The sequence below is a fragment of the Manis pentadactyla genome, chromosome 7, assembly GCF_030020395.1.
Source record: "Manis pentadactyla isolate mManPen7 chromosome 7, mManPen7.hap1, whole genome shotgun sequence".
Lineage (NCBI taxonomy): Eukaryota > Metazoa > Chordata > Mammalia > Pholidota > Manidae > Manis > Manis pentadactyla.
This window is the reverse complement of record NC_080025.1, coordinates 18,633,977-18,922,334: the sequence shown is the minus strand read 5'-3', so window position 1 is coordinate 18,922,334 and position 288,358 is coordinate 18,633,977. Positions and strand designations below refer to the sequence as shown.

The window sequence follows — 288,358 nt, the reverse complement described above, 5'->3', positions numbered from 1 at the left end:
TGGAGTAGCCGCTGGTAATTAGCGATCCCTATTTCTGTTTTTCTTCATGACATAATTCGGGACGGCCACACTGATTCCTGGGGCTTGGAGAGCAAAGCCGAGCTTCTCCCCACACCCAGCCCGCCGCCCCCGGGCCCCTGCCCCCTTCCTCCCCTCAGCGCATTCCAGCCTTAACACCAGAAGCACAGGTGTGGCGCCCCAGCCTCAGCTGCCCCACCGGATCAGCAGCTGACATCGGCGTTGACAGCTGCTGCTACGAGGCTGCCTGCAGAGAGATGGATGCAAGAGGGAGAGACCTGCAGAGCAGAGGCGGTTTGTTTTAGCAAACCAAGGTAATGTCAGATGAAGAACTTAAAACAAGAGTCTCTGGCCCCTGGTGAATGAAGGCTTTCGGTGGAGTTCACCTCACTGCTCACACCAGCTGTCCCTGAATTCCCCCCACACCAGGGTGAGCGGCCGCTCTCATGAATCTTATGACAGGAAGAGGTGTGGTTATACCTGAAGGTACCTAGTCTCTCAGAACGGAAGGCGCCAGGGCGGCTGGTGACTTAAGGTCTTGTATTCAAGATGGTGAATTTTTCTACCTCACTTTGTCCATCCCTTAAAGCAGAGATGGTCAGAGTCAACCCACCTCCAGCCTGCACGTACTGTCTGTACCATCTTAGCTTTGCCATATTTTGGAGAAGAATTTGTTCATATTTAAAGAAAATATTCATAAATACGATAAATTGGAAGAGTCAGGAAGTTTCAAAATCCACCAGTTTTGTTCAAATATAGTAACCAAGACCTTGACATTTTATGCTTGGTACCTACCTACTCTGTCTCTGGTGAAATTTTTCCATCAGCTGTCTGCGCTTGTCAGTGTTCTCATTATCCATGTTGATCAGGGCTAGAGGTAGGCCGATGATCTGTAACCTTATTTTACTGAGTGTCATTGGGGCTGTAACTTATTTTCAAAGCAAACGTCATCCCGTTTGACCGTCACATCAATAATCCAAGGCCATAAGGAGGCCAAACTGACACTGTGGTGTGCTCTGTCTCACGGGATCGAGTGGACTCAGGCTTTCTGTTCATTCAATGTTTACCGTTTCACTAGGCTCCCCTGGAGATTCCCCGACCTCGCTTTCCTATCCACAGGGTCACATTACATTTCCACCCATTCACTGGAGTGCGTGACGGTCAGAAGTCCCCTCTTCCCCACACTGGGCTCTCTCGACCCTCTGGTCAGGTCAAAAGAATGACTAGAGAGGAGAAATGGGAACAAGAGGAAAACAGAGCTCTCTGGTGGGTCTTCCCCTGGCCCCAAATGCCCCATCCTTCCCTGACCTTCCCTCATTCACCGTGTCCAATGCCAATTATCAGTTGTCACCGCATCAAGTTTTAAGAGGTAGGACAGGGCGATGACTACCAGAAGTGAGGGGAGAGGGGGAGGGGAGACCACCTAAGTGGTCCTTGTAAGTGGGAAGGCAGAGTAATTGATCAACATATGGTACTTCTTTATTCCTGGAATTTGAAAAAGAAAATTCGAATTCACACTGTGTTGTGCATGTAAAGCACGTTATAGGCCCTGGAAAGAAATGTGTAGTAAAAGCAGGGTTAATATGGGCAAAGGAAGGTGTCCGAGACCTGTGTGATCTGTCTGGAGTACCTCTCCCCCAGTTAAATACTTGGGGCCTGGCTGCACGGCAGCGTCTAGAGGACCTTTAAGAGGACAAGTGTTTAAACATGGACAGTGGCAGAAAGAAATGTTTCTGGTTTATCCAGGGTATTGGCTTCTGTTCTCCTTTGCTTTACTCACAATATTACAAGCCCCTGAATTACTTGGAAAACATACAAAGTGCTCATAAAAGAGACAAGATGTGTGAAAACAGGTTTTAAATAAGGGATGAGGTGGAGAAGAGGCCCTAAGAATAATTCTACTTCTGGGAATTTGTTCTAAGAAATAACCACACAAATGCATGTGTGTAAATAGATGTATCTTATTATTAGTTATAACAGCCAAAAATGGGAAAAAACTACCAATAGGACGAAAGTTAAATAAATTGTGGTATATCCATAGAACAGAACACCACAGAGCCATTTTAAAACATTATTGTAAAACAACAATGTTGTAAATTTACATACTGACATGGTGTTATGATGTCTACACTATGGTAGTTTAAAAAAGCAAGTTGCCAAATGGCTTGTACAGCATGATTCCATGTTTTGATTTAAAAAAATAGCCATCTCTATACAGCAAAGGACACCATCAATAGAACAAAAAGGTATCCTACAGTATGGGAGAATATATTCATAAATGACATATCCGATAAAGGATTGACATCCAAAATATATAAAGAGCTCACACACCTCAACAAACAAAAAGCAAATAATCCAATTAAAAAATGGGCAGAGGAACTGAATAGACAGTTCTCTAAAGAAGAAATCCAGATGGTCAACAGACACATGAAAAGATGCTCCACATCGCTAATCATCAGAGAAATGCAAATTAAAACCACAATGAGATATCACCTCACACCAGTAAGGATTGCCATCATCAAAAAGACAAACAACAACAAATGTTGGCGAGGTTGTGGAGAAAGGGGAACCCTCCTACACTGCTGGTGGGAATGTAAATTAGTTCAACCATTGTGGAAAGCAGTATGGAGGTTCCTCAAAAAGCTCAAAATAGAAATACCATTTGACCCAGGAATTCCACTTCTAGGAATTTACCCTAAGAATGCAGCACTCCAGTTTGAAAAAGACAGATGCACCCCTATTTTATCGCTGCACTATTTACAATAGCCAAGATATGGAAGCAACCTAAATGTCCATCAGTAGATGAATGGATAAAGATGTGGTACATATACACAATGGAATATTACTCAGCCATAAGAAAAAAACAGATCCTACCATTCACAACAACATGGATGGAGCTAGAGGGTATTATGCTCAGTGAAATAAGCCAGGTGGAGAAAGACAAGCACTGAATGATTTCACTCATATGTGGAGTATAAGAACAAAGGAAAACTGAAGGAACAAAACAGCAGCAGAATCACAGAACCCAAGAATGGACTAATAGTTACCAAAGGGAAAGGGACTGGGGAGGATGGGTGGGAAGGGAGGGATAAGGGTGGGGAAAAAGAAAGGGGGCATTACGATTAGCATGTATAGAGTGTGGCGCATGGGGAGGGCTGTGCAACACAGAGAAGACAAGTAGTGATTTTACAGCATCTTACTATGCTGATGGACAGTGACTGTGAAGGGGTATGTAGGGGGGACTAGGTGAAGGGGGGAGCCTAGTAAACATAATGTTCTTCATGTAATTGTAGATTAATGATACCAAAAAAAAAAATAGCCACCTATGTGTGTGATTTAACTTTTTGCAAAAAAAAATATTATTTCTATGTAGAAAAGACTGGAAGGATACACATTGAAATGTTAATGGTAATTATGGGTGGGGGTGGAGTCTTCTTTGTATACAGAATGTCTTTATTATCTGGACTTTGTATAATTAAACACACACACACAATCAGTTTTCATTTGTAAGAAATCAAGGCCTGGCCGTCTGCCGCGGCAGGGTAGTCGGTGGGGCCCTGACATCTGTGCTCCGGGGCACACGTGTTGTGCAAACCAGCTCGTGGGACGACACGTGCCGGCCCTCCCCTGCAGCACAGGAAAGGAGCAGTCTGCTTCTGTCCCCAGCTGCTTTATGGAACAGACTTGAAGATTTGTGATTTTGATCACTCCTCAGAGGAAAATAAAAACAGCAAATGAGTCAGAGAAACTGCATGTAAGGAAAAATGAAAGAATCCCACCCTCGCACCCCATACTGGAATCTGAATTTGCATGCAGTATCATGTCCCCGGGGTCAAGTTTGGTATGATAACAGAGAGCATCTGAAAATAAACTCTCGTTTCAGGGGCACAAAGACCAGATAAAGCAAGGCGTTATTTAAGGCAAAACAAGCGGAAAAGGACAAAAATGATAATGAGGTGACATTTTATGAGGACACTGCCTTCTTTTCCTTCCCATCCATCCTGAGTTTATAGGCGGCCTCTCCCTGGGGGGTGCTGTGCTCCTGGGTCTGGCATTTCCGCAGCCCCTAGACCTGGGCAGACGGTAACATCTTTCCAAGCTGGTGAAGGCGTCAGGGTGGGGGAGCCATGGAGGAGGCAGAGGCATCCAAGCAGAACGGAGCTGGAGGCTGATGGAGACTCTTGAGTGGGGCTGAGGGCTTTGTTTATTCAGCTGACGAGTGAAGACCGCTCACTGGTGGACCCCAAAGTCTGTCGTCCTGATGCATCCAAAGCTCACACCTTAGTAAGAAAGAGAGGGAACCACAAAAACCCAGTGTATGTGTGTGTGAGTGCGAAACAATTAACTCTATCAGTTCACAGTGTGTAAAAGAGATGAATGAACCCCCCAGATTCCTTAGGGAAGGAGGAAAAGAAGGAAAATGAATTGCCCCCAAACCCCCTGCAACAGAGATTCTTTCTCTGGGACTAGGCAGGGGTGATGCGGGTGGGCAGCTTTGGGTTGCTCAGGGGCTTTCCCACACTTGCTGCTCGGGGCAGTGCCCATGTAAAGGGCTTCACCCCTCCAGTCAGAGAGGGGGAGGTCTCTGGGAGGGAAGGAGATGGCTCAGGAATGAAGCTTCCAGCTGTTTATCACTCCCAGTTTCCTTTCCTGCTATCTCCACTCCCTATTCCCAAACAGCACCTTCAAGGACACAGCTTCCTCTCTAAGTGACTGTCCTGACCAGAGGCCTTATCCAGCTGGCTGACACCTTCTTGACTTTTTCTTGTCAAAATTTAAAAATCAGTTTCAAAAAATGTTTTTAACAAACTTCAGCCAACAGTTTATGAAAGACAAACATTCCTACCAACACTTGCTACAATCCTTTGAAGTATGTATTATTATCCCCTATTTTTACAGGTAGTGCCTGAGGCTCAGAGAAGTTAAGTCAGTTACCCAAGGTCACACAGCTTAAGTGGTAGAGCAGATACCTAAGATTTGGGTTCACATCATGTTCTGACATCTTTGGTGGTGTCACACCGATACCCTCAAACATAAAAGTGAGGTCAGAGTCATGATCCAGCCAAGAGCAGAAATCTGACATTTTGTCTCTGTCATGTGTAAGGACATTTCACAATGACACCAGGGCGGCCTCAAAGGCAATAATCCCAAATGTTTCCAACTGTCCTTAGTAATCCAGTAAAGATCCATCACTCAAGATATATTTGGTCTGTTGTGAAATATTTGGATCTTTTTTCTCGAGCCACTGTGATGGGGGTGTAGGCCCATGGCTGGTTTAGGGGCCAGCTACCAGAATTTCCCAAGATGTCAAGGTAACTGACCCCAGTTCCAGGTTCCAGTTTGTTAACTTGGGCACCCACTGCTCGGAACAGATGGTGATCTCCTCGTCAACTGGAAAATAATCCTCCATGCTTGAGCTTCAGCCGTCTGCTCTGTGCTGGGAGGGCTGGCCGCCCCTGAGGCCCAGCCCACGGCTCTGGGCTCACCGTCCCCTCTCAGCTTCTGCTTCGCCCTCCTCCGAGCCCGGGGCTCCAAGCCAATCGCCCAGGAGCTCTCCGTCCTTCCAGTCACACGTGCTGACCTTTCTTCCATAGGAGCAGGTGGACCAGACAGCCCCGCCCCCGCCATTCAGTGCAGGGGCGCAGGGCGGGGCTTCCTCCCCAAAGGGCTTGGGCATCGCTAAACTGGGAGGTAGAAAATCTCAAACAGGATCATCCATGGGCAGCCAGCATCCTGAGGGACTTAGGAAATGGGGGTCCAAAATATCTCGGATGAAACTCTTGGGAAAACATCTCTGAGGAAAACTTGGTCTCTCTCTTTTGCTGAGTTTCACTTGTTATGATATTTTCTATGAAGGAGCATTTCTGAAAGGAGGGTGGGCATGTGACTCTGACTTTCTCTGTTTTCTTTAAAACTTAAAGCAAACTCCTGGGCCCTGTAACTCCCATTTGCTGTCTGCTCTCTGTGTCTCCCCTGTCAAGTCTCCCTTTCATTCTTTGCACACCTGAACAGGAGACTGCGAGGGGACTGATGTCTAGAAGCTCTGCGAACCCCTCACAGTATACATGTGCACACACACACACACACACACACACACGTTTGCTTATTTTATTCATGTAATCTCCTTTAATGCTTACCACAGACCCATGGAAGGCACTATCATTGCCATTTTACAGACGAGGAAGCACTTTGCCCTTGATCGCTGCTATATTGCTTCAAGAGCACTTTACTTTAAAATGCTTCAGTGAAAACAGCCGTGCTACTTGGACAAGCTTCCAGTACCCTTCCATACACGAGGTCTAAAAGGTGGACAAATGCAGCAATCTAATGGCAAAGAGCACCCCCCACTGGTCCTAGGTTCTCCCCCAACCCCCCAGTCCCGCCGACCTACCAGAAGGCATGCTTTACACCTCCAGACAAACCTTCCCTGCAAGCTCCTGGTCAGAGCCCTGTACAGCAGGCTGGACGAACGGGCGCACGGCATATTGTACCAGAGTGCTAACAAACATTTGTAGGCTTGGCAGAATTCAGCCTAAGACTGGCTTTCACTTGCACCAGGAACACGGCTGTGGGGAAAGGGACATTAGCTCCCTTGCTTCTGCTCTCCAGAGGTTCACCATCTCTGCCCAGCAGTCCCCCCCATTTGCCAAATGACTGGACTGGTTCTGGTGCCACTGGCAGCCGTCCCACAGCTGGGGGTGTGGGGGGTGCAAATCCAGAATGTGGGGCCGGGTCCATCTACCCCAAAGCCCACTGGCCTGCTGCCTCTCCAGGACAGGATGAAGGCCAAAGAGAACCCACAGAACCGTTCAAGATCAGTGGTTCTGTCAGTCAACAAGGAGGGGGAAAAAATTCCTTTTATTGACTGATTTTTAATCTTCAGGATCTTCCAAAAAAATGAATCCTTAGAAATCTTGCTCATGCCATAAATTCTTTAAAGGTCAGGCTGAATATATAATCCACTTTAAGTCGTAATAGGAAATAACCAATGTTCAGCTTGACATACATACTTAGGATATCTCATGTAAAATTCAGTACCATAAAATGTAGGGGGAGGGCTGGGCAGGGGGTGGAAACCGTGGACACTAGCTTCTCAGTAGTCAAAGGTCAGCTTTATTTTAACTCTGGTGTTCCTAGGCCTACCCAGGAAAATGCCCCCTTCACTTTCATGTGGTGAGACTCCAGGCTGCTGCCATTTCAGGCAATCAGATTATCCAGATCATCAACAAATACTTATTTTTAGACCTGAAAGGATGAGAATTTCCTATCCTTCCACCATCCTCTGAAGGCGGCGGAGCCTTGTTTGTGAGTATCATCAACAAGGATATAAAGCCGAAAATCTTCCAGATTTTTTTTCCATCCACCCTGACAGTGGACTGAATGCATTTCCAAATTGGTCCCCAAAACAGAAAACATTGTGAGCAGGAAAATCGCCTCCAGGGGAAGGAAGTGAGTTGTAGTCTTTAAAACATGCGTCTTCATCTTTGAAACACACAAGCTCACTGCAAGAGCTACTGTGAGCGTATCCCCAGAATGCATTTGGTGTGGTGAGACTAACCAGGTCACGGCTTTGAGCCTGTGCCCCTAAATGCATAGGGTTCAGAGCTGGAGAGGGTCTTGGACATTGTCTGGGCAGTGTTCTCACTGTACAGGTGAGGACACAGGCTTCCCCAACGTCCTAAAAATAGCGGGATGCAGGAGCAGAAAAATGTGGGAGTTTGGAATCCTAGTGACCCCCGACCGCTATCTAGAACTAAAGTGCTTGTGGGTCCCAGGCCATGTGGGTACGGTAGATAAAAATCTCTAAGTCCCCACCTACTGATCCTCCTATGACAATGACAGTGGGGTCCCAGAGCCCAGTAAACCCCTTCTCCTGCTTCTCTTAAATGTTAAGTTCCTTCCTGGAGGACTTGAGGTTTTTCAGACTTGCCATTTAGGGACATATATTTATCCCTGCATCGGAACAAACATGCTGAAGTGAGGCCACATTTTCTAGCCCTTGGAAAACCAACTTCCCATCCACAGCCAACTGTCTGGTTTCCTGACGAACTGAACGGATGGAGCCCCTGGCTGGGTGAATGAAAAGCTGTCATTTTCTGGCTTTGTTTGGTGCCTTTATGAAGACTGAATGTGTCAGCCAGAAACAGCAATGGGGTGTGCAAGGGGATGCATCCTAGATGTGGTGGGCTCCCTGGTGCCTGCCAGGCGAGGAGCTTCATCCTAAATGGGCAGAGTCCTATGCTTGGGTCCACAGGTATACAGGAATAAAGGAGATAAAGAATGGGGCTTCGGGGCCAGAGAGTGAATCCAGTTCATTCTAATTTTACTCTGGAAACTCCAAACCTCCCCATCCTTATCTCCAAGGGCCCTGCTAGATCCTTCCTGTTTGACACTGTCCCTTTGTTCCTGTACCCTGGAAGGTGTGTCTTTCCAGGAAGCTAGGATGGTCCCAAAGCAAGAGGACCTCGTGATTTCAGCCCTGGACAGCCTGTGGACTCCCTTTCATTGACTCAATAGCTACTTCCTGAATGCTGGTCCCATGCCAGGCTCTGCACTTGGCACTGAGGCTCGGGTAGAATTAACACGACATCCCTCTGCTAACGCCTGTCTCGCTCCTGGTGAGCTGACCAGGGCTGTTCCCTTCCCCGCATCTCGTGAACTAGGCTCAGAGAACTCTACATCCTCCTCTGCCTTTCATCAATGCAACAAAGACTTATTGATTCATCTGCTTTTCAAACCACTGTGAGGGTACACAGATGAATCAGGGAAGCATCTTGTCCTCGTTGTCTAGGATGGAGGATGTTCGCATAAAAATAGATTATGCATTTGGGTTATTTCCAGCTTGGGGCTCTTAAGAGAAAAGCTTCTGTGAATATGCTTGTGCAGTTCTTTTTATGGATCTATGTTTTCATTCCTCGTGGGTCAGTATGTAGCAAAAGTTCCATTATTGGGTGAATAGATTAAATGTGGTATAGTCATCCAATGGAATATTACTCAGACGTAAAAAGGGATGACCTGCGGATACTTTAAGTATCATGGAAGAATCCCAAAAACAATATGATGAACAAAGGAACCAAGCACAAAGGAGTTCATTCTTTATGATTCTATTTATATAAAGCTCTAGAACAGGCAAAACTGATCGATTATGAGAGAAATCAGGACAGTGGTTGCCTCTGGCAGGGGGCATAAGCTAGAGAAGATATAGGAGAGTAAAGTCTATATTAGAATTAACCACACTGTACATTCAAAATCTGTGTACTTTATTATATGTAAATTATACCTCAATTAACATTTACTTTTAAAAACTCACAGATCTGCACAGGGCTCATTTGTATCCAGAACAAACATGGCAAAAGTTAAATTTGACAGTTCAGTGGAGTTTGTTATTTATTGTACTGTTTGTGCCATTTTCCACATGCTTAAAAGTTCACAGTTAAAAATATTTTGAAGGTTAAAAAGCAAGAAATAGAAGTGGAATAATCAACCCCCAGGTTTGAAGGGATCTTAGAGTTCATTTAGCCCAACTTCCCATCTTGAGCACAGATCCTCATAAAACATCCCTGTCCGGTGGTCTTCCCAACTGGAACACATGCAGGAGGATGCTTATACCTCCTGGGGCAGCATGTTCTGAGACCAAGCTGAGAAGTGCAGCAACCAGGGAGGTGCTCATTCAGAGGGGAAAAGGGGGACCTCCAGATGTCCCACCCTCCTTAGAAGCAGGTTCACTTGAGAGCTGTCATTCACCGAGCACTTCTGGGAGCCGTCGCTGGAGGTGCACTGGTGCACAAAAGCGGACCACCCCCTGCAAGCTGCAGAGCTGCCGCCACCAGGTGTGTTAGACTTAACGTTCTGGCTCTTTCCTCTCTGCCTTACACTGTCCCTGTCTCCTAGCCTTGAGCTCCAGGGCTCTTACGTGAGCTGCTCTGAAAAAGAAGGCGAGGAGGGAGACAGCCACCTTAGAGCCTGGCCTAACAGGGAGTCAGAACCGGGGGGGCCACGCTGGATGTTGGGCAAATGCTGACAGGACCTCCCTCCTACCCCAGACTCAGGCAAGGTAAAGAGAACATTCTAGAAACCATGGTCCAAAATATGAAGGAATTTTCTTCGAGGCAACATTGAGCCCACAGCAGGGGGCTTCACCGTCCCCAGGGAAAGCAGGGCTCCGAGGCCCCTGTAACCCTGACTGGTTCTACGTCAGCCTTTCCCAGTGCAGGGTCAGGACCAGGGACAAGCAGATTAGCTTCCTCAACACTTAGGGCCCTAAGCTTGCCAGCAACAGAAAACTAGTCTGGATAATCTAGGCGAGACAACAGATATATTGGACAGAAATGGGTAGTTCCCAGAACAGAAGAGAGAACTGAATGATCACACTTTAAAAGGACAGGGACCAGGGCCATCTGGTATCTGAGTAGCAGAATAACACTGACAGGCCCACTGGGACAAATCTGTCCAGCTGACCTCATGTCTGTGCAAGAGAAAATCTGATAGGCCACCCTGGCGGCTGTGCCCATTGCAGGCAGGCAGCCAGACCGACAATCCCACTATGACTGGGGGAAAGTGTACTTCCCCAAAGCAGAATCATGGCGCTGTGGCCCAAAGAAGGAACCCTGGGCAGGCAAACTGCCTGGCCCAGTCCAGGGCCCTCAGAGCTGGTGTGCGTCCTTGTGTGCCATACAGCACCTCCAGGCGATGGCCCAGCCACCCCTAGATCCCCCTAGAAGTCCCCTGCGGCTCCCTGCTTGGATATCAGATAGGAAGCAGAGGCAGCAGAGAACGCGCAGGGCAGATGTACTTTCCTCCAAACCCACCAGCAAAGTTAGACTTACAGATGTGAGTTTCCCAGGACCCCAGTTTGGACCAAACTCAGCTAGGAGGGAGCGGGCGTTGTCCCTGAGCACCCACTGGGGCCATCTCTCTGTGTCACCTCTGTCTGAATCTACCCTTAGCCTTGCCCTGAAATCTGTGCTGACTCCCAAGGTGACCAGGACCAGGCAGCAGGATGAGGTAGGGGCAGCAGGCAGAGGTGGGGACTGCAGGGCCCAGGGTGACCGAAAGCCAGACAAGGAGACATCAGTTTAAGGCTAGGATTCTTAAGAATCTGGTTAATGTCACTCACTCACCCTGGAATGTGGCCTCCTGGGGTGCAGTTTCCTGTTTGTTTTGTTGACAGCTCTGCACCCCCTGCTGCCTGGAGCAGCACCTGGTCCAGTTGGGGGTCCCAAGGTATTTCAGGCGCGAATGGGTAACACTGTGCTGTCTTCTTTGCAAAACTAGTTGGGGATCCTGTCCCCCAGAGGCTGGGCTTGCCAGTGGAGGGAGCTAAAAGGGCTTCTGCCTTTCGGTCGGGGCCGGGGTGCAGGCAGGGCACCAGCCGCAGTGCAGTGCTCAGGGCTGGGATGGGGGCCCGAGCGGGCCTGGTGGCCCCTCTGGGCGGCCGCCCGCAGCAGAAACACACTCACAGACACAGGGCCCTCCGCTGAAGGGCCAGAAGGCCGGGGCGTCAGGTTAGAGGCAGAAGCGGGATCGCACTATTCTTGGGCTTCTGTTCGTCCTTCAACCCCACAGGATGTGATGACAAGGAGGGAGACCGGCTGTTGACGGCAGCGTCATGCACGCAGCGTGGGAGACGAGCTCTTCTCTTAGCTCGGCCGCTCAGGGTTGGAAGGGGAGCCCCACCTCCGCCCAGCAGGGCCCTGGAACCCCTTGCTGTCCTTGGAGGGCCGCATCCACAGCTCCCTGGGCGCTGCCCTGTTTGCAGAGCCTCTGATCAGTTCCGCCCTTTCCCAGCTCCTCACCTGGTGTGGGGGGGGTCGGTGGTTGTGGTCCCTCTGCAGCCCCCTCTCAGTTCCTTCGCGTTTGTTTCTGCCTGTGGTTTCTGCGGTCAGGGAGGACCCCATGACAACCAACTGCCCAGGGCAGGGAGAGCTGCCTGTCAAGCTGCCCTGCAGCAGCCTGGGAAGCTTACAGCTGGCTTTGCCCAGCAGGGCTCTTCGGGGCAGTGGAGGAGGAGCTCTGCCCCCACTCACTCCTGGGCCCCTTGAAGTGCTGCCTTTACCCCCCTATCTGTACACATGGGAGCGGAGGGGAAGAGGGGTCAGGAGCAGGACTCCGGCCGGATGCCTAAGTCACGGTCCTGGTCTGCAGTTTGCCGGGGGTACCAGGGAAACTTCGAGAAGCTCTGCTGCCTCACTGTCCTCATCTGTGCCTTGGGCATAATTGCAGGACCCACCTCACGGCCTGTTCTGAGGATTGACTGTAGCACCCAGAATAGCTCCTGGAGCAACCAATATAGCAAGTGGTTGATAAATATTTATAGTCATTACCACGTCTCTCCTAACCCTGTGCACCCTGCAGAGCCTAAGTGGAATTCCCTCAGGGTGTCTCCTCTGTACTCCCAGAGTTTGTCTCATCTGAATCACACAAGGCAGTGCTCCAGTCACAGACATCAATAGTGTTGGAGTTGCTCCTCAGGGAGAGGGTGAGGGCCCCCCTCAGGGTCGGGCCTGAGGCCTGCCAAGTCTCCAGCAACTGGGACATGATGTGTGTGTGGCCCCTGCTTTCTTACAAATGTTTTTCAAAACTCTTGCAGCTTTTTCATATTTAAGTTTAAACAATCAAGGAATATTTTTCACGAAGCTATTATGTGTTTAGTACTATGGAGACAAAAAGATTAATCAACCCATCTGCTCAGTTTGAGCCAGGAACCCAGCCTTCTCCCTCTGTCTCCGCCTTTGCCAGTCACTAGGTCCTGAGGCTCTGATGGCATCCATCCCTCCTGAGCTTCCTACCAGCCCTGGGCCTCTCCCGTTCCTTGCCTAGACTGTTGCAAAACACCCCCGCTGGTCCCTGCCCCTAAAACCCTAAAACCTGTTTCTACCGAAATAGAAATTAGATCCTGTCACTCCAAGGGTTAATGATGTCAGTGTTTCTTTCCTATTGTCTATGGAATACAAGTCAAATTCCATGCAAGGCCTTTATCAACGTGGTCTGCAACCCTAACCGACCCAGCGCCCACCATCCTCACCGCACACATTCTGGGCCCCTCAAGCTCACGCCTCCTCCTGCTGAGAACAACTTTCTTCCCTGGCTCTGCCTGGCAGCCACCACCCTTCCTTCAAGACCAGATCAGGGGCAACTTCCCTGAACTTCCCCAAAGCTAGTCACTGCCTCTTGCCACTCCCATAAAACCTGGTACAATCTGTTCTCAGAATACCTGTCCCTGGTAGTCAGTTTCCTCTGCTGGGCGGTGGCTCCAGCCTTATGCCCTTGGCACCCAGCCCTGGATGGTCCACAGGGCCGACCTGATGTGAACAGCACTCTCAAGGGCCTTACCTCCCGTTCTTCTCTTACCCGTTTCAGCCATACTGCTTGGAAAAGGGGTTTATCCTCACTGCCTTCGATTCTGGTCTTGAATCCACGCCAACTCTTGCCGGCACTACTTCTTGTCCGGGGCGCCTGTGGCCTCCGTGACCCAGAGGTCAGGCCTCTGCCCTCACTTTCCCAGTTGATTCCTCCACTTTCTTGTTCCTGCGACCCACAGTCCCCTGGGGCCCCTTCCATCTCATCTCAGACGTCTTTGCTGGTTCTTCCCCATCTCCCTGACCTCTTCCTGCCGGAGAGTCTTAGAGCTTGGTCCTCAGACCTTTTCTATCTACATTCTCTCTCTCTGTGGGTGACTCCATCCACAGTCACGAATTTAAGGAGTATCTCTATGTTGATTGCTCCCAAATGTATAACTCCTGCCTATCCTTCCCTCTTGAACGGGAGGCTCCAACACCCAAGTACACACCCACATCACCACTCGCCCTTTCAAACTTAAGCCGGAATTCTGCCCTGCCCAGCCCTTAGTGCCTTTCCCTGAAGTCTTCCCGTCTCAGTGAACTGCAACTCCCAGCTTCTGGGTACTCAGCCTAAACATCCTGAGCCAACTTCCAGTTCTCTCTGCCCCTCCCACCCCACCTCCAGTCCATCCCCAAATCCTGCTGCTCTGCCTTCCATGTGCATGCAGAACCCGACCACTCCCCACTGCTCTGGCCAGGCTCCTCTGCACTCTTTCAGTAGGTGAGATAAGAAAGTGCCTCAAGGGAACAGGCAAAACGCTGAAGGATTTTGAAAGAAAAGAGGATTACTTTTGGCTGGAAAGTTAAGGCAGCATAGAATTTGGTTGTGACATGGAACAAAGACAACCCCTGTTGTTTAAATACATGACATGATTTTGTTGCTTGCCAGACAAGGAGATCACATCCTTTCAGAAAGGTCAGTGAGTCACCCTTAACCGAAAGTGAAAGGACATAAAATGTGGAAAAGAAGTTTTGTGCAAATTTCCAACTGATTCAAAGGTGAAGTTTGCAGCCTCTCTTGAGATGGGTCATTTCTCTGGTTTTGCATCACTCGCTCAGGCATGGGGCGATTCTCAGGCCCAGGATGGGCTGCATAAGGCCCTGGGGGGTAGGGGCTCATACGAGGGCAAATTCGAACGTGCCTGTCAAAGCTCGGTGAGATCTTTCTTAAACTGTCTCAGAGAACCAGGCGAAGGGCATCTGGGGCAGAGGGAACAGCGTGAGCCAAAGCCCAGCCCTCAGGATTGAGAATAAAGAGCGGGTCCAAGGAAGACACAGAGCCAAAGGTGATTCCTGACGAAGGGTCAGGGATGTTAGGAGAGGAGATAGAGGCTCGTCTCTCGATGCTCATGCGTGGCCTCATCAAATGTATGTAAACAGGAAGGATGGTCAGAGCTGTTTAAGAAGATTAATCCAGTGGGCAGTGGGCAGGATTCAAGGGAGACATGTTAGGGGGCTGGTGCAACACCCCAGTGAGGGATAGCAAAAGCCGAAAGATGCTGAGATAGTGAGGCAGCGAGTAAGGTACCAGGGGGTGGTCAAGGCCAGGCTGGGAGAGGCCATAGCTGGCTCTGGGAGAGGCCATGTTGCCATGTTGGTCTGGAGCCAGCTGCTGTGTGTGCCCGCCCTTGCTGACACTCTCTCAGATGCCAAGGCTTATGGGCTCAGCCAGGAGGCCTGCCTGACTCCACGTGGCGGGCCGGGGCCCAGAGGGAGTGAGCCAGGTTGGTTTGGCTGGCCACTGGGTAGAGGTGGAAGGAAAGGCAAGAAGTGCCAGCTGCAGTGGTCAGGGGACCGTGTGGCTGGTCCAACATCCCCTCTCAGCTAACCAGACGGAGCAGCCCCTTATCTGGGATGTGGGGGGCAAGGAGCAGCAGCTGGCCCCAGCCGGGAAAGGCCTCACCTCCAGACCCAGCCAAGGGAAACTAAGACCCAGGCAGCATGAGCCAAGGCCCAGGAGAGATTTGGAGCAGATATTGGGAAATTAGGGTGAAATAACACCACAGGGCCTGCCAGCTGGTGGGGAAAGGGCTCTAGCCACACAGCCCAGCCTGCCTGAGGGGCAGGGGGTGAAGAGACATCTGTGTCTTATCAGATATGCTGGGGGAGGCTGGGAAGCCCCCTTCTCAGCCAACATTCCCTCCCCCTGGACTATGCAATGGCCAGTACTTGTCTTGTCTTTGTCTATTTCGGGGTTGCACTGGGAAGAAAGGGGTGTGTCTGAGTACACAGCCCCAAGCTAACTCTACCACAGCCCCCCGCCCACATGAAACAGACGTGCTTCTCCATCACCTCTTCCCCACTGCAGCCTCTGGGGAAGATGGGAACCAGCAGGGGAAGGCAACAGGGAGGCAGGGGAGAGCAAGGCCCCCACTGTCCTGGTGCAAAGCCCCCTGTGGGGCTGAGCTCGCCTCTTGCTGCTCTGCTGGGGTGTGAGGTGCTTGGAAGGGGCTGATTCAGCCACCCTGCAATGCTCCTGATTGAGAACCGCCTTCCCTGTCCTCAGGGATGTCCTCCACACCCAGCCTTCCGGAGCAAGGGGAACCAAGCTCTCCCAGAGAATCCAGCACCCTCCCCGGCTCCTTCTCTCTCCTCAACTGCTCTGAGCAGTTGCTCTGACCCTCCTGACAAGCCATAGGTCAGCTTCCCTGCCCGGCAAACGCCAGTCACTGGAATCTGACAACTCACGCAAACGGCTGTGGCCGTGGCCCCCAGCCCAGGCTGGAGTGTTCTGATTTCAGTCTGCAGCCCCACGGCACGGCCCCAGGAGACCTCCGCCCCTCGTCCTGCTTGTCTTGGGGCACGTGGCCTTGGAGACAGGCCCCCAGGTCTCCCGTACCTCCAGCTGCAGGGGAAACAGCTGCTGCAGGAAAGGCCCAGGAGCACAAAGCGGGTTCTGCTGTGCACACGGGGACCAGGTGGCGGAGAGGGCCCTAGGAGAGCAAGCTCCACCCCTAGAGGTCCCCAGAGGTCATGAGGTGGACATAAGCGAACGACCTGATTGCTCACCTGCTCAGAAATAAATGCTGCTGTCTGATCTCTGGTTGGGCCTGTCCTGGCACCTCAGAGGAACGAATGGGTCAAGAGGCAAGGGACAGGGGCTGGGTATTGAACCAGGTTGCATGCCAGGGCTTTACGTCACCACATTGAGTCCTGCTGGGTGTTTATATTCTCCCAGTTTCACCTCAGAGGAAACAGTAGCTCAGAGACACTAAGTAACTGCCCTAAGGTCACACAGCTACAAAGGCCAAGCTGAGGTCCAAACACAGCTTCGGCTGACTCTAGAACTAAGGTCTTTCCATCCATGGACCTACGTCCTGCGAGAAAGTGTCAAGAAGAACAATGTTGGGGCTTTGGGCCTCTTTCTGAGAAAAGTTTGTAACAGTTCTGATATGTCACCAGAATTCAATGTCAAAGCCCTAACCCCCATGACCCCAGAATGTGATACATTTGGAGACAGTCTTTAAAGAGGTAATTAGTTAACATGAGGTCATTAGGGTGGGCTCTAATCCAATGACTGGTGCTCTTATGAGAAGAAACATAGATGCTTAGAGAAAAGGCCATTGTGAGGATACAGGGAGCAGACGGCTGTCTAGGAACCAAGGTGCGAGGCCTCAGAAGAAACCACCGGGCCAACCTCTTGGTCTCAGACTCCCAGCCTCCGGAACTGTGAAGAAATAAATTCCTGTTGTTGACGCCACTCAGTCTGTGCACCGCCCCAGCAAATGAAGACAAGTCCCCGCTTACTGAGGGTGCATTGTTTTCTAAGCCCCTGGGCAGGGCATTCTGCTCTGAGTCATGTTCAGAATGGGGTCCCATCTCAGAGGCAGGCAGGGGGACCAAGGAATCACAGGTGTCCACAGAACCCTGTAACTAATGACACTTTGGCTACAAAACTCAGCACGGGGTATATGCTCTGTCTACTGTCTTTCCTTTTAATCGTCCTGGAAACAAACACCTCTGCCTCCAGATGTCTAGGAAGGGAGTCAGGCAGACACAGTGACTCCCTGCAAACTGTAGGCACAAGGTGACCTTGAGGCGCTGACCAGGTGGGACACCAGGCACTTCTTCCTGTGGCCTAATTTGAGCTTTTCCCCTCTGTAATAATCACAGTGAAACACAACCCGCCTTGCTCCTGGGTGCTCCCTGATCTTCCTCGTCACTGCCTGTCACTCATCACCCAGTGATCGCTGCTGACCTTGCAGGGCGATAACTGACTCTAAGATGCATGGACAAGTGGGAAAACCCAGACTGGAGGTGGAAGAAATCGGCCTCTGAATTTTTTCGAGCATTTCATTTGAATACATCCTGTCATTAGTGAACAGGAATTAACACACACAGCGGGGGAAGAAGAAAGCCCTTTTGAATTGCAAGGGGTGAGGTCAGAACAAGGGGGTTTTACAAAAATGAGCTCACGTCTAAAGGGGGAGGTGGAAATGGGTGCTTCAATTTACATGTGTGTGCATATGTACACACGTATGAGTATATGCATGTATGCATATGAATACATGTATGTGTCTGTGTGTGTATATGTCTTTGTGCACACCCACAGATACACACACTCTTCGTCTTCTGCACTTCAGGGTCTTGGAGAATTTCATTCAGGGAAAAGGCCTCTGCCAGAGCTGCCCTAGAGGGAAAGTTCAAGCCCATCTCCAACATTTTTCTTGATTCTTCTGTCGGTGGATGAGAAGGCACAGAAATAGGAGCCCTCATACCAAAAAAAAAGAAAAGAAATCTGTATTTTTAGCATTCTGCAGTTTGGTATTCCTCAAACTTGATAACTTACAAGTGGAAATCCTGATCATTGTTAGAAACTATTTCTATGGGTTCCCAACCGAAAGACTGTGAACATACTGCTAAAGACCCTAATCTATCATTTCCCCCTTTAAACCAACAGCAAATACCCCCAGAAAAAAGTCTGCTCTAGAATTGCATCTACTGAAGGGTGTGTATAATATTTAAGGGTATGTTTGCCCCACTTGTATTCACATGTATAACACAGAAGAAGGGAAAAAAAACCTCTGCCTGACCTAATATTCTAGAAGAGAATGTGTTCTGACCACACTTCATTACAAGCATGAAAAATATTCCTTCCGAAAGGGAAAAAATTGTATGTAGTGTTCATGCCTCAGGTCAAGATGTATACTCCTTAGCTTGGGCTCTGCTCTGAACAGCCACCCACACGCGTAAGTGCATTTCACTGTGACTGCCTTTATGTGCCTCGGTGGAGCTGAAGCAGCTAGAAGTTCCTGCAAAGTTCAGGAGAGGATTAAACCTGCCTATCTGGGGCTGGATTATGCCTGAACCACTTAGACTGTTGATCAAGCCAACAGAGCCCAAGGGTAGTTGGCCAGGCGGACTAGCCAGAGGCTGAGTTCTGGTTGGGTCTCTCCAGAAAAGGGAGCCACGGCTCTGGGCACCCCTGCAGCAAACATCAAAACCCCATAAAAGGAGCAGGAGACGGTGGCCAGAGAAGCCAGCGATGTTGATGGCATGGGGAACAGCTGAATCCTATGGAGTGTTTGAAGGATATAGGTGCATAAATGGAGCAGAGGGACTGCTGGGTGCGACCTGGGGAAATGGAAAGGCTCCTGGCATTGTTTCTGAATAAGTCACACAGTAATTAACAAGTGAGTGGATCCCTGTTGTGGATCTTCTGTGCGCAGCTCTCACCTGAGGATTGCGGGGGTTTTGTTAAGGTCCAAGAACAGACTTTATTTTGTTGGTAAGCAGACAATATGGACTGGGTTTGCGCTGTGAATTTGCTGCAATATCTAAGATTGCTGAATTCTGCCCCTGAAAATAAGGAAAACTAAGTCTACAAGCACGTAGCTTACTACAGACTGAATGTTCCTGTCCCCTCAACACTGGTAGGTTGGAATCCTGGCCCCCAATGGGATGGTATTAGAAGGCGGGGCTTTGGGGAGGTGATTAGGTCGTGAGGATAGATCCCTTATGAATGGGATTAGTGCCCTTTAGGAAGAGACAAGAGACAGCTTGCTCCCTCTGTGCCATGCGGTGATGTAATGAAAAGGTGGGCATCTACAAAACAGGAAGCGCATCCTCACTAGACACTTGATCTGCCGGCACCTTGATTTTGGATGGAATCGCCGGCCTCCAGAACAGTGAGAAATCAATGTCAGTTGTTTAAGCCTGGTGTTTTTTTATAGCAGCCTGAATGGATGGACTAAGACACAGTTTGCTCAGTATTGGAATTGGAGGCTACCATTGTATCAAGGAAATTCCACACATAACTTTGGTGAAAAGACAAGTACTCTGCGGGGAAACAGCAAGAAGTAAATGAATGAAAGGCAGAAAGGCTGGAGAAGTGTAGAAGAGGGAAGGACTGCCTTTCCTGCGGAAGTGGTCACAGAAGGCTTCATGCATATGGTGAGCTTCATGCCCGGACAAATGGAGGTTCTCTGAACAAGGGGCTGGGAGGAGGGGGCATGGAGCAGCCCTGGACAGTGGGAGCTGCAGAAAGAATCCAGGAGCCTGTCATGTTCCATTGGGTTAAACATCTGGGCTAACAGCTGGGCTGACTGAGCAGCCTGAAGGGATGACACAGAACCTACCTGGGGTTTCCAACACCTCCTGGTGTTTTGCCAATCGCACCTGCCTGGAAAGAATCATGTATAAACAAAAAAATGCTGCCTTATAGACATCTCGAGATTCTTTAAGACAGTTCTCCAAGAAAAAGGGAGTAAGATTCAACGAATAACACTCCCAGTAATTAGTCTAGGTGTTAGTAACATTTCCATTGAAAAGATGTGGGAAGTGAGGGTCCGAAGTTACACAAAGTTCCTCAGCTGCTCAATGGCCAAGCAAGCATGGAAACCCACATCTGTCTGGCTCCAAAGCTTGTGATCGTTTTTACTGCCTCCGATGAAACCAGGTCTGAGAGGACAGAGCTCAGACTCAAGGCAAGGCACCTAACCGGGCCTCGAAAATGGGGCTTTGATCACCTACAAGAGAAGACAGAGCTGCTTACCTCGTTACTTGATGGGGAGGGTCAAGACTGTGGGACATAGAGGGGACACCGGACACTGGCAGTAGGAGGAGAAAGAAATACATTAGATTAAAAATGGAGTTGGCTGGGTGTTAATTAGATTAAAAATGGAGTTGGCTGGGAGTTAACCTCTTCTACACGGGATAAATAGCAGGATGTAATTAACCACGGCTTAAAGAGAACCCTAGGCATTGCCCTCAGCGGGTAAACCCCTGTGGATTGTTATGCTAATTCCAACGGAAAAGGTAGACAGAGACTCCTCTGGAAAAGAACCGGGCACGTTTTGCCATGGTGATTCCAGATAGCCCAAATAATTTTTTTTTTAAGACAAAAACTGGATTAGATGGAAAATGAGATTACCTAGAAGACAATTCCCACTACCAGAGGGGCAGCTTCTCAGCGAGGAACGGTGGAGACAGAGCTGGGACCCGGTGGCTGAGCGGCTGGGGCTGTCCTTGGGTAGCTGTCATCTCAGAAGGGCAGCCCCCCGAGGAGTGGGAGATGGAGGGTGGGGCCCTTTGCTGTTCACTGCCTGTCCTTCAGAAAACCATCATTTCTGCTGAAGTGAAAATGGAAGTGTCAAAGGCCTTTTGCTTTTTTGCTAAAATATTTCATTAAAGGTGGACATTTATCATTTAGGAATTACTGGTTTTTGGCCCCTTCCTACCAGCCACCTGAAAATTCAAAAGTAGGGATTTCAGGGTTTCTAAACACACGGGTTGTCTGAATGGGACCTACTCGTCGCTCGAGCAGAGCTCCAGCGGAAGTTCTGACACCTCTAGCTGCACCTGCCCAGCACCTGGTCAAGCTGTGGTGTGGATATGAAGGGGATCAGATGTACCATCCCCAAATATATCACTTCAGCATAAGGATTATTTTGAGCTGAAGGCAACTGAGAAACAGCAGACAAAAGAAGAGCTCTCTGCTTCCCTTCCCATCTGCCTAAAAGCAAGCATTTCCCTTGGGTAAGGATCTTCTTCTCCTGCACGGGGAAGCCGAGCACAGCCCTTCTCACAGAGATGGCAGAACGATGACTGCGCAACTAAACCCAACCCAGTATCCTTCATCTACTATCAGTTTCACCTATAGTTCCTAGTTGCTTTTCAATAATTTATCAGCCCCAGGAGCCCCGGCCCCTTTTCCTTTGTCTAGTCACTTCTCTACAATTTATTACTCTTTGTTAAAATGGCATATAAGCCCCCAGGTCAGACCACTTCTTTGTGTTTTCATTTCTTTCCTGGGAAGGCCCCGTGCATGTAAAAACTACCTATGTGAATGTCAGTTAAGATTGTGTGCTTTTTCTCCTGTTAACTGATCTTTGTTGGTTTAATTTGCATGCCCCAGGTAACAACCAAAGAGGGAGGAGAAAAGTTTTTTTCCTCCCCTACAGTTATGATGGGAATTAACCAACCATTAAATAAAAAGGCCTCAATGAGGCCAAGATGTGGAAGCAAAGAATAGCTAAAACATCTAAAGGCAGGACACAAATTTCTCACACTTGCTGGGCAGGCAGGACTGTGTCCAGGGCTCTGCAGATGATGAATGTGGTGACATCAGTGATAATGGTGCCCTGGGGATGTGGGAGCAAATAGGTGGCATGGAGGGGTCCTCTATAATCTTAAGTTGTCACTGTTTCACCAGTGAAGAAACAAGGCCCCAAAGTCCCAGGTCTTCTGTGATAGTCTTAATTTGGGGATGTTTTATTGCTGTCAATAAAAGATTTAGAAAGCACATAAATAAATGTGATTTTATGTTTACTTTTTCACAATAATTTTTATGTAAATAATTCCACAAGTCCAAACACCTTTTCTGACCACGTCTTCCAACACTGGCTTGGAAAATATGTTCACCAAGGCTGGATCCTTGGAAAGGTGGCTTAGTCATTTTGTTGTCCTGAGAAAAGTATTTAATAATCACATTGATTTTTTTGTAGTCATGTAGATAGTAAAATTAGGATATAGAATAACTGACTTGCTTGGGATGACATTGAAAGTTGAGTCAGGCCCACACTTAGGTCATTTCCCATGTAGGTCGGCCCTCTGTCCGTGGCATAGATTTTCTACAGAACCTCTGCACCATCTTAGCTCCCAGGTAGCTTCAGACCAACAGCTCATCTATTTTTAGCAGGCAAACCCACTGGGGAAGAGCGAAGTTAACAAATGAAAGGAAAAGATAAAAGGCACAAAGACAGGATGAATGCCAGAGGTGGCATAAAAGTTAAAAAAGATAAGAAAAAGGGACCCATCAGAGGAGTCAAGGGTAACCTTTAAGTAGATGAAGTGCATTTTACTCATGACGGCCTCCCCCCACTCCCCCATTCCCAATGGGGGAACACAGTGCAAACCCTCTCTCATCTGAATCCCCCTGGCATTTTGCTTGTTCTTCCCTAATGAGGGTAGCTTCCACCCTGCAGTAACACACAGTTACAGTAACGCACACCTATGGACCCGGTGAGGCCTACTAGATTAGAAACTCTTTGAAGGCACTGTCAGTTTCCTGAAGCAATTTGTTTCCCTCATCAAGTATTTTTTTTTTTTTGTATCATTGATCTACAATTACATGAGGAACATTATGGTTACTAGACTCCCCTCATCACCAAGTCCACCTCACATACCCCATTACAGTCACTGTCCATCAGCGTAGTAAGATGCTATAGAATCACTATTTGTCTTCTCTGTGTTGTACAGCTCTCCCCGTGCCCCCACCACCACATTATGTCTGCTAATAGTAAAGTACCCCCCTTTTTTTCCCTCATCAAGTTTTAACATGTTTGTTGAATAAATGAAAAAGAAAATATTTACAGCCTGAAAAAAAAAAAAAGAGAAGGCTGAGTCTATTTTAAAATCTCCTATTTGAAGAAGTGTTTATTTCTAACATTTGATTTTGAAAAGCTGAAGAAGTTTTATTAAGATGCTTGGGACATTAGTGCTTGACTAAACATTTAAATAAAAACTACCAGCTCTGCTCTCCATGAGCAAAGGACAGAAAGGAGCTAGAGACTTTTCTTTGCCTCGTGGCATTCTAGTTTGCTTGGCTTTGGGGAGGGACAGGAGCTGGCTGCTGGGTGGTGGCACAGCCTAGATTGAATTGTTTTCAAATAAAGTAGTAAGTGAAGCAATGGAAAAAAAACTTTCCATTGTTAGAAACCTAGCATTTAAAATAATTAGCAAATGCTGTAGTATCATGCATAGAAAATAAACGGAGTCTACGGAAAAGATCTATGACAAAGGATTAAAATATTTCAGGTTGTGTTTTCTAGGTTGTTTGGTGATGTTCAGTCCGAATATTGAAGACTTTCCATTGTTTTTCGGTCCTGACTTGATGGACAGAGGTGGCAGGGAAGGACAGGCATTCCTCAGTTCCAGTCATACATGTTGTCTAAGAACACACAGCACACACAAACTTCTGGGCTTTGAGCATGAGCCAGCCTTCCACTTATCTGAGCATTCCCACCACAGGAGGTGAGTCTCCCAGTCAGCTGATCTAACTCCTGGCCAACAGGTTCTGGCAAACAGATCATTCTATTGCCCTTGAGATTGTAATAAACAATTTATTGTGCCCAGGAAAGGGGAATGCACAGGCCCTTTCTTTCCATCACCACCTTGATTAATTCATTAATGATTTTTCAGGCAAGTTTTATTCAGGCACTTTGGGACAGGGCAGTGAGTCAGAAGTTGGCATCAAAACCAGAATAGAAGCCATAGCCCTCTCTGGGGATCCTACCCAGGGCTTTAAATTCCCAGATCACATAACTTTCTAATTGGAAAAAAATGTTCTTAAACAAGAGCAGCGGCCCTGCCAGGCCTGACAGTGACTAATAAGGTCGGTCTAAGGACTGTCTGATGAAAGACAAGTTGGATTTACATGTCACAGTGAATTTTAAAAGTATTTCACCCTGAGGTTTACTGCTGAATATAAGTAATCTCTCTCTTTGGGCGATCCCATCACAACCCCTGCAGATATGCCTTCCTTAATTAATTTAACTTTGAAATGACATCCAAACAATGCCTTCCTTCCAAATGCCTTTGTTTTCTCCAAGATTTACTTATAGACAAAGCTGTTTCTTAAGGTTCCTGTGTAAACCGATTAAGTTTCCCACCCGCGGTCTGCATACTAATTGGAGACACGTTTTATCATCTGTAAAGCCAGCCAGGATCGTAGCGCTCACTTTGTACTCACTTAACTGTATACCAAACGGACCCCACATTTACAATATCAAACTAAAAGAAAAAAAATTACTGATGGCGCTTACATAGGATCCAGATAAACACAAAATTGAAATCTCATTTGCTCACACACAACTAAAGATTAATTGCTGAGTTGCAGAGATTTTTTTTTAAATTATCTTTCAAAAATCAGGCTTTCGCGTTGGTAATTAAAGAGGCGCAGGGCTTATACGGGAGGTCTGGAGCGGCGGCTGCCCTGCAGCGCGCGGGCGCAGGCACGCACGCGTGGACACACACCCACACGCGCCCGCCCACACCGCCTTGCGTGTGAATCGCCTGAGGGGCTTACGTGCTTCGCCGGCATGGATAACTGTCAGGTGCAGAAAGCAAGCCTTTGTTCCGTGGGCATTTTCCTCCCTCCGGATTTGACTGTTATGTACAGGCCACGTGAGCGCTGGGCCGGGAGGCGTCCCGCGCCAGGGAGACAAAGGCTCGCTGAGCGCGGCCAGGGCTGCCCAGGGACGCCTCGTCAGCCCCGGCGACACTTGTGAGGTGGGCCCGGACCTGCCTCCGACAGAGCAGCTGCTCCGGAGAAGTCCTGCCCGAGCCCTTGTAAAGGTGTCGGCGTTTCCCTGGGCCCGGAGAGGTCCCGGCCCGAGAGCCTGGCCGGGGCCAGGTTCGCGGGCTGCGTGACCGCCGCCCCGGAGAGCCAGCGAGCCCGGGACGGTCGGGGCGTGGGGCCCCGTGCACAGGTCCCTGCACACTCCTGGTGTACCCGGGAGAATGAGTTTTTAGAGACTCACAGCCGCCTCAGCATATGAGAACCCCGACAGAGGCCCCTCCTGCTCTCGGGAGGGAGTGCAAACCCGTGCCCACCGGAGAGGCCAAGTAGTGAGTCTCCCACCCGGTGTGCCCGGTGCCGGAGGTCCCGCCACGCAAGAGGCTTGGGTTCGGGGTTGTCGCCTCTTCCAGGGCTCAGACTGGAAGGAATGCGTCCCGGGAGCAAAATGTCGGGGACATCAAAAAGTCAGAGGTTAAAATAAATAATCTCTTAATGCGATGCTTTTTTAAACAATGAAAATTATTGCAAAATAAAAACCCTACCCACGATGAACAAAATATTAAATTCTAAGTGAGCTAGGAGCAGTACAGTGCCGTGCTGAGCCGCTTTGTAGCCCGAGGTGAAAGGACGATCCCTTCGGGTGAGCGGCACTCCTCACAGCCCGCTGGACCTGAGCCGGGGTGTCGGGGGCATTCGGGGCGCAGTGGGAGGGGAGCGCGGGTCGCGGCCTCGGAAGCAGAGGCCCCCTCCAAGGCCCGGGTGGGGTTGTGGAGGGACGGCCCTGGCCCGGAGGTGAGAGCTCCGGGGAGCCAGCCGCTCGGCCGGGAACAAAGCAGCAGCGGAAGGCCGAGCGGGGGGCGGGGGTGACCGCGCGGGTTCGAGCTGCCACGCGCGGCCTGTACTGAACACTTGACCCGGCTGCTGCCGAGGCCGCGAGCGAGTTCTGTAATCCCCGCGCTCGGTGGTTAATTCTCCCTAACAAGACTTGGCAAGATGTCGGGCGAATGATTTTTGGCTTCGGTCGTGTCCCCACCGCGGCGCACACAAACCCCCTGCCAAAAGCGGCCTGTGGGAAATTAAATGCATAAGTAAAACTGGGGGCGGGAAAAATGCTCCATGACCTGGAAAGAGGGATGCAGAGAAACCGGAATCGGCCCCAGAGCTTATTAAATCCTGTAAGCATAGATTTCTCAAGGTCTAGCTGAGCACCAAATGGGGACCCTAATTACCATTTCCCGAGAAGACAATTCACACGTGCGCAAGAAGGGCTGAGGGATTTTCCAAAAGCCGAGAACGTGGGCTTTTCCCCCAACCAGGGTTCAATAAACGTCGTTAGGAAGTGTGGACCGGGGTGGCACCCCTGCCTTCCTCTGTACGAACCGCATTCGGGCAATTAATGCCTCCCTCCGGGCCGTAAAGCAACAAACCCAACACCTCACTCCTATTACCGGGCTTCGGGGCGGCCGGTTTTCTCTTTCATCCTCCAAGTTAGGGCCTGCCCACGTTCCTGGGGAAGCTATAAAGCTGATTTAATGGCTTAAGATGAAAATTGATCACACTAATGCACAAGCTAACGTCTGCGGAATCGCATTTGAAAAAAATGACTGGCCGGGTGAACTCGCTCCACAAGCCTGGGGGGCGGAGGTCCCGGGCCCTGCCGGCCGGGCGGCGCCAGGTTCCCCTCTCCGCTTCGGGGAGGGGAGGCCTGCAAGGCTTCGTGCGGAAGCACGGAGGTAAAGAGGGCTGCACCCGAGCCCCGGCCTCCGTCAGGCCAGCTGCTTGCCTGGCGATTTTCCTCACGCGGAGCCCCGCGACGCCGCGGCGGGGGGCAGCGACTCATGTGCGGGGCGCGCGCCGGGGAGGCCGGGCGGGCGGGCGGACAGCGAGCGGCGCCGCCGCGCTCCATTCACAAAGTCCGAGCGCCGCAGCTCGCCTGCCGGTCGGAGGCCGCCTCCCTGTTCCTCTGGATCTCGGTTTTATGAATGGGCCCGGCGACAAGCGCGCAGCTCCCTGTTTACTCCGTTCTTTGTGACGTCGCGTTCCCATGACTGGGCGCGAGCGGCCGGCACTCCATTCACGCGCCGGGGCGGGCGGCGCGAGGAGGCCCGCGGGCGGGGGGGAGCGGGACGGGGCGGGGAGCAGGCGCGGGGGCGGGGCGGCGAGAGGCGGGGCTTCGCGAGGTAGTAATGAATCTGCCCCCGCCCGCGGGAGAACAGACGAGCCTTAAAACATCTCTAAGCCGCGGAGGAAACTCAGGCTGGGGCAGTGCGCGGAGCTCCGGCTGTTACTGGGAACGGCGGCCGGAACGGCAGCGCCCGCGCGGGCGGCGACAGGAGCTGCGCCGCTGGCCAAATACAATAGAGGCAACAACTGAAGGGAGCCCTTGGTCCTCTCCTGTAAACACACTCCCCTCCACTGCCATCGTCCCTGGGCACCGCTCGCGGTGCTGCCTGGCGCCGGCTGCCCCTGGGGCTGCTATGGGACCTCGAGACTGCGGGATTTAGGGGACTGGGAAAAAGAGGCTCGCCCGCGGCAGCCCCTGGGGGCCAAGTTTGGGGCCACTTCTGCACGCGCTCCCTCAGCTCCCGGCCGCCCCTTCCTGCAGCCCAGCCGGCCCGGGTGCTTTTCGCCTCGCGTGCCCAGCAGCCGCAGTTCCCGGCGACCATGGTGACGGTGGAGGAGCTGCGGGAGATGGACTGCAGCGTGCTCAAAAGGCTGATGAACCGGGACGAGAGCGGCGGCGGCGCGGGCGGCAGCGGCGGCCACGGCGCCCTGGGGCTGCTGAGCGGCGGCAAGTGCCTGCTACTGGACTGCAGACCGTTCCTGGCGCACAGCGCGGGCTACATCCGAGGCTCGGTCAATGTGCGCTGCAACACCATTGTGCGGCGGCGGGCCAAGGGCTCGGTGAGCCTGGAGCAGATCCTGCCCGCCGAGGAGGAGGTGCGCGCCCGCCTGCGCTCCGGCCTCTACTCCGCGGTCATCGTCTACGACGAGCGCAGCCTGCGCGCCGAGAGCCTCCGCGAGGATAGCACCGTGTCCTTGGTAGTGCAGACGCTGCGCCGAAACGCCGAGCGCACCGAAATCTGCCTGCTCAAAGGTACACACGGGCGCCGGGGCACCAGTTGGAGGGTAGGTGTAGCGGGGCTCGGCGGCCTGCGCCCCCGGAGGGTCTCGTGGCTGCGGTATCCTCGCGCACTCCTTTTTATGTGTTGGTGTGCACGGGTTTGCAAGGTTTCTGTACGTTTGTGTGCAAGTGCGAGCTCCTGAAGCCCTCAGAGGTTGCGAGGGTGCGTTTCCTCTGTCACCTGCAATTTCGGTATCCTTCCTTGAGATTCCCGCATTTATTTACACTTTCTAACGGTCTGCCCTCGCAGGTTAAGCGACCCGTCCGCGTTGCCTTCATGCGAGTCCAGGGTATTGCTCCCAAGTATCCCTGTGCGGGTGGGGACAGGTTAGGCCTGTTGGCCTGGCGTGCCCGGATCCTGCACTGAGTCCGACCGCGGGAACCCGAGAGGTGGGGAAGAGGGAAAAGGAGGGATGGGCCCCGCGGGTTCGATTGGAAACCAGCCCTCATTACGTAAATTCAGTAAGGAAGAGCGGGTTGCGGACGTTGTGTGGGGCGATCTATATCTTGTCTCCTGCCGCCCAACTCCGGGCTCCGTTTGAAAGGTGCCCAACTCCTCCCGCCTCTGGCTAGACGCGGCTCCGCGAGTGGGAGCGGGAGGACTGAGTATCTGGGGAACGCGAGACCGGACGGCGCCCCTTAAATTCAGGCAGAGGACAAGTACGACCTTTTGTTCTGACCGGAGTCTTGACTGATGGCGGCGCGTGCCTGATTTAAGTGAACCCTGGCGAAACTCTTCGGGGAGGGGAGTTGTTGTCAAATCGGAAGTCAGAAACCCCCAAGGGACCGTGTGCTATCCACGCAACTTGGAGGGTCGGTGCGCCGGTCGCACCTGCCGGGCCGTGTCCGGCCGCAGACCTCCGCGGACCTGGCGCGGGGGCGGGAGCTCAGGGCGGGTGGCGTGGGGCGCCCCCAGGCGCGCTGCGCCCCTTCCTCCTACAGCCGCATTCCGCGCATTCTTTCGCCCTCGTCTGGTCCTCGCCTCCGATCCCATCCCGAGAGGCGTTTCAGACCCTGGCCACGGACAGAGCCGCCCCTTTCCTTGCTGGCGCCCCTCGCTTCCTCTCTCCTTTCCTTTTCTCTCCGGACCTGCTCACCCAAGAGGAAGGGAGATGGCGGGGGGTGGAAATCTCTCCCCACTGCCCCTTCCAAAAAGCACAACAAAACTGCTCAGTGCCGACGAGCCGGGTTTGCCCCTGGCGAACAGCGGGGGGCTTTGTTCTCCGCAGTTGTTTTCTGGCCATTTGACCTGTCAGCTGCTGGGGGGACGCTGCTGTTGACCTCAGGTTGAACTACGAAGGCGATTTTGCGGATGATTCGGATTGAGCCCAGTCCTTCTCCGTTGTCCCCAAAGCGCTTTAAGAGAAAGAGCCAGGAAGGGGCTTGCACCGGCAGGACGGGCCGCCGAGCGCGGCGAGCAGGCCGCCGGGGACCCGCGGCCTCGCCTGCCAGGGCGCCCCGGGCACGTCCAGCGCACCCCCGCGGCCACCGGCTTGGTAGGCAGCCAGCGAGCCGGTCTAGGCTGGTGAGCACGCCTGCCCTCCCTCGCCTGGTGCTGGCCCTCGTGGAACGAGGAGGAATTTCTCTAGGACGAAGTCCCCTAGAGTGGACGGGTCCGGCGGGGTGTCCGTGCTGCTCTAGCCTCGAGTGCCTCCTGATTTAGAGCCCAAGGGCGCCCTCCTTCGCGGGGCTCCGGACCCAGGACAGACCCACGTGGAGTGTGGGTTCGTTTTGTTTTGCTTGGCTTCCTGTAAGATATCCGGAGGGGACCACCCTGCAGCGGCCGCCCGGGGACCTTGGCCCCTGGGCTTCCGGGCGCGCAGATACTCAGGCCCCGGGGAGGAAGGCATATTATTAAGGGTTTCTCCTCCGGCTCGTGGCACGCCCTTGGCACTCCCTTGGCTCCCCTGGTCCCGCCGGGACAGCCCGGGGCCGGATCGATTCCGAGAGCAAACCCGTGGGCGAGCCGTTGGGCGCGAGGCAAATGCTACTGTGAAGACTGGCTAGGACCGGGGCCTTGGGCGAAGTGACAGTCCCCTGGCGGTGGCGAGGTGCCCTGCCAGCGGAAAAGGAGTGTCCTCAGGGCTGTTTCCTCCCGAGGCCTGCACTGCCTCCTCTTGTCTGACTTGGTGCGGGCAGGGCGGCCGCCCTGTGCCTCTCAAAGTGGACATCCTCTGAGATGGAGAGTGGGTGGGCCTGGCCGCAGGGTGAACTTCAGTCTCGTCAGGAACAGGGCCCGGGTGTCGCCGGGAGATTGAGCTGGCTCTTCCAAGCAAAGGGAGCCTGCCTTTGGCAGCAGTTGCCCCAAATTCACGGGTGTGTGTGTGTGCGTGGTGGTGGAGGGTGGTGAAGCCCTTCCAGCCTTGTTCTGCAGAGATGGTGGGGCATCTGCGAGGTTTAGTGGGTCGCATTCTTTTCAGTGTAGCATGTTTTCATACATACATGCTGAGCAGAGGACGCCTTACTCTTCCTTCTCTTGGGCCTGTAACGAGAAGGCATCCCCAGTGAGAGCACAAGGAAACGCGCAGGGTCCGGCCCCCACGGCGGGGGCTGGGGGAGGAAAGGGTGCCTCCCCAGTTCCAGTGGAGAAGCCTGCGGACTGGAGCGAGTGTGGGTTCATCAGAGGGGACTCGGGGGCAGAATCATCTTTAGGAAATGCCTGAGCTGGTTTGGGGTTGGTTCCCGGTGGATTTGTTCGTTTTAGTTTGCAGTTTTATGGGCCTTTCTGTGGCTCTCACCTGGTGTGTGGGGTGGATGTGGAGTAAAACTGGTGGGACCCGACACCAGGGGAGGACCTTTTGGAGGTGTCTGCAGTCCTGAGGGGACAGAAAAACAGTGGAGTATTTTCACAAGTTGTTTAATCCTTCCCAGCCGAAGGCTATCTAATTCTATCAACTAATTGCATTTAAAAATCCGATTTTTCTATTTCTACCACTTTGAAAGGCAGTTGTTTAGTCAGTAGGTAGTTACTAATACCAAACGCAAGAATTTATGATCAAGAGTAAACTTGACTAAGCATTAATAAAATGCTGTTCAGCTTTGCATTCCCTACGATTAAGTTTTGCTAAAAGCAGTAGCCCAAACCACTACATTTTCTGGCCTTTCTGCTAATAAAAGATTCCTATTGGGGTAAATATTTTTAAGGCTCATTTAAGATCCTGTCAGACATTTTTAGGGACAGTTTAGAAATTTAAGCTTTTCACATTTTAGTATAATACACATCTCCTTTGAAAACCCTTTCGCTTTCTTCCATAAATCTTTGGATTTGGGTTTTAGATCTGGGTTATTAAAGAAAAAAAGTGCATCATTTTCTTATCTTAATAGAAATCACTCTTTAGATTTTTTAAAATTTGAAATAAATAAGAAGTCATTCTCTGTTATTTGTCATTTGGGCCTCCCAGCTGCTCCAAATAATGAATCAACCTGTTACACAGAAGATTTCAGATGTAAAAACGTTATCGTACTTTCTCCTGCCTAAAATTCATCTTAGCTCATTATCTTTGTCAGTCTTTATTCAAGTTGTTATTTAAAAGTTGTCCTGGAGCTGCTCTGAGAAATCAGGAGGATCAGTTTGATATTCCAGCTTCTCCTCCCAGGCTGGAACTCAAGTACCCCGTAGGCCTGACTATGCAGACATCTGACATTACACTTTCTGTGCAAAACAGTCAGTAACGAACGGTGGGGGGGTTGCTCATCTAGCAGCCCTAGTAACTCCCGTGACTCTGTCTTTTCTTCTCTATCCCCATTCGCCCAGCTCATCCCAGTTCCCCAAAAGGTCAGTGCCATCAAATGGCACCGCCCTGGGGTGTTGTACATGTCTTCTACCTAGAGGGTAAAGGACTGGCTTTTCTCCTTACAAATAAGACACGATGCCCACGCCAGCCAGACAGTGGTAGGCCTTAAAGGTAATGTCTAACCCTGCTGTAATTCATTAAAGAATTACAGTTCCTTACCCACCAGAGACAGGGCTGCGCAGGGAGCTGGGAGAGGGGAAAAGGCTAGCCTGTTCAGGAGCCAAGACATTGCTTTAAAAAATCAGAACATCTGAAGCCAGATATTGAGAGGCAGGTCCCGCCTACCAAAAAGGAAGTTTGACAGGAAGTAAAGTTTACTTTCCAACAGAAGCCAGCTTGCTGAATGGAGCAGATAACACAGGGCTGGGAGGGGGCTGCAGACGAGATGCAGCCCGCGTGTGGCATCAGGTGTCAGCCAGCTGGCCCAGGCCTGTTCCTGGAGTCTCAAGATGAGAAGCTCACGGAGGGAGATTTTAGATCCTGCTCAGCACTTAGCACCCACGTCAAGGAGCCCAGACTTTCTTGCCAGGCAGCAGTGTCTTGTGTTGATAAGATGTCCCAGGACAGCCAGGCTGCGAGCCCTGCCTGTGAACTGGCACTGATCTGAGTGATGACAGCGTAATGGGGAAAAGAGCAGCTCCTGAAAGTTCCATAGCCACAGTCCCTCCAAACGACAGTCTTCCTACACCACAGGTCCATTAAGGGTCCTTCTGGGACACCATCAGCACTGCACCAGTCTGCTCTTTCTAAGGACTGTCTCACTCCCACCTCTGCACAGGCCTCAAAATGACTGGCCAGTGGGTCATTTTCAGTAAACTTCCGCAATCACCTCGCTGTGTGAGTGTGTGCAAGAATAAAGAGCATGGCGCTGAACTGCAGAGGTAGTTATTCCTCAAGAAAGTTGAGGGAAAATGGTATCTGTTCTCCCCTGGGCTTTTTAAGTTTTAAAATTAAGATGAGACAATGGGCTCCTTAAATAAGTTCTCATGTTACTAAGTGAGAACATGAGGAAAACAGGTCAAGTTTAGAATATGTTAGGGAATTACATTCATTGGGACACAGAGACAAACGTGGCAATTCATCGGCGTGTCTGTTACAAAATTGTGTTCCGACGATAGAAGTACAGATCGTAGGCACCTGCTGTCAGTGTAGTTCCCAAACAAGTAGATCACTTAGGATCGGAGAATACTAGAGCTGTTAGAGATGATGTAGTCTGAAATCTTTCCGTTTTGAGGGTGGGAAGCAGGGTTAGGAGGGAGACAGTGCTCGCCCCTGTGGAGCCGGGACTCACACCCACATCTGTCTCCCTTTGTGCTCTTCGCGTACCTGCAGGAGCCATGGGCAGAGCCCAACCCGGTGAATACAGTGGGGACAAGCTGTCCCTCATGTTTTTCGTATTTAACTTGGTGCTCTGACCCTGGCCCCTTACCGACAGGGCTGTGGCTACGGTACTGGCACAGATCTGGGATAGAGGGATTGAGAAGTCTGGGGGCAGTCTTTTTCCACCCGTCCTGCAGTAAGAATTCATTTTAATTTCCATCATGACCCAGAACAAGGATACAGACACACCTGAAACCAGAGTGCCAAGAAATTATTATTATTCTAGAAGTTTCTATCCTGTTTCATCAAAAAAATGCTGGTCATGACTCCTTAATGACAACCTGAGGTTAGAAAAGCACCGGCAAGAAGAGTTCAGTGAAACGTCAGCAGTGCCCCATTCAGAGCCCTTCTGGTTTTGCATGGAAGTCCTGTGTCTGCATGCAGTGCAAGCAGCCGGCATGCACCCAAGGGAGGGCCGCCGGGACGGCAGGAAGGGGTGGGCTCCTACGGCCAGGTCAGGTCAGAAGTTGGCTTGAGGCCACTGGGCTGGACGCTGGCCCTGCTCTCACCCGGGGGCTGCCTTGCACTCAGTCTCCTCTTCTGTAAAGTGGGCTGGTCATGCTGTCCTCAAGGGCTGCTACTTGGACACATACATGGAAAGCGCCTGGCTCATGGTGAGCATTCCTCTCAACAGTGGCTTATCATTGTCACTCACGTGGGTGTGATACCCAGAGATGACTTTCTGGGCTGTGCCCTGGAGTGGCTCCTGACGTGTACCCTTCACTGTGCCCCACCTTGCTGCGCGCTGCCAGCCCTCACTGTACACTCCACCCCTCTGGGGCCCTGGCCCCAGTGCAGCTCGTTGGCCGGGCAGAAGGAGCTCCGTTGGTGCTGCTTCTGTCACAGCGAGCCACAGATCCGCTGAAGCTCGTGACAGCTCAGGAGGGAAGCCCTCTGACTGCATCTGGCATTGGAGAGGCGACCCCTCCAGGCCCCTGTCCCCTGAGCTAACCTGCTGCTTCACTTTCTTTCTGCTTGTTCGTTAAAGATCCGCCAGAGGGAGCTTGACTCCTCAGTCATAAGTTTTCAGCCCTGTGTCTTTCCCCAGCCTTTGCTGTCTCTCTGTCCACTTATGAGCAGCTTGGGGGCGACGACACGGGGGCCTCCTCGGGCCTGGTCTGGCTTCTGGGTCACCTCCATCCCGCCCCAGTGGCCTGGCTGCCTGCCCCTGCCCCTCACACCGCGTCAGGACGCCTCCCCACGGTTCTGCTCTGCCTCCAAGATGGACTGATGATTTATCTGGAGGTAGTGGACATCCCCAACTGGAAAGGGGACACGGAGCTTAGGAAGTATGGTACCTGCCCTTCTGCTGTCTAACCACCAGGTCTCAAACCTCCAGCTGGAAAAAGTAAGCAAAGTCCAGGAGGAGAAGGCTTTCCCGAGTCTGGGGGTCCCCTTAGAAGTGCCAAAAAAAGAACCTTCAGTATGTGCCTCCCCAATGCTGGGCACAGAGCACACTGGCTCTTCCACTCTGTCACTTAAGGACTCAGGCATGGACGCTTCATCACATTTTACAGATTGGGAAGAGGCTCAGAGAGGTTCAGTGACAGCCCCAGGCTGCACAGCTGATGACTGTTAGGATTCAATCCCAAACCTCTGCGTTTGACTGCAGAGGCCATGCTGAGCTTCAGCCTAGTCTGCTCTGTACCTTCTCAACCCCTCTGGGGCTCCTCTGGCTTCTGCTGCCTCTGTGACCTTGGAGCCTGGCCTTAGCACTGCTGTGACTCTACCATTCACTTCTGGGTAGGAGCCGCTTGTCCGCCTGCCTAGGTGATGAGCTCTTTGCAGGGCACCACCCATGCCTTACATTTCCTTGAAAAAAAACCCCCCAAAACAAGAAACCTCCCCAACGCCACCCCAAAACCATGTTTTAATAGCTAAATTATGTAATAAACACAAAAATCGGCTTACTTAAAATTTCAAATGTAATAACTTTTTATATAGGTACCCAACAACCGTTTACTGACTGATCCATTTCCTCTTGCACCTTTTCCAAAGAGGAGCATGTCCCGAAGCTGCCCAGAGGCCCATTTCATTGCAGGGACTTCAGCCAAAGCCATTTGCTGGCTTTTCTTCCCTCACCTCTATCCACTGCTTTGGGGCAGCACTGTTTGCAGGAAATGTTTATAAGGAGAGGACTGTGGTGGTTGGGGGATGTTAATGGGAGGGAAGCTTGTCCCTGTGGTGAGAGATGACCTCAGAGGCCACCAGCATTCCAGAAACCCCCAGTCGTGGCCCTTCTATAGCACGTTTTCCATCCAGGGAGGCTGGCCATCATGACTCAGCAGGTGCACTGCCTGCGCCCAGAGAGAGATCTGTTTATATCCTGAGGGAGGAAAGGCACAAGAGAAGACAGGTCAGAGAGGAAAAAATGTATGCCCTGTCTATGTAAGCCTCGTGATGTGGCCAAGGATCATTTCCTCTTCTCTCAGATGCAGTAGTTCCTATGGCCGGGGTCTGGGGCGAGTAACTGATATTGTCACATGCCTGCATGTTGGGAGATCACCATGAGCCATACAGGGAACCATACTGCTGAGTCACTCAGATTTAACGGTGCCGGCTACAAACGTCAGCTGAATGGTCTGTTGGTGTGGCTGTACCACAACCTGCAGGCTCTACTTGGTTAATACAGAATCCATTTTTGGTCCTACAGAAATTGCAAAACAAGAAATACAGCAGGGGCCAAACCTTGATGGCAAATAACCTGCAAAATCCCAGACACCCAGATATAACATGAAAATCTGAGATACGGGCTGTGTGTCTCTTCTCGGAGTGGTTCCCTGCCCACCTCTGCCCACCCCTGCCTAGCCAGCACTTTCTGTTTGCCACTGAGCTATTCCAGAGAAGTTGGCCATTTATTTCTTTTCACTTAAAAGACCTTCCTTCCCGGGCGGATGATCCCACAGAAAACCATCCCAGGGCTTAGCAACTCACAGGTCGGGAAATCCTCTCTTGCCCCAAACCTGTATGTGTAAAGAGGGATCTATTTAGATTTAAGCTCGTTTCCTCTTGTTTTGGCCCCCTGATGGAACAGCTGTTTATGAGGCCATGCAAGTGGCATCTGTTCCATTGCACAGATCCAGAAAGGCTGGTGCCTGGGAAGTTTCCTTCTGTCCCACCTTGGGGAACCTCTGCGAAGGAAGGGCTGGAGTTGGGGGGTGACAGACATCCTTGCAGGTTCCAGGGACTGGTTGCATTCTGCTTAGTGCCCATGGAAACCCAGTGGCCATTCCCTCTCATGCTTTGTCACCAGCGAGGGAGCTCCCCTGGAGAGAGTCCCTCTTCATACCCTATGCACGTCCTCCTCTCTGCCTCCCAGATGGAAGTCTTGTCCGGAACCTTTCCTTCCAGCCTTCAGGATGCAGAACTGGCCCGCAGGTGGACTCTGAATCTTTGGAAAAGGTGCCGTAGCCGTAGTGTCTGGATCCACAGCGCCACCCAGTGGCCAGTGTCGATCCGGCGGGCCCCAGCTTCACAGCAGCCCTCTTCCGCCAGGGGGCGGCATTCAAGGTCTTTTTGGGTTCCTGCTGGTTGGTGACTCCCTTAACCTGAGCATCTTTCTCCTTTACAGGAGGCTATGAGAGGTTTTCCTCCGAGTACCCAGAATTCTGTACCAAAACCAAGGCCTTGGCAGCCATCCCGCCTGCTGTGCCGAGCGCCGCGGAGCCCCCGGACCTGGGCTGTAGCAGCTGTGGAACGCCGCTGCATGACCAGGTAGACGCGGAGGCCGGGTGCAGCGTGGGGAGCCGGGGACTCCTTTCCAGAGTTCTTTGCAGGCAGGGCCTCAATTTGGTGAATGTGGTGAACCCTGAAGGTGTGGTGGATGTTAGGGAGCTTCCCTTTGTTCTCTGAAATTATACCTATCCTCTCTTCCTAGCTTCACTTAAAATATATAATAAATACATAATACCCGATAAGCCTCTACAGCTGGGTGCTGTCGACAGGCAGGGAGGCCTGCTGAAGCTGGGTGCGTGTGACCTGCCTTGTAGTCCGTTCTTTGAAGAAATGGACCCCAGCCCGGTCCACAGCAGCCAGGCCATATTCTGGCTGTAAATGCCAAATGGACATAGATGGTCAACCCACCCACTCCCAAGGAAACCAGCTTAAGCCCCTGCCTCTCTTACAAGCCTGTTCCTTCTAGCACTTTCATTTAGATGGAGAAGGAGTGAGTTTGCGGGGCCCGGCAACCCTGCACCCCAAATCCCAGATCGCTTGAGTTGCTCTTAACTCGGATGATTGTCATTACGTCAAGCCACCATTACCTCATTGTGCCAGAATTCCTCCTCTTGTCCGAGACTGGCATGGCATTGCTTTTGACATACACAACCAAACAAGTACACAGCCTGGTGATTAACAGGCTAAGCTCTAAATGTGACCGTGTGGCCGGGCCAGCCCTGTGCCCGCCGCTGGAAGTGGGGGAGGTGTGCTGCTCGGTCCCCCAGGTGGGGCTGCGAGGCTCTCCCTGTCCTGGCCTCCCCGCCCACGGCAGAGTACAGGGAAGGCTACGAAGGTCCCCCGAACCCGTCGCTCCCTCCAGGGGCCGCAGAGAGATCAGGGCGAGCCCGGAGGGCCTTAACCACAGACGCTGTCCCAGGGGCCGCCCCTGACTGGCTCGCGCCCCCCTCCACCCCACCCCCACCCCCGTCCAAGTGCCCTTCCCGGCTGCGGGACGCTCATGATGTCGGGCTTTGTCGCCCTTCCCGGTGCAGGGGGGTCCCGTGGAGATCCTTCCCTTCCTCTACCTCGGCAGCGCCTACCACGCTGCCCGCAGAGACATGCTGGACGCCCTGGGCATCACCGCCCTGCTGAACGTCTCCGACTGCCCCAACCACTTTGAAGGACTCTACCAGTACAAGTGCATCCCTGTGGAGGACAACCACAAGGCCGACATCAGCTCCTGGTTCATGGAGGCCATCGAGTACATCGGTAGGCTGGCCGGGGCCGGGGCGGGGCGGGCGGTCGAGAGGGGCCCTGCCGCGGGGACTTAGGGACACCGCACACTGCACGCAGGGGACCCGCGGCCCCTCTCCTCTGGAGCAGGGCTTGCCCGCTGGATGTTGTGTCGGGCAGGCGTAGGAAGCCAGCCGCGCCACTGTCAGTTTATGGAGCCAGTGACCCTTCCCTTGCGGGCCTCCAGATGTCTAGACGCTGCTAAGGCTTTGGGGACGGGGAGGAGGACCGAGAAGGGGAGCACTGGGTCGTTGCTTTTGTTTCTGCCACTGGAAACCCCTGCAGGTACGTTGGGATGGAACCCGCCTTGGCCTGTTTTCCCCAGCCGAGCGCATTTTTTTGGCTAGGTCTCAAATCCCTTAGCAGAGGGCAGAGGGCAGAGCTAGAGCCCCACACGGGCGCGGCTGCAGGCCCCCGACGGCCCCCCGTCCCCTCTCTGCCCTAGACGCGGTGAAGGAGTGCCACGGGCGCGTGCTGGTGCACTGCCAGGCGGGCATCTCGCGCTCAGCCACCATCTGCCTGGCCTACCTGATGATGAAGAAGCGCGTGCGGCTGGAGGAGGCCTTCGAGTTCGTCAAGCAGCGGCGCAGCGTCATCTCGCCCAACTTCAGCTTCATGGGGCAGCTGCTGCAGTTCGAGTCGCAGGTGCTGGCCACGACGTGCGCCGCGGAGGCTGCCAGCCCCTCGGGGCCGCTGCGCGAGCGGGGCAAGGCCACGCCCACGCCCACCTCGCAGTTCGTCTTCAGCTTCCCGGTGTCGGTGGGCGTGCACGCCGCCCCCAGCGGCCTGCCCTACCTGCACAGCCCCATCACCACCTCCCCCAGCGGCTAGGCGCCCGGGCGCCGGCGGCACGGACTGCGCGGGCTGGCCGGCAGGGGGCGCCGGCTCCTCCGCACCCAGTCCTCCCCGGGCCCACACGGGGCCAGAATGGCAATAAGGACTCTGAATACATACAAAAAACAAAACACTTCAACTTAGAGCAATAACAGCCGTCTCCGCAGGCAGGGAGACCTGGGGGTGGTTTGTGTTTTACTTTTCAGATAGGAATTTTTTACCTCATTTTTTTAAAGCAGTTTAAGGCTTGAAGTTAGGAGCCCCACAGATCCTGGCACATGCACCCACCTAGGTTTATCAGGGAGGAGGGAGGGGAGGGAGAGGGTCAGGAAAACAAGTTTGCCGGAAGTGCCTGGTTCTGTGTGCTCTGTCCTCGTTGTGGTTTAGGATTTTTTTTTTTTTAAAGAAATCTTTAGGACGTCTAGGTTGGCACCTGGTGAACGATTCATTATGCATAATAATAAAGGTATTTATTAAGAATTGCGTCAGTACGTACGTTCGAAGAGTCCAATGACAGTGAATTTAGAATATATTTATGTTGTGGCCAACAGCAGGGCACGGTAGCACGCAGACATCAAACAGGAAGGAAATGCCACCTCGCCACCTCGCAGGTAGGGACAGGTGAGCGTGACGATCAGCTTGTTGCTGCTGAGAAGCAGGTAGGGAGGGATGGGGGGAGGAAGAAAGGACGGGACTACTTTTTAATTACTTTGGAGATGATTCCTGGGCACATGGACGACTAAATTGGTTTTAACCCACAATACAACCTTTTCTGTCTGGTGATAGATAGTTCATTTTGGCGGTCGGAGCGTTTTCCTCACAGACCTGTCTGAGGACTTGCATATCATCCATGGTAAAAGCCGTATCATGAAAGGTGCTCCTGGAAAATTGGGTGCAATTGAGATCTTCCTACAGTGAGTCCTCGGGGAAGGCCTTTGGGAAACCAACTAGAGAGAGACATGGAATGCATCCTTTTGTGTTGAGGAAGCACCATCTTTTCTCTCGCATTGGAGTTTCTAATTTGTGGGGGAGGATTACTTAGAATGAAGTGTACCAACAAACACTTGTGTTCTTAAAATTCCTGGTGTATGTGAATATTTTTAAAGGCTTTCCCTTTAATCAAAAGGGGGAGTGGACACCACATTCAGGTCGCACTGAAGTCTAGAATGGTGAGAGTGAGGATCAGACGGTAGACGCTTTGCTTTCGGGAGCTGGTGGCTGGGCGCTGGGGCCGGGCATCTGGGCCCTGGGGTGCTGTTTTAGAATCCTTTCTTGGGATAATGCCATTCTAAGGGCGCTTTCCAAATGGAGGAATGGCTTTTGGAGGGAGAAGGGTGTTTCCTTCCTTCCTTTGGGCTTGGGGGGAGGGCGGAGGGGCAAGCTACATGTTACTCCGTTTGTAGTGTTGTGGAGCAGTGCTGTTAGAGTGACAGGTTAGAAGTAATTGCAAACTTGTCTAGAGGTGAAAGCATGGTTTTTGTTCCTGTTTTGGTTTCTTAGCCCTTTGAGAGTCTAGATCTAAATGAACATTCTTCTTGCTCAGCTAAGGTAGCTTCAAGCCTCAATGTCGGAATAGTGTTGGAATGCTCTTTCTCATCCTGGCATCCCAAACAGGGCCAGGTTCCTTACATTTCTTTGCATAAACATGAGTCTGCGGTGGCCTCTTTCATCTGGCCTGTTATGCCCTGTATTTGGCTGGGGCCAGAGTTCCTGCTTCCTGTTTCTAGAAGAGCCCCAACCCCACTTCTCCCTGTGAGCTGCTTGGCTGAATAGCTAGGGTGAAGTACAGAGGGGTTTGATGCCTGGACAGTGGACCCATGTAGAGACAGCACAGTTGGACATTCCCACTTTTCCCTAATTCCCTGAAAGTTGCTTTGTGTTTTGTGATGAACAAGGTTGAGCTCAGCAGCTGGAAAGGTCACAGGTCCCAACAGCTGATAGGCCTGGGAGGAGGGGCTGCTTGTGCAGGGAGGGAAAGTGGCCCACAACAGATTCACTTTTTAGGGAAGCAGTGTACATTTGGCAAACCCTATGTATCCTGCTTTCCCAGACTGGATTCCAGCCACACGGACAATCAGAGCTCCGGACCAGCCCAAGATGTGTCCCCAAGATGTGTCTTTGCTTGCATTCCAATTCAAGCCTTCTTGTCACGTGTCAAACTACTATTTATATAAAGCCACTTCTTTGTACTTGGTAACAGCATGAGGCCCCAAACTCAGAATAAAACAGGAAAGTGGCTTGACTGGAATAGGGGGTTTTTGGTTGGTATTCCCCTATGAGAAGCCTCTTTGATGCCTTGGGATAGCTCTAAGGGAGACACCACCTTAGGCTTGGTCCAAGTGTTCAGTGGGTTTCAAGAGGCATCCCCACCACCAAGGGGTTTCAGGTGATGTGAAACTTCTGTGAGGGCCAGAAAACATGGCTGCTTCCGCTGCTCATCAGCCGTGTTGGCTGCAAAAGGCAGCAAGCTCTTCCGATCTTCCGTGCAGCTGAGGAGTGCTGCCAGCGCCCTCCCAGAATCTTGGGTGACCAAGGGTGTTTGTGGAGCACTAAGGGAAATGGACTCGGCTTTCCCGGGGAGCAGTATTAGGCCGAAGCCCTGTGAGCTGGCGGCTGGGTGCTCCCTAGCTTTGGTCATTCCCTCCGGAGGCCATTTTGCTGAGGTGCTTATTCCAGCTGGTCCCAGAGTTTTCAATAACGTTGGGAAGCCATGAGAAAAAAGTTTAAATCCTTGGCAAAGTGCACAGAGGGAGGAGGGGGGACAGTTGATTCAGATGTGAGGGGTCTGCCACCAAGCCCTAAGTACCAAAGCGGGATTCTGCCTCGGCTGCCCTTTGCGTCAGCTGGGGAGTTTCGAAAACTGCTACCAGGCCATCCTAGACCAATTAACTAAAAGCAGAACTTCTGCGGCTGGGAGCCAGGCACGGGGAAGCACCCAGGGCTTTCAGTGGGCAGCCAAGTTCGGGAAACTGCCTTGTGTTCTGGATGGCAAGATGCCGCTGGAGGCTAGGTCTTGGTGGCACAGAGCTAGCTCGCCTCCCAGAACCACGGCCAAGGGTGGTCACTGGCGTAGTCTGGTCTCCTGCCAGTCCCGGCCCGGCTAAGGGACCAGGATGATTTCTCCCTGGAGCTGAAGCAGCACGTGGCGTCCTGCAGGGGGCAGCGTTTCATGCTTGGAAGACGGGATCTGTGGCACATTATTAGGGAAGTAAATGATGTCTCTGTGTTGATGTTTTTCCCTGGAAGCTTCCTTGTCAAGAATGATGGAGAGTCATTCCTTTGGAGGTACTCCCCCCCTCCTCGGAGCCCCCTGCCCTCCTTTAGAGTTGATGTGTCACCCAAGGAAGATAGCAATGCAATACTTGTAACTTGTGTAAATAGCCCCATCTTTCAGTGATGTCATTTCTACATTTGATATGCCCGTCTCTCTGTAGGATGTATATAGTTTAGGGCATTTTGTTTGGTTCTGTTTTTTAGAAAAGTCAACGTCTGTTTTTATTTATTGCTTGAAAAAGATCATTTGAAGAGAAATAAACACGTTTTCAACCACCTCTGGCTTGGTTTATCCTTTCCTTGAAAACTGCAGTTGGATGAGTTGCAAGGAGCGGGAGGCCGATCTGGGTCTTCACCAACCTTGTGCACTTAGGGACCAGGGGAGGTGGGCTGGTAAAACCTGTGAGTCCACTTTCGCTCCCTGAACACCACTCCAGGTTGGTGACAGAAGGCCGCCCGGAGTCCCCAGGGGGCTGGCTTTCCAGGCAGAGATTCCAGCAGCAAGAACTGCATGATGAGCTAGGGAGTGCTTTTCCTTGAGATGCTACTTTGCACCAAGCACGATGCGGCCATAAGGGTGGCTCCCCTGTGGATTGCAGAAACCCCTCCAAGTCAAAATGATAAAGGATCTAATCCATTCCTAATTTTTAGTTCTATATATAATTTACTCAGATACATTAAAAAAATTTTAATACTGTAGTGTATAGAATAGGACACACCCTTCCCAGCTATGCTGCCTTTTGTCACTCGGTGTGCCCAGTTTCACCAGTGTGACCAGGTTTCTACATACTTATCCAGAAGATAATTGTCGCACTTACAAGTGAGTTAAAGTTGTATGTGTGCATATATTTATGTGACCTCTCTCCCCTGACCCAGTTTTTTTTACCCAGACACACTGGAACTTTGTTATAAGGTCTGGCTTTTGTCAATCTGATGGGTAACTTGCATTAATGTATTTTAACCTGCATTTCTGCATTATGAGATCAAGTGTTTTTTTTATGTGTTCAGGAACCATTTGTACTTTTTCTGTGAACTGTGTTCATCATACCTTTTACTTGATTTTCTTTTTCCTACCATCTCCAGAGACTCTTGGCTATAGTGTGCATGGCTAACATTTTCCCCCAAGTTTGTTATTTGTCTTTGGACTTTGCTTATACTATTTTTTCCCCCTAAAATATCAGTTTACATCCCTGCTTTCAATTCTTTTGGATGTATACTGTCCTGATTTATTTTAAAGAATATTTAGACGGAGAACAAAGCTGCCAGTGCTGCAGATCGGCTACCAGGGCTGTGCAGGGGAACGTCAGGCCTATTCTGGTGCAGGATGTGGAGTGCATGGGGAGGAGCACCTCTGGGTAACTTACTTTTCCTCTTGATTCCCCAGGGTCTCAACTGTGGAGCTCGGCTCTGTCAAATCAGGCTCCGAGTCCAAGTGGAGGGAACAGAATATTTGCTCTTGCCCTGTTCTCCCCAGTTGCAAACTAGTTAAAAAATACCAGGACTCTTTAATACATGTTTACACAATATTCACTTCCTTGAAGTCAGTGGAGGAGTTAAGTCAAAATGAACTTTTTATTTAGTATTTATTTTTTCATGAGCATATCTGTCTCCATTCTCAACTAAAGGAGGAAATATACATACACTTTGCTTGTATATACTTTTCTATCCTTGTATCTTTAACAACAGACTGAATTTATTAGTTTTAAGTTCACAGCAAAACTGTGTGGAAGGTAGAGATTTCCCACATCCTCTCTACCCTCACCCAGCCCCTCCCATTAACAACATGCCCACCGGGTAGGGCATTTGTTATATAGATGAACCTGTACTGACACATCATAATCACCCCAAGTGCACAGTTTATTTAGGGGTCACACCTGGTGTTTTACATTCTAGGGGTTTGGACAACTGTACAATGACATATATCCTCCATCAGTCTCATGCAGAGGATTTTCATCACTGCAAAAATCCTGTGCTCCTCCTATTCGTTCCTCTCTTCCCACCTAACCCCTGGCAGCCAGATTTTACTCTGTAGTTTTACCTTTCCCATAACATATGTAGTTGGGATCTGTGTGTAGCTCTTTCAGATTGGCCTCTCTCGCTTCGCAATATGCACTCAAGTTCCCTCCACGTCTTTTTGTGGCTTGATGGCTCATTTCTTTCTAGCACTGAATAATACTCCACTGTCTGCATGTGCCGCAGTTTACTTACCAGTTCACCTATGACAGGACATCTTAGTTGCTTCTAACTTTCGGCAACTAGGAATAAAGCTTCTATAAACACTGTGTGCAGGTTTGGGTGTGGACCTAAGTTTTCAACTCCTTTCGGTAGATACCAAGGAGAGCCATTGCTGGATTGCATGGGAGGCGTACGAGTAGTTCTACAGGACACGGCCCACTGTCCGCATCGTTTGCATTCCCACCAGCAGTGGGCGCTGCTGCTCTTCCAGAGCCTCACCAGCCCTTGGTATCAGCCTAACAGACCTCAGCCATTCTGACAGGGATGCAGTGGTATCTTGGTATTTTAATTTGCATTTACTGAGTGACAAGTTAAGCATCTTCCCATATGCTGATTTGCTATCTGTCTATCTTCTCTGGTGAGGTGTCTGTTCAGGTCTTTGGCCTACTTTTTACTTGGGTTGTTTATTTTCTTAATACTGAGTTGGAGGAATTCTTTGCATGTATATTTTGGGTAGCAGTACTTATCAGATGTCTTTTGCAAATATTTTCCCTCAGTCTGTGTTGTGTCTTCTTATCTCCACAGTGTCTTTCGAAGAACACAGGTTTTCAGTTTTAATGAAGTTTAGATGATCAATTTCTTTCATGGAGCTTATGTTTGGTGTTGAGTTTTAAAGTCACTGTGGGATGGAGTTTCCAGTTCTGCATGGAAGGAGCTTGGCAGCAGCCACGCCACCCCAAAAACATGTAAAAAGCTGAACAGTTTGAAAAACCGACTCTTCTGGGGTATGTAAGAAAGGTGAGGACACAGGAAAATGGCTGTCCCCGAGACTGGAGAGGGTGACAAGCTGACAGGTGAACACAGATAACAATTTACTGGAGCAGAGACTCCTGTGTGGATCCTGCTGTGGGGACCAGGGCCGGGCAGGACAACGGGAGCTGTGGAGGAGGAAATGCTGGGGAGTTAGAGACCCCAGGGGGACCCAGTCGGAGCGGCCACTGCCATCCGGTGACATTTATTTCCGGAGCTCAAACAGGGTCTCACAGTAAATACTGGAAAGCGCCTCTTGCTTCCAGCAGGGGAAGAAAGGCACCACCTGCAAATAAACATCAGTGCTCGGTTCTTAACTGCTGCCCTCTGGGAAACTACATAAGCGGAGCCCAAGTTGGCAGCTGCTCTTCTGGGTCTGGGAGGTCCGGGTCCCCGCACCCTGGACAATCCACCAGTCCAGTGGACAGCTCTGAAGTTCGCCCAGCTATGAGACAGCAGAAAGGATACTCAATTTTAAGGAGACGGTAACTGAGGCGCAGGGAGGAAAGGGGACTTCCCAAGGTCACGGGGTGCATGTGGCAGAGACAGGAGGCCCTAACGCCACACAGTCTCTCAGCAAACCTGCTGCACCAGCAGACTGTCTCGTCCCCTAAACTTCTTGTGGTTCCATTCCCACTTTCTCCTGGGACCCCAAAGCATTTGGTTTATATCATCTTGTACATCTTCTGTATAGTCCTATTAAACAAATATTTTGGCAGACACTATTCCTATTTGTAGATAGAGAAGTACAGACAAATGGCCCCCTGAGAATTTCCTTGGAGCTGTGAAGCAATTTAGTGGTGTATCACGGCATGGTCTCCTGATTTCAGCCTCTACTGACCCCCCAGTGACTCACGGTCATCTGTGGTTATTGTGAACTTTACATTTTGTTATTCTTATATACCCCTGATTTGTAAGGAGAATTATGAAAGATGAATAGACTTATTTTACAAATCAGGTCCTTGGCCAGATAAAGTATGCCAATAATCATTCAACAAAACGAACCTTACCTACATATTCTCACATATGCAAAGCTGTTTTATCAGCACTGGAGGGAAGGCAGGAATCGGTCACCATGGAGACATACGCACCACCCCTTCACTGCTGCTGTTCATAGGTCCAGATCTTTAGAGTGGATGCCAACTGGGAAGGCTGGCAGGTAGGCCCCAACGTACTGGAAACAGGTGACCTATTATTCCCGGCATCGTGCCAGGTGCTTCTTCAGCTTGGAGGCCTATTCTTAGGACTATAAAATCATGAGTTAAGTGATCTGTGATAAATTCCAAGTGTTCGCCACAGGGTGTGCCCACCTCTAACCTGAGACACTGGGTCACCACCACCACAACATTCGATGGAGACAATGTAGCTCCAAACCAGCTCTTCAATATTTGCTGCCCAGAAAGCACCACCCCTTCAGATTAATAGGATTTAGCTTTTCAGCAAGTAATTTTCTGCAGAGAATCAATCCGGCAAGTAATTTAAGCCTTTTGCATGTAATTCTAGCCCCCTGACCCACAGTGCTGCTTCAAGCTATAAAAAGCATGTCCTTGGAATGCTTCTGTATCATTAACCAAACCAAGCTGCTGAATTTTACATTGTTTTATATTCCCCTTGCCTCTGGTGTGAATTCAGATGATTTCTATTTTCTAACAGTAGTAACCAAAGGGGAGCACCCGAGTCTAACGGCACTTAGACTCTGATCTCAGGAGACACTGATGATGTAAAAGCATGCTTTCATTCCTGCTGAAACACTGCAACTCCATAGTCAGGGGCCGGTGCATATCAATAGGTACCAGTCTATAGTGAAAAGAGTTCTGAGATATAAATTATTTCACCACTTGGAGCCTCAGTTTCATCATCTGTAAAATGGAGATGAAATCTGTCGAGCCCGGTTGTGGGGTTTCTTAGTGACAGTGCGTACCGAGTACCTGGGTCATCACAGATGGGCTCAGTGCCGGCTTCGGGGACTTGCGGGGTTATGACAGCACCTCTAAGTACGGAATTTATGTGCCCTTATGACTCTGACAATCGTTCTGGCAGAGAAATAGCAGATAAAATCCTACTTTCTAATTTGCTATCTAATGAATCGCTAGGCAGGGAGAAAGGAGTGGAGAAGAAAAGGGAACTGCGTCCTTAGCCCCATGTGCTGGCCATCAGTGGGCACCATGCTAAGCACCTACTGATCACCATCGCACAAGGCAGGGAGTCACCCCAGAACAGCAGGAGGAAGCGAGGGTCTCTGAGTGACAGGCGTGGAACAGGGCCTGTGTGCTGCCTGGGAACCGGCGCGACGTCTCCTCCAAAGCCCACACCCCTGTTTGAGAGGCATTTCTCCAAAGAAGCTGTGCTTCCCCTGCTGATGTACATAAGTAACACCCACATGGGCTTAGAGGCGAGCCCAGGGCTCTGTCAGCACACCTCTCCCTGGAGGCCGAGGGAGGACAGGCGGGCAGCTGTGTGGGTTCTGACAGTGTTAGGTCAGTTGTGCTAAGGCTGGTCCGGCTGAAATGAACAAACAGGGAGATGGAAACGCTTCAGGGCTAACTGCTATCCATCTGCATCATACTTGAAAATGTTTTTATTGAATATTAAACAATTACAAGTACTGTGAGTTAGACATTTAGCCAAAGCACAATTACAGGTCATTATATAGTCATAAAGATGTCTTAAATAGAAACCCACCATGTAGGCAGTTATGTTCTTTGATGCTCTCTTTTGGAAAGTAGAGGGTGAGGGAAAATAGGTCTTCATTCCACGTGAAAGGTAGTGAAGACTAGGAGAATTTACACGCTGGAAGCGATTTCGGTGATCAAGTTGATAGGGCTGCCAGCATTAGCAAGAGAAAACACTGGGATGCTCAGTAAATTTGAATCTCAAATAACGAATACTTTGTTTTTTTTACTATAAATATATGCCAAATAATGCATGAAACATGCTCAAGCTAGAAAATTGTTTATCTGACATTCGAATGTAACTGGGTGTCTTGTATTTTATCTGGCAGTCCTGCAAATAGACAAATGCAAAAGAGGAGGCAGGGACTGGAGCCCCTGCACTGGTGGGTGACACGGAGGTGGAAATAAAACCTCCACCCAGGATGCGCCTGGGCCACTACAGGGGTTCCTCACACAGACCAATGTCACAGTGAGAAGAGGCAACTGCCACTCCCAGGGCTGTTGCCAGGAAACATCTAGATTTCCTCAGCGCTGACTTTGTAGACGTTTTTGAGAAACCTTGTGGCTAAAAGTACCTTTTTAGTTTGTAGGTATCAAAGGCAAGTCCTACTGCCACAAAGAAAGATGAGCATTAAACAACTGGAAGCAGAAGCAGGTATGATACGCCCATTAGGAGTTTAAATATTTTGTGTAATGAATACAAAGGTTATATAGTCAAGGTCACCTTCCAGGTCTAGGCTCTCAGCCTCCAAGACTTCGGTTCCCTTCTGATTCTTACTGTTGTGTTGCCCAGTTTTCCATCCCAAGCCCCATGAGGGACGTGGGGGTGCACGAGGGACACCCCACCGCCAGGTTTAACTGTGCATCTCTGCAAACCCTGAACCAGCAGAGGGCTTTCAGGGCGGCCAGCAGAAATGGGTACACAAGATAAAAAATAAAATCCAAATTGGGGAGCGTGAGGCATCTGAAAAGATGGTTGCTAGGGCAGCTGTGGAGATGTGGGAGTGTAAAGGCGGAAAAGAAAATGCGAAACAATGAAAAATCAAAATGCGATCATCTCTATGGAGTGAACATTGTATCGAGGGAGGCAGACCCCTCGGGCAGATGAATAAAACTGGTCACCCCATGAACACATTTGGTCTTACAGGGAACATAAAATCTTCAGCTTTCTACTGCTTCTCACTTATCACCATAGCTTGTATTTTAAAATGATTTGAAAACAGCTTGTGTAACACTCAAATTCTACACGGTACCACTTCAAGGGAGGTCGGTTATCCCCACATACACACAACTTGATAGGTTTCAAAATCTTTCTAGCATTTCTCCAAAACAGAAGATGTGGTAACTGAGGAATTTCAGACAGGGGGAAAGTGGAATGAATTCATAGTATCGGCTCCTTTGCAGGGGAAGGAGCATTACTGATGAAATACACCCTCATCAAATTAACAGTAGCAGATGTGAAATACATGGGGACACACCAACTCCCTGACACCTTTCAAACACTGGGAAATGGAATTCTGACTTTTTGCTCATGGGATAGGAAAGGTTAAAAGTTTCTGCCACAGTTAAGGCTTTCTTGAGAAGAAATTTAATTGTCTATTTATTCCAAAATGTACAAGGTGTCTGAAGAAGCCTCACTTTTTAGGGTGGTTTCTTTAAACAGTGTATTTCCTTTTCATACACTAAGTATGTCTGACCAAAGCTCCAGCATTATCGTCACAATGCTTTCATTTCTCTGTCACTCATTTGACGTTGAACAAGTTTTAACTTTGGTCTTTAAATACATTTCTGACAAATGAAACCCTACCTTTATGTCAGTTTTGAGTTTCCCCTGAATGACTAGAATCTATAGCTCTGTGCAAGATAACTGCCCAACAGAAAACACAGTAAGGAGGCTGTTTATCACAGACACAAGTGGGAGCTGGACACACAGGCGGAAAGGTACTTAAAATTACACAGCATTTCTTTTTGAAAGGCCCTTTTTGGGAATCCAGAAAGTGCACTTTTGAAAAGGGAGGGTGAGCAATGTCCAATGACCCTTGTGCAATTGGGAGATGTACTGAAATAGAGAAAAACCTAGACAGCTTAGTGTGTTCTAACGCTGTTTGTCCAGGGCACACCAAAATTTTGTTTTTTTGTATAAAGACTATAATAATACTAATAGTTCATACTACTTTACTTGCCATAGCCAGGAACTTGTACGTAACGATATGCTTTGCTACTCTGAGAGCAAAGGGTGATTAGTCAGGCCACTGACGTCAAACTCAAATGAGCACAAGGATGCTATTTCATGAAAGCATCCTATTATTGAAATTCCAAATTCCAAGTAAAAAGTAAATAAGAATCCTGGTTGTACTGCTATTATTTTGCATACAATTAAACCTCTGGGTCCCATGGTGTCCTTGTTAACAAAGTGGCAGAATCTTCTGAGCAGAGCACTTGAAGCCCAACACCTGGTTCAGGCTGTGATACAGAAACATAGTCTCCTTCTGTAGGACTCAAGGAGAAGAAGGGAGGTCATTGCTGGCGTGGCGGCAGTAATTCCAGCCAGACTAGCAATCTGGGGAAAAAGGGAGGAGGCCAAATATCCGGAGAGGGGCCAGTCCAGAGTACTTAACTTACGCCTGAGTCAAGCATCGAGCTGGCCGATACCTAGTAAACTGGAGCCTCAGGTCGAGAAGCCCTTGGATTTTAGAGCTGCGGTAAAGCTGGTGGAGGCATCCAGATGCTCTTCCATGTGGCTTAGGAAACAGGGCTCTTCCAAGGAGCCACGTGGGAAGCCCTCACTTTGCTAGTGTTTCTGTGTAGGGCATGTACAGGAAAGTAAATGGATTCTGGCCTAATTCAATTCCAAAGGGTTTTGCACACTGCTACGGATGGAAATTCCCAAAGTCATCGACTCTCGCTAACTTGAGTGCCCTCATGATGACCCTTGGTTTTCAAGGTTTGAAAAAATGTATTTGATTCCTGTGAGATGTCAGTCAACCCTCATCCTATTCTCTTTAGCAGATGAATAATATATACACATTCTTTCAAGGACAATGTGCTCAAATGATTACGAGACAAGAAGCACGGAAATGTCTTTCTTACACGGTACCTTTACTCTCACACAGAACATCAGAGACAGAACATTGGCAGTTTTAATACGGAACCACAGTTTAACTTCTTGAGTGTAAGGCTGAAGTTTAAAACCGGCACATCCACTATCTAGTTAGTATGATGGAAACAACATAGACCCACAGGTGGGTAGTGGCTTATCTTTTTAATGAAGCTGCACAGCTTTCGATATCTATACCATATTAACCCTTTTGTGTTTACCATTTTAAACTCTAAGTCAGGAGGCAAGTAATAGTCACTTTCACAGCTACTGGAAGCTACAATGATTCTTTCTTCAACCCACTGTTACAGCAGAAAAGAAGGAAAGGAGGAAAAAAGCCCTCCTAATAACTATCACACTTCCGTATCAAGCTTCATATGGAATTCTAGTGCTATTCAACAAGCAGCCAAGACACGAGGGCCCAGACTGGGTCACTGAAACTTCAATAGAAGCAACAACTGAGGCTAATTCCTGATTTGATTCTGAGGACCCATGCAAGACTCTGCTATAAAACTCAAACTAGATCCCAACGCCTAGTTCTAGAGTTGGACTCAAGCCAGAAGGAAAGCAAAACGTGTTCTCTAGGAGCCTATTCTAGAATTTTTGCATGTAACCATTTTATTTTTCTTATGGAGACTAAATGAGGTCACAGTTTAATGAGCCTGCATTACTAAAGAAGCAATTCATTTGCAGGGCTTTAAGTTGAGATGGCAGGTTTGTGTCACACTGATTTTCCTCTTTTTCCACTATGTTCCTCTTCGCTTTGCATCAAAGCTGAGAAGATGCACAGCACGTGAACATAAACCAGCTGATGTACTCAAAGTGCCGCTCAGTTAAGGGGAGAAGAGTAAGGGCTAATGGGCAATCTTTTATAAGTGTTGGTGTGCACTTGGCAAATATTGTTGATAAGAACAAGTGAAACAAAGTAGTAATTTCATGAAGACATAATACGGTGTCTCTCCACCTTTGTCCAAAAAAGTAACTGAAAGAGCTTTGGTTTCAGTTTTGTTCTTTTGAAGAAATGGTTCAAAAATTTAGTGCAGGGACCTACAGAAACTATTTGAAGCCCCTCACTCAAAATAAACCCCAAACCTGGAGTAAACGAAAAAGTCCTTGCATTTGTGCATATCTACCTACTGAAAAGGATTTTAATCCTAGCTTTTTAAACTAGAAAAACAAGAAAGCAATTATTTTTTTACTCTGATGAAGTACAGCAATCCCACTGATTTGGAAATAAGGCAACTAATTTTGGGGGCGACAATTCTGGTGGAGCAGGGTGAGAAGTCGTTTTTCCTTTGGCGTCCGTGCAATCCTTTTCCCGCGGTATCACAGAACCGCGGGCTGCTCGCCCTGCTTCCTGCTGCTTCTGCACAGCCCTCCCTGGAGGCTCACCCCGCGGCGTCTGCCCAGCATCACGCAGCCTGCGCTCTTCGCGGGCCTCCCGCACTGTCCCCACGCCTCTGGAGCAGGCCTGCACCGAAGGAGCAAGTGGCCCTCCCTGGCTCTGACGGCCCTGAACTGGGGAGCTCTGAGTCAGGGGGACGCCTGCGCCTGTCCCTTGGAAGACTGGCCAGTTAATAAAAGGAAACTGAAACTTGATGTTTTTCTTTTCCATCTCAGTTTACGTTGACAAGCGCAGATACAAAAGAAATCAAAGTGAGGAAAAGAATGTGGAAACTAAGTCTTGCTCGGCCAGAAGCTTGGGTTGCATTGCTAATGGTTTTGGTCAGTGTGACTCTGTGCAAAATATCCTCAAGGAGATTCTGGCTCAAAGTAAGCAAAAACAAAACAAAACAAAAAAGCCACGATGCATGTTTGGAAAAAATTAAAACTGAATATGTGTATATTTATTATATACACGTGCCATATATAAAAAAGCCAATGTAGTGTGTTGAAATGTGAACATTTGAGAAAATATTGGTTGTTTTCTTTTTTTCCATTTCCAAGTCTTGATCAGAGCAATCTTGTTTCAGAAATGGGTAATTGCCATGAAAATGAGCCTGAGATATGTTCAAAGGCCGCCCCTGTAAACATTTCCTCAAAGGGAATAGTAGCAGTTGAGTATGTATCAGGTACTCATACTATATTCATCACGATAGCAATGCTTTATAAAGACAAACAGCTTATTTCTAGGCTGTCAGGGGTTTCTAGACTATTGATTTTGTTGGAAACAATCCACTGTAATCCAGTCCCACATTTAAATCCGATCTGGCCTTTACCAGTGGGCCTTCACTAGGTCTTCTGCTCTGCGGCTGTTGCGGTCTGTGAAGGAGCTTCCGGCTTCATGATCTGGTAGGTGATGAGATACTCTGGGTATGCCTGAGAAGGACAGGAAGAAAAACACATCACCCTTCTGGCAGGTACAATATTAAATGTGGAAGCCTCAGAGGCTGTCGATCCTAACCAACATTCTATGCTCACACAAGAGCCTGCGGGGACCAGCCAATAACAACAGGCATCTGAACAGTGAGGATGGCCATACACAGCAGTACGTGAACATGCACACATCCTACAATCTGGAGAACTGTTCTAATGCTATTCCCACTTCGAGGACTGTAAACTAGTCACACTGCGCGCGTCCCTCCTTAGAGCCCTGTGCTGTGAACAGGAAAACCAAGGCAGGAGAAAGTCTCCTTTTCACCTCGCCTAGCACAGTGCTGTCACACAGCATGTGTTCAATGAAGGTGTGTTAAAGGAAAGAATGGATCTGCAGAACTGATTTCAAGTTACTCATCGAGTAACTATAACCCCTGAGCCAGAAGGAGGAAGGGTGAGGTGCACTGAGTCACAGATAACTCAGAGGCAACAGTCTGGAGATAATTTTTAAAAGGTGACTAACTAAAGGGAACTCTTATAGGTAAGAAAATGGCTCAGATTTGGACCCTTCGCCCCTTCTATTCTCTTTCTCTTCTGTCTCTGCTTTCCTGCAGTATGTAAACCAAGGGTTCAGTGCCTGGAATGGACAGAGAACCTTCTGACAGGAGCAGGAAGAGGAAGGCTGACCACAGGAACTTGTTATAAACCTTAACCAGGAAACACTACAAAGACAACTGCAGGATGTGGGGGGGACCCCCTGAAACCATAAGGATTCTCCAGTCCTATATATAACATAACAAAACAGTAAGACTAGACTCAGTATTTCAGAATGGTCTCTGGCTGAAAAATAGTGTTATCTTTTCCCAAATAGCATTCTTTGGGGGCCCCCAAATAACTTTTTGAATACTGATCTACAATTTCCTTACATACAGATATGAAGATAATAAAAAGAATGAAGGATAACAAAAACCTAGACTGTTTAATATTTGAAATGCAAAAATACACGTGATGGATGTTACTTATCACCAGTACACATCTATTGAGCATCTATTGTGTAAAAAGTACTTTGGCTGGAGACATGGACCCTGCTGTCATGCAGTTTCTCACCTTGTTTGGGAGGATAAGCCAGACACAGAAAAAGAGGAATTCCAAAATAACCCAAGCTAGCATGTGCTAAGTGTCAAAAACGAGTGTGAAGCACACCCAACTTCCTTTTACCCAGTGAAATTTAATGATCCTTGGTATGACGCATTCTTTGTGCTTGCAGAAAATTCCTTAAGCAAAGGAGTCAGTCATGCCAGTATTTGAATTTTGGTATGCACTACTTCAGGGGATCCCTGACATATGTGAATTTTAGGCCAATTCTAAGATGCCAACGGTATCAGTTACTTAAAGGTCCTTATCTGAGTGCTCCTGCCGCCCACTGATTAGGCTATGATTGTTTCTGTGTCCAGTTTGAGATACTAATTAGTCACATCAAAGCCCAGAGGGATTTAAGGCAAGGGAATTATTAACTACAGGAACAGAAGGGCCCAAGACAGACCAATAAACATGATTTCCTATCAAGTCACTTTAAATCCATAGATTTTTTTTTTTTTTTAAGTTCCTAGAAGAAAAAATTCAATTACCACTTTTGGCAACTGCCTTTCGCCCTTCCAACTTTTCTTAACCCAGATCTCCAAATGCTACAATTTAATCTCAAATGCTTTCAGTTTATTCTTCAGAGAGATGACGAATCATACTCTTTTGAATAATTGTGTCTATTTGAAAATCACCCTATAATCATTGTATAGTCTTCTATTCTCAGGTTAAATAACTGCATTGTTCACAACATTTCAGTAAAATAGGATAAATCTCTGTGGCAACTAATGCCTGGGGAAACCTCTCCTTTATGTCTAATTTAATGTGAAGCTTCAACTACAACAGACAAAAATATTCCTGATTTTTAAGTCCAGTCACTTACTAAAATCAGAAACACTTTTCTCTCAAGGATAGCGCAGTTAACTGTTAATACATTTTTTCAATTCTACAGAAAGAAACAATCTTATGAGTAATACTCAAATCAACTCTTTGAAGAAAATGTTTGTGTGTTCTAGGAAGTGTTAATACTAAAGGTGAAAGATGATTTAAGATAACTACGGGGAATGAAATAGAAGTTAGCAAAAGAAAACCTCACTGTAAATCAGGGGAAACTGCTGACAGAAAATGACTCAAGTAGCAGGCTTTACAGTACACTATTACAGTACACTATTTCTACTATGCTGTCATTACAATCCACTACACTGTCTGTACACAACATACACTATCTGTGTGGGCAAGTGGGCATGGCAGCACAAGTATGCGTCCCCAAAATGAAACACACAAGTACATGCATTTCATTTTCAAGGTACTTTTTCCTCTCAGAAGATTTGGACCACATCATTCTCTAAAATTATTTTAGCAAGAGACTCTAAACAAGTTAAGAAGCCAAATTACCTTGGAAATGGTTGGACTAGCAAATATTAGAAACAAACCGATTATTATTTTTTCAGTCTACTTTATTTCTTTCCACCCAAATATAAAAACAATTTACTTACCATAGGTAACCCAGAGATAACCGTTATGTTGTGGTTGATTCTGTGTTTAACATATCATGTAAATGCATTTTTAGATATATAAACTAATTGTTTATATTTAATTTAATATAAATTTATATAATTAATATAAATTTATAATTTAATATAAATTTAATATAAATGTTATACATATACATATTTAATATAAATTTAATATATAGGCATATAAATATACTGACATTTAATCATTCTCTTTTTGCTGGACATTTAGGTTGTTTAAATTTTTCATTATGATAATCAAGACAGTGATGAACATCCTTAGAGCTTTTGTTGTGCTCATCACTGATTATTTCTAATGCAAATATCTAAAAGTGGAATTACTGGGTCAAAGAGAAAGCATTTCCCTAGAGTTTCTCTGGAGTTTCTGATTTAAACAGAATTATCTGACAAATTTATTCTTTGGTAGTTTTTAAATATTTTATTTGGAAATCACTCCAAATAAAGCTGCAAAAATTAAGAGTACCCCAGACACCTGCATATCCTGTACCCACGTGTACCTATAGTCAAAGTTTTATTCATTTCATTTGCTTTATCACCTGTACTTTTCCCTGCCTTTAGGTATACTAGGGAGACAGACAGACAGACATTTTTTTTCTGAACCTATTTGGGAGTAAGTTATATATGCTGTCATGGTTCTTTATCCCTAAATATGGCAGTATTTATTTCCTAGGAATAGGGATATGCACAGAATCAGCCTTATAATTTTGTATTGATATAATACTTTTATCTACCTACCATTTGTCATCAGTTTTATCAGTTGATCTAATAATATCCTTTTCCTTCCAGTACCAGATCTAATTTGGGAACAAGACCCTAAATTAGCTGTCCTGTGTCTTGGGTTTCATTTACTCTGGAAAGTCTTATTTCTTATTTAAGCACAGTATTTGTTACTGGATTTATTTTGGTGTTCAAACTGTCCCAGATTTGGTAAGCGGAAGCCCCTTCATGCTGCCTGTGTCCTTATGATATGTCCCCACCATTTTTTTTGAGCACTTCATTACTTTCTTGTATAACAAGATGTTCCAGGCTAATCTTTTTCCTTTTCTGCTCCAGCCTTGGAATTAGCTGTTTCTCCAAAAGGCCCAGCTTTCTTTTATGGGCAATGGTATTAGAGACCAAGATGTGGGCTGTAGATGTGCTCACTGCTATTGGGGTTTCTTTGCTTTCAGCAGATAGTGTTAAGAAATATATGCACATATATATCCATATATATACACATGCTTTCATGCAGGCTTACACATATACCTATACATCCATGTATGAACCAGTATACATACATACATTAGAAACCATGAGTTCACATCAATACCTCCAATTTCTGTCCATCCCTACAGAGTCCTCCTTACCTTCCCCCATTCCACAATCATTTCCTTTCTTCTACAGTGAGAATCCCAGCTCCCAAAATCAATACAACATACACATTTGCTCAACCCTAGAACATACTGAAAAGAGTTCCACTGCTTTACCCACACCATTACCATCAACACAGCCCCTAAATGGGGTTTAGGATTTGTCTGCCATTTGTCCCCCTACTCCACACACTACCCAGCCCAAAACTGATAGCATATAATAACTATTATTTTCATAGGTTACTTGTACTTAATTTCTTGTTTCTCCTTTTTTCTCTTCTCTATCAGTGCAGTTAAGTTCAAACTGACTTTTTAAAAGATACATCAGTAGGCATTTAGCAGTATTGTGAGAGTGTGGGGCTGGGCTGAAAATGACAGAAAGTTTTTCAGCTTGTTGACAATTTTATTTTGAAGCTTCAAGCAGTTAGCAGCATTTTAGCTTTATGACTCAGAAAGCTATCCTTCTGTGTAGGTACTGCGATCAGGAGTACAGAGATTCAACTCATGTGACCAGCCTGTGGCAAGAGCATCCATGGAGGAGACCCATTAAATGGCAACTGCTCTTGGCTTTCCACTGCCGTGTTGGGAGATGAAAGTCACAGAGCATGAACTGAGAACAGCAGGCCGCAGGACAGCATGAGATCCCAGGCCTTTATTTCTCAGCCTGTCTCTTGTTCACACTGTGGTACTTGGCTGACAGGTGACAGATGGATTCTGTGGGTCAAGATGGTATCAAAGAATTCTGATATCTTTATTTTGACCTGAGGCAACTAAAGCTATCGACTATGTGGTGGATATTTCATTAAATGGTTTTCTTGTGTAGCCTCCAAATGCTGTGTTGACGTGTTTAGTAGCTGGGTTATGCTTATCTGATGAGTAGCATACCTGTTCTCCTCTGTAGATGACATATTCCGCATATGCCAGCCCATTCACACTTGGTCTCCCAATAACCGAGTGATGGCCTGGAGGGGCATGAGCCATTTTCATGGTGCTGAACTGCAGGAAGGATTTTCCAAGGGTCACCCTACAGAAAAGCATTTGTCTAAAGAAAAAAAGGAAAGCAATGCTTTGAAGGAAGCTTTAAATCTTAGGATGATAACTGCTAGATTTGTCGATTTTTAAAAATATACCTCACACATGGCAAGGTAACTTAAATGTCAATTTCAAATTTATGAGTAGGAATGGGACAGCAGTTGATTCGCTGACTCTCAGCCCGTACACCACACAAAGCTGTTGCAGGCTCAGTAGTTAATGGTTTTGGTGAGGTTTAGGAATCAGTCACAGAAAACACCTGGCAAGTTTCAACTAGTGGAAAGAGAGAAATACCCGTGAAAATTGAGTTCCTGTATGGATGGACAGGAGCAAAGTGAAGGATCATCAGCTGGCAGCAGCATCGGAAATTAGGACAGGGTTTACTCATTATGAAGATGGAAAAACTGGGATGAGATAAAAAATATAAAAGGGGATCATATACAAAAACACTTAGCTTAAATGTACAGCTGGAAATTATATTACCTGGGTGAAATGTGAATTAGGGCAGATGTTAAATATTATAGAGGAGAAGACAAACCAGGAAGAAAGTGTATTACATAACCTAGGGGTTGGCAAATTACGGCCCATGGCTCAAGTTTAGTCTGCCACCGGTTTTTGTGAATAAAAATTGATTGGACACAGCCACATTCATTCACATGTCGTCTGTGGCCGTTTTTGCAGTACAAGGGTAGGGGTGAGTCATATGGCCTGCAAAGCCTTAGATAGTTATTATGGGACCCTTTAAAATAAAAGTTTGCAAACACTTTACATAAATTATAAACAGTTTAACTAATTAGTAAGACTGGTCATACTGTTATATGTAAATAGTTATTCAATCAGTTTGTTTTGTAACAGAGTACGATCTTCACATTTAACTAATCAGAGATATGTTAAGTCAAAATTTTGCCAGATCCAGTATAACTGGGTCCTGCCTGGACTGGCTTTTTTAGTGTGATCCTGCTGATGGTTCCCTGGGATGCTGGCTTGGTTATCAAATATATACTCTTGGAGAAGGTCTGATCCACATGGGAGGGAGGCTCCACACTGCGGCAGCACTCAGGTGTCCTCAGGTATGCCTGCTCAGCCCCCCGCACCCTCTGCTAGGGCTACTCTCAGTCCGTACACCACACATAGCTGGACCTGACAGGCCCTCGCCTCCTGCCTCCTGCTTCCTGCCCCAGGCTTCCCTGTGCTGTGCAGGCAGGAGAAGGTGCAGGGCTGGCTGGCCAATGAGGCTGCAGGCAACAGCCAGGCATCTGAAGTGAACAGGCTCCCGCCTGCCCACTGGCCTGCCTTGTGCACTGTGGTGCAATCTACAGGTGCAGAATCCCAAACTGTGGGGCTACTACTGCCTTGTCGGGTAAATCCTGACCAGTGCAGGAGAGGGGCCAGCAGATAAATTCTCCCATGATGCACTGTTGTGAGATGCAGTAGGTCACACAGCTTCTCTGACGATGTCTCACAGACAGAGCACCCAACTTAATTGCTATGAATCCGGGCCAGCTCACGGATGCACCTCACTGTCTGCTCTGCCTCCTCCTCCACCTCGCTTCTTCTTGGGCCCTCACTCCTGCTTCCCTGCTCCTGCATTTGCCAAGGAAGTGCTAGTGCATAAGCTTTTGCTTCAGGCTCTGCGTTCTAGGAAATCCTGGCTAAGACACAAAGTTGTGTCTAATTTTAATGAGCAACTGTTAATCCTCATGTAGGTTAACTTTCATTGCTTATTTAGGAGTTAGGTTTGAAGCAACAGAGAAATTTTTGTATGTTACATATCCTCGGGAATTTCTCTGTGTTATTAACTACAGCAACCTTAATAGAAAGACATTTCCTTTTGGACATATCGCATCCATCCTAGAACTGCCGACAGCTACAATTCTTTTCATAATGTAATGGGCAGTGATAGGTTTTAAGGTAAACAACTATAATGAATTCCAAGGTTATATGGGTTTTTTGAGGTTTCAACTGAATTGCAAAATGTCTTATTAGCCAACTTCACAAAAATAATGCATCTGGTTAAAGAGAAATGAAATAAATTGCAATCTTTGTAAAGTACAATTCTTTTCTATTTTTTCCAATGGCAAAAAGGGAATAGTATTTTTTTCCCCTGACTTCAGAGGAGTATACTAGTATCTCTTTAATTTCTGAGTTTTAAAATCCCATTTAAAAAGGACTTTAAAAACCTATTTCATTTGTTTACTATAAATTCCAAAGTTAATATTCAGAGTGGGACTTTTAAAGGCTAATTATATATCCTGACTTAAAAACATCAGTAGGAACATCAGAAGCAAATGAAAGCTTCTACTTGTTTATAGAAGTTGTGTATCTCACTCCAAATGTGACTACAGCTAGAGGGTCTGGCTCTACAGAAGTAATTCTCAGCTTCTAAAATTCTAAATCTGAAGCAAGTAAAGAGAAGCCCAGGGAGAAAACCAGGATGGAGGGAGTTTCACTGTGACCTATGCCTGGATGGCATGCATCTGTTTGTACTGCCACTGCTATCGCCCCTGTTAGAGCAGAGGCGGATCAGTTGCTCCCATCTGACCCTAAACCTGTCTGACTCATTAGGAGTTAAGACTGAGGGTAACCTGTGACTTCTGCAGCACCTGAGAAATTCATCTGGTTCATGATCTGAGCACACAACCATTACATTACAAAAGGCCGGATGCTCACCTGTGACATATATAACAGGACCGATCTTTGTGTGTGGGGCAGCCTGTTCCTCCTCCAATGCCGTAAACATACTGGTTGCTTTTAGAGGAGTTTTCGGCAAAATAAATCCCAGCACCAAACATTCCTCCTATGTATGCATGTCGTTCATCAAATCCTTTATGAATAATGGCATTAATGAAAGGAGAACCTAAAAATATAAAGATAGAAAGATTAGTTTTGGAGTATTTTTCTAGAATCTCTATTAGCTGAATACTATCTGCACTTGGAAGGTTAATATGACTTTATTAATAATGCATAAATGAAAAGCTGCAAGTCGGTATGCTATACATAAATTATTATTACATACTAGAATCTTATGAGGAAGCCAAAGTGTTCACCAAGCAAGGATGTTATATGGATTTTGCAGATGGCATGAGATTTTAGATACCAAAGCACAATGGGTTATTTTACACCCAGTCTTCCTTTAAGCAGTAATAGGTAACCTGACAAACTATAACAATTATGCTAAATTATAATAAAAATATTTCACTGTTTAGATGGCTCAACTTGCAGTTTAAGTTCTGAAACAATGTCAGATAAATTATTTTCATCATACATGCCTTGGAAAACCTGTACTAACATGTAAATGCATTAGAAAGCTGGTACCAACAGGCAACTGAAAAAAAATCAGAAGAAGCCATCTTTTACACAATGCTAGCACAGTCAGTAACACAACCTTTTTGCTTTGTTAGAATTTGCAAAAGCCCCGCAAGATGATAACCGTCCTGATACACACCGTGGAATAACATGCGCTCATTGTGATGGTTGTGATTCTCCTCAGACACTTCCTTCTGTCTGTGGCAGAACCGTTCCCTCAATTTCTTGTTGACAACTTTTTGAATCTTTAAAGATGTGGAAGAAAGAAATGAATTACTGAAATATATGTGAATTGGCAGTTTATGATTTAAGATGAAAAGTATGTTTCTCTTTAGGAATGTTCACCTTTTGGTTTTTTGTTTTGTTTGCTTAAAAAATTAGTTAAAAATGATAAAGTTGCCAGGACCAGTGTAATTCAATTAATACTCTGGTTTTAGTGACACACTTTTCAGTTGTGGTTTTTGTGTGTTATTCTGCATCAGACCTGGCTCCACCTCAAAATCGCCTGAGGGGTTAAAGAAAAAAGAAAGGTATTCCTAGACTCTTCCCCAGACTTATTAAATTTTAGAATACAGGCGCCTGTAAATCTGTATTTTTCTAAAAGCTCCCAAGAAAATTCTGATATGCACTGATGTAAATTCCACAGATTAACCCAAAGCGTTAAACCAGTTCTCAACAGATGTTTTTCATCTTCATGGTATCCCTTTGAAAAATGCACAGAGCAGTCATCTATCCCATATTCTAAATTAAGATACTGAGATTGAGAGATACATGCATTGTTATAATCACTGACTCAGTCAGATTGAAAATCCAGGCCTTCCAAGCTACTCTGAAATGGTGATAACAAAAAATACGGTCAGCTCTGCTCCAACTTTGAGGGTGAGCTGGGAGTCTCATCACCGTATTTGTATCACCAATACCAGAGGATCTGGCCTTCTGTTTACAGGTTTGCTGTGTTCCAGATATCTGTTTTTCTAGTGAAGTGAAGTATGGTCTTACGGGGTTACAGATTTATTTCTCTATGGCAGGGCAACAGGTGACTGAGTATCCTGGATAGTTTGGAACTACGACACTTTAAAACATTTTTACATTGTCTACACTTGATTTCCAGGCAAGCCTTGCAATCCAGTTTTCACCCCGAAATTTCAAACACTTACTCGAATGACATTATATCTGTTGAAGATGCCACCAGCATTACCACCATCTCTGTGTTCTCGAATTGTACTCTGCATCTATCAAACAAAATAAAATAACTTGGTGGAAATTTGCCAGTGTATAATTCTAAAGACATTCCTTTCGTTGTTTTCAACATTTCAATTCTATTCTATTGTTACCTTAGAGCAGGCAGTTAGACAGACATGAGCAGGAGCGGACCGAGATGGGCAGCAGACCACGCAGCCCCCACCAGTCTCCATGCAGACCACCCGGCTCCCTAAGACCAACCCCTTCTGCAGTTCCGCACAAACAGATAAGCAAAAGATGTGGGTCACTGGGACCTTCCCAATTTTGGAGCATGTGCACTTAAGGAAAATCTTGTCCACTAATAACCCCGAGGCCATGAGAATATCATTTACGCTGTGGTTTTGGCCCACTGCAGGTTTCACCTAGATGCCATGGAAAAAATGATGAACACAAGCTCGTGTAAAGAGGCTGAAGTGGAGGAACTAAGGCACATCCAAAGGTTGATGTAAGAATGGCAAAACGGGAGGAAGAAAACAAAACCCCCCCAAAAAGATACAGTGCAAAACCCAACTGACGCTACCCACCCTCACGGTCAGCCCGCTCCTCTGTCTCTGGACTGTACTTTTCTTTTGCTATTGCTAAATAAAAAACTCTTTGAGGCTTTAACTTTCAAGGGGTCTCTTGACTCAATTCTTTCCTTCGAGAAGATAAGAACAGGAATTCCCCCATCCACTGCCCGTTAACAGGCACACTGATGAGTCTAAGACTCAGCACTAATAAATAAAGAGGAGTTCACTATAAATTGATCACGTTTAGTGAGTATTTTGGGTGAAAAAATAGTCAAAGGTATATAAATATTAAACTCCTGCATTTTCTATTTACATTCCAATAAAAGCTTTGAAGGATTTTTCTGTAAACACGATGGGGAAACATAAATAAAGCATCACATTAAGTTGTCCACACTACTATTTTATGTTTCTGAGATGAGAAACAATGTGGTGATTAAGTTAAACTAAAACCCCATATCCATTCAACACCCCACTGGACAAATGCTAAAATAAACACAAAGAATTTTAAAAAATCCACAAATCCTCCCTAGATGAAGTATTCTGCAGCACCTCTTTAATTTGGGAATCTCAAAATACACCTACGCAGAGCGGGGGCAGTAGCCGTGACACAGAACTAAGTGGAATGACTTGCCCTTGAATACGCCTCCTCTACTCTCCAAATTACAAAGAACTATTATGAAAAGGTGAAATGTGTTCGAGACCTTAGTTTCTCATAGAATTGATTCAGTTATTTCTCCATCTGTGAAACCATTCACCACACTTCTGACATTACTCAGAATTGACTAACTTTGAGAATGATTAGGCAACAAGACACTAGAAGACAAACTGCTTTCCTGATAAAGTGGCCAAGTTTGAGGTGAAATGTTACACTGAGGTAATGGTCCTGAGTTCCTGGAATGGGAAGAATACGAGCACTAATCACAAATCAGAAGACAACAAAAATGTTATCTCTGTAAAACAATGGAATTAGTTAGGCAGCTTATGTATTATGATAATGCCGCCAGGCACTTTGCTTGTTAGGCCTAAGAAGTGAGGCATAAGCCACCAGCAGGAAGGGAATCCCTGTGGCACCTGTCTACCAGGAGGTTCATATAAATAGCCTTACTATGGCGCTTCAAAATACTTGTGAATGGAGAAATGAAAGGTGACCCGAGTCAGGAGAGAGTGAGGAGGCGTGTATAAGCACATACACAAATTAGGCATATGATTTTATAATCACATTTTATAACTTTGCATAAAAATAGAGATGAGAAGATAGTTGCTGTGAGGAAAGATTCTCATTCCATATCATTCTTAGCATTTTAACAATATAAGAAAATAGTTTTAATAGGGTCTTTATCTGCATGAGTTGCAAGAAAATCTCCAGAATGAAAAGACACCCCTGGCTTGCCCACTGGAAACCCTGGGCTTAGGGCATGAAAGCAACGTGGCATAGTTCTAATCTCTAGTCCCATTTTAATTCTGGCAACATTCCACCACAATGGCTAAGGAGCTAGAGTGAAAGGCAAGTGACCACAGTCAATGTAAGACAAACTTACCTCCCCTGGAAAAAATAGGTTTAGCCACAGAAATCAGGAAAACATAAACATTTTGATGTATATTACCTCCTCTTCTACTGACTGATACTCCTTATCTTCTGGAGCAAGATCCAACAAAATAGTTCCCTGATTAACACAGTGAAAAGTCAAATAAGGATTGGTGCCTGTAGGAAACACAAATTAACAAATTAAACAAAAGCCCATACTATGTAGGCTCCATTTCAGAAACAACTTTGTCATAAATAACTGATATCAGTCTAGAACAAGTCTAAACTATTCGTAATCCAAACCTGACACATAAAGTTATATTAAATAAATATACCCAAAGATGAGAGAAGTCATGGAGATGTGTTTGGGAATCAACTTTATCTGTTCTTACAGAGTTCCTAGTATACAAAGGGGCTCAGTAGTTATGTGTTGGACTGAACTCAATCATGTACATGAAGCTATGTCTGATAAAGAAGAAACACACATCTGTAATTATAATGTAGTCAGGTCTAAAATACAAGTATCCTCTAAAACTCTGTAGGTAGCTTGAAATCGTCACTTAAAATGTTTGAAATACACTGCTCTTGTTAATTTAACACAAATAAGCAAGACTCAAGCTCAAAGCTTCCTAACACTTAGTTTCATATCTTTCTTGCAATTTAATTAGCTCTGTAGACTAATTCAACTTACTTTCTTTCTCTCCCTTTGCTTTCTTATAGTGAAAGCATTTCTAACAAACAGAAATGATAAAGATGGAGGCATACAAAGGAGAAAGACAGGTGGCTTGTAACAGAAAGTTCAGTGGAAGAAGACTGAGGAACAGATGCGATTATGGGAGAAGGGCCAAGGCGAGGTAAATAAGAGAATGGGCAGGTTATAAAGACCACGCTATGCATGTCTGATTTTACCGTAAAGGCAACAGGATTCTGGTGAAGGGTTTTAAGTAATGGGATGATATGATCATATAATCATTTTGAGAAGTCTTCTAATTATAGTATAGGGAAGGTGTAGAAGGGGAGGTAAAGATAAAGGTTGGAGATAAGCTGGGAGCTGTCTGTGACAGTCCAGGAGAGAGATAACAGTGACCTGGATTAGGTGACAGCAGTGGGTAAGGACAGAAGTATAGATTCCAGAGATACTGAGATTATAAAATGAGGGGAGAGAGGGAAAAATGACTCAGTTTCTCGTAGAGCAACTTGAGGGAGAGTGTGCCAGTAACTGAGATGTGGAAGGCAGGAGGTGCCAGACGAGCTCTGGAGTCAAACCGCCTGAGTTCAAATACCAGTCCCGACACTTACCCTGTTCCACTAATCTCTGAACTGTTTTTTTCTGAATATCTTACCTTGCTGTCCACCTAAGAGTCTCTCTACCCCTTTGATTAATTTATGGCGGTGTCCGTATGCATTGATGCCGATTTCTTTCAACTCTTCATGACCCATATCAGCAAGCACATCTAGTGTAATCTGAAAAATAGAACACAGTTAATTGTTAATATTTAAAAGTTCCTTGGATGATGAAAGCTCTTCCACCTGGCTTCAATGCATAATATCCATTCAAATTAAGAAAATTCTTTTGTGTCCTTTGTAAGCATGAACTTAAAATCTTCTTAAAGTTGTTGAGATAATTTTATCAGCTTTCTGCTCATGTGAAATACTCCGTAAGTTGCTTTTATTGAATGGAGAATTAAAATGGGAGAAACAATGCTATAGAAATAAAAAATGATTGTGGCTAATTTCCTTTTGATTATTTTATTTAATTCTACCACCTTTTGCTTCAAGATATACGAGAGAACAGCCAGTAGTTGAAAATGGGAAACCCCAATATCCAGCAGGTGGCAGAGATTAGTGTGTGGAAAGGGAGAGGGATTTAGCGCAATGAAACAGAACGTGGCAAAAGACGTGTGCAGTGTTAGGTAAGTAGAGTTTATATAAAGGTAAGGAAGCAGTTCCCAGCACTAACAAATATTCAAGCATGTTAAGGCCTGCCTTAGAAAGTAGTGAGATTAATATTACAAGTATTTAGTTAGATTACAGACCATTTTGCATAAAAGCTATACAAAGAATTTCAACTTGGAGAAGAAAAGAGAGCGGGTGGTTTTGAAAGTTGCTCACAAATTCTCAGGTTTAAAAATCCCTGAAGGCTAACATACATTCCATTTTTGTAGAAAACAGTAGTTTTTGATTTTGGGTTATGCATCCCTGTACATGGAGATGGTTAGCTACCACCGTGACTCAAAAAATTAACTAATTCCTTTGTTGATCAAAAGTAACGGTGACTCTATCACCACCTAGTGGTAGTGTTCTGAACGCACAGCATGAAATCTTGGGCGGCCACTTTCTTGAGGGCTGAACATGGAATTCTCCAGCTCAGAAGACGCTGGCAGGGTGACAACCCAAAAACTACTTCACAAGATTTGCCCTTGATTGTCTCTTTCCTTGGAAAACTGAGAAGTTCTTTTATATACACCCTTTTTCGAACTCAAAATCGAGATTTTTTTATCTACCCATAGTTTTCTCTACCTTCACACTTGCACGTAGCATCTGAAAAAATGACAGATTAGACCTGGAGCTCTGGTGACTTCTACTGTCAGAATGAAATATTATACAATGAGTCCCATCTTCTCAGTGCATCAAGCACACATCACTCATTCTCTGGATATAATTTATTGCTCCTAACTGGCCATTTAAGAAGTAACTGCTCCATTGCACAAAATGGACAATTCACTTCAAATCACCCAAAGGAAGTTTTCAGCAGAGCTTTTAAAAAGCAACAGTTCTGAAACATACATCTTTGAGACAGAATAGTTTGCAACATAATAGAGGCATATGCTTTTAGCTAGATGTGTTTTTAATGTAATTGGAAACCATGAAGAGTTTACACATTATTGATAACCCATTTTTTTCTTCTTAAATTTTAGTTCAAATAAGGTTGCCAATGAAAACAGGGTCTCGTATCTCTGTAGTAGCTTCAATCCCGAGAATCCTTAAGGTTTTCTGAATTGATACACACAGCATATATTTAGAAGCAGCAGAAATCAGGCCAGCAGAACAAAATATTCTCTACAAGATTCTAGAGAAGAAATGGAAAGTGTCTGATATATTTGCTCCTTATACAGCTCCAGTCATAAAATGAATACTTCATTTAATCCTTACCACGGCCTAAGAAGTACTATTAATATCCTTACGAGGAAATTGAGGCTTACAGAAGTCATAAAAATAGTATACAGAAAAGCTGAGATGTAATGCTGTATCTGTCTTTCCCTTGCTTATATTTCTTAAAATGGATGACTAGAAAGCTAAAATAACTACACATTAAATTTAGTTGCTTTGATACCAAAATGGTACCCAATTTGTCCCCATTTGTTAAGCAAATAGTGGCCACTAGAAAATCTTAAATGACAAGCTAAGGAATTTAGATTTATGTTCACTTGTTCATTCATTCATACATAATATATTTAATGAGTACATTTTATATGCTAGATATTTCTAAAAATAGTAACTAATTAAACATTTCATTTTACTTTGAAACAACCCACTGCAGCTTAGTATGGTAAATAAATTGGTCCAAATTGGTACCAGTAGGGCCAGGAAACAAATGGAGTCCTTTCACCAAAACTCATGCTTATTTCCTTTACCAAAGAGATAAAAAGTAAACACAAAATATGCTAAAGGTTGGTAAGTGTTTGGAGGAGTCTCATGGAACTCTTAGAAAGGTTACCTACTTGGTCAAGGCTGTAAGTAGGGCTGGGAAGGAAGGAATAAAGAGGAAAGGGTCAGGAAAAGTTCTTAGAAGAAGGTAATAATTCAGCTAAGGAGCAGGAGTTAATCTGGCAGAGGAAGGATGGAAGGGTGTTTACAACAAAGGGAACAGCATGTGTAAAAGCAAAATCAAGTAAGAGAATACAGAATACTTCATTTAATCCTCACAATGACCAATGTGAACACAAATACAGAGGTATCTGAGACTCTAAGTACAAAAGTTCAAAATGGTTAAAGTGTAATGTATGTATTAGAATATAAGAAGGGATAGACAGAGCAGTGGGCTCGAAACAGGGCTTTACCTATCTTAATGGACTTTACCTATCAAGTTAGAGAATATCCAAAGGTCCTAGGATGCCTTTTCAGCATAATAATAATAAAGGTGTACTTTAGGAGAACAACAGCATTATGAGGGGCAGATCCGGAAGGGAAAGCTTCTGTGAACAAGAGGATGAAGGAGTGGCATGGAAGGAATGAATCACAGAACAATTTCAAAGGGAGAGATGACAGGGCCTGCTAAAACAGAAATGGTTAAGGGGCAAAAAAAAGAATGGGAATAAATATTACTCCAAAATTCTGAAGTTGGGTGAATATGAGATTATCATATCAATAAAAGAAATGGAAACACCTGCAATAAAGCAGGTTAGTTGGATTTTAGATATGTTGCTTCAAGATTCAGGGCTTTTATACTGCTAGAAATATTTGTATCCAGAAAATGACAAGTTTATTGGGCTACTATTTATACCTAGACAGATTAAAATCATATTGCATTCCTTAAAATAAAGATTACCCATGTATCAGCTAACATCTTGCACATACTGCAAATGTTACACTGCCTCTTGTTTCTAAGATTTGTTCATTTTACTTGGGGTGGAGAGAGAAAAATTAGAGTTTTGATGAAAAAAGTCTTTTTTTTTCCTGGGGCCTAAAAGGTTGCAGGCTGGAGCAACAGATACTAGAATTAACTTTACAATCATGCTCACAATGAATTTATTTGAGTCCGTGCCTTTGTCTTTAGATTTTGAAATAAAAATTTAGATGGTCATTTTTCATTAAATACACATAGGCTGACTATAAATATGTCCACAGGAAATCTCCCAAGTCCTAGCACTTATGTTCCAGGAATTGCAATGTAAGTCAAATCAGTCTTTCCCATAGAAGAGGTGTCCTAGTCAGGAGGCTGTTCTAAAGTACTTAATTCACTGTAAGGGATGGAGGTACATGTTACCTAACACAGAACTTGGCAGAGTACATATGTCAAACAAGTCAAGTTAGTTAAGAAACTTCTCAGAGAATAACTGTGAAGACAGGAGATGAGGTTTTGATGCTCTAAAAGAAGTTCTCCTAAGACCAGAAAAAAAATACAGTTGACCCTTGAACAACACAGGGGTTGGGGTGCTGACCCTCTGCACAGTTGCAAAGCTGGGTATAACTTTTTACTAATAGCCTACTGTTGACTGGAAGCCTTACTAAGACCATAACTAGCAAAGTAACACATATTTTGTATGTTATCTGTATTATAACTGTATTTATACAATAAAGCCAGAGAAAATAAAATTTTTTCAAATTCTCACAAATCTCCAAAAATTTTTCCAATATATTTTTTGAAAAAAATCAATGTATAAGTGGACCTGAACAGTTTAAATCCATGTTGTTCAAAGTTAGCTGTATACTCTCCACTCCACTGGGAGAGAAGCATCCATGAGGAGGGCCAGAAGCAGTAAGATATTACATGTCAAAGCATCTAAGAGAGCAATGACTCTGGCATAAGCTGAATAGACATGAATTAAATGGGAATGCAGTAGACGGCCTCACCCCCTCCCTCACTACAAATATCTTGACCATCATCACATATTACTAGCCCGGTACAGAACAGTAATGGGAGAAAATTCCACGGGTAACTTATGAAAAGGGTTACAGAATTTATTACTCTACATAACTACAGGCTAGTCAAGTAACACTTAGAGTTAAAAAAAAAAGACTAATTTATCGTTTGACAAATGGGCTAGGACAGTCAAACACAATTCAATACTAAGAAAGGTAATATGATTTGTCTGGAGAAAAGAAACTGTGCTAGGAAATATACATTAAATGGAATCATTACCATACTGATCAAAGAAAAGGATATAGAAATTATTCTGGCAAAAAGAAAATTAATGGAACCATTTAATTAGAACAGGACTGCAGTGAAAAAAATAACAGTGAACCTGATGGAAGCAGAATAAGCTGTCAAAAGGACTGACTGTGAGACTGAACTATTAAACTACTAAAATCAGTAAAATGAGAAAACCATGCCACAGCGAATCAGTCACTGAAAAAGAGAACATAGAAAGAGAAAAAAATAAAACATAAATTTATGAGGCAAAGTGACTTAAAGAATAGAAACTGAAGTCCTTTAAGAAACTTTCATTAGTTGGAGTTTTTTCTTTGAATTAGGGTCTTTGGTTTATTAAGCAAAATGTGTGAAATTTCAGTTATTGTGGATATGATTTGGGAAGAAAGGAATATGGCTTTAGCAGAGGGTAATGCTTTTAAAACCTTTAACACCTTCAGGGAGGCACTATGGGGAAAAGATATAACTGTTTAGGATATTCTTGTAAGAAAGGTCCAAACTGGAGGATGAATCTATGGTAGGTGAAGCTTAAAGGAAAAGGACATCATAGTAGTCTATCAAGTCGTTACCAGCAGGCAGAAGACACATCTGATGCTTCATTGAAGTGTATTTTAAAAACTGGCACAGAAGCACAGTGTGACTGGGAATTACAACTATCCGGACATTTGAAGGTATTACTGTATTTTCAGGTAAGGGAAGTGACAGGTTAAATGCCTTACCCAATACTAAACAGCTAGTAAGAGGGAAAAAGTAATCAGAATCAAGGTCTTTTTTTAGTTCAGTGCTATTTCTACTCAATTGCTTGGTCATTAAGAGCATTAAACTACAATAAATAATACATTAAAAAAACAAGAAAGACATATGAAAATCTTAACAGTTATAATTGATATGAAAAAGACCAAGTGTTTTTAATTCACTCCTCATTGACTAATAAGTCTATGAAGAAACCAGAATGGGGCAAAGAGGCCAGTGAAGAATTTGGAAACTATGTCCATGTAAAGAATAATTGAAAAAAGGTATCTTTATCCTTTCTCCTACAAAATAGGAGAAACTTTGTAGGGGTGGGTGGTTGGAAGGGTAAGTCTACGCTAAACTGACCAGGTTTTAGAAATGTATGAAGGGCTGTATTATGTTATAGTGAGTTGAATGGTGGCCCTCAAAAACATATGTCCATGTTCTAATCCCCAAAACTTGTGAAGCACCTTATTTGAAAACCTTTTTAAAAAATTATCTTTGCATATGTAATTATGTGAAGGATCTGAGATGAGGAGATCACCTGGGATTATAAGGGTAAGCCTTAAATTCAATGCCAAGTGTCTATAAAAGGCACAACAGAAGAGAGGATATCCAGAGAAGGTCAAGATGGAAGCAGAGACTCGAGGGATGTGGCCACAAGACAAAAGGGCCTAGAAGCCAGCAAGGGCACGGAACAGATTCTCCCCTAGAGCCTCTGTTTAGGCCTCCAGAACTGTCAGGGAATAAATTCCTGTTGTTTATTAAGCCACCAAGTTTGTGTTAACTTGTTGTGGAAGCCCTATGAAATAAATACATATGTAAACTAGAGATATTTCTGTGCAAAACAGGGTAAATGTAAACATAAGATTTGTGAAATATACATGAGAACATATTTGGGCATGCTTCAAAGTACAAGCATTTTAATTTATTTGCCCAAACTGAAACAAGTTATCTTCCCACATGCATGTTAAAAGGATAATTCCTACATTTGGGAGAGTGACTCAATAATCTCTAAAGATCTTCCCATTCTAAGAGTATATGTATAGCAATAACAGTCAATACACACTCAGGGAGTTATTCAGTATTTAACACAGACCATAGTAATAAAATCATACACTAATAAATTCAAAACTCATTATTCCATATAAGAACTCATATATTTCATATAATGAAAATCGCAAGGATCTTAATTCATAAATACCCTAATACATCTTTACAGACATTTATGATATATCTAAAAATAGGATGGGTCTATAAGCGTCTCACCAAGTTTTGGTTCAACATTATTTTAGACTCCAACTTGACAACGGAAGCTTGACAAAGCGGCAATTTAAAAAAGGTACACTTGTCCAAGAATTACTTTGCTTTCCAATTTAATGGACAAATGTTTTGTGAAGATTTTGCTAAGTTACTATACAAATTTCTCATTGGTTTTAAGTGGAGACTAGTTACATCAGTTATTAAATGAGATAAGTTGCCAACACTTTTTGGAAACAATGAAGGAGGATTTTGGAAACATTTTTTTGAGGTGGTTTTGTGGCCTGAATTTTGACATGTAATAAAACATAGAAAGCAAGATTGCTTAGAAAGATCTAACAATATAACAAAGATTCCCATCATCTGTTAGACAATTTGGGGAGAAATACAAAATACTAGATTTCCTTGTCTTCTTTAGAAATTTGTTGTGAGTTTTAAAATGATCATTAAGCAAAAAAGAAATGAGTGGCAATTAATAATTCTTAATATTTAATAAAAAGTCAACTATATACGAGAGCTTACCTGTTCTGTTTCAAAGATGTCCCGAAGGTGTTCAAGACCAAGGCTTTTTAGGAACTGGCTGATATTCATGTCAAGACCCGCAACTAAAACAGACATATTTTAAAGTTCTCAGAGAGAAGTTGACCTATCTAAAGGAAATAACAGTATTTATTTAAAGCTATGGTTCTCTGATACCTTTGGCTGTACAGATGATTTTACAGACTTTTCAAGTTATCTCTGGATTTGGTGGAGAAGTGAAGGCAGAGTTTATCTTTTTTTCATCAGGAGTATTTATGTATATAATTTTAACATGATAAGGCATAATCTAATGCCTTTAATGAAATATTTAAGTTGGATTTAAAAATCCAAACTTCCAGTTATTCTTTCAGTTTTCATTCCTTAAATAAGTTTTTAAAAAAATATAATTTCAGTAATAAGACTCACTCAGTAGTTCACTAAGATACTATAGTTGGAAGCTGACACACTGGAATATGTGTAAGAAGAACACAGATGCCAAAGAATTTATTCTATGAAGACATATTTCTTATAAACTATTGTGAATATGAAAACCTACAGACAGGATGTCTTTAAGTGAGGTGTCTAATAATCACCAATAGAATAAAGTGAATCTGTTCATTCAAAAGCCAAAAACATTCACAAGTATACTCACCTTCTCCTTCCTTCCTTTCTGCACCCGCTGCGCCATCCCCCGTGTTGGACGCTCCTCCTACCGCCAAATCTGCTAACGGGCCCGTGAGGTTATCTATGCTGCTCGCGGCCGACAGGCAGGATGGGGTGGATGCTGGTGAGATCAGAGAGGCACTCACTACAGTGGCCTGAGGCTTAAAACAGGTAGGTAAGGCCTCTGGAGGCATGGCATCTATCAGCAAAGCTCTGATATCATCAGCCTGAAAATAGTAACACAAAAACACAACAAGAATATTATGTTTTAAGATAGTTAAGCTTTTCACTGAGGACCAAGTACTTCGTGAAGATGTTCTGTAACGGATGCTCCATAATTCTCCATTGGGTTGATCATTATTCATCCCTCCTTCCCTCCCTCTCTAATCCGTAGCTATCAAAGTCCCAGTAGTTTCAGAAGGGAGAATTGGAGAAACTATGTAATTTTTTAAAAAACATTTCCTCTTTTGAAGACCTAATGTACAGCTTGGCAACTCTAGTTAATAATACTCTATTATATGCTTAAAATTTGCTGACAGTTGATCTTAAGTGTTCTCGCCACACATACACTTACACACACAGAAAAGTTTACCATGAAAAAAAAACCCCAACAGTCTAAGAATGTGGACTATGTTTACACTGAATTAATTAGCATGAACAATTGTGTACGATGTACACAATTGTTCATACTAATGACACATGTATTTAAAAGATATGTAAGTTAATAAAGACCTGAATAGGGTTTTAAAAAATATTCATCTTTCATTTAAAGAAAGAGCACATGTCAGAGTGCTGGTTGTCAATCACTTCCTTCCAAGGAATTTCCATATTTACCAAGTTTTGTTTCTGCTTAAACAGTTACAGTAATTGTTGTTCAGTTATTTAGTGTGCACTCAACAATTTAACATATAGTTAAAATCTGGTGAAATTTTGAAGGGATAGCACTTTAACCTGGCTAGCTTATTCATGAAGTGTACAGCTCATGAAGCCTAACGGCTGCGGGAGCATGGAGAGATCACCTCCAAAGAACAGCCAGCCATTGATTCCTTCCTCTTGTACACGCATGCTGCTCCTCCCAGTAAAGAGGTGGCATCTGTTTCCCTTCCCTTGAATCTGGGTTGCCCTCTGAGTCGCTGTGACCATAGAATGTGACAATTAGGAAGTGATGTTCCGAGGCTTTTAAGCCAGGCTGTTAAAGGGCTGGCGGCTTCTACTTCTTTTTTAGAATAAAGAAATAAAGAAGTGTGGGCTAGACGCCTGAGTGATGACACTTCACGGAGAGGCCCTGCAGGCTGAACAGCCATCCTGGACGTTGCCGCCTTTGCTGAGCTCCCAGCAGAGGTTGCCACACAAACAGCAGCAGTGTCCTGCCAAAACCAGTCAGCCCACAGAACTGTGGGAAATAATTAATCATTGTATTATATTAAAGCCACTCACTTGGTTTTGGTTAAGCTACTAAGTGTTTTGAAATTGTGACTTAGACTAAACATATGAAAGGGACTGTGGCTTGAAAAAATATTTCTGATTAAAAAATTGTAAATTGTTGTGACCATATAACTCTCTAATTTCTAGAAAGTTCAGGGAAGATGATACTGTTTAATTTTGCAATTGAATATTTAGCCACAGAAGTTTAATTCTGGGTTTTGAAAATACTTCTGTAGTATATCAATTTACTATTCTATTTTCAGAAGAATAATGTACTACCTACAAGTTAATTTTCTTCTGATTATCTTGCAGCCTCAAGTAAATTATTATGAACATCTGTTGCTCTAGAATATGCCAAATGTAGGTGTAAGATATTTTACCAAACGTAATTCTCTGAGGATAAACTCTAAATGTGTTTTCCCGATTTATGTTTTCCCTCCAAGTTAAGTATGGCAAAAAGAACTGGTTAACTTTCTGCTTAGTTTGCCCTAACAGGTTTTAAATTACATAAAATATGCAAACTTAAAAAAACAAGTTCAGAAAGATATGTTCTTAGTCTAAGTGCAATACACACCACTAAAGGCACCCTGCTGAGCCCTGGAATTTCCCATCATCTTGACGTTTAAAAGCAGTAAAAAATATTTTGAAAGGCTGACTTACTGTTGCCAGATCTAAAGGTGTCTGACCCTCTTGGTTCTTCATGGTTGGGTCTGCACCATGTGCCAGGAGTAGAGCACATAACTGTGTCCTTCCTTTTTGGGCTGCTTCATGAAGAGGAGTAAATGCCCACTTATCTGTTGCATTTACACATGTGTTATATTTTATCAATAATGCTGCTATGTCCACATGCTAAAGAAAAACAAAAGGATGCAAAGAGTGAAGAATGAGATTGCCTGGTAAAGCTCATCAAGAACACTTGTTTTCATTTAACATTTCATTCTCTCTGTACCTCTATTCTCATCCTTAATAGAAATGTCTTCCATAAAAAAAGAATATTTATCCTACCCCTCTACCATCTTTTCTTGCTTCCTCCAAAATCTCAATTCCACAATTATTCTTTAACCCTTCAAGGGCACTTAAAATTTCTTTTATTCAGCCTTCTAACATATTCAAGACTATCTTACACATGAACACATAAAATCAAACTGTTAGCTGACTCCAAGTCTCCTATTAATGGTCTAATCTGTCAAACTTTTCAAACAAGCATTCTACACCCACCGCTTCTCTTATCCGATCCACTTATTGAAACACCCATCTCAAAGATTCTCAGTTTTCTTTCTTCAGCCCGTGGAAAGTAACATAACATAACAAAACAACATTTTACAAAACTCAGTCTGCCATGTAGAGGAAAAGTCAGCAGCACACACATTCGCTAATAACCAGGCATAAAGTGATGAGATCCTCAACTGTGGTCAGAGAAGAATGAAAAAGAAGAGCGGAATCTGAGAGATTTTGAAGGAAAAAAGACTGAATTTTAGAAAAGTAAATTAGCCATAGAGGAAGAGAGAAAAGTCAAAGAGACTATCTTTTATTCTTTTTAATTTGGTCTAGAAGATTAGAAAACATAGGTGGGAGCATTAACAGAAGCTGAGTGGCGAAGTTTAAGTAGGAATGAAACTGTAAGATGGTTCACTGGGTATGTAGTTTTTAGGCAAAATATCAAAGTAATGATGCTCTAGAAATGGTCTGACTCACAAGGGTGGAGCACGGATAAGAGGACATTGTTTACGTAAACTCACTCACTTTCTCTTACCCACTCCCCACCAAGCACACCTTTGCTGGACACCTACCTAAGTGCCTGCCACTGCGGAAGGAGCTCTAGGGGGATTACAAAGTAGAATACTGAGCTGCGAGCTGTAGCTACTTGACAAATGAGCTCACTAAGAAAGGAACACAGAGAGATAATCACAAGGGGCATAAAGCCTTGAGAACGACCATACTTGAGGAAGGAGAGCAGAGAAGGGCCCTCGGAAGAGACAAAGGAGCACGAAGAACTGTAGGAGCAATGGGAGGCAGCAGGGCTTTGACTGTGAAAGACAAGGTAGGGGACTTCAAAGAGAGCAGGGTCTTTATACAGCAAAAGGTTTATATAGCAAAAGGTTAATGGCTTTATATAGCAAAAGGTTTCAGCTTCATCCCCAAAGTCCTTATAAAAGTAAGTTTAGGACCATCAATTATGCACAGGTAATAAGGACTCAATGACTAGATTTTTAGGAATAACAAAAATAATTTTCATCTTATAAACACACTTCAGGACACTAGTTTGGTTACCACTAAAGTATTTCTGAAATCCATTTTGACTCCAGTATTTTATAATTTTGTGCAATTGGTACATTTGTGTTCTTTATGGATATATTTCCTTGGAATAACTTGATCATTTTGAGAATTAACTCAGAAGCACATTATCTGTTGAGAACAGATTTCTAACTCAAGCTGTTGCCCAACTGCAATATACTGAGTTATTTGAAGCTGACTTTTGTGAGAATGGGAAGATGGGGAAGGAAAGACAAAGTACCCCAAGATGGGATTTAGGGCATGTTTCTTCATATTTTCCTTAAGATGGCCTTTGCTGCCTTGAAGACATTTACTTCAAAACGAACAGGCACTTTTTCTGAGGTAGTATTAAAGTTTTTAAAATGTAATACAAATATTTGTTGATTTTAGAATTTCAGAAAACAAAGAGAAGAAAATTAATGAGGGAAATACAAATCAGACAACTTGTAAGGAAGCTTCAGATTTGCTCTGACTATAACTATAAAGACAAAAATATAAAAAAGGAATGTAACCCAACCAGGGCTCCTGAGAATAGGCTGTGTTTTCTGATCTTTTTGGATTATGAATGATGTATCAGCATTATAGAATTTATTCTAACACAAAAGATACAAATAGTTACCATCTGTGGTACTGTCAAAATCGCTTAAAACAAAACAAAACAAGACCCAGTAATGTATCTACCTAATTCAAAGGATATATGCTGAAAAGGATGGCTGTTTTGTCTCCCCTGTGAGATTATAGGGTGTTTTAACTATGTTTCTGATGATTAATTTTATTCTCTTCCTATATGTATTGGCAGAATAATATAATTTGGTAGTCTTATTTGCACAGGCTTTCAAAAATACATAGTCCAAGGAAAACTGTGTGTGTGTGTATGTAAAATGAATTGCACATATGATATGTACTATTAAATTTTCATTACTGAATTTATAGTTTATATTCTGTGAAACCAAAAATGTGCGTTAAATTTGCTGACAAGCATGTGAAAGAGCAATAAACAGGAAGGAATATATTACTACCAAAGAGAATAAAAAACAATCCTTAAGTCTTTTTAAAATAGCTGTACCACTGGGGCAAAAAACAGTAAGTGAAATTTCAGGCTGACAAATGCACTGAGTAAACTGCAGCTCAGCTCTATACAATACACAAGGGCAAGGTATTAACCGGAGGGTCTAGGAAAGGAACTGAATGCTGCTGGAATGTTTCCAGAAGAAAGAGTCTGTTTAACATGGTTTCAGAATTCAGTTGCAACACAAAATGCTTTGTGACATATACAACATAAAAAAGGCCACAAGGGCCTTAATTTCATTTTAGAAAGCTGGGGAGTAGGGAGGAGAGAAATGTGCTTGGGCTCCAGTTAGAGGCATTTAATTGTACAACAATGTCATGAAATTCCCCCAGTGAATATAGTTTAGAGAAAGCATGTAAACTGAAAAAGCTGAGAGGAAACTCAGCAAATTGATTTACTCTTATGAGATAACAGAAAATTACATGCTTTGTGGTAAATATGTATCAATGCTTATATTTACTCAGTAACAGGAAAATTAACTGTCTTGTGCAAATGTATATTAAAAAAATATTATAAGGCATTACAATACAAAAACAACAGATGGGATAACACACATGACCATTAACAAAAAATCCCATAAAATCTTTTATTTAAGCTTCTAGAACTATGAGTTTGTTTCTCCATTTGGAAAAACAGGGGCAAGTTCTTTCTGTATAACAAGGCCCAAAGACCCACAGAGAACAAACAGACTGAGCTCTCCAGAGGAAAAGAGGTAAGCATGCACCAAAGAACAACCACTAATTAAGTAAGAACGTAGGGGACTTTGGGCAATTTCATAGGTATCCCACATGATTATTTTATCCCCAGGCTGGATGGGATAAAATGGGATATTTTATCCCCAGGCTCATAAGGATGGGATGAACCAGTTTGAGCAAACCTACTACTGGAGTCAATCTGTGTCTATTTCATACTGATGTTGAGCTAATCAATTGCCCAGATTATCCCCGTGGCTGTGAGAGGCAAGAGGACACATAGCCCTTATTCTAGTGGCTCAGAGTGAGGGCCGAAGGGAGCGAGTGGTCTTATAATCACAGTATTACCTTGGATTTTTACAATGCCTTAGGACAGAGAATGCACTTCCACATGCATGGTCTCCTCTAATTACCACATAACCCTGTAAAGAAGGTCTGAGCATCCAAGTCTCATTAACGAGAGGATTGAAGATGAGAAGGAGTAAGGCACTTGCCGAAGACTACTGGGTGCTACGGGGAAGACCAAAGACTAGATGACCGATGTTGAGATCCCAAAGTCAACTCTTTCCATTACACCACAGCTGCCTGCAGGGTCTTGGCTAGACTGAAACACAAGAGTTGTTTCCTGACAGGTTGAAAATGGCGCAGTATGGTATTTAAAGAGAGAATCCCTTTAGGTAGAGATAATTGGGTAACACTATACTGTAGCCTACTCTACAAAGAGCTTCATTTTTAATATAGAAACCTCAACTCCACAGTAAGTGCTGCAAAAATCTCTTCCACAAAACCACTACTTGAGAGCAGTGCATCATATATCCATGCAGTCCGGTCAGTTCAAGCAGCACAGGGATGAAACCAATATAACCAGTGTCATGCCGCCTAGAGGAGAAATGTGGACCAGAGCCCTAAGATTTCATTAAACTATCCACCCAAGGCTTATGTGTAATGTGAATAAAAGGGTACTTTCAAATTATACAGAGATTCATTTATCTAAAAGGTAATAAAAATACAATTATATCTGCCTTTTAGTTAAAGGAAGACAAAGTAGCTTTTACAAGTTTTTTTATTGTGGTTAACATTGGCCCTTATTTTAATACTGGTCCTGACTGAGACTGAGATAAATAGTTACCTGATACAGTTGCTGATAATAGATTATACGGCATATAAGGATTTTAGTGACCAAAAAAATCTACCTGCACAATAAGGTAGAAACACCTACTACAGACACATTATCCAGCTCATTATCACTTCCTCAGAAGGATGGGATGAACCAGTTTGAGCAAACCTCTGATAAATGCCCTCTACACAGCCTGGAGAATTTTCTGTCTACTTTCACCTCAGTTAGTTATCTTCATTCACAAAGAGCTTAGCAGTAAGGATGTGATAACAAATAAGGTAACATAAAAAGAGAGAAGGAAACAGAAAACGTTCATGATTTTCTCACTTGGAGCTAGGAGAGGAGAGCAGGGGTTGTGCAGAATGGTGCGACAGGCCTATGAAATGGAGCAGTGGGCCCCTGGTCAGGAGACTGACTGTATTACGCCTCCCGTCAGCTCACGGCAAAGACAGCTTCAAGGGAACATGAAATAAGACAAGGTCGACCTGAACACCACATTACTACTTAGCCACAAAAGAGAACCACTAGACATTTTATTTCTCTTGCACTGGTCGCTAAATGATATACATGCATTGTAAGTAACATCTCAACACTGCTCCCATCAGGAGAATGGGCTGAATAGTAAAATACTTACTTTATAAATTAAACTTTACTTCATTTACCCTGAGAATGGGCTGAATAGTAAAATACTTACTTTATAAATTAAACTTTACTTCATTTACCCATTACAACCAGTAAGACTGTGAAAGGAAAAGCCAGATGGGACAGAACTTTTCCACATCCACAATGTATGGGATATATTGAAAAATACATATATCCATATAGTCTACACAGTTGTTAGCATAAGTTTATGAGATCAGGTCAAGAACTGTAATTCTATTGCCCACACCTAACCTTACTCATTATTAGATTTACAGAGAAGTTAAAAGACTGACAGAAGTTGTACCGAGTCTTTCAGCTTTATAAACTCTTAATGGCAGCTTAGCAAAGGGCTTGGTGAAATGCAATATGGAGAGAAGGATCATGCTAAGAAGTGAACATTCATCTCTAAATTATATGTATTTATAGTTATAACTCAAAGGTAAAAGGATTATGTGTAAATATATATGCAGTATGTTAGCAGTAAGTATTTTGTAGGCCGGAGTTTCAGCAGAAATGTATGTCATTCAGTGAAACTGAGACTCTTTTATGAAGAAAGGTTAAAAGAAAATTCTAACACCTATAATAAAAGATAAATCATCTTTGGAAAGATAACTTTAGATACTGAGTTTCAAGAGGATTTCAGTAGTCATACATTTATTAAACCTGTTAACTTTCAATTACATTATGTGACACTTGGAAGTTTAATTTTCTTTTCTGTTTGTCTAACTTAAACTTGGTTATTTACTTTCCTTACAAATATTTCCTTCAGATTTGTCATTTCTCTGAAATATGGTCTTTGCAGAGGGGCAAAAGAAGAGGAGGGTATTCTCATTATGAAGGGCAAGGGAGAAGAGAGTAAGAGAAGAGAGAAATCACATGATTAGCTGTTCCGTACACCTTGCCAGGCCTTCTGCAAACCCAGAAACTGTTCTCATCACTAGTGATTCCAACTATGAAAACCCCTGACATGTACAGTCTGGCATCTTGGATTTTTACAGTCCAAGAGGGATTAAGTGGATGAACAGACAAGCACATGAGCACACCCATTATTCCTGTGAGACTCATTAGGCCTGAAGTGGGCCTTGGTGACTTCCAGGCAGTCAGTTCCAACAAATGTCACCAAGGCTCTGCAATACATCCTGTTCCTCTTCCTGTGTCAGCGGATAGTTACAGTTAGAGGGCCTTGACAGAAGGACTCTGGGCCTTCACTGTGGGGTTTGAGCTAGTTATCCAAATCATATACACTAAGAGCTCACTTACTTGGATATTTTGATAAAAATAAACACGCATGATTTCCGTGCCTATTACGGAGCTTCCTGGCTTTTCAATAGTTTCTAAAATCTACCTGAGATAGAGTTAAGATTTACTATCTATATCAATAAATATTAACTGAGAAGCCCTTACGTACGTATTATTGTGCTACATAATGGGAAGACACCAAAAAGCTGTAAAAAGCATGGATCTTGGCCAAGATAGTTAAGCTGAAGTGGGAAGAATAGAAACTCTGAACAGTAAGATTAAAACTGTGCTAAATTGTGCAATTGGTTAGATATCTACTTACTTCATGCACACTATGTGTTTAGTAAAGTAGCAAATGTCAGTGAAGTTTTCTAGACTTAAACTTTAGCATGCTCACCCCATAGGATGCTGCATTATGGAGAGGAATTAAACCACCTTTGTCTTGGGCATTAACATCTGCTCCGTGTTCTAGAAGATACTCAGCTACTTCCAAGTTATTGTAGCCCGCTGTTAGAGTGAAAAAAGGCAAACACGTCAGCTTTAAAGAAAAAAAAATGTGTGTATAAATAATAATGACTGGAAAATGTTAGTTTTAATACTTTCTGCTTTAAAAGCTAATGCGATTATCACATAATTAAGAGCCTTTACAATAAGAAATTATATAAAATTTTCTCAGTATACTTAGCATTTTGCTAAGTAAGAAGCACTCTTCATGCTCAGCATTTCTTTCATTTTCTGGTAATCTGGTATCCAAGAAAGGAGCGTGGGCCTTGGAAGTGCTGGTGACACTTACCTGCCAGGTGCAGAGGGGTGGAGTTTCTGCCCTGCGTGTCTCTGCAGTTGATATTCTCTGGGGTACAGAGCTTCTGCACTCTTGCCAGGCAGCCCTTCTTGGCAGCATCCAACAGGGCAGCATCTCCTCTCAGTAAGTCCTGAATATCTGTGTCTCCTTCTTTTACCAAATCTAAAGGTGTATTTCCATCTCTGTTCTTTTTAGTTGGATCTGCTCCATGCTACAAACAAAAACAAAAACACCCCCAAGAGGGTTTGTATTTTCTGTAATACCTTTCCGAAGGTTGGTTTAACTTCACCTCCATTCATCCAAGGAAAGATATCTATTCTTATATGCATTTTGAAAAACAGAGGCAATATCCTGTTTTATTTTGCAAATATCCTACTTAAAATTTGGATCAGCTTTCTAACTACCTCTCAACCAAACCCCCAAGTATCAGGATAGATGGTGACGGTTCAGTGGGAAAGGTTTTGAGTGTACATTTTACTTTTTCTATTGTGTATTTTCTCAGGCTCCAATCTGTCTTTGGAAACCTTTTTTTTCTTTTAAGAATGGCCCAGATGTTCATTTTGACCAGATTTCAATTACATAAAGATATTCAGTATATATCATAGAAAACAAGTGATAGGATGAAGACACACAGGTGGAAAAATTCTTAATTCTACTAGCAATCAATAAGAAAAAATTTGGTCATTTAATCAATATTTTCATTTTAAGTCCTAACACCTACCATGAAATTAGATGAAATGTATTAACAATTAATGTAATAAAGTACATTAAAGTCAAGAATCTTTACCAAAGGCCTCATATAGACTGCTATTGGCCCTCCGGAGAAATCTGGAATAAACCAAGCTGGATAATGAATTCACAGTGACCTGGAAGTTATTTCTTACCTACCAGTAATAATAAAGACGAGTATCAACTACAGTGTTATTCTCAAAACTCATAAGGATGTAAATACCATAAAACTGGTAGGAGAATAATTTTATTTATATTTTCAGGTTGAATGAATGGAAGAAGGAAGGAACTACATAAATACATGTCCAGTCATTTTTCACACCCTTTAATTTAAAAAGAACACAAAATTATTAAGTTAGTTTCATATAACTACTAGTTTCTACTATGTATTGTATATCCCCCCAAATTTATATGAATAACTTTTTTAGAGATTACCTTATAGCTTAATAAAAATCTAATATTGAAATAAAGTTCTTAAAAGATATATATGTTTAAATAATGTTTAACAATGAGGAATGAGTTTGTTAACAATAATAAAATAGACAGCAAGGAAAAAATCAGACTTGACAGAAAAACTTGTTTTTCCTTGTACAAATGTTGTCTGAAGTTAATACTGTGTTAGTTAGATAAGCAATGCAAATTAATTCAACTTTTTCCAAACCAAAACCTACCCTGATGAACTGTGATGAACTGAGCTTAATCAAATCAATTCAGAAAGGCGCTTCAGACACTACTCAAAGCTGTGTAAGTACGCCACACTTAAACATCCCCCGAAAATAGACAATGGAAGCAGTCTCTACAGCACTTATCACAGTTAACAGAATAATTTACTTTGATGTGATTTTATGTAGCGACAAAAAATAAATATAATTATTTTATATTTTATAATTTTTAAAATTACATACTTTTAAAAGGAGCTTGCAGATTTCATATTTTCCTTTAGCTGCTGCTTCATGTAGAGGGGTGAATTTCCATAAGTCCGCCACATTGACAGAAGCCCCATGCCTTACTAAAAGCTCGGCTACCTCATAGTGTCCATACGAACAAGCGTTATGAAGGGGCACCAAGCCACTAAACGAAAGAAAATCATCTTAAAGACATATAACAGATCTTTGCATTAAAATGATATTTGACTTCCCCTGGTTTCTTGGTGATGGATATAAATTCCACAGAATCCTTAATCTTAAAATACATATAGATATACCCATAGAAAAAGGTTTCATCCCAAAACATTTAATTCAAACTTCATTCTGGCAATGTAAAGGGAAAGACTACAAAGTGATTTCAAGAATAACTAATCAAAATAATCTGTTTTTATCATTTCTCAGGTTTCCTTCCATTTGGTTTTCCTAGTGGAAACTGTACACTTACTTAGAAATATAAAATATACAATGCAATTAAAATAATTTACTGAAGCAAGTTCTACCTTTGGCTTTTGGATTTTACTTTGAAACGCCTAATAATTCAGTAGTGGTTTCTGAGCATAGGTTCAAATATTCAGGTGCCATGCAATGAAAACTCACAATCCAAGTGATACTGAGGAAAACAGCAATGTCAATTATAAGTTCTAAATCAGATGAGAAAATCTAGTTGCCTCAACTTATGTACGAACTGTTCTGAGATAACTCTAAGTTCTTATTAGAAAGTAGCCGGCATTCTCAAAGGACAAAAAGATGAACACATAAAAAAAAGATGCATCAAAAGGGTAAGTTTAATTGCACTTAAGGCATGGCAGAAACAAGGTATCAAGTATCTTTTTATTCAGAGAGATCAGTCCTTTTTTTTTAATGTTCTGAGCTCAAAAATACTAAGCACTAACATGGGCAAATGTTGGTAGCTCTCAATGCACTGCAAGCTTTTTAAAGGGCTAGTGATATCACTATTGAATATTCATGTCTGATGTGTACCTTTTAAAAGATAAATAAATCCATAATGGCTAATCGAAGTTTAAGTTGTATGGTTTAACTCAACAGACATTTGCTTATTTATATTCTGATATGGTAAGAAATTAACTCAAAATATGGAAACTCCTTTCAGTTAAAACTTCCTTCTTACATTTCTAAATATTTTGCATGGTTGCTTTAACTCTTGTCTAGATAAATTAAAATTAGTGAACTAATAAAAATATAGATTATCTGAATTAGTAAAAATAGAATATTTCTATTACAACTGTTGACTTTGCAAGAGGTTTCTTCTTTTTGAAAGAGATCATATATTTTTAATGGCAAAAAAAGAGATGAATAATATATTCAAGCTATACAAGCACATTTATACAATGCAATGAAGTATTATATACAGGCATTAAACAGATGAGTTTAACTAATGAGTCCTGATATGGAAATACATTCAAGATGTACAACTGGGTGAAAAAAAAGCAAATGGGAAAGTAGACTGTAAGGAACTGCATCATGATTCCTGTGAAATTACACAAAATTTTAATGCTGTCATCTCTAGGAGGTAGGGTCAGGGAATTTTCACTTTCCATACTGTACATTTCTACAGTGCTTTACTTGACACTTTAAACTTTAAAAAACATGCAATACCTTTTTAACAGGGGAAAATAGGACTTTAAGAATATTTTTTAAAAATTTCTTTAAGTCTCAAGAGAGTAAATCCCAAACAGCTGAACTGTACCACATACCCTTTATCTTTGGCATGGACATCAGCACCATGATGCAGAAGGTACTCCACGACTGACACACGGTTATAGCCTGCTGCAAAGTGCAAGGGCGTAGAATGGCGGCCCTCCAAATCTCTGCAATTCACATTTTGAGGGCTGCAAAGTTGCTTTAATGGCACAAACACAGAAAGAACATTAATATTTACTCTGATTTTGCTCTAAAATACTGCAGGTGTTTTGGAAAAATTGTAGTTTTCTAATGAATATTTATATCCAAAGATTAGATAATGTACATGTGTTTAAAAATCAGCCAGCACTACGCTTGGCTTTATGGTGCCTACAAATATTCTTACACTGTTTTACAGAGCAGTTTAATCTTTTTTCGGTATTTCCTGGCCAAATCCTTATCAAAGAGAAAAACCCATAATACAGCAAGCATTTCCAAGGCAAATGATGCCTTTCCTTTCCATCTTTCTAAGGCTTTTCTCTCTGGGGCTGCTTGTCACACAGAGAGTCTGCTCATACTAGCAATGCTCTTAGTCATTCTTTTCTCAAAAAGGACCAACCCTGGGTGACCATGGAACTACCCAGAGTTCTCATTCCCTCTGATGTTACAAGCTAAAAAGGCTCTGGAACAATTATATTAATTCTACCTGGGCCACCCACTTGACTTGTGATCCATACCTGATCTGTGGGGACATGTTTATCTAGCTCTACAAGTCAACCTGATTCTAACAGACGCATACCCTGGTTTTGGTCTTTACTTCCATTTCCACCAGCTGGGCCCTCCAGATGTCTGTCTCCTTTCCTCCTTCTGAATGGTATCGTTTGGGCATAAGCTCTGTTTCGGTTGCTTACAGAGCAGGAGGCACAGTCAGGACTGACATGCTGTGCCACTGCTGGTGACAGATGAATTATAGGAACAACATTTGAATAACTTACAATTTAGAAAGAATTTCATATTCTTTCAGTGAGAGACTTATTATCTAGCTATGAAGTTGGTAATTATCTTCATTTTGCAGATAAATAAACCAAGGCTCAGAAAGGCTAAGTGACCAATCCTTTTCCATAGAGTTGGTAAGGGGCAGAATAAAGACTCAAACCCTGTTTGCCTGATTTTTAAACTCTTGATCTTTTTACTACACTATTTCTTACTTTCTTAATCACTCAAATTCAAGGAAGTAAAAAAAAAAAGCAGAGAAAACAGTGACATTTTCTAGGCTACGAAGGGCTTTTCAGGCATTTGACACTCTTGTGCTGTTCCTGACACTGTAATGAGTCATTAGTATATAAAAACTAAGAACCTGAAAGGTACCTGGTTCTACTAATATCTTGACTAGGGGCTTTCATACTGTAGAGGGAAAACAGGACTTTTCAGATGGTACAGTTTTCACATGACAGAAGGAGGCCTGAGCAGTAAGGGAGAGCCTAGAGTCTTACCACCTCCACATGGAAAAACACCAGATCAAATGTCAAGAGCCACTGTCACTTGGCCAGGTTAAGTATTATCTTTTCATGACAAGTGAGTCTGTGCCCAATACATAAATTATAGAACTTTAATAAATAAAATTTTATAAATAAAATGAAATGAAATGACAAATTAATATATAACTAAAAAGAAAGGCTGCAAAAATTGGTAATAAAAGCTCTAAGCCTGTCTTACATGACTGAAGCTTCTTCCTGCTGCTGCTTTTTTCTTCTGGCTCTTATATTGTAAATTAATTTTTTTTCCAGAGAATATTAGCAAAATAGGAATGAAGTAGGGACTTAAGCACATCCATGTTGCCAGGTTATAAAAATAAAAGCTCATTTTGTTTATTAAATATTCATTTTTAATATTTGTTAGTTCTTAATTTTTTATCCTATTTCACTCTTTTTGAATGCTGCAGCTATTTTACATCCTTCTCACCTATACTTTACTCAGCAGCTTTTCCTTCTAATTTCTAATACTTTCTAAAAAAATACATAATTTTAGATCTAAGAGAACTTTAAAATTTCTTCCTAGTGGCTATTACAAATGAAATTCACTATTTTCCTCACATGGTATAAGATGGAAAGAAGAAAGCTTAGAAGTGGCCACATATTGAAACAAAAAATAAAATTTCTAGACAACAGAGCTTAGAAAGTGTTCACTCTCATTTTCAACCAGTATAAAGCATCAACAGTGCTAAAATTAGTTTGCTGCTAAAAGTCACAAAAATAGAGTTTGCTTACTAAGGATTGACAAAGTTTGGTTTGTAAAAAATAACCTGGTATGACTGTCAGTACTAATTTTGCAGTTTGCTTTTATTTATTTTTTATTAAAGTATCATTGATATACAATCTTACGTTGGTCTCAAATAAACAGCAGAGTGGTTCAACAGCTGCCCATATTAAATTAGATCCTCACCCCCTCTAGTGCAGTTACTATTTGTCAATTCAGTTAAGATGTTACAGAATCATTGTCTATATTCTCCATGGCGGTTAGCTTTAATTAAAAATAAAAGTAATAAGAAATAAAAACAAAACCACAAGACCAACCCTCAAACAAAAATAAAACCCATATTCTTTCCTGCTATCTATACTCCTATATTAATTATTATAGATAGAAGTGTGTATGTTTTTAAAGAGCCCATTCAATATCAGAATATAATTTTATATTTGAAAAAATTAATCCCATAACCATTGTTTCTATACCACACATAAAGGTTGATAAAGTTTTTCTGGCTGGCAGAGTTACACAGAAAAGAAAATCTAACTTCTGCATATAAATATTCCATGTGCTGCAGGATCATAAGAATGCTTTCCTAGAGCAAATATAAGAATCTCTTGGAAAAGTACAAGAGACCTTGTTTCAAATTTTATTGTACTACTACCTGGGGCTTGAACTAGCTTAAAAATTCATTAGTGTGACCAAAAATAACACTTGAATTAATGTAAGTGGAAATAAAAGAGCTTTCATATAACCAGAAGAAAAGTGACTAAAAAGTGGCTTAGTGGATATAAGGCAGGCGCCAGGAAACTGCTGATGGCTAAAGATCTCTCCTGTTTATGGATCCACTCTGCTCGTCTCTTTTATTGTCTGGATCTGAGTAATTTCACTCAAATTTTACAATCTTAAAATGAATTGGTGAGTAAAGGCAGAGCTTCCCAAGACATTAAAAGCACTGCGCCTCACCTTCACAGTTTCCAAGTCTCCAGCTTTAGACGCCTCCAAGAGTCGATAGTCAACGTCGGAAGTGCGTATAGGTGTACTTTCTGTATAAAAAAAGAGGAAAATTACTGTTGGTTTTTAAGGAATCAGAGAACAGTTCAGAAGGGAAAATTATTTGGTGAATGAAGAGAGATTAAGGGTTAAGAAATTTCTGAGATCTAAATACAGTGTTTTTTCTCAATCTTTTTCAGATAAGAAATAAGTGGTTTCTTACTTCAGTTTACATCTACCTCATCCTAAGCCAAATTTAAATAAACTCTAAGACACAAATCCTTCTCCATTCCTACTTAAAATTTTCCAGTAGAAACTTGGCAAAGGGAATGCAGAAACGTAGGACCATGAGATCAAGAACCTCATTATTATACCTTGTTCTACAGGTACCGCAGCAAAGCTTTGGCAGAGATTTTGTTATGTAAACCTAGGAAAATCGTGCAACTTTTACATTTTATTTTATTTTATTTATTTTATTTATTTATTTTTATTGAAGGGTAGTTGACAACAGTATTACATTACATTAGTTTCAGGTGTACAACACAGTGATTCAACATTTATATACATGATAATTCTAGGTACCAGCTATCACCATACCAAGTTGTTACAATATTTTGACTATATTCCTTATGCTATACATTACATCCCGGTTACTTATTTATTTTACAATTGGAAGTGTGTTTATATATATATATATATATATATATATATATATATATATTTTGTGAGGGCATCTCTCATATTTATTGATCAAATGGTTGTTAACAACAATAAATTTCTGTATAGGGGGGTCAATACTCAATGCACAATCATTAATCCACCCCAAGCCCAATTTTCGTCAGTCTCCAATCTTCTGATGCACAACGAACAAATTCCTACATGGAGTACAAATTCTTACATAGTGAATAGCAACTTTTACATTTAATGTTTAGCCTTTCTTTGTGGACTCAAACTCTTCAACATGAAATAGAAGTACTATGCCTGAAATCAGTGATCTTCAAAAACATAATCAGTGTACACAAAAGGCCTACTAAATACAGAAATTTGTTTTTAATTTGTGTTTATTGGATGGTTTCAGGGAAATGCAATTTAAAATGTCTGTGTAATTGGGATGCTAAATAGAATATAATTAAATCAACTGTTAAGTCTAGAAATATGAGGCTAGTAAAGAAGTATTTTCATTAATCAAATACAAACAAACCAAAAATTCATTACAGATTGGCCCAAATAAAAAGCTTTTTCAAGAAAACAATGTATAATACATCACTCTGAGTATGTACATGGACACTGAGTGTGGCTATATTAACAGAGAAGGACTTAAGTTCAGGAGACCTAGGTTTACACTGGTCTCTATTAACTGTGACAATGGACAAATCACTTAAAAGCTTAGTTTTGACATCCATAGAGTACTGGTTTCCTTAAATTCTCGTTCAGATTTCAGATTGCATTATCTTATGATCAGAGAACCTTTCTTGAGTCTACTGCCCAAATGAGAAGATCAAGTGATGTTATAAAAAGGTTTTAAATTTCAGAAGAAATACTTTGGCTCTTTCTGGTCTGAAGTGTTTGATTCAGGAGAGTGGCTTTTATAGAATAAGTAATGAGAAGAAAAACTGAACTTATTTAGTGGTAATGATAATAATACAGAAAAAATGTGAAGATTAGAGGAAAGCAGAGACTATTTCACATACTGGAGAACATTTTTGAAATATCAACGATTGCTTCTCTTACAAAGGGAGTTTATTCCATTTGTTAGTTTGTGAAGCTGTTGAGGAAAGAAATCAGTGTTGCTCATCTTTATATTCCCTTTCACGTAGAGGATATTCAGAGGCATTTGCTGCATCGTGTTCCATGCTATTTTATACTGGGGTCAATGTGTATGTTAACACATCTTTCTTTGGTTGCCCTCATTCTGCTCTTTCATGGCTCCTTTGCCTCCGTTCCAACGTGCATGCCATTACTGCATTTACAGGTGAGGAGTCTGTGTATGTTATATCTCCCTATGATTCTGGCAGTTGGTAAAACTCCCTGAAACGTCCTTTGGAAATCTGTAGGTAATATTTTTAGTTTATCATTTCAACAAAATAATTGTTTATGTATACAGAGTTTGAACCTTGGATATTTTCAGACTCTAGCATTTGAGGGTTACAATTACATGGCTGCATTTTTTAATTCTTGGAGCTATCTGAAAATTGGCACACCTGTCTTGATGCAGACTGCCTTGAAAAGGATATAATTTTACAATGTGAATGTAAGACTGCTTCGGAGAACTATGAGAAATTCTAGTCCCAGTCAAAGAGTAGAAGGCAGAGAAGTTCATTTAAAGATACTGATTAATTACTACACAGATTACAGAGCTCTGCATCCATTATAAATCCTCAACAGGCTTCTAAGAGATTTTTTTAGAAACAATGTGAACAAAGCATTAGTTGAAAGGGTATACATACAGCCAAGGAACTCTGTACAAAGAGATGCAGGATTAAAGAAGGGATATGAAAAATGAAGTTAAAAGGGAACACAGGCACAAGAAGAGTAGCTGATTATGCAAAGTACTGTATTAGTAAACTCTTCCTAAGCACATTTGCTTTTGCAGAGTATGAAATTAAAGATTTTTTTCTACAATTCCATTCTGGCTCATCAAAATTAAAAACAAAAAACCTCTCAAGTTTTGACGGCTGGAAGGCAGTATGCTATTAAAAAAAAAATCTCTTGTAAACCGGCTGTTTAGATAGTGTTAGACTACAGGACAGGCAATAGGTCTTAGCAGCTTACTGCAATGTGCAAATGTAAATGGGGATTTCAGTGTTTAATTTAGCTTTTGAAACTTCCCAAACCATACCTCTATAAGTGACTTGGTAAAAGTCATGCAATAACTGTACTGGAATACACAGATTAGGCTAAAAGTGCTGCTAAAAGAACTGTCTGTGATGCTGGATATATTCTTTATCTGTGCTAAAATAGCAGCCACTATCCATATGTGGCTACTGAGCACCTGAGATGTGGCCAGTACAACTTATGAACAGATTTAAAATTTTTATTTAATTTTAATTAGTTTAAATTTAGTCACATGTACTAGTGGCTGCCATATTGGACAGAGCAAGTCTAGAGAAAGCAGGGTTAGAGAAAAAAATCAAATCTTCTGAAATAATGTTTTAAAATTGCTGGTTTATAAAAAGCTGCTTATCTTATTTACTTTGACATTAATTTTGACATAACTATTGGCAGCAGTTTACAATAAAACTTTATTAAGGTAAACTGTTGGCAGCTATAGACTAGGGAGCTGAAAGTATATTTCTAAAAGTGGATCAGAAATTTTAACAGGTGTATTTAAATGACTTTTAAAAATCTTACCCAGAACAAAGCACCAACAGCTTACACATATCCTACATGACTTCTGCATCCTTTCAGGAGTGACTATAGATACAAGCTGGAATTGGATTAGTAAATGTAGGCGTAATTGAAAGTTCAGCTAGTACTTGGTCTGCAGATTATAGACACACAAGTTTCTTAAGGAAATACTTGTTTTCGAAAGTTATATCCTTTTCCAAACAAGAAACAACTCTCATTTTTCAAAACCTTTCTAAGGGCAAGACTTTACCATATACTTCTATTATTTGTATTATCTTTCTAGATCAATAAAGATTATGAAGATTATGAAGAAAGTACTGGCATCTATATTAAGCACTTAATTACCTATATAATGTTTTATCTAAGAAATCAATTTTTAATAACTATCAAAATAACTGAAGAAAAATACTTTAACTGTGATTCAATACTTCTATCTTTTACCAGAAGTCATATATTCTCACTGCTTCATTTAGAAGATATTTTCAAAGCATTAATGGATCTAATCTGCTTAACTTATTTAATCTTTTCCTATTTTATTTTGTTAATTACATCCAAAAATAATGCATAGTAATAGAAATTTTTATGTAATAGCTATGTTTACCTGGTTTATGGTTACAACTTCTAGAAACTAACTTAAAATTCAGTACTAAATGATTCTTAGTAAAAAGAATGAGAAAAATTTAGAAAGTTTTAGCAAAATCACACCTTCTAAAAATTATATAATTTATTGAGAAGGCAGAAATATTTCCTACTTAAAAAAAGGAGTGATTGCCTTCTTTCAACAAATGTTCCACTGCTTTGCTGAAATAGGAAGTTAAATGAAGTCATGTTTTCATAGTTCAAGCTTAAAATCCTATAGTAGGAAATCTCATTCCTTTAGATAATTCTTTTTCATTCTGATAGTAAAGATGCCCTAGACAAGTTTACTTCAGTGATCTAAAGATCACCTAAAATCGTCTAAGATTGAAGCAGAATCATTAGCTAAGAATGAACTAGTGTGAGGAAAGGAAGTCCCATCAACAGCATTTACAATGTTGCACAGATACTCATTTATGGGCTGGTTAGCTCTGACTCAGCTCTAACAGCACAGATGATCTCACAAGCCTGGGAAGTTCCTATTCAGTGTATAGTTGTGATTCACAACTGGGCTGTACTTTTTGGGGGGCCTTTAGAAATGCATGGGATCAATTTTTGTCTTCTGGTATAATCATATCCAAGGTATTACTATTATAATAACTATAAATTATTTTACCATAACTTTCTGTCGTTTTCTCTTTGTACTATATTTAGGGTATTTAATAGAGTTTTTGGAAGGTATCTAGATAGTTAGGTCATATTATCTATGAATTTCATTGCTGGGAAGGAAAGGGGATGTTATAAAATACTTGCTATAAAAAGGGGAACTGTGTTTGATGGAGTAAAGAAGTGCTGGGCTGTAGCAGAAAAAGTGTCTAGACTTCCAATTCCTAGTCTGTAGGGGTCTCTATTTACTTTCCCAGTTTGTCATTCTAGAACAGCTACAATCCATGGACAAAATTAAAAGGATCAGAGAGAAGAGCCAATTATACCAATTTTCTATCTAGTTCATCATTTTTCGGTAAAACTATTATTTACAATTTTAGGGCTTGGGAAACCAGTATCTATTTCCTTATCAGTTTTATGTTTGATCTCCCTCAATAAACTAGTTAAAATAATCTAATACTGTACTAGGTTGGCACTAACATTCAGCAAATTTTTATTAATTACATTTAAACTAGGAAAAGACATGATAATTTCCTAATAGCGCAATGCAGTTAAGAATTACAAAAAGCATGTCAGAATATAACATATGTAAGAACAGTTAATTAAAGATCACCATATGAATGATTATAATTTTCCCTATATGACAGATTTTACAGCTACTAAAATTCCACACTATTTATATGAGTTCGAAGTGATCTTTGATGATAACACTCACGAATCAGGTTTTCGACTTAAAACTAAAAAATTAAACAGTATTTCCATCCTCATGACACCTGCCTCACTCCACCAAAAAAGGCTGACGGGGAGGGCCACCAGCCAAAGTGCAAGCAAGCAAAGCAAGAAACACCCAGCCATGAAAACATTCCAAGGAGCTGCTAAGACAAGTGGTGTGAAGTTTGCTTCTATTGGTGGACATGGAAGAGGAAGCACAAAATGTGCTGCATATCTGTTTCAACTCACCGCTCAGAATCTGCTGCACAGCTTCATTTCCCATCTGGGCTGCTGTGAAGCCTTGTAAGGAGATGATGGAGGGATCGGAGCCGTAGCTCAGCAGGACGCGGCAGGTCTGCAGGTGGCCTGCTAGGGCAGCTCGATGCAAGGCAGTCTGACCAAGGGTGTCCAGTGCGTTCATCTGAAAAATCATTGGGTGGGCATGTGGAACATCTACTTGTTTTCTTTTACAATCTAGGAAGTAAGTTCTTATGAGAAAAATCAATTGTCAGAGCTTTTTAAAAAAATGCCACAAACTATTCATTGTTAATGTGTGCCTACTGGTTCTGAAGAAGTATCATCTTCTTAGTTCCCCTTCTCTGACCACCTTGTTGAAAATTACAACATAGCTATCCCTTCCCTGAATGACTGTCCGCCTGTCCTGTCTCCACTCTCTGCCACGCCCCTTGACAACTAGAAGGGAGGCCTCTGGAGGCTGGGGTGTCACCGGATGTTTGCTGCCTGCCACATCCTAGATGCACATTACATACTTTTGGATAAATTTTACCAAACCTGTTCTAAGAATATAAAGCCAACAAAATATGTAAGCAAAGACAATCAAAACAGTTCATTACATTTCCTTTCTAATTTTAGTAAAGAATTATTAACAGAATGCCCTAAATGAATTACATTTAACCAAATAAGTGATCTGAAGATTCAAATGTTCCATTTTTTAAACTCCAAAGAGGTATAAGGGAAGAAGAATAAATTCAGCTTGTGTTAAAACTTTCGAGGACAATGTTAAATTTGGGGAACACACTCATAATTTGATCAAGCCTAACTGGTCCTAACCCAGTTTCCAGGATGCCTCAGTAAACACCCTCTATTTCAACCAGACAAAGCCCAGGTTCACTGTATATGCTGCTTCTCTCGGAGAAGCCCTTCTTTCTGCCATCCTGGATTATGAGATCCAGTGCAAGTCTCCCCTCTCCTAAGAAGTCTTTGATAACTTGAAGCCTCAATGATCACGGTCTTCCTGAGCACCTGTGTCAACTTAGCATTGTCTTACTGATTATGGCACTGGGGTAGTTTTTATTTAAGTTAAATTAAGGTTATTGAGAATATGGATTGTATTATACACGTTTTCTAGGTCTTGTAGAAAGCTCGTGTTAAGGGGACACAGTAAATTCTCAAATATATGCTGGCTAGTTATTCAAAACATTTGGCACACTACCAAATACAAGATTAAGAAAAGAAAGGATTTAAGACAATTGATTTCCACAGTCTTTCATGGTTACAAGTAAGGCTGTCACATTTGTTCAGGCAAGAGTTCCTCTAAATTCTTAATGGTGTTTTGTAAAAAATTCACCATGAAATACTGACATAATTAATTAGATCACATCTGCCAGTAGAAAAATACATTTATCTGTATATATAGGCAACATAAGAGCACAGCCATTAGCATGAACCAACTGAAAGCATAAGCTGCCAACTCAACTTCTTAAAATTTTCTATGAATATTTCTTTGTTACTTCTTCACCACAAGAAAAAAAAGCCTAAAACCAAGACTATTCATCATTAACATTTTTCTGAAACTGGATAAGAAATTTTCATATTTTGTCATAGAAATCCTGAATCCAGTGTGCTGAATCACTGGAACATGGCTTGGGATTACTACTCCAAAATACAGATCTTACCAAGTTATTCCTTAGTTCAAACTTAGTGACTCTTCAAGGCCTTCAAATACACTTGAATCCCTCACTATGTCACTAAAGACAATCTTTATTATTACCTCACCTTCCTTTCTACTCTATTCTTCCATCACAATGCAATAGGCCTGCTATGTTCCAGCTTTACTGGGTTACACTGGAGCTCCATTTTATGATGGTGTTAATTTCTAAAGTCACTGCAAAAGGCAAACTTCACCTTTGGCCAAGATTATCCTTGAAAACACCCTGGCAGTGCAATGATAAAGACGAAGTTTTTCAGTAAATCCAACACTAGCCAGTATTACCTCCAATGTTGCTGAAGCAGATCAACTGAATACCAAAGTACCTACAGCACCTGTAAACATTAAAAGCACATCATGTGCAAGAAGATGTTCTAAAAATATGCAATGAATGGTGGAACTGAGCGCAGCACAGACAACAGCAGATTCCCTTCTAGCTCTCATTCCCTCGGGAGCATGCACAGGGGAAGTGAAATACTGGGTAAAAACCACCATTCACTCATTATTTAAATCAATTTTTCTTGTTCCTTAACCTCTCTCTGTTCTGGAAGGGGTAGTCCTGAGTGTAGCTCCAGTGTATTCTATCCTTTTCATTTCTGACCACAGTTTATTTCTTAACTAGAATTCTGACACAGAAATCAGTATTTCTTTAAAATGTTTTAAATCTTTTAATGTGTTGTGAACCCACTACAGTGGATAGAAGTTGTCTAAGAAGTCAAATTTTAATAAAATTTGAGAGACATGCAACTCAATTAATATTTATTAGCTGAACTTGAAGTGTATTATTTGCAAACTTTCAAAATTCATGTGGGATTTTAAAAGGAACAAATTCTTTGAAAAGCAGTATACATAGATATTGTAATGGTATATACACGTCTGTTTTTTGCTTTGGCAAAGGGGTACTTACTTTCTCACTTGCCTGACCCGTCTGAGAAATAACTCCCTGAGCAGAGCTGAATAGCAGACTAGAGGCCAACCCAGCGCCTGTGCTCAGTCTCATTCAGTCCCCCTTTCTCATCCCTGCCACACGTGGTATGGTCCTAAGCCAAAGACACATCAAGCAGGGCTGCAAAGATCATATTTAGGACGTAGTGAAGTAAAACAGAAAAATACAGTCTTGAATGGTCTTGAATGAAGCAGATAAAGAGCAACAGAGAAAAGAAATCCATGCAACCTCAGAGACAGACAGACAGACAGAGATACAGAATGGCAGCCAAGGTACCCAAATTTTCCAAATTCCTTGCTCTAGTCTTTTGTGAATCTCAGCTACAATTCCTGCAGATTATTTCTGCAGGATAACCATATGATTATCTCACAAAAGAAAGAAGCATACATTTATAGAAGTGTAAAACAGATTTCCATTTGTGCTTAATCTAGATTCAGTTGATCTACTCATAAGTAGAATGTCTTTGAGATACTGGTTCCTTTGGTCTTTATTTTGAGAAGATTAAACTGCAGATATTATTTGAACTATAAAAGATACTTTGAATCTATAGCTTAAAAAGCACTTTGATACCTTTGGGCTAATAGAATCTGCTTATCGATCCACCTGTAAAGTAGCTTTAATAAAATCCTTACAATGAGCTAACACATTTCCCCAAAAGTGAGCAAAGACTCTTGATCACTTCTCAATGTGAGAAATAAGTCCATTTAATGCCAATGACTATTGACACAATTTCTTCTTACACAGAATATAAATAAATCTGTCAAATTAAGACACATGAACAATCCAAAGAAATTTCTTCATGTTTCACACACTTAACAGATGTTCACTAATGACAAAATAGCAGTGCTTTATGAATGAAAAGAAACCACTTGCAAATTAAACCTTTTGTTTTTAGGTATTAATAATACCATATGCAATGAGGGCTTAAGTTCTATATAATGATGATAGCAGACAAGGCACTAGGGATAGAATACAGAATGCCAGGGTAGGCTAGCAATAATAAAGAAAAAACCTGCCATACAAAGGATAAAATTTTCATGTCCCTCCCATTTAGGCTTTATAGTAATGATGCCAAGCAGGGGATTAGTAGAGATAATTATTCATTCTTTAAAGCTATTATTAGTTAATGCCTGTCAAAATGGAGTCTTCAACTGAGTTGGTCAATACTCCCATTTTCTTCTAATCCTCCTTTGCTTACTAGCCATTTCCTTTCTATCCTCTCTCTGAATAGTGCTTGCTTGCTCCTCTAGACCCATATCCATTCTTCCCCCTGCTCTGGGTTCTAGGAAAATCACTTGCAAGGATCACATTGTGATATACACTTGAGAGTCTAATTCTAAGTTCATTTTCAATAGTTGGTCCCACTGGCCAAAGCAATACTAAAAAGATTTCACTCAGATGTATAGAACCACTGGAAAAAGTGAACTGCTAGCAATGCCTACTAAATCACAGTGCTTCTTTTTAATGTAATTTGCTAATTATGCTAAGGTTTTCATCAGAATTCTGGAGCAAAACTGTATCTTTCTTAATGTTCTTGCAAACTTATTTGGTGTTGCATTAAAATGTTTTTAATGGGTTCAAAACCACCTGCACACAAATTAAGAAAAACTTCCAAAGAGGTTAAAAAATTCTCTTTTCAAGTTTTTTAGTTATATCACTCTAAAATATGTAGGTTTTACCTTTAAGGGTCTGATTAGATTTCTTTTTTAAAAGTACCTACATACAAGTAACGGTCACCACAGAATCATCAGCAAATTCCGAACCCACTTATTTGTATTAAAAAAATGGAAGTTCAACTAAGGATGAAATTCCTGAAAATACAAATTCATGCAATAGCCAGACAACCCCTTTATGCTGTGAGACTGTCATGGCCATCCCTGATTATCAACAATGGTATTTATAAAGGATCTACCATTTAGGACACTATCCATACACGCACTCATTTGGACACATGTAAAGCTCAGCGTGTCACAATGGGCTGGCAGTGGACAGGTGAGTGAGTGTCATGGTCATCGCCATCCTCAAAGTCCCGCTCTTGCTTAGGAAACACCTGGGCTCTACCTGACTCAGGCTACACATGGCCCTAAGGAAGGTGCCAGCATCAATCTGTGTATTAAATATTAGTAGATCTTAATTTTTTTATTCTGAATAAAGAAATTACTATTTTAGTAAGTTAAAAACTCTAGTATTTTTACCTGCACCCAATGGCTCATTCTGTATGTTCCACTGAGTGTCTGCACCCTGCTTTGGAGATTACTGCTTGAACATATACACCCTTGAGCCTTTAAACACTTCCAAGTTCAAGTCACCTCTGAAAAACAACCAGTATCTTTCCTTCCTTCCTCAGGTGTATGAGTTTCAGATAATGACAATAAAGATGGTGTTTAGGTAGAGAAAATGATCATTACCAGTTTGAAGGAATACAAAGTTCTTTAAGTAGCAGAATTTTGATCATCATCTGCATAAATTATTTTCTGATAAACCATCTATGATGTTGATTATCAAAATATATCAATTCCACTATTAACATTAAATAATGTAAAGGTGAAACGTACTTAAACTGGTAGGATTGTAGCTATACTTTATTGCTTTATAGAAGAACGACAGTAAAGTACAATAAAGCACGGGTAATTAATTTGATTAGTAAGAAGATTTAAATCAGCTTTAAAGGGGAATCAGTGAATTCAAATACATGCTAATAGTCCTTTATCAAATTAATTTCTTCAGGAAAATCCGAGACAAAACAAGAGCCTGAAGAGCAGCGAGCTGCTCATTGCCAAGTTGGACAGTGTATCCCAGGCGCGCACCTTACCTTTGCTCCATGCTTATGCAGAACTTCCAGGACATCATTGTGAGCTCTTTCTGCTGCAACATGCAGGGGAGTCATGAAACTGTGGGAAGGAGAAAAGGAAAAGGTAATTTCCTACCTCTGACTGCATTTTCCCCTCTGAGAACTGCACAGCTCCTGCAATTGCACTTACTCTTTATTCTTCTCATTGACATTTGCTCCTTTTCTAAGTAACAATTCTGTCACTTGTTTTCGTTTGGGATGCAGGGAGGCTACAGCACAGTGCTAGAAAGTGAACAAAACTAAGTTAATAAGGTCAACTTCATTTAAAAGTAGATTTCTGAATTAAATAGCATCTGTTGACTATTTAGAATGTTGTTATCTCAAAACATGGATTTCACATAATGAAGATGATCAAAATTCTTCCTAAATACACTGTAAGTACAAAACATACGGCTTTAAACAAAGGTGAAAATATGCTCTTAGTTAAGCATTAAGAGACTTCATTTCTTTTCCTTTAGCCAATAAATAATTACCCAGTATATATTTACTTGAAAGCTTCAGAATACTGCCTCTCCAAAGCTATAAAAATCTGTAATGGAATTACTCAGTCCTTCATTAGGCTGTCAGCACATAAATCAGTATTTCTCAAGCTCCTTCCCAGAGGTACTCAGGGCTAGCACTATACACCCAGGGACAGGAAAGAAGGGAACAGACTTGAGGGAGCTCAGAGAGAGAAGTATTCTCAGAAATTCTATGTTTTATCCTATACTTCTATGACTTTTGTATTTAACTTCATTTTATATTAATGTTCGCATTAAAATTTTAAAAGTAAAAAATGAGTTACTACTGAATGAAAGGTACATTCTAAAAAAGCAGGTTTATTCTGTGGCTTTGAGAATCTCCTGGCATAATGCTGTGTAGCCTGAATGGACGTAAGCCTCAGTTTGAGAGCCACATTCTCAGTGCAGGTACAGCTGGCCCGCTGCAGTCTGGTGACTCCGCATGTTGTGGCAGCAGGTGCTGACTAGAGTTTGCTCCTAGAGAAAGTTAACTGAAGCCTACTGAGAACGCTTGTGCAAGGCACGACGTGTGCTCACACTGAACTGAGAGTAACCTAACCCTAGACCTCAACCTCCATGTGGCCAACAAGGAAAACCAACTGCTCTTCCTGAAAGTGCATTAGAAGGAAAAAAAACACAGTTTGAAAACCAATTTGTACAGTCTGGAACAAAAAATCCATAATCTCCCCACTTTTCCTATAATGAATGAAATAGTTCTTTTAATACAATTGCTCACAAGGATGATGCAAGTGCCTTTGAAAACACTTTAATCTTCTACAGAAAACTGAGATAGTATATGTCTGGCAACCATGTGAAAAAGAGGATTCTATAGAGAAAATCACATCTTATATTTTATGAAAGCAATGGCCACACAAGTAGATTTGTTATAATACGGTTGGGTGAAGACAAAGGTAAAAATAATTCCCAAATCGAGGTTGAGCAAATGTCTATTCTCTCACCCATAAAAGCAATCATCTCCTGAAACAAATTAAAAAATCCACACAACCAACATTAAAATGCAAATTCCTGGCACTTCAGGTACTAAAGTTATTTTAAGGTTTTTGAAATGAAAATCATATTTTGTGCTCATACTACTATTATAGACCCAAGGAATGGATTAGCAATAAAATCTTACCAGTGCAGTTTCATGAGACTGTGGTTGTTTGAAATTAATGATTTCCAAAGCAAGTGTTTTTTTAACTTTGGCTAGGTCTGCTTCTCTAGCTGCTTGTAGTAAAGAATGACCTTTAAATTCATCTGTTAATGAAATAATGGTTGACATAAACAAGACTTAAAATCTCTAAAAATCATTAGCATGACTATAAATAAAGTAGGAAAATTATTCATTTTACATATTCCTCTTTAGCATCAGCAGTAACATGATGTGAAGATAAAAGTGCAAAAGATGAGGGTGTAGGTTAATAAGACTGTTTTATACTCTTAAGAGTTCATAAAGATACATACATATATTCCAGCAAAGTTTTAAAACAGCCTAAATGTCCACCAAGTAGAAACCAGTTAAATAAATTGTGAATGCTTATACGCTAGAATACTATATAGCTCTTAAACAAAACAGAAAGCTCTATCTATGCTGACATATATTATGAAATGAAAATTCAAGTAGCAAAAGAGGAAGGATAGGTTGGCCCCATTTTTTTGTATTGTGACTACTACTATTGCCACCACAACTAAATATAAGTAATGGTATAAAAAAGACGTTGAGAAACATTCATTAAAATATTAACAGTCATTATGCCCTGACACAGAGGAGGGAAGAACTGAATTATGGGGGAAGTGCCAGCATTTGAAAATTTTCAAAGGACAATTAGTCTTTCATTTATTTGTATAAGCAAGGAAGATTTATTTAAAAGGCATTTCGAAAGTAATTGCATAAGTAAGAATCCGATACTCGTATTTATTTAAAACATATAGTCTTATTTTCTATTTTACGAGTTTGGTTTGTATTTTGATTACCGCTTATGAGCAAAAAGATGAAAATTGTTCTATGAAGATGTAAATGATGTGACCTAATATGTAACAATGCAGGCCCTTACATGTCGACACCTTTGCATCTGCCTGGTAGTGGTTCTTCCTTTTCCTTTCTCTCTTTACCTCCGAGGGCTCTGCCACACTCCCCTCTCTCCCTCAAAAGAGAGAGAGAGGCGCACACACGTGCACATATACGCATGCCTTATTAACTACGACTCTTTGTTCAAGGGTTCAGGTTAGATAGTCTGATTAGGCCTTCCTGCCATTCCCCTTATTGGGGAAGCATTTCTTCCCATGAAGTCCACTGCATTTGCATCTAGCCCTTTATCACAGGACATAACCCACATTGTCTTGGCATATAGCACAATGTTTGGCATATAGCAGGCACTCAAAATATTTGTTGCATGAATGCTGAATATTTATGAAGAAAGTCATGGCAGTTTCCAGAAAAAAAAAAATTACATGACCTCATGTTTGGTAGTACTTTTCTCACCGCTAAAGTCCTCAAAGTAAAGGGCTTTGAAACTCAGAAACCCAAAAAGGGTCAAATGAGTGAAAGTAAACCAGTATTTTCAAATAACAATGAAATGACAGATCTTCATTTTAATAATAAAATTAAGGGTAAGTGAAGTTAAGAGATTATAAACTGCTCTATGCAAGGAGCAGGATCCTGACCTGCTAAGGAAGGTTACGATACTGAGAACTGCTTTCAAACTAAAACTATAGTTTTTCTTTGACCACAACCCAGAGAATGGAAAAGCTATCAACTGTCCACTATGTAACTGTCCTTCTAAATGTAAAGGTCACATACAGGTTTGTTTTTAAAACCTCAAGGAAGTGAAGTAGTTAAAAAGAAGGCGGTAAAACTGTTAATTACTCGACCCTGAAAACTAAGTATTTATAAAATACCTTAAATGTACCTCTCTCAAAATGCATTTTGAAACAAGAACTGAAGCCCCTTTCAGTATTTTCAGCTCCAATTATGTGCAGAACCCAAACTACTTTGTTCATTTGGCTTCATGAAAACAATTAAGCAAAAAAAAAAAAAGGGGGTGGGGTGGGGCAGAAAAAATGTGTTATGATCAAAATATTGTTTTTCTTTGTATCCTGTATAATTTTCTTAAAAAGAATTCTGTTATTGCGAATGCCTAGTATAAAGTAGTGGACATGATGATGAAAATTACAGTTAGAAAAGTTCCAATTTTGTTAAATCCTTTTCTTCAGATAATTCCTTGGTAGAATCTTATTTAATAAAACAAAGGAGATAATGAGAAGGTTCAAAGTATTCTAATCAGGGAACTACTTCCTTTACAAAACAAAACAAATTTACGTTAAATCTTAAATGTTTACATTGGAATCAGGTCAGTGGAATACAATATAAAAACTCATAATAATACTTATAACTTGCAAAATTATTGAAAGGAAAAAAAATTATTGAAAGAAAAAAAAAATTCATGACATGGGGTTAAAGCTGAGCCCAGGGTATGAACTAAAAGAAGGAATTAGAAAGTAAGTTTTGAGTTAAACTCAGTTCCATAAACTTGCTGAGCACACACCGTGCAGTGCTAGGTTGGGGTTAGGTATACATACAGGCCCAAACACAAACACCATCAACACTTCTTTATCAGGTTACAAGGAATTGTACAGATGCTAACACAGGATAGTAAAACCAAAGGTCTTTCTAAGAATTTAAATTTCACTGAGAAGATGGAAAATACACATAGGAAAATGAGCTATCTAATGCAAGTCAACATACGGCAAGAGTCATAAGAGTGGGAGAGAGAATAATTGTACTTCTCCAAGGATTCATTGCTAAGACATCTGTCCATTTATAACCTAGTTTGTGCTGGCCTGTAATCTAGTATATATCATCTCTTCTACTACCAAAATAAGTTTAAATTTCCCCTTGAAAAAGATCAAAATTGCAACTCTTCTTGTTTTAACATCAACTAGTTTAAAATCTGCTTAAACTTAAATGATGTCACCATCATGCTGACTATGCCCTTTTCTTAAGTTAGCATTTAAAGATTTTCTCAGGCACTTAAATCTAGTTGCCTGATTCTTAGAATCCTAGATGTATGAGAGAATACCAACCACGGGATTAGTTAAAAATTGGATAGGTAACCTAGTTCAACTTAAACCTGAAATGTCCATATGCACAACTAAACTTATCACAGTGTTTGATATGACAACTTAATGTAATGTTGTATCCTGAATGAGATCTTGGAACAGAAAAGGACTTAGGTAAAAACTAAGGAAATCTGACTAGAGGTCTTTAATCAATAATGTATCAATATAGGTTCATTAATTATGACAAGTGTAAGTGTTAATACTAGGGGAAACTGGGTATGGAGTATATGAGAACTCTCTGTACTATTTTTATAACTTTTCCAAAAATCTAAAACTATCCTAAAACAAAAAATTCATTTAAAAAAACATGCTTACATATATATATGTGTATATGTACATATGTATCCATATATATATATATACATAATATATATATATATTAGTATTTAAGAAGATGACTTCCACCAAATCATAAAAATGATCTAATTTAAATTTGAGCAAGTGACTACACTTGGGCTGTAACACACATAAGAATAAAAACATGACTGTGCAACCTTGCAGAGTGTGGGAAAGAGTGTGTGGTCAGTAATGTTAGGTATCACCTATTTTTACCAAAAGTGAAAGAACATTAGCTCTGTGAGCTCAGAGATTTTTTTTTCTGGTTTGTACACTGCTGTATTTCCAGCAACTGGCACATAGTAGGTATTCAATAAATGCTTACTGATTGACTCATCCTCCCCTAGCCTTTAAAAAAAAAAGAGCCTTAACACATAAATAAGAATTAGGTTTGAAGAAACACAAAATATGTACAGTGCATGAATAGACTATTCCTGTGGAATTCATGAAAGAAAGTATATGATCAGAAATGAGGATTATTAACTAGTCTAATAACAGCAGGGCATTATATCAGTTAGACAAAACACCAGCCCTAATAAATAACTAAGTAAAAATGAGATTCTAATTTATAACAAGCAATACAGATTTTTGGATATAAATACATACAGGTCAATCTCTCTCGGAGCTCAGGAGTTGGAGCCATATCCACGGCACTTTTGCCGTGGCAATTGACTAATGTAGGATCAGCTCCATGGCTAAGTAACAAAGAGCAGACTTCCACACGGTTCTTGGAAGCAGCCTCATGGAGTGGAGTGAACTGCCAGAGATCCATAGCATTAACACAAGCTCCATGCTGAATCGAGGAAAAATGTTGTAGATCAGTAACCATTTCGTTGGATCAAGTAAAACTCACAAGACATTTATTTCACTGTAGTTTTCATTACAACTCTTTGAAATGTCAGTAAGTGTTTTAATTTCTTTCATCTCAGCTTTGAAAGCTTAAAATAAATGCAATGTTTAAAAAGTTCTAAGCAAGGTAATATTTTTAAAAAGTGTTTCATTCCTTAAAAATCTTAGTGGCCCCAAAACACATTTAAAAACTCATGTCAAGTTTAAAAAAAAAAGCAAATGATGACCAATATTTTTAATTTCTCTTACCTTTAGTAGTAGTTCTGTGACTTCATAATGTCCATATGAACATGCATTATGAAGAGGCACAAGTCCACTAAATGAAAAAAGACAAATTAAGATACTGAAATTTCAAACAACTTACATTTATCTAAGAAGTGCTAAGAAACAAAATTCTAGTAAATCCTAATACAATTATACTAAAAAATTTTCCAAGTATTAAGAGGATACAAAGCATAACTAATGTCTAAACTTTCATTTTTATTTTGTATTTTGTGTATGTAATCTTTAAATGCAATGATAAAAACATCAACTAGGAAAACACTTAGGTAAAAGGAAGAACATATACTAATTGACAACTGCATGCTTTGTATATCAAGTATTTACAGAAAATACATGTTTGTAGATAGTGAACTGAAATATTCCATCCATTTCATTTCACTTTAAGGGTAATTTCCAGCCTGAGAATTAACTATCCAAACTCTGATAACTTGCATATCAAAGTGCCATTCTACATGAGTCAAAGGCCCCTTTTTTGTGGTGTACTTCTCCTGATGACTCACCTATTGTACACCCATCTGTTTTCAGACTTGTGCAAGGAAACAGAGATGTACAAGAGCATCAGGCATTTGTGCCCCTATACTACTGGGACACCATTCACATATGGCACAAAACCTGGTGCCGGAAAGACAGAACTGGAGCACCAAAAAGCAGACTGGAAATGATGGATTCCCCATCTGATACTGTCTTAAGTACTGAGTTCTTCATTTGTTTCCTGACATGCAGAGGGGCAGAAGGAAAAGAAACCCTTCTCTAGGGCTTCTCTTCTTTATGCTGCCAATTTACAAGAGGGTACTTACTACCTGTGTAGTAAGGTCAATTATCTTTTAGAACTTAGGGTGGGATAATGAGCAATGTTAGCCCCTCAATAGGACAGCAGATCCTATTCATATGTTCCTGGAGACTAGACAGGAAACTGGTACAAAGTTTTCCAAAATTCACCTATGCATAGAATAAATGACATAACTGCTTTCTTGGTCCCCATCCACCCCTCTCACATCAGCCTTCATAAGGACCTTTTAGGTTTTCTTAGCCCAAACGCTTAAGGTTTTATCAGGAAAAAAAAAAACCCCAACAAATTAGAATATTGCATATTTATGATTTTGCCTTATTAATAAGAGATGATCCCTTCATACCAGATGAATATGATAGCTACGTTACTGGATTAACAGAATTTTCAGTTTGCTTTATCTTTCTGAAATGCAATTCGAGTTGAAAAAAAATAATAATTGCAACTGAGAAACAAATTTTAATTTCAAATAATAGAACTGCAATAAAATTAAGCTAATTTAGGAAATTATGAGACGCAAGCATCCTTAATAAGTAGAACGTGAAAATAGTCAAATTAAAGTTGCAAGCATTCTTAAAATACACACAAGCTTTAAGAAATGAGAAATATAATTTTGTCTTGTGCTCAAAAACTTGAGCATATCAGATCTTGAAAACAGAGCATTAGCAATCCATGAGCAAAGCCATTAATGGAAATAAATTCATACACCTACCCTTTGTCTTTTGCGTGAACATCAGCACCATGCTGAAGCAGCAGCTGGACTATCCGAACTCTGTTGTAGCCTGCTGCCAGATGCAAAGGAGTAGACTGGAAAAGAGAAGGGAAAATGCAAACCCCTCTCCAGGCAAGTAATTCTTGCTTTGCCATTTAATCTGTACTTACTTAGATTTAAACACAATGAATGTTTACATATGCAGAAAATACTGAGTCGAAATGCCAAAAATTAACATTTCATAACTGGATGAGAGACATTTACTCCCCTCGGGAGCAAATTCTGACTTCAACTCCATTCACCTATTACTCCTACTTTTTTCTTAAGCCCTACCCTACCTACTGTACAATATTTCTTATTTCTTTCCAACACGAACCACTCTTGCTGTTCCGAGAAGACACGTAGGGCTCATATTCCTCAGAATCAGAAACATTCTTCTTTATCCTACTGAAATCCTGTCTACCTCCCCAGTTCTTTTAAAGCCCAATTCTATCATAAAGCCCTACCTAAAGAGCTAGCTTTCATATTTTCTCTTTAATAAGAAAAGTTGAAAAAACTCCCTAAAGAACTATTTGAAGAAAACTTTTGTGCCAGCAAAAAGGACAAAGGACTGTATTCATTCCATGCAGCTGTTAGCAATGGGTCAAAACTAACATTCTACATTGGATACAATGAAATATGCCAAGATAGTACCTGATTCTTCTATTTTATTTCCTACATTTGTACTATAAATAACTGTAAGAGGAAAATAGTTTCTTCCCAACTAATTTCTGCCATATTTTAATTTGAACTGCTACTAAAAGGTTCTCTGTTCAAATTTAATATGGTGATTAAAATAATCAAACTTCTCACCATTTTTTAAAAATTAGCAAAATTTAATTAAAAGGTTCTCTGCAAACATAGAAATTTCCACCTTTGCTCATTTACTGAAAGTTTAAATACTGTAATGGCTTTTCACACAGGGTCTAATATAGCTAATCCAGGGACTAAAACAGCTTTTCACAAAGCACTTAATGTACTCTCATTTCTCCTGCCTTCTATCTGGGCCTTGGGATTCAATAAGACTTTCACTTTATTTTCTCCACATACTCCAAATGTTAAGATACTAAAGAGAATTTAGTTACATTTAAATAATGCTGTATTTAAAGTTACATACAGTTTACATATTCTGATAGTCACTAAGTTTAGGAAGTATTTCTGAGCAATATACAGTTAATAATGAGGAGATCATGTAGATTACAAGAGTCCTGGGTAGAAAGTCAGGAAATCTGATTGTATTCCTGGATCTTATGAAACTGTAAAGGTCATACTACTTATGTACCTCAGCTTCTTAGTGTGTAAAATAGAGATAAAGTAGCTATCTTAAAAATGTGTGAAAATAGTTCTCTCTCAAATATAAACACTTCAAAATGCAAAATGTCTTACAAAAATAGATGGTTAAAATTTTTGTATCACTAAACAACATTCCCATCCAAGTTTCTGCTTTTAGACACATGTCAAATGTTAACTGCAAATGATACCTCCAGGGAAAATCAAGTTATTTTCAGGAGTATTTCACCCTTTCCTTTAATATTTTAAAGATGTTGCTTCACTATTTTCTGGCTTGCACTGTTATAGACTAGAAATCTGCCAATATCCTCATCTTTGTTCCTCTGTACTATGTGGTTTTTCTTTGGATACTTCAACAGTTTCTCTTTATCACTGGCTTTAATCAACTTGTGATGTACCTTAGTATAGTTCCTCCCTCCCTCCCTCCTTCCTTCCTTCCCTCCCTCCTTCCTTCCCTCCCTCCCTCCCTCCCTCCTTCCCTCCTTCCTTCCTTCCTTCTATCCATCCATCATCTATCTAATCTATCATCTATCTACCTATCTATTATCTATGTATGTATGTATGTATGTATGTATGTATCTATCTATCTATCTATCTATCTATCTATCTATCTATCTATCTATCTATCATCTTATTCCTACTTATTTATTTGTGCTTGGGGCTTGCTGAGCTTCTTGGATCTGTTTTGGAAAAGTTTCAGCTATAATTTCTTCAAATATCTTTTCTGCCCTCTCTCCCACCGTTCTCTCTTTCAGGGTCTCCAGGGGTACATATTTTAGGTTGCTTTCAAAGCCTGCTTTTAAGCTTTATTAAGCAGGACCAGAGCAGCCTTTCAGTTAGGGCTAATTTCCCCTTCTGGTGAGGTAGTACCCTTCTGAGTACTCTGTGATGTCTAATGAATCATGAGGTTTTTCCACTCTGGCTGGAGGCAAGAGAACCGATCACAGACTGTCTGAGTTGCTAGGACTGTTACCTCTAATCCTTTTTTGGGTGGTTCTTTTATCAATCTCAGGTAGTTTCCCGTGCCCATGTTAATCAGCACTCAGCCAAAGACAGTAGGGTCTTTGCAGATCTCTGAAGCCTTATCATCTGTGCAGCTCTCCCTTCCCTGGTCCTCCACCCAGCTAGCTCTCATCACCTCAGTCTCTTCAAACACCTAATTCTATCTTCTCAACTCTGGGAGCTCAATGGGCTCCTCCTGGGTTTCCCCTCCCAGAATAAAGGTCTAGATATGCTTTCTAGGTGGTAAGCTGGAGCAATCACATGACTCAGTTCATTTAATTCCTATTTCTCAGGGATCACTGACATGTACTGTCTTGTATGTCCAATTCCTGAAAAACCGGTGTTTCATATATTTTAGCTTAGTTTTCTTATTGTTTCAGGAAGGAAGGTGAAACCAGGTTACTTCATCTTGGCCTACTTTCAGGACTGAAATGAACTTATCCCGTGGTTGGGAAGCTTCCTCCAGACACAATACCTGCTTTGGACACTGTCAATAAGTCAGTTAGCTCTTTTACAGGACATAGCTGACATTTAGTATTATATGAAAAAAGTGACATCTTCATTCCTGAGGCATAAAAAGATTTTCCTTTTCCATATTAGTTATCTTTTTTATAAAATTTCATTTGTATATAGTTGATTCGATAATAGTAAAAACTAAGTCCCTAAATAAATGAATACATATAGACACATATTGTTTATTTAGAAGGACAAAATGTGAGAAAAAATATCTAGTTTTGGGATTTTTAAAAATTATTTTGAGACTAAAAATTATTTATAGTGCTTTGAAAACAGTAATATATTTAGTTTTTAAACTGTTAAAATTTAAAGAACTTAAACGAATGAGAAGGCTCTGTCACTGACAAGGTAGAAAGTGATAGGAGGCCTGAGACAGAGCAGCTGTGAAAAATGGAGCTGAGGAGTGAGCATCGAAAACTGTGAAAAGGCAGAATGGAGGGAATCTGATAACCGACTGATACAGGTAGTGAGGGACAGAGCAGTTCCAGTTGGACTGCCAGTGACATGAGAAAAAAGGAAGGGAACAAGGGAAGGAAGGAGAAGAAGAGAATAGAAGAGAAGAGTAAAGGCGAGGGGAGGAGCCCAGATCTCAAGAGAGTTTGTGGTTTTTGGGTTTACTGGATTTGAAGTGCTTATCTGATACCCTAGTGGTAATGGGACTAGAACTCACGAGAGGTGAAGGCTGAATACAAATTCAGTCATCACTGGCATTCATTTAAAATATTTTGGCACCTGCCATGTATCTGGCAGCATGTTAGGTGCGAGGGATAGCATGGCAAACAAGGCTCAACACTTGGCCCTATGGGTCGTCTTATTCCTCAAAAGCAGAGAGTCCCAAAATTAAGTACCTATAAATTAATTTTTTATTCAGGAGGACAAAAAGATGAGGAAACAAAAGTATAGTTTCTGAGGAGTCCACTAAAAAGCAGACAAATACAACTAAACGTGACAAATACTGTAGTAAGGGAATTCAAGATGCCACGGGAGGCTGGAGGCCACATGCCAAGGTCACTCGAGAGGCCAGGAGAAGGGAGCGGGGTCAGAGACGCGCCTCAGAACTGCTTCTGAGGGGGAGACCTGAGGACAAACAGGAGTCACTGAGGCAGAAGGATGGGAAGCTTCATTCTACACAGTGTGAAGAGCACGTACTAGCACCTGGTAGGAATGTAATACTGGAGGACCTAGAAAGTATTCCGTGCAGTGTGTGACTGGGGGAGACTCTAAGGACCATGGGAAATCCCAGGAGAACTTCCGACAGGAAATCACGCGAGACTGGAGCTTTGGAAGGATCACTCTAGTTGTTATATGGAGAGTAAACTGGAGAGGAAGAGTCAACTTGATGGCAGGAAGCCTTGTGTAGAAGACGCAGAACTAGCCTAGGAGAGGGACGATAACAGCGCTGAGTGAGCAAAGCAGGAGGAGCATCGCGGACGAAGCCGAGCTGCGGGAGGGGCTGACTTTACAGGGAGAGTGTGCTGAACTGGGATGGAACTCTCCAAGTCGTTTTAACGTGGGTGCTAATTATGCAAACTAGATAGAATCACTAGAAGGCACATAAAAATCTGTAAAATGTATGCAGTAAATTTGAGGAAATGGTAGAAAGCAAAAAGAAAACGCACAAATTGAGAATAAAGGATGATTTGAACAAGCTTCCACTAAGAGCCCAGAGGTTTTTTCTCTTGGAAAACATTTACAACTAAACATTATATACAAAATGCTATCTTCTAATGCAAAGCAATTAAAATCATGTGGCCTAAAACTAAATTTAGTGAATGGTTACCACACAATGCCAACTTTACACCTCAACTGCCAAATGGCAAAGCAATGATAGAAGTTATTTTCTAAATGCTAGGATAATTAACAGAGTGTAATTTTGGTTGTGAAAAAATAAAACAGACTGATGTGTAAAACAGTCATACATGTTACTTGATAATTTTGTGGTGGTTATAAACCAGTAAACACAAGAATCAAATATTTAAGACATCATTATACACAGGACAGCAATCCCTGCCAATTTGGAACCTCACATTTATTCTTAAAACATTTTTTTGATGGGAATATTTTAAAAGTCAAACGGGTACAGTGATAAAATATGGAACAACTGAGAATATAAAAACTCTAAAATCTATGAAAATATTGCTCTGCTGTAAGAGAAACATTATTACTAATATTCTCATATTGTAAAATACTTATAGGATAAAGAATCCTTAAAGAAATCCCTTAATTCAAAGATTTTTCTTGGAATCAGGCCATAAGAAACAATAAACATATATATATCTTTGCCTTTTATGACACAGATTTGCAGCACAGATTAAAGGATTTCAGATAGCTTTAATTTATCCTACACATACATGCATAGCTAAAATAGTGACAATTGACAATCCTCTCATAAGACTGTTGACACAACTTTAATGCAAATCAGACAGCATGACAGAAGGAAATGAGTAAGGCTTTTTAAGTCTTGGGTTTGCACTCTTGCTCTGTGAAGTTTACAAGGTAAGTGGCTTTGAACTAATTTCTGAAATGTCTCTGAGCCTTGGCTTCCAATATCTGTAAAATGAGAATTATAATTCCTACCATACAAGGCTATTTTATGAATTAAAGATAACTCTATGAAGCACCTAACAGAGAACCACATAGAAAAAACTCAACAAATAGTTATTACTCCTTACCACCTTATTATCTTACACCCTTAGAAGTTATTTCTTAATGGTCATTTATCAGTCCTCATCTTGCTTTACCAGGCAGCATTATTCGACTTAGCTCAACACATCTTCCTCCTTGAAATGTCTTTCCCATGGCATCTAGGACACCTAGCTACCAAGCTCGCTAGTCATTCCTCCGTCTTCTTTTCTGGTTGCTCTTCATTTTCTTGACATTGGAACCTTCCAGGACTGTGTCCTTATATCTCTTCACTATCTATACTCATTCCTTTGGGGATCTCATGCAATCAATCTTTTGGCTTAAACAGCATTCATTCACTACAACTCCTCAACTGTAACTCCAGCTCAGTCTTCTTTGTTGAACTCCAGACTCTCATCATCTAACTTCTTACATGACACCACCATATGGATATACAGGAAATATCCCTTATTTATCTTGTCCCAAACTGAGCTCCTAGTACTCCCCGCAAAACCTACCCTGCAGAATTTCCTATCGCTGTTCATGGCAACTCCATCCTTGTAGTTACTCGGGTCAAAAACTTTGAGAGTCTTTCTTGCTTGCCATCTTTCCCTCACACACTGTGTTCACTGAATCGGGACTGTTTCTGTTGGCTATACCTCCCAAATATGTCCATAAGCCAACCACTTCTCACCACATCTGCTGTCACCACCCTGGTCTAAGCCATAATCTTCTCTCTGCTGGCTGGCTCCAACAGCCTTCGATTTGGCCTTTTTGCTTCCAGCATAATCCCCTTAAGAGTCTACACAACACAGCAGCAGCAGAGGGATCCTATTAAAAATACATTAGGTAACTCAGTCCTTTGCTCAAAATCTTCCAGTGGCAAGTCTTCCTAGTGATCCAGAAGGCCATAAATGGCCTCTGCCATAACTACCCTCCAACTTTCTGACCTCATCTTCTGCTCTGCTGCCCTTGGTTCATTCCACAGAGCTCAACTGCTCTATGTATGACTTAGCTGAAATCACTGGGAATTAGATTGTACTAGTAAGTGAAATACCTTCTAAAAAAAATTAAAGGCCTACCAGTAACAAAATACTTTCCCTCTTAATTTCACACATGACTTCTTCATAAATCCAAGTAACAATGGAAGACAAAATATTCCTGAGTAGATTAAATGTCAAAAAACCCCACAACTTATGGCTACACAGTGCAGCTGTCAGCTTTGGAAGACCTATATATATTGTGCCTAGAATATCAAATTTAATTCCTAGATCTTTTTCTTTTCTACTGAGCAAAGAAATCATGATAACTATGTCTCAAGATTTAAACATATTATTACATATTCAATTCCAAGGGAATTTTGACATTTACATTTTAAAGAAAACACTCATTGCTATCTCACAAATGACTGTTGGGTACAGGGGGAAGGGTTCATTGATCTAACAGTGCTGAGGAAGCTTTTGAAGTTAACAATTACCATATAGGCAGAATATCCCAACCTTTCTAATGCTTTTCATCTAAGAAGCATAAAATATTACTAAAGTTAATTCTTAATTTCTCAGACCATTATTATTCTATTTTTATAGGGTACAAAGTTTGGGGTATTCCTTAAACAAGATTTTAAGATGAGATTCCAAAATACCAATAAGCCAAATAATTATCTGCTTTCCTCTTATTCTGTTTTTAGACAATACTTTGGCCACAGAAATACAAAAAAGATTGCCAAAGACTGTTTGCCACAATCTAGAACTATTTGCCACAATATTTTACTGTAACACTTGTCACAAAGTAAGTTATTTATTTAAGTGTCTGTTTCCTCTGATTGTGAGATCATTGAGAATAAGGAGTATATCTTAATTTTATGTTTCAAAGACTTTAACAAAGTACCTCACATATATAGTAGGGGTTTATAAAAAAATGAAAGCTATTATCAGCTTTGGATTTACATTACTAAAAGGGAATAGAAGACATAAAGAATCCAGCTTGGTAAATTTGACTTTAAGTTTGTGTGGAAGATTTATATCTATATTTCAATCCAGGCCTGGGTGATGTCTGATGCATTCCCTAGCAAAGAACAAAACCACCACTGTGAAGCCATGATGTATAAGTCATTCAAGAGTAGTCTACACGATGTACAGTATATTTTGGTTTTCTTTACGATGAAGGTCCAGTTTGACCTACATCAAGTCTGGAATTTTATAGATGAGGGTGACCAACTCATACTGGAATGCCCAGGACTCTGCTGGTCCCAGAAAACCTGCTCATCCCATGCCAGCTGGGATGGCTGCTAACCCAACTTCAACCACACTTAATGTTGAATGAGTTTTGTAGTTTCTGGAGCTGTCCCAAGTCAGAAAACTGTGTGTGCTGTCTATGGGTGTGTGCCCACATGCAAGGGCACATATGCATTCTGAATAAAGCAAGATAATTGCTTTACCAAATAGGGAAAGGATCCTAAACTGAGTAGGCTCAAGAGATAACATAAGGCACTTCTCTTTACATTTAACAATTCATTTCTTTAAAAGACTCAAGTGTAGTCTCTCAGTTCCACACAAGCTCGACAATATACTGTTCAAATTCCTCCTCCAGACTCTTGCTTTAGTTACAATTACAAACTGGTTGCATAAGATAAAATGATTTTTTTCAGTACTTGAACACTCATACACTCCTATCACCCACAGTCAGCAATCATTAATTATTAAGTCTATGTTACAGTGAATTCTCTTTATCTTTTATTTTCCCCACTGATATATTCTGAAGTAAATTCAAGACATTGTAACATTTCGCCCCTACATACTTCTGTAGGTGTCTCTAAGAATTATGGGCATTTTCTTTCAAAGCTGCAATGTTATTATTACATCTAACAACACAGTGGTAAATTCCTGGTATCATCTAATGCCCATGTCAATATTCACATTTCCTGATTGTTTCAAAGGCCTTTTAAGGTGGGTTTGTTAGATGTCAGAACAAAACATTTGATTGTTGTGCCTTTAAGTCTCCCTATGTCTACACAAGTCTTTGTCCCTCCTGTTTTTCTTTTGTCACAATGCTGACTTGAAGAAACCTTGCTAGTTTGTTCCCTTCCTTGTGTGATTATTGAACTTGTGCCTGAATCTTCCGTATGTCATACATATTGGAAGTTTACTTTCCTCCTTCAAATGAAACTTTTTTTTTTTGCAAGAGTACTTGATAGACAGTACTCCCTTACAGTACCACATCAACTGCCACATGATGTCTGGACCTTCTACTTGCAGTGATAAGACCACTCAACCCACCTTCAGTTTTGGAAGTCATGAATCCTAGATTTCATCTTAAGTAATTTTTTTAACTTCCTGCCATCTTTTTATAATATATATAAACATAAAATCATTACACTTAAAAATCCCAATACTTATTTCCACTTTTTTGGACATATAAAACTATCTATACCTTTTCAGATCTGGTTTCAAAAATGAGGTACTATGTATGTCTCAGTTATCAGTTACTTTTCATTCACTCACCATTCCCTACCCAACAGAATTCCTTTCAAGTTATAAAAATGATACATTCCCTCCAAAATAACATAAAGTAAAATGTTCTATTTATCTCTTTAGCCCAACAAGCCCCTTTCCCAAAGGTAATCACTATTTAGTTACACAGTATAATTTGAGATATTTTTCTATGTATATGAATGTGTTTTTCTCCAACTTTTTGCTGTTGCTTTTGTCACACAAATGGATATTATATTTTTCTGCAATTTTTTTCTCTTTACAATAGTACAAATAGGTCCACCATATTCTTTATACAATATTCCTTGTATAATGTAGCAGTACATTAAATTAGTTACTCATCACCTTTATGTGGACACTGAGGTTGTTCCATCTCTGATCTGGCTATCTTAACAAAACACGTCTTACTCAAACTTATCATTTGGTTAAGATGAAGATCAGTGTTCCCCTTCTACAAATAAAATACTATTTAAGCCATTAATATAAAATTCCCAGGAAAATATGATAACCACATAATCAGAGCTTATGAAATATCTTTCAGGCACACAGACATGATTAATCTGCTTGCAAGGTAGAGCTGATAAGTTCTTTGAGACACTGATATTTCAATGAGAATCACAACAAATTAAAAGCTAGAGAATCAATATGGGCATGAGTCCATGGAAGTAATATATCTCATCACTATTGCCTGTCTTTTGAAGGGGTATCGTAAGTAGTATCATAATGAGGATAGACAGTCTCCTTGAAATTTCTCAACTCTTAGGCTGTTATTAACAGAATTTTAAAGAGAAGACACCTGAAGAATGAAAATTATGAGCCAAAGGAGAAATAAGATTTTAGAAAGATATTTTATTCACGTCTTTCTCAAAAACTGTTTTAACTTGTCTGTTCTACAGATTACACATTACTGATTCTCTTATGGTAATGTTTTCTTTCCCATTATGAGTCTTTTCCTCTGGTCCTGGATCTCGGTCAGCGGTTCTCTGAAGCATAGTGCCTAGAGCTAAGCACACTTAACCACAGATACAGTCTCATCACAGGGGACTAGATCAGGATTGTGACTTTTCATTAAAAGACAAGATACTATTCCTATAACTAAGGGTGTTTCACATACTAATATTGCTAAGCCATAATCTCTGTAGTAGGGGAGTTGGGTGACAATAGTTTCGGCTTCCTCACTGAGTCATTTTCAGACTAAAATAACATAGAAGATAAAAAACATTTTGAAGATAACAAAGTATTCTATTGAAAAGAAGAGCTAAAATTGACTGGGTTCTTTCTATGTGCCAAAATGTGTTATGTATTAACTTGTTTACACAACTACCAGAGCTAGAAACTATTATTATTTTCCTATAACAAATGAGGACACTGAGGAAAGGGGGATTAATACAGCAAGTTAATGGCAGTCAGAGATCAAACCCAGACAGTCTGACTTCAGCCCTTCCTCAGCCCTCCTTGAGCCAGGCGCTCAGCTTCCGGATGAGATGTTCAGAAATGGACTGGCAGGACTAGGGGGCAGAAGGGTTCGGCTCAGCGGGCAGGGATCGCGGTGGCAGCTCTGACCACCTCTGACTGCCGCTGATCCGGAGGGCGCCACACAGCCGACCCTATCAGGAGCGAGAGTGTGGCCACTCCCCTGGATGAGTGCCCCAGAACTGTAGGACCTCTTAACAACAGAAGTTTTCTAAACTATTAAATATTAGAGGACAAGGAAGAAAAACAGAATATTGAAGTTGGAGATGATAATTTATCTGCCTCTTCCCTAGCATACAATTTTTCTACATATCTTGAATAGGCAGCCATTTCACCTCTTCTTGAACTAAACCCTCCAGTTGCCTCCACTGCTTCTTCCAGAATAACTTCCTGGTCACCTCTCGCTGGTCAGTATTGCCTTAAAGGGTGGAACCCTAAATTCGGCACTAAATCCAATGAGCTCTCATTTTAAAATAATGTATTCAAGCAGAGCCAGATGACAACCTGTCAGTCATCACAGTGAAGGTGCCAACACTGCACTGGGAGGCTGGACTAGTTGTCACTCAAGCCCTCTTCCAAGTAAGACCCTATGACTTCTAAACAGACTACATGAACAGGCGTAGAACAATGGTATTTTATAGCCTCGAGGGTGTTCTTCCAGAGTAACATACATAGTCATCTTCAGGAGGGGATCTGAGGCATTTGAAAATCTATCTATAAAATATCATATAAAACAAATTTTTCGCATTTCAACTGCCTTATTTTAAAAATATATTTTTAAAGTGACAATATAAAGGACTATCTTTAATGTATGTGTACATATTGGGAAGAGGAGAGGAGAAAGGAAATGAACAGATAAGAAAAAAACAGGAAACCCATAGGGTAATCTTTGTGAGAATAAATATCTGAATGTCGACTTAATTTAATTTTAACTTAACGTTCTCACAGTGGAAACTCAAGGGGATTCTTCAACAGCCAGAAATTTGTGTTTCTCTTTTCCAGCTTCAGAATCAGCAGAATAATTGAAATGTATTCATAAAAATGAGTTTTTAAAAATCCTCTCATAGGGTTTGTATGGGGAAAAAAAATGCTTAACTCTCTCAGAAGGTGAAACATTAATTTTGCATTGTTTAATGAGAAACAGCTGGCTGACTTTATGGAAACCAGGTTTTTTGGTCTGACAGTAAACCTGATGCTTTATACTTTGAAGGAGAAAAGTTTTCATACTACCCAAATTTCACATGAGTTCCTTTTTATAATTAATGTTTACAATCTTAGGTTTTCAAATCTGAACATCAAAGATTCTAAAGTTCAACAGATAGATGGCTTATTCTTTAAACAGGAAACAAGTTAAACTGGCATTTAAAGATTATTTATGAGGGGCTCATTCCCCGTAGATCTTTAGCAAGTCACTTGAACTGTGTGAACTGGGAGAAGTTCCTTTAGCTGACTGTAATGTGGTTAAGAGCTCTAGGACTTGGGTGATACGCTCTCACCTCGAAGTTACCTCAGTAATAAAGTCCTTGTTTCCGAGTCTGCAGTCAAATGGGGTCGAGAGCAGAGACCTCTAACTCTCCGCCCTGCCTACCACTCCTTCCCCAATTCTTTTTTTTTTTAAGGTAAGGACCTTGAGATGGGAAGTTTATTTGTTTTTTGGTTTTTTTTTTCCTTCCCCAATTCTAATAGGTACTGAACCCTCTCTGAACCTAGGAGATGAATGGGCATTTTTATGGTACTTGGAGTAGGATATGAGATGTTTATTATTTAAAAATTAAAGCATCTTTATAAAAGGAAAACCAATATAAGAAGCATTTTATACTCAGTTACACTATTTCCAAATTTACTAATTTGGCTACCCCAATAAGCACTTCAAATAATTATGCATGGTATTCACAGTGTTTTTAAAGTTTACCGCTGAGGCTATTCTTACTAGATAAAGACAATTTCTTAGTAATCATTGGAAACAGTCTTCTTTTAAAAAGACTATTATGAAGATGAAACTATCTTGATACCTTCAGAAATTTCTTTTTATAATTCTAATTTAATTGAGCAAGTGAGTGAAGGGATGAAAACACATGGGGTGCAGGACGTAGGCTTTCTGAACAATTTTTATACTTTTAAAAAATTTTAAGGTAATGGTACAAAAATAACCAAGTATTAAGATTGAATGCTTGTGTCCCCTCACCACACCCACTTCCCCAAACTCATATGTTGAAGCCCTAACTCTCAATGTGATAGTATTTGGAAATCAGTCCTTAGATGGTAGACGGGTCAGATGAGGTCAGGAGGGTGGGGCCCCCATGATGGGACTAGTGCCTTATTATGAAAGGCACCCAAGAGCTCATTCTCGCTCAGCAGGAAAGCCACCCTCTACAAGTCAGGAAGAGAGCCCCTCACCAGAACCTGGCCATGTTGGCACCTCAATCTTGGACTTCCTAGCCTCCAGAATTGAGAGAAATAAATTTCTGTTGTTTAAGCCACCCAGTCTGTGGATTTGTGGTCTGAGCTACTACAATACCAGGTAACTGGTACACAATGAGTTAAGAAATTAACAGTTTATGTTGGTTTTGTATTGTAACCATACTATTTTCTAATAATGCTAATTCACAGCTAATTTCAAAGTTCTTAAATGCATAATTAACACTTCATTTTTTGCAGCTTCTCATTGGGCCAGAAGTTTCTGAAATCAGACTTCTCTTTGCACCTAAAGCCTTTTGGCACCCTAAAGTTCACCCTTTACTAAAAGGGTTTACGAACTTTTTGCAAAATAGTCTACTGTACTTATATTAACTGAACAGTTTAAGCCAAAGAGATCATAATCAAATCATAATCATTTTAGGGCTATTTAAAAGTATCTATCATGTAAGTGAGACATAAAAATATGTAATTACATCCTCCCACTCAACTGAAGAATTGGGGCATCAGCAATACCACTGAAGCTACCTTGTGTTGTCTTTTCCTGATCCTATTCCTTTGCTGTCTGCCAGATGGATATTTTTCAAGCTATTGCTGCAGTTATAATCAACTCTACCTGATAATGTTTGGTTTACTTGTAGAGGCAAAAAAAGTATTTTAAACTTGGATCCTCACGATTGTAAAGGGATACACTTAAGTGTCACTTTTGTAAGCTGGCTTCTAAATCAAATTTTCATAATGAATCATGCCCATAACAAAACGATTTAGCACTCATCTTTTCTATCCTAGTAATGTTGAAAACTGCAGGAAACGTGCTTTTTGGATATGCATGTAGGAGAAACCAAAGTTAGGAGGAGGTTGGTTAAGCAGAGCTAAAATGAATTCCTAAGTTTTACCACCTGCTTTTTAGCAAGGTCCCTTTCTACTAAAAATTCTTTTCTCAAAGAGAGAAACAGAGCCCAGTTGGCATGGGTACTAATTACCCTCACCAGTAGAAATGTCATGCTTGACAAAATAGAGACTGTTTTAGTAGAAGAGATTCCCTAATGAAAAATAAAAAAGACATTTTCAAGCCCTTATTGTTACAGAATGAACATACACAAGCATAAAGATTTTATACAATATATCCCAACATAAGTAGGCAAGAAAACTTGCTCTAAGGGATTTCTGCATTACAGTAAGACATGCACTGCTCAGCAAGATGTAATTTAAATAAGTGACTTGATTAGATACATAATTAAATCTAAAGGACTTGAAGAGTTCCCTGATGCAGACTCACTGCATTCTGACCTTCTTGTAATCCCAAGTAACATCTTAAGCATGATCCATAAAAATTGGAAATTAAAAAATGGTATGACCTTTCATCTGCAAGATTTGGCAAGAGCAGAGGAGGACTGTAAAGGCCACCAAAGTCCACAGGGACCCAGGCATGAGCCCTAAGGTAATGCAACACTTTCTTAAAGGGGAAAAAAGGCCTATATATGCTTTATTCCAGATACCAGGAGCGTTTTATCTAGTGTGACTCTACAGACTCTCATGTAATCCATTTCTGTGTTACTAGTCATAACTACTAACTCTGAGGAAAAATAAATGACAAAATACATTACAATCTTATCATGTTAGAGCTGAAAGGTATTTTAGAGCTCATGAGGCCCAAGTCCTTCATTTTTTCAGATAAAAAACTGGGAACTCAGAAGAGTTGCCATGATCACATAGCTAGTAATTTTAACTTAAAACTAGGGTGTCGAGCTCCAAGTTTCTGCTTTTTCTCAAAACACAATGACCCCAAAAGATGCCCATGAAATTATTTTTTTGCATTCTGAGGGGGAAAAAAATTTTTAAATTTTAGAATATAAATTCAAAACATTTCAACATATATAAAGAGATAAATGTATTTGGGTACGTATTTTAAAATCTTCACTTATTTTAAGGAGCTATGAGAAAACCATTTTCAGTAATCCATCTGATAAAAGATGCAATCTTCCTTGCCCAATAGATAATAAGCAATGATTTACAGTTTCTTATAGTGGGGTTATTTCAGTTATCTATTATTAGATAACAAGCCACCCCCAAAATGGTGAGCTACCTGGGCAGTTCTGCTCTATGTGGTTATGAGATAGGGTGCTAGGATATCTGGTGTCACCTGGAAACTGGACTGGGAGCTCAGCTTAGGCTAGAATGTCTAGGTCACCAGGGCAGAGTCACTTAGAGGCTTAACTGAGCTCAAGTAGGTCTTTGGCTTGAGGCCTCAGTTTTCCATATGGACCTTTCCACAAGGCTGCTTGGGCTGTCTCATAATATGGCAGCTGGGTTCCACTGGAACATTCCAAAAGCAAGAAACTGTCAGCTGCCAGGCCAATTCAGGGACTAGTCTGGAACTGACATATCATCACTTCCGTTTTTATTCATCAAAGCAGTCCCGGGCTTCACTCAAGAGTCAGTGTGGGAAGGGACTAGACATGGGCGTAAATGAGGGGCACAGTTCACTAACACGTCTTCAAAGTAACAATCTACCATATGAGGATTGTTAAAACCCTAGTCAAACATATTTACAGAAAAATACATTGAGGGAGGGAGCTCTTAACCAAGCATACTGAGAAATTCTATATTATAATATGACAAATGTATAACAAGCCTAAAATTTAAATATAAATACAAACAAAACTACATTAGTCTTATATATTCTTTGTGGCTCAGGAGATGTGCTTTATCCAATTCAAATGAATACTGTGACATTATTTTCAGCCAGATATTAATTTTTAATAAATGTCATTGAAAATGGGTGTATATAGCTTGAGAACACATTTCTGAACTATAAGCTGCTAATATAAATAAATGTATTTATTAAATGTGATGTTGGTTGAGGAGGGGGTGTGAAAACCAAGCTCCAAAAGAATTAATTCAATTACATGCTTTGTAGATTACCTAATAACTTACATTTTAACCAAATGCCACCTGGGATGGAGCTTGGATTAATAAAGACTATCACTGGGGAAATGGGGAATGTTGAAGTACTCAAAATATGTGTGTCCATCCTAAATATGTATCCAAGGAGTAGGGATCTATTTTATTGAGGTTCTATGTGCTACAAACTATATACACTGGTCACGTTATTTCGCTTAATCCTCCTGAACACCTTGTGAAGTGGGAATGAGTCTCCCTTTTCATTTATGAATGACTACATTGCAAACTGTAGAGCCATAGGTCACACACTGGGACAGTTGAAGAGCAGAGACTCAAACCCAAGCTGTCTGACCTCAGCCTATTTGCTCTTTCAACTAAACTAGTTTTTTATGGTATCTTTAAGGGATAAAACTAAATTCTACTTTATTTCTGATGGATCTCTATTAAAAAAGATTTTCCAACACTTTACTTTTCTCTGTTTCCAGAGTCTTATTCATTATTAACTATTTTATGGAAGCAAACATTTACACAGTAGAAATATGATATTTAAAAACACCCTTCAGGTAATATTTCTGAATTTAAATCATGCTCCTCCAATTGCCTGTTCTTCTAAACCTGTGGTTTCTTAAAAGAGCATCCATGTCTAAACATTAATGCCTAAAAAATAAGAAAGCCAGAAAAAAATCTCACACTAAATCTACACTTTATAACTGTATCACAGAAAAAGAAACCACACATTTTAAAAGCATTAGCTTCGATGTACTGGATAATGCCAATCATTCTATCCTATTTTGAGCTCTTTGTGAACCAATACCATTAAACACATATTTATCTCCATGACATTTAGCACAGTGACCTACACATAGTAATTATTGAGTTTGGTTGAATGAATGTAAGGAGCAGAAAGAAAACTGAAATGTCAGAAACTACATTCAGTAGTACCAACCAAATATCAGTTATTTTCAATATCTGGTGACTTACAATCATAGCAATAGTAGGCATAGTACATGCAGGCAAAGATACATATTTCTAAGTAGGAATACATACAGTGATGCCCAATTCCAACCTATTCCTTATTATTAGAAGGGGAAATATCGGGGACGTTTATTTTGGAAGGAGATAAAGGCAGCCAGGAAAGGGAAGTAACATTTCAAAAGCAAGGGGAACCAAAATGAACTCTGAAGAGGGTTGTGTGTTAGGATAATTTGAGATGTATTCAAGTATTTACTTTGATTCATCGTAAAAAGGTATGTTTGTGAAAAGTTGTACTGAAAAAAACAAGAGACCACCACCACCTTAAATTCACACTTCAAACAAAGCCAGAATATTGAGATAATTGCTAATAATATTTGATCTCAATAGAAAATACTCTAAAGGGACATTAAAAGACAAAAACTCTATTTTTGAAAATATAGGGACAAAGAATTCTGAAAGGGGAACAGTCTGTTTTTACGGATCTGGTTGCCGTTCACTGCAATCAGAATAAGGAGGTGCAGAAGGTCCTTCCTAATCATAATGTGCAGGAGATTGAAGAATAAATTGTATCCATGCCCCTACATTTCCAAAGTGGCCATTTTTAAAACATGTACATAAAAATGTTTCAAAGTGGCATTTTAGAACAAAACATTACCAAAAAGATGTTCTGCCTTTGCTTTTTGGGGGGGGGGAGGAAGAAGAACTGGAAATTTATAGAGTAGCCAAGTTCCACTTTGGTTTATATGTAATAAAAAAGCATAAATAACAATATAAATAACTTAAAACCTTATTGGTATTTCACTATTTTCAGAATTCTATAGGTTAAAAAAAAGTATCTGTGGGAAATAACAATATTAATCACTCACGTATTACCTAATTGGATAATCATCAAGTCACAGTATTAATTACAGATTGTTTAAAATTTACACTGTCACTGTATTAACCCATATATACATTAAAAAAGAATGCTGATGTCTAAAACCCCCACATACAACTAGGCAAAATCTCTGCCTACTAGTTAATGGATAGGAAGATTTCTTTTCTAAAAACATTACAAAGTTGACATTTGCCTGGACTTTTAAAATTTATAGACCAGGAATCAGAGATAGCCAAGGACTCAGTTAAACATTAATGCAGTCATTTAGAGACCTTCCAAAAATTAATTTGACTCTGCGCTATGCTCTAAACTGCAAATTAACAAAATAAAACTTTATATATCTTACTATATAAGTACCTTTATCCTCTTGTGAATATAAAATCTGAGTTCCTAATTCTAGGTAAACACCTGAACATGGCAATAGCCTGAACAAATACTAAAAATACACGACAGACTTGTAACATAGAGGCTAGATATGCTTACACATTTTCTTGACATCAACAGCAAGAAAACAAAAAATACTGTCATAACTCAGGGGTCTTAGCCCAATCTCCATTAGCATCCAGAATATTTACCATGTCATGCCTTTACTGCAACTGGTACAATTAATAATAATTACTTTGTGCCATAAACAAGGGTAGTATTTACATATGAACATTATTCAATTTTACTTATGAAACTTGTGTTTTGCATACCAATGGAAAAATTTTGGATGATTTTTTTATGTTCCATGCATAGCACCAAACCTAATAAATCTTAAATCTAATTTTTTCTTTCCACCTGATTTTCAAAAATCATTCACGTAAAAAAGTAGAGGAGCACATTTTGGAAAATTATTGTATTATTTATATTTTATGGATCCTTCAGTATAATAAGAGTATTTGAGAAATGGCCTTACAAATGTTTTATACATTAAAATAAACATGGTATAATTACTCAGAATTAAATTAATAAAGTAATACTAGTAATCATACATAAAATATAAAACCCCCCATTTACATACTCTGAGTTAATTTTCTAAATGGCAAAGAAAGAGTACAGATGATTTTTTTCACTCATTTTACAGGGTAAAATCATATTTATTAGGGAGTATATTTGTATCCTGAGTTCCTGCTACATGCAAAGTGCCAAGCTTGGTCTGGTGCAGAATACAAAAGGCTAACAGATGAGTAGAAGACAAGTATGAACAACTACAATTCAAGAACTCTGTGGTAAATGCCATATAGTAATACAGGAAAGGAGCCCCAGGAATTTGGACGTGGAATAAAGGGATTCCAGCTCAAGGAATGAGGGAAGTGTATCCTCTTTGGGGGTGAAGGAAAAATACAGGAGTTCTATATATATCTATAGGGGTGAGGGAGAGAGAAGAGGTAATTTGTTAGTTAACAGTGTTCATGCTCCTTAATTATGGAGCTAGATTTATGGAGCTAGAGATGGGGCTGTCGAGGCGTAAGGCTAAGGAGTGGAGAATGAGGCTGGGGGGTGGAAAATGACTCCTGCTGCAGTGATCTCACATCAGTTTGGGAAGAGTAAAGAGGCTATGGAGAACTGACCTAGGCTGGGCTCTCAAACAGCTCTGTCTAAAGATGTAGCTGCACTTACCACAGATAAGAAGACCCTTTTCTGCATAAGGATTAAAGTCACTTTACCTACTGAGAGGATCCAAACAAAATCTGGAGCTCAAAGTAACTCAAGAATGTTAAAATCCCCAAAGCAACTTCAAAATTGAAGGGAAAATGAGGAGTCATCATTTTAAAACATTTCCAAGAAGTCATTAATAATACTGAGCAAATCTTTGCTATTTTATAGCTTGGTATAAACATAATTTAACCTTCCATAAAAGTAGAAGTCTGTCCCCAAATTATTGAAAGTAAATGAACATTCATTAGGCCATGTGAAATAATACAAGGATTATCTGCAATAAAAAATAACATATATTCTAAGGGATTCAGTTCCTTGCCACTATTATATGGGTTTCACCAGAATGGGAAAAAAGTGTGGAGGCAGCCAAGGAAAACTGAGTAATTTTGATCTATAAAATTATCACTCACAGAAAAGTGATTTTTTAAAAGCAAAATAGGTTATTTCTAAAGGATACCATCCATCCTGATGGTTTTCACAGCATATTTTCACCATAAACAATTTAATTAAATATTAGGCACAAGATGATTTTCTCAGTATTTGCAGTGTAACTTTAGAATTATTTTAAAAGGTTTTCAAAATACAAAACCTATCCTTTCACACTAAAAAATTAACTGTCATTTAAAAAAAGACTACAGTATGGAGTGCTTTGTTTCTCAGTATCTATTAGGCAAATTACTGCAAAACTTTGCAGTCAATTACCAAAGGCTGTAGAGGGTTACACTTCAGCCTGTATTCAATAAGAATATGAAGCAGATGAGGATGCCAGTTGTACAATTTTACATATTACCTTACATTTATGACAATGAGTATTAGTGTAGAACATTTCTCTCTGCTTTAATCTATTTTCTTTTAAATCATGACAAAACTTAGCCAATAAATAAATAAATAATATGGCAGGGTTGTTACATCTCTCAAGAAATCATTAGCAACATTTTCTCAGCTTTAAATGGAAAAAGTGCTGGTACCTAACACAGATCTTCCTCTGCCAAATACGAAAGCAGAAATACAAATATCCTAACAAAGATGGGCAAATAGGACTTAAATAAATATTTCCAATTTCCATGACCATTTACACAAAACAATATACGCTCTAATTTTAATCACCGACTAAGCTGCAGTCCCATTTAACACACAACTTTCAGTGTCTGACGTTGAAGAGAAAAGACTTAAGACCCATGCCTCACCAGCTCTATGACTATGTCATAACTGCCAGTAACAGATGCAGCAGTGTTTCATATTACAGTGAAAAGATGCCAGCAAAAACAGTCATACATATGTATACACATATATGATAACAACTTCAGAAATTCTAACTGTAAAGTAAAAAAAACTATTGAGGGGGGATATTATATTTTAAACACCTTACCTTTCGCCCATCACTTGCATGGCAATTCACATTTAGAGGAGTCAGTAAAGCCATTAGTTTTTCTTCATTACCACTCCTATAAGAAGGTAGCAAGTCAATTCCTATAAAATTATGGAGCTTCTTATATTTATGGGTACTTTTCACAAAATAATGGAAAATAATATGGGTTAGTGTTGATTTCCTTTATGTGGTTCTCAGTGAATCTCTTTGCTGTATTCAATTAATATATTCCTAATTAATTCCTGTTAATCAACATAAATACCGTAGTACATCCTGAATAATGCAGCTTTCTACATCTTTATTTGTTTTATTTATCTACATAAAGTCACCTTCTTAATTACAAACAAACTTTATTCTGATAAGTGATCTAAAACACTGGAGTCAAAAATACATATAAAATGCTGTAAAAAGCTAGTGAATTAAATTATAAATAATCAAGAACAAAAGAAAATGGATGAGAATTTTAACATTTACTTTAAGCCCTTCATTCAAGCTTTGCTAGAAAAATTCTCAGAGAAAAATGAAGGTACAGGTATTTAAATACTTCACGAATATCATTCAAAAAACTGGGCAACTAAGGTTTGCAGGTACCTTAAGAAATGTTCCAAATAAAATTAACCTTATAATCATCACCATATTGAAAGACTATTACTTAACACACTAACCATGCAAAATAAACTATGAAAAGATTTAGGGAAGATTTTCCCCATATTATCACCTAAAATCCAGGCAAGACAATAACATGCTATAATTTTTAGTCCTCTACCGGCCCTCCCCCTTTTCTCTCTTAAAGGCATTATAACTCACTTAAAATGAATGGAGTCACTTACCTAGCAGCTTCCAGGAGTTCGTCTTTCTTGTATTCACCTAGATGATTGCAAAATATCATGCTGTTAGCATTTGGCAGAAGACAGATGAAGAAAGGCAGCCGGCAGCAAATAGAGAATTAACTAGAGAAGAACAGAAAAGAGTCCACACCCCGCTGGGTGATGGAGCCGTGACGTTAGCCAGCTTGTGAGCGCAGCATCACCAGAGCCTTGGAGACGGGCAGCAAAGGGACGCAGCTTCTGGGCCAATCCTCAGATGAAACAGCTTTCTTCAGACAACCAATGAATGCTAAATCTTGTGTCCAGAAACACATTCCCTCTGATAACAGCATGCCAGCTGAAGACAATGCCCCCTCCCCCCTTTTCTGTTCAGGCTGCCACACAGTATACTTGTGAAGCAGAATACATTCTGAGACAAAAGCAAAATAATGTGGCTCTTTAAAAGGTACAAATGATGGGTATTAAAGAAAAAACTCAGTTTTATTTGTAATGAAATGGAAAGTCAAAAAAAAATACAATAATCGCCATTGTTGTGCTTTATAGCAGTAGGAAAAAAAAAAAATCAGAATCACGAAGCCTTTGCCGCGACAGGGTGGGTTTGTAGACTGGAAATACGTGAACTCTGTACCAAATGTTATGAACCTCCTGGAGGCAGCGCTCCAAAAATCAAAACAGTGAATACAGTCTTATACGACAATGATATTCGAATGTGCTGCACATCGCTACACTTTATACAAAACCAATACCAAATCTTAACCAACGATAAATCTTTAAAATATTTTTTTAAACAGAGGCTGGGGGCTCTGAATATGTGCAGATATCCAACTATTGAGATGTGGATAATTTTTCGCCATTCTATTTTGTAATACATCAGGGACAGAATAGACAAATAATTTAAAACCTTCAATACAAATTTCTTAGGGCATTTAAGATCTAACAGTTTCTTTTGCAAGCTCATTTGAAGAACAAGGAATTTGAATAATATAGTGTGTGTTCATTCAGTAAATACAAAGAACAGCTGGAACTGATTTAGTTGTAATATGCTGACTCAGTTTGCTAATCATTAAAAAAATAATTATACAAAATATCTAAGCAAATAATTCAGTGAAAGCAAATATTAAGTGCGTGTTTATATGTGTGTGTATGTATATATCACACACATATACAGATTCACACACATGAAGCAATAAAACTTAAGATCAAATAAAAATGTTACAATTCTATTAAGAAATAAGCTTATTTTTTAAAATCTTAGCATTTATAAATGTGTATATTTCTTTGCATTTTGTTTCTGTTTTGCTACAGAATGCAGAATATTGATGCAAAAACTAAAAAGACACCTCTGGACCACCAAGCACATGTTTAAATTCTATTACTCATCATTAACAAGTATTCTTTTAGTTTAAACTTTGTCTTGCTTCTTGGATTAAGATAACATTAAAATCTAGAAATTGTAAAACGTTATTTTCAACTAAGGAAAAATCATTAAATGTCTGTTCTCTTCTAAGGGAATTTTATATACCAATGAGGTCACAGGTTCAACAACATAAATGGAGAAACTAGAACGCATGATCATACGTATTGGTCTTTACAATTTCCCATATATTATATTCCAGATTCTTTAAATAATTGGCAGTTTAAGATTTATATATTAATATTCCCTAGCCAATAAGGTTCTTTCCTTCCCAAAGCTAAAGACCTACTTTTATTCAACATTTTAGGTGGCAGTATGGAACTTAGTGAGTCAATTTTAAAAGCTCCTTGTGAGGCAAAATGGCATAATACATACCCTCAAGTGCCTTAACAATCAAGAGCAAAGGAAGTAAAGTTATGGAATTATCTACAAAAGTCATTCGTTCAGTTAGTCAACAAACTTTTATTTTAAGAGGCCTATATGCCAGATTTAAAACCAAAAGAGATGGTACAGTCATCTCTGAACTTAAGGAGTATGTCTATTAAATGAGACAGACAAGTAAAGAAATGACTACAGCAGAGTATGAAAAGAATTTTATGAAATGCTATTAAGAGTTTAAAGGCTAGTCAAAATGGGATTAATAAGAAGCAGGGGTAACTGTGGTTCAAGGTAGGCTTCCTGGAAGACGACAAACTTGCACAAGAGTTCCAAAGGTAAAACAGGTGATCCTCGGGTGAAGAAGGATGTGGGAGAAGGAAGTAACCAAAGTAAAAGAAGTGAGAAAGGAAATGGTCCCTCTGAAGACTTGAAACAAAGGACACTTGAGGGAAAATGGGTGAAGATGAGGCAGAGAAGAAACTGATCATGAATGGCTATATGAAGTTTCAACTTTATTTTGAAAACAATGAGGAAATATTGAAATATTTTAACAAGGGGAATGTAAAGTATATTTAAAGAGCTGTAAGTTTTGTGATTATATAAAATATTCCTATACTCTACTCCAGTGACCTTTTGTTGGGGAGAAAATGGCCTAAGTTGGGGGCCAGGGGTTTAGAGACAATGAGTTCTAATATAGTTTCTATTTTGGATTAAGTATAAATTCCCTGATGTGCAATAAAAACACATTAAAATTGGGAACTGAAAGAAGCTACTATTGAGGTCTAAGTCACAGTGAAGCATGACGCTAATAAGCTAGGTAATAAAACTGTAAAGTATCTGCAATCTTCAAAGTTCCAATCAGTCTACCTATATAAACTTGGCATCAAGTAAACCTGATTGATGTTTTCTCCAAAAGGCACATTTTTGCAAAAATGTTATTCCTCTGTGGATAAGATAATAATAAAGCAGATCTCAAAAGGAAACATGTAACTGCACCTGGCAGACAGACACAAGTATTACAAATGACTTTCTACTTTTACTATTAGAGACCCTAGTATTTTTATCAGCTTTTGTGCAATACATTCCAACAGCCACTATCTGGTGCCCAAGGACCACAATCCATAAACAGTTGAAGCTATTTTTCAAATGCTACATCGCAGGAACAGTAACATAATGAATTTAGAATCCCTTGCACACTCTTGACAACAAATCTGAGCTTCTTACTTAACAGCCAAACCACCAGTTCTATTTCATTTTATCTGAGAATCTGAAAATATTCTGGCTGAGACTATGGCGCTCTATGGAGCATTTATATTCTTTAATGAAATCCAGATAAAGGCTAGCAATAGATCAGCCAGAAAGGAAACTAGGTAATTATAGTCAAGATAATAGCAACCAGGAATGGGGAAAATAGATGGCTTAAAATATTTTTCTTTGATTAGGTAAAATAAGTGGGATAAAAAAATAATAAGCAAGCCACAAAGTTCACTTTCCAAAGTCTGAATTTTTCTTATTAGAGAATAATTGGATACATATAAAATACCCATAGACACACAGGTACACACACTATATACACACAGAGGGGAGGAGTTAATGTATTAAGGAGGTATGTGATCAGAAAGGATGATAAAGATAACGGTTAATTTAAAAAGGTTAAAAATAAAACTATAAAATTCCCCTTTCTAGTTCTCTGAGATAGTTAGAAATAATTTCTCTTTCACTTACTGTAAAGGCAAGCTTACTTTTTTAAATAAAAATAAAGAAAACCTACACCAATAAAATAGAAGGCACAATTACTGACCTATCTCAATTTCAACATTTTAAGGGGCTTTGACCCTTTCTTTAACAGCTGACAGGATCAAAGTAGACTTAGTTTTGTAAAAATGAGTCATTTGGTTTTGTTGAGATGGCATACATAGCATGGAAAGTTCATGAACACAGAATCACAAATCTTAAAGCAATAAGGGACTAAAAAAGAAATACGATCTTTCTTTTCTCTACTTTGAAACCATGCATAAACATGCCTGTTGGTTAACATCTCTTGTTATATGCAGTTAGAGAGATGTAATGTCAAAGTCACCTTTCTGCTGTCACCTCATCCCCAATTTCAGAACCACTCTCCTAAGGGATCATCTGCAACTTCTCCATTTACAGTTAATGAAACTGACACCAAGGAAGTTTAAATGAATTGTTTAAGATTTTACTGAGTATTATGCGCTATCCGGCAGGCCCAGAACAAGGCTAGTATGTGAGCATAAACTAACCAAATCTGATCTTTGGAGGAAGCATGTAAACAAAAGGAAAAGAGTAACAAAAGACTAACAGCAAAAAAACCCCAAAAACCCACAATTTTTAAAACAATGAAAATCACTAGCTTTAAACAGGTTAAACATATTTATATAACACAAACCAAGTATTTCCATCAAGACTATTTTAAAGCATTTGAACTTTCATATGAGCCTGTAAACATGGGCCAAAAATACCCAAAAAACCATATATAGGGTTTGTTTTAGTATATTTAGTTTGTTTTAACATACTGGACCAAGGAAATAGGAAAATTCATTCTGGGTCTATTCAAATGATCAATGCATTCTGCATTCCCCTTTAACTCTCTTAGGTATCTCAAGGAAGAGCTATGTAAAGACTCAATCAAGAATCTCAGTTATCAGGTCTACGAACCCTTATGTTGCTCAGTGCTGAGTAGTACATGAATCGACAATTCTCATGTATATATTTTTTCGTCAAGGTACCAGCAAATACAAGACATGAACTGATTGTCACTAAACTGAAGGCCTATATGAGGAATAAAATATTAATATAGGTGACATATGTGTTTTCACTAACAGATCTGAAAATTCAGAACCAGCTATATAGTTGTGGAAGAAATTTCACTAAGCACCAGGAAATAAACTAATCTCAGGAAGTTAAACTATGTCTTCTACCAAAAATAATTTTCAGACAGACTAACATTTACTATATATAAAAAGTAGCCCCAGGAATTCTCAAGTTATTTTTTGTTTCTGATATCTTTCATGAATATTTTCAGGACATTTGGGGGAAAACTGCAAAGTGACCAGAGCTCTCAATGCCTTCTTTCTACTTTTGAATCCTGTCAATCTTCCCACTCATTGTGATACTAGCTTCAAAGTCCATACCACTAGTTAAGTCTAAAGTCACAGTCAAACTAAATGCTCCACATCCATTCTAAACACAAAATAACTTGGGGCTTCAAATTCTAGGCTTGGACAGAGAATTCTCCTGGTGGAGATCCTTTCTTCTTTTGCCTCTTACAATGTTGCCCTTTTTATCAACATTGGCTAACATTAAACATCAGCTGTGTTATATAATACCACACAGCCTCTAATCTGTGCTGTCTACTGCAATACCCACCACTCCCACATGGCTACATACTTTTAAGTGAATGAGAAAGATAAAAAATAAATTAAAATTATGTCCCTCAGTTGCACTAGCTGTATTTCAAGTACAGTTGACAGTACAGACAGAATGTTAGAGTAGTTGAAACTCTTTTTGGACCATGCTAGAGCATTTTCAATGACTACCTAAGAAGTCATCTTTTATTTTAATAAACTACTCTCCATATTATTCTTACTCTTAAAACTGTCACTGCCAAAACTCTATGAACTTTTCCCCCCTATTAAGTACCAAACAGCTTCTTTACCATCATGAAATACAGGTGAAAACACTGGACTGATCAGAATTATACAAATATAGATCTGGATATGATAAAAGATCTGGAATGAGTTCTAGTTCTGCCATTGATTTGGTTGTGTGATCACTTATCTCCCAGGAAGCCTCCACATTTTTGTCATCTGGAAAATGAGGATGAAGAGTTAAATGAGCTCTGAAATTTCAGTTCTAAAATTCTCATCCTCTATTTGATTCTCAATACTGCTCAGATCTTTTGCTAAGACAATTTTAATGTTGCTTCCTCAGACTTGAAGGAAAAACATAAAATCCAGGGGAAAAAAATCTCTAGTAAATTATTATAAAAAGTATAATTCTATGAATTATAGAGTAAGCAGTAAAGCAATTTTATCCAAACTGTACTATTTACTTATTTAGCAATTCTAATTTTTGGCAACATTCTAACTAGAAGCTAAATGAAAACACCTCTTTCAGAAGAAAGTGGCAATTTGTATAATCCTGATCTTTGATTACAGATATTTTTATTTTGATGGTAAGATCTTTTTTTAAAGAAAAAAGTTGACTGAGTATGGAACCAGACATAAACAAAGAGGATCATCATTTGAGAAGAATTTTCCAACTCTTTAGGAAAATGGACATATGCCACTCCCTATAGGACAGCTGGAGGTCAATTTTCAAAGATAGAAAAACCCTAAGTACAACTGTATTACCCTATATCACAATATTAAAACAATAAAAAATGTATTACATCAACACAAAAACCTAACCAAATGCCCTAAAACATTTCAGAAACACAGTGTAACATTCAAATGTAACAAAATCTTCGCAAAAAACAGAATGCAATCAACGAATAATACTATTCTTAACCAGTTTCTTTCTGTGCAGTAACATGACCTCATTTAGCCCCAGCAACATCTAAGATACACAGCCCATTTATGGACACTGCAGGGTTTCAAATAATTTATACCCACTTCTGAAATTCTGTCAATTTTACTTGGAATGTAACTCAAGGCTTTTCGCTGACATTCTTTTGTTGTGAAAAAATTATAAAAATTTGAGACATACACACACTGGCCAAAAAAATGTTGTATCACAGATATATACATTCTCTAAAGTTGGATATTAAAACCCAAGGAGAGGTGTTCTGATAGGACATTGTTGACCAATGAAACACTGTGTAAAGTTTGCCTGTACTTTAAAAGAAAAAGACCTTTTAGAGTATGCTGCAGAAGAAAAGACATTTTAATACACCAAAAAGAAGACAAAAGGGAGGGAAGGAAGGAGGGCGGAAGGAAGGGAAGGATGAATTAGTTCTAAGTACGGCAGGTTGTGATGCCATGTATTTCTGCCATGGGGCTTGGCATGCCCACCACTACTCAAGCCATCAACTATCTGTGCCAATGGCTGGCCAAGGCTGGGAGAAGTGGGACATCGGTTTTTTACTATCACAATGTTTGTTCCAAAAAAAGTGTTTGGAAAAGCAAAATCTGTATTTGATCCAAAACAGGCCAGTAGTTTCATATTCTCTGTTCTACACCAGTGGTCCTTTTTGAATAGTCATTAATCCACGATTTCTTATTTGCAAATCCAAGAGCTGGAAAACTTTAAAATCCCATTTGGCAGCAAAACTGGACCCACTTAACATATACAGCTGTCAAGTATTTCATTGCCAAATATTACAGTTTGATTACAGGGTTTACAGCCAGATATTTTATAAGATACAGTAGATATACTTTACTTTTTCTTATTTACTTACTGAAGTATAATTCACATGTGGTAAAATTCACCATTTTCAAATTTACAGCTCTGTGAATTCTGACAAATTACATATACAGCTGTATGGCCACTACCTCAAGGTACAGAACATTTCCAGGACCCAAAGTTTCATTAGGCCCCTCTCTAATCAACCTCCTTATCTCAACCCATTCCACACAATGACTTGTCTGATTTCTGTCCCTATATGTTACTTTGTATAGAATGTCATATAAATGGAATCACAGAAAATGTAAACTTTTGAGTATGACTTTTTTACTCAGTATAAATGCTTTTGAGATTCATTCATTTTGTTGGACATATCCATTTTTTGTTCCTTCTGATTAAGTAGTATTCCATCATGTGAAAGCACCTGAATTTGCCTATCCATTCACTACCTGATAGACCACTGGGCTGCTGCCAGCTTTTGGGGGTCATGACTAAATCGCCTACAATCAGACAGAACTGGGTCCGGACGTATGGCTTCATTTCCCCTGGGTAGATCCCTCGCCTCAGCACAAGTGCTGAGCTGGAGCACAGTAAGTTTAAACTGCCAAATCATATCTTCTTAAAAGTTTGAAAAATTCTTATTTCTGGAATATGGACATGTTGCCTATAGAAGGAATGAGAACAAGAGAAAAAATTGACTAATGACAATCTAACAGTACTGCTACAGCCTCACAGCTAGAAATCCCAACCTTGCCTCGTCCAGGGGCAATTCACCTAAACTGGACTGATGTGCATATCTTTAAAGTTCTTCATTTCCTACTTGTCCCATCTTTTCTATTTTATTTTTAAACATGGAGAATATACAAATTTGATCTCTTCATTCGAGGAACAATTTTGTATGTAATTCCATGCAAACTTGGAGCTATGAGACTATATGAACGAAGCATGTTTTGATTTATAGGAACCATACTGTTATCTGTGCAAAGAAAATTATTTTCCTGCAGCCCTTGCCCTTATTGGGATACTTGGCCCCTCACTGCATCAGTTTCAATGCAGAGCCTGGAGTTTTGTGAGACACCTACCTGAGGGCTGTCAGACCTCTGATTCATGTAACAAGTATAAGGAACTAAAGAAACAAAGGCTAGTGGAGAAGCACACGTGTCTACTTTTTGAATTATTTTAAGAAATGTCTTATCTTCATTGTGACTATTGTGCACAAGTGCATTTACAGTCTATCTGTATATTTAGTCATTGGATTACCAAGTCTCTAAAAGCTGTAGTAACTGCAATTTTAGTCTGATCAAGAAGCACTAATTGTGATTTACTTCTTCACCAGCAAATGCTTATTTTTTTCTTACATTTTCCCCAACGTATCACTAAATCTCTTATTCAGGGTTTGAGGCTAATTAACTTTAGTGAAGTCTAATAATGGTATATCCCAGGCATAATCTTTCTCATTCATGCTCTTGTTCTTTTTCTTAAAAAATTGATTTCTTAGTTCTCCTTTGAATATCATTTATTCACTTAACAAATATATATTCACTACCTACAAGGCCAAGCATAATACAGCTGCTACTGCACCATGTACTGAATCTTGAATCAGTAGGAGAAAGTGATGGAATAAAGAGCTAACACACCAGGAATGGCACAAAACCCACAGATTATCTTATTCAGTTAGTAGGCTGCGGTGCACAGCTGTGGCTGATGGAAATCTATCACTCATATGAACAAAACTGTTAGGTGGATTGAGGGAGTGGTTAAGAGCCACTTTTAGGAGGTAACAGAGCTAAGCACTATATTCTTAAAGCTTTCTATTACCACTGAGACAGAGAAACATTGTGTGTATTTATGTGTGTCTGTGTAAATAAAAGACAGATCAGGGAAATTACACTCTAACCCTTTTTTGGATCATAGATCACTTTAAGGGGGAGCTAATGAAAGCAGTTTACACCCTCTCCCTATGGACAAAATACTTGGCACATTTGAATTTAAACTCAAGTTTTTGTCTACAGTTTAAGAATTTTTACAGACTTGTTGCATTCTATTAAGTTACCACAGATTAAGAACCTCTGCTAAAAAAAAAACAACCTCCAACTCATTGATTCTAAATATAACCCTTTATTTACACATGATTCAGTTAAGACCCAGAACAGGCAAATAGCTTGCCTAAAATTTAAAAACGATGTAGTGTCAAAGCTAGGACTGGAATCTATGCCCTTTGACAGTACTTTTAGTTGGAATGATATGGGGTGATTTCATATAAGCTTTATATATAGACTTTAACATGTGGAGATGGTTTGGAGGTTGGGTAATTATCAACATGAACAAAGAAGTTTAAGAAGACACAAGGTGCATTTGGGGTAAAGTGACTGATAACATAATATGCTGGGACAGAGAAATGGAATGGGGGAATAATAATTCTTAAAAAAAATTTGGTCTTTATTTTAAGGGATCTTGAATGTTAGGTTGTAGAGCTGAACATTATTTTGCAAGGCACAGGAACGGGGATTCATTCTTTTATTTGAGCAGGGGGGTAAACTAATTACAGCTGCACTTACAATGGTAACTAAATGAATTAAGACCTGGGGACACTGGGGCTTAGTTTCAGGGCTACTGTAGGAAGATGGTGAGAAGAAGGACATAAACAGTGGCAATAAGAATGGAAAGGATGTCAAGTAGAGAGAAGGCACTGAATGGATCACAGCTGCCAAGCTTGTAATTTGATGCGGAAGCTTCATGTGTGACTAGAGATATCATGTTACATAGTCATAAATTAATGGTAACATTGAAAATTTTGATATGTCACCCTTTGATTAACACTTTGCCCAATAATCTTTCTAAACATAATCACGGTGGCAATACTCTGTTGATTCAGTTTGTACTTAATGGATATATACATTACCACAGATAAAAACATCAGGAAAAAGGCCCGTTAAGTTAGAATAATCTGTTTAAATAATGTAGCTAGTCAATTTATTCATTTCATTGTTAAAATTGAATAGGCTTTGATTCTTGTACAGCCAATTTCAAAACAGGTACTGAGAGTTCACAGTTCAGCTATAGCAGGCATGTCAGACAAATTAAAGAAAATGCTTTTCAAGAGTAGTTTTAGAAAATAGTATATCTAAAGGACTATAAAGAAAGCTACTGAGGTATAAATAATGCTTGGAAAACCAATCTGCTCCTTTCCTGAGCATAGTATCTCCCAAGCAAAAAAAAAAAAATCCAACACAGCTGTTCGAACATCCACTTAGTTAATTTACTTAACCATTTTCTTAATAGGTTAATACAAAGGGCTACTGTACTGTCACAACTATTTTTGGTCTGAACTTTTTTCTTATACTTTTATCTACATTATTTGGTTTGATTGAGGGGATATATAAGGAAGTTTATTATTTCAGACAAATAGGAAGGAAAGATTTAAAGTTGAGGAAATGAAGACATTTGCATTCAAAAAAATTATTTTTTAGTATTTTGCTTTGGGAAATTGTTTTAAGCCTGTTCAAATATAATTCAGGAAAACATTTTTATTTGAGTAGCAAGCGGGAGAAACAGAAGTAGGAGATGTTCAATTTCTGATAAGGTTGTCTTATTGGGATATATTCTCCTATGTAGAGAGGGCACAAAGCCACACGTCAACTAGCATTTTAATTTTCTTATATGGAATATACTTAGCCCCATACCTTAATATCTGTTTTACTGTCTAGTTCCTTTTTTTAAATACCTAGCAAAATAGGCCAACAACATTCTATCAGAAACATGTGGAAGACAATCTTATATTAATAATGAGATTTGATTCAATACTTCTTGTTTTTTGTGTGTGCTGATACAAATTTGTCTGCCTAGTCATTATTTCTTTGATGGCAGGAATTAGACTTATGTCATTTTCAGTGCTTAATATTATCTTTTTGGTAGATGATTATTCAGAACTTCCTGTTATTTTTTAGAAAGCCGTTTAGATTTAACATGTGATATACATCATGTCATGCACACTAACCCTGCCTTGATGTTCAGATCCTGAAGGTAACGTTAGTTTGCTTTCCAGGGTCATGTTTTAATTTTGCACTATCCATAACTTTTTTGTACAATTTGCCTGTAAGGAATGTTTACCACCATTTCTAAACAGAGACGACTGAACACAAGAGACAGCCTATACTACAAACAAAAGTTTCTTGAATGAAGAGATAAAATTTGTACACTGGTTCAAAGACAACAATTCTTTTTAAAATAATGATTTTAATATAAATGCAATATTTCAAATCAAATACTAAGAAACATTTCTGAAGGGAAAAAGTTTTTTCAGTATTTGGTATTTCTACTCTTTGATGGGCTTATTTTCCTCCCATGAGTTTATCAACTATACTCATATAAAAATTATTACTTAGTCTTAATAAAAAGCTGCTACCATAAAAATTAATTCTTTTGGAACTCTTATGGACTAAATCACTAGACATAGTCAAGTTTTCAACATTACTGCTAATTTAGAGTTTTAATTCTTTTGCTCTTGATGGAATTTCTTTCTGAAATATATCACACACTTCTAATGCATTCAAAAATGGATCATTCCAAACATAATTCAGCCTTTCTTGATAAATCAAGGTCAATTCTTATGAACCTCAACAAGTTTGCCCAATAATACAGCAATGCGCTCTGGGCCTACTGAGATGTGCAGGGAGAGCTGGATCTGCTCAAAATGGTTCCAGAATGCCGTGCATTTTATTATTTTTTTTAACGTAAAATTTTTCTCTTTTCCTTTGTGTTAATCTCTTTATGCAATTCCTTTTATTTTAGTGTGTCTAAAAATACTGTCATAGAAATATGTCAAGGCACATTTATAAGTTTACATTTTGTAGTAGCCTTGTCAAAAAAAAGTAAACAGAAGACAATAGTTTTAATAATACATTTATTTCACCTAATATATCAAAAATATTACCATTTCAATATGTGGCACAAGGCCTATTTCACACTGTACGGACAGTGCACACCTAATACTACCACGAGCCGGAAGATTATAAACTTAGTAAACACTCTCACTAATGTGGGAGCAAATTCTCTCTGAGGAAGGCAAGGGGGGTTCTCCAAGGTGTAAGAAATTTCTGATTCACAGCATGACTTACGGGCATTAGTTGATAAAGATGGAAGGATGGGTGGAAGAAAGGAGAAAGTGGAAGGGGAAGTGAAAAATGGAAGAAACAGGAGAGAAGAAGAGTAGTAAAGTGGAGGCAGGAATGAGGTTAAGGAGGGGAAAAGAATCCACTAACGAAGTTTGTGAGGTAGTCTCTGAGAAGGCTAGAGACTCAGAGGTGAATAAAACATAAGAAGTGAAGAAAAGATAAAACAAAATGAGCAATAATGACTAAAATGTAAAAGTGAGACTTTTCTTGGTAGGTAGGTTATCTAGGGCTTTTAAAGATGCATGCAAAAATGATGAGAAGTCACAGCTATTCAGGACTGAAGAACTTCTTCTTGCACGTGTTACAGCATCCAGAGAAAGATGCCAGTGATGGGCTAATGATGACTCTCAGAGGCAGTACCAACTCGTTATAAGGATACCTCACTCAAAGGCACATGCCGGGAAGTGGCTGAGAGTACGCTTAGATAATGTGTCAAACATACCACTAACCACACTTACTGAATCTTGCAGAGATGAACAACTTTACCAAAAGGAACACAGACCATTTCTAGTGACTTTGAAGTTCTGCACAAGGGACCAAAGGACTTGGTAAATACATTATGTCTTCTTGCTGACTACCTTAAAAGACATGGAAATTGTGGGGTAGGGGGAGGAACAGCTGACTTTCTAGATAACATGAAAGAACAAAATATAGTCTTGAGGAACCTGAGCTTAGTAAACAGAATGGGGGCAACTGATGGCAAGCAGGCAAGTATTACAAGAACCTGAAGAATGAGGATAAATGTCCTGTTATTAAGGTAAAAAAAAAAAAAGTCAACTGTTCAAATATTTAAATCAGGAAAGACTAAAAGTTGACTAAAGACTAGCCTAAACTGTTTTGCAGCTTCTTTGACAGGAAGCTCAATGAATCAATGTAACCAATTTACAAAAAAGCAAATGAAAACATTATGTTCTACCAGTAGAACTGAAAATAAAAAAGTAGGAAATATTTAGCCTATAGTATAAAAGACTGAGGTGGTAAAGGTGTTGTTATAGGAAGGCTCCTGAATACCACTGTCAGTATTTCAGAGGAGGCTCTCAAAAAGAAAAGTGCCGACTCACATACAATGTAGTTCCAAAAAGAAAATACTGTATTTGGCCTAACAAATGGGATAAATATTTCTGGCCATTTAAGTTATTCAATAATAGACTAATTATGGCAGAGAGCTCATAGGGATGGATATAGTATAGAAATGCCACAGAGGAGCACAGTGTAGAATCCTGATGAGATAATGGATTAGATTAGCTAACCTCTAAATCTAAGGTCTCTTTCAGATCCACAAATACTTACAGTTGCATATTTGTTAATTATAACCAATTAGGATTTAAATTACACGTGCATGCATTCTTCACGGTCTGCTTTTCATTAGATCCATCTATGAGTCTCTAAATTCAGTTCTGTGGGTAAAATTGTAATATTTCCAGAATATCTCACCTGGCTTTAGTGCATCTGCAAATGAACAGGCATTCCTCAGGGGTGGAGAGTTGTTCATCTTCATATCAATGGGTAATTTACCTGGGTAACAGAGGGCTTATCTGAACCTGAGTAGGGGGAGGGCTTGCTTGCTTCTGCCTGAGCAGGAAAGAGATGACCTTGGACTGCAGTTTGTAAGCAATAAATGGGTTTTAAACTTTATTTCTCCCTTTAACTGATTTCGGTTTTAGAGGTATTTTGCCCTGGAATTTCCTCTCCCTGGAGTTACAAGTCCATATATAAAATTTTATTTGATAGATACTTTACTTCAATGAATTCATTTAATCTTGAAATAATGCTTTGGTTCTATTATAACTTCCATGTTACAGATGAGAACACTGAGCAATAAAAGGCCACAGAGCTAATGTATTAGCTTCCTTTTGTTGTTGTAACAAATTACTAGAAAAGTAATGGTTTAAAATACCCATTTATTCTCTTACTATTATGGAGGTCAGAAGCCTAAGTGGATCAGCAGGGCTGTGTTCCTTCTGGAGGCTCTAGAATAGAATCCATTTCTTCACTTTTTTAGTTTCTAAACGGTGTCCACCTTCCTCAGCTTGTGGCCCAGCCCCACACCACTCCCACTCTCAGGTCACACCCCCTTTTTTTCATTTTCTTATTAAGGTATGACTGATATACACTTTCATGAAGGTTTTACATGAAAAAACAATGGGGTTACTCCATTTATCCATATTATCAAGTCCCCACCCATACCCCAATGCAGTCACTGTCCATCTGTGTAGCAAGATGTCAGATTTACTATGTGCCTTCTCTGTGCTACACTATTTTCCCCGTGATCCCCCACACCATGTGTAATAAATATAATACCCCACAATCCCCTTCTCCCTCCCTCCCCACCCACACTTCCAACACCCCTCCCCTTTGGTAACCACTAGTTTATTCTTGGAGTCTCTGAGTCTGCTGCCATTTTGTTCCTTCAGTGTTGCTTCACTGTTTTGATTTCCCACAAATGAGGAAAATCATTTGGCATTTGTCTTTCTCCGCCTGGTTTATTTCACTGAGCATAATGTCCTCCAGCTCCATCCATGTTGTTGCAAATGGTAGGATTTGTTTCTTTCTTATGGCTGAATAGTATTCCATTGCGTATATGTACCACCTCTTCTTTATCCATTCATCTACTCATGGACACTTAGGTTGCTTCCATACCTTGGCTATTGTAAAAAGTGCTGCGATAAACATAGGGGTGCATGTCTTTTTGAATCTGAGAAGTTGTATTCTTTGGGTAAATTCCAAGGAGTGGTATTCCCGGGTCAAATAGTATTTCTATTTTTAGTTTTTTGAGGAACCTCCATATTGCTTTCCACAATGGTTGAACTAGCTTACATTCCCACCAGCAGTGTAGGAGGGTTCCCCTTTCTCTGTATTCTCACCAGCATTTGTTTTTCTTAGTCTTTTCAATGCTAGCCATCCTTACTGGTGTGAGGTGATATCTCATTGTGGTTTTAATTTGCATTTCCCTGATGATTAGTGATGTGGAGCATCTTTTCATGTGTCTGTCGGCAATTTGAATGTCTTCTTTGGAGAACTGTCTCTTCATATCCTCTGCCTATTTGTTAATCGGGTTATTTGCTTTTTGGGTGTTGAGGCATGTGAGTTCTTCATATATTTTGGATATTAACCCCTTGTTGAATATGTCATTTACAAATATATTCTCCCATACTGTAGGATGCCTTTTTGTTCTGTTGATAGTGCCCTTACAGAAACTTTTTAGTTTGATGTAGTCCCATGAGTTCATTTTTGCTTTTGTTTCCCTTGCTCGAGGAGATGCATTTAGGAAGAAGTTGCTCATGCTTATATTCAGGAGATGTTTGCCTATGTTGTCTTCTAAGAGTTTTATGGTTTCATGACTTACATTCAAGTCTTTAATCCATTTCAAGTTTACTTTTGTGTATGAGGTTAAACAATGATCCAGTTTCATTCTCTTGCATGTAGTTGTCCAGTTTTGCCAATACCAGCTGTTGAAGAGGCTGTCATTTCCCCACTGTATGTCCATGGCTCCTTTACCATATATTAATTGACCATATATGGTTGGGTTTATATCAGGGCTCTCTAGTCTGTTCCATTGGTCTATGGGTCTGTTCTTGTGCCAATACCAAATTGTCTTGATTACTGTGGCTTTGTAGTAGAGCTAGAAGTCAGGGAGCGTATATCCCCCTGCTTTATTCTTCCTTCTCAGGACTGCTTTGGCTATTTGGAGTCTTTGTGGTTCCATATGCATTTTAGGATGATTTTCTCTAGTTCGTTGAAGAATGCTGTTGGTATTTTGATAGGAATTGCATTGAATCTATAGATTGCTTTAGGCAGGATGGCCATTTTGACAATATTAATTCTTCCTATCCATGAGCATGGGATGTTTTTCCATTTATTGGTATCTCCTTTAATTTCTCTCATGAGTGTCTTGCAGTTTTCAGAGTATAGGTCTTTCACTTGGTTAGGTTTATTCCTAGGTATTTTATTCTTTTTGATGCAATTGTGAATGGAACTATTTTCCTGATTTCTCTCTCTGCTAGTTCATTGTTAGAGTATAGGAATGCCACAGATTTCTGTGTATTAATTTTGTATCCTGCAACTTTGCTGAATTCAAATATTAGATCTAGTAGTTTTAGAGTGGATTCCTTAGGATTTTTTATGTACAATATCATGGCATCTGCAAACAGAGACAGTTTAACTCCTTCCTTGCCAATCTGGATGCCTTCTATTTCTTTGTGTTCTCTGATTGCCGTGGCTAGGACCTCCAGTACTATGTTGAATAGAAGTGGGGAAAGTGGGCATCCTTGTCTTGTTCCCGATTTTAAAGGAAAAGCTTTCAGCTTCTCTCAATTATTAAGTATAATGTTGGCTGTGGGTTTCTCATATATGGCCTTTATTATGTTGAGGTACTTGCCCTCTATATCCATTTTGTTGAGAGTTTTTATCATGAATGGATGTTGAATTTTGTCAAATGCTTTTTCAGCATCTATGGAGATGATCATGTTTTTGTCATTCTTTTTGTTGATGTGGTGAATGATGTTGATGGATTTTCAAATCTTGTACCATTCTTGCACCCCTGGAATAAATCCTACTTGATCATGATGTATGATCTTTTTTATGTATTTTTGAATTTGGTTTGCTAATATTTTGTTGAGTATTTTTGCATCTATATTCATCAGGGATATTGGTCTGTAATTTTCTTTTTTTGTGGTGTATTTGCCTGGTTTTGGTATTAGAGTGATGCTGGCCTCATAGAATGAGTTTGGAAGTATTCCCTCCTCTTCTATTTTTTGGAAAACTTTAAGGAGAATGGGTATTAGGTCTTCACTAAATGTTTGATAAAATTCAGCGGTGAAGCCATCTGGTCCAGGAATTTTGTTCTTAGGTAGTTTTTTGATTACCAGTTCAATTTCGTTGCTGGTAATTGGACTGATCAGATTTTCTGTTTCTTCCTGGATCAGCCTTGGAAGGTTGTATTTTTCTAGAAAGTTGTCCATTTCTTCTAGGTTATCCAGTTTGTTAGCATATAATTTTTCATAGTATTCTCTAATAATTCTTTGTATTTCTGTGGTGCCCATAGTGACTTTTGCTTTCTCATTTCTGATTCTGTTTATGTGTGTAGACTCTCTTTTTTCTTGATAAGTCTCGCTAGGGGTTTGTCTATTCTGTTTATTTTCTCGAAGAACCAGCTCTGCTTTCATTGATTGTTTCTATTGTTTTATTCTTCTCGATTTTATTTCTGCTCTAATCTTTGTTATGTCCCTCGTTCTACTGACTTTGGGCCTCATTCGTTGTTCTTTTTCTAGTTTCATTAATTGTGAGTTTAGACTGCTTATATGGGATTGTTCTTCTTTCCTGTGGTAGGCCTGTATTGTAATATACTTTCCTCTTATCACATCCTTGGCTGCATCCCAGATTTTGCCATGTTGAATTATTGTTGTCATTTGTCTCCATATATTGCTTGATCTGTTTTTATTTGGTCATTGATCCATTGGTTTTTTAGGAGCTTGTTGTGAAGCCTCCATGTGTTTGTGGGATTTTTCATTTTTCTTTGAGTAATGTATTTCTAGTTTCATATCTTTGTGGTTTGAGAAACTGGTTGGTATAATTTCAATCTTTTTGAATTTACTGAGGCTCTTTTTGTGGCCTAGTATATGATTTATTCTTGAAAATGTTCCATGTGCACTTGAGAAGAATGTATATTCTGCTGCTTTTAGGTGTAGAGTTCTGTAGATGTCTGTTAGGTCTATCTGTTCTAATGTGTTATTTAGTGCCTCTGTGTCCTTACTTATTCTCTGTCTGGTTTATCTGTCCTTCAGAGTGAGTGGAGTGTTGAAGTCTCCTAGAATGAATGCATTACATTCTACTTCCCCTTTAATTCAGTTAGTATTTGTTTCACATATGTAGGTGCTCCTGTGTTGGGCACATAGATATTTATAATGGTTATATCTTCTTGTAGAATTGACCATTTTATCATGTAATGTCCTTCTTTGTCTCTTGTGACTTTCTCTGAAGTCTATTTTGTCTGATACAAGTACTGCAACTCCTGCTTTTTTCTATTATTTGCATGAAGTATCTTTTTCCATCCATTCACTTTTAGTCTGTGTATGTCTTTGGGTTTAAAGTGAGTCTCTTGTAGGCAGCATATAGATGGGTCTTGTTTTTTTATCCATTCAGTGATTCTATGTCTTTTGATTGGTACATTCAGTCCATTTACATTTAGGGTGACTATCAATAGGTATGTACTTATTACCATTGCAGACTTTAGATTCGTGGGTTACCAAAGGTTCAAGGTTAACTTCCTTACTATCTAAGATTCTAACTTAACTCACTTAATATGCTATTACAAACACAATCTAAAGGTTCTTTTATTTTTCTCCTCCTTTTTCTTCTTCCTCCATTCTTTATATACTTGGTATCATATTCTGTACTCTTTGTGTGAACCTTGATTGACTCTGGGGATAGTTAATTTAATTTTGCATTTGCTTAGTAATTAGCTGTTCTACTTTCTTTACTGTAGTTTTATTACCTCTGGTGACAGCTATTAAACCTTAGGAACACTTCCATCTATAGCAGTCCCTCCAAAATAGACTGTAGAGATGGTTTGTGGGAGGTAAATTCTCTCAGCTTTTGCTTATTTGGAAATTGTTTAATCCCTCCTTCAAATTTAAATGATAATCTTGTCAGATAAAGTAATCTTGGTTCCAGGCCCTTCTGCTTCAATGCATTAAATACATCATGCCACTCCCTTTTGGCCTTTAAGTTTTCTGCTGAGAAGACTGATGATAGCCTGATGGGCTTTCCTTTGTATGTGATCTTATTTCTCTCTCTGGCTGCATTTAATAGTCTGTCATTATCCTTGATCCTTGCCATTTTAATTACTATATGTCTTGGTGTTGTCTTCCTTGGGTCCCTTGTGTTGGGAGATCTGTGGATCTCCATGGCCTGACAGACTATCTCCTTCCCCAGACTGGGGAAGTTTTCAGCAACTACCTCCTCAAAGACACTTTCTATCCCTTTCTCTACCTCTTCTTCTTCTGGTTATCCCTATAATGCAAATATTGTTCCATTTGGATTGGTCACACAGTTCTCTCAATATTCTTTCATTCTTAGAGATCCTTTTTTCTCTCTGTGACTCAGTTTCTTTGTATTCCTCTTCTCTGGTTTGTTTCATTTATCGTCTCCTCCACCGTATCCAATTTGCTTTTAATACCCTCCATTGTACTCTTCAATGATTGGATCTCCGACCGGAACTCATTCCTGAATTCTTGAATATCTTTCCGTACATCCACGAGCATGTTAATGATTTTTATTTTGAACTCCCTTTCAGGAAGAGTCACGAGGTCCATATCATTTAAATCTTTCTCAGGAGTTATATTAATTTTACTCTGAACCAGGTTACTTTGGCATTTCATAGTTGTATATGGCGCCCTCTAGTGTCCAGAATCTCTACTCACTGGAACTGCTCAGCCCCTGAAGCAATGTCAGGGGTTGCAGGGGAGTGGTATTGGTGCCCGGGGGAAGGAAATAGCTGTTTCCTGCTTCCCAGTCGCTATGCCTGTCTCCACTGCCTGAACCAGTAGGCCAAGCACACAGGTATAAGCCTCTATGTTTTGCGTTTGTAGTTGCTGTAGACAGATCTTCCCTCTGGCTGGCCTAACGCCAGGGTAGGGTTTGCCAGTTTGCGAGCCAGGTGGGGCTGGCTGGGAGAAAGGCGCAGTAGGCTGCCTGTCATGGAGGTGGTCCTTGGAGCTGTGTAGCCAGCCAGGGAGCTGGAGCATCTGGAAATCGTGAAAGCTCCCAACCTGCTGGGCAGAGTGCACCTGGACAATTTTGTCTACCTGTCCTTTCTCCTGAGCAGTAAGCTCTGTGCAATCCTTGCCCCTTTAGCAGCCCTCTTGCTAAGGGCTTCCTTGTTAGGAAGTCTCTCAGACTGTCTGCCTTTCTTTTGTCCCAGAGCAGCCGGATATGGATCCCTGCTTTCCACAAGTGGCTGGAATCTCAGTCTCTCCAGGAATTGTGCCTGTCTTAGCTTTCCAATCCCCTAATCACGAGGGTCTCATGAAAGCACCATGAAATGTAGGTTTGTGCTCCCAGAGCAGATCTCCGGAGTTAGGTATTCAGCAGTCCCAGGCCTCCACTCCCTCCCCGCTCTGTTTCTCTTCCTCCCGCTGGTGAGCTGGGGTGGGGGAAGGGCTTGGGTCCCACTGGGCTACAGCTTTGGTACATTACCCTGTTCCATGAGGTCTGCTCTTTTCTCCAGGTGTATGCAGTCTGGCGCAGTCCTCTTTCCTGGTGCTCTTTCAGGATTAGTTGTATTAATTATATTTTTGGAGGAAGCCTCTGCCTCACCTCTCATGCCACCACCTTTAATCCTCCCAGGTCACACCTTTTTCTAACTGACTCTCTTTTCTCCTGGCTATAAGGATCCTTGTGATTATATTCAGGGAGCCCAGATAAAACTTAAAATAATCTCCCCATTCAAGATCCTTAATTTAATCACATCTGCAAAGTCCCTTTTACCTGGTAAGGGAAACTTCACATGTCTGGGAGACATCTCTGGGGACCACTATTGGGCCTGTAACAGTATATAGCAGATGGGCAATATTTAACCACACAAATGCTGCCTCTCAAAAACCAGTCTTCTATAAATGGAAAGCAGACTGTACTTTCTAGGTATTCCCTATAAGCTGTTAGGATTGACGAATTTTCTTCAATAAGGTATGTAAAATTTAACACCTAGGGTTACAAACTATAAGGCGACAAATTGAATTCTAGCTGGCATGACCTTCTTTTGGAGAATAAGTTTTAAAAAATACATAAAGTGAACATCTAAAGAAAATGACTACTCTAATTTTTGGTTAAGTTTGCAAATTATAAAAAACATGATCAATAAAAACATGCTTGTGTATTCTGAAAAAAAGAGTCCAGTGAAATTCTGAGTAACCACATTCATACCTCCTTTTAACTGCAAAGGAATTAAAATTTAATTTTTTTGTAGAAGCATGTTTTTTCATAGAAGGGATATTTCATTTTTTGCTATTAATACTGGTTAGGAATACACTAGTGAAAAATATAAATCCAGACAGAAAAGCACAGTACACATGTAACTTCTGTCTGCCCAAAGGCCTGTTACATTCTTCTGGTAAGTGCTCTGTCCCTTGTTTTGGGGACTTGCCCCTCCTTTTCCTATGATTATGTGATTCTGGATGCATTCCCAGTCACAGAGCCCCACTTTACCCCTGTCAATCACCACACTCCAGTCACAGAACAGTAATTGATCCAGACAGTTTTTGACTCAAAAGCTCTTCCTTGAGACTTCTCACTATACAACTGGGAAACAGCCCTCTTTTATATTAGAAAAATAGTAAAAGCTACAGGGTTACAGCCCCAGAGCTGCCAATGCCATGTTCCTCAACACAAAAAGAGCCTAAGAAACAAAAAACACACATACAGAAAAAGGGGAAAGAGGGGCTGGAGTCACTAGGCACTGAGGGAGGGGACAAAAAGAACAGAGAAGGGGGAAGAGAAAGAACAGGAAGGGGGCAGGAGGGACAGGGTACAGAGCAAGGAGAAGGGAGCACAGTGGGGGGCAGAAAGGAGGTGGGTGGGTAAGAGAATCCCTCATAGTCAAATACACGATACAGCTCGAGTCCCTGGATCGAGCAGAACCTGATGTCAAATATATCTTTGCCTTCATGTGGTTGGTATTCTTAACCAACAAACTTTGTCAGTTAATAATAGTAATTTGATCCATGAGTTTTCCAATGTGCTATATTCTCTTCTCCGAACTTCCTCCCATTTCACTTAAAAAAAAAAAAAAACTGTCAAATTCAATCTTTTACAGTTGATGTCTCCAACCTACTTTTTAAAAAACATAGTCTTAGGAAATCCAAATAATTTAACACTGATATGATTTAATCAAAGTGTATGTGCTTCATATCATTTTTTAAAAATGAAGTTCATATTTATTTTATGTAATTCACAAGGTCCTTTAAGTATCTCAGAAATAATTTTCTAGAAAGGGGCTGTGTGTGTGTGGGTGTGTGTGCATTTATTTTTTTCTCTGACCCAAGAACAAAGTCTTTCTGGCAAAACATTTGTGTCTGAGATTTTTACAGTCATCTTTGACATTAGATGAGGGGTTAATAGTGATTCTGCTATTGATAATAGTAATGTTAATAAACAGACATAAGAGCAGAAGCTAAAAAGCTCTAACTGGAGTCAGGATGCCATATTACTGCTGTCTTTAATCCTTCTTCCTCCTCTAACTTCATGACTTCCATCTTAAAAATGGGTATGGGACATACACTTGTCGTCCTGCAGCACAGCCTGGGTCGGGCTTGGGAATCTAGTAAGTTAATAACCAGGCGCAACACCTTTATTGTCAGACATTTTCAATGAACCCTGGGTCTACTACTATTCAGCCACGTGAGTTTGAACAAATCATTTACCCTTCCTCTGAGCTTCATGTTTCTCACTGTAAAACAAGACAGATAATACTCACTTTATGGGTTGCTCTGAGGGCCAGGGATAATATAAACAAACACCCAGCAATGGTTGATTCATAATAAACATCCAACAAAAGATGATGATGTTTTTCAAATTTTAAAGCATTTGATTTACTAACAACTGTTTACTATTTCTCCCTGTACACCACCAGTGACATAGGACCTCTTTTTCATTAACATCAGTGAAAGAATTTTGATTAAAAAGAGTAACATTTAAGGAATCTGAGAAAACAGCTTTCTTCATACGCCACTAACTTCCTCTATAAAAATGGCTTTTATATAATGAAAAACATTTTACCTTACTGTCCTAGTAATTCTGCTGGGTCCCTAGAAAGCTGTATAATCACAATATGAGAAGAAAGCTATAGAAATTGATATACCTACCACATTAATAAAATAGTAGACAAATACAGGGTTTTAAATAATTTCCAAGAAAAAGTGAAAGCTATTCAAAGGAAGATAACTAGAAAAACCATGCAGATGAACCTTCCCTTCTCCTTCATAGCAGAAAATACAGACCCTTATTGAGATTAATGAACCTTACAAGGAATAAATCTCTATTTTCTCATTAGAGAGAAAAACTCATTCCAAAAGAAAAATGTATGTATTGATTATTAAGTTCCTATCATACAGATATTTGACATTTCTTAGTATCTTAAGTTGGTGACCTACTGAATTCTAGCAGCCTTAAGTATATCCATGTGTAGATCATAAGCCATAATGAAAAATATGCATTTGTTACAACATTTCATACATGTTTTATTTTTTTGTTAACTCTGAACTTAACATTTCCTTTAAACTACGTATAATCGTTTCATGAAATGAATGTTGATTATGGCATATTTTTATTCATCTACCAAAGAAATATACCAACCCTACAATGCAGTAATCCTTATGAAACTTGACTAAAGGTGAATGTGCACAGAAATAGTATTTTGAAGCATGAGGTTTGAGATAAATTAAAAATAAAATTAATCTAGGATTAGTACTATATTAAATATTGAAGCATTACAAGTTGGCCCTGCTGATAATGACAAATTCCAAAAGGACATGGACAAGGCCACATAAAACAATGTTGCTCTACAAGGCCATACCTACCACCCTTTATTCCAAGTTACTGTTGCTTTCTAATAAACATCACTAGTCAGGCTGCAGGATAGGTTCCGCCAGTCCCTGATAACCCAGGCCTCTGTGTGGGACATGTGGATATGCAGGTGTACGTGCCTGTAGTCTACCAGCCAGAGGGAACACTAAAGAAAGCACAGAAATCTATGACGTGCAGACTGGAGATATCTAGTTCCTTTTCCTTTCTTAGCAAGGTGTTAATATCATAGGAGAATTAAATAACAGGCACCTTCAGAGCTCAAGTTAAGTAAGTTACTACCTACACCATCTTCAGGAAAACATTCCAAGATTACCCAAGCTTTAACTTTGGAAACAACAAGCACTATAAGATAAATAAGTCACAGAGATGAAAAGTACGGCATAGAGAACACGGTCAATAACTGTAATAATTCTGTGTCGCGACAGGTGGGAAGTGAGCTTGCCACGGTGAGCATTTTGTAATATACATTTTGTAATGTATGTTAACAGTCAAATTATTATGCTATACTTCTGAAACCAATATAATACTGTATGTCAACTCTACTTCAATTAAAAAAAAAAAAAGCAAACCAGTACCCTCACACAGACAAAAACACTTTTACCCTTATTCTAAACAGTAATTTCCTGTGTCCGCAAGCTACCTAATGACTGATTTTATTTGATGCCTCCTGACAGATAAAATAATAAAGTCCTGTCTGTTTGGTAGAATGATACTGCTGTTGCTGAGAACCAGCTAGAAAATAATTGTATTGTTTTTCCTTTTGCTTAGTTTGTTTACAGCATTTATTTTGTGCCAAGCTTTTAGATGACCCAGAAGTAACTGGAGAGTGAAACTGAATAAGATCATTTGTTTAGTCTAGACCATATTACTTTGACACTGCTGAGAAAAAGTATGGAAAAACAAAATATTCTAAATGGAAAAAGACACAAAAATGTTAGAAAATATTAAGCTTCAAAATGGATAGAGAACACCCCAGGATTGTGCAGTAAATGCTGAATTATTTGTTTTAATAATTTCTGTAGAGCACCAACTGCTCCTTTCTCTGTGCTTTGTAGCACCCTATACTATAAAATCAGTATCTATACTATAAAATGAAAATGAAAAAATCATTTGTGGGTCTTTCTTCCTTGCTTACCTTGAGCTCCTTGAAGTCAGGGACCATAGCCTATATTTATTCTTATATCTTCAGAAATGCTCAATGCTTTTACTAAAAAGAAGAGAAAAAACTTTTACCATCCCTGGAATTGCCTATGTTTCTTTTTGAGTGTCTTATCTACAGGAAGCTCCACTGACACAAAAGTGGAATCTACTGTATCTAGGCTCAGATTTAAGAATCCAAGTATCACAAGGTTGCTGAGGGAACTTCTGAAAAAAACTAACAGGATAAACTTAGGATTCAGATCTAGAACACTGCATTATAAATAAATGGGGATAAACACAAAATCTAATGTGGCAATTTGAAACTGCTGAATAAGTTATGCTTTTAATTCAGTAAAAAAAAAGTGTGACTATATATATCTACAAATGTACTTTCCAGTTCGGATTGCTGTAACTTGTTGGCTTTTTAGAACACACATCTCTGACCCCTGACACAAGGCAAATAGTTTTGAGAGAGCTGTTTGAATTACTGTGGGAGGAATAAAAGTTTAATAGCAATCAAAGAACTATCATACATATAGCCATTTATGTTATGCAAAGTACTTGTTATTTTCCTCTTTCTTGAGAAGAATACTGGGCTAATTATAAGTGGTGCATCTTTTTGTTTAATTAAAAAAATGTTTTTTAATTTTGTTATCATTAATCTACAATTACATGAAGAACATTGTTTACTAGGCTCTCCCCTTCACCAAGTGCCCTTCACAAACCCCATTACCATCACTGTCCATCAGCGTAGTAAGATGTTGTAGAATCACCCACTGTCCTCTCTGTGTTGCACAGCCCTCCCCTTTTCCCCACCCCCCACATTATACATGCTAATCATAATACCCCCTTTCTTCTTCCCTGCCCTTATCCCTCCCTACCCTCCCATTCTCCCCAGTCCCTTTCCCTTTGGTAACTCTTAGTCCATTCTTGGATTCTGTGATTCTGCTGCTGTTTTGTTCCTTCATTTTTCTTTGTTCTTATACTCCACATATGAGTGAAATCATTTGGTATTTCTTTCTCCGCTTGGCTTCTTTCACTGAGCATAATACCCTCTAGCTCCATCCATGTTGTTGCAAATGGTAGGATTTGTTTACTTCTTATGGCTGAATAATATTCCATTGTGTATATGTACCACATCTTCTTTATCCATTCATCTACTGATGGACACTTACGTTGCTTCCATTTCTTGGCTATTGTAAATAGTGCTGCGATAAACATAGAGGTGCATCTGTCTTTTTCAAACTGGGCTGCTGCATTCTTAGGGTAAATTCCTAGAAGTGGAATTCCTGGGTCAAATGGTATGTCTATTTTGAGCATTTTGAGGAACCTCCATACTACTTTCCACAATGGTTGAACTAATTTACATTCCCACCAGCAGTGTAGGAGGGTTCCCCTTTCTCCACAACCTCGCTAACATTTGTTGTTGTCTGTCTTTTGGATGGTAGCCATCCTTACTGGTGTGAGGTGATATCTCATTGTGGTTTTAATTTGCATTTCTCTGACAACTAGCAATGTGGAGCATCTTTTCATGTGTCTGTTGGCCATCTGAATTTCTTCTTTGGAGAACTGTCTGTTCAGCTCCTCTGCCCATTTTTTAATTGGATTATTTCCTTTTTGTTTGTTGAGGTGAGTGAGCTCTTTATATAATTTGGATGTCAAGTCTATCGGATCTGTCATTTACGAATATATTCTCCCATACTGTAGGGTATCTTTGTTCTATTGATGGTGTCCTTTGCTGTACAGAAGCTTTTCAGCTTGATGTAGTCCCACTTGTTCATTTTTTTGCTTTTGTTTTCCTTGCCTGGGGAGATATGTCCATGAAGAAGTCACTAATGTTTATGTCCAAGAGATTTATGTCCAAGAGATTTTTCCTATGTTTTTTTCTATGAGTTTTATGGTTTCATGACTTACATTCAGGTCTTTGACCCATTTCGAATTTACTTTTGTGTATGGGGTTAGACAGTGATCCAGTTTCATTCTCTTACATGAAGCTGTCCAGTTTTGCCAGCACCACCTGTTGAAGAGACTGTCATTTCCCCATTGTATGTCCATGGCTCCTTTATCATATATTAATTGACCATATAGGTTTGGGTTAATGTCTGGAGTCTCTAATCTGTTCCACTGGTCTGTGGCTCTGTTCTTTAAGTGGTACATCTTTATAAGGCTTAATGAAATTCCATTTTGCTTATCCAGTCACCTCTCAATGGACACTTGAGCTGCTTCCATCTTTTGGCTCTTGTGAGTGATGATACAGTGAACATGAGCATACAAGTATCTCTTTAAGTCTCTGCTTTCAATTTGTTTGAATATATACCTATTCAGTAATTCATTTTTATTTGTGAGGACCCTCCACACTTCTTCCACAGCGGCTGCATCATTATACATCCCACCTCAGTACACAAGCTTTTCAATTTCTCTTCATCCTCACCAATATTTGTTCTTTCCTTTTTTAAATAGTGGCCATCCTAGTTGGTGTGAAGTGTTATCACCTCTAATTTCTTTTATGTTTCTTGTCAAGACTATGTTTAATGAATACATTTTTAATGAAGACTGATTTTCCAAGATTCTATAAATGACTTCAAAATATGGGTAAAAAGCAAACCTATCTGAATAATATCAGATATTTTAATTTATATTTTTATAATTTAAGAATATTATATATGTTTAATGAAGCATACTTTATTACTTGATCTGTTTTTCTTTCACTGACTTACAATTTATGTAAGAATAAATTAAGACAAAATATTAATCTTTGCTTATAATTATGAGACTATAGTATAATCAGCTACTATATGGCAATGGGCTATGAAGAAGCATAGTACTTATATATTTTGAGTCAGGCTGTCATGATAGTCGTCTTCGAAAAGAGGTAAAATAATGAATTTTGTTTCAATTTGAGTTTACATGAATTTTTATGACATTAAATTATGTATATTTATTAAATATTATTTTCTTTGTAGGTATAAGTCAAGGTTTATATGCTAAGAAAGAGTTAACACATTTTTACTAAAACTACTATTATTCATTTTAGAGAATTAAAATCTCTAAAAAAGTCTTGTGAAATCAGAGCTTAAAAAAAGAGAACAGTGTTTAATGTTCTAAAGTAAACTAAGTCTTATTTCAAGATAACATTAAACGATTGATTTTACACATAAAAAGAACAGTCTGACAAATTACATCTAGAAAGTTCCCGGCTAGTCATGTTTATGAAGGATGGTATTATTCTGGTCCATCTGCTACCATCTCAAATTATTTATCCCCAGCCCAAATAGTATATAGACACAAACAAAATTTAAATTATGTTTGTGAAAATCTTTGTCTGACAAAAGTAGGTAACTGTTTCAAATATACTCATATTTCTAATTTTTGATTATGTAATAACAGTAATACATTTTAGAGAAAGCTGCAGTTAAGAACAACGAGCACTATTCAAATACTGAAAATGATTCTTTCTTTATATATAATCTCTCATTCTGTGCTAACAAAAAATACTATATATTCATTTTGAGAACATGTGGCTTAATTGTCAGAACCACTAAGTTGTACAATGGCTTCTGCAAATAATTACCTAGGACTGGTGACAAAGAGTACCTAAGAGTGAATAATTATAAAATTTCAGCAAGCTATCTTCAGATTCTTGACAGCCTAAGGCTTTCTCATCTTGATACCCTTGAACAATGTAAGGCAGACACTTCTGCATCAAGTTTGTAAAGAATTACCTACAGCTATTTGGAAGTGTAAAAATTTTAAGTCCTAAGGGTCCACTGATTTGTCTTGTAATATAAGATTTGCTGAGGATATGAAAGAACAGCAAGAGGAAGAGACATTTTTTTAAAGATTCATTCTCTGCTTTGTGGGAAATGAAGACCTGTAGTTTTCATGACACAGACTGAATTGAGTAACTTTCACATCTTACAGAAAATGACTTGTGGAAATAGATATATCCTGGGGCTTATGCTAGAACTAACAGTAATTCCAGAAGTCCTTTTAGGAAAGGCACATAATGTATCATCATAACTGGCCATCAGGTGGTTCTGTGCATATCATTACGACTGAGGTACGAAGTAAATGTCTCAGTTTCTCCCCGTCCCTTTCTCCCTCCCTCTCTCATGTAATGTTGAGATTTTGTGAATAAATTTCAAAAATTTAGCCGAAATTATTCCTAATGCCTTACCAAGGTATTACGCAAAGGTAACCAGAATTCCATACCCTACACAAAATTAACGAACTTTCAAGCACTTTTTTTTTGCTGTCAATTGAAATATGGTAAAAATGAGTACAAATTATAAAGGGAAAAGATTTATAAAGAAATCAGACTCAGTGATTATATGAAAATAAATCAACTGATCAGTCTGAAGTTTCCCAGAGGGCAAAAGCAGTGCCTTATTTATCATTAATATAATAATAATAATAATAATAATAATAGTACATTTTATTAGTTAACAACTAGCAAAGTGTCTGCTATGTGTTAATAAACATGTGAAATGAAAACATATATACAAAAAACTAACAAAGTAGCCAACTCCTAGATGTTGGGGAAATAATTTGTATTATTAGAAGTACCTTTAAGGAAAGAGTCAGTGGCCTGCAGCCAAAGACCACCAGGCAGACAGCTCTACTTGAACAATGTGGGTTTATTACCTGATCTAATGAACACATACTGTGGGAACAGTGGGCATCTCAGTAAGAGGGTGCCAGAAAGAATCTATTATAGCATTTGAGTTTTGCTGGGAGATTTGTGGAGAGGATCTAAGGAAACCAAGGTTTGTTCTAGATTGGAAGTTATTAGAAAATGGGAGCAATTCTATGGCTGGGAAAAGCAGCTGTCACTCTATTGGTCAGGTGAGGAGGATGTTTGTATGTTGTGGGTACACAATAACCTTGTTTGTGTCTGTGGTCTAGATGTGTCTTGTGTACAACAGTTCCCATATATAAGGTGTGATTTTCTTTCTCAAAAGAATACTTTAACTGTATTCGGCTGTGAACAGATTTACAAATTAAAAATGAACTTATCTTTGCAGCACTCTTATTATGCCAAATTCAATTTTCAAGCATTGTCATCCATATAACCAAACATAGATTCTTGAATAAAATGATTTATTTTCCAATATTATAGTCTAACTAAAAATGTTTAGGGGTGAACAATTCTCCAATAAATAACTCAAATAGTATAGCCCAGTATGTATGCATGTGTGTGTGTTTGTGTGTATTTTATTTCTTTTATTGAAGTTTCCTTGATATACAATCTTATATTGGTTTTGTATATACAACACAATGGCTCAACAGTTACCCATATTATTAAATTCTCACCCCTCTCTAGTGTGGTTACTATCTATCAACATAGAAAGATGTTACAGACTCATTGACTATATTCTCCATGCTGTACTCCTGTCCCCGTGACTAACTTAAATTGTGATTGCAAATTACTGTGCCCTTCTATCCCTCTCACCCTCACCCCTCAACTGCCCCAACCACACCCTTGGTAACCACTAGTCAATTCTCAGTGTCAATGAGTCTACTGCATATATCTTTTCAGATCACCATCTATTAAGACGATCATGTGTTTTTTATTCTTCTTTTTGTTAATGTCGTGTATGATACTGATTGATTTACAAATATTATACCATTATCGCATCCCTGGAATAAATCCCACTTGGTCGTGATGGATGATCCTTTCGATGTACTTTTGAATTCAGTCTGCAAATATTTTGTTGAGGATTTTTGCATTTATGTTTATCAGAGACACTGATCTGATCTATAATTTTTTTTTTTTTTTTTTTAGTGTCTTTGCCTGGTTTTGGTATTAGAGTGATACTGGCCTCATAGAATGAGTTTGGAAGTATTCCCTCCTCTTTTACTTTCTGGATTACCTTAAGAAGGATGGGTTATTAGCACTTGTTTAAATGTTTGGTAGAATTCACTGTGAAGCCATCTGGAACCTGACCTTTTGTTTTTAGGTATTTTTTTGATGACCAATTTAATTTCATTGCTGGTAACTGGTCTGTTCATATTTTCTGTTTCTTTCTGGGTCAGTCTTGGAAGACTGTATTTTTCTAGAGGTTGTCCATTTCTTCTAGGTTGTCCAATTTATTGGCGTATAATTTTTCATAGTATTCCTTAATAATTCTTTGTATTACTGTGGTATCCATTGTGCCTATCCTTCATTTCTGATTTTATTTGTGTACTCTCTTTCTTTTTCTTGATAAGTCTGGCTAGGGGTTTATCTATTTAATTTATTTTCTCAAAGAATCAGCTCTTAGTTTCACTGATTTTTTCTATTGTTTTATTCTTCTCTATATTATTTATTTCTGCTCTGATCTTTACTATGTCTCTCTTTCTACTAACTTTTGGTTTTATTTGTTCTTTTTTTCCTAGTTTCTTTAATTGTGAGTTTAGACTATTTGTGATTGTTCTTGTTCTTATATTGCTATGTAATTGCCTCTTAGAACAGCCTTTGCAGCATCTCATAAATACTGGACTGATGAATTTTTGTTTTCATTTGTTCATTGATCCACTGATTAGCTAGAAACATGTTGTTTGGTCTCCACATTTGTAGGCTTTTTTTGTTTTGTGTAATTTATTTCTAGTTTCATACCACTGTGGTCTGAGAAGCTGCTAGATACAATTTCAATCTTTTAGAATTTATTGAGGCTCTTTTAGTGGCCTAGTATGTGATCTACTCTGGAAAATGTTCCATGCACATTTGAGAAAAATGTGTATCCTGTTGCTTTTGTGGAATGCTCTGTAGATGTCTGTCAAGTCCATCTGGTCTAAAGTATTGTTCAGTGCCTTTGTTTACTTTCTGTCTGGTTGATATGGCTATTGATGTGAGTGGTGTGCTTTGTTAAAAGTCTCCTAAAATGGATGTGTTGTTAATCTATTTCCCCTCTAATTCTATTAGTATTTCTTTTACGTATTTAGGTGCTCCTATGTTGGGTTTTAGATATTTATAATGGTTATATCCTCTTGTTGGACTGATCCCTCCTTTATAATTATGTAATGTCCTTTCTTTTCTGGTTACTTTGTTTTGTAATCTATTTTGTCTTATAGAAGTACTGCCACTCCTGCTTTTTTTCCCCTATAGATTGCATGAAATACCTTCTTCCATCCTTTCACTTTTAGCCTGTGTATGTCTTTGGGTCTGAAATGCGTCTCTTGTAGGCAGAGTATAGATGGGTCTTGTTTCTTTATCCATTCTGCCACTCTATGTCTTTTGAATGGTGCATTCAGTCCATTTACATTTAAGGTAATTATTGATAGATATTTATGTATTACCATTTTATTGTTTTCTATTTGTTTTTATAGCTCCTTTCTATTCCTTTTTTCCTGTCTTATACTCTTCTCTTATTATTTGATGGTTTTCCTTAATGTTGTGATTGGATTTCTCTGTTTTGATCTTTTGTGTATCTACTATAGACCTTAGGTTTGTGGTTACCAGAGATTCAAGGATAGCTTCCTGACTATTTAACAGTCTATGTTATATTGCTGATTGCTTTTTCAAACACAATATTAAAGTTCTTTTTTTCTTCTTCTTCCTCCTTCACAGTTTATGTATTAGATGTCATACTCAAAACTATTTAGCCTTAGGAACATTTCCATCTACAGCATCCCTTTAATATATCCTGTAAGGCTGGTTTTGTTGTTAAAAATTCTTTGAGCCTTCTGGAAATTGTTTTAATCCCTGCTTCAAATTTAAATGATAATCTTGCTGGGTAGAGGATTCTTGGTTGAAGGTTGTTCTGTTTCAAGACATTAAATATTTCATGCCACTGCCTTCTGGCCTGTAAAATTTCTGCTGAGAAGTCTGCTGATAGCCTGAAGGGTTTTACCTTATAAGTAATCTTTGTTCTCTCCTGGCTGTTTTCAATACTCTCTCCTTATCCTTAATCTCTGCCATTTTAATTATTACATGTCTTGGTGTTGTCTTCCTAGGCCTCCTTTTGTTAGGAGTTCCCTGAGCTTCCATGACTTGTGTGCCTATTTCCTTCCTCAGAATGGGGAACTTTTCAACAATTATTTCCTCAAAGAGACTCTGTATCCATTTTTATCTCTCTTCTTCTTCTGGTACCCCTATCATGTGAATATTGTTTTGTTTGGATTGGTTGCACAGCTCTCTTGTCATTCTTTCATTCCTAGAGATCCTTTGTTCTCTTTGCTCCTCAGCTTCACTGTGTTTCTGTTCTCTAATTTCTATCTCAATTACTATCTCCTCTACTAGCAGCAGTTATTCATTCTCTTCATTTTTTGTTTCATTTTCAGTTATTCTTCAGCTCTTGTATCTCTTTGTTGAATCCTCCCTGAGATCTCTAATATATTTCTGCAGATCAGTGAGCATTATTTATGACTTTTACTTTGAAATCTTTATCAAGAAGATGGGTGATCTATATTTCATTTAGTCCTCTTTCTGGTATCTTACCCTGTAGTTTTGTTTGTAACATTTCCTCTGCCTCCTCATTTTGCCAGGGTGTCTGTTTCTTCCTTTGTATTAGGTGGATCTGCTGTGCTTCCTGATCTAGAGAGTAATGGCTTTATAAAGAAGGTGTCCTACAGGTGCCCAGAAACTCAGGACTCTTTCCTCTCCAGTGCCTGCTTCTCCTTTGCTCTGGAGCCCCAGTTGCTGTTGGTGGGCAAGGTGCAGGGTTGCCTTTCCGTCTGTCTGCTGGCAGTGGTTTATCTGTCTGCTAAGGCTGGTGGTTTGCCTCAGCCGGGCCTTTATGATCAGAGCAGTGGTTTCTGGTGAGACTGTGGACAGGCCACCCTCTGCCTGCACTGCAGTGATGGTGGGGCTGATGGGTTAACAGTGGGTGGGGCGGTTGCAGGGTGAGTTGCACAATGGCAGGGAACATGGGCTTGTGGTGGTGGCAAGTCACCCAGGTGCAGAGTCCTTGGGTGCTTGGTAGTGGTGGTGAGCTGCATGGTGGGAGGGCGTGTGGGCATGCAGCAGTGGTAGCAAATCACATGCTCGGAGGGCACAGGCACAGTTAGGCACTGAGAAGCGTGGTGGAAGGGTCTGCAGATTCCCAGTGGCATGCAGGTGTCTCCCCAGCTGGGCTGAAACACGGCCATGAAAGCTGGGTGGGTCTCCCTGTGCCTGCCAGGCAGCAAAGTCAGACACTGCTGAGCTGATGGGCTGGTGCATTGGTAGCATGTATGGAGGCACCTCAGGGCTGGGCCACCAGTGAGGGGAATGGAGCATCTGGGGCTCCTTAGAGTGCCCGACCTGCTGGGCAGAGGGAAGGCTGGGGAGGTATGTCCACTTGCCCTCTGGCTTGCAGAGATAGCCCTGTTCAACACTTGCCCCTCTGGCTCCTCTATCACTGCTGGCAAGTCTTTCAAACTGCTGCCTGTGTGTTGGGACCAGTAGGACCAGTTGGGACTCAGTGGGACCAGGAGAGTGTGCCTGTCCTCCACAGGTGGCTGGTGTATCAGCTTTCCAGAGTGTTCCAACTGTCCGTGGTGTCCAATCCCACTAGTCATCAGGACCCAATGCAATGTGGACTCGGGTTCCCAGCGCAGATCTCCAGGGCCAGGTGTGCAGAGTTCCTAGGCACCTATATGCCCTCCCCACTCCTCACCTTCCCACCTGTGGGCTAGAATGGGATAAGGGCTGGGGTCCCACTTGGTCATGGCTCTGCCACTTCACCCTTCTCTGTGTGGGTTTCTCTTCTTCCCCAGATGCCTGTTCTGCAGTCTTCAGTTCATTTTCAGGTTTAGTTGTATTTGCTGTAGTTGTTTCCTTTGTGTGTGTGTGGGAGGAGGTTCCTGCCTTGCCTTCCTACTCCCCCATCTTGAGGCTCCCCTGGCCTCAGTCTGGTATTTATAAACCTAACCTCGGCATCACCAAGATGTAAGAATATCAAAATAACCTGAGTCCTTCTGATATATTCCCTGTATAAGTACTTTTCAGCTAAAGAGTTCAGATATAGTGAGAAAGATTTACAGAAGTCCATGATACTTTTCTGCAATTATCCTTTGTTGAGGAAATAAAAGCACATTTCCCATTGCTCTTGAATTTTCCTAAGTAGTGTTGGGACATCAAGCCATATACAATTACTGGATGACACATGTATAAATGAGTGTCTTAAGAGAAAAGGAAAGGTTCTAAATACAAAGACTGCAAGTGCTCAGAGAAGTCCTTTTGATGCTGCACACTCTTCAATTCACCTCCTCATGGCAATACTCACAACACAAACCAAAACCCCCTAACTGTGACACTGAGAATGTAACGCGGTTTCTGAGGAACAGCTTCAATAGTTGATTAAGCCAGTTTAATTAAATCAGAAATAAACACAGAAGTTACTGAACTGCATTAAAGAACATAAAACATAGTAAATACACATTATATTACTCTACATGATGAAAAAGGTCTTTCATTGAAAAATACTTAAGAAAATCCAGATAGTCAAAGAAATAAGGATTAATTAGATGAACAACATTATAGAGTAGAAAGAAAAAAATCAACTATGTAATATATTGTAACATGATTATATACTTCTATCACTTCAAGTTAAAAATAAATTTCACTTGTTTTAGTCCACAGAAAAATGATTGGTCAAAATCCAAAGAAAGCTGCTCTCATATCCTACCAATAAAACTTTTCATAAGCTGTTCTCCTTCTGTTTAAACAACTTATAGTTTGTAAATATAGGTAACTTGAAAGCTTGGTTGGCTTTCTGACCAATTAAAGATAGGTCTATTTAAAAAAATTAATTAGTGTTCCTTAATTTTAACCTTAAAAAAATCTATTAGCTTTAGAAAGATTTGTTTTGAACAACATTGAGAACACTCACCCTCAACCATATCCCACCACTGGACAATGGCAGACCTACTGGCAAACGGTGATGATCTAAGTCTAACAATACTTTACCAGTCAGCTTCATAGGAAAAAAAAATAAGTTAATAATAGGAGTAAGACAACAATTTGTTTTGAGGGAAAACCCTGTTGGAAGGCAGCTATTTTGTAAATATGTCTTTTTGTAATCAAATGTAGCTTCCTAAGGACTTCGCTTACTTTGTTACCTATTGAGTAAAATTTTCAGGATATTCCCACCCTATTTCCACATCATTTAAGTTTATATGAAGTTTTGCAGTCATCTGTTCCTTTAAGTGCTCTTCAGCTGTGATCTGGGTAAAAATTTTACAATGTATGTACATTCATTTCTCTGGTAGGGCTTGTACATCATCATCTTACATTTTTCTATCCCAAAAAATATGCCATTCACCTTTCTGCTCTTACAGCTTTTAACACATTTAAAATTTTTTTCAACTTCACATTATCTAATACTTCTTAGGGTAACTATCTTTACCTTCATTCTTTGGTCATTCATGTTTAAAAATATCACCTTAACTCTGGTCTAACCATTTTTTCTCTACAAAGTTTCACGTAAGAATCTAAAGTGAAAAATATTTGTAGTAATCAGTTCCATTCTCTTTTCCTTCAGAAACAAAATACATAAACTATCATTCAATAACATTATCTGCTTTGCTCTGAAAAAAGAAATCATGTAAAATGCATGTGTGTGTGTGTGTGTGTGTGTGTGTGTGTGTGTATACACAAATGTGGCTATATGATTGTACCTACATTCTTCTCCAGATTAGAAGATCTTTAAGTTTAAAACTTGCTATAATTCAAAGAATCATCCATAACAGTTAAGTATGACACCTGGCCCAAAGTATACTTTAATTACAGTGACATTAGGTAACACTGACACGAGAGCCATGATTAAGGTAAATACAAGCAAAGGTAAAAGGATCCAAGGACCTTCTATGAAGCCCTAGTCTTTTCAACTATCAAATGTTTCCTGTGAGAATTAAAATATCAAGAAGGGTATGTATAAAAATGTATCGTTAAAGAAATGAGTAAAATCTCAAATTTTTGGTATGATGAGTAAGGATAAAGCCCTTGAATACTGCTTCCATTCTCAATTGAGTTTCTTTCCCTTCTGTATTCTTGGCTAGTCTTCTCTATAAATCATCATTAATATTTCTACTTAGCATGTTTTTGTTTTTGTTTTACAAAGAGTATAAGCAAGGAGTTATTTTCCCTTACTAGGTTTTAAAAATGAAAGAAGACTTATTTTGTAAGCAAGTTCACAAAACTTGTTCTTCTGGAAAAAAGGTTACTTTCCCATGGTCTTGTCTGTTATTGCCACTGGCATTCTAATAACTTCTTAAAAACAAGAGTCATTTTTATGTCCTGTCATAAGCAATATATCACTGACTTTCAGCGCCATGGAGGGTAATAGAATAATAGAAAAACAACATGTGGAAAGATTAGAACATCAATAGAGAAAAAAGATTCTCTTTTACTCTCCTGGGGCCTATTTTCAAACACTGAAGCCAAATACATATAACTAGAACTATAAGAGCAATGAATTTTTCTCCACAAAGAAAAAACTGGAGGTAAAAGACATAAATAACTGATACACAGCATGTTACTACTCCTCAGAAAAAAAAGAAATACGATACAAACTGGAGATGACGAAGTTCTGATGATCCACAAATCAATGGACAGCCTATTTATTTGTACAGCATTCCTGATCTAGCACTGATTTCCTGTCTAATCTCCTAAAATCTACTTCTTTTAAAAGAAATTTCAATATATACAACAATACTCAGTCATTTCAGATATTTACACATTTTCCACTTTCATTCAAAACGACTTGAGCATATGACACTCTGTATTCCTCTTCATGCCCAGTCTGGTTGTCAATTCAGATGACTTTCAATGTCTGCACCAAAAAAAGCCTAGCGTTTCTAAGACAGTCAGAGGCTGATGATCAAATATAAAATTTTAAGATACTCTGAATGACTGACACTCCAATTCAGCCTGATCCTTCCCATGAGAAGAGAAAATACTGCTGATCTACCCATCAGTCAGATGCACAAAGCTAAGAAGGCTTATTTGGTTAAAAAGCTCCCCAGTAACTAGTTAGCACCCACCTAGTTAGTGCCCTCTAAGGTAATATATCTTCAAGAACTGAATATATTCTCACCCAAACAGGAACACTAAGTTTGTTGAGTTCTCAAGGAAGATAAAAAGGTACAGATATTATTTGCTTCAAAAGAATCTCAATAAATTTAATGTCCAAGAGTTATCTTCATGAAGAGCAAGATAGAAAACAAAGAGAGTTTACAATTATAACAATGCCCATAAGATGGTGCTCTGATCTGAAACAAAGCAAGGGAACGTGGGCCTTTAGTCATAAAAAAAAGAAGCAAGTATTTAATTTTGAGGCAATAAAAATAGAAAACAACACAAATGCAGTTCGAAAAGGTAAAGAAAAAGAAAAAAACTGAGTTTTTCCTAAACACCAATAATTTAAAAAAAAATGACCATCTGAGGCTGAAAAGTAGAAAATGAAGAGTGACAATGTCATTTACTGACCAAACTCTGACACTGTTTTCTTTTTACTGAGTGATAACTTTTAACATCTATTCATTTGAAATAATTTCAAAAATATAGAAAAAGCACAAAATTAGTACAGAGGACTCCTGTATATCCTTTGCCTAGACCAATTTCTAATATTTTGCCCATGTGCTTTATATCCTCATTCTCCTATCTCTATGTATGTATGTATAAGTAATAAATAACCTTTTTGAACCGTATCAGAAAGTTGCAATACATCATGTCTCTGCCTTTTATTACTTCAGTGTCTGTTTACCTAAAACAAAGATGTTTTCTTATGTAAGCACTTTGTTGTAATTAAACTTAGGAAATTTAACATTGGTACAGTATTTTTATCTAATAAAGAATAAATACTCCAATTTTGTTATTGTTCCAATAATATCCTTTATAGAATTTATCCCTCCAGCCCAGTATCACAAGTATTTTGCATCAAGTTGTCATGTCTAACTTATCTTAATTTGGAGTAATTCCTCAACTTTTGTCTTTCAAAACATTAACATTTTTAAAAATTACAGGTCAATAGTTTTATCAAATATGCCTCAGTTTGTGTTTGTCTATGTCTCCCCATGAGACTTAGTTATGCACCTCTGGCTAGAACACAACATAAGAGATGTGTCACTTCCAGGTATTCACTCTGCAAGCCCACAAGGTTTGCCCACTCTCACCAACATTAGAGGTACTGTCAGATTTCTCCTTTGTACAGTTACAGTTTTTGCCAAGGAATAATCAATCTATATGGACAGATATGCTGGAACCATGCAAATACATTGCTCCTCATCAAATCTACTAATTTAGCATATACTAATTTCAGTATCCACTCCAATGAGTCTTGTCCTAACCAGTCTTTACTGAATGGTCACAAATGGTGATTTTCAAACTCCAACAGTCCCTCCACATTTATGAATGGGCATTCTAATAGTAAGGAAGAACTTCTCCCCACCATTCATTCATTCACTCACTTATTATCACTGTATGAACACATCTATTCCTATGTTATTTAACTGGTTATAATCCATCACTATCAACACTTATTTTGATGGTCAAATTGTCCCAGATTTGGTTATTGTAAGTCCCTTCAAGGTGGGTCTTGTGTCCTTTTGAAATGCTCCCATAATTTTTTTGAGTACTACCTTACTTTCTAGCACCGTAAGATATTCCAGGCTCATCTTATACCTTCCTAGTCCTAACTCTGAATGGGTCTTTTTCTCCAAAGAGCTCTTTTAAAAGCATGTAGGGAATGGCACATAGAAACCAAGATATGGTAAGTAGGCATGTTCCGTTGCCACTGGTGGTGACAGATTGCTTCTAGGTCTTTTTTGCAGCACCGAGGAGATTCCCTCCCCTCCATGATTCTGATAACTACAACTTCAATCCAACTCCACAAGGTTCTCCTTTGTCTTCCTCCATTCCATATTTATATATTTCTCATTCCATAGTAAGAGATGTGGCTTCCAACACATTTACTCAAACTAACAATATACATAAAATAGTTTCAGAATTACCATACCATATCATTGCACATAATCTACTCTCTGTTTTTAGGAGGTTTCCAAGGAATCTTGGGATGCAACCTATTATAAGGGTATAATATCTCAGTTCCCTCCAAACCCACTGCTTTTCAGTTGAATCTGCTGTAGAACAGCATGAAGGGAACTCACCAAGATACTCTAAATACATAAAATGACCTCAGATCAATTTATTATCCAATTATGTAAACAAAAATGAAGATTTGCCAGAAATATAGTACTACAGTAAGTAATGTTTTATGCCACTGTGATTAATGGGTCATCATATAACTTATAACATCAGAAGTCGAAGAATTCAAAGCTAAGAGAGCATCACTTTCACTTCCATTCTTTATAGAAAAAGAAATAGAGGCAAAATGACTTACTAAAGGCCACAAAACTAGAAAGGGGCAAACAAAATTGCAGCTGGCATCTCTTCTTGCCAAATGTAAAGCTCCTTTTAAACATACCACTTTGGCTCACAAATCTCTGAATAACAAGCTAGTCCATTAATTCCTAAATAAAGTTAAGAGTTAAATAAATACACATGTACTGCTGCTGTGCTAAATCAGTGATTTTCCTGTGTTTTGGACTGATCCATTCCTCTTCATTCTGCAGTCTAATTACTCAGGTCCATACCCTTATCGCCTCAAGCCAGAATTACAATTTTCTCCAAAGCAGTTTCCTTACTTCCCGTCTTTCCTTATATTATTATACTTAATGCATGTATGCCTAATTCATACTCCTGAAATAAAACACTCCATAAGCAAGTCTCCCATTTGGAAACCAAAAATAGCTCCACAGGAAACAAATATGAGACCTTCATTGGTCTTACCCTCCTTATCCAAACTTAGGACTCCATCACTCCTGATATGGCACCATGGCTGTCCCTATTATCAAGCATCTTCTGTTCCACCAAACAGAATAACTCTTCCCTCTTTTCTTCATCAATTTAAATTAGGCATGTGAAGATCTTAGGGAGTGGGAGGTGGAGGAGTCAACAAATTTTAGAGGAAAAGAATTCTACTCTAACTTTCTAATCAATCATACTGATGCAGATCTGTGCTCATGTGGTCTCAAAAACCTACTGCTAAAGGAAATTCCTAAGATGTGAGAAGGCTTAAATGGCCCTCCTTACCCAGCTGTATACTGTTATTTAATGGCTTGACCATGTATGGCTTTCTCCTTTTTGAATCAACTCATACTTCTTCCTAGCGATATAAGACAGGGACACTTACACTGTGCACATCAAAGCTGGTGTACACCAGAAAAAGATGGTATTCTATAAAAATTCCAGTAAATTTTCTAACACTAAGCTAGTTATTTTAATCATGGAGTCTCTATGACCTTAAATAATTACCTATTATTTCCTTTATTTCACCACTCATTGCCACCTTATTTTTTTAAATAATAAAAACCTCATGCCATATGTTCAGTGACTTTTTAAAGTTTCAGAAAAACAATTCTTCTAAATCAGACAAACTAGGAAAATAGCTTTTGGGCTAGTTCAACTCTAGGACTGAGCCAAAGAGTAAATGGGATTAATGAACAGCCTAGAGAGGAGATCACAAAAGTTGGGACTCTGGTTTTCTCCACCAGTTACCAACTGATAAAGCAAAGGCTACTGATAACTTTTAGTTTTGGTCACAATTAAATCAACTGAAAATACTAAAATCCTAATTTTGTTTGTTACTCTGTTAAAAAAAAAGCTAACACATCAAACAATGTGTTCTGTGCTCTACTGTGTGACTAGTTTTGAGGGTCCAATACTTTCCTCATAATTCAGTTATTTAAAATCTATGTTTCTGATCAGCAACTATGTTTAGAAAAACAGATGGGCCTCAAGAAGTCCTACTGTTCATGCAATTTCACTCAGTGCTTAAATCCTCAGAGTATCCATATGAGTGATGACTCACTCAATATAATGACGGATTAAAAATAATTTCAAGACTCTATTTCTAATAAAATGGAGATGTATTTTTCCCTATTCTTTCCACTAAGTAAATTAAAAAACCCTGGGCCTTATATATAAATTAAACAGAAAAACACTCTCAAAGGTAGAAAGATGAAGGCAGACCACTGAGGGATGTAGGCACCCAAGGAACGACTTAGTGGGGAGCTCCCGATTTCTTTTTGCCCCATATATACAGACTCAAGAGCTGAAGAAGCTGGCAATCCAGAAATGCCAGTACGTGCCTACAAAAAAAGCCTATTCTCTCTGTTCAAGGGAACAGTAAACGGTTAGCCAAGCAAGAAAAGCTTTAGACAATAACCAGCCTATTTCAGCTAAATTCTATAACAAACCAACAAAAACAAAAATGAAAACGAAAACAAAAAAACTGTGGTCTCACACTAACAGACGTTTATAGAACATTCCATCCAATGACAAACAAAAACACATTCTTTTCACAGGCCCATGAAACATATATCAAAATAGAGCACATTCTGGGACATACAAACAAAATTCTAAAAATGAAAAGAATTGAAAACAAACAGTTCAATCACAATGGAATCAAACTAGGAAGCAATATCAGAAAGGTAAGAGAAAAATCTTCAAACATTTAGAACCTAACTCACTTGTACTAAAAAATCCATAGTTTAAGAGGAATTTCCAAGAGAATTAAAAAAAGAATATACTGAACTGAATTAAAATGAAAATAGAACACATCATAATTTGTGGGATATAGCTAAAGTGGTAATCAGAGGAAAATTTATAGCACTAAAGTTCACCAGTGAATTCTACTTAACATTTAAGAAATTATTTATTTCAGAAACAAGTAATTTCCAGAAAATAAAAACATTCAAGACTTCCAAAAGAACACTTCCTAACTCACTCTAAGAAGCCAACATATTGCCCTAATACCAAAATAGACATTACAATTCGGGAAAACTACAGAACAGTATCTCCTGTGATGGAAATGCTCTGTATCTTGACTGTATCAGCATCAATAACCCAGTTGTGATACCATACTAGTTTTATAACCTATTACTAGGGGAAAATAATACAGAAGGTACGGGGGACACCTCTCTGTTATTTCTTATAACCTCATGTAAATCCACAATCATGTCAAAAGTTTAATGAAAGTTTCAAATAGAGCTATTAATCCTTACGATACTAAAGTATTTGTGAAGTCTAATGTCACGTGCTATTTTAAGAAAGTGAATGTTACCAGGAATTATTTTATTATAAGAAAATTTTAAAAATCCGTTTAAAATAGCAGCAGTTTGGTTGTAGCTGAAGCTCTGATTCAAATCGCAAGGACTATGCTATGCAATTGATACAGTGTACTGAGGAAAAGTGATAGCTGTTCTCAGGGTATACACGAACAAGGGAGTATGCTTCACAAATACGTCATTTTTGATGAGTTGACAGATCATGCTGGTTTTAATGATGTAAGCCTTCTGGCTTTAATTACCCAGAAAGGTTGATGGGAGGAGCTTGAGGTATTAGAGTACTGGGTCATCTAAACAGAAAGATACTTTAATCCCCTCCCACTCCGTACAGATAACTGCCTGTAACTCAGGTGAGGCTTACTTAAATTATCTGGGCTGCCTCTTATCTATGAATAGCTTAAACATTTTAAATATTGTATCTTTCCTTATATTCTAAATATTGTTTGTTTACTATACCAAATGTTATTGAAGTCTACTGACGAGAGAGCAAAAACTTAAGAATTAACAGTCTATCAAGTTAGATAAATCTATGTATTGCCCAATTAATTCCTTTTACTATAATAGTATGATGATGAATCTTGCAGGTAATATTAATCAGGCAAATTTTCTTTTTTTGACAGGAGCAATCTTTCAGCTGAGAAAGCTGAGAAACATTATAATAGATTGAATTTGAGTCCTGAATTTTTGGGTCAGTTCAATTTGTCAAACATGTTTTAAACTACATCCTTAATGAATGAGTAGGCAGAAAAAAATCTGATTCTGCGTACATAAGAGCCCTGATTCTAGAGCCAAACTGCTTGAGTTCAAATCCCAATAATTTCCCTTAATGACTGTGTGAACTTGTTAAAGTAACCCACTAACTGATAAAAATAATTCGAGTTAAGGGCATGAGAAATCAGTCTTCAATCATGTAGGCTGATAGTAAAAATGTACTGCACATGATATGCAATATACCAACCACACTGTAGTATAGTTAATGTGCAAAAATGCACATTAATAGAGCAGTGACCAAAAGAAAAGAGTAAAATTTAGGTCCTGCTTTGACATCTCGAAATCTTATGTGACAGCTGCAGGGGGAGTTTGGTATCTCCAGAACTGGAATGTTCTCCAAGTAACTATCCAAGAAATCTGTTGATAAAAGGCTCAGCATATACCTCACCTATCATATCAATTCAAATTTTTTAAATGCACTGTGTTCATGAGATGTACATGACTATAGCAATTCAAAACAGTTTTTAGGAAGTAGAAAATATAATATGACTATTACAATATGGCTTGAGATATCACATCATTATTGGTCAATGAGTATTTGCAGGACCTGGAAAATAAGCTACCCTTAATTACCAGTAATCAGATCCTAGATGTATTTGTTTATTTAATTTTTTAATGTACTTATCTAAGTTCTGGGCACAATGAAGTGAGCAAGACAGACAAAAATCCAAATCCCTGTGAAGCTTTCATTCTGTTGAGTCAAACAAACAAGAACACAAAATAATGCAATCTCAGATATCAATAAATCCATGAAGAAAATTAAGTAAGCTAATGGAATGGAGGACAAGAAGGCTTCTTTGAGGAGTAAACATTTGAGCAGAGATTTGACTCATGAACCACGTGAAGTTCTGGGGCAGTGTTCCAGTTTTGGTAAATAGCATTCTATTGAGGCAAACAAACAGTGTTTTAGTCTGTGCTAGTCCAGACACAGAAAAGGGCTTCATCTGTTGGAGAAACAGCAAGCACCTAGCTGAATCTGAAGTGAAAAGATGAAGAGAGAATACAGTAGAAGACAAGATCAGAGATATGCGAGGCAGGGGCCAGATCCTGATATGTTATGACTGAAGAGTCTGGATTTTATTCAGGGATAGTGAGAATATATTAAAGAATTTTCTAATCATAGGGCTAATTTATGCTTTAGAAAGACCACTGCAGTACAGTGAAAACTGAGTGAAGTGTAAGTGGAGGTATTATGAGTATGAGAGACTCATTACGAGGCTATTGCTGTCATGAAAGAGAGATGATGAAGACGTGCTAGTGCTGTACCCGTGAAGCTGGGGAGAAAGGGTGGGATGGGGCTTTGAAAGCACGGTAGACCTGAATTACTGACAGGGTGGATGCAAAGTCTGAGAAGAACACAGGAATCCTAAATTTTGGCCTGAGCAAAACCTAGCAAACTGATATAGGCAGCAGCTAGTTCACTGAAGTCCTCACTCACCATGGTGAAGGTTTTGGTTTTATCTGAAAAGCAGTAGGCAGCAGTGGAGTAGAAAAAGGAAGGAGAATTCCAGACATATTTTGATTTAACATGCCAGGCTCAGTAAGCACACTCCAGACCCTTCACCAGTGCCTCTAGCTGGAGCCACAGCTGATTCCTTCTGGAAAGCCTGGGAGCCAGACCATCAATCACAGACTAGGATTCCTCCAAAGTGCAGTGAATCCAGATTACAGCTGATTGTTGAGACACCTCTGTGTAAATTTATCTTTCTTCCCTACTCCCCTACATCTAAATCTACTAAGAAACTGCTGGGGCCAGTTGTCTTGGCAACCTTGTGACCATCTAAACTCACCCTCTTTCCACCCCATCATTCTTGTTCTGCCAATGATAAACACTCCTTTGATCATCTGCCCTTGCCCAAATTCTCAGCCTCAACCTGCTGTTACCTCTTCTCCTGACCCAACTTCCTGCGGTGCCTCACAGAATCCCCTTTTCATGATCACACCCCTACATTCTCACTCTCTTCAATGAACACTCCCTGTTTCAACTGCCTGTAACTTAACTGTAGCACTCCCAAAATAACAGCCCATGCAGTGCAGCCCTTCAGAAGGGGAGCTCCTCATTCTCTAAATGCTCACATACTTCAATCAGGAATGGAGAGATATAACAAGTTTGTGGATGCTTAACACTGAATATAAGTTCAATTTCAGTGGAACTGATAAAATGACTCTAAATTCACAAGGAAGAAGAAAGAATGAAAACACACCTGCCCAAATGATAAACTGGAGGATTCGCCCCCCAAAAAGAAGGATACTATGAAGTCATTATAAGTTCATGTTGCAGAAGAAAACTTAATGCCCTCTGGGAATAGTCATGTAACTAAAAAAAAAATAAATTATACAGTAATATGTAAACACAGAGAGCTGATCTGATTAAAGAGAAAGAAGAATGTGGGATGTATGTGCTCAGAAAAAATGGTTATAATGAAGTATACCAAAATGTTCTCTCCAGGTGGGAAAATTATGATTTTTTTTCATACTTTTCCAACTTTGCTTTATTTCCACAGTGAATACATTTTTTATGAGTAAGAAAAAAGGCCAAAATTAATATATTTTTAAAAATCCATAATCATAACATACCCAAACTGCTCAATAAAATTTACATAACCTATTTTAGACTTTTCTTATTTCCTAAAAAAAACAAACAAAATCACCTCCAAGTTATCCTCAAATGACCGCCCAGAACTTTAGAGTTGTTAACAAAAAACAAAAACAAAAAACGCTCAAGATTGCTTCTTAGCATATCATTGACCTACACAACAATTCAGCAGAGTTTGATGAGTTGCTACAATTAATTATTCTCTTATACCCTAAATAAACTATTAAAAGCAAATGGCTATATGCTAGGGTCCCTTAACTCTAAAACTAAGGGTACGTTGTTATTTTATATAGCTTTGTAAAAATCCATGCACTCTTTATGCAGAAGAGGGTATTAGTCATTTACATATTTAAAAATATTCTGTAAAGAGAGATTTTCATTTTGTTAATTTCCTTTAAGGAATATAAATATATATATACCTGTACACAGTTTTGGCTATTATACCACATTAGTAATGTAAAAGAGATAAGAAAGTCATCTTTAGCTACTAAATTCCCAAAGAAGGTAAAAAAAATTGAGAACAGAAACTTCAGTCTTAAGGTAAGTAATGGTACTCCAAATGCATCTGGCATAAAAATAAAGAATGTCTATCACCCAGAATAATCTCTTAATAGTTCTAAATTAAGGCATTCCTTTCAAAAGATTCTCTTTTTATCTATGCATAATTCTTTTAATTTAGCTTTGGAAATAATACTTCAGCTATAATCCCACCGGAAAGAATTGCTTAAAAGAGAACACCTTGGAATACATTTCACTTAAGTGTTAATTCACTGCATCATATAACATGAATATGTCAATATTACTAGCTTATATTTTCCACAGAATATACTACTATTACTAGGATGTTTCTCTTTTAAATCATCTCTGAACAGTTGTATGTCATTTCCAAAAGAGTAAATACTCTTGAAAAGAACTATTAATGAATTAAGTATTCTAACCAAAAAAATTAGTATCTTCCTATCTAAGCAAAGTACAACGCTAGATGCTTTTCAAATCAAGTTTGACAGGTACGATATCTGTCCTCCAGGAATCTAGTCTCCATGAGCTATTATGCCAAAGCTTTTTCCCAAAAAACAATAGTCAACACAATGTCCCCTGATATTCATTTCAAATTAGGAGAAAGCTTCTTGTTGCTACTTATATTTAAAGTTTGTCTTTTAAAAAACTCAAAGTGGATGTAAAGGCAGTGTTGCATTAAATGAACCTAGCAAATGGACAAGGAGTGCTGGAGGGCTGAAGAGAAGGAAAGGTCGGAGTGAGGACACTTGGCTACAGAGACAGTCTCGGTCAGCACTTACACTCTCCCTGTAGTCCTAGGAACGCTGTTTCTCTTCTACTCAGAGGCCACTGCAAGGCCAGTGCTGCCAGCACTTTGCAAAAGAGGAGACTGAACGGCTGCAGAGACCTGAGACTACAGATTTTAATTTCAAAATTTTTAATTTCATAATTACATTCCAATTTCTCCTTATCTACACTAGTTCAAAATAGTTCATTCCTCTAGTGTGTGTTATCTGGGTTCAGCAACCAAATCACTTAACCTTGTACTAATTGAGAAAAATCATATCACTCTGATTTAGCAGAGACTGTATTAATTTTAACATGGTGGGAAGTTATCTAAGCAGAGAAATTAAGCAAAATTTCATATATTTTCAAAGCTTTCTGATGTAAACATCTTCCATTCACTTCAGAATCTTTCTTTAAAATGCACAGCATGTACTCTACACTTAAAAGTGAACAAAAGATTTATTCTCTTCAAACCTGGGCAAATTTAAAAGGAAAGTAAAAGTCATTTACTTTCACACACCTAAAACAATACTATTAGCACTGCAGTGACAAGAGGCTGCAAATTACAAAGGTCAGTTTAGTAAAAGAAGGCAAAGGCTGCAGAACTCAGATGCTGAGAAGAAAAACCAAAATAGATCCAATGCAGCATTTTGAGAATGAAGATCAATGAAAACAGTTGCTCAGTATCATACCACTTATAGTATGATTTTCTATATTGTTATGAGCTATCCTTCTATTCTGGCCTTTCCTCTTGGCGGGTTCTCAACATTTGCCTTAATAAAACCAACAGTCAAGCCAAAAATTGCCATTATCTAAAGTAAAAAGATTAATGCACTGCCTCAGTTAAAAGTATCAGAAAGATAAAAGTATCACCATCTTGATAGAAGTGAGAAGATATGGTAAAAATAAAAACCTGGTGGCAGGAAGGAGCAGCATCATATTTTTTATGTAACTGTTGATCTAAGTAATAAGGCAGCAGGTTGTCTTCCTGATCAGCACGACTCCTATAAAGTAACACAAACGTCCTTGCTTGCTCTACAGTGAAGGTCTCCAAAAGAATCAACTGAGAGGATGAGGTGCAGGAGACTTACGGTCTAACCCATAAAACATGACAAATACAAGTGAACTATGTAGGTTATCGTTCAGTGCTGCAATTCTCAGAAACTCTAAGTAAAATAAACACTCTTATTGCTTCTGCTTATGACTACACAGCAATTAACGAGTTAATACATCAACTTAATAATAAAACAGAGATAATGGCATATATATTTGCTGAGATTAATCAGTAGAAAAAAAGATAAAACTAGTGCATGAAGATTTTATCAAATTAAGCTAGTGGTTCCATGGGCTGTCTGTTTCCTTACCTGTAAGGACGGCTTTTGCTGAAGAATCGGCCAGGTCCAGGGCTGACTTGCCGTCCGTGTTCCGAATGTTTGGATCGGCTCCGTGCTGCAGCAGCACTGTGCAGGGAAAGCAGAGACAGTATCTTACCTCAGGGATACAAAGATTATTTACTGCTAAGTGTCGCCTCGGCATGGTGTAGGCATAAACATACATTGCACAGTTTTTTCTCTTTCAAGAAAAAACACAGAAAAAGAAACAAAAAGAAAGGGGGAAAAGGCACTGCAGCAAAGGAGCCTCTCTAGAGTAAAGCAAAGTTGGCAACTTAGGGTACAGTCTTATCACATGACTTAACATCGCCAACACAAAACGAGAAAAATCTTGCAATGGCAGTTTTGGTTTGCCTCCTTCGGGCAGCAGGATGGGAGGCTGCGTGCTCACTGCCTTGCTGTGAAGCGCGCTAACTGTGACCCTCCTCCCTGTCTTTACTACCACTGTGGCTGCTTGTTGCTGGTGCTCCTTTACAGCCCAATTTCCTAATGCTTCCTCTCAGAATAGCTGTAATACTGTGCAAGCCTTTTAGGGGCTCACTGCTACATCTGATACTCGCCATACATACTGGCCTGCTTCCAAGAACTTTAACAGAAAGATGCATGCAGCTCTGGTCCCCTGCACTCAAGCTGCAAAACAGAATAACGTCTTTCCATAAAAAATTCTTAGAAACAGAAATTCAATCACTATAATATATGCTGAGGAACGGATGCTGCACATGCTACATTGGGTAGAAAGTAGCTACAGACAATCTGAGACATGGAGACTCCCCAAAGAGAGAAGAACTTGTTAAGGAAAATCCAGATGTAAACATTTATTAATCCAAAACATTTCTCAACTAAATGAGTGTGTATGTGGGGGTAGGGGCGGGGAGGGGAGGGTGGCTATTGATGAAATACTACCCAGTCGATGGTTAAACTAATAAATACATTAATAACTAGTCCAAATAAGCAAGATTCAATTACTCTAACTGATTGAAAGTTATTCTAACAGTTCAGAGAGTTAAGATTTTGTGTACTCCTAGAAAGAATGGGAGTTATTACCGTTTACCACGATACCGTAACATAAGTAGTAGATTCAAATAAGTGTTCAAAGATATGTTACATAATGTCCAAAAACACCTGAGCCACTACTGTTGATGAGTCCAAAATTTCCATTCACTAACAGTTTCATGCTGAAGTACATAATGTTCTTTGGGAATATTTGGAAGGCAATCCTCAGATATTACTAGGTAGTAAAGTCCTGCTGTTTATAAAGCTCCTCCTCTTCCTTTAATGCGTAAGCCATCTAGCCAGTGGCTCTGCTATGATATACAAGGCAAAAGGCTTATCTAAGAACTAGGACACAGCTGCTGGGACAATATGCACCGGCATCCCTCACATTAAATCTTTGGTACTTTCAGACTTCGGATAATAAAAACTAGCCATGGCTTGAGAAGATAAAGTGAGACTTTGCCAAGACTTTCTATATTGTTTCATTCTTAAATGTAAGCAATGAACATAATTATTTTTTTCCAGATGTTTATAAACTGACTCAAGAGTAAGTAGAATAAAAGAGCCAGTACAATATATAACTATACTTACTTTTTCATCATAATGAATAAGCTTTTCACAGCAATATTTTTTTTTATTCTAGGAAGAAATCCCAATATGAAGATTTGGTTTGTGAAGGGTTTTTATCATGAAGCCAAATATAATAAAATGTTACCATGTATCAAATGTGAAGCTGACAGCTATCACTATATTTAGTTGGTGACTGATCACATACAAAGGATAGGAAAACAAAGAAATAACAGCTACCATGAAATGCAGATTTTTTTATTGCATACTTCAAGAACTTCAGAACCTGCCTTAAAAGGCAATATATTAATTTAACAAGCCTTGACAATATCACAGGAGCTTTTATGTTCCAGCTTACTGAGTAACAGATACAAAACAACTGAAAGCCTTATCGTTCCTCCAAAAGTCACCTAAAATTTCAAGCCTTTTTGTTGTAGCCAGTATTTTATCAACCATGTCTTTGCAACTTTGCGATAGAAATCTGCCATTACATTTCAGCTTCAGTTTTGCTTCAGTTTAGATCACTTGTAAAGGAGTAATCTTTTTACTAGAAATATCTGTTCTCTGGATACTTCTGAGTCATATGTACCTCTTTCACTGAACCAGAACACACAGAAACGTCACTGTAGGAGTACGACAGCAACACAGGAGCAGCAGCTGCACTTTCTGAACCAGATGCTGGTAACAAAACCCACATTAGAAAATATTCAACCATTTTTATTTTACCAGATATGAGTTTAAAAAAAAAACTCAGTAGAGTTAAGAGTTTTAGGAGCAATAAAGGTATTTACAACTAGACCAAAAGGGATCCAAACTTGTCTAACTTTTACAAAAGGGCAGTGCTGGGAGGATTAAATGAGAACAAAAAGTGGCGTGCAAAAGTACTAAGCACAGAGCCTGATAATACACATCAGCTAACGTGATAAAGCACATCTTACAACGCAGACCATTTGTACTCTCAGCTCTACCACTAACTACTAATTTAATGCTTTGTCTTAGAGCCAAATCTTCAGATCTTTTTCTGGAAAGAACCAGATAGTAAATATATTAGGGCTTGTAGTCCATATGGTCTCTGTCTCAACTACGCATCCCTGCCTCAACCCCACCATTACAGAGGAAGAACAGCCACAAATAATACTTAAAAGAATGTGTGTGGCTGCATTCCAATAAAATTTTATTTAAGGACATTGAAATTTGAATTCATGTGTCACAAATTATTATTCTCGTGATTTATTTTTAATCATTTAAAAATGTAGAAAATTCTTAGCTTACAGGACAAACAAAAAACAAGGGGGGCGGGGCTGGATTTGGCCCGTGAGTCATATTTCGCCAACCCCAACTTTGGGCAGTGATACACAAAGTATTGTCCATGGACTCTTCTAGCCCAAGAACTCTTTGTAATACATCTAGCATTGATAAGCACAGAAATAATGAGGAAACACTTAAAACTGTGTATGTCATTTTAAGATTATTTTTCCCAGTACTTCATTTTTATTACAGTTTATAAAATCATTGGCCTGGCATGCATTGGGGAGGAAAAAACTGGTCTTCTACCATAGTTTGAGAAGCACTGGGCCAGGGCCCAAATAAAATTCTCTGGGCCTCAGTTCCCAGGTCTGTAACGTGGGGAGTGGGACTAGACAGACGATTTCTATATATTTAGGGTAGTCCTCAAATGTCTGATAATGCTTTTAAAGTCAAAGACCTGAAGCATTAACATCTTAAAAAAAAAGAGTTGTTTCAAGTAGAACCTTTTCTTTCCCCACCCTCCAAACCAAAATGGGAAAAGAAAAAAAAAAATTTTCATCTATCCCAATACTTTATATAAGAAAAACAAAACTAGAGGTTGAGACAATAATCAATGAGTTGTAGGGTACATACTGTAACATCACAAACCTCGCCAAACCTTCCTCAAGTTGAACTTGTTTCCCACTATTCTCCATGGAGAGCTGTGTGGAACTATTTTCTAATACCAGAAAAAAAGCAAATACATGAGGCAAAGGTAACAACAGCTTTCAGCAATGTCAGTCTGTACGTGAAGTGGTGACATGTAGGCCTTTCCTGATGCTTTAAAATTTGCCTTCAGAGATCTGAGCTACCAAAGGAAATAATAAAATGTGACTACTAATATGTAATACAATTAGAAATTCATCTTGTAACATCAATATTCATTGACAGCTCACTGACATAAAACAGATCCTTTTTTAAAATTAGCACAATGTCTGAAGCAAAGTAAGGTTTGAAAGAAAAACAAGAAAACAAAAACATGAAACATTCAATACATAAATCCAAGAGCTATTATGGCCATTCACTCTCCTTGTACTATCTTTAACCAATTAAGGCACTAGCAAACCTCAAAGCCCAAATGACTTCTTGGCTGTATCCAACCATTCGACTGATGCATCTCAAATTCATCTATTTCCTTTTGAAGTTAGAAGGATGGATAAAATATAGCAGCTGGCATAACGACAGACAGTTAAAACTAAGGTAGGATCACAATATTCAAGCCACCACTTTGAAAAGAGCTTATGGCAAGGACATGTGATTTTCTCATTTTCGGTGCAGGCATTCAGCTACAGTGAGCCAGAGGCAGACAGCATGCCTTCAGCCTGTGACCAGTGCAGCAGAGATGGAAACTATTTCAATTAATTTCTCAAAACTACTCAATTTAAGCATTCATATCATTTTAATTCTTCCAAAAGAAAATAGCTGTACATGTATGCAAAGCTTCATCTCATCAAATTCCTAGAAAAATACAAAGTGCTCCTTTGATAAATTGTACTTAAGGACAGGCATTATTAACTGACTTGAGAAGATAGGAACAGAAGCAATGTGAATTTTCCAACCTAAAAATGTAGCAAAACTTTTAGGTAAATTATCAAAAAGTATCTTAGTATAAATGATAGAAACCCCCCTATTAAAAATATTGTAATTTATTTGCTATGTAAATTTTGGAGCTACAGTAAGAGTCTAAAACTGTTTCTCACAATGAACTGACACTCAATTTTAAAAGAAGTTATGTGTATGTGAAAATGTTTTCCAAATTACTTCATAATCATCTTACTTTTTAAGAGCAGAGACATTCATTTGACTGAGTTTCCAAAAATGAATCACACAAAGGACTAAATTCATTAGATTTATCAGCAAATAAATACTTTAATTTTAGAGCAAAATAGCAAGGGGCCAAATTTTTTTTTTTTTTTTGTAGATAATAATTTTTTTATTGAAGGGTAGTTGACACACGGTATTACATTACATTAGTTTCAGGTGTACAACATAGTTATTCAACATTTATATACATGACAATTCTGGGTACCAGCTATCACCATACCAAGCTGTTACAATATCTTGACTATATTCATTACAGCCCGGTTACTTATTATTTTACCATTGGAAGTGTATACTTTTTTTTTTTGTGAGGGCATCTCTCATATTTATTGATCAAATGGTTGTTAACAACAATAAAATTCTGTATAGGGGAGTCAATGCTCAATGCACAATCATTAATCCACCCCAAGCCTAATTTTCGTCAGTCTCCAATCTTCTGAGGCATAACAAACAAGTTCTTACATGGAGAACAAATTCTTACATAGTGAATAAGTTCTTACGTGGTGAACAGTACAAGGGCAGCCATCACAGAAACCTTCGGTTTTGCTCATGCATTATGAACTATAAACAGTCAGTTCAAATATGAATACTCATTTGATTTTTATACTTGATTTATATGTGGATACCACATTTCTCTCTTTATTATTATTATTTTTAATAAAATGCTGAAGTGGTAGGTAGATACAAGATAAAGGTAGAAAACATAGTTTAGTGTTGTAAGAGAGCAAATGTAGATGATCAGGTGTGTGCCTGTAGACTATGTGTTAATCCAAGCTAGACAAGGGCAATAAAACATCCACGTATGCAGAAGATTTCTCTCAGAACGGGGGGGTGAGGTTCTAAGCCTCACCTCTGTTGATCCCCAATTTCTCACCTGACGACCCCCCTGCGACTGTGCCTGTCTTAGGTTGTTCCTCCCTTGAGGAATCTTACCCGTCTCTGGCTAACCAGTCATCTTCCGGGGCCATACAGGGAAATGTAAGGTTGGTAAGTGAGAGAGAAGCCTTATTGTTTGAAATGGTTAGCTTTTTATTTCTTTGCATATTTATGCCCTGTAGCTTCTATGCCCAGCATTTGTCTTGAGGTATCTTTACCACTTGGAAGAATTATGATACTCGGTAAATTTGATATGAGGCACGAATTCTATTTAAGGGTTGTAATTAGGAAGGAAGAAGAAAAGCTATAGAAGTAGCAGGCGGCAGAAAACATGGGAAGATTGATTATTTCTTTGACATATCTTCTTGTAGAGTAACTTCAGCATGTATAGGTTTTAAGCTACTACTTAAAATGCGCACACACATTAACATAATAGGAGTATAGTTACATAACCAAAGCATACCTGTAATTACCAGCCATCTCCAGTGAAACCAAGAAAACCAGTTAGGCACCTTAGGCATTTGTGAAAACTTTCTTTATCTATGATATGGTGGATATTATCCAACTGAACTTGAACAGTCTGAGAGAAATCAGACAAATTAAAACAACCCATTCCTGGGGAATGTTCACATCCCTTATGTTCTTTTAACAGTAAATAGTCTGTAGTTGTAAGATTTTGGAGCGCTACAATTTGCACTTCTCCTAATTCTTGATTGAGTTCCAACAGTATAGATCCAGTCAAATTTGTTGTTTTACTGTATGCACAGGCCAGCTTAGATATCTCCTTCCTCATTCCCATGGCAAGTCCAGGAACCGGTGGGATGAGTGCATCTACAGCTGTAGCAGTGCGTGGATCTTTGTTGGGGTTTTTTGATGATCATCTTCTGGCATGAGTCTTCCAGAGAGTGCTGATGTTGGAAGTTCTTTTTCATATCGTATCTTAGTTCATTTTCGGGGTAGCCCAATTAGGCTTTGATCCTCTGTATAAACACAAACAGACCCTTTGCCTACACTTTTATATGCCCTTTATACCCTTGTGTAGAACTCATTGGAGGTTACCACACAGGAACTGCCCTTTTTTTTTTTTTTTGGTATCACTAATCTACACTTACATGACGAATATTATGTTTACTAGGCTCTCCCCTATACCAGGTCCCCCCTATAAACCCCTGTACAGTCACTGTCCATCAGCATAGCAAAATGTTGTAGAATCCCTACTTGCCTTCTCTGTGTTGTACAGCCCTCCCTTTTCTCCTACCCCCCCATGCATGCTAATCTTAATACCCCCCTACTTCTCCCCCCCCTTATCCCTCCCTACCCACCCATCCTCCCCAGTCCCTTTCCCTTTGGTACCTGTTAGTCCATTCTTGAGTTCTGTGATTCTGCTGCTGTTTTGTTCCTTCAGTTTTTCCTTTGTTCTTATATTCCACAGATAAGTGAAATCATTTGGTATTTCTCTTTCTCTGCTTGGCTTGTTTCACTGAGCATAATACCCTCCAGCTCCATCCATGTTGCTGCAAATGGTTGGATTTGCCCTTTTCTTATGGCTGAGTAGTATTCCATTGTGTATATGTACCACACCTTCTTTATCCATTCATCTATCGATGGACATTTAGGTTGCTTCCAATTCTTGGCTATTGTAAATAGTGCTGCAATAAACATAGGGGTGCACTGATCTTTCTCATACTTGATTGCTGCATTCTTAGGGTAAATTCCTAGGAGTGCAATTCCTGGGTCAAATGGTAGGTCTGTTTTGAGCATTTTGATGTACCTCCATACTGCTTTCCACAATGGTTGAACTAACTTACATTCCCACCAGCAGTGTAGGAGGGTTCCCCTTTCTCCACAGCCTCGCCAACATTCGTTGTTGTCTGTCTTTTGGATGGCAGCCATCCTTACTGGTGTGAGGTGATACCTCATTATAGTTTTAATTTGCATTTCTCTGATAATTAGCGATGTGGAGCATCTTTTCATGTGTCTGTTGGCCATCTGTATTTCTTTTTTGGAGAACTGTCTGTTCAGTTCCTCTGCCCATTTTTTAATTGGGTTATTTGTTTTTTGTTTGTTGAGGCGTGTGAGCTCTTTATATATTCTGGACGTCATTCGGATGTGTCATTTTCAAATATATTCTCCCATACTGTAGGGTTCCTTTTTGTTCTATTGATGGTGTCTTTTGCTGTACAGAAGCTTTTCAGCTTAATATAGTCCCACTTATTCATTTTTGCTGTTGTTTTCCTTGCCTGGGGAGATATGTTCAAGAAGAGGTCACTCATGCTTATGTCTAAGAGGTTTTTGCCTATGTTTTCTTCCAAGAGTTTAATGGTTTCATGACTTACATTCAGGTCTTTGATCCATTTGGAGTTTACTTTTGTATATGGGGTTAGACAATGGTCCAGTTTCATTCTCCTACATGTAGCTGTCCAGTTTTGTCAGCACCATCTGTTGAAGAGACTGTCATTTCGCCATTGTATGTCCATGGCTCCTTTATCAAATATTAATTGACCATATATGTCTGGGTTAATGTCTGGATTCTCTAGTCTGTTCCATTGGTCTGTGGCTCTGCTCTTGTGCCAGTACCAAATTGTCTTGATTACTATGGCTTTATAGTAGAGCTTGAAGTTGGGGAGTGAGATCCCCCCTACTTTATTCTTCTTTCTCAGGATTGCTTTGGCTATTTTGGGTCTTTGGTGTTTCCATATGAATTTTTGAATTATTTGTTCCAGTTCATTGAAGAATGTTGCTGGTAGTTTCATAGGGATTGCATCAAATCTGTATATTGCTTTGGGCAGGATGGCCATTTTGATAATATTAATTCTTCCTAGCCACGAGCATGGGATGAGTTTCCATCTGTTAGTGTCCCAGCAAGGGACCAAATTTTAACTAGCTACAATCTTCAATGTATAGGACTCTCACCAACACACAGCGGTTTTAAGGGACAGGTTATTTTTTAAGTGATGTACATGACATATTCTGTGGTTAATACATAGACCGCTTCTTCCATAGAAATATGTACAGCATTATAATAGTGTAATACTATTTAATGGCACAATAGTATACCCCTATAACACTGTACATATTTATATACTGTATGTATTTTTTGAGAAGCCATTTATCTTTTCACATAAGATACGCTTTACTTATTATGGCATAGAAGTAAACTGACGTTATTTTATTTTTTAAAATCATAAAGAGTTGATGTACCAAACAGTAAACATGAAAATTCAAGTTACCAGTTCTGCCCTACATAGCACTATGGCTTACTGAATTTGAATTAAAATTTAAATGACACAATTTCATGTTTTCAGTATTGACAGACTAGCTTATTTGTACTACCCCTAAGGCTGTAAATAATGAACAGAACTAGATTTAAAACAAAAACATAACATCTTAAAATAATCCAAGAGCCAACAAGATAACTAAAGAATTACCAGTCCAAAATTTGGAGCAAATGGAATCCAGAGGGTAACCATGTCTGGAAGCTGCCTTTGTTCCGAAAGCAATTACTGATTGAGGAAAATATAAACTGCCCTCTCAGTGTTTCATGGGTCAAAGGAATAGCAATCAATGCTCAGAGTCCCTTAAAAGTAAGGATTTTAACAAAAAGTCTCCCCACACAAAAAGGGCTGTACCTTCAGGGAAGGAAAAAGTGGATGTGAACCAGCCCTAGTACAGACCTGTTAACTCCAGTTGGAAACCTGTGGGTGTCCAGGCTATCTGAAGCCTTGAATTTGATTTAAGGTGGTCCCAACAGGCAGTAACACCAGCATATTTGGCAGACTCATATGCGCATCTTCTCAGGGGAAGGTACCCTTACCAAAGGCCAAAAAATTATTCCTATAAATAAATATATAGTAAAATGTCCAGCAGAGAGCCAAGATAACCAGGCACACAGGTAATCTAAAATGCAGAAGCAACAACTGGCATCAAGAGGCAACACAAAAACAGACTGAAGAAAATCAGCTACCAGAATTAGCAGACACAGACTATAAAAAGAACTATGTTCTTGTGTTTCATGAAATAAAAGACAAGCTGAAAGACCTAAGTTTGAGGAAACTATAAAAAGTGGTAAGGCAAATTTGTAAAGAGCTAAAAAGAACCTCTGTAAACAAAAATACAATAACTGAAATAAAAAATGAGGGCTTCAGTTTCCAACTTGATGGAGTAACTAGTATTAAGCTAGCCCTTCCTCTTTGATATAAACAATTATAAAAGCAGACAAAACACATAAAGCAATCAATTGAAGGCAGTAGTCAATAGTAGGGCAAAACTGTGATCTTTTAAAGAAAGGAGATTCAAAAGATAGATACCATAATCACTCAACTCTCTGCCTGAGACAATGTGCCAACCCTGTGAACACTACTGAATCAGAGCAGAACAAAGTGGTCATGGTGAGCCAAGAAGACAGATGTGAATTTGGAGTAGATGAGCTGGTTGGATTCTGCAGGGTGGGAAACTGGAAAGGAGGAACCTGTGCAGAAGGGCCTCAGATGTCTACATAGGAGTTGTCTGTGATAACACGCTGTGGGCTGCCCTATGTATGTGTGATATGAGACCACCTGAAGCTTATTAACATGTAGTAGCTGCTATGGGTTGAGAGCATTAACACAGGAGAGATCAAGAATTGTTAGGGGAGGGAGTCGAGCTGAGAGAAAACGGGAATTCTGGCCTTAAGCGAGTAAAGAAATCCTAAAAAAAACACCTCATTAACACACTTGGTATAGAGCTGAGAAAACAGAAAAGCATCTAGTTATGAATAAGCACCATGCGCTGGAGCAAAGAGTTGGGGTCTACAATGTAAAACTATTTTCACAGTAACATTACAACATAATTTGTTTCACTGTATTAACATTTGTTTGCACTGGTGGTACAACAGCAACAAGAATAAAACCGCTAGTGATTTAGCACAAGTCAAGGCAGTGGCACCACACCATCCTCACTATCACGACATTCTTCACCACTGTGCATCTGCAGCAGAAGACAAATAAAAAGGCAGTTTCATCTTAGAATGTCCTTGATGACACAGTGCAATCATTAGTTTTATTAAATCATGACCCTTGCAAACATCTTTTTATTATCTGTGAAGAATTAGAAAGAAAGCATAAAGAGCTTCTGCTACAAATCAAATAACAATGGTTGTCTCCACTGGGAAAAGATGTGTGATTATTAGAGTTGCAAGCTGAACTAGCTACTTTTTGTCATAAAGCATCATTTTTAATTAAAAGAAAAACCAACAGAAATACCATGGTTATTCAGATGTTGGAAGAAGATGTGATTTCAAACTGCCAATGATAAAATTTAAGCTTTCAGGCAGAAAATAGAATTTTGTAAAAATTTTTATCTGCCTTCATGAGCTTGAACTTCTGACTAGACTTTTCTACTGTTATCAGTGTAATTATAACAAATAACAACATGTAATTTTTTGATATAGTATAAAAATAGTGTCAATATTTTGAAATATCTGCCTATCTCAGTGAACCAGTATTTTCAAAATGACCAAAGGAAACCATTACAACATCATGCTTGGGTACATGATCCTTTCAAAGTAAAAGGCTGACCAATGGATTGTGTTGTTCAGGAGTACAAAGTTTTCTAATAGGGTTTCAGTTTCAGTTTCCACATTGCAATTAACCATTAAGAAACTCCCACTTGTCAAGTGTGGGTGGGATATCAAAAGAGAATATCCATAATTACTTGAAAATGTTAGTAAACATACTTCCCTCTTCCAACTTTAAATTTAGATATTATCAGACCACACACAGAAGCAGATGAGGATCCAGCTGGCTTTGATTAAAATAGATAGTGAAGATATTTGCATTAATGTAAAGAATGACAATATTCTCTCTAACTTCTCTGTTTTGGAAAATATAGTTACTTTTCATAAAAATGTTATTTCTATTAACACAGAATTTACTAAATAAATTAGTAACTTTTTAAGTTTATAGCTTTAATTTCTAATGTTATATGCAACCCACATAAACAAAGCTCTGCAAAATGCTCTATGATACTGAAGAATGCAGAGACCAAAATATTTGAAAACTTGTGTCCTAGGATAAGCCCTAGTCTAGATACACCCAAATAAACTCTAAAACCAAACAAGATCTGTAGAGGGGACATTCTGGAAATTGAGCCCTACCACAATAAAGAAATTTGGAAAACACTTTGGGCTTTCCACAGAAATGCACTACAAACCATAAAACCAAAGTTTTCTAGTAGTTCAGGGTGATCTACCAGCAACTGAGTTCTCTGCTAAAACAAGAATTAAACATTTTCAGAGAAAGATAAGTGATAACAACACTGCAGAGTCCTTAGAATGTTTGCTATTGAATCAAAGATTATTAGACATACATTAAAAAAGGAAAATGTGATCCACAGCCAAGAACCACAACAAAAAGCTTTCAAAGAAATCACTTCTGAGATGGCGCAGATGTTGGAATTAGTAGATAAAGACTTTGAAGCAACTATTACAAATAAATTTGAAGAATTAAAGGAAAATATGGCTTGAAGAAGTAAACAGAGATTCTTTAAGAACCAAGGAGGAAATTCTAGACCTGAAAAGTTGAAGGAATCACACCACCTGATTTCAAGATTTATTTTAAAGAGCTATAGTAATTAAGACAGTGTATTATTAGGGTAAGAATAGATATTTAGATCAATGGAACAGAGAATAGACCAGCACATGAATGGATTTTTCTACAAAGAAGACAAAGTAATTCAATGTGGAAAATACAGCAGCCTTTTTGACAAATCATACTAGAATACAAAACCACAAAACTTGACTATTACCTCACACTGTACAAACAAATTAGTGGCAAATGAGACATAAATGTAAGTTAAAGTAATAAAATCTGTGGAACAAACATGGAAGAACATCTTCATGAATTTGATATAGAAAAGATTTCTTAGAATAAAAAGAGCTTAAGCCATAAGAGGAATGATTGACAAACTGTACTTCATCAACACTAAGACTTTCTGCTCTTCAAAAGACACCATTTAAGAACATGAAAAGGCAAACCACAGACCAGAACAAAATGTTAGCAACAAATATGTGTGGTAAAGAATTCAGATCCAGATTGTATAATGAACTCCTTACAAATCAACAACCCATTTGAAAATGGGCAAAAAAACTAGGACACTTTACAAAAGATATACAAGTTACTAATACATGAAAAGATGCTCAATATCATTAGTCAACATATAAATTGGCATTTAAAAGACAGGTAATATCAAGTGTTAATGAGGATATACTCAACTGGAACTTTTACGTATTCCTGGGGGGCACAGAAAATGGTGTAACCATTTTGGAAATCAGTTTGGCAGGCTTTTATAAAGATAAATATACACTATGATATGTCCTATTCTATTTTTAGGTAATAATCCAAGAGGAAAAGAAATGCATTCACATGGAAGACTTGTACATGGATATTCATATTTTTCTTATAAGAATAAATATTAAGAATGATTTCAATATCCAGAAACAGGTGAAAGAATAAGCAAATTGTGGTATATCCATACAACAGAAAACTACTCAACATTAAAAAAAATGAACTACTGACTTAGAGAAGAGGGATGAAATACCTAAAACATTATGGTGAGCAAAAGAAACCAGGCAGCAAAGAACATTTCTGGAAGTGACAGAAAACTGATTAATTATTGCCTGAGGATAGAGGGGAAGAGAAAACTGACTATAAATGGGCACCAGAGGGCGACTTCCCCAGCCTCTATTTCCGTAGACTAGGGAACCTCGCTTGGGGGCATTCAAATAAACTGCCTGGTCCTTTGTTGCCTCTCTTCGCCTGCTTATTTCGGCTAAAATTTATCTTACATTTGGTGCTGAAATCCTGGGAAGGAACGTGAGTGCGGGGCTCCGACTGGCCATTGGCAGCCCCACCCCCTCCTTCCTGGACCCGGGACCTCAGCCCGCTCTCCACTACATGGACTATTTTCTGAAAGCACTGTCAAAAGAAATAATGCAGGTTGGATTAAAGATGGTGGCGTGAGAGGAGAGAGGCTTCCTCCTAAAACTGGATACAATTAGAAAATTTAATTGGTGCAACTAATTCTGAGAGAGCAACAGGAAAGAGGACGGTGCCAGACTGCACACACCTGGAGAAAAGAGCAGACCTCACTGAACGGGTAATGTACCAGAGCTGTGACTCCGCAGGACCCGAGTCCTTCCCCCACCCCAGGTCACCGGCAGGAGGAAGAGAAACGGAGCAGGGAGGGAGTGGAAGGATTGGGACTGCTGAATACCTAGCTCTGGAGATGTGCTCTGGGAGCACAAACTTACATTTCATTGTACTTTCAGGAGACTCGCATGACTACCGGGTTGGAAAGTTAATACAGGCAGAGTTCCTGGGGAGACCAGGATTCTGGCTGCTTGTGGAAAGCAGGGATCCATATCCGGCTGCTCTGGGACAAAAACTTATACCTGTGTGCCCGGCCCACTGGCTCAGACAGTGGAGACAGGCACAGCAGCCGGGAGGCGGGGAACAGCTCTTTCCTCCCCTCAGGCACCAGTACTGCTCTCCTGTGACCCCCAACATTTCTTCAGGGGCTGAGAAGCTCCAGAATAGAGCTTCTGGACACTAGAGGGCGCCATAAACAAACATGAAACGCCAAAGGAACCTTGTCCAGAGTAAAATTGTTAATACAACTCCTGAGAAAGATTTAAATGATATGGACCTCGTGACTCTTCCTGAAAGGGAGTTCAAAATAAAAATAATCAACATCCTAATGGAGGTACGGAAAGACATCCAAGAACTCAGGAATGAATTCAGGTCAGAGATCCAATCATTAAAGAACACGATGGAGGGTATTAAAAGCAGGTTGGATATGGTGGAGGAGACAATAAATGAAATAGAAACTAGAGAAGAGGAATACAAAGAAGCTGAGGCACAGAGAGAAAAAAGGATCTCTAAAAATGAAAGAATATTGAGAGAACTGTGTGACCAATCCAAGCGGAACAATATTCGCATTATATGGACACTAGAAGAAGAAGAGAGAGAGAAAGGAATAGAAAGTGTCTTTGAGGAGGTAGTTGCTGAAAAGTTCCCCAGTCTGGGGAAGGAGATAGTCTCTCAGGCCATGGAGATCCACAGATCCTCCTACACAAGGAACCCAAGGAAGACAACACCAAGACACATAGTAATTAAAATGGGAAAGGTGAAGGATAAGGACAGACTGTTAAAAGCAGCCAGAGACAGAAATATGATCACATACAAAGGAAAGCCCATCAGGCTAACATCAGACTTCTCAGCAGAAACCGTACAGGCCAGAAGGGAGTGGCATGATGTATTTAATGCCATGAAGCAGGGCCTGGAACCAAGATTACTTTATGCGGCAAGATTATCATTTAAATTTGAAGGAGGGATTAAACAATTTCCAGATAAGCAAAAGCTGAGAGAGTTTACCTCCCACAAACCACCTCTGCAGTCTATTTTGGAGGGAATGCTATAGATGGAAGTGTTCCTAGGGTTGGATAGCTGTCTATCACCAGAGGTAGTAAAACCACGGTAGGGAGGGTGGAGCAGCTGATTGCGAGGCAAATGCAAAATTAAATTGATTATCCCCAAAGTCAATCAAGGGATAGACAAAAAGTACAGAATTTGATACCTAATATATAAAGAATGAAGGAGGAAGAAAAAGGAGGAGAAATAGAAAAGAACCTTTAGATTGTGTTTGTAACAGCATACTAAGTAAGTTAAGTTGGACTCTTAGATAGTAAGGAAAGTAACCTGGAAACTTTGTAACCACGAATCTAAGGCCTGCAATGGCAATAAGTACATACCTATCAATAATCACCCTAAATGTAAATGGACTGAATGCACCAATCAAAAGACACAGAGTCACTGAATGGATAAAAAAACAAGACCCATCTATATGCTGCTTACAAGAGACTCACCTCAAACCCAAAGACAAGCACAGACTAAAAGTCAAGGGATGGAAAAAGATATTTCATGCAAACAATAGGGAGAAAAAAGCAGGTGTTGTGGTACTAGTATCAGACAAAATAGACTTCAAAACAAAGAAAGTAACAAGAGATAAAGAAGGACACTACATAATGATAAAGGGCTCAGTCCAATAAGAGGATATAACCATCATAAATATATATGCCCAACACAGGAGCACCTGCATATGTGAAACAAATACTAACAGAACTAAAGGAGGAAATAGAATACAATGCATTCATTTTAGGAGACTTCAACATACCATTCACTCCAAAGGACAGATCCACCAGACAGAAAATAAGTAAGGACACAGAGGCACTGAACAACACACTAGAACAGATGGACCTAATAGACATCTACAGAACTCTACATCCAAAAGCAACAGGATACACATTCTTCTCAAGTGCAAATGGAACATTCTCAAGAATAGACCACATACTAGGCCACAAAAAGAGCTTTGGTAAATTCCAAAAGATTGAAATCCTACCAACCAACTTTTCAGACCACAAAGGTATAAAACTAGAAATAAATTGTACAAAGAAAGCAAAAAGGCTCACAAACACACGGAGGCTTAACAACACGCTCCTAAATAGTCAATGGATCAATGACCAAATTAAAATGGAGATCCAGCAATATATTGAAATAAATGACAACAAAAACACAAGCCCCAACTTCTGTGGGACGCAGCAAAAGCAGTCTTAGGAGGAAAGTATATAGCAATCCAGGCATATTTAAAGAAGGAAGAACAAACCCAAATGAATAGTCTAACGTCACAATTATCAAAATTGGAAAGAGAAGAACAAATGAGGGCTAATGTCAGCAGAAGGAGGGACATAATAAAGATCAGAGAAGAAATAAATAAAATTGAGAAGAATAAAACAATAGAAAAAAATCAATGAAACCAAGAGCTGGTTCTTTGAGAAAATAAACAAAACAGATAAGCCTCTAGCCAGACTTATTAAGAGAAAAAGAGAGTTAACACACATCAACAGAATCAGAAACGAAAAAGAAAAAATCACAATGGACCCCACAGAAATACAAAGAATTATTAGAGAATACTATGAAAACCTATATGCTAACAAGCTGGAAAACCTAGGAGAAATGGACAACTTCCTAGAAAAATACAACCTTCCAAGACTGACCCAGAAAGAAACAGAAAATCTAAACAGACCAATTACCAGCAACGAAATTGAAGCGGTAATCAAAAAACTACCAAAGAACAAAACCCCCGGGCCAGATGGATTTACCTCGGAATTTTATCAGACATACAGAGAAGGCATAATACCCATTCTCCTTATTCTCCTTAAAGTTTTCCCAAAAAGGGAAGAGGAGGGAATACTCCCAAACTCATTCTATGAAGCTAACATCACCCTAATACCAAAACCAGGCAAAGACCCCACCAAAAAAGGAAACTACAGACAAATATCCCTGATGAATGCAGATGCAAAAATGCTCAACAAAATATTAGCAAACCAAATTCAAAAATACATCAAAAGGATCATACACCATGACCAAGTGGGATTCATCCCAGGGATGCAAGGATGGTACAACATTCGAAAATCCATCAACATCATCCACCACATCAACAAAAAGAAAGACAAGAACCACATGATCATTTTCATAGATGCTGAAAAAGCATTTGACAAAATTCAACATGTGTTCATAAAAAAAACTCTCAATAAAATGGGCATAGAGGGCAAATACCTCAACATAATAAAGGCCATATATGATAAACCCACAGCTAACATCATACTGAACAGCGAGAGGCTGAAAGCTTTTCCTCTGAGATCGGGAGCAAGACAGGGATGCCCACTCTCCCCACTGTTATTCAACATAATACTGGAGGTCCTAGCCACGGCAATCAGACAAAACAAAGAAATACAAGGAATCCAGAATGGTAAAGAAGAAGTCAAACTGTCACTATATGCAGATGACATGATATTGTACCTAATAAACCCTAAAGACTCCACTCCAAAACTACTAGAATTAATACTGGAATTCAGCAAAGTTGCAGGATACAAAATTAACACACAGAAATCTGTGGCTTTCCTATACACTAACAATGAACTAAGAGAAAGAGAAATCAGGAAAACAATTCCATTCACAATAGCATCAAAAAGAATAAAATACCTAGGAATAAACCTAACCAAGGAACTGAAAGACCTATACCCTGAAAAGTACAATAAACTCTTAAGAGAAATTAAAGAGGTCACTAACAAATGGAAACTCATTCCATGCTCCTGGCTAGGAAGAATTAGTATCGTCAAAATGGCCATCCTGCCCAAAGCAATATACAGATTCGATGCAATCCCTATCAAATTACCAACAGCATTCTTCAATGAACTGGAACAAATAGTTCAAAAATTCATATGGAACCACCAAAGACCCCGAATGGCCAAAGCAATCCTGAAAAGGAAGAATAAAGTTGGGGGGATCTCGCTCCCCGACTTCAAGCTCTACTACAAAGCCACAGTAATCAAGACAATTTGGTACTGGCGCAAGAACAGAACCACAGACCAGTAGAACAGAACAGAGACTCCAAACATTAACCCAAACATATATGGCCAATTAATATATGATAAAGGAGCCATGGACACACAATGGGGAAATGACAGTCTCTTCAACAGATGGTGCTGGCAAAACTGGACAGCTGCATGTAAGAGAATGAAACTGGATTATTGTGTAACCCCATACACAAAAGTAAACTCAAAATGGATCAAACACCTGAATGTAATTCATAAAACCATAAAACTCTTAGAAAAAAACATAGGCAAACATCTCATGGACATAAACATGAGTAACTTCTTCATGAACATATCTCCCTGGGCAAGGGAAACAAAAGCAAAAATGAACAAGTGGGACTATATCAAGCTAAAAAGCTTCTGTACAGCAAAGGAAACCATCACTAGAACAAAAAGGTATCCTACAGTATGGGAGAATATATTCATAAATGACAGACCCGATAAAGGGTTGACATCCAAAATATATAAAGAGCCCACACACCTCAACAAACAAAAAGCAAATGATCCAATTAAAAAATGGGCAGAGGAGCTGAATAGAGAGTTCCCTAAAGAAGAAATTCAGATGGCAAACAGACACATGAAAAGATGCTCCACATTGCTTGTCATCAGAGAAATGCAAATTAAAACCACAATGAGATATCACCTCACACCAGTAAGGATTGCCATCATCGAAAAGACAAACAACAACAAATGTTGGTGAGGTTGTGGAGAAAGGGGAACCCTCCTACACTGCTGGTGGGAATGTAAATTAGTTCAGCCATTGTGGAAAGCAGTATGGAGGTTCCTCAAAATGCTCCAAATAGAAATACCATTCGACCCAGGAATTCCACTTCTAGGAATTTACCATAAGAATGCAGAACTCCAGTTTGAAAAAGACAGATGCACCCCTATGTTTATCGCTGCCCTATTTACAATAGCCAAGAGATGGAAGCAACCTAAATGTCCATCAGTAGATGAATGGATAAAGAAGATGTGGTATGTATACACAATGGAATATTATTCAGCCATAAGAAAAAAACAGATCCTACCATTTGCAACAACATGGATGGACCTAGAGGGTATTATGCTCAGTGAAATAAGCCAGGCGGAGAAAGACAAGTACCAAATGATTTCACTCATATGTGGAGTATAAGAACAAAGGAAAACTGAAGGAACAAAACAGCAGCAGAATCACAGAACCCAAGAATGGACTAATACTTACCAAAGGGAAAAGGACTGGGGAGGATGGGTGGGAAGGGAGGGATAAAGGCGGGGAAAAAGAAAGGGGGCATTACGATTAGCATGTATAGTGTGGTGGTGGGGCACGGGGAGGGCTGTGCAACACAGAGAAGACAAGTAGTGATTTTCCAGCATCTTACTATGCTGAAGGACAGTGACTGTGAAGGGGTATGTGGGGGGGACTTGGTGAAGGGGGGAGCCTAGTAAACATAATGTTCTTCAGGTAATTGTAGATTAATGATACCAAAAAAATAAAATAAAAAAAAAGAGCACCAGAGAACATTAGAGTGATTAGAATGTTCTATTAAATTGACTGCTGTAGCAATTACATGGGTGTATATTACATTTATCAAAACTCACCAGTAAGTACACTTAAAGTGGATGTACTTTATTTTATTTCAAACACATTTTATATTACAATTCAATAAAGTTGATTTTTTAAAAGCTCAACTGAGGTGTTTAACTGCAGATTACAAACACCCAAAGAGAAAACTACTGAACTACAATATACTCAATAGATGTTTCAAAGAATGCTGCATGGAGAGATAATCATGAACACAGGATAGAGTAAGAAGGTCTAACGTACTGTAATCAGTGTTAAAAGAAAAAAAAAATACATATGTATTTGAAAAGATAATGCCTAAGATTTACCCAGAACTAATAAAAGACACCAATCTACAGATTTAAGAAGCCCAAACAGGATAAACTCAGTAATGCAGAAAAAAAAGTATTACACCTATAAAACAGGAACAAGTACTACTAAAACTCGTGTTGCGTTCACTTGGTCCTTTTTCTTTCCATGACATCCTTTTTGGTGTACAGAATAAGGACCACAAGGAGCTGGCACCCTTGGTTTACCCTTCTTTTCACTCAGTTTAAGTAATAAACTACCCTAGATCTAATAGTACCTTGCTGCATCTTGACTAGTCAAGTAGGTCAGGCCCCGCGTTTGGCCTTAGCTTGGCATGTAGTGTGTACTCAACCAGTGGGGAGCCGCCTTGTGCACTGCTGAGATGTTTAACAGCTCCCCTGACCGCCACCCACTAGATGTCAACGGCACTGCCCATTGGTGACAACCAAAAATGTCTCTAGACATTGCTAAATAGCTCCTCAATGGGCGAAATTGCTCCTGGTTGAAATCAGTGCTCCTTAGGTTCACAGGGACTCACACCCGCTCCCCCCAACCGTCCACATTTACGGCAGATGGGACACACAGCGGTTCCTGCTGCTTCCCCCTCTCCCAACACGTTCACATACTGAGTTGCTGCAGATGATTTCATTTGAAGAAAGGTTTCTATGGCTTAAAAACATAATAGGAAATAAGTAAATAGTAAATCAGTAAAATAGTCACTAGCAATTAAAACAAATGTAATCATAAATAGTAGTAAAGAGTAAAAAATAAAAATGACCTCTAAGGATTTAAGTTTAAGATGCTCTATGATCTATGAATGTATCTTTAAGTACTGACTTAATCATTGAGTAGGTTTTTTAAAAAGAAGGGGAAAAAAACTACTTTACTAGCTTAAACAGGAAAAATTATTAAAGAACAGAGGTATTTCATTAAAAGCAAAGGCAGTAACATGTCTAAAAATTTATCTTGCTGCCACCTATTACTATCTTCCAGCACTGCCACTATTATCCTCAGATACAGACAACACATACACCTGTACTGTCTGAATCTTAATTCCAAACTCTCACTAAAGAGAGTTGGTCCAACTCATCTCAATATTTGGTTCGGGGCTTCCTAAGTTTGGACAGAGAAGCAGGAAGCAACAATAAACAATGGTGATGAGGAAACGGTATTAGTTTCGAGAGAAGAGTACTTAGTACTTAGTACTTAGGCGGATACCTCAATGGGCACCTATCACAGCAACAGATCTAAAATTTAAAAGATTATGTAGATATATTTATACAAGGCAAATGACTAAGCTTACAAAAAATATATCTCTAAGCGAATGAAATAATAGAGACTTCCACCTTCTATTTTACACATTTCTATATTGTTTTAATGTTTATTATAAATACATATGATTTAATAATGTGAGATATTTCTCAGACAAAAAGTTATCTTTATGCATGCTTACGTTTGCCAAAATAATACTTCTCCTAGAGCTGTTTAAAGTAATTAATTTGTAATTATTTTTTTTGTAATGTAGACACTTATTCTTGTCAGGTGGACATTAAATATGGTGAAAGCATTTGATAAATAAGGGCAATATAAAATAAATCCATTAATTTAGAATCTGTGCTAATGCTGAGACTACAGAAGTAAGTTCTAAGTAAAAGTCAAGAAGTCATTTTCTATCATGTAAAAGTCCACATTTAATCATACTTTCTTTAATCTTTGCCTTTCATACAAAAGTCACCACAAATTCAGAATTCTGTCAACATGAGGGACTATCATACTTGTAACATGTTACTTAGTTTCACCTCAATGAACTACCTGCCTTCATGTGCCTCATTAGATAGATACCAATTTATAACTTTTTTCCGTGTACTTCACTGGAAAAAATCAGAATGCATTTTTTTTTTTAAAGTTCAAAAAAACCCAAATTCTCTTCTAAGTCTGCTTCACTTCCTTGTGGCAAAATGCCACAGGCAAGGTTAAGAACACAGCTCTGGTCAAGAGCTGGTCCTATCGAAACAGAATCCAGTGCTGCCACCTCCTAGTTCTGGGGCCCTAGGAAGCTGCTTCACCTCGGCCCTTCCACTTCCTCACCTGTAAGTCAGGAGATAATAACACTACCTACCTCATGGGGTTATTAGGAGGACTTTAAAAAAGGATCTGAGGAGCTCTTAGAAGAGTGCCCAGCATATAGTAGCATGTGCATAAAAAAGTAAAGGGGATTTAGAGGTCTAAACCTCAAGTTAGAAAATAATTAAGTCATGGGGATGTACATAATAGGGAATACAGATAATAATAGTGTAATAGGTTTGTATGGTGACAGATGGTAACCAGACTTATCATGGGGTTCATTTCAAAATGTATAAAAATATCAAATCACTATGATGTATACCTGAAATTAACAAGACACTTTATTTGACTTATACTTCAATTTTTTAAAAGAAGAACTTAGAAAATGTTTAATCGCTCATTTGAAAAATTAACCAAAGTAAATAATTTTTACTAATTTACATAGGAGAGTAGTTCTTTGTGATTCAACTTTGGCATGAAATTTTATAATAAAAGAATCCTTCAATTAGGTTTTGCTTCTATTATGAAGTTCTCCTATAAATACAGAAAATCAAGAATGTTTTAAATGCCCATTACATCTGGAATAACTTAGAAATGGATTGTTCTGTATATATATGTAAGCAGATTTTTATATCTACATCAATTACATCCTTTTTGCAATAAAGAGTTAAGCCAGGCCACAACACATTTGGGAAATCAGCACTGTCTACTTACACAAACCACAACCTTATTATACGATATGGCAGGCATAGGAGTAAATATAAGAATGATTACAGCAAAGCATATCTCTTTCTATCTAGAAATTCCAGAAAATCAAGTCTAAGAAAAAGTTCTGTCCAGGAGTCAGACCAACCTGGGTTTTAGAATACTGCTCTGTACAGTGAGTTTTAGAATACTGCTCTGACCTTCGTCAAGTTCCTTCACCTTTGTCAATCTCAATTTCCTCTTTCATAAAACACTACCTTCCTCAGAGGATTGCAGTTAAAAATGAGTGAGACAGTATGTATAAAACCTAGCTTGGTTCTTGGCACATAGCGAGACTTAATAATACCCTATCTCTTCAATCAGCATCTTACATCTGCCTTTCAAAAACAGAATTATGTACACAGAAAGTGCTAAAAACTGTACATTGGACTAAATAAAGGCAAGCTAGTAACAGCCCTAGGAGCAATGAATTCATTTGTGCCAAATCAATTATTGTTTCAGCCTTCCTTTTATTTGGGGAAGATTACTTTTTCCAAAACTTGACTAGACTCAGCTAAAAGAAACACTAATAAGGAATAAAGAAGATAACTTTACAGTCTAACTATGTAAGTTTATAACAGGATCACAGAATTTTTACAGTTCTAAAGGACAATGACCACATGCAAAAGGTGCTTCCCAATCTGCCTCTGGAAGAGAAGAGCAGACCCTTTGCCTGTCTTTCTGAACCCTTCCCTAAATTGTGCACCCCACATTCCTTCTCTCAAGGCCTCAAGGATTTACAAGAATTCCAGGTAAACTCCCCATTAGGATAAAACATGAAGACCCAATAAAATATGTTTTAGTGTTATTAGATAAAAGGTTTAAAGTTACATATTTATAGTCATTTTCCACAAGGAACACAGGATTGGACCTGTATATTCTGGCTCTGTTTTGAACTTCAGTTTCTTTAGAAATTTTATCACTACTATTATTTTCCTGTACCTCTGAGAACTGATTCCACAGACTGAAACCTCAATATATTGTTGTACTTTCAATGTGAAGGAGACAAAGAATATAACTCGAGTTTTAATTTTTTGGAAAATATATCAAATAATTTTTTTAAACTAAGTTTTTGTTTTTCTTTTGGTTTCAATAAATATCCTATTGATAATATTGTTAATGATGGTATTTGATCATATTTTCACATCCCAACTAAGCTCCCTTCCCCCATGTTGAGAAGGAAAAGTGCCTTTTCTTTCAATGTAATTCTTTCTTGCCCTTTCCCTTCTCAATTCCTAGTGGGTTGCAATTTTCAGAAACAGCAACTATGATGCCCTCTGGCAGCTTGAGGAAGTATTTACTCATAATTAATTTGCTTTAAGAAATATCATCATTGTTCACACCTCTTCACTTGTTAAGCTTTCATACACTTTATATTTAGTCAGAGCATCACTAAAACTTTATACTCTTGCTACTGAAACATTTATGGGAAAAATGTTTAAGTTACATTAATAATTTTCCATTATCCTAAGTACAATGTCTCCAATTGACTAGGTTAAAAAACCTAAAGTGCAATGGAAAAATAAAACTGATTTCATGTCTTATCAAATCATAATTCAAGTATACAAAATTACAAAGGATATGAAACAAAGGACATAAACTAATTCATACTGATGATTATAAAGAGTAGCATATGGTAACTGCCACCCAGTCCACCACTAAGCTTTCACTGAGTGCCAGAATAAAAATGACCTAAGAGAACACCTTACCATTGCCACTCCAGGGAAAAGAAAATGCAAAGAAAAGCATTTTATGAGGCTGGACCTGCATTATTATTTCATTTAACTTCCCATAACAACCTGCTGCAGTAGGAATGATGCCCATTTTATAAATGAGAAATTGAGGCTCAAAGCAACTAAATTATTTGTACAAGATCAGTTTTTCAGTGGCAAAGTGGAATTCTTCCCTAATTCTAAAGCCAGGCATTCATTTTCTACCTTATCATTCTACACAAGTAGAAACCAAGATCACCCCAGAGCTTTAACTCAGGCTTGCTCTCCCTTATGTGAATCTGAAAGGCACATCTACACATTTGTCTAAATACCTTACCTCCCATAGGCAATGTCCTCTTCCGAATCCCATCAAACAATTTCCCTATGAGAATGCATGAAACCATAACTCTGAAATAATATGTACGACAGCTAGGGTTCCATTTTAAGAGACCCACTAGAATATTTCCTGCTCTTGTTCTCTCAGTCCTCATTGGTCAAGCATATTCTTTCAAAAGATCAACACTCAATACTGTGCCCCAAAAGGCTAAATAAAATATATGCCCTCTATTTCTAACCATGATTATTTGTAGCACAGCAAATCTAGAAATTTTCAGGCTTGATATAAAATAACATGTATTTGGACACATTGCTGGATTTTTTAATGTCTGATTTTTACTGTCACATGTGAGAGCAGAATATGAAACAACTAAGATTTGCATTTTTAACCCTGGATTCTGTTTAAAGATGAAAGATTTAACACCCACTCCATTTTACAAAGAGAATTAACAGATTCCAATGATTCAAGAACTAAAACAATCAGAGTACATAACATTTTTTGAAGCCTGAAACTGCAATTATCATATTTAACAACTTTCTAGTTGGTCAGTTGAAAATGAGGAGTGCAAAGGACTGCATAAATCTTTTTCCCCCACATGGACCTGCCTCTGAAATCTCAGTTACTGCACAACTGCGCCACACAAGGACACAGTTCTAATCTGCATGAGTTTCAGATGACACGGTAACTATGTAAGGCAAGAGGTGACTGATGACAGGAGCCATTTGCCTCAAATTCCATTGTCGTACAACCCCATACTTAAGCCATGCATCTCACTGAAATCCACAGATTGTTTTGGACCATCATGGTTCATCTAAAAGTAAATGCAGATGTATCATTAACTCATTTAACAGAGTGATAAGCAAAGCCTTGCATCATTTTTTTAAAGTATGAGGGTTTTTTTGTCCTTGTGTTTTTAACTTTTTTCTTCTAATTTAAATTTCTTTGGTATATTTCTTGAGTCCTTAACAGAATGAAGGCATTCATTCTGGGAATTCTAATAGAAAGCAATGAACAAATACATTAATATATGTATTTACCACCATTAGCCAGAATGCCTACTAACGTAGTCCCAAATTTATCAGGTAAATGTATAAATACTCTAACCCTCTTGAAAGCAGTTGAATGTAAGCGGGCAAGTCATCAAGACAGCGGTGCTCTTTGTCAGTAGGGATTATTTTAGAAGGAAAAACCACTATCATTCTTAGCTCTTCTCCTTTTTAAGGATACAAGAATGGAATTTTGCCAACTTTAACTTTTTATGAAAATGCTACATTGGGACTTGTTTAGAAAAATCCCAAGTCAGTTTTTATATGGAAAACAGATGTTAAAAATGCCAAAGGAAGATACTGAAAGCCAAAGAGACAATAATGAAACAAAACCAACTGAAATCAAATTCTCATTGAATTTTCAGTGAATTTTTACAGAGAGTAAGGAAGGTGTGAGAAATGACTTTTCTTAACCTTGCTCATTTATGGAGGGCTTACAGTTAAGATAATGTGAGAGACTACATCAAGAGTCCTAGCGGAGTTCTCTAGCAGCTACAATTTCTTTGGTTCTTATTAAGAAGCTGTGAGTTTCCAGGAATTTATCCTAATGTAATTAAGGTTTACATATATATTTAATGAGGATATTCTCTACAATACTGTTTATAAAACAATAGTGAAAAAATCAGAGATATTCTAAATGGCCTACCTAATATACATCACTCATTTAAAAAGTAATGGTTGCCTTTTTTTTTTTTTGTAGATAATTATTTTTTATTGAAGGGTAGTTGACACACAGTATTACATTAGTTTCAGGTGTACAACACAGTGATTCAACATTTATATACATGATAATTCTAGCTACTAGCTATCACCATACCAAGTTGTTACAATATTTTGACTATATTCCTTATGCTATACATTACATCCCAGTTACTTACTTATTTTACAATTGGAAGTGTGTACTTTTTTTTTTTTTTTTGAGAGGGCATCTCTCATATTTATTGATCAAATGGTTGTTAACAACAATAAAATTCTGTATAGGGGACTCAATACTCAATGCACAATCATTAATCCACCCCAAGTCTAATTTTCGTCAGTCTCCAATCTTCTGAAGCATAATGAACAAGTTCTTACATGGAGAACAAATTCTTACATATTGAATAAGTTACATGGTGAGCAGTACAAGGGCAGTCATCACAGAAACTTTCGGTTTTGCTCATGCATTATGAACTATAAACAGTCAGTTCAAATATGAATACTCATTTGATTTTTATACTTGATTTATATGTGGATACCACATTTCTCTCTTTATTATTATTATTTTTAATAAAATGCTGAAGTGGTAGGTAGGTACAAGATAAAGGTAGAAAACATAGTTTAGTGTTGTAAGAGAGCAAATGTAGATGATCAGGTGTGTGCCTGTAGACTACGTGTTAATCCAAGCTAGACAAGGGCAATAAAACATCCACGGATGCAGAAAATTTCTATCAGAACAGGGGGAGTGAGGTTCTAAGCCTCACCTCTGTTGATCCCCAGTTTCTCACCTGATGGCCCCCCTTCAACTGTGCCTGTCTTAGGTTGTTCCTCCCTTGAGGAATCTTACCTGTCTCTGGCTAACCAGTCATCTTCCGGGGCCATACAGGGAAATGTAAAGTTGGTAAGTGAGAGAGAAGCCTTATTGTTTGAAAAGGTTAGCTTTTTACTTCTTTGCATATTTATGCCCTGTGGCTTCTATGCCCAGCATTTGTCTTGAGGTATCTTTACCACTTGGAAGAATTATGATACTCGGTTAATTCGATAGTAATGGTTGTTTTTATATAATTCTTCATAGCCTTTAAAATGAGATAAGATAAAAATATCACTGATAATGATAAAGTCCTGCATCAAGTCCTTTATTTCAAAAGAACCTAGAGAAAAGAAGCATGTTCATTAAGTACTTTCTGGATGGGGATTCAGAGGAGGAGGAAAGGAATTTTAATTTCAGTAAGATATTAAAAGCACTGATAGAATGAAAAATTCAGAGAGGTACAGGTAGGAAAATAGAACACTGAAGCCTAAAAAGGATAGTATTTCAAGAAAGTGACAACTATATAAAATTCTATGACTAATGACAGAAAAGTCCAATGAATATGAAAACAAGGTGAAGCAAGGGGGGATCAAGTTAGGGAAACTGAAAGTCAGAGTATATAAGATTATATATACCAAGTTCACTAATAGTTATCACACAGTAGCCAATCACAAGTAACTTAACTGGTTTTGTGGTCAGAGATAATGTTATAAATTCAAGCTTTTGAGGGTTGTTTTACATACCCATTTAGTCCAGAATGTGGCTGTTTTAGTGAGAGACTTGGGAGGTAATGCTTACTTAGGAGAAAATGGGGGAATCAACGGAAAATGGATTAAAAAAAGGGTACTCAAAAGGTCATGGCAATGGATGTTGAAGTGACAAAGGATAATGACAGAGAATGTGCTGAAGAAGTGATAACAGGGATTGCAACAATTTGAGGAAAACTGAAAAACATGTTGGAGGCCTAAGCAGATGGCTACAAAGAGGGAGAAAATCTTAATAATGGTACTGCCATTCTGTCTTTTAAAATGACATATATATTTGAGTTTTATCATAAAGATAATCAGTTTATCATAAAACTGAAATGGATGTCATCCAGGAAGGTAGCAGTTAAGCAAACCAACCTGCCATGGGCTAAACAAACATCCACCATATTGAGTATCAAGAAACTATGCTTAAGAGAAACTATGTCCTCCAGAAGCTTGTTTTAGATTTCAAGATGCAACGTTTTTTTCACATAATAAAACAAAATCTAAAATATGTGTGTGTGTGTGTGTGTGTGTATAAAAGAGAAAGAAATGCTGATTGAATTCAATTTCATATAATCTCAATATTTTAAATGGTTGAAAAGTTCTATTTTGTTGGAAATAGCTTTTTTCTCCAGACTATGGTACATGTTGAAAATATTAAAACTTTACTGTACTCAAACCACTCACTCAAAACTTCCCAGGACTAATAAAATAGCTGGGTTCAATTTTAGTAACATAAAGAAAAAAGGCTTTACTTTAGTACTAGGTGACCTTCCTTGAATCAACCCAGAGCATCCAAATATGTCATCCAACTCAGTTAAAAACTTGTACTTTAGAACAGCTCTCATTTGATGCTAAGATGGAGTTTGCAGTCTTTTAAAGAGACTGTAAATTAACTACATTTGATAACGGTAATCCATCAAAATTTAGTTCCACATCAGTTGGCATCTGACTTGCATTTTGAGAGTTAATGTCGTGAATCTTGTTCTTCACCAACTTTAATACCATCACTCCACTTGCCTTTTGAAGGAAAAGAACTGAGTCAGAGATAAGAAGTAATAAAGCCTTGTTTTCTTACTCTAAGGGAACACAATTTCCACCACAATAAAAAACAAGAGAGAATAGTAAACCTTTCCTTACAGTTGTATAACTGTCAGGTTGATTTTACAATTTAAAGATCATCAAATAATACTCACCAATGCACACATCGATTTTCCCTTTAATAGCAGCTTCATGCAGAGGGGTGTAGTTCCAGTTATCCCGAGCATTTGGGTCAGCTCCCTGGCACAGTAAGAGGCTCACAACCTCTGCATGGCCGAAAGAACAGGCATTATGAAGCGGGATGAGACCTCCGTCATCGCGAGCATGGACATTAGCACCCATCTGCAGTAAGTGCTCTACGACATCCTTCCTTCCAAAACCTAAAACAAAGCAGGGAAAAGATTTTATACAATCAAGCAATTCTGTAACACAAACCATTACAATTCCTTTAACATTATCAACAAATACGAACAACTGCACTACTGTGTTTTATAGCAGAAAGGATAAAAAATTGGCTGCCATTAAATGGATTCTCTCTTCTCACGAGACTCAGAACCAAGAAAGCTCTTCTTTAGTTCTTTGGGCAAGTCATTCAAAAAACGTTTCTTCAACACCCATTTTGTGCTAGGTAACTGTGCTAGAAGAATGAATGAGACAAGATGCCTGTCCAAGGCATTCACTTTCCCCTCATGCTTCAGAAGACAAAATATATACAAATTTTAATAAAGAATATTTAAATACACTAACAACCAAACCTAAGAAAACTCACAGCCCTCAACTTTACACTAGGGAAATTGAAGAGGAATATCTGGATACCAGAAATATGTGGTGATAGTTTCATAACAAGAGTTTGAAAGGGAAGAACTAAAACTAAAACAACCAAAAGAACTAAAAACAATGCCAAAATACCTACTCTTGAGACTGGCGGCCAAAGTAAATGAAATGGGTATTGAAGTGAAACCATTCAAGTTGGGATTTATTGAGTCTGAGGAAATGATATGACAAACAAGTGGGACTACATAGAGAACCAGAGACCGGTGAGAAGTTTCACAATTTTCAGATGGGGGCAGGGTGGAGAAAGGATCTAAAGCAGTCTAAGGACTAGGCAGACACCAAGAAAGGTAAGAATTACCAAAAAGAACATCTTGGAAGTCAAAGGGCAGTAATAGTAGGCAAAGTCTGGCACAAAGAGGACTTAGCAAGATCAATGGAGAAGGGAAAAAAGTCATTGGTAATTTTAAAGTAGTTACAGCAGTGATGAAATTACAAGCTACATTGCAATGGAGTAACAACAACAGAAAAAGGAACCTGCAAATATTACCATTTTTATCTTTACAAGCCAATACCTTTATTCACAGTTTTTCCTTTCTTACTTTAAACTGTATCAGGTCTTATTGGCTAGGTATCTCTACCTCCTTAGTACTTACTATGTAATGTTAGAAAATGGTATCTTAAATAAAACTAAAAGGCAACTGAAAGAGTCGTATCTTCCCCCAATCATGTATATATAAACTAAGTACATGAGGAGTATACAGAAAATAGAAAAAAAGACTTCAAGATATGTCCTCCACAATATTTGTAGAAATCCACTAATTCAAGGAAAGGAGGGTCTAAGAAGAACTCTCCCAAGTAAAAGATATTTTTCCAGATACGTGTCACAAAGTCAGATTAGGTTCCAACAGAAAATATCCTTTACATAGAGCTGAAAATCTGGGGTGAATAGAGGTCAATTTTGTATTACTAAATGGAACACCAAAAGTACAGGTTATTTACTAATGTTATTATCACTACCTTGTTGTTTGTTTAGTATCTGCAGAACATTATAGATGTTAGGGTCCATTTAATTCTCTAAACTTCAGTGTCCTTCTTCTTCCTCCTATCTTCCCTCAACTGGACCATAGGGCTTTCTTTACCCATGAAGATTTAATGGTTTTCCTGCTCTCTAGATTTGACTAAAGTCTGAATGCAAACTCACATTTCCCTAATCAATGCATTAACAATATTTGAGAACTAATTTCCTTTCTTCACTAATAAACAGTTAAAATAAAATACTTTTTAACTTAGTTGGAATTTCTAAAAAATACCCATTTTAACTTTGAAGCAAAATAGCAAAGTGTGTGTTCACTCTTTACTAACACTTTTTAGATCTAAAATATAACAAAAAAGAATGCTCGGTATCAGCAAGAACGTGGTAAAATGGAATCATGCTCACACATTGATAATTTGAGTATAAACTGGCACCACATTTTAGAAAAAAAGGTAGTATTATCTGAACAGAGATTTTTGCATCAAGCATGTTTATCATAGCATTATTTATAGAAAATCATAGATGTTATTTAGATGTCCAACAATATTCTATTAAATATATGATGGTTTTTAATAAATATAACACCACCCTGTATTAAAAGGATGTTATAGAATATTGTGAATGTACTTTACACTACTGAATTATACGCTAAAAAAAGGCTAAAATAGTAAATTTTGCTTATTTTTAAACAAATTTTAAAATTTTGTACAATTTTAAACAATTTTTCAACAACTTAAATAAATTTTTAAAAATGTTAAATTTGTATATTTTACCACACATAAGACATTACCAAAGAAAGCATAAACCATATATACAAGAAAAACAGGCTATAATTTAAAAATTCAACATGGAAAGGTGTTTTAGATAGTTGACCTTTTAGATAAAAAATACAGAAAACAAAATACAGGAGAATACATATGTTTAAAATACAGGTGGATAGAAAAAAATTAAACTACTAGGATTATAGAATTTTCTTTTCTTGTTTATCTGTTTTCTTAATTATTATATAAAAATACAATTTTATATAAAATATATGTGTGTATACTTTTATAAAAGGAGATGGAGGTGAACAGTCAGAATCAGTGAAGACACATTTTATGTGGCAATTATGAAGTCATCTCTCCTAATTTTATTTTTAATTATAATATATTATTACTTTAGATTCAAGATGGTGGCATGAGAGACAGAGAACTCCTCCCAAAACCACAGATAGTGTAAAAATATAGTTAATATAACTAACCCTAAAAGAGCAACAGAAAAGAAGGCTGCACGAGACTGCATACAGACCTCAAGAACAGAGCAGACCTGACAAAACAGGGTAACGTACCAAAGCTTTGATCCAGTGGGACCCAAGACCTTCCCCCACCCCAGCTCACTGGTGGGAGGAAGAGAAACGAAGTGGGGAGGGGGTGGAAGCCTGGGACTGCTGAACACCTCAGCCTGGAGATCTGCTTTGTGAGAAGAAACCTACATTGTTTGGTACTCTGGAGGATGGGTAGCTAGGACAGGCGGAGTGCTTGAGAGACAGATTCCGGCCGTTTGTGGAGGACGGGATCCACACCCAGCCGCTCTGGGACAAGGGAAAGCCAGGCAGTCTGAGAGGCTTCCTAGCGGAGAGAGGGCTGCTGAAGGGGCGGGGTTTGCATGGAGTTTGCTGCGCGGGAGAAGGGGAGAGCTGGACAAGGTAGTCTGGGTGCACTAGGCCCAGCTGGTTGGGAACTTTCAAGAGCCTCAGGCACTTCATCCCCCTGGATGCCTACTCAGCTCTGAGGTCCCCCACTGTGATGTGCAGCCTGCCAAGCCTTCCTCCTGGCCTGACGGCACTGGCTCGCAAGCCAGCAGTCACTGAGCCGGCGTCAGGCCAGTCAGAGGGAGGCCCAGCCTACAACAGCTAGAGACGCAAAGCACAGAGGCTTACACCTACTTGTTTGCTCGGCCCACTGGCTCTGACACTGGAGACAGGCACGGCAGACGGCAATCAGAAAACTGATCTTTCCTCCCCCCAGGTACCAGCTCTGCTCCCCTACAACCCCCCAGCCTCACTCTAGGGGCTGAGAAGCTCCAGAAACTGGAGCTTCTGGGCACTAATGGGCACCACACAGAAATATGAAACATCAAAAGAACATGGTTCAGACAAAAATCTCACAAACCCCAGAAAGAGGGCAAATGAAACTGAACTCACTAATCTTCCTGAAAGAGAGTTCAAAATAAAAATCAGAAACATGCTTATGGAGGTACAGAAAAATATTCAAGAACTCAGAAATGAATTTAAGACGGATATTCAATCAGTAAGAAATTCCATATCTGAAATGAAAAATACAATGGAGGGATTTAAGAGATATGTAGAAGAAGAGATGGTAAATGGGATAGAAATTAGAGAAGAGGAATACAAAGAAGCTGAGGCACAGAGAGAAAAAAGAATCTCTAAGAATGAAAGAATATTGAGAGAATTGTGTGACCAATCCAAAAGGAACAATATTCACATAATAGGGGTACCAGAAGAAGACAGAGAAAAGGGATAGAAAGTGTCATTGAGGAGGTAATTGTTGAAAACTTCCCCAATCTGGGGAAGGAGATAGTCTCTCAAGCCATGGAGATGCAGAGATCTCCCAACACAAGGTACACAAGGAAGAAAACATCAAGATATATAATAATTAAAATGGCAAAGATCGAGGATAAAGATAGACTTGTAAAAGCAGCTAGAGAGGAATAAGATCACACACAAAGGAAAACCCATCAGGCTATCATCAGATTTATCAACAGAAACCTTACAAGCCAGAAGGGAGTGGCATGATATATTTAATGCAATAAAGCAGAAGGGCCTTGAACCAAAAATACTCTACCCGGCAAGGTTATCATTTAAATTTGAAGGAGGGATTAAATAATTTTCAGATAAGCAAAGCTGAGAGAATTTACCTCCCACAAACCACCTCTACAGTGCATTTTGGAGGGATACTATAGATGGAAGTATTCCTGAGGCTAAATAGATGTCACCCAAGGGATAGACAAAGAGTACAGAATATGAGTCATAACATACTAAGAATGGAAGAGGACAAAAAAGAGGGGGAAAAAAAAAAGAATCTTTCGGTAGTGTTTGAAATAACATACAAACTGAGTTAAATTAGACTGTCAGACAGTAAGGGAATTATGCTTGAACCTTTGGTAACCACAAATCTAAAGCCTGCAATGGCAATAAGTACATACCTATCGATAATCATGCTAAATGTAAATGGTCTGAGTACACCAATCAAAAGATGTAGAGTCACTGAATTGATAAAAAACAAGACCCATCTATATGCTGCCTACAAGAGATTGACTTCAAACCCGAAGATACATAGACTGAAAGTAAAGGGAAGGAAAAAGATATTTCATGCAACTACTAGGGAGAAAAAAGCAGGAGTTGCAGTACTTGTATCAGACAAAATAGACTTCAAAACAAAGAAAGTCACAAGAGACAAAGGACATTACATAATGATAAAGGGGTCAGTCCAGCAAGAGGATATAACTATTATAAAAATATCTATGCACCCAACACAGGATCACCTACATATGTGAAACAAATACTAACAAGATTAAAGGGGAAAATAGAATACAATGCATTCATTTTAGGAGACTTCAACACACCACTCACTCTAAAGGACAGATCAACCAGACAGAAAATGAATAAAGAGACAGAGGCACTGAACAATGTATTAGAACAGATGGACCTAAGAGACATCTACAGAACACACCATCCAAAAGCAACAGGATACACATTCTTCACAAGTACACATCGAACATTTTCAAGAATATATCATATACAAGGCCACAAAAAGAACCTCAGTACATTAAAAAAGACTGAAATTGTACCAACCAACTTCTCAGATCACAAAGGTATGAAACTAGAAATAAATTACTCAGAGAAAATGAAAAAGCCCACAAACACATGGAGGCTTAATAACATGCTCCTAAAAAGTCAATGGACCAATGACCAAATAAAAACAGAGATCAACCAATATATGGAGACAAATGACAACAATAATTCAACAACACAATATCTGTGGGATGCAGTGAAGGCCATGCTAAGAGGGAACTATATTGCAATATAGGCATACCTCAGGAAAGAAGAACAATCCCAAATGAACAGTCTAAACTCAGAATTAATGAAATTAGAAAAGGAAGAATAAATGAGGCCAAAGTCAGTAGAAGGAGGGACATAATAATGAGTAAAGCAGAAATAAACAAAATTGAGAAGAATAAAACAATAGAAAGAATCAATGAAAGCAGGAGCTGGTTCTTCGAGAAAATAAACAAAATAGATAAACCCCTAGCCAGACTTATCAAGAAAAAAGAGAGTCTACACATATAAACAGAATCAGAAATGAGAAAGGAAAAATCACTATGGACAACACAGAAATACAAAGAATTATGAGAGAATACTATAAAAAATTGTTTGGTAACAAAATGGATAACCTAGAAGAAATGGACAACTTTCTAGAAAAATACAGCCTTCCAAGGCTGACCCAAGAAGAAACAGAAAATCTGAATAGGCCAATTACCAGCGAAATTTAGATAATCAAAAAACTACCTAAGAACAAAATCCCTGCACTAGATGGTTTCACTGCTGAATTTTATCAAACATTTAGTGAAGACCTAATACCCATCCTCCTTAAAGTTTTCCAAAAAGTAGAAGAGGAGGGAATACTCCCAAACTCATTCTACGAGGCCAACATCACCCTAATACCAAAACGGGCAAAAAAAGAATATTACAGACTAATATCTCTGATGAACATAGATGCAAAAATACTCAACAAAAAATATTAGCAAATCGAATTCAAAAATACATAAAAAAAATCATCCATCATGATCAAGAGGGATTCATCCCAGGGATGCAAGGATGGTACAACATTCGAAAATCCATCAACATCATCCACCACATCAACAAAAAGGATAAAAACCACATGATCATCTCCATAGACGCCGAAAAAGCATTCGACAAAATTCAATATCCATTCATGATAAAAACTTTCAACAAAATGGGAATAGAGGGCAAGTACCTCAACATAATAAAGGCCATATATGACAAACCCACAGCCAACATTATACTTAATAGTGAGAATCTGAAAGCTTTTCCTTTAAAATCGGGAACAAGACAAGGATGCCCACTCTCCCTGCTTTTATTCACACAGTTCTAGAGGTCCTAGCCACGGCAATCAGACAACACAAAGAAAAAAAAGGCATCCAGATTGGCAAGGAAGAAGTCAAACTGTCCCGGCTTGCAGATGACATGATATTGTACATAAAAAACTATAAAGAATCCACTCCAAAACTACTAGATCTAATATATGAATTCAGTAAAGTTGTGGGATACAAAATTATACAGAAATCTGTTGCATTCCTATATACTAACAATGAACTAGCAAAAAGAGAAATCAGGAAAACAATTCCATTCACAATTGCATCAAAAAGAATAAAATACCTAGGAATAAACCTAACCAAGGAAGTGAAAGGCTTATACTCTGAAAACTACAAGACACTCATGAGAGAAATTAAAGATGAAACCAGTAAGTGGAAACACATCCAGTGCTCATGGATAGGAAGAATTAATATTGTCAAAATGGCCATCCTGCCTAAAGCAATCTACAGATTCAATGCAATCTCTATCAAAATACCAAGAGCATTCTTCAATGAACTAGAGCAAATAGTTCTAAAGTTCATAAAGAACCACAAACGACCCCAAATAGCCAAAGCAATCTTGAGAAGGAAGAATAAAGCATGGGAATTATGCTCCCTGACTTCAAGCTCTACTACAAAGCCACAGTAATCAAGACAATTTGGTACTGGCACAAGAACAGAACCATAGACCAATGGAACAGACTAGAGAGCCCAGATATAAACCCAAGCATACATGGTCAATTAATATACGATAAAGGAGCCATGGTCATACAATGGGGAAATGACAGCCTCTTCAACAGCTGGTGTTGGCAAAACTGGACAGCTGCATGTAAGAGAATGAAACTGGATTATTGTGCAACCCCATACACAAAAGTAAACTCAAAATGGATCAAACACCTGAATGTAAGTCATGAAACCATAAAACTCTTAGAAAAAAACAGGCAAAAATCTCCTGGACATAAATATGAGTAACTTCTTCATGAACATATCTCCCTGGGCAAGGGAAACAAAAGCAAAAATGAACAAGTGGGACTATATCAAGCTGAAAAGCTTCTGTACAGCAAAGGAAACCATCACTAGAACAAAAAGGTACCCTACAGTATGGGAGAATATATTCATAAATGACAGATCCGATAAAGGGTTGACATCCAAAATATATAAAGAGCTCACACACATCAACAAACAAAAAGCAAATAATCCAATTAATAAATGGGTAGAGGAGCTGAATAGACAGTTCTCTAAAGAAGAAATTCATATGGCCAACAGACACATGAAAAGATGCTCCACATCACTAGTCATCAGAGAAATGCAAATTAAAACCACAATGAGATATCACCTCACACCAGTAAGGATCGCCACCATCCAAAAGAGAAACAACAACAAATGTTGGCGAGGTTGTGGAGAAAGGGGAACCTTCCTACACTGCTGGTGGGAATGTAAATTAGTTCAACCATTGTGGAAAGCAGTATGGAGATTCCTCAAAATGCTCCAAATAGAAATACCATTTGACCCAGGAATTCCACTTCTAGGAATTTACCCTAAGAATGCAGCAGCCCAGTTTGAAAAAGACAGATGCACCCCTATGTTTATCGCAGCACTATTTACAATGCCAAGAAATGGAAGCAACCTAAGTGTCCATCAACAGATGAATGGATAAAGAAGATGTGGTACATATACACAATGGAATATTATTCAGCCATAAGAAGAAAACAAATCCTACCATTTGCAACAACATGGATGGAGCTAGAGGGTATTATGCTCAGTGAAATAAGCCAGGCGGAGAAAGACAAGTACCAAATGATTTCACTCATATGTGGAGTATAAGAACAAAGGAAAACTGAAGGAACAAAACAGCAGCAGAATCACAGAACCCAAGAATGGACTAACAGTTACCAAAGGGAAAGAGACTGGGGAGAATGGGAGGGTAGGGAGGGATAAGGGTGGGGAAGAAGAAAGGGGGTATTATGATTAGCATGTATAATGTTGTAATGGGGTTTGTGGGGGGGACTTGGTGAAGGGGGGAGCCTAGTAAACAATGTTCTTCATGTAATTGTAGATTAATGATACCAAATTAAAAAAAAAAAGTCAAGGGTTTTCTATATCCTTTGTTAAGTTTATACACAGGACCATAGATACCTAGTAAATAGATTTCTGCTTATTTTATAATAAATTCTATGAAAAAGACACACATTTTATATTTAATTTTCAAGTCACTATTGCTGCTTCTTCTAATTTAAGCTCTAATGATATCAGTCTTTAAATAAAGAACTATTTTACACTTCATTAGATTAGATGTCACTGCTAAGCAACAGGGAGTATATTCCCTGTTGTTTCCAATATAAAAATTTAAGAAACAAACTACAAAAGTGACTTCTATGTCAATGAAGCTGTATCTTTTTCATTTGTCAGAGGCAGACTTTAACCAATTAATTTTTCAATTTTATAGAATCTTATTTAGAAAGGAGAACATTTATGCTTAGATAAAATATTTAATTAACAAGTATAATCAAGAACGTGTGCCCTTCCCAAACCCAATCGAGAAATCACCAGAAGCAAAAGCACAAGAAACAAATCCCAGATTCCAGCTTAAAAATACAAAACAAGACAAAACCACACTACAAAACAACCACCACAACAAAACACTGTAAGAAATCATTCTGGCAAAAAGGAAGGAAAAAAAAGACTGGGTGCCATTGTGAGAAGAAACATCAGTTTATGAGCTGGCAGTCAGGTATCCTGGACAGAGGAGAGGCCCAAGGAAAGTGAGTTCTAACTGTGTGCTTTTCACTCAACACTGTCACATTGTCCCCTAATGCAACTGTGGAATAAGAAAGCAGTATATCCAGCCCAGCTCCAGCCAAAAAGAAGAGGTGTAACATCAGGGAAAAATGGGAATTCGGCTGGGCTGGGAAGCCATGTACAGGGAGACTCCAAATTAGGCACTACAACGAAGGCGACAGCACTTAGAGAAGAGAATGGTCAGAGAAATTCTGAGCGACCAGAGTAAAAGTGAGCAAAAATCACCATCCAGAACCTCTTTACCTTGAGGCATGTCTCTATGTGCCTCGAACCACCTGCAGGACCCAAAATCTAGAGCACAAGCGTTCACCACCCCTACACCAGACCCTTATCAACACCCATCCACCCACACACACGCAATAGAAGCCCAAAGAGCTGTTAGTTCCAAGGGAATATAAGCTCACAACAGAAATAACGAGATGTCAAAGGAGTGCAAGCACCGTGAACAAAGAGTAAAATGAAAGGAGAATTAATAGACCATAAAAAAAGACATTCAAAATTGGCAAATTAAAAGTTGGCAGCGAAGAAATAGAGAATACTGAAAACATGACATGAGAGCAAAAATCTATCAAGTAAAAGCAACTGGAAATATTGTCATGAAAAATACAGTATGAGAAATAAAAAATACAATGAACTGATTGAGTAGTAATGGAAACAAAGAATAAATTCCTGAAAAAACCAAGTTGAAGAAGTGTACCTGAGGAAAGTACCAAAAGAGGTAAACAGAAGGAAAGAACGACAGAGAGAGGAGAAACAGAGGGTGGGAAGACAGGAAATATATGTAGAAATTATGACAGAACTTCTATAGTTAAAGGACAATATAAAGTTTCAGATTAGTAAGAGTTCATGAAGCATCAAACAGAATGGACAGATACATTAGAGAGAAGCCTAACAATAATAAGGTTATGAAATTTCTAAGTCCTTCAGAAAGAAAACACAGATCACCAAAAAAACCCCAGCAATCATTTCACTTCAGACTAAAGCCAACCTTCTCAATTTTAAGGAAAAGCATTTTGGTGCTTAATTTCATGTCTACTACCTTTTTATGTACATGTAGGAGAAAAAATAAAATAATCCTAAATATGTAAAATCTCAAAGCTGAACACACAAAGATCCCAGTTTTAAGTACTCTGGTAAGAAGACTTCAGCATGATGAAAACTGGGCTGGGTGGTTTGCTGCTGCGTGTGTATCTCTCTATCAAGAATTAACTCATAAAAGTCTGTTGCCATCTTGAGAAACATTGAACAATAAACATTCTAACAAAGAATTACGCTGTGCAGGTTATAAGGTTTATAGAGCAATGCAAACTTGGCTGATCTGGGATAGGAGAGCTTCCCTAATAAAGTGGTATTTTTGACCTAAGATCTAAAGAATAAGCAGTTAAGCAGAGAAAGGACAGGGACAAATGTCCCAAAGAAGACAAGGTACAGTATATCCAAAGGTAGAAAGGGTTGAGAAACGCATTATATATTCAAGTACCTAGAAGCAGTGTTTCAAAATGACACTAATAGACGCTGAAAGAGGCAACAACATGGAATCAACTAACTTTCTGTCACAAATCATGAAGAGAAGCAAGATCATCCTTCAAAACCAATATATCAGAACTAAAACTCCTTTAAATTACTATGTCAGTGGGAAGACTACAACTGTTTCTTACCAAAGTGGCATAATTCAAAATTTCTGCTATGTGAACTCAGTTATCAGTAGAGAAGACTGCAAAACATAGATATCTATACAGATAAAACATCGTATAAATACCAATATTAGAAGCTGGAAAAAAAGCTAAGAAGACTCTCAAAATTCTACTGACAGTTTTCAGTCCACCTCCCTTTATAGTTCAATAGATAATTTCTTTTAGAAGTTACTTTTACTTCAGACATAGAGGGAAGGTTAAACAGTGTAATGAATTAATCATAATACACAACCAAAAGTCAAAAGAAAAAGAAACAAAATGTTCTCTAATAAATACTGTTGTTTTTAGCTATAATAATTTAAAAAAATACTCCACCTTCATTTTTAATGTGTGTATTTATTATTCAATAAATTGTTTGAGGAAACTGGCTGCCTGCTTAGGAAAAAAACAATTTTTAAATCCTTAGTTCTCAGTATATAGCAAAATTAATTCAAAATAGATTAAGATACAAAATGTCAAAATGAAACCATAAAAAAATTGTAGGTGGGTATTTGCATGACCTCAGGGTAGACAAAACTTTCTAAACATAAATAGAAGAAAATAAGGAGAAAAACTTTAAAGGCAACAGACTTGAAAAGTTTATAGATGAAATTAAAAAACAAACCAGGAAAAACATTTCCAATGATAAATAAGAAAAACATCAGAAGGCAAAAGAAAAAATGTGTATTAAAAAAATTCACAAAAAAGTTAATACCAATTATTTTAAAAAGTGAAATCAGTTACTCCAGATATAACCAAAGAAATGCATATTAAAACATGAATACTGAACGTTTTTTAATCAAAAAGTTAAGAAATATGTTTTAAATGATGACGTTTGGAGACATGTATAACTGCCCACAGAAGCACTATTTGTAATAGCCAACATAGGGAAACTGTCCAAAGATTCATCAACAGTGGAATGGGTGAGCAGTGGTACAGTCACACAATGTAATTACATATAGTAATGAAAAGGAACTGACTACAGCTATACAAGATAAAATGAATCACACCCAAAATAGTATGTACTATACATAATATGATTTATAAAAAGTTCAAGAACAGACACAACTATAATCTATGGATGGTAGAGGTGTAGTGACTCAAATGACACAAGACGTGTATCTGGTTCACTGATCATGATCTGACTCAATCTGGGCACTCGTTAGATGTATTCACTTCATGAACATTCACCTTGCTATTATACACTTACGATTTGTGCATGCTTCGACTGTATGTTGTATTTCAAACAAGAAAGTATGGTAATAGCTGGTGCTGCCAAGGACGTGATAAGGTAAGTTAATAGAACCTTCTAACAAAGCAAGTTTAGTAACACATATATCTAACATACAAAACTCTCTAGGAATATATGTACTGTACCATCTTAGAAACTCTCAGCAATTACACTTTTAGTTCATTTCACAGACCCAACCAACAGTATTTGCTCCAATGATAAAATCTGAGCTTTCAAGCAAAAACGAGAATTTTGTAAAACTTGCATCTGCCACCATGAACTTAACAACTTCCCAATATTTAAATACTTTTCTGATGAGATTGGAGGTAGTAATAACAAATGTGTTTATTTTTACAGTGAAATGTATCAATATTTGGAAGATCTGCATAGCTCAGTGAACTAGTATTTTCTAAATGACCAAACGTATAAGATGTAAGATTCATGCAAGGTAAACCAATGGAATTTAACATAACAGAGTATAAAAACTCACTGATAAGAGTTTCAGATTCCACATTGCAACTAACCTTTAGGAAACTATTATTTATTACATTTGCGTGTAGTTTTGAAGAAAAAAAAATCTATGATTATCTGAAAAGGCTATTAAAATAGTCCTTTCTTTAAAAATCACATATCTTTCTTCATATACTTCAATCCAAATAATATAACACAACAAATGGCATGCAGAAACAAATGAAAATCCACCTGTCTTTTATTAAGTCAGACATTAAAATGAGTTGCAAAGTGCAGAATAGTGCTTCTCTTCTCATTGATTCCAAAACAAATCTTTGTTTTGGAAAAGTTACATTTCATTAAAAGTGATACTTACTAACATGTAATAGAGTTTATTGTTATTAATTTCCCAGTTTTAATTTCTAATAATGATAAATCTAAATCCTCTTGCTCCTTATAGCACTTATATTTATTGAGTTGTTACTGAACTACTTACTATACAGCCTGAGAGCTCGCATCAGATTCCTGAGAAACAGACCCAAGGGCAAAAACACACTATGAAATTGTCCCAGGGACTGCTAATTAAGCAAGTTGCATGAAGATCTTTTAAATTTCCATAAACACTTCATTAATACTGAGTTCACTCTCTCAGAGAAGGACTACAGTCCCTCTCAGAAATGTGAATTAACAGAAGAGATAAAGAGGGTGTCTGTCCTCAGCACATCTCTTAAGATTCACATTACTGAATATGCTATTTCCCAGATTTCATGATGGTAACATTGGGAAATGAGATCTCTCTGTGACAACGGACAAATCAAAGTGCCCACTATGATGGACACCCCATTAAAAAATTTTAAACTGAGATAAAATACCTACAACATAAGACTTACCATCTTTCCCACTGTTCAGGGGCATTAAAGAACTTACAGATAGTGACTCTCAAATGTTTTATTTACTGTTCAAAATGTTGTTTTTCTTGACTGCTTCCATGAATCAAAACATACAGCAGTTTATTTTCAAGATTTTCCAACAATTTTAAGTAGTTTTTTAAAGAAAGGAGCTGCTCAAATATCCTTCCTCAAAGATTACCCAATCCACTTTTTATGTTCATAAAGCAACTGTCAAAAGATCAGAAAGTCCAACACTCTAATAATTGCAAATGTTCCAATACCCTACCTAATTCAAAGATGGTCTCAATCAAATCCTAGTTACAATGTTTCACAAAAGCATCTATATGCAGTTTTTGCTTTATTTTAAATGCCTATGAAAACATACCAAAATGCCCATATTAGCTGCCTTAGGGTAGTGACATGGTTGACGACTTTTTACTGTACTTTCCAAAATTTGTACAGTTACTTTTCTTTTCAGAAAACAAATTTAAGAAAGTAGTAACAACCGTCAAATTATAAAATGACTCAAAAGGTTTTATTTCTTATTGCTACCAACTTTCTATTTCAGCAACATGGGCCAAATGACTTTAGGGCAGCCAGATGTGGGTTTAAATCTGGCTTCATCACTTAACAACTATGTGATGTCTTGGATGAGACATTATTCTCTGAATCTGTTCCTTCATTTGTAAAATAAAGTTAAAACCTACCTCATATGGTTGCTGTAAGGATTTAATAAAGTTACACTGGAAAAGCACAAAAACCACTCTAAGGTAGTTATTGCTATTTTTATTAGTTTTTACACTATTACTTAGTAACAATATCAACACTATATTGTTGTGTTATTGTTCATTCTATATATGCCAACAGAGCACTGAGAGTATTTTGATGACAAAGAACTGGATTAATATGTAAGTATGGTTATTTATACATTTAAGAAGATCAGAAAATAAGAAATCACAAGTGCTAGCTTACAAAGTTCACTTGCCCAAATATTTATAGAACATATACTATGAGCTATTCACTGAATTTGATACTTAATTTCTCTTACTAAATATCCAAATTTATCTGCTTTTACTAAATTCCAATAGGGCAATGGTTACTCATCTGCTGTAAAATCACTGTGGATTATCTGGGGGGTGAGGGAAAGGGCAATCAAGTTTTCAATAGCTTACTCTAAGTTTTTATATTAGTCCAAAAGGTTTTTTCCCCCAGTTGAGAACGTTTTTCTGCAAAGCAGAAAAGCATAGCTTGGCTTCTGTCCTTAAGACACTAGAAAAAAAAAATCAGCAAAAATGTACTCATTAACTGTAATCCCGTGTCATTTCTCTCTGAAAGTTCACATTTCTGTAGCCAACATGAGAACAACCTGAGCTTTGGGTAATACAGAACTACACATCTTAGTAAGAAGATGGATAAGAATGCCAAATGGTTGCCATGACTGTTGAATGTATCAGAATGAGGCATGTGATCTTTTCAGTGTCTAATTATACAGATACATACCCTAGCTTTTCAAAATTGTAACTGGGCATTAACTGGGCATGAGGAGGTTTAGGTTACTTTTAAACTACCATTGATAATCCAGGGACTTCAAGGATTTTTGGTCAATCAGAAAATTCAGAACGACTTTTTTTCAGTTTGTAATTAATAAAAATCATCTGCTATCAAATGCTTCTTCACCTTTTTTTCTTTAATCTACCTCAGAAGAAAAATCCAAACAAGTCCAAACATAAAAACAGCTGCCACCAACCATTAATTTAGGTTGTATTATACTAAAAAGGAAAAAGGAAGAGAAAACTTGACATCACTTTATTTCCCCTTTTTCTACAGTTAAAAAAAAAATCACTACAATACAGCAAAAGACACCATCAGCAGAAAAGGCATCCTACAGTATAGGAGAATATATTCATAAATGACTTATCCGGCAAGGGGTGACCATCCAAAATATATGAAGAACTCACATGCTTCAACACCCAAAAAACAAACCAATTAAAAAATGGGCAGAGGATCTGAACAGACAATTCTCCAAAGAAGAAATTCAGATGGCCAACAGGCACATGAAAAGATGCTCCACATCACTAATCATCAGGGAAATGCATATTAAAACCACAATGAGATATCACCTCACACCAGTTAGGATGGCTAACATCCAAATGACAAGAAACAACAAATGCTGGAGAGATGTGGAGAAAGGGGAACCCTACTACACTGCTGGTGGGAATGTAAATTAGTTCAACTATTGTGGAAAGCAGTATGGAGGTTCCTCAAAAAACTAAAAATAGAAATACCATTTGACACAGGAATTCCACTCTTAGGAATTCACCCAAAGAAAACAAGATCCCAGATTCAAAAAGACATATGCACCTCTATGTTTATTGCAGCACTATTAACAGTAGCCAAGATATGGAACAACTTAAGTGTCCATCAATAGATGAACAGAAAGAAGATATGGTATATATACACAATGAAATATTATTTAGCCATAAAAAGAAAACAGATCCTACCATTTGCAACAACATGGATGGAGCTAGAGGGTATTATGCTCAGTGAAATAAGCCAGGTGGAGAAAGACAAGTACCAAATGATTTCCTTCATTTGTAGGATTTAACAACGAAACAAAACTGAAGGAACAGAACTGCAGCAGACTCACAAAACCCAAGAATGGACTAACAGTTACCAAAGGGAAAGGGACTGGGGAGGGTGGGGCGAAGGGAGGGATAAGGGGGAAAAAGGGGACTTACGATTAGCACACATAACATGTAGAGGGGGCACGGGGAAGGCAGTACAACACAGAGAAGACAAGTATTGATTCTATAGCATCTTACTATGTTGATGGACAGTGACTTTAATAGAGTATGTGGTGGGGACTTGATAATGGGGGGAATCTAGTAACCACAATGTTGCTCATGTGACTGTATATTAATGATACCATAATACTAATAAAAATAAATAAAAGTTCTCTGTGAACTTCTATTTTTTAAATGGTGCCTCAGGCAAAGCACATGGTTTTAAGAAAACTCTAAGTAAAAGACAATCCAGCTTGTAGCCAACAAGTTTAAGTCTAGGAAGATACTTATGAAACTAATTCCTTTTCTTCTATTACCAAATTATATCCTTTTTAAACCCTGAGGCAGGGCAATTGCTTCAAAGTATAATCTAGGAGCATGCCAGACAATGAAAAGTACAAACACAGCCCCACACCAGGACTGAGCACTCTTACTCATTTTCTTACCTGCTGTGGCAACGCTTTATTGCGGATACAGTGTTTTTGTACTAGAAACTACATCCGTACAATGGTGAGGGAAAAGAAGGCAAGCATGGTCATGCGAAAAAATAGGATTAGAGTCAGGACCGAGTCAGGCAGCCTCTATATCGTTATATGTGTGTTGTAGACACTATCTAGATCAAAAGAAAGCATAAAACATAGTTTGCTGGCTTTGATACTTAAGTACTTTACATTACATATCCTAATTCAAGTCATATGCCAATTAACTACCAGGAAGCTTATTCCAAAATTTCTGCAATTGGAAGTAAATACTATGAAATCTCAGAATTCAATCCTTTCTTAAAGCTTTTTTTAAAAAGACCTCATCTGACCTTTTCTTTAAAAAAGAGACCTCATGAGAATATTCTGGTCCTTTAACAAAAATGTTACTATTAAGAACTGAACTAGAAGATAAAATCACTCTAAATTGATTTTATTTATAAAGCTTTGACTGTTGTCCTTTGAACAACAGAAAACCAGGGTCATGGATCTTATTATCTCTGTGAGAGTCTTATATAAACTCTAGTCAACAAAAAAAGACTGGATCATTTTGATATGGCCATCTTAAGGATTTAGAAATAGTATTTTGAGAACCTGTATCAACAATGGTAACTGGAGATTATGTTTCTAATTGTGGATAGAATGATTCCATTATTAATATTGTCTCTAAGCCATATTTTAAACAAATAAATGATCACAGTCCAAAAATGGGATAGAAAGCATTTCTTAATTCTGCTGCTGGAATTATGGTTACCCTTAGGGTAATATTCAAAAAGTCAAAAGGATTTAAATATGACTTAATACCATTCTTGAGATCTTCAAAAATGGTTTCATTCCATCCTATAAACTCATCCCTAAATGGAAATAAAGGCATGAATTAATATTCTCGCTCCCCATCTTTGCTTGGCTAGCCTGGACTGATTCTTTAAAGTCCCACCTAAAAAATCTCTTTATCCTAGAAAGACTTCCTTAAAAGCTCTAAAACCAGTACAAGAGTTCCCAGTGCCTTTTCCAATATACCTTCCTGTCACTCCAGGTTACACACTTCCTGGGGTTTTGTTATTGCTATTGTTTTGTTTAGTGTTCCCCACTAGACTGTGAGCTCCATAGGGGTAAGGACTATCTGCCACTGCAAAGCTGCATCGCTATTTAACACCTGACTTATGATAAGTAATAAAACATCTGTGGGACAAATGAACTACAGTTTTTAAACTTTCCCATCCAAGGCACTGTACCAATTACCTACTTTAAAAGTTATTCCGTAACAATTCAATCACTAGCATCCCAACCAACAGTCAACTGAGAATTACTTTTAACTACTAGATTTAACAAACCCTTAATACTGTGCACACAAATATGAAAGTATGACAAATTGACTACAGGCTGTTATGATTTTATACCTTAGGGTTTTGCTGGGTTTTTTTTTTTTCTTTCTTAGGTTTGTCTGTTTTCCACAAAAGAACTAAAAAACATTTTTTTTCTAAAAAGCCAGTTCCAGGTCAGCACCTCATAACTGTAATATAATCATTGTACTGTTTCGCTATTTGTTTTCCAGCTTATCTGGGTACACATAAAACTCTAAAACAGAATAAAAAGTAACTGTTCTGGCAAACAGAAGAGGTTGATTTATGAGACAAACACTATTTTATGGGTGATCAACCCTAAGTAAGTACATTATTACACAAGTAAATATAGCTATCATCTGTTAGTGACTACTTATAATGTACTAAGGTGAAGAACAAGATCTGTGAAGCAGTGTGTTAAAACAAATTTGGAATGAGGTATGCAGAAGTAAACAACCTCAGTTGATTCACTGTATCAGAATATTCATTATACTCATTATTTCATTTAGCCTAAGGAAAAAGAAACACTATTTCACCTAAGATAAGCAACACTCATGAGCAAATATCTAGTTAGATGGAAGCCTGTTTATGATTCAAACCACTAGACTCCTAATAGTAGGGCCTATATATCAAGAATGGATCCAGTGATCTATAATGATTATCTGTGATTCGCATATTGCTGACCGCTACCCATTAATGGATCACAAATAGCATTTGTAAAAAAAATTAAATGGAATAGGATATACACTATCAGAGTATAGCACATGTAGTAAGGAAAAGTACTGTATCCTGAAACTTTTGATTCAGTTTGTGTGTGTGACAGTGCAAAATATATTTCTAAGTATGGGCTGCAATAAAAAAAAATGTGTGAATGCTACTGCTGGTGTATATGCCGATTACTTCTTCCTCCCAATACTGCAAAATAGAAACTTTCCATCATAATTACTTATAAACATTAAAAGTGACCTTAGCCCATGTGTATGTAGGTTGTAATACTTTAAGCTTTGTTTCACAAGCTCTAAAATCAAACTTACTCAAATCCAGGTTCCATTACCACCTGTGTGAGTGAATTCGGACTGACTTAAACAGCATGTGCTTCACTTTTGTCAACTGTAAAATGGGTATAATAATATCCTCCAAGTTGTGGCAAAATGAAGTAATACATACAGCAAGTTCTTACCATATGCTTTACCATTAAGAGAACAAATTTAAAGAGTGATTACATATTGGAAATTTAGCAAGAAACTTAACGGCATATCTTCAGCGTGTTACCTTTGATGTTTGTGTCTTAGGGGGAGGGTGCTTTTTCATTTTGTATATTTCCGTCCTATATGAATTTTATGATGTATATATTACACGTTTCTGATGTATATAACAATATCACCTTTGTTTTTAAAAACATCGGGTACGTGGGCACTGACATAATGGTCCTGTTTTTGTTTTAAATTTCTCTGTATTTTATAAAAATAGATTAGGTGTTTCTAAAATAAAATAGTCCAGTACTTGCTCGAAAAGAAAAAGAAAAAGTGTGTGGACAAGAGTTCAGGAATTAGAACATTTTTTGGAGAACTTATGTGCCAGATGCTTCCCACTAAATCCTCACACAACCTTAGTATATCTCTGCCCGTGGAAAACCTGAGGCAACAGAGATAAGTAAGATAAACTGTTAGACAACTAGCAACGTTCACAACTTTAAAGTCCATATTCCTTCTACCATCACATTATACAACCAATCTTCTCCAGTTTTTTCATACAGCCGTATTTTGATCTATCCAAATTACGACTGTAAACTCCTTGTAAAAGGGGGACAAGTTTCATAAACTTCACTTACATCTTTCATGGCTTACTAAGACTTTTCGATCTTATCTTTAAACGCTTGCCGAGCTACATTAAAATTCTTTTGGTTGAAGCTGTCCTCACGGGACATACCTGTTGTAAAACCGAAATTAACTAGCAAACAACAAAACTACTCTAAGATTACCCAAATCGAACAAATTATATTTATACACACTTGGAACTGAAGAAGTTTAAATATACCCTTATCCAGCGACCACCACTAGAGAGCTTAGGAATGAGTCCAAGTATCACTGTGCAAACACGAGAAAGAATGGATTCGCACCTTCCCTACCACGCCCCCGTCACCCAGGTGCTACCTAACGAGACGAACCTCCGGCGTTCCGGTGAGGTGCTGAGGAACCATAGCCACGCCCCCATTTTGTTCCATCACAATAACTTGTTTTCTTTCCCTCCCCGGACCCCTGTCCCCAAGACCAAAACCCTTAATAAACAAGAGCCTCTGACCTGCAGCGAAGTGCAGGGGAGACGACTTCCGGCCGGCCATGTCCTTAGCGTTCACGTTGGCCGCGTCCACCAACCTCTTCACCCGGGACACGTCCCCATTGCGACAGGCCTCCAAAAGCTCCCGTAGGGCGCCGCTCACGGCCGGGACCCCCGGCCCAGGTCCCGCTGCCCCGGGCCCTAATGCCGCGGTGCTAACTCCGGGCGCCTCGGGGCTCTCCAGCAAGCTCGATCCCGGGGAGGATGGAGAAGAAGAAGAAGAAGACGTCGGGGAAGAAGAGGACGACGGTGAGTTGTTACTGCCGCCGCCGGCTGGGCTGGGAGCGACCCCGACGGCAGAAGCAGCGGAAACCGCCGGAACCACGGGGGCGGCGGGGACGGTGCAGACTGTGCTCGTGGTGTTGCCACAGCTGGGACTGTCGGCCGGGTCCGGGGATCGGGGCCTGTCGGGCGGCTCCCTACTGCCATCCCCCTCCGGCAGCGCTAGGCCGTGCCGCGGCGAGGCGAAGGGGACCAGGCCGCCCGCCGTGGGGGAAGCTGGGGTGGTCCCCGGGGCCAGGCCGGGGCTGAGTGGAGGGGGAGGAGGCGGCGGCGGCGCCGAAGCCCCTGGGGCGGGCTGGAGCTGTTGTTGATGATGGTGGTGATGATGCTGAGAGCGACGCGACGCCGCCATCTTCGGACTCCCCCAGCTCTGTCACTGCGGCAACGGCCCCCACCACCCGCCCTCACTTCCGACCTCTGGGCCAATTAGCATCCAGCGCACAGGAAATGATGCTAGAGGAGTGGGGGGAGTCCAAGAGAAGGAGGGAGGTATTGGGAGCTCCGAGACGGCCGCGGAAGGGGGCGTGGCCTTGTGGCTGAGGGGCGGGCTTTGTGACGCGTGGCGGGCCGGCTGCGGAGGTTTGAAACTAAGAGCCAGCCTCTGCCTAAATGGGAAACTTTTCCTGCGTTTCTGGCTTTCAGTTTGCTTACCTTGCCCTGCTCCATTCTGTTGCTCAGTCTCTTTCAGTTTTCCTTATCTGGCTGCACAGCTTGCTACTGAGGCGTAACTCAGTGCAAGACGAGCATGTGTCATTTATCATCTATCAGATGGCCTCCTCAAAATGCAACTAATAGTACCTACCCGACAGAACTGTTAGCGGAATTAAATGAGCTGATATATATAAAACACTTTCTGACTGTTAATAAAACATAGCTATATTTAGCCTATTGATAATTTTTTTAATGCAGTCCTCGTCTCCCCTCAACCCCCAGTTATTCTCTTGGTCTTTATGTCCCTTTATACGTTTTCTCACTCTATGGACTTTGTTAATATTCTATTTTAAAATAGTGGTTCAGATTGCCAGGACTGGAGTTCAAGCTCTGTGCCATTTGCTAGCTGTGTAAATTTGGGCAAATTATTTAACCATTTTTATGTCTCAGCTTCCCTTCGGCAAAATTGAGTAAATAGTTCAATAATTGTTAAATATTAAAATTATTTTCTCTATTCTATTATCCCTGTCCTTTTATTTCTTACCTTAAGGCTGATTCAAATAATTATGATGGTGTTCCTTTCTTTTGAATTCTTTTTAGCTAAACCTCCCTTCTCCTCCATTCTTATTACCCCTCACTTCTCCTCCTCCCAAACCAAGATAATGACCTGACTTGTTTCCATCACTCACCCTCAGATGCCATTCTTCAGCAACTACTTTTTCTCCCTCTCCTCTGCCTATACCTACTTTTTATGTCTGCCATCAAAAGAAACATAGTGCATGGAATAATCTCAGTGAGGTCTCCACTTCCTGACCCCTGTTCAATAGTAAACTAGGCATTGTGGAAGTTTATACAAAGAGCATTATCCCAATAGAGTGGACACAGATAGAGATTATGTGTCTTGGGAAAAAATAAGACTTAGATTGGTTAAACAGAAATTTAGCACTGCAGAATATTAAAGTGTTGTTTCACATGTTCATTATTAAATATGATTAGTGTAATGTTAATATTTCCACCTAAATAAAGAGGTACATTTACTTAGGACCACAATCTAAAACAACAAGGTCAGGAACATAATTTATATTATGAGTGACATTTATTACCATCTACTTTGGGGTTACAGATCATAACTCTAACAGTATCCACTGTTTTATAAATTCATGCCATTGTTCACAAATTGACAAGTGTGTGGCTAGATAGGAAAACCCCATCAGCACAACTGAGATCTTCCCACAACACACATTCTCTTGGTTTTGAATCTTAAATTAATGCAGAGCACAGGGCAGCATTAAGGAGCAGAGGTAAATCAGCATAGCACATTAGATGTCTATAACTCACCTTGCACCCCCATGACTATGGCCTTCTCCCTGAATAGGAGGCAGAGTATCTCATCTGATCCCCTGATGATCAATTATTCATAGATCGTGAGTAGTAGCAATGTTCACCCTAATTCAAAATGCAAGTGTTGTGTCTGCTTATCAGTACAAAAAAAGTGAGAAAAATTTTGCTGGATAGCAACAGCAAGGCTAAATTGCCTGAAACTACTCTACTGGAAATTGCTTTTCTCTCCTGCAGTATAAAGTAGTAAAAGTACTTAACATTAAATATTTATAAGGTTTAGGTTAATATGGACTAATGTTGGCTCTAAACATGAAAGGGCAGATGTTATGACCTAATCTTTTACAGTTAAACACAATTCCATGAGGGATGCACTATGCCCTGGTGAAAGGAGTTAAATCTGGGCTTGAATTACTTCTGAGGCTTAGCAGTTGACTTATCTTGGTAAATGTGCATCAGCTCTGTCATACTACAATTCTCATTTCAGTGTTGCATTGTCATGAGGATTAAAAGATCTAGGTGTTTTCTTAAGCACTCCTTGAGTGTTAAGTTCGTTCTCTTTTGTGGCATAAGTACTCATAGCCATTATTGATGCTATCTCCTCACAATGTCCTTTATGACAAAGATAGTGATTGGAAATAAGTATCCAACATTCTACATGTAACAAGAATATTAAGCAAAGAAAGATCAGGTTTGTTTCCTCATCTGAAAATTCAAGATTCTATACTATCTCCAAGAATCGCTAAAGATCATTGTTTTGTAGGATCTTATCATTTTCAAAGGTGTTTTCAAAAAAATCATGGTCAGGTGGTATAAAAATGTGAGCACACAGTGAAATAAGCCAGGTGGAGAAAGACAAGTACCAAATGATTTCCCTCATTTGTGGAGTGTAACAACGAAGCAAAACTGAAGGAAAACAGCAGCAGACTCACAGACTCCAGGAAGGGACTAGCCATTACCAAAGGGGAGGGGTGGCGGAGGGAGGGAGAAGGAGATTGAAGGGCATTATGATTAGTACACATGGTGTGTCGGGGGTCACACGGAAGATAGTGTAGCACAGAAAAGACAAGTAATAACTCTGTGGCATCTTACTGCACTGATGGACAGTGACTGCAGTGGGTATGGGGGGGACTTGATAATATGGGTGAATGTAGAAACCACAATGTTTTTCATGGAAAAGCTTTCTAAGAGTCTATATCAATGATGCCTTAACAAAACAAAACAAAACAAAGCAAAACAAAAATGTGAGCACAGAACATTCTCTTAGGCCACTCTCTGAGTTGACACAAAGAGCGAGCCACCAATTCAAAGGGCACTCACCTTCCAGCCTCTGTTGTGATGTTTGTTTCTCCCCCCAGGGGGGTCATATGGACGTGCTGTTTAAGTTACACAATCATCAAATCACGCAGCCTTCATATTTCAACATACTTCAATATACCATTGCTATACTTCTCATTGTCCTGCCCTAGATCCAAGTCCATGGGTAGTATCTCTTATCAATTAAGTCCCCTTAGTCTTCAACACTCCTGCAGTGCCTCCTCTGCAAATTTATAAGCACAAGATCACAAGGTCGAGCTCGGTCTTGGCTGAGGCAGTGCCATTTCCTCACTTTGGCCACAGGAGATAATAAGTTATTCTTATGTCAGAAATGCCCATGGTTCCGAGGATCCAGATTTCTCTATGAAGGTATTACTAAACTACGAGAACTGTTGAAACCCAGGAGAATCTTTTCTTGTAAGCCATAGGTGGGCAACAATTCCAGTAGTTCGGATCATGCTGATCGCATTGTACCGGAGGAAGTTTTATTAAAAGAAAAAGCAAAGTAACTTATTCCAAAACAGGAAAATCACAGAAATAATCCCCTATATATTAGTTTTATCATCATCCCTGCATTGATATTTTCAGTTGTTTATAAGGTCACTCTTACATAGCAAGGTCCTCCGGGTGCGCTCCCAAGACATGTTAGTCCGCCCTCTGCTGACTCGGATCCTCTCCTGGTGGGGCCTGTACCCTTGAGGGTAGTCCCACCTGAAGCATTAGCTCTAGGCAAAGAGGTGGTAGAATACAGTCATTAAAAATGTAGATTCTAGGGGGGGCAGAAGATGGCGGCGTGAGTAGAACAGCGGAAATCTCCTCCCCAAACCACATATATCTATGAAAATATAACAAAGACAACCCTTCCTAGAATAAAGACCAGAGGACACAGGACAATATCCAGACCAAATCCGCACCTGAGAGAACCCAGCGCCTCGCGAAGGGGGGAAGATACAAGCCCCGGCCCGGCGGGAGCCGAGCGCCCCTCCCCCCAGCTCCCCGCGAGAGAAGAGCAGGCAGAGCGGGAGGGAGAGGGAGCCCAGGACTGCCGAACACCCAGCCCCAGCCATCCGGGCCAGAGTGCAGACACAGTGCGTGCCCAGGGGGCCCTGGATGCTAAGGAAACAGGGCAGCAAGAACAGTGAGCGGGCACCGGAGGCCTGGCGCCGGATGACATAAGAAAAGCGCGCGACCATTTTTTTTTTTTTTTGCTTTTTTGCTGTTTTGTTTTGGCGAGTGCTTTTTGGAAGTCTTAAAGGGATAGAGACCCCAATACTAGGGAAACAGGGCAGCAACACCGGTGAGGAGAGGCCTGAGGCTGTCACTGGAGAATAAAGAAAAACGAGCGACCACCTTTTTTTTTAATTAAAAAAAATTTTTTTTTTTTTTTTAAATTAAAAAATTTTTTTTTTTTGTGGTCGTTCTTTTGTTTTGGCGGATGCTTTTTGGAAGTCTTAAAGGGGCAGGGCGGGACACTTAATCCAGAGGTAGGGAATCCGGGGATCTCTGGGCACCCTAACCCCTGGGCTGCAGGGAGCAGGGAGGCCCCTTACGGAGATAAATAGCCTCCCAGCCGCTCCCCCTCCAACGCGACTCCACCACTTTGGAGCGGCTGCCCGAGCCAGGCCACGCCCACAGCAACAGCGGAGATAAACTCCATAGCAGCCGGGCAGGAAGCAGAAACCCTGTCTGCGCGCAGCTGCGCAGCACAAGCCACTAGAGGTCGCTGTTCTCCCAGGAGAGGAGGGCCACAAACCAACAAGAAAGGAAGTCCTTCCAGCTGTCACTCATCCCAGCTCTGCAAACTATTCCTATCACCATGAAAAGGCAAAGCTACAGGCAGACAAAGATCACAGAGACAACACCAGAGAAGGAGACAGACCTGACCAGTCTTCCTGACAAAGAATTCAAAATAAGAATCATAAACATGCTGACAGAGATGCAGAGAAATACGCAAGAAAAATGGGATGAAGTCCGGAGGGAGATCACAGATGCCAGAAAGGAGATCGCAGAAATGAAACAAACTCTGGAAGGGTTTATAAGCAGAATGGATAGGATGCAAGAGGCCATTGATGGAATTGAAACCAGAGAACAGGAACGCATAGAAGCTGACATAGAGAGAGACAAAAGGATCTCCAGGAATGAAACAATATTAAGAGAACTGTGTGACCAATCCAAAAGGAACAATATCCGTATTATAGGGGTCCCAGAAGAAGAAGAAAGAGGAAAAGAGATGGAAAGTATCTTAGAAGAAATAATTGCTGAAAAATTCCCCACACTGGGGGAGGAAATAATCGAACAGACCACGGAAATACACAGAACCCCCAACAGAAAGGATCCAAGAAGGACAACACCAAGACACATAATAATTAAAATGGCAAAGATCAAGGACAAGGAAAGAGTGTTAAAGGCAGCTAGAGAGAAAAAGGTCACCTATAAAGGGAAACCCATCAGGCTAACGTCAGATTTCTCAACAGAAACCCTACAGGCCAGAAGAGAATGGCATGATATATTTAATACAATGAAACAGAAGGGCCTTGAACCAAGGATACTGTATCCAGCACGACTATCATTCAAATATGATGGTGGGATTAAACAATTCCCAGACAAACAAAAGCTGAGGGAATTTGCTTTCCACAAACCACCTCTACAGAACATCTTAAAGGGACTGCTCTAGATGGGAGCACTCCTAGAAAGAGCACAGCACAAAACACCCAACATATGAAGAATCGAGGAGGAGGAACAAGAAGGGAGAGAAGAAAAGAATCTCCAGATAGTGTATATAACAGCTAAATAAGCGAGCTAAGTTAGGCAGTAAGATACAAAAGAGGCTAACCTTGAACCTTTGGTAACCACGAATTTAAAGCCTGCAATGGCAATAAGTACATATCTTTCAATAGTCACCCTAAATGTTAATGGGTTGAATGCACCAATCAAAAGACACAGAGTAACAGAATGGATGAAAAAGCAAAACCCATCTATATGCTGCTTACAAGAAACTCACCTCAAACCCAAAGACATGTACAGACTAAAAGTCAAGGGATGGAAAAACATATTTCAAGCAAACAACAGTGAGAAGAAAGCAGGGGTTGCAGTACTAATATCAGATAAAATAGACTTCAAAACAAAGAAAATAACAAGAGATAAAGAAGGACACTACATAATGATACAGGGCTCAGTCAAACAAGAGGATATAACCATTCTAAATATATATGCACCCAACACAGGAGCACCAGCATATGTGAAACAAATACTAACAGAACTAAAGGGGGATATAGACTGCAATGCATTCGTTCTAGGAGACTTCAACACACCACTCACCCCAAAGGATAGATCCTCCGGGCAGAAAATAAGTAAGGACACGGAAGCACTGAACAACACAGTAGAGCAGATGGACCTAATAGACATCTATAGAACTCTACATCCAAAAGCAACAGAGTGTACATTCTTCTCAAGTGCACATGGAACATTCTCCAGAATAGACCACATACTAGGCCACAAAAAGAGCCTCAGAAAATTCCAGAAGATTGAAATCCTACCAACCAACTTTTCAGACCACAAAGGCATAAAATTAGAAATAAACTGTACAAAGAAAGCAAAGAGGCTAACAAACACACGGAGGCTTAACAACACGCTCCTAAATAATCAATGGATCAATGACCAAATCAAAATGGAGATCCAGCAATATATGGAAACAAATGACAACAACAACACTAAGCCCCAACTTCTGTGGGACACAGCAAAAGCAGTCTTAAGAGGAAAGTATACAGCAATCCAAGCATATTTATAAAAGGAAGAGCAATCCCAAATGAATGGTCTAATGTCACAATTATCAAAATTGGAAAAAGAAGAACAGATGAGGCCTAAGGTCAGCAGAAGGAGGGACATAATAAAGATCAGAGAAGAAATAAATAAAATTGAGAAGAATAAAACAATAGCAAAAATCAATGAAACCAAGAGCTGGTTCTTCAAGAAAATAATCAAAATAGATAAGCCTCTAGCCAGACTTATTAAGAGGAAAAGAGAGTCAACACAAATCAACAGTATCAGAAACGAGAAAGTAAAAATCACGACGGACCCACAGAAATACAAAGAATTATTAGAGAATACTATGAAAACCTATATGCTAACAAGCTGGGAAACCTAGGAGAAATGGACAACTTCCTAGAAAAATACAACCTTCCAAGATTGACCCAGAAAGAAACAGAAAATCTAAACAGACCAATTACCAGCAACGAAATTGAAGCAGTAATCAAAAAACTACCAAAGAACAAAACCCCTGGGCCAGATGGATTTACCTCGGAATTTTATCAGACATACAGGGAAGACATAATACCCATTCTCCTTAAAGTTTTCCAAAAAATAGAGAAGGAAGGGATACTCCCAAACTCATTCTATGAAGCTAACATCACCCTAATACCAAAACCAGGCAAAGACCCCACCAAAAAAGAAAACTACAGACCAATATCCCTGATGAGCTAAGATGCAAAAATACTCAACAAAATATTAGCAAACTGAATTCAAAAATACATCAAAAGGATAATACACCATGACCAAGTGGGATTCATCCCAGGGATGCAAGGATGGTATAACATTCGAAAGTCCATCAACATCATCCACCACATCAACAAAAAGAAAGACAAAAACCACATAATCATCTCCACAGATGCTGAAAAAGCATTTGACAAAGTTCAAATCCATTCATGTTAAAAACTCTCAGCAAAATGGGAATAGAGGGCAAGTACCTCAACATAATAAAGGCCATCTATGATAAACCCACAGCCAACATTATATTGAACAGCGATAAGCTGAAAGCATTTCCTCTGAGATCGGGAACTAGACAGGGATGCCCACTCTCTCCACTGTTATTTAACATAGTACTGGAGGTCCTAGCCACGGCAATCAGACAAAACAGAAATAGAAGGAATCCAGATTGGTAAAGAAGAAGTTAAACTGTCACTATTTGCAGATGACATGATACTGTACATAAGAAACCCTAAAGACTCCACCCCAAAACTACTAGAACTGATATCGGAATACAGCAAAGTTGCAGGATACAAAATCAACACACAGAAATCTGTGGCTTTCCTATATACTAACAATGAACCAACAGAAAGAGAAATCAGGAAAACAACTCCATTCACAATTGCATCAAAAAAAATAAAATACCTAGGAATAAACCTAACCAAAGAAGTGAAAGACTTATACTCTGAAAACTACAAGTCACTCTTAAGAGAAATTAAAGGGGACACTAACAGATGGAAACTCATCCCATGCTCGTGGCTAGGAAGAATTAATATCGTCAAAATGGCCATCCTGCCCAAAGCAATATACAGATTTGATGCAATCCCTATGAAACTACCAGCAACATTCTTCAATGAACTGGAACAAATAATTCAAAAATTCATATGGAAACACCAAAGACCCCGAATAGCCAAAGCAATCCTGAGAAAGAAGAATAAAGTAGGGGGGATCTCACTCCCCAACTTCAAGCTCTACTATAAAGCCATAGTAATCAAGACAACTTGGTACTGGCACAAGAGCAGAGCCACAGACCAATGGAACAGACTAGAGAATCCAGACATTAACCCAGACATATATGGTCAGTTAATATTTGATAAAGGAGCCATGGACATACAATGGCGAAATGACAGTCTCTTCAACAGATGGTGCTGGCAAAACTGGGCAGCTACATGTAGGAGAATGAAACTGGACCATTGTCTAACCCCATATACAAAAGTAAACTCCAAATGGATCAAAGACCTGAATGTAAGTCATGAAACCATTAAACTCCTGGAAGAAAACATAGGCAAAAACCTCTTAGACATAAACATGAGTGACCTCTTCTTGAACATTTCTCCCCGGGCAACGAAAACAACAGCAAAAATGAACAAGTGGGACTATATTAAGCTGAAAAGCTTCTGTACAGCAAAAGACACCATCAATAAAACAAAAAGGAACCCTACAGTATGGGAGAATATATTTGAAAATGACACATCCGATAAAGGCTTGACGTCCAGAATATATAAAGAGCTCACACGCCTCAACAAACAAAAACAAATAACCCAATTTAAAAATGGGCAGAGGAACTGAACAGACAGTTCTCCAAAAAAGAAATACAGATGGCCAACAGACACATGAAAAGATGCTCCACATCGCTAATTATCAGAGAAATGCAAATTAAAACTACAATGAGGTATCACCTCACACCAGTAAGGATGGCTGCCATCCAAAAGACAGAGAACAACAAATGTTGGCGAGGCTGTGGAGAAAGGGGAACCCTCCTACACTGCTGGTGGGAATGTAAGTTAGTTCAACCATTGTGGAAAGCAGTATGGAGGTACATCAAAATGCTCAAAACAGACTTACCATTTGACCCAGGAATTGCACTCCTAGGAATTTACCCTAAGAATGCAGCAATCAAGTATGAGAAAGATCAGTGCACCCCTATGTTTATCGCAGCACTATTTACAATAGCCAAGAATTGGAAGCAACCTAAATGTCCATTGATAGATGAATGGATAAAGAAGGTGTGGTACATATACACAATGGAATACTACTCAGCCATAAGAAAAGGGCAAATCCAACCATTTGCAGCAACATGGATGGAGCTGGAGGGTATTATGCTCAGTGAAACAAGCCAAGCGGAGAAAGAGAAATACCAAATGATTTCACTTATCTGTGGAATATAAGAACAAAGGAAAAACTGAAGGAACAAAACAGCAGCAGAATCACAGAACTCAAGAATGGACTAACAGGTACCAAAGGGAAAGGTACTGGGGAGGATGGGTGGGTAGGGAGGGATCGGGGGGGAGAAGTAGGGGGGTATTAAGATTAGCATGCATGGGGGGTAGGAGAAAAGGGAGGGCTGTACAACACAGAGAAGGCAAGTAGTGATTCTACAACATTTTGCTATGCTGATGGACAGTGACTCTAAAGGAGTTTATAGGGGAGACCTGGTATAGGGGAGAGCCTAGTAAACATAATATTCTTCATGTAAGTGTAGATTAGTGATACCAAAAACAAAACAAAACAAAACAAGAAAAAAAAGGGCAGTTCCTGTGTGGTAACCTCCAATGAGTTCTACACAAGGGTATAAAGGGCATATAAAAGTGTAGGCAAAGGGTCTGTTTGTGTTTATACAGAAGATCAAAGCCTAATTGGGCTACCCCGAAAATGAACTAAGATACGATATGAAAGAGAACTTCCAACATCAGCACTCTCGGGAAGACTCATGCCAGAAGATGATCATCAAAAAACCCCAACAAAGATCCACGCACTGCTACAGCTGTAGATGCACTCATCCCACCAGCTCCTGGACTTGCCATGGGAATGAAGGAGATATCTAAGCTGGCCTGTGCATACAGTAAAACAACAAATTTGACTGGATCTATACTGTTGAAACTCAACCAAGAATTAGGAGAAGTGCAAATTGTAGCGCTCCAAAATATTACAACTACAGACTATTTACTGTTAAAAGAACATAAGGGATGTGAACATTCCCCAGGAATGGGTTGTTTTAATTTGTCTGATTTCTCTCAGACTGTTCAAGTTCAGTTGGACAATATCCACCATATCATAGATAAGTTTTCACAAATACCTAATGTGCCTAACTGGTTTTCTTGATTTCACTGGAGATGGCTGGTAATTACAGAGATGCTTTGGTTATGTAAGTATACTCCTATTATGTTAATGTGTGTGCGTAATTTAAGTAGTAGCTAAAAACCTATACATGCTGAAGTTACTCTACAAGAAGATATGTCAAAGAAATAATCAATCTTCCCATGTTTTCTTCCGCCTGCTACTTCTATAGCTTTTCTTCTTCCTTCCTAATTACAACCCTTAAATAGAATTCGTGCCTCATATCAAATTTACCGAGTATCATAATTCTTCCAAGTGGTAAAGATACCTCAAGACAAATGCTGGGCATAGAAGCTACAGGGCATAAATATGCAAAGAAATAAAAAGCTAACCATTTCAAACAATAAGGCTTCTCTCTCACTTACCAACCTTACATTTCCCTGTATGGCCCCGGAAGATGACTGGTTAGCCAGAGACGGGTAAGATTCTTCAAGGGAGGAAAAACCTAAGACAGGCACAGTCGCAGGGGGGTCGTCAGGTGAGAAATTGGGGATCAACAGAGGTGAGACTTAGAACCTCACCCCCGCTGTTCTGATAGAAATCTTCTGCATCCGTGGATGTTTTATTGCCCTTGTCTAGCTTGGATTAACACGTAGTCTACAGGCACACACCTGATCATCTACATTTGCTCTCTTACAACTCTAAACTATGTTTTCTACCTTTATCTTGTATCTACCTACCACTTCAGCATTTTATTAAAAATAATAATAATAAAGAGAGAAATGTGGTATCCACATATAAATCAAATATAAAAATCAAATGAATGTTTATATTTGAACTGACTGTTTATAGTTCATAATGCATGAGCAAAACCGAAAGTTTCTGTGATGACTGCCCTTGTACTGTTCACCATGTAACTTATTCATTATGTAAGAATTTGTTCTCCATGTAAGAACTTGTTTGTTATGCCTCAGAAGATTGGAGACTGACGAAAATTAGGCTTGGGGTGGATTAGTGATTGTGCATTGAGCATTGACTCCCCTATACAGAATTTTATTGTCATTAACAACCATTTGATCAATAAATATGAGAGATGCCCTCACAAAAAAAAAAAAAAAGCACAGATTTCCAATTGTAAAATAAATAAGTAACCGGGATGTAATGTATAGCATAAGGAATATAGTCAAGATATTGTAACAGCTTGGTAGGGTGATAGCTGGAACCTAGAATTATGTATATAAATGTTTTATCACTGTGTTGTACACTTGAAACTAATGTAATGTAATACTGTGCGTCAACTACCCTTCAATAAAAAATAATTTGGAAAAAAAAAAAAAAGAATGTAGATTCTGCATTTAGACTGCTTGGATATGAATATTAGCTTTGTCACTAACCAGTAGTGTGTGATTAAAGGATAACATATCCTACGTTTTGACAGAGATAAAAATCTATTTTCTGCGCATAAAAAATGGCAAGCAGGCTTTCCTACCAAAAACGTTTTTTTTCCTTCTAAGCACTTTCTCCAGAAATAATTTAAATCATACAGATATATTCCGTTAATATTAGCACATGGCTTCCTAACGGAAATCAAATGAACATCTGCTATCCCCTAAAGTCATAAACAAGTTTAGAAAAGTTCACGTAAGTTCTGGAATGTATCACTAAGGAGCGGCTCAACTAGCCAACAATCATATGTAATGATGTAATGACTTACATAACTGTGTGTGTAGCCAATCAGAATGGAGTTGATGCACCGTCCGAACAATAGGTGGTGAGGCACACCAGGCGTGCTGAGCGCCCCTAGTCAGAAGTGGGAGGTGGTTGTGGTTACCTCTGGTGAAGGTTGGCGCGAAGACCTCACCAGCACTCCAAAAAAAAAAAATCTCAACCATTAGCAGTCACTTAAGAGAAGGGGTTTTAAGATGGGGGAAAGAAAACAATTTTATGCTGCTGAGGAGAATCTGGTAGATGGGGAAATTTGTGATGCAGAAGATTGGATAATTCCTGGGCGATGTTTCTGCAGGAAGGCAAGAGGAATGAGACCTAGAAGACAAGCGTTGGCCGTGCACCCTTAGTATCAAGGGAGAAGGCACAGTGGTACGGGCACTGATACGATAAATGGCTATGTTGGTGGTGGGAGATGTGAGGAAGACTTGATTGCTTCTGCTTTCTCCGTGAAATAGAAAGTGGAAAAAGACTATTTCTTTGTTTCTCCCTGCCTCTCATTCCCAAGTGGGGGCACATGCCTGTTTCTAAAATAATTCCTGCTGCCAGGAGAACTCCATGCCCTGCTAGTCTACAAGTCTTAGTTCCAAGGCAAGGAATGCTTCCACGGGAAGATGCCGCATTAGTGACTTCATTGAACCGGAAGTTAAGACTGCCATCTGCCACTTTGGGCTCCAGTGGCAAAGAAGGGGATTGCTGTATTGGTTGGAGTGGTGGATCCTGATTACCGAAAGGAAATTGGGCTGCTTCTACAAAATGGAGATAAGGAAGAGCTTGCCTTGAGTACAAAAGATCCATTAGAGAATCTCTTAGTACTCCCTGTGGTTAAAGTCAATGGAAAAAATATAACAGCCCAATGTATGCAAGACTACAAATGGCCCAGACCTTTCATGAATAAAATTTGGGTCACCCTACCAGGCAAAGAACCGTGACCAGCTCAGGTGCTGTAAGTAATGGAACTATAGAGTAGATGACAGAAGAAGGTAAATATACCAGCTATAACCACTTGGCCAGTTGTAGAAACTAGAAATGTAAGTGTTAAGAATATTCTTCCATATTTTGTCATACATGTATATATATATATATGTATAAATATATATATTTGTCTTAGATAAGAAATATTTTTCTTCCCTCTTTTATGCTCTTATCATATAACAGGATTTATTAATAATAGTAAACTATATTACAGTATTTAAGTTACACTTGAAGTTATTTAAGGAGAAGGATAAATTATCTAAGATAATTCAGTACACTCTGCTTTATCTAAGGACTTTGCATCCTTTTCCGAGGAAAGTGTTAGCACATGTTCAGCTGTACACAGTATAGGCTGACAAATGACTTCTTATTGTTTGTATTTGGAGATTAAGTGTGGTTTGAGGAGACATGTATAGGTGCCAAGTCGATGAGGTAGACCGTGATGGTTAGTTTTATGTGTCAACTTGGCTAGGCTACCCAGTTATTTGGTCAAACAGTCATCTAGTGTGGCTATGAAGATATTTTGTAAACGTTTTAAACATCTACCCTCAGTTGACTTTAAGTAAAGGAGGAGATTTTCTTCTGTAATGCGGGTTACATCCCATGAGCTGAAAGTCTTCGAAAGCAATCTCAAGCTGGGGAGGGGGCAGTTTTAACTTTCCAACAAGTTCAAACAATTATTTTACTGTTCTGTTCATGTGCACTATGAAAAGGAGACTATTGTTATTTTAATAATACTCTAAAAAGACATCAGTTTATTAATAGCATCTTTTTAAGAAATAAAAAGAGGAAAGGTCCTTGCATATTATCCCTGTTACACATTTGTACCCCTATAATCTGTGGGGAGGAGGGGCTATTTAATCTGATCTACCCTTGCATTTTTGAGAAGGAGGGACCTAAGTCTTATCCAGATGGATCTCTTACCACCACCTCTGATACACTGCTCACTCTAGGCTTTTCCAATTTGTCTACGTAAGCCTCTGTGCTGGATGGCATTCCACAATGGATGAATAGTCCACTTATTCTTTCAAGGGACTTAGGACCTCACGATGATTTGGTCTTCTCATTTGTGTGCTGGGGTTGGCAATCAGTTTATGGTAGATCTGAAACAGTCCAAGATAAGCAGGGCTGATGTTCAGCTGTTAAAGGCAGAAGTAAGGCTGCATTGATTGTTGTTGGCTGACATCTATCTGACTGGCTGGTGGCTGGGTCATACAGGTTGTTAAATATTTTGAACATCACCCCTGCGTATGGGAACTCACATGCAGAGGATTGCAAATATATACACTCTCCTATGCTGAAAGCTTCATGGATCACACCTTCAATAATAATAATTGTGTTATTTTGAACAACACTGAGAACACCACAGATGTCCAATAAATATTAATCAGCCAGTTAGGTGCAGTGTTATTCAAGAAGTACCCTCATTGACCACCACTGTCTCATTACAAATGACAGGTGGTATCAATGGCCTTATAGCCAACCTGTAATGACTGCGGATCTGCCCCCTGGGTGCCCAGGGACCATGTGCTTCTACAGGCAGATGGAATTCAGCATACTTGATTGCACTCTGTAAGCACTAGCTAGAATCATGCCACAATCTCCCTTGAGAGTCCTGCCAATCCAAGGGCACCCAAGGAGAAATTCTTAGGAACACCAGTGATCCGTATCTCTAGATAGAGTGTCATCTCAGCACCTAACCTGGACAGAGTATTTGAACACCAGGTGCACTTACACCATTGTCATTTGGACTTAACATCTCAAGTGTACTTACACTTCATACAGGGATCTGTTCCATTATCACAGAAATTTTTACTGGATTCCCTTTCTAGTTTTTCAGAGAAAGAAAATGGATAGAATGTGACTAATGTGGGTAATTATTTTTACAATTCTCGCCAGTACAGTACTCTCAAATTCTTTTTATCATTTCTCTTGACCCTTTGAGGAACAAATATGAACTTAATGAAAATCTTTAGACTTCAGCCAACCTTTCTAAAGAACCAGAGCAACATTCTGGCTTTTCTCCAGCACAAAAAAAGGTGCTTGGCTTTAGTTATACTGAACTTTTATCGGTTTGCCTGACTTAGTATCTTAAGTCTTCATTAGCATTGGAAATTTATAATAATCCCTCTTCAGACCTGAAGAGGTGGAGGAGACCCAAAGAGGCCAGCTACCAAGGGTGGCCATCGTTCCAGAAGAAGGACATTCCAGAGAGACAAAGACGTGGATTAAAATAGGGAACCCACTGGCTCTTGGTAGCTATTGAGAGCAGTCAGGGTGCTTATTGATTATGCGGAATCAAAGCAGATGTAAACAATCATAAAGTAAGAGTTCACTAAAAGAATTTCTTTCAGAGGTACACTGCAGGAATATAATAGGAACGATATCAATAGCATCTATTTATTTATTTATTAAGTACATACTACAGTGTTTCTCAAAGTGTCCCTAACAAACTTACCCTGTGGAGCTGCCATGGAACACTGTTCGAACCCACTACCCACATTTTGTCTAACTCAAAATTCTGTGTTCTTCCTATTTTACTTTCCTTGGAAAAAATTAACATTTTATTTATTTGTAAATAAGTGATGAACCTTTGGGTCATTTCCACCTTTTGGCTATTGTGAATAACCATGAACACAGGTGTACAAGTATCTATTTGATTTCCTGATTCCAATTCTTTTGGATATGTACCTGGAAGTGGAATTGCTGGGTTTTGTGGTAATTCTGTGTAACTTTTTGAGGAACTGCCATATCGTTTTCCCAAGGGCTGCCCCACATTACATTCCAATTTCTCCACATCCTCACCAATACTTGCAATTTTTTATTTAAAAAAAAAATTCCATTCTAATATGCGTGAGGTGGTACATCTTTGTGGTTTTGATTTGCATTTCCCTAATGACTAGCGTTCCTAGGTCTAAAGCCTATTGATGGTAGTGCCCTCAGGTTAGGAATGCCTGCGGCTCTCACCAGGCACACAACACAATCACTACACACACATTCCCCCCACGGGGACCCTTATATAAAGCTGGGTGGGCTCTCCTGGTTCTTATTATGATCACAGGGACACACTTCAGCAAAAACCATCAGGGGGCTTTGAGGAACAGTGTTTACTGCTCATATGTCCTGGGAGGGTACACGGCATATCTGGGGGCCACCACAAGGTTGCAATAGAATGAGAGAGAGAGCAAGATCGGACATGGGGCTCTGCCTTTATCAGGGGTGAGGGTGGAGTGCAAGGGTTTTTTGGGCTCGCTTTATTGGTGAATGTAAAGCCTAAGAGTGGAAATTAGGGTGCTGGAAGGGAGAAGCAGGGTCACTCAAGAAGTCAGCTGTCTAGGTCACCCAGGGCTTTCTAAAAGGGGACCTTCATGGTTGAGGGTGTCCTGGTTTCGTATCTGGTTGGTTTGCTAGGAGCTATCTTGTACCCCTGGCAATATGTTTATTTGAAATGGATTTCTTTGAAATGGGTGCCTCAGCAATCAAAACCTTAATGTCAGGTGCTTACATTACAGTCAAAAAGCTTAGTGTCAGGTCCTAAAACTACAGCTGGTGATGTCAAATATCTTTTCATGGGCCTATTGCACATTTGTGTGTGTGTGTATATATATATATATATATATATGTATGTGTGTGTGTGTATATATATACATATATATATATTTTTTTTTTTTTGAGAAATGTTTATTCAAGTCCTTTGCCCATTTTTGAATTGGGTTGTTTTTTTATTGTGGTTGAATAATTTGCATTCTTAGCAAATTCCCAGGTGATGATGATTTGAGAATCACAATTTGAGAACCACTGCTTTAGATTATATATGTCAAGTGATTGAATGTCAGCCTCATTTGTGATACACAAGTTGGATAAAATTTGCTAGGCCTATGGTTTTAATCACTCTGCAGGTATCAGGCTTTTGGTTATTCATCTTCTGTGACTTTTCTGGGAGTTTTACATATTACTCTGTTCCCCATGCAGCAACAGAGAAAGTCAAGGCAGCCCTGATATTGGATGACCCCAGAACTATGTCACACAACACCTTCAAACCGGAGATTGTACCTGGGAATGTTTTAATGCCCTGGGAATACACATCTTACCAAAGCTGGACCATAAAGGATCTTAATACTGACCTGAAGATTTAGGAAACTCTTGTTTACACATCATCATGGATCCTCAAAATTCCAGACCAGTAAGTCTTCTTATACATGTGGCTTTTTTAAAAAAAGAATAATTATCTTAAAAAACTCTTGCACATAGACCACAGTAGAATTATCACTAGCCATGTGAAGATGTAATTAACATTTTTCAAGTACTGTGAACATAGGTAAATTTCCTACATTTTTATTGAATTTGAGAAGTTAATTAGTATGACTATTAAGCAAAATCCAGACATCATTATACATGAAATATTTCCTTATAATTCCAGTAAACTGATTTCCAGTGAAATTTCACTCAGTAGTCCTCAAATATTTTTCCCTTCAGTTAATGGATCTCTGTACTTACCCTTCCCACTAAAAATATTCTAGGTCTACTTAAAAGGTTTATACATTTTTGCTGGATGTGCATAATTAGGTTTGTTTTCTGTGAAAAATCTGTGGAAATGTCTTTCAGAATTAATAGAATAGTATAATTGTCTTATTATTGGTTACTTAGTATGTGTGTAGCCTTCCTGTCTCCAAAGTACTATATAATCATAGTTCCTCTTGAGCTGTTTTTATGTTATTCATATGTCCTTCTGATAAAGTATGTGATGACTTGTGTTATGTCTTTCAATATATTTCAAGGGAACAAGTGAATAAGATGAGCTCTTGTAATGCCATGTGTTGGGAGCCCCTAAGATCCCCCCCAGGTCTGATGGCTCATGGGGAAGCCTCACAGGACTCTTTATCCAGTCATGCTCACAACTATGATTTATTACAGCAAAAGGCTGCAAATCACAGTCAGCAGAGGGAAAAGGCACACGGGTCCACGTCTGGGGGAAACCAGATGGGTGCTTCCCAGGGCTGTCTCCCAGTGGAGCACCACAGGATGCTCTCAATTCTCCCAACAAGTTGTAACAACAGTTAGGAAATGTTGTCTACCATGGAAGCTCCTTAGAGACTCAGTGCGCGAGGTTTTTGCTGGGAGCCAATCACAGAGGCAACCTCTGCCTGGCATATACCATTCATCCAGACTTCCAGAAGGATAGCAGGTGGTTAGCACTGTGGTCGTTAATTTTATGTGTCAACTTGACTAGGCCATAGTGCCCAGATATTTAACCAAACATTATTCTCATGATTCTGTAAGGGTATTTTTGGATGAGATTTACATTTAAATTGGTAGACTTTGAATGAAGCAAATTATGCTCTGGACTATGGGTGGGCCTTGTCCAATCAGTTGAAGGCCCGACTAGAACAAAAGACCGACCTCTCCCAAGCAAGAAAATTCTGCCAGAAGATAGCCTTTGAACTTTAAATGCAACATTGGCTCTTCCTGTATCCCAAGCCTACTGGCCTACCCTGCAAATTTTGGACTTGCCACCTTTCATAACGGTGTGAGCCAATTCCTTAAAATAAATCTTTTTCTTTTCTCTATCATTCTCTCAATAGAAAGGTAGGTAGGTAGATATAGAGTATAAAGTGGGTAAAAGAATCCATAGCTGTATCTTATTACTTCTGTTACTCTAATACAAGCATAAACTGTATTGCTTGCTTGTACAGTTGAGGCATGGTAAGCCACTCTAGTCAGTTAATGGGGGGAACACTCTGGAATTCTAAATTCCAAGATGCCAGCCAAGGGCCAGCCTAGCAGCAGGCCTTTCCAAGGATAGCAGTTCTGGCCTGCAGGGCTGACTCTTTTCCACATATCTGCCCATTCATAGCCTATATATAGAAAGAGACAAAAGGAAAAAGAGGCAGGGGGGTTTTCTTGCCTCTTTGCCAGATGTACATCTTGGGCATGTACCGCTTGTTCACCAACCAGGGGGGTTTCTTGTGTCCACAGGGCTGGAGAAGCATTCTTATTACATATAAAGCCACAGACCAGCTAAGGCGTTCCCTGTACATTTTTTCCTTGTTACTGTTTAGTATTTCCAACCCATCTTAACATCAGACTCCCTTATCCAAGTAAAGAAGTCAGTGTCAAAAAATGTTGGCCCACCTTTATAGTCCTCAGATCTGTGCTGCCTGCAGTTTGTCCTGTGCTGTTTTACTGTTTCAACAGAAAACATAACTTTTCTTTTAACTTCATAGGGAATTCCATGCTTGAACGTGCCCTGAAATATGAAGCATGACAAATAAGTTGCACCCCGGTACTTGTCAGAATAAAAATGGTTTGACAGCAGTTTCTCCAGGGGCTCACTGTTCTCCTGCAAGTCATCAGCAGAGAAGATGCTCCTGAATGGAGACATGGCAACTTCCCAAGCATACCAGTGTTTTGGGAATCCATACTTCTTTACTCAACAGGTCCAGATAAAGGAGGAGGCATGGGTGGGCACGTGGAAAACACATTTTAATTTTTTGCCATCTCACACTTTCATTGTTTTCTCATTATTTTGATGATTTTTAAACGAGTCTCCTTGTGTCTTCTCTTCCCATTTTCAATTTTTTTTCATATATTTCTCTAAAAATTTTTCTATAAACATGAATCCAGTGATATTGCCTCACTCAACCCCCATCAACTCTCTATGGTCTACTGAATAAATTCTCAAGTCTTTGGTATTGTGTTGAGAGAATGTCACAGTGTGGCCTCAATTTATCCTCCCAGCTATATTTCTAGTCACCTCCCTATCAAAGGTGAATCGGTCATTCCACTTTGACCCCCAAATCTCAGAATCTATCAGATTTTAAAGTTCTGTGGTTTTGTCAGACCCACTCTCAGTAGGATATGCATTTTTTTCAATTAAACTTTGTATTGAAATATATAAACAAATATGTTCACAAACCTTAAGTGTATAGCTTGTTGATTTCCCTAACAAACAGACTGGTGTAACCATCACCCAACTCAAGAACTAGACCATTGCCCGCAGGGACAGTAGTACAGCATGGAGAATATAGTGTGTGATTCTGTGACATCTTTCTCCATTGATAGGTAGTGACCACATAGAGGGGTGAGGATTTGATAATGTGGGTAACTGTTGAACCACTGTGTTGTACATTTGAAACCAACATAAGATTGTATATCAGTAATACTTCAATAAAAATAAAAAGGACCACTGCCAGCACCCCTATATGTCTCTTCGGACCCTCTCCCACTCACTTCTGGCACCCCATCTTCACTGTTTTTTCCTATTTCAACCCTCTCAATGGAATCATAGTGTGTCCTCTTTTGTGTCTTGCTTTCTTTGCTCAATATCTGTTTGTAAGGTGTATCTGTGTTAGTGTATGTGTGTAACAGTAGTTGGTTTATTCTCATTACTGTATTGTGTTCCGGTATACCCATTTTATTTGATGGGCATTCAGTGGTTTTCATATTTTGGTGATTAGAAATAGTGCTGCTACAAATGTTCTTATATGCATTTGGGTAATTGCGTGTATTGTATTACTGTTGAATATATACCTAGGAGTGAAATTACTGGACCATTGGGTGTGTATCTCCTTTGCTTTAGTAGATACTGCCAAACAATATACTAAAGTGGTTGTGCCAATTTACATTCCCAGCAGCAAAGAATGAGTATTTCTCCACATCTTCACCAACACTGGGTATTGTAGTTCTTTTTCACATTACACATTTAAATGATGGGTAGCAATATCTCATTGTGGTTTTAATTTGTGTTCCCTGGTAACTATTGATGTCGAGAATCTTCTCACATGGCTATTTTGGCTTTTTTTCTTTTTTGAAATGTTTATTCAAATCCTTTGCTCATTTTTTTCTATTGATTTTAGGAGTTACTTACATATCCTAGATATAAGAGATTTTATACACATATATTTATCCCATTCTGTATCTTGCCTTTTCAGTCTCAATGTTATTTTTTGATGGATACAAATTTTTACTTTTAATGAAATCCAATATGTTCATTTTTTTTCTTTATCATCAATGTTTTTATGTCCTATTGAGACATCTGTTTGCTCCAAGTTTATGAAGATATTCTACCATCTAGAAGCATTATTGTTTTCCCTTTATATTTAAATCTGAAATGCTGTGGGCTTCATAGTATGGTTTTTTCCATATGGATATCCAGTTGACCCAATTTATTCAAAAACCCTCCGCTTCCCCCCATTGCACTGGAGTGTCAGCTTTATCATAAATCAAGTAGCTGTATTTCTTGGGAGTCTATTTCTGGATTCTCCATTCAGTGCCATCAGTCTGTTCATCTCTCCTTGGGCCCAGCCACATGGTCTTCATTGGTATTTTGCAGTGTTAAGTCATCCAGCTCTGTTCTTCAAGGTTGTCTCGCCTATACCATATTATTTGAATTTTTATGTAAACTTTAGAGTCATTTTGTCAGTTTTCACAAAAACAAACCTTCTGAGATTTTGACTGGTATTTCTTCGCGTCTATATATCTCTTTGCTGGAGAATTTACATTTTTCTAAGTCAAAGTTTCATGTTGCTGCCTATAGTTTATTCATGTATTTAAGAATGTTTTAGTTTTTAAAAAATGCTTCTAGTTTTCTGTGAAGAGGTCTTGGCTAACTAACATTGTGTAGGATTTTAGCATCTGTGCTCATGAGAGATATCATCCTGTAATTTTCCTTTCTTGTAATGTCATTGTTAGGTTATGCTGACCTAATAAAATGAGTTGGGAAGTGTTTCTCTTCTTGTATTCTGTGGAAGAATTTGTTGAGACTGGTGTTACTCCATTCTTAAGTATGCTTGGATGAATTACTCAAGGCCTTCTAACCCTGAGGTTTCTCTTTGAAAGTTTTAAATTGCAGATTCAGTTTCTTTAATAGATGTATGTTTGAAATTTTAAATTTATTTTCCTGGGAGTTTATTAAATTGTATTTTTCTTCGACTGTGTACATCTTGTCTAAATTGTCAATCTGTGGGCATAATGTTCATAAAATATTACCAGCTTTTTAACATCTGTTTAATCTATAGTGATGTCCTTTTTTTATTTCTGATATTCACAATTTGTGTCTTATTGCTGTCTTTCTTGTCAGTTTTGCTAAATATCTATCACCTTTAATTGTCTTTTCAAGGAAGTAACTTTTGATGTTGGTTTGTTGGTTTTGTTTCATGTTTTCTATTCCATTAATCTCCCCTCTTTGTTATTTCCTTTCTTCTACATTATTTGATTTAATTTACTATGTTTTAAAACATTGCTTGTGGATGGATACTAGTAAGATATGCATTTAAAATACTTTCTCTATACTGGTGATAGGTTGATCATTCCATACACCTTTTTCCTTCATGTGACCAAAAGCATGTGTTTTCAAGTGAGGGTTCCCTAACTAGAAACATAGTTTCTTTATATGAAAAGCTTGTTTTTTTGTTTTGTTTTTAGAGGGTTGCTTCAATAGTGTAGAGCTGTGGCCATACTTGTGATTGTTAATGTAACAATGCAAAACATTGCTGAGCGCCCTGGATGATGGGGCTCTTCTTTCCACACCCACATTATTATAGAGTAGGAAGTGACTTCACCCTGGAAAGAACTGAATAGTGGGCAGTGGCCTTGGACAGTATGTCATTTCTCATCTACTTTTGAGATTAACCTATTAATAGCACTGTGTTAGTTTCCTGGGCCTGTAGGGACCACGTACCACAAACTGGGTGGCTTAGAGAAACAAATTTCTGGTCTCGTGTTTCTGGAGGCTAGAAGTCTGACATCAAGGAGTCAGCAGGGCCATGCTCCCTCTGAAACCTGCAGGGGAAGGATTCTTCCTCGCCTCTTCCCAGCTTCCGGTGGCTCCTTGGCTGGTAGATGGCATCACTCACATCTTCTGTCTTCGCATGACCATCTCCTCTCTGTACATGTCTATGTATTCAAGTTTCCCCTTTTTGTAAGGACGCCAGTCATACTGGAGTAGGGCCCATCCTGATGACCTCATTTTAACTTGGTGACCTCTGCAAAGACCCTATTTCCAACCAAGGTTATATTCTGATATACTGGGGGTTAGGACTCCAACTTATCTTTTGTGAGGGACACATTTCAACCCATAACAAGGACAATCTCAGTGCTGGTTGAGAAGGCTCCACAGGTGGACAAATGGAAAGTCAGATGATGGAGAAGGGGAGAAGAACACCCTGTAGACAGGCAGTGGAAACACTCCCCTTGCATATGGAGACATACTGCCCCAATGAGTGAAGTGCTGCTCCACAAATTCACCAGTCTTCTGGGGCAACACTGTTTCCAGCATGTGATCACCTTTGTTTCAGTCCTTGAAGTGAATATCTAACCATAAGTTAACTCCCATATGAACAATGTAATTTGGTTGTGGATTCAGATATATCACTAGTGAAACACCTGGCTCAGCATTGTGAAGCCACATTACACACATTGCTTTCAGACTTATGCATATTAAACTAAATCCATATTTTCAAGGTGGCATTGCCTTAGGAGAGATGTCATTTTTTTTTTAGAAAATGGACAGAAAGCTAATGCAGGCACTTCTAGAATACATCGAGGTGTCCCTCTGGTATCTCTTATACCTTTTGGAAATTTAGTGCCTATGCTGCTCCTGAGATTCTCTGTGACTGTCTATAATGTTTCTCTCGAAATTGCTGTTTAGCAGTATCACTCTCTCGGCAGCATCAATAGAGTTTTAAGACCAGAAAGCAGAGGCGCAAGTGAACTACTAAGTATAGCTACATTCCTAGGTCAATGAAATCCAACGTGACACCCTAGTGCATCTGTAATGCTGCAATAATGATAATCTACTTTGTAGTGATGTTGTGAGAAATAACAAATTAATGATTGTAAAAAACTCTGAAAATAGAAAGGGCTCCATAAAAGCTCGTAATTATTAACAGTGATCATATGCAAGTGACCTAGAAATTACTGTTAGGTTACAGCATGATCTCATCATCCATTCTCTTCTTGTAATTTTAGAACTTCCAGCCAGCCCCAAACTCTGGGTTGAGAGAGATTATATGTTGCTATGCAGCAGCCCCAGGAGCCTTTTAAGCAAAAACTTAGGACAACACTGTCTCTATTATCTTTTGCCTTTAAAATGCTCTCTTTCTTCCCTGCAGTTGAAGCTGGAGATAAATTCTTGATATTCGTTCATCCGACTGTTACTTATTGAACATCATGGGTGCAGACTTGGGGTCTGGAGATGCAAAGAGGCAAAAATAGACATGCTACCTATTCTCTTGGAGTTTATAGTTTTTAGAGATAAAAATAGAATAGTCCAGCAATTGTAAACAATGTACAAAGTATACTGAGAGAGCACTAGTGGAGGATACTAGGAAGGGGCCAATGACCCCCGCCGCCTCCCCCCAGGAGCATGGGTGTATGACCAGGGACTGCGATGACAGGGTTTGCTAAGCCGGAAGTTCATGCCTCTCCCGGGTCACCCTGCTCCCTTCTCTCATATGTTCCCCAAAGGCCTCTGCTTATGGATAACCTGCCCCACTGCCTCATTTCACCCTGTAGTGGTTCAATTCATCAATGTCCTTTGTCCTTCCTCTCTTTAAAAAACTGAACAGGAGAGGCAGATCTTTTACCAAACCAAGGAGGACATAACTTAGCCTTGGCCATCCAGGGTGCAGAATGAGTAAACTGGTCCCCAGCTTCCAGAAAGGTTCCATGCCTCCTGGACCTTGAACATTCTCCATGAAGAGTGTGGAGCACCTCCTGAAGGTTCGACTTCATCCCAGGACCGATGATGGGCCTAGGAAGGGGACTAACCTAGTCACAGGTTTGACTAACGGTCCACTGTCATGGATGCCTCCATGTCCTGTACCCAAGGCTCACCTCCTTCATGTGTCTTGGTGATTACAGCCCCAAAATGACCTTTCCAGTTACTTGGAGACAGGATGTGTTCCTTGTGCCCTTTCCAAGGATGGGGTCCTCAGCCTAACCTTTCCTGACGGTTGCCATTCCACAGCTGGGAGTTTGGTTCTGGTGTTTTCTGTCCCTTCCTAACACACAACCCTGGCCGCCAGACTTGTTTTAAATGGTGTGTTAATGGTACTTGAATCTGGCCTATTCACTTCTTCCTTTCCTTCCTGCTTCCCACAATAGTTTGGGGCCCCTTCTTTGATCTCAGCACAGTGCTTGATCCTGGGGACACAAAGGTTTAAACTAACAGTCAGACTTCCCTATCCAGCTTTCTCTAAAATCACCAAACACTGGCTGGATCCCTAGGGGGGACCCACACAGCTTCTCAGCCTACAAGAGTGAGACTCATTTAAAAATAAGGTCAGGTAGGGTCAGGGTTTGAAGCTATCACTTCAAAACGTGACTGACTCCTGGGCAGTTACCAGAGTAGCTGACCACTGACTCCAGCCAGCTGGGATCTCTCTGTTCTGCACCGGACTCTGAGCTTCCTCCCAGCTTGACTCGGCGATCGTCTCCTACGAGCACGGTCTGACCCAAGGAATGGCTGTTCTTTCTGCTCAACACATCCTGTAATTCCTGTAATTATTCCTGGACTCTGTAATAGGTTTTGACTGTAACCACGAATAGTTCTGGGTTTGGCTTTCCCAAGGCCCCAGAGGGAAGTACTTTACTATGCAATTTCCATTTGACCTGTTGGGTCAGAGTTTTAGGAGCTTTGTCTAGCATGTGGATCCCAGCACCCACTGGGTGCTGCCAGATCTGACTGCCTGGGCTCCTCACCTGCTTTCCTAGCAGATGCATCCTCCTGTTCCCAGGAGAGCATGGTTTTAGCAGAGGGAAAGAATGCAATGATTGCTTGTTTATGAGTTGCATGAAATAGTGGAAATGATATATGCTCTGGGATATCAGTTTGGAATCTGGCTTCTCCACCTATGAGTTATGTGATCTTGGGCAATTGACAGTATCAATGAACTTCAAATTCTACTCTGTAATTAAGACAGATGAAATCTATTTCAGCAGGTTGTTGTGAATATGAAATAAGATAGTAAGACCAGCACAAAGCCTGTCCAACAGTAGGAACTCAAAAAATGTTTATTTGTAATGTTTAGAGTTGCCACTTTAAATCTATGGCATCAACTTGATTTCTCAAATCTCCATAAGTTTTGTACTTTGTTTACTTCAGTTGAACCTTGTTTTATCATTATTAAATATGTTTATGAACTAGATGAAGGGAAAAAGAGACAATGGGTTAAAATCAACCAAGATTAGCAAACTCAAGGGAAAGGTATGGCTGTGTATTTTCTCCAATTCATATCACTTAGAACAATGTCACCAAATAGTGCTTTATAAATAAATATCTGTTAATCCCCAGCAGAGTAGAATGCTCTGATGCATTTCTCGTGCAGTGTGGAAATCAACCTCAGGGTCTAGGTCAGCTGGGTCCCTCACCGCCTATTTTCTAAACACCAGGATTTGAAGAAAATCACATTTTTTTAAAAAGTGATTGCTAAGGGAGGTTTGCTTGGCTATAGTTTAGTGCAATTATGAGGTTAGACGCCAGGGCTGCTAACCGGGCAGTCCTGTGACCCCCCCCAAAGACAAATTAATTTAAAGGGAGTGAAGAAGAATTACAATTATTACCTTTGTGGGGCCAAGGAGTGCTTGTTAGGGACAATGTGTGCAATGAGAGGCTAATCATGGTTCTGCAGGCTGAGCATTTCTGAGCACTTTGGGTACACAAGTTGCTTTTGGTTGTGAAATTTGCTCCTCAGGAAATGTAAAAGAAAAATGTAAGTCTTTCTTAGGTCCGCAACATAGGGAAAAATGGCATGGCTTTCCTATGATGAGGAATAAGGTAGGAGAGCATGATGCTTGTATCATGGGTATTTATCTCCGTGTTGTCATTCTGTGCTAATGACAGCATAGGGCAGGTGCATCTGAGTGTCGCAGTAGAACTCCTTTGCTATTAATCAAGGTCATTGCAATGGTTATTTTTGGAATATAAATCTTCAGATGACATAGCAAAGATAGAGTGAGCTCCTTTTGAATTGTCACCAAAGGAAGATAAAACCCTAATTCCCCAACTGTTGTAGACAGAGCCAGGACTCTGTGCTCCTTTCAAATACCCTTGAGGTCAAGTAGTAAGATGTTCTGTAGATATGTAAGTAATGAAATATTGTAATAAAACAATAATTGTACTGTGGATTTGTGAAATACTTCTATTTTAAATAGTTTAAGATGTTTTTGTGTGTTTTGTCTCCTTCTAAGAAAACCTGAAATATTTTCTGTGTATGTCTCTCCACGTTCGAATAAAAAGTGTTTGGAGTTTATTGATCCTATGTTATGGAATGATTCACTCTGAGGTACTCCTCTGGAGAGAAGGACAGACCTTTTGAATGCTTAGCCAGGGCCTGGAATCTGTAATTCATAGGTTTTAGTAAACTTCCAGCCACTCTTTTCTTCAGGTGGATTTAGCAAGTACTTTCGTCTCCCTGGGCTTTCTCTGTCTCTCTAGAAATGAGAATTAATGCGGAAAAAGCCATCCAGTTGCTTGGCAAGCGCTGTTATCTGTGCAATGCGGCATCCAGGGCCCTGGAAGTTATACACGGGCCTCCTGTTGGGTTGTGAGGTGGGGGTGGTGATGAGGGAATGCAAAAGATGCTGGTGGATACCCCCAGCAAGAATCTGCCTATCTTGCTTTGTACCTGCACAGAGGGTACCCCAGACCTCCCCACATGCCTCTAGCCTGCCACAGGACGAGACATCTGGGGTTCTCAGTTACATTGGCAGCAATTGCTACTGAAGCAGCGCCCTGTAGACCTGGGCATGCACTAAGTTGTTATGCCCTGTGCAGGTGTCCATGACATTCACTGGAATGGCTCTGTTGCTCTGTCTTTAACACAGCAAGCTTCGTGGCCATGTGTGAGGCTGTGTTGCAAATTCAGGGCCAAGGCCAGTCACTCATGAGGTCTTGATAGATCTGTTTTCCCAACCTCCTTTCTTCATTCTGTAGTTTCATTCTTGATTCCTTTGAAAGTGAGGCTTCAACAAAATGCTAACCTCAAAAAGTAATCAATGAACACACCTAAGAAGTTCACAGTTTTATACCCTAAAGGCTACTCAATTGTGTGTATTTTGGAAAGCCAGATCTTTATATTTGCACATGATAAAAAAAACCAAACATGCAGAATAGAATCTCCTATATTTCTCATTCTTTCTCAACTCCTCCTGCCTTTTAGAATAACAAAACAAAGGATTTGAGGATAAAAAGGAGTTTTCAGTGCAGCCAAGAATAGACAACACCAACTCACATCTTAAATACATGAATTTTTTTCTCCACCATTCTTCTATTCGTACTCACAGTATTTTAAGCTCCAAATTTCATCATATCATATACCACAGTATTACAGGTCTAATCCTTAACACCAAATCATAGTCCTGAACTAATTCAACACATTGAAGGGACTCAACATGGCTGGATTTGCTAATGAACTGATTTCTTTGATCTCTCTAAGAGTCTGAAGTTAGTTTCTACCAGTCTTTTATTTGAGAAATCCAAGCAGAGATCACCCCACTTGACAGTGTATACATTAGGGAGGCCTCCAGACAGCATCTCAAACTACAAAGCTGCCAAGAGATAGTAAACAACATTCAATAAATAGAACCTGTTTTGGTGAATGCCTTCTGGTGTTGTGTGTTTTGATGCAGTACTTGGAAATTTTCCCAGTCAGTTAGTAATTGATGGGCTATTTGAACATATTGAGGCACAAATATACAACTTTAAGTGGAAATACTCTTATTTGTCCTTATGCACCCCCGTTCCTCCACAATTATTCCAATGGTATCCTTCAAAAGTAATTCCAGAAGTAATTCTAAGATGATGTTAAAACATCATTTTTATGTCTTTAATGGATACCACACACTCGCCAAAGAGCGAGTATCAGGGTCGATGATACCAGGCATTTTAAAGATAATCTACTTACGACAAAGGGGATGGCAACATTTTTATAAAAATAATTAGACAGATATAATTAAACAGATAGAAAAATAATTAGTCTGCCTAATTAGACTACAAATGAAAGGATGAACGACCTGCCATCTATAATCTCTAATCTCAAAAGATAGGGAGTTTTTGCCGGTGTTCTGGCAAGTTCAGCACAGATCGCTCTTTGTTCTGGGATGGGCTGGCCGCAGCCATGGAAGCACCAGAGCCTCCCTTGGTTACTGAGGCAGGACTCCAGCTGGGAGAACTGACAAGCCTCCAGCGTTCCCATCAGACATGACAAGGAAAAGCCTTGGGCAGAGCCCTGGGCAGAAGAGCAGGAGAGCTGAACTTTAATTAATCCACAAAGTAATTAGAAAGTGGCTCGCAAAGGCACATGGCGTACAACAATATGGAAAATAAGCAAGGAAATCTAGAAGGGTGATAGGTGAGGGGGAAAGGAAGCAACGAGAAGGATTCGAATGAAATTGGGGTGAATCTGGCACCAAAATCAGGGATAAGTCCCAGGACGCACGAAGAGGGCAGGATGACCAGTTCCGCTTCAGATCAGAACAGCCTGGTCTCACGGGACGACTGCTGTCCTCCACCTTTGGGCCACAAAGACATTCCTCCTGCACTTTTTATCTGGAGTATCTGTAACCTCATCCCTACATCAAACACAGTGATCAAATTTTCTGTGTTATTTGGTTTAATTCCTTCAACGGAGGCAGAGGAGAGATCACATTCCTCGAATAGGTGTGACAATGCTCTCTCTCTGGGACTCACAATAATCAAGCTCTGTCTTCTTGCTCTTCTTACCAGCTTCTCTCTGTAGCTTTGTGCAAGAAAGAGGGCAAAGAAAAGGAAACAAATGTTCATTTTTTTTTCTAACTGCCTGTGAGGTGTTGGGCTCAGTGTTTTGCACATATTGTTTCATTTAGTCCTCACAATAAACCTACAAGAATGGTACTATCTTCCCCATTTTATAGAAGAAGAAAGAGACTCCCAGGGGTTAATAAATGTACCCAGTGCTGATATGTGTCAGAGGCAGGGTTTTGACCTGCAGATGGCTTAGATGATAAATCAAATATAGCTAGAATTTCTGCTTAAGTCAATCAGTTAGCAGAATCTTTCTAAGATCTATGTTGTGCCAGAGCCAGAGTCCCATAATACCACCAGGCTCCCCATCTATTTACTAACCCTCAGCATGTGGCCGAAGGGCAAGGGAACACATCCGTGGTTAAAAGTGGAGTGACAGAGATTTGATTTTTTCACGTACCAGGGATGTTTCATTTTTCTACTTAATTCCTTCTTTTTTCTGATCATCCTCCCTTAAGCAATATATTGGTCAGGATATTAAAAATCAGCAAAAAACCATTTTTTTCCAGCTACTCTTTATCTAAACAAGGCATAGCTAGCTGGAGGTAATTCCAATCCATTTTGGAGAAAAGACTGCCTGTCTTGGCATGTTTTCTCCATAATACTGTCAGCCTGTAGATGAACCCAGGACAAAGTATCTTCACTGTAGTATGTGGGAAAGAAACAGCGTCAAAGTCATCTTAACTTTGTAATGTATAGCATTTTGTCAGAGTGAATATTTGACTCATGGGAGGTTAAAGGAGAAACGGAACTAAAATGCTTTAATAGCCCAGAGACTAGCTCAGTGAAATGAATTTATTGCTTTTAGTAGAGTCCCCAGTGGGCAGCACATAATGAAACTCGATATCTGATCAGGCCTCCTTGGCATAGGAGATGCATGGCAGTCAGGAGCAGCATGCTGAATACCCACTGGGCTGTGGGGAACCCGAGAGGCCCCTCACACCTGCAGCAGAGGTGGTCCATCTCTCTCCTGTCTGGTATGAAGAATAAATGTGTTGAGGGGTGTGGGGGTGGGGGTCACAGCCTATCGGTTGTGCTGCTCGAGGCCATCCATTCTCAGGGCTGGCCATCCAGATCTTAGATGCCCCGGGCACAGATAGGATGCCAACGGCCTGGCTGTACTTGGATTAGCTGTAAAATGAATCACACCAATTTGTTTCTGAAAGGGAGTGTTTTTAACAGGCCCAGAGGCCCAAGTAAGATTTCCAGATGCTGAATGACAAATTGATTGGACATCTCTGACCACCAAAAACTACTCATAGGACAGAAGAAAAGGAATAGAGAGGGAAGGGCAAACAACTATTGGAAAAGGTATGTTAGGGGGCTAAGGCATTTTTTGTGCAGAAGAAAAGAACTGTAGAGGGCTTTCAGTTTTGCCAAGGAAGGAAAGGCTGAGACATTGCCACATCCTCCAAGATGGAGAGGAACTCAAGAGAGTCACATAAAACAATCTCAAAACTAAGAAAACAGGAATGCAAGGAAAGAAACATAAACATCTTATTTAGACCTAACTCCAGTAAATAACAATTGAGAGGGGGAGACAAATCCATTTACCACTTCCTCCTCATTGCTAAGAGGCATTCTGTGCCATTATTCACCTGATTTACATATGTGTAATATTAAATAATTTCACTAGTTTTTCTTATATTCCACTGGATTGAATATTATCTAAGGATAGAGATCATGTTACTGAGGAATACAAATTGGCGCAACCACTTTGGAAAATAGTTTGGCATTATCTCTTAAAGCAGAACCTTAATATACCCTAATACCTAGAAATTCTACTCCCAGCCTCATAGCCAAGGTGCATTCTTGTACATATACAGTACAGGATATACATAAGGATGTTCCTAATACTAAAACCTGGGAACAAATATCTATAGCTAAAGAGAACAAATAAATGTTATTCACATAGTGGAAAATTATACAGGGATCAAACAAATGAACCGCAGTGATATTGCAATGTATGGATCAGTCTCAGCAATATAATACTCAAGTGCACAAAGGACCAGTCGAAATGAATATACCCTTGCTAGAAAGTTAAAAACAAAAGTACAGTTGGCCCTTGGACAACACAGGTTTTAACTGTACATGTCCACTCTTAAGTGGATTTTTTTCAATAAACGTATTAGAAAATTCTTTAGAGATTTGGGATAATTTAAAAAAACATTTTCTTTTCTCTAGCTTACTTTTTTATAAGAATACAGCATATAATACATATAACATGCAAAAGATGTGTTAATCAACTATCTATATTACTGGTAAGGCTTCTGGTCAACAGTAGGCTATTAGTAGTTACATTCCGGGGGGAGTCAAAAGTTATACACAGATTTTCGACTGAGGGGGTCAGCACTCCTAACCTCCACATTGTCCAAGGGTCAACTGTATATACTTTTAAAGGACTACTTAGATATACAAAGAACACACACACACGCACACACGATAGCATGGGAAAGATGACCATAGAATTCAGGATGGTTTGGGATGGGCTGGGGAGACCACATGGTTGGATGTGGGTTGGTGGGTTTGTAGGTGCTTATTACACATGACTAAATAATAAATAGAAGTGGGCCAAGCATGGTCAATGATGAGAGTGTGACCAAGTTTTATTATGATGAATCCAATCCTGGCCACCGGAGGGCCAAAGAGGAAGTGGGGGAAAGAAAGAAAAGAATAAATCATGCTGATCCAGAGCACTTCATTTAGTACTAAGTGTTTAACAGGATTTAATAGCCATGAAGATGGAATAAAATACTTGAATCTAATCAGGCTCCTTGGCAATAACATTAGTTACCATTAGCACTGCAAACGGAGTGGCTCTCATAGGCTGAGCCAAGTAGAGCCTTCAATCGAGCACTGACATAGTTCTTAGGAAAACATTACATTTTTTCTGAATATTCCAACACTTATTTTTTCAACATTTTATTATGCAATTGTCAAACATACCAGCGACGTGGAAAGAATTTTACAATGAACATTCATATACTCACCACTAACATTAATATTTTACTTTACTTATTTTATCACACATCATCCATCATTTTATCCATCTACCTCAGTTTTTTGTTGTACTTCAGAATAAATTGCAGATATCAGTACACATCTCTGCAACTACTTCAGCATTCATATCTTTCATTCCAACATTTATTTTCATTTCCAATTTACAGGGGGCTACTGATGAAAAAAAATCAAGGCATTTCTTGAGTGAGGAAGAAAAGTGAATCTCAAGTAGATCTGAAACAGAAAGCAATAAAAAGAATGTGGTTTTTCAAAAATGCTCTTAAATAAGTGAGCCCCAGTATCTCAGGGGTAGCATGACCAGGGAACAGAGTACCATTCCCTCAGCAGGGAGAACAAGTCGATCCTGAACATGGTCCAAGAGAAACACAATCCAGAGACAAGCAGGGTCAAGATAAATGCACCTAGGGAACTGTTGGGGGGCAAAATCATATCCCCAAATTTTGGACAGGCCCCATGTCTGTTTCTGTGGGTTGGACATAGTGGTGCTCACTTCCTTCCTAGAGCACTGAGGCTCAGCGTCTGTCCAGAGCTGAACTGATTATGATCCTTTAGGTTGAAGCATCTCCAGCACATAGACTCTTACAAACAAACGTTGGCAAGGCATGATTTGGCCCAACATGACATCATGACTATCTGACCAAGGGGACAAGGTTATTACAGCTACTACTCTCCCAGAGCCGTCCTGCCAAGGACTTCCAGTTGGCTGGAGGACTTCACTTCCATACTCATGAAACTCCAATTCAGAACAAGATACTATTGACTGAGTTACTGTCATCCCAGTTTAGCCCATTATATTGACCTTCTATCTCTCTCTAAATAACTACTCCCCAGATTGGTTTTAAAGAGCCATCTAGGGAAACCAGTTTTTTTTTTTAGAAAAACCATTTTATTTTTATGGAAAAAGCTACATTAAGATTTGTACCTCAACAAACAAAAAGCAAATAATCCAATTAAAAAATGGGCAGAGGAGCTGAATAGACAGTTCTCTAAAGAAGAAATTCAGATGGCCAACAGACACATGAAAAGATGCTCCACATCGCTTGTCATCAGAGAAATGCAAATTAAAACCACAATGAGATAACACCTAACACCAGTAAGGATGGCTACCGTCCAAAAGACAAACAACAACAAATGTTGGCGAGGTTGTGGAGAAAGGGGAACCCTCCTACACTGCTGGTGGGAATGTAAATTAGTTCAACCATTGTGGAAAGTAGTATGGAGGTTCCTCAAAATGCTCCAAATAGAAATACCATTTGACCCAGGAATTCCACTTCTAGGAATTTACCCTAAGAATGCAGTGCTCCAGTTTGAAAAAGACAGATGCACCCCTATGTTTATCGCAACACTATCTACAATAGCCAAGAAATGGAAGCAACCTAAGTGTCCATCAGTAGGTGAATGGATAAAGAAGATGTGGTACATATACACAATGGAATATTACTCAGCCATAAGACGAAAACAAATTCTACCATTTACAACAACATAGATGGAGCTAGAGGGTATTATGCTCAGTGAAATAAGCCAGGCGGAGAAAGACAAGTACCAAATGATTTCACTCATCTGTGGAATATAAGAACAAAGGAAAAACTGAAGGAACAAAACAGCAGCAGACTCACAGAACCCAAGAATGGACTAACAGTTACCAAAGGGAAAGGGACTGGGGAGGATGGGTGGGAAGGGAGGGATAAGGGGGGGGAAAAAAGAAAGGGGGCATTACGATTAGCGTGTATAGTGTTGTGGGGGGTATGGAGAGGGCTGTACAACACAGAGAAGACAGGTGGTGATTATACAGCATCTTGCTACACTGATGGACAGTGACTGTAGTGGGGGGGGTGTGGGGGACTTGGTGAGGGGGGGAGCCTGGTAAACATAGTGTTCTTCATGTAATTGTACATTAATGATAGCAAAAATAAAAATAATAAAAAAAAAAGAAACCATGCAAGAGAATGGAAAAAAAAGATTTGTGAGAGGTGCCAATGTAATATTGCCCATACAGAAAAAAACTCAAATGTGAATAGCAACAAATAAAAGTGACACATCTTCCTACTTAGCAGTGCAATTAATTCACTTTGTAATAAAATTAAGTCAAGTATAACAAAATCAAACAAGTCTAGGAAAACCAATTCTTGATATTACGGGCTATTGTCAGAGGGCGCCAGTTAATACCCATGTAACTTAATGAGCACAGATGTAACTTGGAAGTAAAATGTAAATATATTTAGTTTGTATGATAAGCAATCAATCATGCAGAAGGGGGCAATGCTTTAAAATAGGGGTCAGGAAACTATCGTTGGCATATCAAATCCAGTCCACAGCCTGCATTTGTAAATAAAGTTTTAATAGAACACAGCCATGCTCACCAGTTTAGGTTTTGTCTCTGGCTGCTTCCATGCTCAAAAACAGTGTTGAGGAGCTGCAAGAGGGACCTTATGGCTTGCAAAGCCTAAAATATTTATTCACTGGCCCTTTACAGAAAAAGTTTGTGGAGCTCTGGGCTTTATGGAGTGGCTCTCAGGGAAGGTACATTTTGATGGAGTAGGGAGGTGACTGTGAAGTAGAGCTCTGGCTCTTTATAGACAGTCCCATGGAGTCCTCTGCACATGTATGTTTTATTTCCACATTCACACTTCACCAACCAAAGAAATACTCTTCCATTATTATTATTATTATTTGCATGTTGCGTTTCTGCATAAGTGTTCATTTGAATAGAGTTCTATGGCTTTTAAAAGTGAGAACCAAACAAACCACCATCTACAGGGGTGATTCTCAGCCCTAACTGCACAATAGAATTCTCTGGGACCTTTTAAAAAACATACCAGCAGTCTGCCCTGGAATGAATTAAAAAAGACAAATAAAAACAAACTTCCCAGGTCATTCTACTGGACATTCAGGTTGGAAAATCACTGGTCTAGAGGGCAAGGAGGTCAGTTCCAGGTGAGGTGCCCCTGTAGAGAGTAAAGGGTGTGGGTGAGAGCCCTGAAAATATGACAAGAGGGAACCCCAAGGGGTAAGAGACACAAAATACAAGAATTGACTGAGGACTTTCATAGGCCAAATCTCTCAAAGTTGATGTATACTAACCCTTGTATCTCTGTTGACTATGGAAGTCAGCTTAATATATTCCCTCCAGATCACATAAACCAGATGACTACAGTTAAAAGGTGCAATTCAGAGACAAATTTCAAGTTGGCCCTGGTTGAAAAGCATAGCCTAGCCAGACTTCTGAAATGTGGGATGCCACCACACAGTCATCCTGTACGAGGTCCCAGCCTCGGGGCCTTGCAGGAGGTCATTTCAAATACTGGAGGGAATGATAAAATGGCAGCAAGGAAGAAAAATAGGACAAAAGATAAGCCTTGTTCCCATTGCTAGGAATTTAGGCAACACTCTCATTCTCATGCGAGGTTCTAGCACATTCCCTAGTGATGCTCTGGACCTTTTTCCAGGATCTTTGGCGCTCAGCTGCACACAAGGGAAAGGAGTGTGGACAGGCTGGGTTAGGACATTCCTGTTGGGGGTGAGGTGGTGACCTCTCAAGGCTTCTTTGGTCAGAAGAATCTCTGATTCTACAAATAGCAACAAGAATGAGTCACTCAGGGATCCCACTTAAAGTTGAGGGGAGAGGCTTTTCCTTTCCTTTTGAGAACAGTGCCTTAAGTGAGCTGACCCTCTAGAAGAGTCCCTGCCCCTGCATCCTAGGGCTGAATGTTCCCAAATACAGGACAGGAATGACAAATGACACCCTGAAATAGCTGTGGAGGGATTCCTTTTTTTGGAGATATAATTGACATACATGATGTTAGTTTCAGGATTGCAACATAATAGATCAATATTTGTGTATATTGCAAAAACGATCACTGCAATAATCTAGTTAACTTATCCATCAGCACACAGTTACTACATTCTTTTGTGTGATGAGCACTTTTAAGATCTACTCTCTCAGCAACTTTCACATATGCCATATAGTATTATTAACTATAGTTGTCATGTTGTACAATATATTTATTTTATCACTGGAAGATTGTACCTTTGACCCCCTTTGCCCATTTTGCCCACCCCCCTGCAGAAGAGATTCCTTGTGAAAGCATACCCACTGTGCGAGAGGGAGGGAGGAGGGCGGGCGCCGCCAGCGGAGAGGGCAGGGCCCTAACTGTGCATTCGCCTTGGCCCTTTTAGAATGGGAATTTTTCGTTCAAAAGTTGTTCCTTTACCCTGGAATGTCCTTCATCCCCCTATACCTGTCAAATTTTACCCATATTTCAAGAGCACCTGAAAAAGTCATCCCCACTGTGGTGCCTTCTTGTATCGTCCCTGGCAGAGCTGGTCGCTCCCATAAAGGTTCTGTGGCGCTCAGCTGAGTTCTCCTTCAGCATTTTAAGGACGCATCTTTCCATCTGCTTCTCAGCGGGCCGTGAGCTCCTCAGGACACAGGCTCCATTCTCTTTGCTCCAACTCGCCCAGCCCTTGCAAGATAGGCTTATGAAGCAAATCCCCCCATTTTTTGTTTTGTTAATTTGTTGCCTTAAAATTATGCTTAAATTGTCTCATAAAAACAAAACAAAACAGGTAAATTACCATTTACAAGATATATCTAATTACAAACGTGTATTAAGAACTGACTGTGCCAGGTGCTGCGGTCTGTACTGGGGATGCAAAGTGGAATGGAAAACAGTTCCTGGCCTCTGGGGTGTTACAGTTTAGTGGGGAGACTTAAGTAGCCAGAGAGAAGCGAGCTGAGCTACTTCGGAAGCAGGAGCAAGGCAGTGTGGGAGCGAAGAAGGCCATGTTTGCCCCTCCTGAATACTGCCAAGACCACCTCGAGAGGATGTGGGGATGGAGGCTGACTCCTAGCAGTGAATCTGTGTGTGTTTGGGGGGCAATGGGATGGAGTTGGAGGACGGTAGGTAAGGGGCAGGTGGGGGGTGCGTTTTAGAGTGTTTAGGTCTGGAATCACGAGGGGGGCGGAATAGAGAGTACAAAAATGTACTCTCAGCTGATTACTCCAAAGGGAACCTAGAGTCTTTTTTTGGACCATGATAGGTCTGGTGATGACGACCACTCCTAAAAGAAAAAGGAAGAAAATGAGCACTCCTCCAGCCCACTAATCTGACCAAAAATTGGCAACCCCCATTTTAAGGGATCTTATGATAAAAAAGCTTTCTCCTGTAGAAGTAGTTGGGTTTTACACAACCCAGCAGGCAATATAACAAGGCTCCCACATGATTCTGTCAGAGAGAGGCCAGTAATTTTAGGGTGGGAACAGATCCATTTACACAACGAGAGAATCTGCCTCTTGCACAAAGTGTTCCATAGCAATTTGTGGCCTCACAGGATGCTATTTATAGTTCCTGCAGTGGCAAGCAAATTAGGGGGCGGCGTGATTATTGCTCTAATCGCAAAGCTGAAGGATGCATCGGTCATCCTGGTCTACTTGGCCTTTTCTGCTCCACTCGGCTTTCAGCACTGAAGAAGCAAGGTGAGAAGGGCCAATCGGGTCCCCTCTTAGGTGTTATCTTACAGCTTGAAAGTCTGGCGCCAGCTGCTAACGACAGCCTAGGGTCTGAAGTTATTACCCAAAGTAATGCTCCATCTTCATTTTTAAAAATCTCTTCAGTCCTTCCTCAGAGAGTGGACCTGGGCTCAGGAAGCTAGATCGCAATGAAGATGAGATCCACAAAGAATCCCTGAGTATATTGCATAGAGCCTCCTCCTCATCATTTCTAAGCAGTTCATTTAAATGTTGTACTTTATTCTTGCTAAATACTTGGATAGCTCCCAATTTGCACGTCGAGAGGAAGGAATAAACACGATCTTCGTGTCTGGGTTGTGTGGAGAGGTGCTCATGGCAGGATCTCCCTTTGTTGTGCTCAGCTTATTGCTAATTATGTAGTGATGGATGTGAATTACCCAGGTGGTCCTGTGGGCTCACCAGCACGCTGTCTACTTAAAGGAGAAAGGCTGAAATACTAAGAGATTACCAACGACATCTTTGTCCATGAGGATAAGTCTGGATGCGTGAAATAACCCTTTGGAAGAGCAGAAGATGTTTTGGGGAGGAGAAGACCCAAGGCGGATCCCACCCAGACTCTGCCCTAATTTGGTAGCAGAGGGAAGTGTCTGAGTCTCAATTAACATAGGAGGAGGAAAGGATGCTCCTGCTTGCAAGAGAAGCAACACTGGTCTCCAAATGTTCTTTCTGTTCAGAGAAGAATAAATGGCAGTAATAGTAATACCATGTATTTGAAAGGCAGTATGCAATTTTAAGCCTTTCTCACATACTCCCTCCTTGAATGGTCTAATGACGAGATTATTGAGAGGGTCATAATGTTAATTTCATTTTTTACATGATGGTATTAAAAACCCAAGGCAAGCTTGTGATTCAGCGAGGCCACCCTGCCAGTTCATGGAAAAGTGGGCAGACTCTAACATCACACTGGCCTGCCAGCAGCCACGACCGGGAGGCTGTCTCTCTTAGCATTATATTTAAGTGATTTGGGATTTCAGTTTTAAGGCTCATTTTGAGTAAGAAGGTTTTTATTTATGACTTACTTTCTTTCCCTCTCCCTTCTTCCCTCCCTCCTTCCTTCCTTCCTTCCTTTCCCTCTTTCTATTGTATACTTGATTCTGAGAAAGTAAAAATGAGCTCAGGTTAAGAAAGTAAAATATCTGCCATACTACTTATCATTCTGGGACAACAGAAAAAGTCAGATGCAAAGTTAAGAGCGACAGATATTTCTCTCAAGGACACTCTGCCCTTGTAGTGTCACAACCACCCCTGGGTTTTTTAAGGGGTCCTTCCTTTACTTATTCACTGACAATGCTTTTTACTTTCTAAAATCATAGATGGCCTACAATTTTGCGGTTTGAAATCATAAAAGCAAGAATGAGCATTCCACTTTTGCCCAGAAGATCTAAGTCACTGCGCAACAAGGAAGCAGCCCCAATTTCTAATCCAGGTCCAGAGGTTCAGATAGGGGTTTTGGAACACTTTTCACATTAACTTAATTTTTTAGTGCCCAAGGAAATAAGACCCTGACTCGCCTTCCCAGCCTGATCTGATATTGACCCTTATATATACAGTCTTGCTTAGCATTGAGTCTGTCAAAACAGTGCTTCATTCCATGATGAGACACCACTTCATACCTGTTAGGATGGCTATAATCAGAAAAGCGGAAAATGACAAGGTTGGTAAGGATGTGGTGAAATTATAGCCTTCATACATTGCTAGGAATGGAAAATGGTGCAGCTCCCGTGGAAAACAGTTTGGCAGTTCCTCAAAAAGTGAGACATAGAATCACCACATGGCCCAGCAATTCCACTTCTGGATATATGCCCATGAGCATTGAAAGCAGAGACTCCAACAGATTTATGCACATTAATGTTCATGGCAACACTATTCCCGATAAATGGAAAAGCAAAATGTGGTACATACATACAGTGGAATATTTTTCAGTCTTAAAAAGGGAGGAAATTCTGACATATGTGTTGGAGAGGAAGAAATTTCCTCTACCCCTTGAGGTTCTTTTAGCTGGTCTAAGATCAAATTGACATAAGGCAGATTAACAGGAGAAAGAAAACAAAGTTTAATCATGTACATCCAGGGAAGCCTTAGACATGGGTTCCAAAGACAGTCAGGGAGAAAGAATGAGGTATATGTATATATGTCATCCTGACCCAAGGAGAAGCAGGTAGGGGTCTGAGAGTCCAAAGGAGAAGGGAAGCAATTCACAGGAATATGAAAAGTAAATGTCTGATAAACAAATGTTTGCTGGGCCACACAGAAACAAAGGGGGATAGGGGAACACAGAGACAAATTTTAACAGATTTACACATCCTTCCTAGTTGACATTATAATATTGTTATCTAAGGTGACAGCCTCTATCAGAATCTTTTTTATGCAGTTGGGGACTGGGAGGTCAGTTTCTTCTGAGTCTTTTGGGCCTTGATGATGTTCAGCTCAAAATAATCTGCATGGAAGATGGCACATCTTAGGGTGGCCTGCCCTTGGTCCCTACTCATGCTACGATGTGGACAAACCTTAAGGACATTATGGTAGGTGAAATAAGCCAGTCACAAAAGGAGAGGTACTATATAATTCTGCTTATATGAGGCCCCAAGTCAATTGCATGGAGAGACAAAATAGAAGAGTGGTTGCTGGGGGTTGTGGGGAGGAGGGTGGGTGAGGAGTTAATGCTTATTAGGTGAAGACTTTCAGTGTTGCAAAATGAGGGTCCTATGGATGGAGAACAGTGATGGTAGCAAAGCAATGGGAATGGACTTAATGCCACTGAGTTGTGCACTTCAAAATGGTTAAGATGGTTTAAAAAACGTTCTACATTTAGATTTCACCTAAACTCCACTCTTCCCCCATCTTACAGTAATTCAATTTTATCTCTTTGTTTGATGAGACACTGCAGTTCTTCTGGGGGTATCACCACACTCCTAGCAGCCAGCCGACAAACCAGGCTTGGTTTGTTCCTTGTGAACCTTGGTTGATTGGGCAAAAAAGTGTGTACCATTATCTGTCTCACAAACCAGACCTTAGCATAATGGAGTTCAGGGAACGCTGGCATGTGGAGACCTGGGGGAGCCTGCAGCTCTGTGCTTGGAGCCAAGGGGAAAAGTGAATTCAGTCCCCAGTCAGGGACTAGTTTATTCTCCCTTCTCCCAGGGCTCTGAGTTTCCATAGAGCCAGGGCTCCAGGCAGAGGGTGGGGCAGCAATTTTGTTTGGCATCATTTCAAGAACAGAGCAGCCTAACCAAATGATTTCACTCATCTGTGGAGTATAAGAACAAAGGAAAACTGAAGGAACAAAACAGCAGCAGAATCACAGAACCCAAGAATGGACTAAGAGTTACCAAAGGGAAAGGGACTGGGGAGGATGGGTGGGAAGGGAGGGATAAGGGTGGGGAAAAAGAAAGAGAGCATTATGATTAGCATGTATAGTGCATGGGGGGCATGGGGAGAGCTGTGCAACACAGAGAAGACAAGCAGTGATTTTACAGCATCTTACTACGCAGATGGACAGTGACTGTGAAGGGGTATATGAGGGGCACTTGGTGAAGGGGGGAGCCTAGTAAACATAATGATCTTCATGTAATTGTAGATTAATGATACCAAAATAAAATAAATAAATAAATAAATAAAAGAACAGAGCAGCCTAACCTAGTCCCTGGGCTCTCCATCACCTGGCTCCAGGTGCATCCGGGGAAGTGCTGTTCCTGTCATTTGGAAATGGTGACCCCCTGAGGCAACACCCTTGGCTTCCTGACCCAGCTCCCAGCTGAGCTGTGACTTCTGTCTCACTGTTCTGAAGTCCTATTTGGCTTCTGGTCCACAGAGATACTCATTTTGTTTTTTATATTGACTATGCCCATTTGGTTAGCTATCACCACTGTTGGTTTTGATCAAGGGTTGAGAGCACTGGGTGGGGAATAAAGCAAAGCCTGAAAACAGTGACCAGAAGTATTGGTTCAAAAACGTTAGTGACAGTGAGTGCTAAAGATGATGGAACCCCTTAGCCACAGGAATTTAAAATGCAAATACTACTAAGCTATCAAATAGGTATAGAGCCACTAACAACATTCTGATTTTCTTAAATGAAGACTACTTTCATTTTTTTTTGAAATATCAACTTTCAAATTCTTGCATTTTCTTTGCTCCCACTGCTTTGCCAGTGCCCTAACTGCTTAGATATGTGCCCAGTAGGTAACCCAACACCTCCCCACCACAGCAGGTAAGCACATGCAGACCTTGTATGATAATCTAGTCTTGCAAGTGATGAGATGAAAAATTTGAGTAATAGGGACTTTGGCCTGGAGGACAACAAAGAGTGTTAAATTTTGGATTTACCCTGTAGGGACCATCAACTACAACCGATAACAATATTAAAAGTTGCACACAGTGTCTTAAATAACTCCTCCAAAGCCAAGTTTCAATTCTAGACCACGTGGGTCAGTTGTCAATTTGATGGAAACTAACTCAGTGGTTCTGAACAGAGTCTAGGTAGGCAAAATTGTGAAGTTAGTGAAATGACTCAATGGTACCTTCTCTTTTTCTTTCTGGGGACACACTTTACATTTCCTATTTCTCCCCCCGGTTTCTCTCCCATGTCTCATTCTCACAGAGCCTTGGAAAGAACCCGAGGCGCAGTGTAGAAAAAGGGCCCTAGATGGGGAATTTAAAACACTAGATTTTAGTTCCAGTTCAGCCCACGGTTAGCTTTGTGATGCTGGATAACATCTTTGGCTCTCAGCTTACTTACCAATAAATTTGAAGCAAAAGGAGGTACACTACTAAGATCTCGGGTGTCTACACACTTCAGTAGTTTTAGGACACTGCATTCTTACTAGTATATTAACTGCCGAAGAGGCATTTTTCTCTGAGATTTAATAGGGAAGTCTTGGCAACTGAAAGATTTTTAAATCCATATATTTTTAGTATGATAATTTCAGGTATCATGGTAGGTTGATGGAGAAATATTTTTTCTGTGGAAATCTTTCAAGAGACCTTAAATCACAAAAAAGGTCAATTTCTTTATTTGTACATCTGGAGTGGGGAAACGTGGAAACGAAAAAGGAAAGAAAGGGAAACATGATTTTTAATTAGCTAACTTAATTGTTTTCACTGATTTGAAATTTGACTGTGTATCAAACACTAATGCAATGATCCTGTGACCCCTTTCTCCTTTAACAAAGCACATTCTTTGTAACTGTCCACTTTTCCTTCATTTTCCTCTGGTGTCTATGACTTTCACAACCTACATTGCTTGTGGTTAAATTTATGTTGCTAAATAGCAGCATTATTGTAAATTAGGTACCATTATTCCCTGGTCTTGTTTAGATCTCATCAGTGGTGCTCTATTAACTCTGAGATATTTTGAGTCACTGATGAATTGTTCACTTTGCATTTCAGTAATTTTCTGACTTAGACATGGTGTTGGTAATGGGCAAAATCACTCAGGAAGGGTGGATTGAGGGGAAGGAATCTCTTGGAAGGCTTGCGTCTTTGGAGACAACCCCAAATAGTCACTGTTTTCCACTAGGCAGTATCTTCTTATATCCAAATAAATAAAAGGTAATTCGCTTTGTAAGGCATTGTTGGAAATGGTACCAGCTATTTTCCTCTCTTTGTATATTCTGCTGTCAATCTGAATTCAAAGGAGTTTTTCCCAGGGATCCATTTTAATAGCAGTATTTCTGATTTGCCATAATTTACTGGATTACACCAACCGTGATTTCAGAGGCCAGCTCTTAGATGAAAGACATTGATTGTTGGTTATGTGGCGGGATTTCTGTTTGCAGCCTGTCAGCTAGTTTCCATTCTTCCATTAAGTCTTTCCTAACCATTTCCTTTGTGTTTCTATGGTTCTCCCCATCTTTTGAAAGAGTGTGAGCATCTAGAGGGAGACTTAGTTTGTTTACTTAAAGGATCTAATCCTGTGCTGGACAATTAGCAGGTACCTGGCAGATTAAATAGATTTGTCTATCTAAATCCTGAAACACACAAAATCATGGGGAAGTGGTTTATTGATTGGTTGCTTTGTCTTCCAAATGCCAAATAACTGGTCTGAATGATTTTTTTCCATTACTGAAATTATGTATGTGTTTGTGGGGGGAGGGGAAAACAATCAACTATCCTGACAGGTTGGTTTTGCCTTTTGAAAGCAGAGCTTTTAAATTAAAAAAAAAACTGGATCCATTAGCTGATAGGAAATTGCTTTAACCCCATGCACTGCATGAAACGTGATGTGTGTGTGTATGTGTGAGTGAAAGAGAGAATATATTCATGTATACACAATACTGAAATTATAAAAGGGAAAAGAACTTGACCATTGCTTTTTAAGGTGCTTCTCTCTTTTTTGGAAAAAAAATAAAATAGTAATACATGTCATGAAAAGAAAAAATATTTAAAAAGGACAAAACAACAAAAGAATTCCCTTTCCTTAACCCACTGGAACTACTTTCCAGAAAAGAATAATTGTTTATGGCTTCTTTCTTACATAGCCTTCCAGAGATGTTTAGTGGATGCACACACATACACTACAAACATCCTGTGGACTGTTCTGTTCATTGTTTGGATGTTGGTTATAATGATATGATTGATCGGGGATGAGTCAGCGGTTGAGACAAGGAAGGGGACAAGATTAATGGAGAGAAAGAGGTCAAAGAACTGAGTTGTCAGGATGTTACAAAGATCACCTCTGCATATCCTGAAATCACAAAGAATTATGACGAGAGTAGTGTTTAAGAGAATGGACGCAAACCGGGACCTCAGAAATCTTCAAGAAATGGAGAGAGGTGGTCGGGCCAATCAATGCATGACTGTGACAAAGAGTGCCAGTCCTAGGATGTGACATCTGAAGTTGGGTTGAGAGAACCAATGCCCTGGTCATGGTGATGAGAAGCATGAGGACATCTATCTGATTTCCAGATGCCCCTGGTCAAGGCCGCAAGGAAGCCCTGCGCTCCAGGACAGCCAGGTTGCGGTGAGAGTAGGAAGCTGATGGAATGCTCAGAGAAGAAGTGAGGCATATAGGAGATCTGCTTTTGACTGGCAGCACAGTGGAATGGGTTTAGGAATCGGGGATGCCTGAGTAGTGGGTGAGAAATGCGATACACAGCCAGAAGGAGGAGTCCAGATAATGAGGAAATCTGGGCTCCTTGAGGTGACTGACAGGCACAGAGACAACCGTCAAGATGGAGATTAGAGCTGATGATCTCAGAGAGTTAATGGGGTTGGGGCTGTGAGGGTGGGAGCAAGGCCACGGGGGACTGAAGTCGAGAGAAAAGGGAACTTTGTCATGAGCATGTGGAATTTTAAGGCAGCTTTTAATTCCTGCTGACAGAGGTATGGAGCCAGGTGAGAGCTGATGATATATATTGTCAGTATATATGTTTTCACATAGATGGTTGGGTTTTGTTTTATTAATATACATATAAACATGTCAATATATATTTACAGAAGTTTTTATATTGTGTAATTTACCAATGTTTTGAAATCATATTTTATGTTTAGGAATGTCATTCATATTCTGAAATCATAGCTACTTTATTTAGGAAAATTTTACGAACATTTTGTCTTGGTGCTTTTATTTTCTCCTGGGAATCTATGTTGGATGAATGAGTATGTCAGAATCGGGAGTTTCATTTTTTTCTGCATGGTCAGCTTAATGCCCCAACACCATTTATCAAAGAGTCCATTGCTTTTCGGTTGTGAAATAACCTCAGCTGCCCTTTGAATGGCTCGTTATTATGTATTCCCATCGTTCACTCTTGGCTCCTAACCAAGCCTTGGACTAAAATTTTCAGTTCACAGCCTTTTAAAGTTTCTGTGCTCTTAGCCTTCTGTTGCTTGCCTTGTAATAAAAATATGGAAACAAATGTCTTCTACCTTTAGGATCCAGATGCACCCTTGAATATTAAGCATCTTGGAGAGTTTGTTTGGACCAGGGGCTGGATGTTCATGCTAATTCTGCCATTTGTGTTTTGGGGGCAAAGTTCATAAAATAACTCCTAAAGAAAAAAAAAAAACCCTCTCAGCCAGCATTCTCTTCCCTAATAATTTGATTTTGACCAACACACTTTCTCCAGAAGGATGTTAGAATGCAGAGCCATGGGAAAAGGGGATGGGACATTCACAGTCCATTCACAGAGGGGCAGCTGCCACTCCTGTTTATATTTCAGTCTCACTGGAAGCTTTTTTAGAGTAAAGCAGAGGGCCTTCCCAGTCAAGTAAGCTACCTTGTTGCAAACTCCACTAACCCCCTTTCTTTTTTGTTTGTTTCTGATAAAGACCTCTCACTTCTTCCATTCTTAAGTACTGCCTTGAGCTTGTAAGGTTGGATTCTGAGAAGGATGGAGCTCTAAACACCTGGGCCCTGACAAATGAACAACAGGCCTGCATTATTGGCGCTGGGAATCGTCCTGCCACACGGAAGCCCTACCTGCCATTCTCTTCCCACGCTCTGATTCATCCCTTAGGCCTGGAGTCACTGTGGTCCTCCTGCCTCCAGCTCCCTCCCTTCTAATCTGTGGACCAGAGGGTCTCCCCAGTTCTCTTTGTAATATGCAAATGAGAACATGTGGCCCCCCCCCCCTGCTTGGGAAGTTCCCATGACGCCCACTCCCCAAATGAAGCCCAGACCCTGGAGCCTGGCAGGGAGGATTCTTCACACTCTGACTCTAACCTGCCATTCCAGCTGGATCTCCCGCCATCCTCCGCCATGAACCCCACAAGTGATCCCTGACTGGCTACGTACTGTCACATCCCAAGTCTTGTTGACAGCTCCCCATGCCTGCAATACAACGCCTCCCACCTCCTCAACCCTCGCCCAGGGGAATGTGACAGATCCTGGGGGCTTAGCTCAAAGGTCACCACCTCTGGGGAGTCTTCTCTACTCCCTTGGGCAGAATCCATCACTTCCCACATGAGTTTTCCTAGGAACTTAGTTTCCATCACTATGCAAACAGTGCTCACTCTTGCTTAGGAGCGCTGATTAGGACACTGGCTCTCCGGCTGGTGTGGACTGCTTTCATTGGTGGAAACATATGTAAACATGTTCTGCCGGCACAGGTGCACTGTGGCAAGCACATACATTATCTCACTGTATCTTCCAAAGAATCCTGTAATGCATGCATTTCTGTTATCTTGATTTTCAGACAAGAAAATGGAGCCTTACAAAGATCAAGCAACTAAATGATTTCACTCATCTGTGGAGTATAACAACAAAGAAAAACCTGAAGGAACAAAACAGCAGCAGACTCACAGAACCCAAGAATGGACTAACAGTTACCAAAGGGAAAGGGACTGGGGAGGATGGGTGGGAAGGGAGGGATAAGGGGGAAAATGTGGCATTATGATTAGCACACATAATGTAGGGGGGGCGTCACGGGGAAGGCAGTATATACAGAGAAGACAAGTAGTGACTCTATACATCTTATGCTGATGGACAGTGACTGTAATGGGGTATGTGGGGGGGACTTGAAAATAGGGGGAGTCTAGTAACCATAATGTCCTTCAAGTAATTGTACATTAACGATATAAAAATAAAAAAAAAGATCAAGCAACTAACTTGCCCACAGATGGCCCATCACTCAGTGTATTCTGTGCTGGGGCCTCAGTCCTGCTGTGTGACTCCAAAGAGAAGTGTGTGCTGCTTGGTGACTTCTTTTTTTTTTCATTAAGGTATTATTGATATACACTCTTATCAAGGTTTCACATGAAAAAAATCTGGTTACTACATTCACCTGTATTATCATGTCCCCCCCATGCCCCATTGCAGTCACTGTCCATCAGTGTAGTAAGATGCCACAGAGTCACTATTTGCCTTCTCTGTGCTACACTGTCTTCCCCATGATTCCCCCACACCATGTGTGCTAATCATAATACCCCTCAGTCCCCTTCTCCCTCCCTCCCCACCAGCCCTCCCCCATCCTTCCTTCCCCTTTGGTAGCCACTAATCCCTTCTTGGAGTCTGTGAGTCTGTTGCCGTTTTGTTCTTCAGTTTTGCTTTGTTGTTATACTCCACAAATGAGGGAAATCATTTGGTACTTGTCTTTCTCCACCTGGCTTATTTCACTGAGCATAATATTCTCCAGCTCCATCCATGTTATTGTGAATGGTAGGATTTGTTTCTTTCTTATGGATGAATAATATTCCATTGTGTATATGTACCACATCTTCTTTATCTATTCATCGAATGATGGACACTTAGGTTGCTTCCATATCTTGGCTATTGTAAACAGTGCTGCAGTAAACATAGGAGTGCATATGTCTTTTTGAATCTAAGAAATTACATTCTTTGGGTAAATTCCAAGGAGTGGGATTCCCGGGTCAAATGGTATTTCTATTTTTAGTTTTTTGAGGAACCTCCATATTGCTTTCCACAATGGTTGAACTAGCTTACATTCCCACCAGCAGTGTAGGAGGGTTCCCCTTTCTCTGCATCCTCACCAACATTTGTTATTCTTAGTCTTTTCGATGCTGGCCATCCTTACTGGTGTGAGGTGATATCTCATTGTGGTTTTAATTTGCATTTCCCTGATAATTAGTGATGTGGAGCATCTTTTCATGTGCTTGTTGGCCATCTGAATTTCGTCTTTGGAGAATTGTTTGTTCATATCCTCTGCCCATTTTTTAATCAGGTGCTTGGTGATTTCTTGAAGAGAAATGTCCTTGTGTGGGAGGTCTGTATGGCACTTCTTACAGTCCATGTGACCCTGGGCAGGTTACCTGATATGTCTGAGTCTTTGGGCTTATGTCTGTAAAACTGAGGTAATGAACCACTTGACTACTCCATGGGGCCACTGAGAGGATTAAATAAAATAATGTATGCAAAATACATAAAGGCTGGCAGAATAAGTTAGTGATAGACCCTTTCTCTTCCCTTTTCCCTCATTGCCTATTCCACAAAGACAACAGACTGCCCCCAGAGGCCCCTCCGGCTGCCCTGAGCAAAAAGAAAACCAAGAAGGAGTATGGAGATAGGTAACCGCGCAAAGACGGGTTTAAGTGACATGCTCTGTAGCTCACGTCCGTCCACAAGGCTCTCACATGAATATTGATCATAAAAATATCATACCATTGCTTTTATCTCCCACATTTATTTTGGGGGAAGAATGGCTTCACAGAGCTATAGAAAGGGGGACATGATCTCTTGCTTGTCCCAAAGGGACTATCATCTCTTGCCACAAGATCTCAGAGTATGCATGCTGGCTTTCAAATTCAAGAGAAAAGCAACCCCTTAGAGAGTCTTTTGATTTGCTTTCTGGCACTGCTGACACCACTATCAAATAACTTCAAAGTTCTGTGTTTAGCTGATAAGACTGCAGCTCTCATGGCGAATGAGGAGACGGGGAAGGAGAAGTATTTCCACACTTTCAGGGGTGTGGGTTCATAGAACTCGGCAGCTGTCTATTTCTCACCTTTCAGATGTGAAGTGTATGTCTGACATGTATGACATGTAAGGAAGTAGAGCAAAAGTCCCTGGGCCTTTCTGAGTTCCTCTAGTCTAGTGGCAGAGGTGAACAGGTAACGTGTGGCAGCTAATGTGGATGGCTGGCTGGTGGTTGGAGATAGGTAAACGCAGGCCAGAAAAGATGCGGAGCCCATCTGGGCATCAGTGAGAGGGTTCGTAGGGGTCGGAGGTGCCCAGAGAAGGTACCCTGGGGCCAAAGTCTTGGATGATGTGTAGGAATTAGCCAGACTAGGAAAGAAGAAATGGTCATTCTTACCCAAGAGGCAAACCTGCTCTTGGAAATGGGAACAAATCTTTACTGGGTACTTAATTCCGTTACAAGTTCCACAGACAGTGTTTCATTTCATCTTCACACTAACCTTGTGAGAAATGTACTTTGGAAATGAGGAAATACAGAGATTTTGACAACCATCATAAGGTTCTGCTGCTAGTCGATAGAAAGGTTGGGATTTGAATTCCGGTCAGACTTTAAAACACAGACATTATCAACTTTCTGTTCATTAGCAGGGAAAATCTTTGTGGTGTGAAGTTCTGCAGACTCAAGAGTTCTAACCCTGGGTTCCAGTACTGCCTCTATCACCAATCACTTTTGATCCAAGCTAGTGAGCATCTTGCCTTGAACATCAGTATATTTAAGACATTCACTGGATTTCAGTCTGTGGCCTGGTTGTCCTTGGGGGATATTTGGGATGTGTGGGAGTATATGGGGGTCACCAAAATGATTGAGGGGGTCTACTTGTATTTAGTGCTCAGAGACCAGGGATGATAAATGTGATCCAGTGGGTGGGGGGGGAGGGGTCAGTCCCCGACCTCAAAAACATGTATTCCAACCAATACTGTTTCTCCTTGAGAAGCACAGCTTGAAATCCTCCCATTTTAGCGTTCTCCAATTCTAAGACAGTGACTGAGAGGCAAATTACAGTTCTGTTAACTCTGACAGTGTCAACAAGGGAGGCTTAAATACAGGCAAGGCACTCGCAAAATGCCTTCCAAGAAGCAGAAACAAAAAATTGGGAGTTTTAAATCCTAGTGCTCTCTGCAATGCATGCTGGCAAAGAAGTGACTAAAATGCCATTCATCCTTGTAGCACTTTTCTATTATCTCAGATAATTTGTAAAGCAATAGCTTGAATGCCACATGGAACGTAAATGCCGCTAATGAATTCAGTGACTGTATTTTCCCTAATTTCTCCCTATAATCTTAGTTCTGGACCACTGTGGTTCATATGAGAAGGCCCTAGACTTGGGGAACTTGCTTTTATACAAATTAATTTCTTTTGTAACAAAAAGAGCAATATGCTCCAGACTTACTGTTGCCTAATTATTTCATTTTGCCATGAGAGTTAACTGTCAATAAGGATAATGCAAATGACTGCCAGACATTTCAGTAATTTGAATCATCATAAGCCTGTTAGCAGCCTGATGCTGGCTGGTGGTGCCATTCCAGGACATCACTATTGCTGTTCAGAATGCATCCCCTTTGGAAAGGCCCAGCCTCTCTGTGCCTTGTGCAATTATAATGTTTTTTTATTACAGGCAATAAAATCTATTTTTAAAAAACAGCCATACACAAAAATGTTGTTATTGACCAAATCAAAATTTTGACATCTTTCCTCTATTTCACTCAGTTCAAGAACAGGTAAAGCAACCTGCTTACCCCATATTTGGGAGTGGGACTAAGAGAGCAGGCGAGGGTTTCTTCTCCCCCTACTTTTAAAGGCTACCTGGCCTCATTTCCTCATTTTTGCTGGACTTGAGTATCCATTAGCATTACCACATAATGTTTGATCCATGCTTGGCCAGCTCTGTTACCACAACCAAACCTAGATTTTGTTTGAAGTCCAGCCTCAGGTGATGGATTGCGACTGATCATGATCACTCATGATGAGCCTGCTCCCCAACTTCCCAACCAAAACTAGTTCTGGCTGATGAGATCTTGAGACCTAGAGAGAAGTGTTTTGTAGAGATTTCTAAGAAAGCTTCTCTTTATCTGAAACAAACAAACAAACAAACAAAAGGAGAGAACAGATAATGTTTTGCCTTTTTTTCCTAGAGTGTGGACATGATGCCTGGAGATGCAGCAGCCATCTTGTGCTAGGAGGTGGAGCAGAATAATCTAAATAGCCTGGTTCCTTGATAGAATCTTTCAGCATCTGTCTAGACCTACTTGGAAACTCAGGACTTCATGGAATGTGAAAAAAATCAACATCTACTTGCTTAAGTCACTGTAGTAAAATTTTCTGTTACTTACAGTCAAATACAAACCTGACTAATATATCACATTTTGTGCGAAATTGAAGATACGACTCTAGGGGTCTTGGAAATTCTGGCATGAGAACATTGCTGGTACTGTATGGTGTAATGAACTTAACATGAATGGTTTACAGCTATTGTATGTTAAATATTCCTTCCTTCTTCAGCAAGTGGAGATTTGGGTGCATGAAGCATATCTGAATTAAGTAGGCACTGTCATTGCCCCAGATATGGTTCAAGAAGGCAAGTGAAGTGTCATGTGATAGAAATGTAAAAAGGTCAAGACTGGACATCTCCAAGGTATCACTTCCATAAGAAAATGTTACAACTGGGGAAAGAAAACACACGTTTGCTGGATTGAATTGAATTGAACATATGGGAGTACACTTGTGAGTTAGTTGTTTATATGTCGTCTTATTCAAGTGACTAAAGAGGGTTATAATGGTGTTTCCCAATGGAAATCATTTACATTTTTATCACTGGGTTTTAAACATACTGGAAAAAAACAATGAACCTTAGCCAACATTTCTGAATCCTATTTGTAAAAAAAAAATGGAAATTTTGCATGGTTCTTTCTGTGGCTGCCTTTTTCCAAGTAGAAAGGAGCATTCTTTACCCCTTATGATAATGAGCTAATTTGCATTTACATTTTCATTTGAAAGCAATGATAAGATGGTCACATTAGTTTGTTTTTTGTATTTACAGATGAGCCTGTGATTTAATCATTTGATTAATCAAATTTCATCAGAATCTAGCTTTTAAAAACCAAAAATAAATTTTTGATTCTGAAATGCTCTATTAGCACAGGATTTCAGTATAATCCAAAGGCCTATTTCCATTCCTCAGAGATTTTAATTTTTGATTGTTCTGACAGGTTGACTTTAAACTTCTCTCCAAATTAATTCTTCTTCTCCAATATATTTTCCACTGATCTTTAATTGTAGTGAATGCTCTGTAAGCATTTACCTATAGGCATCAATCTTGGAGGATTCTTTTTGTAAGGAAATCTCTTTAAATGCTACTGTAGTCTGTTTGAAAGTTCTGGTTTCCGCAGAGTGGTATTTTTAGCCAGGGGCTCACCTTCTTTGGGTAATATGTTTAAAGCCACCAGCTTTAAGATCTGTCTATACATAGACCCGTGGTTAGTCTTAGACAAGCCGAGCCATTGATAAGAACAAGAATTCCTTCCGTCGCTTGCATAAAAGGACTAGAGGAATTGCCCTTAAAATAAAGACAAAAAAAGCAAAAAGAAGGGAAATGTTTTATCCCCTGGGTATTGTCACTCGAGAAGAGACCAGAACAGGACGACCAAGCAGAAGAATGGCTGTCATTGAAACAGGAAATCTGGGCCAGACCAGCCTGGGACACCAGGAATTCTGGGGACCCAAATGCTTCTGAATGTCACTTAAAAGGGCCCCACCAGGTGCACACACCTTAAAATGATGTTCCTAATCTTTCTCCCTTTACTTTTTTCCCCTCACATATCACAAAGAAAAATGGAGAAAAAAAGCCCAGCAGGAAAAGCCAGCTGCTGAGCCTGTTAGAAGAAGAAAGAGGGTGGATATGGTATTAATTTTGCCTCATTATCTCACCCTCTACAAACAGCTAGTGGGCAGGTGAACAATCTGCCCCGAGAAACCAGGGAGCTTTGATCAAGAACAGCAGTCTGTCTGGTGTGGCCACAGTACCTAAAAATCTCCATGAACAAGAGCAGCAGAAAGAAAGAAAAGCCTATATGATTTCCCTCAATTCTTCAAGGCGATACCTGGTCAGTAGTTTGGGGTAAGATAATGGCTCTGCTCTCCTCATCTGGAGACAGCGAGCTACAGCACAAGCCCTTCAAAGAGAAGCTGAAACGTGGACTGTGATTACTTGTGGGGGAGAAAACAGGCTTCGAGCTATGCTTACATCAGTATCGGTAGCAAAGGAAGCCTTGGCACAAGCTATTGTACTTCTCTTTCTCTATTGCGCACATGCGCACACTGACACACGTAACCCTGGAGGACCACGATTGATTGTTCAAAGCACAATGATCCTGATCTGCCCCTGGTGCAATGCAAATACCAACCCTGGGAGAAGACCCAGGGGGAAGAGTCCGTTTTTCTGAGAACCTAAATCTCCCCAGGAAGCTAGAGAGAGCAGTCCATATTTTTCTGTTCTTTCTGGATGGGACTGCTCAGAGCACATGTCTGGCCTGACCAGCTGGCTTTGGGGCTGGTTCTGTGGTTGGCTGAAAATCATGCTAAGCACACCAACATTTCTTTATTGTGTTCAGCGAGTTCACAGCATCTCCCACCCCCATGCAGCTCAGACAGTCACCCCGTCTCCAAGGGATAAAAGTCATGGTCCCGGCTCACCTCAAGGTAGTAGCTCATGCTTAGCAAAGCACCTCAGCGCTCCACTCTGACAGTTTCTTCTCACCAAGCAAATCCCCTGGCTTGCGGAAGGAAGATGCTGTTAGCCTCTGCCTCTGCCAACCTGAGTAAGGGCCATTCACTCTCGGTCTGGCCCCATCCACAGGTCAGTCTTGACCCGGGTGGAAGGGAGCATATGCCAGAGTGGGCAGATCAGTTGGTGGGACCCGGAATTGGAACTGCTGCTATAAAACCCACTCACCGTCTTGAATCTCCAAATCTCAGGTGTAATCCCCCCGGCCCTGCGTGCCCCTCGGGTTGAAGATGTCCCCTGATCCTTGAGATACTGCCTCTCCCTGTATCAGAATCATTGAGGCTATTGTTTAGAAGGCAGATCCCTGGATCTCACCCCAATTATATTATATAAAGATGGGTCTAGAAATGTGTATTTGAACAGAAAGAGAATAGCCCATGAGAAGGAGGATAATTTGATGGTTAAGAAGACAAGCTCTGGTGATTTCCTGCTCCTTGCCTTAATATTTGTGTGATCTTGGGGGAAATGGCTTAACCTCCCTCAGCCACATCTGTCAAATGCTGATAATGTTAGAGACCCGAACGTGGCCTGACTCATTCCACTCTGGAACAAGCTAATTCTAACCCCCGACTTCCACCTCCCCTTATTGACGGCTCTCTGATGTCTTGCAAAACATTAACCAGACCTTTCTGAGTTTCAGGAGTTTTGCCTGGGGCCCTCTTGAAAGTAGAGATAAGGCATTTCTTCCTGGAACTGAAATTTCTGAAAATAAGGAAGACAGCCTCCCTGAGGCCAGCAAATCTTCTGGCCACCCACCACCAGCAAAACAATTAACTTCGGATTCTGCACAGAGACCCCTCCTGTCTCCCTGAAGTTCCTCTTTAAAGCCCTCTCCCTCTGAAGGCTCTTCTGTCTGGCCTTGGGACATTAATCCACCATCTTCTTGGGTTGCTGGCTTCCCGAATAAAGTAACCTTTCCTTTTCACCAACACTGTCTCTTGAGTCTTGGCCTTTTGAGAAATGAGCAGCCCAGCTTGGGCTCAGAACTGATCTCCAGCCCAGTAGCGGTAATAACCTTAATTACCCCTCATAAAGGGGATTAAATGAGTAAATCAAGTTCAAGTGCCTAGAACAGGGCCAGGCATGTAATAAGGCTTAATCCATGCTAGTGATTACTATTAACAAGCACACTTGATAATTCTTTAAAATCAAGTTTGAGGTTGACAGGTCCTGTATGTTCTTCTTGGATTCTACACTTGCTTCTTGCTCAGCCCTACTAAGCCATGGGCTAGTTGCTCTGTATTGTCCCGTCAACCTGTTTTCCTCAGACATAGACCCTCTGGACTCTTGTAATCCTTTCTAATCCTTCTCGGGGGCACGTAGTTACTGCTTGTCCTTCAGTCAGAATGGGCAGGCCACAGAACAGGCACGCTGCTCTTGGCTTGAGGAGGGGCCACTCTCTAAATGGGGGTACAGGATTTTTTGCACCTGAAGCCCAGCTATAGAACTGGAAGTCCCCAGTCATTCAGTGTAACTTAGTGTTGATAATGGTTTAATTCTTGCCGGAATTACTAGGCTCATTTGGACACAGTACATTAGAAAATGGCCGTTTCCTTGAGGGGCATGCCCTTGGGGTGACCAACTGTCCCAGTTTTCCCTGGACTGTCCTGGTTCTAGTACTAAAAGTCCTGGATCTCAGGAAACCCCTCTGTCTTGGATAACCCAGGATGTTTGGTCCCCCTGTGCCCCATAGTTACTGGGTTTGGTCTCTAGGAGACTGGGTAGAAATGTCCAGTTAGACTTCCAGTTGTGAGGTGGGGGCTTACCTAGGGCCTGGGCTCAGCCATACTAACCTTCAGAGGTATGGGGGTCAAACCAAAGAGCCCCTGATTGTGTTGGTTTAGGTCTGGAAAACACACTAGCACTTTCTGTTTGCAGGGCTGACATGGAGCAGAATTATACTGAATACCTCCTATTTCCTGTAACTTGATAGGGATCCAAGGAATTCCACAATATGGTGCTTTATGTGAGGCTCTCAGAACGTGTATCCTCCAGTCTGTCATGTTTTCTGTTGTGGATAATAGCAAGAGCTATAAATATCAATTCTTCCCTGGGTCTGGAGATTTATATGCTGATTGCATTTCCGTTGGAAAGCAGCAGAAGGCCTTGCTTTCTGATTTACCCAGACGAAGAGATTTGGGAAGGAGAAAACAAGGATCTAGACTTTACAGAGTTGTAGAAATTACAAATGTTGCCAAGGTAGTTAATCAACAACCAAAGACAGCCTAAAATCACATCTTGCACCTGTACCTCTCCCCACTATCCCAGGGGGTGAGAGTAATAATATTGAAATGAAGGAAAGTACGTGCAGGAAATTGCCTGGATGGGACTGTTAGAAGAGGAGGGTAGGGCTGACTTAATTAAAGCATACTTTAATTATTGCTATAACTTCAGGAAATGGAGTGCCAGGCACTAATATGGGAGTAGGACACATTTGGGCCCTGTTGGATGACAATTAATTTCAAATAGTTTGGGATGGGGAAGGCATGATTAAATACAGGAGCAGGCTGATAAATGAATCATTAGGGAACTGCATTTTTAAGTAAATGGAAATGAGGCTAAGAAGAGTGGGAAAAAAATCATTATAATTATCATTGGGTGGCCTTGTTAGGGAGTAGAGGGAGGATGTTCTCTGGGTCAGAATAATAGCAGAAGGGCTGAGCGTGGGGCCCTGCCTCTTCAGTGGGAGCCTGGGTCTGGTCCCCTGGGGCCTGTCCAGGCGCTGAGAAGCCCGGGACAGCAGCAAGGCTGCTCCTAAAGACCCCGAGTCTCCATCCTCGGGCTCACACCCCATGCCAAGCCACCACTCAAGTCCCTGCGGCCTTCAGGAAGCCACAAAGTCCCAGTGCAAACTCCAGATTGGGCCTGCCCTGCCCCTTTCCCACCTCCTGGCAAGGCTGTGCTCCTAGCCCTTCCAAATGCTCATTTCTTATCTGTCTCAAAATAAAGCTGTGAGACAAAGCAACACATAAAGGTATCCATGAGAGAAGAAATTCACCTAGTCAAAGATGAAGATGAGAATAAGAATGTAAAATATCATCTGTCATTTACAAGAATTGCCCAAAATGAATGGGAATGAGAATAGGTGAAAGCCCTTAATCTATTCATAAATATGTATTATTTATACAATATATAATTATATATTATATATTAGCATTATATTGTATATAATAACTGTTATATTAATCATATTATATTAATACATGTTTATATGTCACCTATATTATTATATACTAAGGCTATATATTACATAATTTACATATAGAACTTTTCTATTTATACATGTATTATATATGTATAATTCAACTTACTATTTTGAAATAATTTCAAACCAACTAGAACACTCACAAATCAATGAGAGAATTTTCATATATCCCATATCCAAATTCACCAGTTTTGTGACCTTTTGCCGCACCCGCCCTCTCCCTCTCTCCACTCACATGCTGCACACATATTATTTAAAGTAGGTTGACAGGTTGATTGTATCACTGTGTTTGATATTTCAATGTGTATTTCCTGAGAACAAAGTTATTTTTTCATGTAACCACACAGAATTATAAAATTCAGAAATTTAACATTGGCTAATATCAAGTGCATATTCTAATTTTGTCCATTTTTCCAACAAGGAGCTTTATACCATTTTTTTTTTCCCTCCAGTTTAGGATACAGTGTAGGATCGGGTATCATGATGAATTCTCATATCTGTTTATTCCCCTTTAATCTGGAATTATTTCTCAAACCTTTATCTTTCAGGACATTGGCATTTTTAAGAAAATAGGACGGTTATTTTATAGTATGTCTCTCAGT

General features: G+C 39.9%; 2 protein-coding genes and 2 long non-coding RNA genes across 4 annotated transcripts; 2 read left to right on the top strand and 2 right to left on the bottom strand.

Moving 5' to 3' along the window:
* Positions 1-9,257: 9,257 nt before the first annotated feature.
* LOC118916999 (uncharacterized) lies at positions 9,258-14,211 on the bottom strand. Its single transcript, XR_008998617.1, has 2 exons — positions 13,351-14,211; positions 9,258-11,766 (listed from the first exon to the last, which is right to left on the bottom strand). It is a non-coding gene; the product is annotated as an uncharacterized LOC118916999 (long non-coding RNA).
* A 13,092-nt stretch (positions 14,212-27,303) lies between these two features.
* DUSP4 (dual specificity phosphatase 4) lies at positions 27,304-42,729 on the top strand. The gene is made up of 4 exons (XM_036894298.2): positions 27,304-28,195; positions 36,968-37,110; positions 38,106-38,322; positions 38,792-42,729. The coding sequence occupies exons 1-4, from the start codon at positions 27,763-27,765 to the stop codon at positions 39,175-39,177; spliced, it is 1,179 nt and encodes a 392-aa protein (XP_036750193.1). The 5' UTR covers positions 27,304-27,762; the 3' UTR covers positions 39,178-42,729.
* Positions 42,730-51,198: 8,469 nt separating this feature from the next.
* On the bottom strand, positions 51,199-229,894 carry TNKS (tankyrase). Its single transcript, XM_036894099.2, has 27 exons — positions 229,167-229,894; positions 208,412-208,636; positions 179,168-179,263; positions 130,013-130,049; positions 129,183-129,258; positions 108,572-108,666; positions 107,040-107,106; positions 106,548-106,734; positions 102,622-102,743; positions 101,117-101,208; positions 100,948-101,026; positions 95,491-95,662; positions 89,914-89,993; positions 86,778-86,923; positions 85,042-85,207; positions 83,399-83,618; positions 83,003-83,112; positions 76,233-76,421; positions 74,137-74,374; positions 73,488-73,570; positions 66,445-66,565; positions 65,181-65,278; positions 62,983-63,057; positions 61,965-62,070; positions 61,190-61,376; positions 58,373-58,529; positions 51,199-53,526 (listed from the first exon to the last, which is right to left on the bottom strand). Exons 1-27 carry the CDS (start codon positions 229,834-229,836, stop codon positions 53,440-53,442), a joined length of 3,981 nt encoding a protein of 1,326 aa, XP_036749994.2. The 5' UTR covers positions 229,837-229,894; the 3' UTR covers positions 51,199-53,439.
* On the top strand, positions 229,316-249,877 carry LOC118916834 (uncharacterized). Its single transcript, XR_005026552.2, has 3 exons — positions 229,316-229,451; positions 247,041-247,251; positions 249,293-249,877. It is a non-coding gene; the product is annotated as an uncharacterized LOC118916834 (long non-coding RNA).
* Positions 249,878-288,358: the final 38,481 nt, after the last annotated feature.

What these genes read in the sequence shown, in the direction of transcription:
- DUSP4 (XM_036894298.2), top strand. Translation starts at nt 27,763, where the DNA reads ATGGTGACGGTGGAGGAGCTGCGGGAGATGGACTGCAGCGTGCTCAAA. An exon ending in CGAAATCTGCCTGCTCAAAG is followed by an intron (nt 28,196 to 36,967) that starts GTACACACGGGC and finishes TCTCCTTTACAG; the next exon opens with GAGGCTATGAGAGGTTTTCC. An exon ending in GGAGGCCATCGAGTACATCG is followed by an intron (nt 38,323 to 38,791) that starts GTAGGCTGGCCG and finishes TCTCTGCCCTAG; the next exon opens with ACGCGGTGAAGGAGTGCCAC.
- TNKS (XM_036894099.2), bottom strand. Translation starts at nt 229,836, where the DNA reads ATGGCGGCGTCGCGTCGCTCTCAGCATCATCACCACCATCATCAACAA. An exon ending in ATGCAAGTGATGGGCGAAAG is followed by an intron (nt 108,667 to 129,182) that starts GTAAGGTGTTTA and finishes TCTCTTTTCCAG; the next exon opens with TCTACTCCTTTGCATCTGGC. An exon ending in ACAGATATAATGTCATTCGA is followed by an intron (nt 62,071 to 62,982) that starts GTAAGTGTTTGA and finishes ACATCTTTAAAG; the next exon opens with ATTCAAAAAGTTGTCAACAA.